The sequence below is a fragment of the Hyla sarda genome, chromosome 4, assembly GCF_029499605.1.
Source record: "Hyla sarda isolate aHylSar1 chromosome 4, aHylSar1.hap1, whole genome shotgun sequence".
In the NCBI taxonomy this organism is placed as follows: Eukaryota; Metazoa; Chordata; class Amphibia; order Anura; family Hylidae; genus Hyla; species Hyla sarda.
This window is the reverse complement of record NC_079192.1, coordinates 206,609,329-206,867,995: the sequence shown is the minus strand read 5'-3', so window position 1 is coordinate 206,867,995 and position 258,667 is coordinate 206,609,329. Positions and strand designations below refer to the sequence as shown.

The 258,667-nt window shown below is 43.3% G+C and overlaps 5 protein-coding genes across 8 annotated transcripts; 2 read left to right on the top strand and 3 right to left on the bottom strand.

The window, feature by feature from the left end:
• Window positions 1-5,485: 5,485 nt before the first annotated feature.
• MEIG1 (meiosis/spermiogenesis associated 1) lies at window positions 5,486-21,956 on the bottom strand. Of its 2 annotated transcripts, none has more exons than XM_056573380.1 (3): window positions 21,803-21,956; window positions 16,488-16,689; window positions 5,486-5,638 (listed from the first exon to the last, which is right to left on the bottom strand). In XM_056573380.1, exons 2-3 carry the CDS (start codon window positions 16,644-16,646, stop codon window positions 5,510-5,512), a joined length of 288 nt encoding a protein of 95 aa, XP_056429355.1. In that variant the 5' UTR covers window positions 16,647-16,689; window positions 21,803-21,956; the 3' UTR covers window positions 5,486-5,509. The 2 variants fall into 2 exon arrangements, with proteins under 2 accessions (XP_056429355.1, XP_056429356.1); XM_056573381.1 differs by lacking the exon at window positions 21,803-21,956 and adding an exon at window positions 21,724-21,797.
• Window positions 21,957-21,975: 19 nt separating this feature from the next.
• DCLRE1C (DNA cross-link repair 1C) lies at window positions 21,976-80,475 on the top strand. Of its 3 annotated transcripts, none has more exons than XM_056573378.1 (14): window positions 21,976-22,104; window positions 26,940-26,991; window positions 29,454-29,538; window positions 34,097-34,156; window positions 34,806-34,861; window positions 38,928-39,029; window positions 39,405-39,477; window positions 39,860-40,000; window positions 45,151-45,252; window positions 61,171-61,307; window positions 67,937-67,991; window positions 68,235-68,323; window positions 75,284-75,384; window positions 76,799-80,475. In XM_056573378.1, exons 2-14 carry the CDS (start codon window positions 26,945-26,947, stop codon window positions 77,686-77,688), a joined length of 1,938 nt encoding a protein of 645 aa, XP_056429353.1. In that variant the 5' UTR covers window positions 21,976-22,104; window positions 26,940-26,944; the 3' UTR covers window positions 77,689-80,475. The 3 variants fall into 3 exon arrangements, with proteins under 3 accessions (XP_056429353.1, XP_056429352.1, XP_056429354.1); XM_056573377.1 differs by lacking the exon at window positions 21,976-22,104 and adding an exon at window positions 22,151-22,306 and having other exon boundaries at window positions 76,799-80,474; XM_056573379.1 differs by lacking the exon at window positions 21,976-22,104 and adding an exon at window positions 26,125-26,148.
• A 25,270-nt stretch (window positions 80,476-105,745) lies between these two features.
• On the bottom strand, window positions 105,746-151,178 carry SUV39H2 (SUV39H2 histone lysine methyltransferase). The gene is made up of 6 exons (XM_056573376.1): window positions 151,037-151,178; window positions 138,686-138,831; window positions 137,393-138,064; window positions 109,947-110,093; window positions 109,391-109,520; window positions 105,746-106,418 (listed from the first exon to the last, which is right to left on the bottom strand). Exons 1-6 carry the CDS (start codon window positions 151,053-151,055, stop codon window positions 106,315-106,317), a joined length of 1,218 nt encoding a protein of 405 aa, XP_056429351.1. The 5' UTR covers window positions 151,056-151,178; the 3' UTR covers window positions 105,746-106,314.
• A 13,486-nt stretch (window positions 151,179-164,664) lies between these two features.
• HSPA14 (heat shock protein family A (Hsp70) member 14) lies at window positions 164,665-192,478 on the bottom strand. The gene is made up of 14 exons (XM_056573373.1): window positions 192,280-192,478; window positions 189,351-189,431; window positions 189,076-189,158; window positions 187,045-187,093; window positions 184,179-184,284; window positions 184,012-184,102; window positions 182,326-182,430; window positions 180,552-180,713; window positions 179,026-179,181; window positions 178,576-178,678; window positions 172,556-172,771; window positions 172,075-172,248; window positions 170,411-170,481; window positions 164,665-165,184 (listed from the first exon to the last, which is right to left on the bottom strand). Exons 1-14 carry the CDS (start codon window positions 192,334-192,336, stop codon window positions 165,106-165,108), a joined length of 1,533 nt encoding a protein of 510 aa, XP_056429348.1. The 5' UTR covers window positions 192,337-192,478; the 3' UTR covers window positions 164,665-165,105.
• Window positions 192,479-192,488: 10 nt separating this feature from the next.
• On the top strand, window positions 192,489-229,012 carry CDNF (cerebral dopamine neurotrophic factor). Its single transcript, XM_056573375.1, has 4 exons — window positions 192,489-192,681; window positions 221,129-221,256; window positions 226,318-226,459; window positions 228,676-229,012. Exons 1-4 carry the CDS (start codon window positions 192,600-192,602, stop codon window positions 228,852-228,854), a joined length of 531 nt encoding a protein of 176 aa, XP_056429350.1. The 5' UTR covers window positions 192,489-192,599; the 3' UTR covers window positions 228,855-229,012.
• The last annotated feature ends 29,655 nt before the right edge of the window (window positions 229,013-258,667 follow it).

Sequence of the window (258,667 nt, the reverse complement as noted above, 5' to 3'; positions counted from 1 at the left end):
AACAACTAAGGACGTGTATACACGTCCTTGTGCTGTTAACGGTGTATGGCACAGGCTCCCGACTCATGCCCGCGTCAGCTGATTCTTGGAGCTGAGGGCCAGTGTTAATAGTCCTTCTAAAAGTCCCCTAAAGGGACTAAAAGTGTAAAAAAAATATAAAAAAAATAAAAGTTTAAAAACACACATACACACTAAAGGGGTACTTCGGTAGAAAACTTTTTGCGCTTTTTTTAATCTTTTTTTTTTTTTTTTACGGCATTCACAGTGCGGGATAATTTACATCATAGTTTTATAGTACATGTCATTACGGACATGGCAATACCTATTATGTATATGAGTTGTGTTTTTGATCTTTTTTGGTGATAATACAGGGCTTTTATTGGGAAAGGGGCATTTAAAAAAAAATTTACACTTCATACTTTTATTAAGAACTTTTTATTTTATTTTTTATACTTTTTACAGGTTATACTATGCTGCAATACATTTGTACTGCAGCACAGTATGACCTGATCAGCTGCACATAGTACAGCCTGTGTGATCTAGTCTCTGGTTGGATCTCACAGGCTTCCGTAGCAGGCAGACAGGAGGTCATGATCTGACCTCCTGCTGCCATAGCAACCAACAGAGACCCGCGAACGTATTGCGCCGCCGCCGTTGGTGAACAGGGGGAGAGCTCTCCCCCTGTCAACACCATAGATGCCATGTTCAGGATTGATCATGGCATCTAGGGGGTTAATGCTGCCGGGACCGGTGCGATCGCGGCTACGGCAGCTGCGGCGGGACTCCAGCTGTGATTAACAGCTGGGTCCCGTCGCCGATCTCCTGCACTGCCCGTGGCAGTGCCGGAGATCGATAGGACGTATGCATACGTCCAAATGCGCGAACATTTCGGATGCTTGGACGTATGCATACGTCCTATAGCGGCAAGGGGTTAAGGACCAGGGTTTTTTTCCGTTTTTGCACTTTCATTTTTTCCTCATGACCTTTAAAAATCATAACTTTTTCAATTTTGCACGTATAAATCCATATGATGGCTTGTTTTTTGTGCCACCAATTCTACTTTGTAATGACATCAGTTATTTTACTCAAAAATCTACAACGAAACGGAAAAAAAATCATTGTGAGACAAAATTGAAGAAAAAACACCATTTTGTAATCTTTTGGGGCTTCCATTTCTACGCAGTACGCAACAACAACGGCCAGGCCCGACCCGCTATGACGTTATAGAAAGGGAAAGGATCCAGGACGTACAGGTATGCCCTTGGTCTTTAACAGGTTAAGGAGCAATTAGAAACTGGGACAGCAAGAAGAGAAGGGAATAGAGAACTCTGCAATGTATGTTTTGCATACAACTCTGCACTGTATGTTACACACACACAGCTCTGCACTGTATGCTTCTCTCACACACAGCTCTGCACTGTATGCTTCTCTCACACACAGCTCTGCACTGTATGCTTCTCTCACACACAGCTCTGCACTGTATGCTTCTCTCACACACAGCTCTGCACTGTATGCTTCTCTCACACACAGCTCTGCACTGTATGCTTCTCTCACACACAGCTCTGCACTGTATGCTTCTCTCACACACAGCTCTGCACTGTATGCTTCTCTCACACACAACTGCACTGTATGCTACACACACAGCTCTGCACTGTATGTTACACACACACAGCTCTGCACTGTATGCTTCTCTCACACACAGCTCTGCACTGTATGTTACACACACACAGCTCTGCACTGTATGCTTCTCTCACACACAGCTCTGCACTGTATGCTTCTCTCACACACAGCTCTGCACTGTATGCTTCTCTCACACACAGCTCTGCACTGTATGCTTCTCTCACACACAGCTCTGCACTGTATGCTTCTCTCACACACAGCTCTGCACTGTATGCTTCTCTCACACACAACTGCACTGTATGCTACACACACAGCTCTGCACTGTATGCTTCTCTCACACACAGCTCTGCACTGTATGCTTCTCTCACAAACAACTCTGCAATGTATGCTTCTCTCACACACAGCTCTGCACTGTATGCTACACACACAGCTCTGCCTTGTATGCTTCTCTCACACACAGCTCTGCACTGTATGCTTCTCTCACACACAGCTCTGCACTTTATGCTTCTCTCACAAACAACTCTGCAATGTATGCTTCTCTCACACACAGCTCTGCACTGTATGCTACACACAGCTCTGCACTGTATGCTTCTCTCACACACAGCTCTGCACTGTATGCTTCTCTCACAAACAACTCTGCAATTAATGTTTCTCTCACAAACAACTCTGCAATGTATGCTTCTCTCACACACAGCTCTGCACTGTATGCTTCTGTCACACACAGCTCTGCACTGTATGCTTCTCTCACACACAGCTCTGCACTTTATGCTTCTCTCACACACAACTCTGCACTTTATGCTTCTCTCACACACAACTCTGCACTGTATGCTTCTCTCACACACAGCTCTGCACTGTATGCTTCTCTCACACACAACTGCACTGTATGCTACACACACAGCTCTGCACTGTATGCTTCTCTCACACACAGCTCTGCACTGTATGCTTCTCTCACAAACAACTCTGCAATGTATGCTTCTCACACACAGCTCTGCACTGTATGCTACACACACAGCTCTGCCTTGTATGCTTCTCTCACACACAGCTCTGCACTTTATGCTTCTCTCACAAACAACTCTGCAATGTATGCTTCTCTCACACACAGCTCTGCACTGTATGCTTCCCTCACACACAGCTCTGCACTGTATGCTTCTCTCACAAACAACTCTGCAATGAATGTTTCTCTCACAAACAACTCTGCAATGTATGCTTCTCTCACACACAGCTCTGCACTGTATGCTTCTCTCACACACAGCTCTGCACTGTATGCTTCTGTCACACACAGCTCTGCACTGTATGCTTCTCTCACACACAGCTCTGCACTTTATGCTTCTCTCACACACAACTCTGCACTGTATGCTTCTCTCACACACAGCTCTGCACTGTATGCTTCTCTCACACACAGCTCTGCACTGTATGCTTCCCTCGCACACAGATCTGCACTGTATGCTTCCCTCACACACAGCTCTGCACTTTATGCTTCTCTCACACACAACTCTGCAATGTATGCTTCTCTCACACACAGCTCTGCACTGTATGCTTCTCTCACACACAGCTCTGCACTGTATGCTTCTCTCACACACAGCTCTGCACTGTATGCTTCTCTCACACACAGCTCTGCACTGTATGCTTCTCTCACACACAGCTCTGCACTGTATGCTTCTCTCACAAACAACTCGGCAATGTATGCTTCTCTCAGACACAGCTCTGCACTGTATGCTACACACACAGCTCTGCACTGTATGCTTCTCTCACACACAGCTCTGTACTGTATGCTTCTCTCACACACAGCTCTGCACTGTATGCTTCTCTCACACACAGCTCTGCACTGTATGCTTCTCTCACACACAACTCTGCAATGTATGCTTCTCTCACACACAACTCTACAATGTATGCTTCTCTCACACACAACTCTGCAATGTATGCTTCTCTCACACACAGCTCTGCACTGTATGCTTCTCTAACACACAGCTCTGCACTGTATGCTTCCCTTACACACAGATCTGCACTGTATGCTTCCCTCACACACAGCTCTGCACTTTATGCTTCTCTCACACACAACTCTGCAATGTATGCTTCTCTCACACACAGCTCTGCACTGTATGCTTCTCTCACACACAGCTCTGCACTGTATGCTTCTCTCACACACAGCTCTGCACTGTATGCTTCTCTCACACACAGCTCTGCACTGTATGCTTCTCTCACACACAGCTCTGCACTGTATGCTTCTCTCACAAACAACTCGGCAATGTATGCTTCTCTCAGACACAGCTCTGCACTGTATGCTACACACACAGCTCTGCACTGTATGCTTCTCTCACACACAGCTCTGTACTGTATGCTTCTCTCACACACAGCTCTGCACTGTATGCTTCTCTCACACACAGCTCTGCACTGTATGCTTCTCTCACACACAACTCTGCAATGTATGCTTCTCTCACACACAACTCTGCAATGTATGCTTCTCTCACACACAGCTCTGCACTGTATGCTTCTCTCACACACAGCTCTGCACTGTATGCTTCCCTTACACACAGCTCTGCACTGTATGCTTCTCTCACACACAGCTCTGCACTGTATGCTTCTCTCACACACAGCTCTGCACTTTATGATTCTCTCACACACAACTCTGCAATGTATGCTTCTCTCACACACAACTCTGCAATGTATGCTTCTCTCACACACAGCACTGCACTGTATGCTTCTCTCACACACAGCTCTGCACTGTATGCTTCTCTCACACACAGCTCTGCACTGTATGCTTTTCTCACACACAGCTCTGCACTGTATGCTTGTCTCACACACAGCTCTGCACTGTATGCTTGTCTCACACACAGCTCTGCACTTTATGCTTCTCTCACACACAACTCTGCAATGTATGCTTCTCTCACACACAACTCTGCAATGTATGCTTCTCTCACACACAGCACTGCACTGTATGCTTCTCTCACACACAGCTCTGCACTGTATGCTTCTCTCACACAGCTCTGCACTGTATGCTTCTCTCACACACAGCTCTGCACTGTATGCTTCTCTCACACACAGCTCTGCACTTTATGATTCTCTCACACACAGCTCTGCACTTTATGATTCTCTCACACACAACTCTGCAATGTATGCTTCTCTCACACACAACTCTGCACTGTATGCTTCTCTCACACACAGCTCTGCACTGTATGCTTCTCTCACACACAGCTCTGCACTGTATGCTTTTCTCACACACAGCTCTGCACTGTATGCTTGTCTCACACACAGCTCTGCACTGTATGCTTGTCTCACACACAGCTCTGCACTTTATGCTTCTCTCACACACAACTCTGCAATGTATGCTTCTCTCACACACAACTCTGCAATGTATGCTTCTCTCACACACAGCACTGCACTGTATGCTTCTCTCACACACAGCTCTGCACTGTATGCTTCTCTCACACAGCTCTGCACTGTATGCTTCTCTCACACACAGCTCTGCACTGTATGCTTCTCTCACACACAGCTCTGCACTTTATGCTTCTCTCACACACAACTCTGCAATGTATGCTTCTCTCACACACACACAACTCTGCAATGTATGCTTCTCTCACACACACAACTCTGCAATGTATGCTTCTCTCACACACAGCTCTGCACTGTATGCTTCTCTCACACACAGCTCTGCACTGTATGCTTCTCTCACACACAGCTCTGCACTGTATGCTTCTCTCACACACAGCTCTGCACTGTATGCTTCTCTCACACACAGCTCTACACTGTATGCTTCTCTCACACACAGCTCTACACTGTATGCTTCTCTCACACACAGCTCTGCACTGTATGCTTCTCTCACACATAGCTTTACTATTTTAATACATAACATATCAAGAACACTGGCTCAGGAAACTGTGTGGACATTTATTTAGTAGGCATACACTTTGACTTTATGGACTTCTTTATCTTCACATTCTCTGCTCTTGTTGTAGTAGTAAAATGTATTGTCTTTCCTTTGCAACTTTTTAACATATCCAGAGTCTGGCCAGCGATCCACCTAAGAAAAGAAAGCATTGTTTGTTTCCTTTTATCACACATACAATGTCAATGGCCACAATGCTTTTCAGTTGAAGCATCATAAAAATGATATTTCAATTCAAGGTACAGAACACTGACATCTGTTCCCATTTGTGTACAACTGCAGTTATAATATCCATGTAGTGGATATATTTTAGATCACATTACTATAAACATTTTCAGGATTGGGTATCCATTTACCACTAATAGACTATAATGAAAAAAGGAAGAATAAACTTGACTTTGTCTCTGTGTATATCTTATTCTCTCTGAGGGCAGCATGATGTAGTAACATAGTTCATAAGGTTGAAAAAAGAGTCCATCAAGTTCAACCTATAACCCTAATGAGTCCTTATGGAGTTGATCCAGAGGAAGGCAAAAAAAAAAAAAAACCTCATACTAGAGGTAAAAATTTCTTCCCGACTCCAAATATGGCAGTCAGAATAAATCAAAGGATCCTCCTTCTGTCCCTATAAATCTAGTATCTATAACCTGTAATGTTATGATTCTCCAAAAATGCATCCAAACCCTTTTTGAACTCTTTTACCGAGTTCCCCATGACCACCTCCTCAGGCAGAGAATTCCTCACTGCTCTTACAGTAAAGAACCCCCTTCTGTGCTGGTGTAGAAACCTTCTTTCCTCAAGACGTGGTACTGTAGTCCTTCTTATTCCCCGTATTACTCTGGTTGCCCGTCTTTGAACCCTCTCCAGCTCCACTATATCTTTCTTGTACACTGGTGCCCAGTACTGTACACAATATTCTATGTGTGGTCTGACTAGTGATTTGTATAGCGGTAGAATTATTTCCTTGTCGTGGGCATCTATACCCCTATTGATGCACCCCATGATTTTATTAGCCTTGGCAGCAGCTGCTCGACACTGGTCACTACAGCTAAATTTACTGTTAATTAAGACTCCCAAGTCCTTTTCCATGTCAGTTGTCCCAAGTGTGCTCCCATTTAATACATAATCCCAGCCCGGATTTTTGTAATGTACATTACCTTACATTTATCAGTGTTGAACCTCATCTGCCACTTCCCAGCCCAAACCTTCAACCTATCCAGATCCATTTGTAACAGTGCACTGTCCTCTATTGTGTTTACTGCTTTACAGAGTTTAGTATCATCTGCAAAGATTGCTACTTCACTATTCAACCCCTCTACAAGGTCATTAATGAATATATTAAATACAATAGGACTCAAGACTGACCCCTGTGGTACCCCACTAGTAAGGCTAAGTTTCCACTTGTTTTTTTTTTCTGGTAGTTTTTGGAAAACTGCCACTGCAGTTTTTGAGCCAAAGCCAGAAGTGTATTCAAAAGGAATAGGACATATAAAGGAAAGACTTACACTTCTCCTCCCTTATGGATCCACTTCTGACTTTGTCTCAAAAACTGCAGTGGCAGTTTTCCAAAAACTGCCAGAAAAAAAAACAAGTGGAAACGTAGCCTAACAGTCACCCAATCAGAATAAGCACCATGAATAACCACCTTCTGTTTCCTATCACTGAGCCAGTTACTTACCCACTTACACACATTTTCCCCCAGCCCAATTCTTCTCATTTTATGCACCAATCTTTTATGTGGCACCATATCAAATGCTTTGGAAAAATCAAGATATACAACATCCAGCGATTCCCCCTGGTCCAGTCTGGAGCTCACCTCCTCATAAAAGCTGATCAGGTTAGTTTGACAGGACCGATCCCTCATAAACCCATGCTGATATGGAGTCATACATTTATTTTTATCAAGATACTCCAAAATAGCATCCCTTAGAAAACCCTCAAATAATTTACATACAACGGAGGTTAAACTAACAGGCCTATAATTCCCGGGGTCACCTTTTGACCCCTTTTTAACTACATTTGCTATGAGCCAGTCCAGGGGAACTGTCCCTGTCACTATAAAGTCCTTGAATATTACTTAATTTCTTTAGAATACGGGGGTGAATGCCATCTGGACCTTGTGATCTGTCTATTTAGATTTTTTGTAGGCGGCACTGTACTTCTTCCTGGGTTAGACAGGTGACCTGTACTGGGGAGTTTACCTTATCTCGCTGTATTTCACCTGGCATTTCATTTTCCTCAGTGAATACAGTAGAGAAGAATTTGTTTAATATATTTGCTTTTTTCCTGATCCCTGCCTATAATTTCTTCCTCATCATTTTTTAAAGGGAAACACTTTCATTTTTGACCTTTTTGCTATTTATATAGTTAAAGAACATTTTGAGGTTAATTTTACTCTCTTATGCAAGGAGTCTTTCTGTCTCTATTTTTGCGGCTTTTATCTGTTTTTTTTTTATATATTTTACATTTTTCTCTATAGTTTTTTAATGCTTCTTCACTACCGTCCTGTTTTAGTAGTTTAAATGCCTTATTTTTGACATTTATTGCCCCCTTTATATTTTTATTCATCCACATTGGTTTTCTTTTATTCCTGGCCCTTTTATTCCCATAAGGTATATACCTCTTACAGTGAGAATTTAAAATTGTAAGAGGCACAGAAGAAGTGAATCCGCTGAACCAGTGTGGATGATGGCGTGGGCCGTACCATGGAGCGGAGTCTAAGGTGCCGCTGGTATTCACCAGAGCCCGCCGCAAAGCAAGATGGACTTGCTGTGGCAGGCGGCACCCAGGTCGCTACCCCTGGCATGACTCGTCCACACAGCCTGCCGAGGTCACAAATGGCACTGGAAGAATGAAGCAAACTAGTGGTCAGGAAAAGCAGAAGGTCAGGGCAGGCGGCACAAGAGCGTAGTCAAGAACGAAGCAAGGAGGTCAGAACACAGCAAGGCAATACAGAATAGGAATGCTTTCTCTTGGCTAATGAGCACAAAGATCCGACAAGGGAAAACAGGAAGTGCTGACACTTATAGAGTCAGCGAGCAGTAGTAACCAATTAAGGGCGTACTGGCCCTTTAAATCGCAGAGGACCGGCGTGCATGCGCCCTAGAGGGCAGGTACAACCATGCCGGCGACCTGGGACATCGGGGGAAGCAGGAGGTGTGTAGAGCACATCCCGCAATGCGAACCGCGGCACCGCTGGCAGAGGATAACAGTGTGTCTGGCCGGAGCGCTAGTTGTAACAAAAATATTCTTAAAAGTCTCCCATTTAGTGTCAGTATTTTTTTTTTTTTAAGGACATTATCCCATTTTATATTGTTAAGGGCTTCTCTGAGTTGATCAAACTTTGCCTTCCTTGTTTTGGTGGCCCCTCGAAAGGTTCCCTTATTGCAGAACAAGTTATGTATTATATTACTAGCTGAGTACCCGGTGTTGCCCTATGTTGCCATATCCCAACCCCATCCTTATATCTCAACCTCATATCACATCCTTATATCTCAACCTCATATACCGACTTCCTATCCCAACCTCATATGCCATCCCCATATCCCAACCTCTTATCCTGTCCCCATATCCCGACCTCATATCCCATCCTCCTATCTCGACCTCATATCCCGTCCTCATATACCGTCCTCATATGCTATCCTCATATCCCGACCTCATATCCTGTCCTCAGTTGAGACTGATTTGTGATGAAGATATTGTAAGCTGAAAATAGAAGGGGATGTGACTTTGTGGGACTGGGCGTGATTTGCCAGCCAGACCGATGCGCATAAAGGATAAAGAATAAAAGGGGTGGGGCTTAAACTGTGGGCGTGTTTGTGAGATGGGGTGTGGCTTGCAAGCCGGACTGACACATTCACCAGGGGATGCAGAGTGGAGCTTGTAGAGTAGGGTACTGGAAGTCCTATATACTTGCATGGGACTTGAAACAAAAACCCACCTTTTATATAAGGGTGTAGGTAAGGGTTAATTTAACTATCATATATATTTATTTGACATATAAGTAATATGTGTACCAGGTATTATTGAAATATCTCCAGCCTTACGGAAGTTATGTGGGAGCATACATTTCCCATAGATTTGCATGGGACTTTAAACGAAAATCCCGACCCTCACAAATGGGGGTAGTTAAGGGTTAAATTCATTTATCCTATATTTTAATTTGACATATAAGTAACATGTGACCAAGTATTATCGAAATATCTCCAGCCATTTGGAAGTTATGCAGTAACATATATTTCCCATAGACTTGTATGGGACTTTAAACAAAAACCCCGACCCTGGCAAATGGGGGTGAGTAAGGGTTAAATCACCTATCCTATGTTTGTTGTTGACACATAAGTAACATGTGTGCCAAGTTTCATGTTAATATCTTTAGCTGTTTGGAAGTGATGCTGGAACATACACACATTGGGGGAGATTTATCATTGAGTTTACCCCTTTTTCTTGTGTATTTTGTTGCGCAAAAATTTGTGCAGTGACTTTCATTGCGCCTTTTTGTACTTTTTTTGTGTATTGTGGAAGGCATTTTACAGTGTGGATACTAATTTATCATGTGCGTTTTTTTTGTTTAGACACATTTTTTGCAGCAAATATATATATATATTTTTTTTTACACAAAAATACACCATTAAAAAGGACACATAGGAAAGTGTCCTACCGAGACAGCCGGGGATGCAGGAGCCCTACCTTAACACTGCTAAACTGTTAACTGAGTCTGTTTCATTATGGAAGTAGTTGAAATGCAGCGCTGATAGACGGCAGTTGCACATTTGCCTGCTGCAGGACTATTTTGGGACAGTTAGGACTACTACTCCCATCATGGACAGACTCTGCCAATGATGGGAGTTATAGTACAGGGGCTGAGGTGCAGATCGCACTGGATCATTCTTCAGAGACCCACTGCGATCCGCATTTATTAAAGGAAATCTGCCTGGATCCGCCCAGCCGTTCGCCCGCAATCGTAGTTTTATTATATGTGGAAATCTTGCTGTAACTGGCATGGGCGGGGCTTCTGCAGCTTAACTGGCACTGACATCAGCATCCCCCCTCCCTTCAGTTAGGATCGGAGAAGAGAGGGAGAACTGGATTAGGGAGGTAAACAGTGGGGAGCGCAGTGGAGCCGCATGTGCCGCCGGCTTGTACAGTTAATAAATGGGGATCTCAGCGGGTCTCAGGAGAATGACCTGCTGCGATCTGCCCCTGGACTATAACTCCCATCATCGGCAGAGTCTGTCCAATGATGGGAGTAGCAGTAGTACCGCAGTGCTGAGGGATGGCACTTGCACTTTTAGGACTACTACTCCCATCATGGACTTGTGACATAGTGGACTTGAATTAGGACATAGTGGGTATAACAGAGACTTGGTTGGACGATAGCTGTGACTGGGAGGACAGACTCCGTCCATGATGGGAGTTATAGTCCGGGGGCTGAGGTGCAGATCGCAGCAGGTCATTCTCCAGAGACCCACTGCGATCTGCATTTTATGAAGTTAACAAGCCGGAAGCACATGCGGCTCCACTGCGCTACCCCCGACTCCTGTATACGCTGTCATAATTCATAATCCCCGCTGCCGGGAGACTGGAGCACTGATTGTTGAATAGCTATTCACCAAACAGAGATCAAATCTCCCGGCGGCGGCACTTCTGGCATTAGTCAACATGCAATTCAATGGTGTATGTTTTTTTTTCTTATGAAGCCTATTCCTATTAACTATTCTAACCCCTCCCTCCGCTCCACCCCCAAGTACATTAATAAGTCCCCCCTCTCTATCTACACTGTCTTCCCCCTCTATGGTGTAGGTTTCCTCCCCCCCAGTCCCTAGTTTAACCTGTTCAGGACCCAGGGCGTAATTTTACGCCCCGGCGCCCTGGTACTTAAGGACCCAGGACGTAAACTTACGCCCTGGCGGTTTCCGGTCCCTGCAGCAGGCATCCAGGGCAAACGCCGAGGGGGGCCATGTAGGCGATTGCGATTTGCGTCGATACCGGGCTGATCGGGTCTCTGGGACCCGACTGCCCGGTAATTTTGCATGATCCCGGCTGTCAAGCCTGCCACCTCCTCCGATCCCCTGCGATTCTTCGGTTAGATAACCGACCAATCGCAGGGGGGGGGGGGGGGGGGGGGGCGTTACTTCCTCCCGCCCTGCCCGGCCCCTGAAAGTCCGGAGAGGACGGGAGGAAGACCGGAGGACGCAGCGGGGGTCGGGGGAGTGCTGGGGCCCGGCCCCGGTACTTACCTCGTCCCTGAAGACCCGGATCCCGGCGAAGAAGACGACGGCGGCGGCGAATGGTGAGTAGATCTTCAGCCGCGGTCTGGCCCTTTACAGCAATGCACGTCGCTGTAGAGCGACAGGCATTGCTGTAATGGGACCCTGTATACTACAACTTCCAGCATGCCCAGACAGCCCTTGGGCATGCTGGGAGTTGCAGTTTTGCAACATCTGGAGGTCCACAGTTTTTCGACCACTGTGCCCTTCCAGATGTTGCAAAACTACACATCCTCAACATGCCCTTACTGTCCAGGCATGCTGGGAGTTGTAGTTCTGTAACATCTGGCCCTTCAGATGTTGCAGAACTACAACTCCCAGCATGCATGGACAGTTTTGGCATACTGGGAGTTGTAGTTTTGCAACATCTGGAAGGGCACAGATTGGGAACCACTGTATTAGTGGTCTGCAAACTGTAGTCATCCAGATGTTGCAAAACTACAACTCCAAGCATGCTGGGAGTTGTAGTTCGGCAACATCTGGCTCTAAAGATGTTGTCGAACTACTACTCCCAGCATGCCAGAGAATGTTTGGGAGTTGTGGTTTTGCAACAACTGGAGGCACACCGGTTGGGAAACATTGTCTGTTTCCTAACTCAGTGTTTCCCAACCCGTGTGCCTCCAGCTGTTGCAAAACTATAACTACCAGCATGCACTGATAGACTGTGCATGCTGGGAGTTGTAGTTTTGCAACAGCTGGAGGTCCCCCCCTGTGAATGTACAAGGTACATTCACATGGGCAGGGGGCTTACAGTGATTATCAGGCTGCAAGTTTGCGATGCACCAAATTTTGCGCGGCAGCTCAAACTCGCAGCGGGAAACTCGCTGTAATCCCCCGCCCGTGTGACTGTACCCTAAAAACACTACACTACACTAACACAAAATAAAATAAAAAGTAAAAAAAACACTACATATACACATACCCCTACACAGCCCCCCTCCCCAATAAAAATGAAAAACGTCTGGTACGCCACTGTTTCCAAAATGGAGCCTCCAGCTGTTGCAAAACAACAACTCCCAGTATTGCTGGACAGCCGTTGACTGTCCAGGCATGCTGGGAGTTTTGCAACAGCTGGAGGCACCCTGTTTGGGAATCACTGGCGTAGAATACCCCTATGTCCACCCCTATGCAAATCCCTAATTCAGGCCTCAAATGCACATGGCGCTCTCTCACTTTGGAGCCCTGTCGTATTTCAAGGCAACAGTTTAGGGTCACATATGGGGTATCGCCGTACTCGGGAGAAATTGCCTAACAAATTTTGGGGGGCTTTTTCTCCTTTCACCCCTTATGAAAAGGTGAAGTTGGGGTCTACACCAGCATGTTAGTGTAAAAAAATAATTTTTTTACACTAACATGCTGGTGTTGCCCTATACTTTTCATTTTGACAAGAGGTAAAAGGGAAAAAAGCCCCCCAAAATTTGTAATGCAATTTCTCCCGACTACGGAGATACCCCATATGTGGGCGTAAAGTGCTCTGGGGGCGCACAACAAGGCCCAGAAGGGAGAGTGCACCATGTACATTTAAGGTGATTTGCACAGGGGTGGCTGATTGTTACAGCGGTTTTGACAAACGCAAAAAAAAAAACACCCCACATGTGACCCCATTTCGGAAACTAAACCCCTCACGGAATGTAATGAGGGGTGCAGTGAGAATTTACACCCCACTGGTGTCTGACAGCTTTGGAACAGTGGGCTGTGCAAATAAAACATTTTGTACAGCCCCCTGTTTCAAAGATCTGACAGACACCAGTGGGTTGTAAATGCTCACTGTACCCCTTGTTACGTTCTTCAAGGGGTCTAGTTTCCAAAATGGTATGCCATGTGGGGGTTATTTTGCTGTCCTGGCACCATAGGGGCTTCCTAAATGCGACATGCCCCCGAGCAAAATTTGCTCTCAAAAAGCCTAATATGACTCCTTCTCTTCTGAGCATTGTAGTTCGCCCGTAGTGCACTTCAGGTCAACTTATGGGGTACCTCCATACTCAGAAGAGATGGGATTGCAAATTTTGGGGGGTATTTTCTGCTATTAACCCTTGCAAAAATGTGAAATTTGGGGGGAAACACACATTTTTGTGAAAAAAATTATATATTTTTTTTACATATGCAAAAGTCGTGAAACACCTGTGGGGTATTAAGGCTCACTTTATTCCTTGTTACGTTCCTCAAGGGGTCTAGTTTCCAAAATGGTATGCCATGTGGGGGGGTTTTGCTGTTCTGGCACCATAGGGGCTTCCTAAATGCAACATGCCCCCCAAAAACCATTTCAGAAAAACGTACTCTCCAAAATCCCCTTGTCGCTCCTTCGCTTCTGAGCCCTCTACTGCGCCCACCGAACAATTTACATAGACATATGAGGTATGTGCTTACTCGAGAGAAATTGGGCTACAAAAATAACAATCCATTTTCTCCTTTTACCTCTTGTAAAAATTCAAAAATTTGGTCTACAAGAACATGCGAGTGTAAAAAATGAAGATTGTGAATTTTCTCCTTCACTTTGCTGCTATTCCTGTGAAACACCTAAAGGGTTAAAATGCTGACTGAATGTCATTTTGAATACTTTGGGGGGGTGCAATTTTTATAATGGGGTCATTTGAGGGTTATTTCTAAGATGAAGACCCTTCAAATCCACTGCAAACCTGAACCGGTCCCTGAAAAATTGTGATTTTGGAAATTTTGCTAAAAATTTGAAAATTGCTGCTGAACTTTGAAGCCCTCTGGTGTCTTCCAAAAGTAAAAACTCATCAATTTTATGATGCAAACATAAAGCAGACATATTGTATATGTGAATAAAAAAAAAAAATTATTTGGAATATCCATTTTCTTTACAAGCAGAGAGCTTCAAAGTTAGAAAAATGCAAAATTTTCAAATTTTTCATAAAATTTGGGGATTTTTCACCAAGAAAGGATGCAAGTTACCACAAAATTTTACCACTATGTTAAAGTAGAATATGTCACGAAAAAACAATCTCGGAATCAGAATGATAACTAAAAGCATTCCAGAGTTATTAATGTTTAAAGTGACAGTGGTCAGATGTGCAAAAAATGGCCGGGTCCTAAGGTGTAAAATGGCTGGGTCCTTAAGGGGTTAAACACTCCTCCACCCTTCTAGCCATCTTCTCCCCAAGCACAGCTGCACCCTCCCCAATTTGTAGTGCAATTTCTCCCGAGTATGGAAATACCCCATATGTGGCCCTAAACTGTTTCCTTGAAATACGACAGGGCTCTGAAGTGAGAGAGCTCCATGCGCATTTGAGGACTAAATTAGGGATTGCATAGGGGTGCACATAGGGGTATTCTACGCCACTGATTCCCAAACAGGGTGCCTCCAGCTGATGCTAAATTCCCAGCATGCCTGGACAGTCAGTGGCTGTCCAGAAATGCTGGGAGTTGTTGTTTTGCAACAGCTGGAGGCTCCGTTTTGGAAACACTGCCGTACAATACATTTTTCATTTTTATTGGGGGGGGGGGGGGGGGGGGAGACAGTGTAAGGGGGTGTATATGTAGTGTTTTACTCTTTATTAGGTGTTAGTGTAGTGTACTGTTTTTAGGGTACATTCGCACTGGCAGGTTACGGTGAGTTTCCCGCTAGGAGTTTGCGCTGCGGCGAAAAATTTGCCGCAGACCAAACTTGAAGCAGAAAACTCACTGTAAACTCGCCCGTGTGAACGTACCCTGTACTTTCACATGGGGGGGAGGGGGGGGGACAAACCTCCAGCTGTTTCAAAACTACAACTTCCAGCATGCACTGACAGACCGTGCATGCTGGGAGTTGTACTTTTGCAACAGCTGGAGGCACACTGGTTGGAAAACCTTCAGTTAGGTTCTATTACCTAACTCAGTATTTTCCAACCAGTGTGCCTCCAGCTGTTGCAAAACTACAACTCCCAGCATGTACTGATCGCCAAAGGGGATGCTGGGAGATGTAGTTATGCAACAGCTGGAGGTACGCAACTACAACTCCCAGCATGCCGAGACAGCTGTTTGCTGTTTGGGCATGCTGGGATTTGCAGTTTTGCAACATCTGGAGGGCTACAGTTTAGAGACCACTGTATAGTGGTCTCAAACTGTAGACCTCCAGATGTTGCTAGGCAACTCACCGGCTTCCGTAGGATCCAGGGAGCCGCATCGCCGTCCTCTTCTTCCGTTGATCCCCGCCACCGATCGCTGCCTGCTGCTGCCGCTGATGGGTAAGTGGACTTCGACGGCGGTCCCTGTCGGTTTCCCCATTTTGCCCAGCCTATTGTGGATGGGCAGAACGGGAAAACCGAAAGTTAACCCCCCCCCCCCGCCCCCGATCTGCTATTGGTCGTCGCTTACAGACGACCAATAGCAGGGATAGGAGGGGTGGCACCTCACTCCTATCCCTTCAGGGGGATCGTGGGTGTCTTGGACAACCGCGATCCCCCTTATATGCCGGGTCACCATAGACCCGGAATTGGCGCAAATCGCCGGTGTGAATTCACCGGCGATTTGCGTCGATCGCCAACATGGGGGGTCTAATGACCCCCTGGGCATTTGATCGGGGTGCCTGCTGATAGATATCAGCAGTCACCCAGGTCCCCACCCAGCGCACGGCGGGGACCGAAATTGCCGCGGGCGTATGGATACGTCCTGGGTTCTTAAGTACCAGGAAGCCAGGGCGTATCCATATGCCCTAGGTCCTTAAGGGGTTAGAGAACTCAACTGTTATTCTGTAAAGAACTAATACTTCTTACCATATCCACTTGTTTTATATGCCTGTACTCCACTTCGTCTCTATATCCAGCTGTTTGGAATCTGTACAGGTTTTCGATCTCACAGGACCATTGCTTTGCACGAGTCATAGATTTTGGCTGCACTTGAGAGGAGATGGCACCAGATTCTGCATCAGACATTGTACTTCCAGCTTCTGGCTGTATTCAGCTATGTCAAATTGATCTGTTAGGGGAGAAATAAGAACATGTTGGAAAAACTTTGTTTATTACTATAACTATTATTATTATCATCATTATTATATTGCAGATACTGAGAGTTTCTTTTCTCAGATTATTTTACCGATTTGCGCATTGATAAAATGATTCACAATTTAATATAGCTCTTGGTGGATCTAGTAGAATACCGATGAAATGACAATCCACTTTGTGCTATATAAGATGCTGCCCTTTCAAAGGGGTACTCCTTGGATAGGGGATAACATGTCTGATTTTGGGGGTCCGCCCTCTGGGGACCCCCGCGATCTACAGTCATCCGGTGCACGGAGCAACCTCAGCTCTGTGTCGGATGACTGGTGACCAAAGCTGCCAGACCTCCTCCATTCATGTCTATGGGAAGAGTCGAGGCTGTGTACCTTTGGATAGGGGATAATATGTCTAGGGGCGGAGTACCCCTTTAACAACAATATTAATGGATGTAAATGTACATCATGATGTGGTGGGACTTAACGCACCATGATGTACATTTACCGGGCCGGTGCTCGCATCATGCACGGCAGGTCCTAGCTGCTGTCATCAGCCAGGGATCCGCCGGTAATGGTGACATCAGCGATTGCGCTGATGTCCGCCATTAACCCCTTAGATGTCGTGATCAATGCAGATCACAGCATCTGCAGCAATGCGGGCATTTAAATGGATGATCAGATGGCCCGCATCACTGCCGTGAGGATCCGATCATCCATCATGGCGGCCGAAGGTCCCCTTACCTGCTCCGGCCGTCATCCCGGGGTCTTCTGCTCTGGTCTGAAATCGAGCAGACCAGGGCAGAAGATCGCTGATAATACTGATCAGTACTATGCCTATCATAGCACTATTCAGTATATGCAAGTGTAGAAAAAAATAGTAAAAAAAAAAACCTTCCCCCCCCAACAAATTTTAATGGCACCCTCTTCCTGCTTTATCTCAAAAAAAGCATTTAAAAAAAGTATCATATTTCATATCGCCGCGTGCGTAAATGTCAGAACTATCAAAATCTAATGTTAATTATCACGTATGGTGAACAGCGTAAACGTAAAAAAAGGCAAAAATTTATGCTTTTTTGTCATATTTTATAAAAATAAATGTAATACAACGTAGTAAGCATACTAATTTAACCCCTTAAGGACCCGGGCTTTTTCCGTTTTTTCATTTTCAATTTTTCCTCCTTAACTTTAAAAAATCATAACTCTTAAAAATTTTCACCTAAAATTATATATAATGGCTTAATTTTTGCGTCACTAATTCTACTTTGTAATGACATTAGTCATTTTACCCAAAAATCTACGGTGAAACGGGAAAAAAAATCAATGTGCGACAAAATTGATGAAAAAACACTATTTTGTAAGTTTTGGGGGCTTCTATTTTTACGCTGTACATTTTTTGTCAAAAATGATACCTTATCTTTATTCTGTAGGTCCATACGGTTAAAATGATACCCTACTTGTATAGGTTTGAATTTGTATCACTTCCGAAAAAAATCATGAATACATGCAGGAAAATTTATACGTTTAAAATGGTCATCTTTTGACCCCTATAACTTTTTTATTTTTCTGTGTTCAGGGCGCTTTGAGGACTCATTTTTTGCGCCGTCATCTGAAGTTTTTAGCGGTACCATTTTTGTTCTGATCAGACTTTTTGATCACTTTTTATTCACTTTTTTGTGGTATAAAAAGTGATCAAAAATGCGCTATTTTGGACTTTGGAATTTTTTTGCGCGTACGCCATTGAACGAGCGGTTTAAAAAGCGGTATATTTTTATAAATCGGACATTTCCGCACGCGACGATACCACATATGTTTATTTTTATTATTATTTACATAATGTTTTTTTTATTTTTGGAATTGCCGGGTGATTTAAACTTTTATTAGGGGAAGGGATAATTGAAAGGGTTAATGATTTTTTTACACTTTTCTTATGCAACATTATAGCTCCCATAAGGGGCTATAACATTGCATTTACTGATCTTTTACACTGATTGATCCATCTCCATAGGAATGGATCAATCAGTGTTTTAGGCGATTGAATGCTCAAGCCTGGATCTCAGGCTTGAAGCATTCATTCGGCGATCGGACTGCAGGAAGGAAGGTAAGAAGACCTCCTCCTGTGCTACAGCTGTTCGGGATGCCGCGATTATACCGCGGCGATCCCGAACAGCTCCCTGAGCTAGCCGGGCACTTTTACTTTCGTTTTTAGCCGCGCGGCTCAGCTTTGAGCGCGCGGCTAAAGGGTTAATAGCGCGCGGCACAGCGATCAGTGCCGCGCGCTATTAGAGGCGGGTCCCGGCTTCACTATGACGCCGGGCCCGCCGCGATATGATGCGGGGTCACCGTGTGACCCCGCGTTATATCGCAGGACCGGGACCCATGACGTATGCATACGTCATGGGTCCTTAAGAGGTTAAGTAGCAAAATAAAACAAAACCAGTATAGAATAGGTATTGTATTATATAGACCAGTGGTCTTCAACCTGCGGACCTCCAGATGTTGCAAAACTACAACTCCCAGCATTCCCGGACAGCCGTTGGCTGTCCGGGCATGCTGGGAGTTGTAGTTTTGCAACATCTGGAGGTCCGCAGGTTGGAGACCACTGATATAGACCTACAGAATAAAGATAATGGGGAGGATTCATCAAAACCTGTGCAAAGGAAAAGTTGACTAGTTGCCCATAGCAACCAATCAGATTGCGTCTTCTATTTTTCAGAAGCCTATTTAACCCCTTGAAGACCAGGCCATTTTTCATTTTTGAATATAATGACATCAATCATTTCACCAAAATATCTATGGTGAAACCCCCAAAAAATTTTTGGGTGGGGCAATATTGAAAAAAAAAAATAAAAAATGCCATTTTGTAACTTTTGGGGCTTCTGCTTCTATGGAGTGCACTTTTTGGTAAAAGAGAAACCTTATCTTTATTGTGTAGGCCCATACGATTACAATGACACACAGGTCCCTGCGCATGCGCCCTTCAGCTGATCTAACGTGCACGCTGCTGCGTGTCATCCAGCTAGCACTGCACAGGCGCACTGAGGAGGAAGATGGCAGCGGCAGCGAGCGCTTGCTGGGTGAACGAGCGCTTGTGGATGATGCGCAGCGCGCGCACGCACTGGGACCTGTGTGTCAATCACACAGCGGTCTCAGCGCTGACATACAGGGGGTGGGCGTGGCGGCGGTGGGGCATCGCGTACCTCGCGCCATGCCTATCCGACCGTCAGTGGCTTTGATCAAAAGCATTTTTTGGGGTCATGAATGCCTGCAAATATCAGGTAAAAACATTGCTATACCCACCGCGTGCACACAGATTTCATGACAGTTGCCCTTTAAGAGGTTAAAAATAAAAGAATCAATCTGATTGGTTTCTACGGGCAACTGGTCGACTTTTCTTCTGCACAGGTTTTGATTAATCTCCCCCTATGTGTCATTTTTACCGAAAAGTGCACTGCAAAGAAACGGAAGCCCACAAAAGTTTAAAAATGTTTTTTTTTTTTTTTTTTCAATATCACCCCACAAATATTTTTTTTGTTTGTTTTTGTTTTGCCATGGATTAAGGTAATATGAGTGATGTTATTACACAGTACAATTGGTGGTGCAAAAAGACAAGCCTCATATAGGTCTGTAGGTGGAACATTGAAAGCATTATGGCTATTAGAAGGTGAGGAAGAAAAAACTAAAGTGCAAAAAATAAAGATTTCCTCGTCCTCAAGGGGTTAAAACTGCCAAAAATATCTGTGCGTGAAGAAAGCCTAACAAGGGCAGATGATTGATGGGAAGGCTGCAGCCGTTATAGGATATATGGACAGGGACTGCTGTATAAGATTCTGATATTTGGCGCAGACATCCACTACTTCGGCTCTTCCTCGGTGACAACATTAATGTTAAAGGGGTACTCCAGTGGAAAACTATTTTTTTCATATCAACTGGCTCCAGAAAGTTAAACATATTTGTAAATTATTACTTCTATTAAAATATCTTAATCCTTCCAATACTTATCACCTGCAGTTTTCTCCAGAGGAAGTTGAGTTGTTCTTTTCTGTCTGACCACAGTACTCTCTGCTGACTCCTCTGTCTGTATTAGAAACTGTCCAGAACAGGAGCAAATCCCCATAGCAAACCTCTCCTGCTCCGAACAGTTCCTGACATGGACACAGGTGTCAGCAGAGAGCACTGTGGTCAGGCAGAAAATAACTACTCAACTTCCTGTGGAGCATACAGCAGCTGATAAGTACTAGAAGAATTAAAGGGGTACTCAGGTGGAAAACATTATTATTATTTTTTTTATCAACTGGTCCCAGAAAGTTATAAAGATTTGTAAATTACTTCTATTTTAAAATCTTAATCCCTGCAGTACTTATTAGCTGCTGTATGCTCCACAGGAAGTTCTTTTCTTTTTGAATTTCTTTCCAATCTGACCACAGTGCTCATTGCTTACACCTCTGTCCATGTCAGGAACTGTCAAGAGCAGGATAGGTTTTCTATGGGGATTTGGTGCTATTCTGGACAGTTCCTGACATGGACAGAGGTGTCAGCAGAGAGCACTGTGGTCAGACTGGAAATAAATAAAATAAAAAGAACTTCATGTGGAGCATACAGTAGCTGATAAGTACTGGAAGGGTTAAGATTTTTAAATAGAAGTAATTTACAAATCTTTACAACTTCTTGCACCGATTAAAAAAAAAATGTTTTCCACTGGAGTACCCCTTTAAGGCTGGGTTCACAGCACGTTTTCAGACATACGGGACCGCATACGGCTGGGGGGGGGGGGGGGGGGGGGACATAGGGTTTTGATAACTCTCCACCTATAAGTCAATGTTTTCCAACCAGGTGCCTCCAGCTGTTGCAAAACTACAATTCCCAGCATGCCCGGAGTTGTAGTTTTGCAACCGCTGGAGGCACTTTGGTTGGAAAACACTGCTCTACATTATGAAATAAAAACGTGCAATTAACTAAAAGGTAAATAATGCTGTTGAATAGAATCAAATGGATTCTATGGGTTTTATGCCACTTGCCCTGTAGCCGTCCTAAATAACGCTTTACACCGTCCTATTACCAGTGTACACATTGTATTACCACAAAAGACGGATTTACCTGAAAACGTGAAGCAAGTAAGTGTTCGTGCCGCCGATCAGTAGTAGTAGTAGTATCAGCTCGCCGGTATCTTAGCAACCAACTGACGCGCTGCATCCGTAGAAGAGGTCAAAAAAATGCTTTGGCGAAGTTTGTAGGCGGAGCTAAGACGCTCTCTGTAGGAGTTGAAGGGCGGGGGTGTTCTGACGTAAGAGGGAAGGGCACTCCTAGCGGCACACAGTAAAGAACGCAGGTTTCTAGTGCAGGCGGTATCTGATTGGCTGCTGGGTACAGAGCAGAGCGCTGATTGGCTGGGAGGACCTGTAAGTTTTTTTTGTCATAGAGGAATATTCTGATGATCCGCCGGGCTCCTCTTCCGGTAATGCGGAGCTGTCGGTACCTGCACGGCTGATAACATGAGCTCGTTCCAGGGCCGGATGAAGGAGTATCCTTCCCTATCCATAGACCGGTTTGACAGGGAAAATCTCTCCGCCAAGGCTTATTTCCTGTCCCACTGCCACAAGGGTAAGGAGAGTCCTCTGTGGAACGCTATACAAGAATTCAGTGTTTTCCTAACCAGGGTGCCTCCAGCTGTTGCAAAACTACAACTCCCAGCATGCTGGAAGTTGTAGTTTTGCATCAGCTGGAGGTAACCGAGTTAGAAAACACTGCCTTAACCCCTTAAGGGCCGGACGTTTTTCGTTTTTTGCGCTTTCGTTTTTTCCTCCTTACCTTTAAAAAATCATAACTCTTAAAATTTTGCACCTAAAAATCTGTATTATGGCTTATTTTTTGCACCACCAATTCTACTTTGTAATGATATGAGTCATTTTACCCAAAAATCTATGGCAAAACGGGGGAAAAAAATCATTGTGTGACAAAATTGAAAAAATACAGCCATTTTGTAACTTTTGGGGGCTTCCGTTTTTACGCAGTGCATTTTTCAGTAAAAATGACACCTTCTCTTTATTCTCTTGGTCCATACGGTTAAAATGATACCCTACATGCAAGAAAATGTATACGTTTAAAATTATCTTCTGACCCCTATAACTTTTTTATTTTTCCGTTTTCAGGGGGCTATGAGGTTCATTTTTTGCGCCGTGATCTGAAGTTTTTGTCGGTACCATTTTTGCATTGATCTGACTTTTTGATTGCTTTTTATTCATCTTTTCATGATATAAAAAGTGACCAAAAATACGCTATTTTGGACTTTGGATTTTTTTTGCGCGTACGCCATTGACCGTGCGGTTTAATTAGCGGTATATTTTTTTAAATCGGACATTTCTGCACGCGGCGATACAACATATGTTTATTTTTGTTTTTATTTACACAGTTTTTTTTTATTATTGGAAATGCCGGGTGATTCAAACTTTTATTAGGGGAAGGGATAATTCAAAGGGTTAATGATTTTTTTTTTACACTTTTCTTTTGCAATATTATAGCCCCCATAAGGGGCTATAACATTGCATTTACTGATCTTTAACTGTGTTCAATGCATCTCCATAGGGATGCATTGATGAGGGTTTTCGGCAATTGATTGCTCAAGCCTGGATCTGCAGGAAGGAAGGTAAGAGACCTTCCTCCTGTAGTACAGCTGTTCGGGATGCTGCGATTATACTGCAGCGATCTCGAACAGCTCCCTGAGCTAACCGGCAACTTTCACTTTTAGCCGGGCGGCTCAGCTTTGGCTGCTGATAGCAGCCGGAACCTGCTGTGTATGACATGAGCACCGCTCCGATGCTTGCGGTCATACACAGGATGTAAATGTAGGTCCTGGTGTGCGAAGTACTGCCAAACCAGGATGTACATTTACGCCCGTGTTCGTTAAGGGGTTAAAGGGGTACTCTGTTGGAATTTTTTTTTTTTTTTTTTATTAACTGGTGCCAGAAAGTTAAACAGATTTATAAATTACTTCTATTTAAAAATCTTAATTCCTCCAGTGCTTACCAACTCCTATTTGCTCCACAGGAAGTTCTTTTCTTTTTTGATTTCCTTTCTGTCTGACCACAGTGCTCTCTGCTGATACCTCTGTCCAGAGTAGTATAGGTTTGCTATGGGGATTTGTTCCTGTTCTGGACAGGTCCTAAAATGGACAGAGGTGTGAGCAGAGAGCACTGTGGTCAGACCCTATGGGGACATAAAACTAAAATAAAAAAAAGTTAATAAAAATGTGAATAAGCCCTTCCAATATAAATAAATTTGTCCCTTTTTCCCATTGTACCCGAAAAAGTGTAAAAAAAAAATAAAATAAATAAAAAAAAAAAAATAAATAAATTTAATTAACAAACATATTTGATAGGGATCGACCGATTTTGTTTTTTTTTAGGGCCGATACCGATAATCGGTGGAGGTTAGGGCCGATAGCCGATAACTTTTACCGGAATATCGGTATAAGTTATCGGCTATTTATCCCCCCGCGACACCGCTGCAGATCATTGATTTAAAGCGGGCGCTTTAAATCAATGCACTGCAGTGACTTTTGCGGTGCCATAGACCGCAGCTGCCACCCGCTTCTCTCCCCCTGCCTGTCCGGGGGTCCTGAGACCGATCACCACCACCGACCCTCCCCCCGACCCACCGCACCACCCCGGCCCCATTGCCTCCCCCATCCCCGGTTTTATAATTACCTGTTCCCGGGGTCCACTCTACATCAGGCTCCGGTGGCGTCCTCCTGAACTGTCACTGTGCACACGTCACAGCGCACGCAGCAGGAGCAAGAAGAAGCGTGGGCCCCGGGAACAGGTAATTATAAACCGGGGATGGGGAGGCAATGGGGCTGGGGCGGTGCGGCGGGTCGGTTCGGGGGGGGGGGGGGGGCGGTCGCGGTGCGGGGCATTATCGGCTTATCGTCAAAGTAATTGCCGATACCGATAATGCCCAAAATCTGGAATATCGGCCATACCGATAATCGGTCGATCCCTAATATTTGAGATCAGTACGTGTATTAATGTGCAAACTATCAAAAAAATTTTTTAATGATCTCATTCGGTGAATGGTGTAAAACTAAAGTCTAAAATTTCAGCTTTTTGGTCACATCACTTTGAAAATAAATATTATTAAAAAGCTACATATACGCACAAGTGGTACCAATGAAAACTACAGATCACAACATAAAAAATTAGCCCTCATACAGTCCTGTGGGATGCAGGGTGTAAATGTTCCATTCTTTGAAGTGCGCTCGAGCTGACCGCTTTTCATACCAGGCTGGTCCCGATTGCTATCAACAGCTGGGACCCATGGCTAATGTTGGACATTGTCGATCAGGCAGGTGTCTGGCATTACCCCTTTAGACACGTTCACAGCGTCTTAAATTTCTGATGATTACTTGCTGGTAGCTCGGGGTAGCTGATCGGGCACCTTTGGCAAAATCGGGCGGTCCTGATCTGAGCTGTTAGGATGCAGGGAAGTCTCTTACCTTCTTCCCTGCAATTCTATTGGTGCTCCATTGCTGCAGGCAGCCTTAGCAGCTTGAGTTATGGAGGGAGCACCGATAACACTGATCAATGCTGTGCTATGGCACATCGTTGTTCAGTGTAAGCAAACATTGCATGTAATGTAGCATATATGCGCATGTAATAGTCCCCTATGGGGACTAAAAAATTGTGACATAAGTGTTTAAAAAAAAGTTAAGAAATGTGAATAAGCTCCTCTGCTAATAAAAGTTAAATTCACCCCCCTTTTTACCTTTTTTAAATAAAATAACTTAAAAAATAAATGTAAATGTTTGTGGTATTGCCGCGTGCTTAAATATCCGAACTATAATAACTAAATAACGTTTATTAAACCGCATAGTCAATAGCATAAATGTAACAATACCAAAGTCCAGAATTATTTATTTGTGGTCATGGTTTGTATGAGGGCTAATTTTTTGCGCCATAATCTGTTTCTTTCTATCGGTACCATTTTGGTATTGATCTGACTTTTTAATCTCTTAACTTTTTTTCTTGGATATTATAAAAATTGCAATTCAGTGTCTTTTTTTAAATTTTTTAATTTTTTTTTTTAAATTAACAACATTTAACTTACAGGATACATAATGTTATATTTTAATAGGTCGTACAATTACGCACGCAGTGATACCAAATATGTTTATTTTTATTATGTTTACATGTTTTTATTTAGGAATAGGGGGTGATTTGAACTTTTAATATGGAAGGGGTTAATGTGTGTCTTTTTAAACTTTTATTAAAAATGCATTTTTTTTTTTTACACTTTATTAGTCCCTTAGGGGACTTTTAGGAGGAATCATTAGATTCCTCATACAGATCAATAGAGTTCATTGATCTGTGTGCTCTGCGATCCATTGATAGAGCCTAGTCCAGCCAGGTTCCATCATTGACAGAGCCACGGACACCAGAGAAACAGAGGTAAGCCCTTCAGCTACCTCTATAGTGGATTGCCCCCCACAATCGCGATACACCCCACTAGCCCACCAGGGAGCATTCACATGTCCCTTTATGTCAGCTTTGATAGCAGTGATCTAAAGGATTAATAGCCAGCCGCGGCGATTGCCGCATGCTGGCTATTAGCGGCGGCCCCCGGCTACTGAAATCAGCTGGGGCTGCTGTGTTCGGAGCAGGCACGAGTCAGGAGCCCGCTCCATACACCCCACTGAGCGCCGCCGTGCCTGTCGGGTCTTTCAGGTCCGGCCCTGCTTGCCCGAAGCAGGGCTAAGGACCTGAAAAATTCACCTGCCCGGCACCCAGAACTGCAGGTCCCGGGCGTCAGGAGACAGGAATTCCACATCCCTGAAAAGATCGATTCGAACAGATTTTGAATCAAAACTAATATTGTCTAATGAAATATCGCAATATTTGACAGAATCAATTTTTTTCTGACACCTCCAGGGACCATACTCAGCGCCCGGTCTGTCCTGACTTTTGGTTCTGGTGCTTGTCAGAAAAGTGTGAGATATTTTTGATGGAGTCCTTATAGAGTCTCTGAAGCCTTTTCTATGATACATATGAGCTTAGTAAATTTGGTGTTTGCACTTACTGACGTGAGTACATAGAGAATTGTGCCCCGCTTCCAGTGGCTCCTCCATTCAGTCATGGCTGTTCATAGGCTGCTGAAGCATCTGAGCCCCTGGAGGATTTTTTTTTCCGAATTGCTGTGTCTGCTAGAAGGTTTTCATGTTTATTTTTTTCCCCTTCTGTAGATCACATGAAAGGGCTTCGTGCTCCTCTTTTGAAGCGAAGAATACAGTCGTGGTACGTAAAATAATTTCATAGGAAAATTTTGGTTTGTGTCATAAATGCTAACATATAAATGATATGGACACGTGTATTACAGGTGCAAGAGAAGGTTATTTATCACATCTACTAATGATGAATGAAAAAATGTGTGATGTTTGGCAGATGGATGAGGATTACTGCAATATTAAATATTGAAAGTGCCATCCAATCTATAGGCTTCATGTTATAGAACAAGAGGCGCTCAGCAGAGTGATGTATGCCTTTATGGGAAAAGTTCCAGGATCACTTGGCATGTATTCATGTAAATCTCTGCTCATTCTGGGCTAAGTAGTCAAGTGGGTGGTGCATCGAGTGACAAGTTATCCTAGAACTTTTCCCACAAAACTATATATCAATCTGCTCTGCTCTTCCTGTTCTATAACATACTGACTGCAGACTAGGCTGCATTCAAAATGTGACAGGTCCCCTTGAGAACATCGGCATGTACGCCCTAGTCCCACTGTCCCTGTATGAAGAAATCAGCTGAAAGGCTGGCGGGAGGTCACCTTACCTGGCTCCTTGCCATGCGATCAGCGCTCCCTTACTGCAGGAAGCCATGGCAGCCTGTACTAATGGAGCACCAACACTGATCTATTCTGTTCCATGGAGCAGCATTGTTTAGTGTTTGCAAGTAATCACCTATGGGGACAAAAAAAAATGTAAAAAAAAAAGTTTATAAATGTGAATAAGCTTCTCCGCTATCAAAGTTTTAATCACCCCCCCCCCCTTTTTCCCATTTTGTAACTAAAATGTAAACAAAAATAAACATAAACATATGTGGTATCGCTACATGCAAAAATGTCCGTACTATTAAAATATAATGTTAGTTAAAGCGCAGTCAATGGCGTGAAAAAATACCAAAGTCAAGGATCGCACTGGTCACTCGATATATCATAAAAAGCGATGAAAACAAAAATAATACAGATAAAACTACAGATCACAGCGCAAAAAATGAGCCCTCATACAGCCCCATATGAGGAAAATATGTCATACAGCCCCATATAAGGACAATTTTTAACATATTCATTTTCATACGAAAAGTTCTAATTTTTTAAAAGTAAAATAAAACAAAACCTATATAAACTTTAACTGTATGGACCTACAAAATTTAGATGTTTCAAGTGCACTGCGTAAAAATTGAAGCCCCCAAAAATGGCAAAATGGCTTTTTTTCTTTTTTTCTTCTTCCTCAGTTTTGCACTACAAAGAATTTTTTTTGTTTCACCATAGTTATTTGGCAACATAAGTGATGTAATTACAAAGTATAACAGGTGGTGCAAAAAACAAGCCTCATGTGGGATAATTAAAAGTGTTATGACTATTGGGGTATGTCCACACAGAGGAATTGGCGAGGAATTATTTTAGTGCTGAATTCCGCACGGATTTTCCACACGGAATATAGGAGGAAACTGTTGTGTTTTTTTATTTTTGCTGGACAACAACCACCAATTAGAATTTCCCTTTTTTTTTTTTTTTTTCTTCTTTTTTTAAGTGAGAACTGAAGAGCGGAATTCTATTCAAATCAATGGGGTTTGGCACTGATAAATGAATTGGAGAGGAATAAACTAGCAAAATTACTCATGGAAATTCCTCTCCAATTCCTCAGTGTGAACATACCCTTAGAAGGCAAGGAGAAAAAAACGAAAGTGCAAAAATAAAAAAATAAACCTGGATGTCCTAAAGGGGTTAATATATAGCTGTATATAACAGGATCAGTTTCTAGCATCACCACAGCAGATGATTTATGTGGTAGCTACTATGTCTAAAATAGAGTTTTAGTCCTGTCTTCCCCCATTAGATTACAGAGGGGGAACCATCTTTAAGCATTTAGTGCATAAGCCATGAATGCCATTTGCCTAAATATCCCCATAACGTAGCAGTCATGTTTAAGTTCATATCCATGTGTACATAGGGAATATGAATGAAGTCTTCCTTTTGGGACATTACATTACAGGTTGACATCCATTGACACCACATGATGCTTCATAAAGGAATGATTGGTGTTCCTCAGGGAGTCCCATGACTGTACCCATCTTGAGAAGCCATTGGTTGGGATCTATGTATAACAGAAGAACGTTTTCCAAACCAGACAACTCATTTGAGCAGCATTTCCGGGAGTTCACTTTTGTGGTCTGTCAGAACTTATATGGGGAGATTTATTAAAACTTGTGCAGAGGAAAATGTGACCAGTTGCTCATAGCAGCCAACCAGATCCCTTCTTTTACTTTTCAGAAGCCTTTTTAAAAATGAAAGAAGAAATCTGATTGGTTGCTGTGGGCAACTGTTAAACTTTTCCTCCGTACAAGTTCTAATAAATCTCCCGAATAGTGAATACATAGTCTTTAACATGCTTTTATACATCCTCATTGTCCTGTGCACCAAATTACATGAAGTTGCTATTCTAAGAATAAAAGCTTCATTTTGCTTTATATTTTACAGCCTTAAAGTTTTCCTGTACTGTTCTCCAGTAACAAAGGAATTACTACTAACAAGTCCTAAGTATGAATTTTGGGAAAAGCGCATTGTAAGTTCCTATTCATCTTTATCCTACAAATACCTTAAATAATAGAAACAGGACAATACCATTCCATGTCTTTTCTGCATACTGACCATTAGAGACAACCCCATTGTCAATGTTGGCACCATGGCAATCAGCTGATCTTTGCGGTTCTGCTTCCATCACAATGGCAAACAGCTGACTTTATTGCATTAAGCTGTGGCCAGCCAGACATTAACCGGAAGGTAATGAGAGAAGCCCTCCTATGACGTCCCAGTTCACAACAGAATTCACACGGCACTGCTACTTCACTAGTTCATATGCTGCTATGCTCTTCCAGCTAAAAGACCATTCCGGTGCTCATATCTAAAGTCCAACAGATATCCAGTATGAAGAATATAAAGAATTGAGCACTCACCTGGTCCTGGCGAACAATATACTTCTTTGTTGTGTTACAACATGTTAGCGTTCCACATCATGCAGGAGAGCGGACGGAAAAAGGGGTGGGGGAGTGAGTTGGGCGACGGTCCGTATCGTGCAATCAGTGCTTCGTCAGGCCCCAGAAGTATATTGTTCGCCAGGACCGGGTGAGTGCTCAATTCTTTATACTGGATACCTCCTATGACGTCAATACACCCTCATGGGACATATGGACATGGCTGTATTTTCTAATAGACACCTCGTGGGCCTGTACCCCCTCCACCCTTGGTTAATCCATGTCCGAACAGCTGCTAAATTTCCCCGCAAATCTACAGCCGCTCATTATATTGTACATTTGTTATTGATTTCACTTTCTGTATATGGGGGGGGGGGGGTCCTCCTGTATGAGGAATCAGCCTAGTGGGGTGTATTCAGAGTGAGTTGTAAATACAGCCCTGCATATGGAGAGCGGTTGTCTACAACACCCCACCATTTTATTGAGAAATGACAGTAATGATATGTTGGTGCATGTTACCACTCTTACATTTACTATCTGCTTTAGATACCGTCTAGAAACAGGCATAGTGTTGACAAGTTGGAAATGCTCCTGACTTATTATTACAGGTCACCACATTTTTTTGGCACTTAAAACAGTTTTAGGGTAAGTATTAAGCCTGTTAAGGCTGTATTTGTGCGAGGGGCGTGAGTATTCCACACCCATCCACCTCTAGGCGGGGTTACAGGAGTCAGGGCAGGGGGGCGTGAGTATATAACACCCCCTAAGGCAGGACGTACGTGACGTTTTTTCGAAACTGGTGTTCTGGGTTTGGATTTCCCGCCGAGGTTCTGGCAGCTGCAAGCTGCGGTGCTGGCTGTTACTACTAATGACACGGTCTCGGCATCTCTTACAGCCCGATGGCTGCTGCAGGTGGGATTCTAGCCGCCCGCTACTCGTGGAGGTACGGCCCTCTCTGCCTGTATGTGCAGAGGTTCTGGACGGTACTTGCGCAGTTGCATACAGGTATGAGTGGGGTGGGGATGAGCTGGAAGGCACCTGCACGCATTCGGCATGGAGGTGCATTGCAGGGATGTTACAGTGCTTAGACGACTGCTGGGCAGGTGGATGTTCGGCAGTACACTCAGCGTAGCTGCAAGACTCGCACCTTCTCCGTCCCACCCCGCACTGGCCGGCGCACGTGCAGTACACTCTCCGTCTCTCCTGGCACACTGTGATGAGCTCCCCAGCTGTGGTCAGTATTGTTCCATAGGCTCTGGCAGAATTTTCTGTACAATTGTCTGTATTACTTCTGTGTATGCATACTGTATGGGTAGGATGTATACCCCCTTGAGTACCAGGGTTTATTTGGGGGGGGGGGGGGGGGGGGTAGGGATGAAGTAAAAAAAAAAAAATAAGGGGGGGGGGGGGGGGGGAGTCATAGCTTGTACTAGTCACAGCATTATACCTTGGTTCAATACATTCGCACTTTGAGTAACATTGTCTGAGCTCACACTTTTATCCCGGGCGCACACTCACAATTTTCAGATCAGACACATGCTCATAGCATTTGTATGGTATGTACGCTCATAGAAGTATATGGTATGTGTGCTCATGGCAGTATACAGTATGTACACTTATAGCAGTATATGGTATGTACAGTCATAGCAGTAAACGACATGTATGCTCATAGCAGTTATATGGTATGTATGCCCATAGCAGTATACAATATGCAAGCTCATTGCAGTTATACAGTATATGCTCATAGCAATTTATACGGTATATACACCCATTGCATTATACGGTATGTACACTCATTGCAATTACATGGTATATACGCTCATGGCATTATACGGTATATACGCTCATGGCATTATACGGTATATACGCTCATGGCATTATATGGTGTATATATGCTCATGGCATTATACGGTGTATATACGCTCATGGCATTATACGGTGTATATACGCTCATGGCATTATACGGTGTATATATGCTCATGGCATTATACGGTGTATATACGCTCATGGCATTATACGGTGTATACGCTCATGGCATTAAACGGTATATACGCCCATGGCATTATACGGTGTAAAGGCCCATAGCATTATACGGTATATACGCTAATAGCATTATACGGTGTAAAGGCCCATAGCATTATACGGTATGTATGCTCATAGCATTATATGGTATATACGCTCATGGTAGTTGTGCGACATATACGCTTATAGCAGTTTTACGCTGCATACGCGCATAGCGGTGGTTCGGTAAATACACTTATAGCAGTTATGGTGGTACGCTCATAGCAGTTATACAGGGTGAACACTCATAGCAGGTACACATGATGTACGCCCATAGCAGTCATACAGTACCTAGACTCATACTACGCACATGCATTTTGCATTTTATACCATGCTTTGGTGGCATTTCTTACACATAGGTTACTACATCACTTTGAAGTTTATGTTGTCAATTAAGTTTGGTACCACGCCACGATTTGGTTGTATCATATATACGCCACAATCATTTCTTAGGTATGCACCATGTTAAGTTGTACCATGTATGTTACTGCTATACTCGCATCACTCGTACACTATTTGTCATGCGCACGTTTTGACTTGGAGGTATGTTTGGAATGGATGTCTTGCTTGTATTCATAGCATTGTTGTTCTGTACGTATCGGTAAGTCATTGGTTCGTGCATACTTATAGCTTTCGTTGGTACAGATGGTCAGTGTTATAAGTGTTTATGGTTATAATATTTTATTCAGTGAATATGGTACAGTTTGCGTATTCGGTGCATATGTTTCATAGCTTTTCAAGTCAGGCATACGGAAGTATTATTATTCAATGTACATGTACTACATAATGCACACGTTCATTGCCATTTCATCATGCACACATCATAGCAGTCATCATATTTACATTTAGCGTTTTCCCTATGTGCATTACAGCTATAATACGGGGCAGTTGTTCATAATGTCTGCCAGGCACACGTTTCCATAGTGTTCTTGTCATGCTTTTGGCACCGTAGATCTCACACAGCATGCCTGACATTGATGGTTGTGTACTCATCTTGTCTGCCTCATCTGCAGGGGATGCACCGCCCATGTTATTGTGATTGACACAGAACAGTGACCTCACAACACACAGGTGGTGGTTACCCGTTGTGCCTGCCCTGTCTGCAGGGGGAGGTAGCACATAGTTTATTGCCTCTGACAATTTTTTTCACAACAATAACATCCTGACACACAGGTGGTGGTTTACCCGTTGAGCCTGCCACATAGGCAGGAGGATGCACCACATGGGTTATTGTTACTGACACGTTTTCAGAGCAATAACATCACAGCACATAGGTGGTTGTTTACCCATTATGCCTGCCACGTCTGCAGGGGGAGTCACCACGTAGGTTATTGTTAAGGATATGTTTCAAGCAATAATATTTCGACACAAAGGTGGTGGTTTACACATTACGTTTGCCACGTCTGCAGGGGGAGGCACCAAATAGGTTATTGGTACTTACTCTTCTTTCAGAGCAATAACATTGCGACACATAGGTAGTTGTTTATCCGTTATGCCTGTCACATCTTTAAAGCAATAACTTTACAACACATAGGTGGTTGCTTTGCCCGTTATGCCTGCCACGTTTGCAGGGGGGGGGTGCACCACATAAGTTATTTTTACTAAGACGTCTTCAGAGCAATAATATTCCGACACATAGGTGGTGGTCTACGAGTCATGCCTGCCACGTTTGCTGGGGAATGCATCACACAGGTTATTATTACTCGCATGTCTTGTCATGTAGATGCTTATATGCTGCAGAGGGTGGCGCTGCACTAGTCAGGGGTTACTGTCACAGTCTCAGAAGCTGTATTTCATACAAGTAGGTATGCAACGTTGCAGCCACGAGCATGAGTTTGTAGCCCCGAGTGCAAACTAAATAACCAAACACAGCTTCAGACCTGCAGAAATATGTACATGCAAAATACTGTACATGTAAATAGATCCAAAACCAGTGCCAAATCATCAAAGCTGCACCCTTTTCTAAGTGTCTAAAGCAGGTAGTAAATGTAGCATACAACATTTGCAATATTTTGTGGTGCATTACTGCATTACAGGCTAGAACTCTCACCTTAGTAAATCTTCTCCACTATTTTTACTTTTATTTAGAGAGCAATTGAAGTGGATACTCCAACACAGATTTCCTTGATCGATGAAGCTACTGGTGAAGTGGGTATTGCTTTATCTATTTCCATGTACCGTATATACTAGGGTATAAGCAGAGTTATTCAGCAAATTTTTCGTGCTGAAAATGCCCCTCTCGGCTTATACTCGAGTGCGTAAAAATTAATAGTGAAAATGGAGACATTTTTTTCAGGCATACCGGTGGGCTGGGCCGTCCATCTTCACCGGGAGACCCCTATCTCCGCTCTAGGCCGGCCCTGGACTCAGCCAGGGTAGGGTCGCTGGAGGGGTCGTGGTGGCTGTAGTCACCAGTCATCCGGCATGGAGCGGAGTTCGCTCCATGCGCGGATTACCGCGGTGCCACGCCCGAGATCGCAGGGGTCCCCAGCAGTGGGACCCCCGCGATCAGACATCTTAGGATAGGGAATAAGATGTTTTTCACCAGAGTATCCCTTTTAACTGAAAAGACAGAACTTACCTTCTGTGCTCCCAAATTGCTTTAGGTACTGCTGCGCCCAGTCTCTGCCACACTCCTCTTCCTGGTGCTGGGCCCTTATGTGTCACATCACTGGCTGAGGCAGGACACCACTGCAGCCAATGTATATAAATTCAAATAAGTTGTGCATAAAATGGAAATAAAGGTATTGCACAGTACGTGTATATTTTATTAACTGTATATATGTTTGTTTTACAGAAGGAAGAGGTTTTGATCACACTCTTGCCAGCGGGTCATTGTCCAGGTTCAGTAATGTAATATACACAGTAATCCTTACTACTATGTTTGATGTATGTAGACCACACCGACAGTGACGGCAAAGTCATTGGCCCAGATTCGTCAATCTGTCTGATTTGTCTATAGCAACCAATCTCAACCTTTTCATTTTTAGAAATTATTAGAAATTAAATTATTAGAAAGTTTTAGCAATTTTCTTATGCATTTTATTGATTTTTTTTTTTTTAATAATTTTATATAATACATTTTCTAACTCATCATTGCCCATATATTTTTAGACCTAGAGCTCCAAATCTTTCCTTTTTCTGCTCTAGTAACCAGACAGTGGTTTAAGTGTACAGTAATAATAACCTTTTGACACATCCTATGGACATATGAAATGGTTTGATTTTGATTGTTGAGACCCTGAATAATTGCTAGAACAAGGGGAGGAGTGTACAGCTGAGCATTTCTCTCCCCGTTCTTTCTATATGATTCCATAGACTTTAATTATGATTCAATTTCAGTGACTTGGTACAAAGCCAGGGAAAATTTGCTTGGCACGCATTAAAGGAGTATTATGGTGTTCTTATCCCTCTGTGCCTAGGCTGCAAAACGAAACAAAACAAACTTTTTTTGTTTTCCTACATTCCCCCATTGCTACAATATCTGTGTCCCTGTGTTCTCCGGTCCCTGTGTTCTTCCGCTTCCTGCGAGAGGGTGAGTCACGCTGCTCAGCGTATCACCGGCCGCAGCAATGTCCCGCAGGAAGCGGAAGAAGACGGACCGGAGAACGGGATACCAATATCGTAGCAACGGGGGAACGTAGGAAGGTGAGTTAAAGTTTGTTTTGTTTTGTTTTGCAGCCCGGGCACAGAGGGATAAGAAAAAAATCCACCATAGTACTCCTTTAAACCTGACTATATCTAGAAATTTCTTGGGGTATGACCACCCATACCCTGACTGTTAAAAAATGTTGACGTCTCTTTAGGACATATCAAAGGTATTTTTTTTATTTTTTTATTATTACTGTGCCACTTTAAGGAGTATTCAGCTGTAAATCGAGAGTACGCCATTAATATTAACTTCAGTTTTGGTCCCCCACCAAACACTACAGTTAGTATGCTCTGCACACAGCATCTAGGAGTACGATGGCCCATTTATGTTGTATAGGAGTAAGACAGCCCATTTATGTTGTATAGGAGTAAGACAGCCCATTTATGTTGTATAGGAGTAAGACAGCCCATTTATGTTGTATAGGAGTAAGACAGCCCATTTATGTTGTATAGGAGTAAGACAGCCCATTTATGTTGTATAGGAGTAAGACAGCCCATTTATGTTGTATAGGAGTAAGACAGCCCATTTATGTTGTATAGGAGTAAGACAGCCCATTTATGTTGTATAGGAGTAAGACAGCCCATTTATGTTGTATAGGAGTAAGACAGCCCATTTATGTTGTATAGGAGTAAGACAGCCCATTTATGTTGTATAGGAGTAAGACAGCCCATTTATGTTGTATAGGAGTAAGACAGCCCATTTATGTTGTATGGGAGTAAGACAGCCCATTTATGTTGTATGGGAGTACGACAGCCCATTTATGTTGTATGGGAGTAAGACAGCCCATTTATGTTGTATGGGAGTAAGACAGCCCATTTATGTTGTATGGGAGTAAGACAGCCCATTTATGTTGTATGGGAGTACGACAGCCCATTTATGTTGTATGGGAGTACGACAGCCCATTTATGTTGTATGGGAGTACGACAGCCCATTTATGTTGTATGGGAGTACGACAGCCCATTTATGTTGTATGGGAGTACGACAGCCCATTTATGTTGTATGGGAGTACGACAGCCCATTTATGTTGTATGGGAGTACGACAGCCCATTTATGTTGTATAGGAGTACGACAGCCCATTTATGTTGTATAGGAGTACGACAGCCCATTTATGTTGTATAGGAGTACGACAGCCCATTTATGTTGTATAGGAGTACGACAGCCCATTTATGTTGTATAGGAGTACGACAGCCCATTTATGTTGTATAGGAGTACGACAGCCCATTTATGTTGTATAGGAGTACATTAATGAGAATTAAGTCAGTTGAGTCAATGTTGTCAGTTGAACAGCGGTAAAAACAGGAAGAGGCCCCAATGAGAGCATCATTTTAGTTACTTCTTTTCAGCAAGGGAAATGTCTTTTTAGAGCCACAATAACAGCTGGTGCAGCAGGTGTTAAAACTAGAGCTTTGTGCAATAGTTTAGTGACCCAGTGAAACCTATAGGGATATGGAGATGTGGGGTAAATGGCGAAAACGTCCTATGTCCTTGACTTTTTTTTTTTTTCTGACTACTGGGAAAGATTTATCAAAACCTGTTTAGAGGAAAAGTTGACCAGTTGCCCATAGCAACCCGTCATATTGCTTCTTTCATTTTTCAGAGGTCTTTTAAAAAAATGAAAGAAGCGATCTGATTGGTTGCTTTGGGCAACTGGTCAACTTTTCTCTGCACAAGTTTTGATAAATCTCCCCCATTGTGTGTAAAAGCATCTGAAAGACCAGCAGGTAATTACATCCTCACTGAACTACATTCCCCAGCATTCCTATCTGCCAGTATGGGTACCCTGCCTGAATATAGACAGAATCCACAACCATTTCACTGGCAGTAAATGTGAATAGGGTATTTTTGTCCCACTGTTATGCTCTGGAAGAAATGTACATGAAATAATAACCGCATCACTAACTTTGTATCCTGCAACATGTTCCCTATTGATGTGCATTCTGTTCTGAAAAGCTGAGGATTGGCCTTATAGATCTGCATGCCAATTCAGATATCCGTTCAATTGAAAGCAATATGGAGCCATAGAAACCATTTAACTTAAACCATGAGGTTCTTTTTTTATGTTCGCTTGTTGTCTTTTTTTTATTTACGTTTTGAATATTTTAATTCTATACCCAACACATTCACTGCAGTGTATTAAGAATTTTCTCAGATGCTAAGAAAACACACCAAAACGCAAAATGAGTATCAACAGAATGTTAAAATATAACTTTTACTAGTTACTATAAAAAAAACACCCAAATGGTAAGTGCAAAAGTGTGATGATGCATAACTACCATATCATGTACCAGATAACAGCAGTGCCGCAGTACAGACAAAATAAAATAGAAATGGCAAATAAATGATTAATTATGTCCTTTAGCAGTCTCAGTCTGCGTATCATACCAACCGGCTCAAGAGGACATACCCCATAAACTAGATAGAACAGATCACCATAAGCTATTTCATATGCAGTAATCCCAACGCGTTTCAATCACTGGGAACAGTGATGTCGTCAGGGGCATAACATAACTAAGAAATAAATATCTCGGGGTTCAGACTGATAGAACTTTTTTAAACATTGACACTAGGTCAATTTAACAAGAACTTCCACAGTATCCTGTCCATATATGCCATAAAAGTAAATGAAGAACATTCAGTTAAATGCGATCAATGGAGTGCCAAGATCCATTCACAATGTGGACCGGACATCGGTTCAGTGTCAAAGTCCCATTCCGGCGCCAGTTGGATGCGAAGGAATGCTGCAGTGGCAGGGAGCCAAACACTCTGGCTACTGCGCGCGGTAAGTTATGCCCCTGATGACGTCGCTGTTCCCGATGATTGAAACGTGTTGGGATTACTGCATATGAATATAGTCTATGGGGCTCTGTTCTCCAATCTAGTTTATGGTGTTTGAACTCCTTCACACACACACTTCTTGAGCTGGTTGGTATTATATAGAGACTGAGACTGCGCGAGGACATAATTAAACGTTTATATGACATTTCTATTTTATTGTCCGTACTGTGGCATTGCAGTTATCTGGTAAATGATTTGGTAGTTATGTATCTTCACACTTTTGTACTTACTATTTGGGTGTTTTTTTATAGTAACTAGTAAAAGTTATATTTTAATATAGCACTTTTCGTTGATACACTTTGGGCATTATGGTTTGTTTCCTTTGATTTAGATTGCTGGAAAGGTCCACTAAGTGGGGTCTGTGCAGGACCAATACAGTATTCTGCGTAATTGTTCTCAGATTCTGAAATATGTCCTTATTTTTCTTTTCAGGTTTTTGTTTCAGGGACAAAATGGCACTGTTCTCTATACTGGGGACTTTAGACTAGCAAAAGGAGAAGTGTCCCGTATGGAGCTTTTGCATTCAGGAAGCAGGTGTGTAGTATAATATATACAGTATAGTAGCATATATTTCCTTGTGTGGTGATACACACCTGCTGGTGTAGAAATAGTTTAGCAGTGCATACATTTCTAGATGGGACTCACTATAGTCATTCAGTTTGGTTCTTCCACCATACCTTCCTTAGTACGATTTAGTATTATTGTTGGTCTTCTAAAACATGTGGTCATGGAAGTGTGTTTAATGAGTTTGCATGATTCCTACACGTCCTGGGTGCTCTTGTTTACAGAACCCTATTCTAAAATGAAGATCTCTGATCTTATCTCTGAAATCAAGACTCCACCCATAGAACAATCCTGGTCTTGTTTTCTACAGAAGTTCTTTTATAATAACTCTTTTTTTTTTCATAGAGTGAAAGACATTGAAAGCGTTTATTTAGATACAACATTCTGTGATCCCAAATTTTTCCAGATTCCCAGTAGGGTGAGTCCTTGTTGACACGTGTTTCTGAAATACAACTACTACTTCTTCATTCTCTGTTTCCTCATTTAAAAATGACCTGCAGTAGAAAGCTAAGATGTTATGTGCACCACATAGTGCATAAAGTAAAAAAAAATCCAGAAAACAATAGAGAAATTGAACTTTTATTTTATTCTCCTCCTTCAAAAATATAAAAAAGTTAATAAATGATGTGCACCTTTAAATTATTTCAAAAGTTTACAACTCATCCCACAATGAAACAGATCATCACACAGCCATGTAGATGGTGTAGTAAAGAAGTTACAGCTCTTGAAATGTGTTTGTGAAAAAAAGGTAAATCCTTAGGAGATTAATTGAACATAGTGTTTTCCTTTGTTTACTCCAGGAAGAATGTTTGCTGGGGATTCTGGAGTTGGTCCGTAGTTGGATAACACTAGGTCCTTACCATGTTGTCTGGCTTAACTGCAAAGCAGCTTATGGATACGAATATCTATTCACAAACCTGAGTGAGGAATTTGGAGCAAAGGTAAAGTGGAGCGCAGAAACCATTTCAAGGCTCTATCTTTAGTGTTTTATTACAAAGTCCTCAATAAGGTCTCTTCCTTATATATACCTGTGAATTGTTGATATTAATTGATTTTATTTTCATTTCAAGCTACAGCTGGGTTAGCGGCTTAGCCTTTTACCATAAAACTAACAGATTAAATGTGATCTCTTTTTGAGATGTTGCATGATTTGTATCCCGAGATCCACTGAATAGGTTGACTGGGCACCCTACCGATCATAAGAATTGGGGTCCCTTACCCAGCAAGGTAATGGAGTGCTGGTTGACCATGTGCACTGCCCCTCTACTCACAGTAGGACTGTTGCAGGTAGCCGGGTACAGTGCTTGACCACCACTCCGCTCACTCAGGAAATGGAAGGGACCCCTGTAGAGCCCTCTGTGGGACTGGTTTTTCAATCCCGCTCCCGCCCGCTCCTGATGACTCTTTTGACCAATCCCGCCCGCTCCCGTAGGGTGTTTGCTGCACTCACGCCCGCTCCCACTAAAATGTTTGTCCAAACCCGCCCGCTCCCGCTAACATAGGAATGTACATACACTAGAGTGCAATGCTCTTCACATACTCCCCATGTATAGCAGTGTATGTAGTACACACACTGCTATACATGGGGTTGTGCAGAGCATTGCACTCTAGTGTATGTACAGATGTGAATAGCAGTTACTGTGCAGACTCAGAGGCACTGACCGATGTATGTATGAGGACTCATTTTTTGCTCTGTGGTCTCTAGTTTTTATTAGTACCATTTTTGTTTTAATGGGACTTTGTGATAGCTTTTTACTATTTTTTTTTTTATGGCATAAGAAGTGACCAAAAATGCGCAATTTTGGACTTTAGTATTTTTTTGATGTGTTCGCCATAGACTGTGCAATTTAATTAACATTATTTTTTAATAGCTCAGACATTTACACACACGGCAATACACATACTTTTTTTTATATTTTTTTACATTATTTTATTTAAAAAATGGGAAGGTTGGTGGGGGGGGGGATTCAAGCTTCTATTAGGGAAGGGGGTAAACATTTTTTTACACTTTTTTTACTTTTTGTTATAGCTCCCATAGGGTATGTGCAGACTGCAGAGCATTGCACCCTGAGGTCTGTAGAAGAACCTAGGGTGCAATGCTCTGCAGTCTGCACATACACACACTCACTGCTTTACACATGGGGGTATTTACATTTCTATACAGGTGGGGGGGGTATGTGCAGAGAATTGCACCCTTGTCTGTAGTACAGATTAGGGTGCAATGCTCTGCACATACCCCCACCTGTATAGGAATTTACACACACACACACTGCTATACATATGGGAAGGTATGTGCAAAGCATTGCACCCTAAGGTCTGTAGAAGACACTAGAGTGAAATGCTCTGTCTGCAGACACGGACGGAGGCCCTGGGAGGATCACCGACTGCCTGGGCTGCAGCACAGCGCACAGTGAGTGTGTGCTGTGTAGATCGTGTTTTTACATACCGTAGTGGAGGCCCAGGCGGCAGCAAAAGCTGAAGATGGAGGGTCACTTTCACTAACTGGTCCTCCAGGGCAGGCATGCTGAACAAGGGATTGAATGGTGCTGGCACAGATGAAATGGTGGCACTACATCAGCAGCGGGGGAGGAGGCAGTTAGGAGGAGCAGCAGCCTCACCCTGGTGAGTGGTTAGTGAATGTACTCGGAGTGTGGGGTTACCGCTGAGTCACGGAGGGTGGGGTTACCGCTGAGTCACGGAGGGTGGGATTGCCGCTGAGTCACTGAGGCTGCTGCGAGATTTGCGGGACCTGCAGGCATAGTGCTTTACAGCCCGCGCCATCCCGCAGCATCCTCCTGACTGCCCGCAGGTTTTGGGTTGGGTCCCGCAGCATCCCAATGCAGGGCTCTAGACCCCTGTTCTCATGTTTAGTGGCGGTACCAGTGGCCGGAAAATACAAATTCAAAGTAGAATTTTTAGTTATTAGTTTTTCTAACAATGTTAAGCCTACAGATACCTTTAGGGGCATTTTTATTAATTTACTTAAATTCATGGGGTTTTTATTAAAAATCTTGAACCATTTAGGTTCCGCAGCATCTATGTTTCTTAATACCTAACAAGCTGCAGAAATCGGTTCACTGTAAAATATCTCGCGGACAATTTCTAAGGCTGGGTTTACACTACGGAATCCCTGACAGGAATTTCCACTTAAGATCCTGAGGGTGGGGCTAGGACTGTGCGGACTGCATTGCCATACCCATAGACAGGAATGCATTTCTGAGCAGATCCGCCTAAAGAATGTTTACGTCCACACAGTCTTTCGACAGATCTGCTCAGAAATGCATTGCTGTCTGTGGGGACGGCAGTGCAGTCTGTGCGGTCCTAGCGCTGCCCTCGGAATTTCCGTCTGGGATTTCTGTGGTGTAAACCCTGCCTAAAAGCTTAAGCTGCAACCTGCTTCCTTGTCCCGAGTGATCATCTAAGCTCAATATTGATTAATTATGTTAATTAATAATTTGAACAGAGAAGGCAGTTTAATGCTTTTGCCAGTGTTTCCCAACCAGGGTGCCTCCAGCTGTTGCAAAACTACAACTCTCAGCATGCCTGGACAGCCTTCGGCTGTCCAGGCATGCTGGGAGTTGTAGTTTTGCAAGAGCTGGAGGCACCCTGGTTGGGAAACACTGGCTTATGGAATAGAGATTGTTGTGGAGTGACAGCCCCTGGTCCATATGCTACACTCCAGCCTAGAGCTGGTTAGGTTCTGTGCAAACCACCTGAGGGAGTTATTAGGCCACATTCCACATGCAGGTGAACGTGGGTGGGCAAAACACCCCCCCCATGCATTCACCAGTGCCCATGTGATGTTGCACGGATTATCAGCAACATTGTGCAGCCATTGGTGAACGCGTGTTGGTGTGGTTGCAGCCATATATGTTCACCTGCAAAGACTTAAGCTTCTCAGGTGAGCGGCTTCAAGTGTGAGAGGACACAGGAATGCTAAGCCTGCAGGAGCCCGGTGGGCTAAGTCTTGGTGAAATTCTTATGTTTGTCATTAAAGGGGTTCTCCGGTGGAAAACTTTTTTATTTTTTTTTTAACCACTGGTGACAGCAAGTTAAACAGATTTTTAAATTACTTCTGTTAAAAAAAATCTTTATCCTTCCAGTACTTATTAGCAGCTGTAGATTACAGAGAGTTATTTTGTTTTTGGATTTCTTTTTTTTTTTTTTTTCTGTCCACAGTGCTCTCTGCTGACACCTCTGTCTGTATCAGCAATTGTCCAGAGCAGCATAGGTTCACTATGGGGATTTGCTCCTGTTCTGGACAGTTCCTGATACGGACAGAGGTGTCAGCTTAGAGCACCGTGGACAAAAAGAAAATAACTTTGTCTGTAGTATATAGCAGCTAATAAGTACTGGAAGGATAAAGATTTTTTTAATAGAAGTAATTTACAAATCTGTTTAATTTTCTGGCACCAGTTGATTAACCCCTTAAGGACCAGGGGCTTTTCCATTTTTGCACTTTCATTTTTTCCTCCTCAACTTAAAAAAATCATAACCCTTTCAATTTTGCACCTAAAAATCCATACCAGGGCTTATTTTTTGCGCCACCAATTCTACTTTGTAATGACATAAATCTACAGCGAAACAGGAAAAAAAATCATTGTGCAACAAAATTGAAAAAAAACACAATTTTGTAAATTTTGGGTGCTTCCGTTTCTACACAGTACATTTTTCGGTAAAAATGACACCTTATCTTCTGTAGGTCCATACGATTAAAATGATACCCTATTTATATAGGTTTGGTTTTGTCGTACTTTTGGAAAAATCATAATACATGCACGGAAATTAATACATTTAAAATTGTCATTTTCTGACCCCTAAAACTTTTTTACATTTTTCTGCGTACGGGGAAGTATGAGGGCTCATTTTTTTGCGCCGTGATCTGAAGTTTTAATCGGTACCATTTTTGTTTTGATTGGACTATTTGATTCCTTTTTTTTTTTTTTTTTTTTTTTTTTTAATGGTATAAAAAGGGCCCAAAAATACTCTATTTTGGACTTTGGAATTTTTTTGCGCATATGCCATTGATCGTGCGGTTTAATTTACGACATATTTTTATAGTTCGGACATTTATGCACGTGGCGATACCACATATGTTTATTTTTATTATGTTTATATAGTTTTTTATATGGAATTTGGGAAATTGGGGGGTGATTTTAAACTTTTAATAAGGAAGTGGTTAGTGTGTGTTTTTAAACTTTTTTATTAAACTTTTTTTTTTTTTTTACACTTTTAGTCACCTTAGGGGACTGTTAGGAGGAATCATTAGATTCCTCATACAGATCAATATGGTTCTATATAGCCATATTGATCTGTGTGCTCTGCGCTTGATTGATAAAGCCTGGTCCTGCCAGGCTTTATCATTCAGAGCACGGGAGCCGCGGCAGCAGGAGAGGTAAGCCCTCAGGCTACCTCCACAGTGGATCCTACCCCACCCCCCCCCCCCCCCCCCCCTCCGATCCACCCCACTAGACCACCAGCGGGGACAGGATACAGGCACCTTTAGACATTGCTGTCAACTTTGACAGCGGATCTAAAGGGTTAATAGCCGGCCGCGCCGATCGCCGCATGTCTATTAACGCCGGCCCTCAGCTACAGGAATCAGCTGGGGGCCGGCCAGTATGACGCGGGCTCGAGTCAGGAGCCAGCGTCATACACCGTTAACGGCCATTGGACGAGTATAGACGTCCATGGTCGTTAACAGGTTAAAGAAAAATGTATTTTCCACCGGAGTACCTCTCTAAGCAGTAGGATCAAACTGTTAGTTGGGGACTTTGTCCTATGTTTAGTTTCTGCTCAGATGAGCAGATTGTGTATATGTGCACAGTGTTAAATATATTTGTTGCCTTTGTGGATACGGAGGCCAGGATAAAATGTACTTTGCTGTGTTGGACTGCGGTTTCTGGTGTACCAACCATCTAAGACCAAGGAGTTGTTTATTCTCGTGAACAAGTGACCCAAGTTACTACACTACTTATAGTGCTGATGAGAGGTTTGTTTGTCTTTGGAAGGGGGTGTGAATATGCTTGTTTATTTATTTATTTATTTATACATATATATTTAAAATTTACTTTATCTTTTCTTTAAACAGGTTCATGTGAATAAGCTAGATATGTTCAGGAATATGCCTGAGATCCTTTGCCAGGTGACAACTGATAGGCGGACGCAGATACATGCTTGTCGTCATCCAGTGGTAAATACATTGACAACAACAGTTCTTCAGTGATTTTAATTACTGCTGCCAGTGAGAAGTATGTTTATTTTATAAAAAAAAAATAAAAAAATTCCATACAGTTTTCAAATTTTTTTTTTTGCTATTTTACTACTTCAGTTTCCCTCTCTATCCCCCTTTTATAACTTTAGCTGTTTGTAGAGACATATATTGTTTTCTATCTGCCTATATCTTCTGCTCTGAACAAGATATAGAGCTGACTGATTACATTTAAGTCTGTGTCCTGCTCACTGTGCTTAGTTTTTAGTTTTTTTTTAATAGAGATGTACAGTGGGGCAAAAAAGTATTTAGTCAGCCACCAATTGTGCAAGTTCTCCAATTAAAAAGGGAGGCCTGTAATTTTCATCATAGGTATACCTCAACTGAGAAAAAGAAAATAATTTATTTGCAAATTATGGTGGAAAATAAGTATTTGGTTAATAACAAAAGTTCATCTCAATACTTTGTTATATACCCTTTGTTGGCAGTGACAGAGGTCAAACGTTTTCTGTAAGCCTTCACAAGGTTTTCACACACTGTTGCTGGTATTTTGGCCCATTCTGCCACGCAGAACTCCTCTAGAGCAGTGATGTTTCCGTGCTGTTGCTGGGCAACATGGACTTTCAACTACTTCCAAAGGTTTTCTATGGAGTTAAGATCTGGGGACTGGCTAGGCCACTCCAGGACTTTGAAATGCTTCTTATGAAGCCACTCCTTCGTTGCCCAGGTGGTGTGTTTGGTATCATTGTCACGCTGAGAGACCCAGCCACGTTTAATCTTCAATACTGATGGAAAGAGGTTTTCGCTCAAAATCTCTCGATACATGGCACCATTCATTCTTTCCTTTACACGGATCAGTCGTCCTGGTCCCTTAGCAGAAAAACAGCCCCAAAGCATGGCATGATGTTTCCACACCCATGCTTCACAGTAGGTATGGTGTTCTTTGGATGCAGCTTAGCATCCTTTCTCCTCCAAACACGACGAGTTGCGTTTTTACCAAAAAATTCTACTTTGGTTTCATCTGACCATATGGCATTTTCCCAATCCTCTTCTGATTCATCCATTGCTCTATAGCAAACTTCAGACGGGCCCGGACATGTACTGGCTTAAGCAGGGGGACACGTCTGGCACTCCATGATTTGAGTCCCTGGCAGCGTAGTGTGTTACTGATGGTAGCCTTTTGTTACTTTGATCCCAGCTCTTTGCAGGTCATTCACTAGGTCCCCCCCCGTGTGGTTCTCTGTTGTTTGCTCGCCATTCTTGTGATCATTTTGACACCACGGGGTGAGATCTTGCGTGGAGCCCCAGATCAAGGGAGATTATCAATGGTCTTGTATTTCTTCCATTTTCTAATAAGTGCTCCCACAGTTGATTTCTTCACACCAAGCTGCTTGCCTATTGCAGATTCAGTCTTCCCAGCCTGGTGTCCTTCGACATCTCTTTTGTTTTGGCCATAGTGGAGTTTGGAGTGTGACTGCAGGGGTGTGGAAATAAAATAAAAAAATAAAATAAATGCTTGTCCATGGGACTAAAACGGAGCACCTTGTGGTCAAACTTACACATTATTTTAATACTTTAGGTCGGCCTGATTATACAAAAAAAAAAAAAAATCCTGACCCCTATAACATTTTTATTTTTCCATATACCGGGCTGTATGAGGGCAAAATTTTTGGACCGTAATCTACTGTATGTATCAGTACTATTTTGGTATTGATCGAATTTTTTGAACACTTCATTTTTTCTGGGATATGATGTTATAAACTTTATATAAATAAAATGTTGTTTTTTTATAATTTGGACAATTACAATAATTTTTATTATGTTTTGCATATTTTTTTATATGGAAAATGAGAGTGATATGAACTATTAATATGGAAGGGGTTAATGGGTGTTTTTTAAAACTTTTTTTTTTTTAATACACTTTAGTAGGAGGAATGATTAGATTCCTCATACAGATCAATGCAGTTCTATTTAACTCCATTGATCTGTGCTCATTTGGTTGAGCCTGCTCAAGGCAGGCTCAATCAAATGCAGATCTAAGGGGGCAGCCACCAATGAATACAGAGGTAAGCCCTCCAGCTACCTCCACAGGGGATGGCCCCCGCGATCGGCTGCGAGGGGGGGGGGGTCCGACCAGGGATGGTTATAAGAAACCTTTAGACCCTGCTGTCAACTTTGACATCGGTGATCTGAAAGGCTAATAGCCGGCCGCGGCGAGTGCCGCATATCTGGCTATTAGCGGCAGCCCCCCGGCATCTGAAACCAGCCAGTTCGAGTCAGAAGCCTGCTCCATAGACCCTGAGCGCCGGTGTGAGGTGCAGACTTGCGTCCCATGCAAGTCTGCGCCCGCTCCTCCCGTCAGTCTGCACCTCACACCGGCGTTATAAAAATAAAGTCAGTCCTGCCCTGCTAGCCCGATACAGGGCTAAATGTATGAAAAATTCCCCTGCCCGGCACCCCGGAACTACATGTCCCGGGCGTCGGGTGATGGCATTTCCACATCCCTGGACAGTCTGAGGTTGTGGACAGGTGTCTTTTATACTGAGAACAAGTTCAAACAGGTGCCATTAACCCCTTCAGGACCAAGCCCATTTTTGCCTTAAGGACCAGAGCGTTTTTTGCACATCTTACCACTGTCACTTTAAACATTAATAACTCTGGAATGCTTTTAGTTATCATTCTGATTCCGAGATTGTTTTTTCGTGACATATTCTACTTTAACATGGTGGTAAATTTTTGTGGTAACTTGCATCCTTTCCTTGTGAAAAATCCTAAAATTTGATGAAAAATTTAAAAATTTTGCATTTTTCTAACTTTGAAGCTCTCTGCTTGTAAGGAAAATGTATATTACAAATAAAAAATTTTTTTATTCACATATACAATATGTCTACTTTATGTCTGCATCATAAAAGTGACGAGTTTTTACTTTTGGAAGACACCAGAGGGCTTCAAAGTTCAGCAGCAATTTTCCAATTTTTCACAAAATTTTCAAACTCACTATTTTTCAGGGACCAGTTCAGATTTGAAGTGGATTTGAAGGGTCTCCATATTAGAAATACCCCACAAAAGACCCCATTATAAAAACTGCACCCCCCAAAGTATTCAAAATGACATTCAGTCATCATTTTAACCCTTTAGGTGTTTCACAGGAATAGAAGCAAAGTGAAGGAGAAAATTCACAATCTTCATTTTTTACACTCGCATGTTCTTGTAGACCCAATTTTTGAATTTTTACAAGGGGTAAAAGGAGAAAATGTATACTTATATTTGTAGCCTGATTTCTCTTGAGTAAGCACATACCTCATATGTCTATGTAAAGTGTTCGGCGGGCGCAGTAGAGGGCTCAGAAGGGAAAGAGCGATAAGGGAATTTTGGAGAGTACGTTTTTCTGAAATGGTTTTTGGGGGGCATGTTGCATTTAGGAAGCCCCTATGGTGCCAGAACAGCAAAAAACCCTCACATGGCATACCATTTTGGAAACTAGACCCCTTGAGGAACATAACAAGGAATAAAGTGAGCCTTAATACCCCACAGGTGTTTCACGACTTTTGCATATGTAAAAAAATATATATTTTTTTTTCACTAAAGTGTGTTTCCCCCCCAAATTTCACATTTTTCCAAGGGTTAATAGCAGGAAATACCCCCCAATATTTGTAACCCCTTCTCTTCTGAGTATGGAGGTATCCCATAAGTTGACCTGAAGTGCACTATTAGCGAACTACAATGCTCAGAAGAGAAGGAGTCATATATGGCTTTTTGAGAGCAAATTTTGCTCAGGGGGAATGTCGCATTTAGGAAGCCCCTATGGTGCCAGAACAGCAAAAAAAAAAACACATGGCATACCATTTTGGAAACTAGACCCCTTGAGGAATGTAACAAGGGGTACAGTGAGCATTTGCCCCCCACTGGTGTCTGACAGATCTTTGGAACAGTCGGCTGTACAAGTTTTCATTTTCACTGACCACTGTTCCAAAGATCCGTCAGACACCTGTGGGGGGTAAATTCTCACTGCACCCCTCATTACATTCCGTGAGGGGTGTTGTTTCCGAAATGGGGTCACATGTGTTTTTTTTTTTTGCGTTCGTCAAAACCGCTGTAACAATCAGCCACCCCTGTGCAAATCACCTCAAATGTACATGGTGCGCTCTCCCTTCTGGGCCTTGTTGTGCGCCCCCGGAGCACTTTGCGCTCACATATGGGGTATCTCTGTAGTCGGGAGAAATTGCGTTACAAATTTTGGGTGGCTTTTTTCCCTTTTACCTCTTGTGAAAATGTAAAGTATAGGGCAACATCAGCATGTTAGTGTAAAAAATTAAATTTTTTTACACTAACATTCTGGTGTAGACCTCAACATTTCCTTTTCATGAAGGGTTAAAGAAGAAAAAGCCCCCCAAACCTTGTAACGCAATTTCTCCCGAGTACGGCGATACCCCATATGTCGCCCTAAACTGTTGCCTTGAAATACGACAGGGCTCCAAAGTGAGAGCGCCGTGCGCATTTGAGGCCTAAATTAGGGATTTGCATAGGGATGGACATAGGGGTATTCTACGCCAGTGATTCCCAAACAGAGTGCCTCCAGCTGTTGCAAAACTCCCAGCATGCGTGGACAGTCAACGGCTGTCCGGCAATACTGGGAGTTGTTGTTTTTCAACAGCTGGAGGCTCTACTTTGGAAACAGTGGCGTACCGGACGTTCTTATTGTGGGAGGGCGGCTGTGTAGGGGTATGTGTATATGTAGTGTTTTTAACTTTTTATTTTATTTTGTGTTAGTGTAGTGTAGTGTTTTTTAGGGTACAGTCACATGGGCGGGGGATTACAGCGAGTTTCCCGGCGCAAAATTTGCTGCATCTCAAGATGCGAGAAACCCACTGTAAAAGCCTCACCCATGTGAATGTACCCTGTACATTCACAGGGGGGGGGGGGGTGCACCAGCTGTTGCAAAACCACAACTCCCAGCATAGGGAGTTATAGTTTTGCAACAGCTGGAGGCACACAGGTTAGGAAACACTGAGTTAGAAACAGACAATGTTTCCCAACCAGTGTGTCTCCAGTTGTTGCAAAACTACAACTCCCAGCATGCCCAGACAGCTGAAGGGCATGCTGGGAGTTGTAGTTCGGCAACATCTGAAGGGCCAGATGTTGCTGAACTAAAACTCCCAGCATGCCTGGACAGTCAGTGCATGCTGGGAGTTGTAGTTTTGCAACAGCTGGAAGAGCACAGATTGGAGACCATTATACAATGGTCTCCAAACTGGGGCCCTCCAGATGTTGCAAAACTACAACTCCCAGCATGCCCAGACAGCCAAAGGCTGTCTAGGCATGCTGGGAGTTGTAGTTTTCAGACTCCTAGAAGCAGAAGTGAAGATCTTCACTGCTGCTTCTGAGGACCATATACTTACCTGCCGGTCCCGTCGCTGCTCGTCCACGTGGCCGGTCCTGCCGCTGCTCCTCGGTCCCGCCAGGTAAGGCCGCCGGTCCCCTGATGTTCCCCCCCCTATGCCGCAGGTCCCCGCGAGCCCCCGCAGCCATCGTCCCCCGTTCTGCCCGACTTCCAGGGGCGGGCAGTGCGGGGGATCTGAACTTTCACCCCAGATCACTGTGATTGGTCCACAGGGACCAATCACAGTGATCGCTGACCAGGACCATCAATGGATGGTCCTGGGGGTGAAGCAGAAGTTGTCCCCTGCTGGAAACAGCGGGACTTCTGCCAGTTAACCTGTGCGATGCTGCGCATCGCCGGGTTAACTGAATGTCATTTATAAACGCCGGGATGCGCGAACGCACTGCACAAACCGGCGTTTATATATGCCATTCTGCGGGAAGGGGTTAATACAGGTAACGAGTGGAGGACAGAAGAGACTCTTAAAGAAGTTACAGGTCTGTGAGAGCCAGAAATCTTGCTTGTTTGTAGGTGACCAAATACTTAATTTCCACCATAATTTACAAATAAATTCTTTAACCCCTTAAGGACTGAGGGTTTTTCGGTTTTTGCACTTTCGTTTTTTCCTCCCCTTTTAAAAACCATAACCCTTTCAATTTTGCACCACTAATTCTACTTTGCAGTGACATCAGTCATTTTACCCAAAAATCGACAGCGAAACAGAAAAAAATCATTGTGCGACGAAATTGAAGAAAAACACAATTTTGTAACTTTTGGGGGCTTCCGTTTCTACACAGTACATTCTTCGGTAAAAATGACACCTTATCTTTATTCTGTAGGTCCATACGATTAAAATGATACCCTACTTATATCGGTTTGATTTTGTCGTACTTCTGGAAAAAATCATTACTACATGCACGGAAATGTATACGTTTAAAATTGTCATCTTCTGACCCCTATAACTTTTTTTATTTTTCCACATATGGGGCGGTATGAGGGCTAATTTTTTGCACCGTTATCTGAAGTTTTTAAAGGTACCATTTTTGTATTGATCTGACTTTTGATCGCTTTTTATTCATTTTTTCATGATATAAAAAGTGACCAAAAACACGTTATCTTGGACTTTGGATTTTTTTTGCGCGTACGCCATTGACCGTGCGGTTTAATTAATTATATATTTTTATAGTTTGGACATTTACGCACGCGGCAATACCACAAGTTTATATTTCTTTTTATTTACATGGTTGTGTTTTTTTTAAGGGGGTGATTTGAACTTTTATTAAGGAAAGGGTTAAATCACATTTATTAACTTTTTTTTTTTTTTTTTTTGCAGTGTCATAGCTCCCATAGGGACCTATAGCACTGCACACACTGATTGCCAGCACTGTTCACTGCAAAGCCGTAGCTTTGCAGTGATCAGTGTTATCGGCAGTCGATTGCTCAAGCCTGTATCTCAGGCTTGGAGCAATCAATCGCCGAAGGGAAACGCCGGAGGAAGGTAAGAGGACCTCCGCTCGTGTCCCAGCTGATCGGAACACCGCATTTTCACTGCGGTGGTCCTGATCAGGACCCGTGAGCAGTCGGGAAGCTTTCACTTTTTTTTTTTTAGACGTTCAACTTTGAACGCCGCGTCTAAAGGGTTAAAAGTGCCGGGACCGACCCGATATGACGCGGGGTCACCGCGTGACCCCGCGTTATATCATGGGAGCCAGCCAAGGATATACGTCCTTGGTCGTTAAGGGGTTAGAAAAATCAGACCATGTTATTTTATGTATTTTTTTTTTTTTCTCATTATGTCTCTCATAGTTGAGGTATACCTATGATGAAAATTAGGGATCGATTATCATATTGGCCGATATTCACGATTTTGTTAATTATCGGTATCAGCATCTAATCTTGCCGATAATGCGTCTTGCCTGCGACACCCGGCACGGAGAACTGTGCTGCTGGCTGCTTTTTTGCATCTCCCACACAGCCGCCCTGTAAGAGAACCGCAGTGGCTGCCTGGGAGAGGCGCTTTGAACTTCGGCGTGGTGCTGCTGCGCTTAGATGTGAGGTCACCGTAGGGTGACCTCACGTCTAAACGCAGCAGCGCCACGCCGGAGTTCACTGTGTCACAATCAGTGCGCCTGCCACCCTGCTCTCTCTCTTGTACAGGGCCCTGCTTGTCCTCGGCGTACAGGGCCCTGATTGTCCTCGGCGTACAGGGCCCTGCTTTAAAATGCCCAAAAATTAAAATGCAGGGAATATCTGTGTAAGTTATCGGCTATCGGCCTGAAAGTTCACAGGGTATCGGCTCTAAAAAAAACAATATCTGTCGAAAATTACAGGCCTCTCTAATCTTTTTAAGTGGGAGAACTTGCACAATTGGTGGCTGGCTAAATACTTTTTTGCCCCACTGTATATGGTTCTCTCTAGAGGATTTTTGTTGTTTTGGATTTGTGTGTTTTTTTTATTTTTATTTTCTGTGTTTTTTTTTCTTGTTGCATTATTTTAGTATACTCTGCTCAATATTAAAATTGCAACCGAGAAGGAGAAGTCATGAAATTATGGAAATCACAGAATCAATAGACATGGTACTGATATGCAAACAAAATATTCAAATGTCTAGAAATACACACACACACGCCTTGGCATGCTGTCAATAAAATGATTAATGGTTGTCTGAGGAATGTTCTGCATGGCAAATGCACATGGGCACCCACATCATTAAGATCTGTTGCTGGCAGCTCCCTTTTGCAATTGCTAACCAATGAAATCCCAGATGTGCTTGATGGAAAACATGACAGCACGATTAAGCCACGCAGGCTGTTCACAGAAGCATGAACAACATGCTGCCTGCCATTAACCCCTTAAGAACTCAGCCCATTTTGGCCTTAAGGACAATTTAATTTTTACGTTTTCATTTTTTCCTCCTCGCCTTCTAAAAACCATAACTCTTTTATATTTTCATCCACAGACTAGTATGAGGGCTTGTTTTTTGCGCGACCAGTTGTCCTTTGTAATAACATAACTCATTATATCATAAAATGTATGGCGCAACCAAAAAACACTATTTTTTGTGGGGAAATTAAAACCAAAAACACAATTTTGCTAATTTTGGAAGGTTTCGTTTTCACGCCTTACAATTTATGGTAAAAATGACGTGTTCTTTATTCTGAGGGTCAATACGATTAAAATGATACCCATTATTATATACTTTTATATTATTGTTGCGCTTAAAAAAAATCACAAACTTTTTAACCAAATTAGTACGTTTATAATCCCTTTATTTTGATGACCTATAATTTTTTTATTTTTCGTATAAGCGGCGGTATGGGGGCTCATTTTTTGCGCCATGATCTGTACTTTTTTTTGATACCACATATGCATATAAAAAACTTTTAATACATTTTTTATAATTTTTTTTTTTTAATAAAATGTATTAAAAAAGTAGGAATTTTGGACTTTTTTTTTTTTTTCGTTCACGCCGTTAACCGTACGGGATCATTAACATTTTATTTTAATAGTTCGGACATTTACGCACGCGGCGATACCAAATATGTCTATAAAAAAATTTTTTTTACGCTTTTTGGGGGTAAAATAGGAAAAAACGGACGTTTTACTTTTTTATTGGGGGAGGGGATTTTTCACTTTTTTTTTTTACTTTTACATTTTTTTTTTACACTTGAATAGTCCCCATAGGGGACTATTCATAGCAATACCATGATTGCTAATACTGATCTGTTCTATGTATAGGACCTAGAACAGATCAGTGTTATCGGTCATCTCCTGGAGTGAGAGCGCACTATGTACATTTGAGACCTTAATTGGTTTGCGCAGGGGTGGCTGATTTTTACAGCGGTTCTGACATAAACGCAAAAAAAATAAATACCCACATGTGACCCCATTTTGGAAACTACACCCCTCATGGAAAACTTCGGTCCCGGCAGTTTAACCCTTACAGCCGCGGTTGGAAGCGACCGCGAGCTGTAAGGAGTCTTGACAGAGGGAGGGGGCTCCCTCTGTCTCTCTCCTGTAGCACCCCGCAACTATCGCGGGGTGCTGCTGCTTACATGGGCAGCCGGGGGTCTATACTTGGACCCCCAGGTCTGCCTCGGTTATTGCCTGTGAGGATGTGCCAGAGGCAAGTCCTCATATGCTGCCTGCTAGTGTAAAACTAGCAGGCTGCATATATCTGCAATGCTGCAGAAAGTGAAAAAAATATAAAAATAAGTGTAACAACAAGTATAAAAATTTAAAATAAAAATACATTTTTATTTTTCATTATATTTAATTAATTAATGTATGTGTAGGATCACACGGCGCACATCTGCAGCATAATACGTGCTGCGGATGTCCGCCAACAGTCACAATAATGAGCTCCCTGCTGCGACTGGGTAGCTTTGTGTATCCAATAATTGCGTCGATTTCCCGCCGGAGGTCATGACCGGACACGCTGAGCTACCCAGCCACAGCAGTGATCTCGCCCTTGTGACTGCTGGGGGGCATCTGCGGTGTGAAATATGCTGGGGATGCGCTCTGTGACCCTACACTGCGTCCCATTCATACTGCGTTTCCGCAGTGTTAGAGGTATCCGTCAGCATCATGTCAAAAAGAGTGACGCTGACGTATACTGTAGCAGCTCCATTCATTTCTGAATGAGACGGTACAATATACATTGGCATCCCTTTTTTGACATGACAACGGAAACATATACTGCAAAAATGCAGTATGATTGGGGACTATTCATATAATGATGCCTTGAAAGCCAAAGGGGGCTCGTCTCTTTTGGGGTCCTACCACGCGGCCAAGGAACCAAATATGGCCTAAGCGGGGGTATTTCCAAACACGGGCCGAGCAGCTTAATAAAATATAGGGTGCATTTCTTGCAATATCAGAAGTGATGTTCAAAAAATATGCCCCACAAATGATGTATTTGGGAAATATTGCAAATTTCGAATTTTTAACACTGACTTTGTAATAATTCCTGCCAAAAAACTATGGTGTTAAAATACTCACTGTACCCAATAGCGAATACCTTGAGGGGTCTAGTTTTTAAAATGGGGTCATTTGGGGGGGGGGGGTGTTCCTATGTTCTACCACCTTCAAATTTCTTCAAATGTGCGTTTACAAAACCCCCCGTGGTGCCAGAACAGTAGACCCCCCCACATGTGACCCCATTTTGAAAACTACACCCCTCACAGAATTTAATAAGGGGTGCAGTGAGTATTTACACCCCACTGGCGTTTGACATATCTTTGGAACAGTGGGCTGTGCAAATGAAAAATTTTATTTTTCATTTTCATGGACCACTGTTCCAAAAATCTGTCAGACACCTGTGGGGCGTAAATTCTCACTGTACCCCTAATTGCATTACGTGAGGGGTGTAGCTTCCAAAATGGGGTCACGTGGTGGGGGGGGGGGGCGCAAGTATTAAATTCTGTGAGGGGTGTAGTTTTCAAAATGGGGTCACATGTGGGGGGGGTCCACGGTTCTGGCACCATGGGGGGGGTTTGTAAACGCACATGACCCCTGACTACCATTCCAAACGGATTCTCTTTCCAAAAGCTCAATTGCGCTCCTCCTCTTCTGAGCATTGTAGTTCGCCAGCAGAGCACTTGACGTCCACACATGGGGTATTTCCATACTCAGAAGAAATGGGGTTACAAATTTTGGGGGTCATTTTCTCCTATTACCCCTTGTAAAAATGTAAAATTTAGGGGAAAAAACTGCATTTTAGTCAAAAAAATATTTTTCTTTCATTTATGCATCCAACTTTAACAAAAAGTCGTCAAACACCTGTGGATAGTTAAGGCTCACTGTCCCCTTGTTATGTTCCTTAACCCCTTAAGGACGCAGGTCGTAAATGTACGTCCTGGTGAGGTGGTACTTAACGCACCATGACATACATTTACGTCCTAAGCATAACCGCGGGCATCGGAGCGATGCCCGTGTCATGCGCGGCTGATCCCGGCTGCTGATCGCAGCCAGGGACCCGCCGGCAATGGCCGACGCCCGCGATCTCGCGGGCGTCCGCCATTAACCCCTCAGGTGCCGGGATCAATACAGATCCCGGCATCTGCGGCAGTTCGCGATTTAAATGAACGATCGGATCGCCCGCAGCGCTGCTGCGGGGATCCGATCATTCATAACGCCGCACGGAGGTCCCCTCTCCTTCCTCCGTGCGGCTCCCGGCGTCTCCTGCTCTGGTCTGTGATCGAGCAGACCAGAACAGGAGATGACCGATAATACTGATCTGTTCTATGTCCTATACATAGAACAGATCAGTATTAGCAATCATGGTATTGCTATGAATAGTCCCCTATGGGGACTATTCAAGTGTAAAAAATTTTTTAAAAAAATTTAAAAGTAAAAAAAAGTGAAAAATCCCCTCCCCCAATAAAAAAGTAAAACGTCCGTTTTTTCCAATTTTACCCCCAAAAAGCGTAAAAAACTTTTTTTATAGACATATTTGGTATCGCCGCGTGCGTAAATGTCCGAACTATTAAAATAAAATGTTAATGATCCCGTACGGTGAACGGCGTGAACGAAAAGAAAATAAAAAAGTCCAAAATTCCTACTTTTTTAATACATTTTATAAAAAAAAAAATTATAAAAAAATGTATTAAAAGTTTTTTATATGCAAATGTGGTATAAAAAAAAATACAGATCATGGCGCAAAAAATGAGCCCCCATACCGCCACTTATACGGAAAAATAAAAAAGTTAGAGGTCATCAAAATAAAGGGATTATAAACGTACTAATTTGGTTAAAAAGTTTGTGATTTTTTTTAAGCGCAACAATAATATAAAAGTATATAATAATGGGTATAATTTTAATCGTATTGACCCTCAGAATAAAGAACACATGTAATTTTTTCCATAAATTGTACGGCGTGAAAACAAAACCTTCCAAAATTAGCAAAATTGCGTTTTTCATTTTAATTTCCCCACAAAAATTGTGTTTTTTGGTTGCGCCATACATTTTATGATATAATGAGTGATGTCATTACAAAGGACAACTGGTCGCGCAAAAAACAAGCCCTCATACTAGGCTGTGGAGGAAAATATAAAAGAGTTATGATTTTTAGAAGGCGAGGAGGAAAAAATTAAAACGTAAAAATTAAATTGTCTGAGTCCTTAAGGCCAAAATGGGCTGAGTCCTTAAGGGGTTAAGGGGTGTAGTTTCAAAAATAGTATGCCATGTGGGTATTTTGTGCTGTACTGGCACCACAGGGGCTTCCTAAATGCGACATGCCCCCAAAAAAACATTTCAGCAAAATTTACTTTCAAAAAGCCAAATGTGACTCCTTCTCTTCTGAGCATTGTAGTTCGCCAGCAGAGCATTTTACGTCCTAACATGGGGTATTTCCATACTCAGAAGAGATGGGGTTACAAATTTTGGGGGGCATTTTCTCCCATTACCCTTTGTAAAAATTGTAAATTTGGGGAAAAAACTGCACTTTAGTGACCTTTTTTTCTTTCCCATTTACACATCCGATTTTAATGAAAAGTTGTCAAACACCTGTGGGGTGTTAAGGCTAACTGGACCCCTTGTTACGTGCCTTGAGGGGTGTAGTTTCCAAAATTGTATGCCATGTGGGGTTTTTTGCTGTTCTGGCACCAGAGGGGCTTTCTAAATGTGACATGCCCCCCAAAAACCATTTCAGCAAAATTCACTCTCCAAAATCCCATTGTTACTCCTTTCCTTCTGAGCCCTCTACTGCGCCCCCCGAACACTTGACATACACATATGAGGTATTTCCTTACTCAAGAGAAATTGGGTTAAAAATTTTGGGGGCTTTTTCTCCTATTACCACTAGTAACAATTTAAAAACTGGGTCTACAAGAACATGCGAGTGTAAAAATGAAGATTTTGAATTTTCTCCTTCACTTTGCTGCTATTCCTGTAAAACACCTAAAGGGTTACCACACTTACTGAATGTCATTTTGGATACTTTGAGAGTTGCAGTTTTTATAATTGGGTCATTTGTGGGGTATTTCTAATATGTATAATTTATTTGGAATATCCATTTTCCTTATAAGCAGAGAGCTTCAAAGTTAAAAAAAAAAATGCAAAATTTTCAATTATTTCATCAAATTTTGGAATTTTTCACCAAGAAATTATACAAGTATCGACAAAATTTTACCACTAACATAAAGTAGAATATGTCACGCAAAAACTATCTCTGAATCAGAATGAAAGGTAAAAGCATCCCAGAGTTATTAATGCTTGAAGTGACAGTGGTCAGATGTTCAAAAAATGGCTGGGTCCGTAAGGTATATTTGGGCTGGGTCCTTAAGGAGTTAACATGTTGAAAAATGGCCCCTGGGAGATTCTGGATAAAAGTCTGTTCTACTGGTTCCACAACAAAATCAATGTAACATTGAGCTGTAAATGTACAAGAGGGTTCCTGCTTCTGTACATTATGCCACCCTACACCCATTGCCCTGCACCATAATAGGTTTTGAGAGCGGTGGTGTGAGATCAATGAAACCTAGTGTAGCTAGACATCTGTCATGAAAGTGCTTTTTGATTGTAGACCACTGGGACAGGCAACATTGAACCGTGCTGACAACTCGGCCTACACATGTAGTGATCTGACGGAGTGCTAAACTATGTTCTGTCCGCATAAGATTTCTGTCCCTCTCAGTTTGAGACAAATGGTGATAACTGGAATAGCAATGAACATGAGGCATCATAGTCATACTGTACTGTCTTGATCATGATAAATTGCTTCTGATCTGGCTATTATACCATTGAAGCTCCTTGCACATGCTGCAGATTGGAGCTAGGTGCTTGAAAATGTGATCATTTGACATCTGCTACATCTACAACTTGTCCTTCTGGGTGTTGCAATTTCAATGTTGGGGAGTGTATTTACCTTGCCTCCCCTCCTTGCCCACTTACATGTTATTAATGCATTGGCATAACGAGTGAGAATCCATGCACTGCCAAATAGATAGATAGATAGATGTCCTTTTGTTTAAAGTGGTATTCCGCCCCCTAGACATCTTATCCCCTATCCAAAGGACAGGGGATAAGATGTCTGACTGGGTCCCACCGCTGGGGAACCCTGCAATCTCAGCTGTGGCACCCCAGACAACCGATGCACGGAGCAAACTTCGCTCCATGCTGGATGACTGGAAATACGGGGCGGAGGCTTGTGACATCACGGCCACGCCTCCTCAATGCAAGTCTATGGGAGGGGGCGTGATGGCTGTCAAACGCCTTCCCATAGACTTGCATTGAGGGGGCGTGGCCATAAAGTCCCGAGCCTCCAGCGCTGCACCCTACACTCTAAACGAATGCCGGGTGCAGCAAGGAGATCACGCCGCTGGGGACCCCTGCGATGAGACATCTTATCCCCTATCCTTTGGATAGGGGATAAGATGTTTAGGGGCGGAGTACCCCTTTAAGGAACAGCCTCTTTAAATGGGCACTGTCATCAACATTTTTTTTTTGATATGTTGTAGTACATATGTACTACAACACATCTCTAATTTATTTTCATAATTTTTTTTTTTTATTAAAACCTTTTAAATTTACATTGGAAAACTGGCCACTAGGGGTCTCCCTCCTAGTGGCAGGCTGGCATAACATCACGCCTGAATTCGGACCGATGCCGGCCGGGCAATCGGTCTGAATTCATTCAGCCTGCGCTCACTCCCTGCCTGTCAATCAGACAGGCGGGAGTGAGCGCATTGGCTCCCTGGCCACTGGCCGGGAGGCCACTACTTCCGCACATGCCGCCGCTGCTGCTGCCCGAGCAGCACACTGCTGCTGCAGGACTGCGGCATGTAAGTATGTTTAGGGGAGATATGTTTAGGGGGATCGGAGTTTTAACACGGGGGGGTGGGGCTTAGCGCGGCCATGGCCCTGACTTATTGTTTTCAACATAGGGTGCTTCCAGCTGTTTCGATGTCAGGGCAAGCTGGGAGTTGTAGTGGTGAAACAGCTGGAGGCACCCTGTGTAGATGAACTAAGGGCGGAAGTCAGCCTGATAGCGAGCACACTACCAGGCAGACAAAAAAGCATTTTTAATATAGTAAAAAAAAAATTTAAAAGCAGGGAGGGGGTTAGGGATAGATGGACAATAGGCAGGGACAGAAAAAAAAAAGGATGGTGGGAGCTACACTTTAAAGAAATGTATTTTCTATGGCATATTTTAAGCAAAACCATGAGAATTGATGGTGAAAATGTTAAAAAGGGAACAGCAATTTTTAAGATGACCAAAATGCAAAGAATATAAAAGTTGCCAAGAACAAAGTTACATGCAATAATTTAGGCATACTTGGTCCTGCCTGCTTATAGTGTTGTTGTATGTGGCACATCTAGCTACACAACAGGGACAGATATGACTGCTGCCTGTCACCATCTTATTACAAATATTTTATTTTACATATTTATAATCTGGTCTTATTTGTGTTTTTAATGACCTGTCTTATCCCCCCTTTTCACATGAGTGACAGTCCAAGAATATAGAAAATTTACAGTGATGTTTATATCTAATAAGATAACTTTTCTTTACCTGGAAGAATGAAGAATTTATGCGAGGTAACAGAATGCCTTGTGGAATGTATTCAGGTGATGGGGTCCCTTTACGTGTCATCAGTATTAAACCTTCAACCATGTGGTTTGGTGAGAGGACCAGGAAAACCAATGTCATTGTAAGGTATGCTATGATGTCATTTACCCTCATAATATTACTTGGGAAAGCAAAATACAGTACTGTACATTGTGGAACCAGTTATGTTATCCCCTATCCAAAGGATAAGGGATAACCTGTCTGATCTCTGTGCCGGTGCTGCGGCGTCACGAAAGTCTGGGGCTTCTCTGATCGTGGCGTCACACCATATCCACTCCATTCATGTCTATGGGATGGGGTGTGACTGCTAGTACACAGCCCTCATGCCTCCTCCCATAGACATGAATGGAGGGGGCGTGGCGGCTGTAATCACCAGTCATCCGCATGGATCGGAGTTAGCTCCGTGCACCGGGTGACTGGGGATCACCTGTTATTCCCTATCCTTTGGATTGGGGATAACCTGTCCAGTGGCTGAGTACCCCTTTAAGTAATGGAAAGCACTCTGTGTCCAGTGTTTCTTTTATTTATCACCTATTATGAGCTTACAATAAATAATACAATAAACCTGAATTCTGACTCCCTTCCCTTTTCGTGAGGATTGTTCACAAACTGGAAATACAGTTTCATTAAGCACGCTCCTTGAAATAATGTTTCATGTTTGCTTGTGCTGCTACATTGTGTGAATTTTTCTGCACATAATCCACATGGCTGGTATCATTTTACATGAGGAAAGCGGACGATCGCTTTAGCCTAAAAATTGGAGTGTAGAAGGAGGCAGACAAGGAAACTGCATTCATTTCCTAGACATAGTTTTTCTTTTAATTTGATACCAAAAGCAAACTCTCTTGAAAAATTATGAATACTAAAAAATAAAAATATGTATAGATTTAAAGGGCTTTTCCATGGACTAAAAAAAATAAATTTACTGCCTGCCACCGTCCCCCCACATCTGACAATAGTACGGTCCTGCTACCCAGCATTTTCCGAACAGTCTTACATGTGGTCTTAGCCAACCCACTTGATGCAGTGGTGACCCATCTCTGCAGGTGTTTGACTGACTAGACTGAACACATTTAGAATGGCAAACATGGAGGGGGGCAGGCAAGTACAGATTTATTTAACTGATAAACAGGCAATTCACATTTTAGCCTGCTGCCTTTATCTGGGTCTTGCATGTTTAGATTGATGTGAATAAACTTTAAGGAGCATTCTAAAGCAGAAACTGGCACTGGGATTTTTTTCTTGAATTTTTTTTTGATTTATTTTATCTATACACACATCAACAAAATAGAGTGCCACCCACCATTGCTACTTAGAATATAACAAATGCTGTATGGATATGCTCTCAGGCAGTTCTTTGGTCAGTATTTAGTCCATATTTTGGCCCTTAATTTTGTTGGTGTTTTTGTTAAAACGAGGAGTTGAACTGACTAATAAAAAAAATGTGCACCTATTTCAGTGTTATGGATCCACTTTTGGTTTGGGCTTAAAGGAGTACTGCAATGTTAGACACTTATACTAAGTGTCTGATTATGGGGGGTAAGAGCGCCGGGACACCCCGCGATCTCCGGTATGGGAACCAGGCATTGCCGCACGGCTAATGAAAGTGTCATTGACCTCAGTGAGGTCGACAAAATGCCCCCTCCATACAGCTCTTTGGGAGAGGCAGGGATGCACGAAGGCTGCATCTCCACCTCTCCAATAGAGATACATAGTAACATAGTTAATAAGGTTGAAAAAAGACCAGAGTCCATCAAGTTCAACCTATAACCCTAATGAGTCCCTACGGAGTTGATCCAGAGGAAGGCAAAAAAAAAAAACTCATACTAGAGGTAAAAATTCCTTCCTGACTCCAAATATGGCAGTCAGAATAGATCCCTGGATCAACTTTCTGTCCCTATAAATCTAGTATACATAACCTGTATGCATCCAGGCCCTTTTTAAATTATTTTACCGAGTTAACCATGACCACCTCCTCAGGCAGAGAATTCCACAGTCTCACTGCTCTTACAGTAAAGAACCCCCGTCTGTGCTGGTATAGAAACCTTCTTTCCACTAGACTTAGAGGATGCCCCCTTGTTATAGATACAGTCCTGGGTATAAATAGATCATGTGAGAGATCTCTGTACGGTCCCCTGATATATTTATACATAGTTATGAGGTCTCCCCTAAGCCTTTTTTCTAAACTAAATAACCCTAATTCTGATAATCTTTCTGGGTACTGTAGTCCTCCCATTCCCCGTATTACTCTGGTTGCCTGTCTTTGAACCCTCTCCAGCTCCACTATATCTTTCTTGTACACTGGTGCCCAGTACTGTACACAGTATTCTATGTGTGGTCTGACTAGTGATTTGTACAGCGGTAGAATTATTTCCTTGTCATGGGCATCTATGCCCCTATTGATGTACCCCAGGATTTTATTTGCCTTGGAATCAACTGTTCGACACTGGTCACTACAGCTAAATTTACTGTTAACTAAAACTCCCAAGTTCTTTTTCATGTCAGTCGTCCCAAGTGTTCTCCCATTTAATACATAATCCCAGCCCAGATTTTTCCTCCCCATGTGCATAATCTTACATTTATCAGTGTTAAACCTCATCTGCCACTTCCCAGCCCAAACCTCCAACATATCCAGATCCATCTGTAATAGTGCACTGTCCTCTATTGTGTTTACCGCTTTACAGAGTTTAGTATCATCTGCAAAGATTGCTACTTTACTATTCAACCCCTCTACAAGGTCATTAATAAATATATTAAATAGAACAGGACCCGAGACTAGTAACAGTAACAGTCACCCAATCAGAATAAGTACCATTAATAACCAACCTCTGTTTCCTATCACTGAGCAAGTTACATACCCACTTGCACACATTTCCCCCCAGCCCAATCCTTCTAATTTTATGCACTAACCTTTTACGTGGCAGCGTATCACATGCTTTGGAAAAATCTAAAAATACAACATCCAGCGATTTTTTTTTTTTTTTTTTTTTTTTTTTTTCCCCCCCGGTCCAGTCTGGAGGTGACCTCCTCATAAAAGCTGATCAGGTTAGTTTGACAGGACCGATCCCTCATAAAGCCATGCTGATATGGAGTCATACATTTATTTTTATCAAGATACTCCAAAATAGCATCCCTTAGAAAACCCTCAAACAATTTACATACAACGGAGGTTAAATTAACAGACCTATAATTCCCAGGGGAAGCTTTTTGACCCCTTTTTAAATATTGGCACCACATTTGCTATGCGCCAGTCCTGGGGAACGGACCCTGTTACTATAGAGTCCTTGAATATTAAAAATAGGGGTCTGTCTATTACATTACTTAAAGGGGTACTCCAGCCCTAAGACAGCTTATCCCCTGTCCAAAGGATAGGGGATAAGATGTCTGACCTTAGAGGTCCCGCCGCTGGGGACCCCCACAATCTTGCATTCAGCACCCACCTTGGAGCGCTGCCCGCCGCACTGCCAGCTCAGAATCTGCCGTGTGACGACCTCGGGGCCGGAGTATTGTGAGGTCACGCCCCCTCCCATAGACTTGCATAGCGGGGGGTGACATCACACGGTGGCGGAGGTGTGACGTCACGATACTCCGACCCCGTGGTTGTCACATGGCAGATTCTGAGCTTTCAGCGTTGCGTGCTGCTCCCCGAGGTGGGTGCTGAATGCAAGATTGCAGGGGTCCCCAGCGGCGGGATCCCCGCGGTCAGACATCTTATCCCCCTATCCTTTGGATAGTGGATAAGATGTCTTGGGGCTGGAGTACCCCTTTAATTCCTTTAGAACACGGGGGTGAATGCCATCTGGACCTGGTGATTTGTCTATTTTGATTTTTTGTAGGCGGCACTGTACTTCTTCCTGGGTTAGACAGGTGACCTGTACTGGGGAGTTTACCTTATCTTGTATTTCACCTGGCATTTCATTTTCCTCTATGAATACAGAATACAGAAGAATTTGTTTAATATATTAGCTTTTTCCTTATCCCCATCTAATTTCTTCCACCTCATTTTTTAAAGGGCCACTTTCATTTTTAAACTTTTTGTTATTTATATAGTTAAAGAACATTTTGGGGTTAGTTTTACTCTTTGGCAAGGAGTCTTTCTGTCTCTACTTTTGCAGCTTTTATCTGTTTTTTATATATTCTACTTTCTCTATATCTTTTTTTAATGCTTCACTGCCATCCTGGTTTAGTAGTTTAAATGCTTTATTTTTGTCATTTCTTGCCCCCTTAACATTTTTATTCATCCATATTGGTTTTCTTTTATTTCTGACCCTTTTATTCCCATAAAGGTATATACCTCTTACAGTGAGAATTTAAAATATTCTTAAAAGTCTCCCATTTAGTGTCGGTATTCTTGTTTTATCTGGACATTATCCCAATTTATATTGTTAAGGGCTTCTCTGTGTTGATCAAACTTTGCCTTCCTAAAGTTCATTGTTTTTGTGGCCCCTCGAGAGATTCCCTTATTGCAGAACAAGTTATAATGTTTTATATTATGATCACTATTTCCTAGGTGTCCTTCTACTTGCACATTATTTACTCTGTCAGGTCTGTTGGTTAATATTAAGTCTAGCAGGGTGCCCCTCTGGTCGGGCCCTGCACCATTTGGGACAGATAATTGTCCTTAGCTATAGTCAGAAACCTAGTCAGAAACACTCCTCCACCCTTCTAGCCATCTTCTCCCCAAGCACAGCTGCACCCTCCCCATTGAGGTAGAGCCGGTATCCGACAGAGAAGTCAGCCCAGTTCTCCATGAACCCAAACCCCTCCTTCCTACACCAGCTTCTGAGCCACTTGTTTACCTCCCTAATTTCCCGCTGCCTCTCTGGTGTGGCTCGTGGTACAGGTAATATTTCAGAAAATATTACCTTGGAGGTCCTTGCCTTATGCTTGCAGCCTAAGTCCTTGAAATAATTTTTAAGGACACTCCACCTACCTCTTACATTGTCATTAGTGCCAATATGTACTATGACTGCTGGGTCTTCTCCAGCCCCACCCAGCAGCCTGTCAACTCAATCCGCAATGTGCCGAACTCTAGCGTCAAGAAGACAACACACTGTTCGACCATCTCTGTCTATGTGACAGATCGCCCTGCCCCCCACTAATAATAGTCTCCCACTACTTGTACCGGTCAGGCCTGCACTGCACTCCTCCTTACTGGAGCAGACACCCCCCTGGCGGTCAGAGGCAGAGTCCTGCTGCAGTACTGCTAGCTCTGAAATGGCATCCCCCTCATCTGCCAATTGGGCAAACTTGTTGGTGTGCAAGTTCAGGACTAGCCTCCCTGACCCTGTTTTCTTACTGTAACCCAGTAACTGCCTGACTAACCTCCCCCATCTCTACTAGGGATCGACCGATTATCGGATTAGCCGATATTATCAGCCGATATTCAGGATTTTGTAAGTTATTGGTATCGGCATCTAACCTTGCCGATAATGCGTCTTGCCTCCGACACCCGGGCCCGGAGAACGGTGCTGCTGGCTGCTATTTTGCATCTCCCACACAGCTACGGCAGCCCTATAAGAGAACCGCAGTGGCTGCCTGGGAGAGGCGCTTTGAACTTCGGCGTGGCGTTATTGCGCTTAGACGTGAGGTCACGTCATCGTGGGGGTGACTTGACCTCACGTCTAAGCACAGCAGCGCCACGTCTGAATTCACTGTGCCACAGATTAGTGCGCCCGCCGCCCTGCTCTCTCTTTCGTGCAGGGCCCCGCTTGTCCTCGGTGTGCAGGGCCCCGCTTGTCCTCGGTGTGCAGGGCCCCGCTTGTCCTCGGTGTGCAGGGCCCCGCTTGTCCTCGGTGTACAGGGCCCCGCTTGTCCTCGGTGTACATAGCCCTGCTTTAAAATGCCCAAAAATTAAAATGCACGGAATATCGGTATAAGTTATCGGCTATCGGTCTGAAAGTTCACAGGTTATCGGTATCGGCTCTAAAAAATCAATATCGGTCGATCCCTCTCAGGGAGTACCTGCTCAGTGAGAAGGAGACTCCTCTCCAAGTTGTCAATTCGTCTCATTGTTCCCAGTTGCTCCTCTTGATCCAGGATCTGGGCTTCCAAATGAACAACTCGCACACATCTCACACAACAATATGCACCCTCAAACTACTGTTCTAGGATTGCATACATCATGCAAGATGTACACTGGACTGCATTTTCCAACATGGAGGCCATCTTGGTTTTGGGGATAGTAAAAAAAAAAAACCGTAAAAAAACAGAAGCAAAAATTTCAATTAAACTCCTTGATTTTAAAGTCCCACTCACTTTTATACTTACACCCACTTGTATACTTTCACACAATTGTATACTTTCACACGATCGCTAGCTCACACAATTGCTTGTTGCACTGCCTGGAAGTGAAAGCAAACATGGAGGGGGCATGTTGGTTGCGGCGTCATGCTGCGGCCGACACTCCTCCTGCACGGGAGGGCTGTGGCCCCCGAAATCAGACACTTATCCCTTATGCGGATAGGTATCTAGCACTGCAGATCTCCTTTAAATACCGACTAAAATATGGCTGAAAGTACTGTGTGTGCCCGTAACCTAACTGATCAAGATATTACAACAATGGGTATAAATTCCAGTCAAGCATCCGAATTTCTGACTTTGTCATTTAATAAACAAATACAAGATCTCTCTTGTACAGTGATATGGTGGTTGTTGACCTGTGGACAAAATCCTGTTTTCATTCTAAAATCAGACTTTCTTCTTTTCTTGTCTAGAACAGGAGACAGCTCATATCGAGCATGCTTTTCTTTCCATTCATCATTTAGTGAGGTATGTTGATAAATGAAAAAAAGATTTGATTTATTATTTTTAACCCCTTAGAAACACCAGACAACCAACAGAGCAATAAGAAAGCTTTTTTTGTGGGACCAATTGTTCCTTTTAATGTAAAAAGAAAATTAGGCAAATGTAATATTTTTGTAGTGGGTTAAAGTCTGTAAAATATTTGTCCTCGCTTGAGCTATAAATCTGGTTTGGTAAAATCTAGATTTCATATCTTTTTTTTCTTTTCAGATTAAGGACATTTTGAATTACATCAAACCTGTAAATGTGTATCCAAATGTGATTCCAGTTGGAAAAACGCAAGAATATGTTGAAGAAATGTGAGTATAACTTACAATGTGGACCAGCCAGCTAAATATTTTTTTCTTTACATATAATCGTACTGTAGCAGGTGTAAATATATTCATATTCAGTCTGTGCTTAACCCCTTAAGGACTCAGGGTTCTTCCGTGTTTGCACTTTCGTTTTTCTCCTCCTAACCTTTAAAAAATCATAATTCTTTCAATTTTGCACCTATAAATCCATATGATGGCTTATTTTTTTGCACCACCAATTCTACTTTGTAATGACATCAGTCATTTTACCCAAAAATCTATGGCGAAACGGAATTTAATTTTTTTTTTAATTGAAGAAAAACGCCATTTTGTAATTTTGGGGGTTACCGTTTCTAAACAGTACATTTTTCGGTAAAAATGACACCTTGTCTTTATTCTGTAGGTCCATACAATTAAAATGATACCCTACTTATATAGGTTTGATTTTGTTGTACTTCTGGAAAAAAATCATAACTACATGCACTATAATTAATACGTTTAAAATTGTCATCTTCTGACCCCTATAACTTTTACATTTTTCCGCATATGGGGCGGTATGAGGGCTAATTTTTTGCGCCCTGATGTGAAGTTTTTAGCGGTACCATTTTTGTATTTATCTTCTATCTTTTTGAACGCTTTATTTTTTCATGATATAAAAAGTTACCAAAAATACGCTATTTTGGACTTTGGAATTTTTTTGTATGTACGCCATTTACTGTGCGGTTTAATTAACTATATATTTTTATAATTCTGACATTTTCCCACACGGCGATACCACATGTGTTTTATTTTTATTTACACTATTTTTTTTCTTTAAATAGGAAAAGGGGGGTGATTCAAATTTTTATTAGGGAAGGGGTTAAATGATCTTTAACACTGCACACACTGATCTTTTACATTGATTCTGCCGCTTGACTGCTCATGCCTGGATCTCAGGCACTGAACAGTCATTCGGCGATCCGACACGCAGGAGGCAGGTAGGGGCCCTCCTTGTGTGTTCCAGCTGTTTGGGAAGCCGCACACACTGATAATTTTTTTTTTTTTTGCAATGTTATAGCCCCCATAGGGGGCTATAACACTGCACACACTGATCTTCTACATTGATCATTGTTATCCCATAGAATCATTGATCAATGTTATCCTGCCGCTTGACTGCTCATGCCTGGACCTCAGGCACTGAGCAGTCATTCGGCGATCGGACACGCAGGTAGGGGAAGCTTCTGTTCGGGAAGCCGCACACACTGATCTTTTTTTTATTTGCAATGTTATAGCCCCCATAGGGGGCTATAACACTGCACACACTGATCTTTTACATTGATCATTGTTATCCCATAGGATAACATTGATCAATGATTCTGCCGCTTGACTGCTCATGCCTGGATCTCAGGCACTGAGCAGTCATTCGGCGATCGGGTATGCAGGAGGCAGGTAGGGGCCCTCCCTGTGTGTTTCAGCTGTTCGGGAAGCCGCGATTTCGCAGCAGCGCTCCCGAACAGCCGACAGAACTAGCCAAGAGTAGTTAACTTTCACTTTAGACTCGGCGATCAACTTTAACCCCTTAAGGACGCAGGACGTAAATGTACGTCCTGGTGAGGTGGTACTTAACGCACCAGGACGTACATTTACGTCCTAAGCATAACCGCGGGCATCGGAGCGATGCCCGTGTCATGCGCGGCTGATCCCGGCTGCTGATCGCAGCCAGGGACCCGCCGGCAATGGCCGACGCCCGCGATCTCGCGGGCGTCCGCCATTAACCCCTCAGGTGCCGGGATCAATACAGATCCCGGCATCTGCGGGAGTTCGCGATTAAAATGAACGATCGGATCGCCCGCAGCGCTGCTGCGGGGATCCGATCATTCATAACGCCGCACGGAGGTCCCCTCACCTTCCTCCGTGCGGCTCCCGGCGTCTCCTGCTCTGGTCTGTGATCGAGCAGACCAGAGCAGGAGATGACCGATAATACTGATCTGTTCTATGTCCTATACATAGAACAGATCAGTATTAGCAATCATGGTATTGCTATGAATAGTCCCCTATGGGGACTATTGAAGTGTAAAAAAAAATGTAAAAAAATGTAAAAGTAAAAGTAAAAAAAAAGTGAAAAATCCCCTCCCCCAATAAAAAAGTAAAACGTCCGTTTTTTCCTATTTTACCCCCAAAAAGCGTAAAAAACATTTTTTATAGACATATTTGGTATCGCCGCGTGCGTAAATGTCCGAACTATTAAAATAAAATGTTAATGATCCCGTACGGTGAACGGCGTGAACGAAAAAAAATTAAAAAAGTCCAAAATTCCTACTTTTTTAATACATTTTATTAAAAAAAAAATTATAAAAAATGTATTAAGTTTTTTACATACAAATGTGGTATCAAAAAAAAGTACAGATCATGGCGCAAAAAATGAGCCCCCATACCGCCGCTTATACGGAAAAATAAAAAAGTTATAGGTCATCAAAATAAAGGGATTATAAACGTACTAATTTGGTTAAAAAGTTTGTGATTTTTTTTAAGCGCAACAATAATATAAAAGTATATAATAATGGGTATCATTTTAATCGTATTGACCCTCAGAATAAAGAACACATGTCATTTTTACCAGAAATTGTACGGCGTGAAAACAAAACCTTCCAAAATTAGCAAAATTGCGTTTTTCGTTTTAATTTCCCCACAAAAATAGTGTTTTTTGGTTGCGCCATACATTTTATGATATAATGAGTGATGTCATTACAAAGGACAACTGGTCACGCAAAAAATAAGCCCTCATACTAGTCTGTGGATGAAAATATAAAAGAGTTATGATTTTTAGAAGGCGAGGAGGAAAAAATGAAAACGTAAAAATTAAATTGTCTGAGTCCTTAAGGCCAAAATGGGCTGAGTCCTTAAGGGGTTAAACGCCACTTCTAAAGGGTTAATAGCGCGCTGCACCGCGAACAGTGCCGCACACTATTAGCCACGGGTACCAGCCATTGTTAGAGGCTGGGCCCAACCCTCTACGATGCGGGGCCACACTGTGGCCCATGTTATAGAAAGGGAGAGGACTCAGGGCGTACATGTATGCCCTGAGTAGCCCTTAAGTGGTTAAATCTGAGACTCCGTATAAATATAGTCTTCGTTGAATATCTGTCTGGTGTGTATTATTTTCTTGGATTCTAACTGGGCAAAAAAAAATCTTCATGCAGCAGTTTTCTTGTCCTGTCTTTTAACCCCTAGGACACACACAAAGTACATGTACATCATGCATTTCATCAGAACAAGCCAGCTGTTGTTATCAGCAGCTGGGACAGTCTAATAGGAATTGCACTCAAACTACAGATGTAGTGTTCTTAATAAATCACTTTACTTTAGCCGTATGTCTTCATACAAAAACTTCAAGTTATGGAAACAATGTGATAGAACACTTAATATTCACCCAGTGCTTGTCGCTTGATGAGGTCTACGGCATCACTTCAGAGCTTGTGGCTCCCACCGGAGCTCTGTTTCATAATGTCCAAGTTAGCCGTGTCTCATGCCTTCTTTCCAAACAGCGAATAATAGCTCACCCTGAGGTGAGAATAAAGGGCGACGTTTCGGGATCTCTCCCTTTCTCAATGTGACGCAAAAAATAAGCCATAATATGGATTTTTAGGTGGAAAATTGAAAGGGTTTATGATTTTTAAAAGGTAAGGAGGAAAAAACGAAAGTGCAAAAAAACTGAAAAATCCTGCGTCCTTAAGGGGTTAAGAACACTACATCTGTGGTTTGAGTGCAATTCCTATTAGACTGTGTTACGCTGAGAAGTCGTGGAGACTCGGGTGCACTATATCACACCCAGGTGCTGACTACACCCTCTACCTTCATTGTATTGATCAGCAGCTGGAACCTCATAGATAATGGTGGATATCAGTGATCATGCTGATGTCTGCCATCAACCATTCAAATGCCATGGTCAATGCTGAAAATTATCTGTGGGGCTTGCAGGAATTCATCAGACCACCCACAGCCAATTGTGATGGCGGCCAGAGGTCTCCTTATCTCCTCCATACCACTTTTCTGGAATCCTCCTGTGTGGTCTGCCTTCTGGCAGACTATACAAATAGATTGCAGGTAACATTGGTCAGTGCTATGCCTATGCATAGCACTAAATCATAATAGCAATCTATAAATAGTCTTCTGTGGGAACTCAATAAAAAGGAAATCACTCCCCTTTTTTTTCTCCTTTTAGTAAAAAAAAAAACATCATATTTGATAACGGGGTGTTCAGAAATATCCAAACTATTAAAATGTTAATGATCCTGTATGGTGAGCGGCATAAAAAATTTTAGGTATGTGCAATTCTCAAAGTGCTGTAGAATGAATTAAGTAGCAAAACAACAAAAAAATACAGTCCTCAACGTTCTTTACAGGAATGAACTGGAACACAGTGGATATGATGGTAATAATATCGATACTGGTGTTTATGGGAGTATAGGTAATAGTATAATGATGATTCTGGGAATAACGCTGACTATGATGGTATATTGTTTGTAAAGAGGTAGAAGAGGAGTAAGAAGAAAGAAAAAAAGAGTGCTGACAAATAAGGAAAAGAGAGAAAAAGAGACAGAAAAAAAACAAACAGAGGGGTAGACACAAGTCAGGGAGATATAAGAGAAGATAAAGATCTGACCACTAATTCAGTGAATTATTGGTTAAATATGTAAATGTAAATCACCGATGGGTGATGGGTCGGCGCAAGGGGCTCCCGGCCTCCAAGGCTACTATCTCCCGTTGGATTCGCTCTGCCATTTCAGAAGCATATCGTTGCAAGGGTCAGGTTCCTCCCTTTCTTGTGACTGCTCATTCCACCCGCGCAGTGGTGGCCTCCTGGGCGGTCAGCCACGGGGCTTCGGTTCTACAAGTTTGCAGGGCAGCAACCTGGTCGTCTCTGCATACTTTTGCCAAGTTTTACTGTGTTCATACCTTTGCGTCCTCCGACGCAGGCTTGGGCTGCAGGGTCTTGCAGGTGGCAGTTCAGTCGTCCGCCTAAGTTCTTCTGGCTGGGTTGGGTCTTCCCTCCCAGGGACTGCTTTAGGACGTCCCATGGTCCTGTGTCCCCCAATGAAGCGCTCGAGAAAAGTAGATTTTTGGACTTACCGTAAAATCTCTTTCTCAGAGCTTCTATTGGGGGACACAGCACCCACCCATTGGTTTGTTTGTGACCAGCCAGTTTTTCCCTCCTCTGGGTAGGGTTTATTTTTTTTTTATTTTTTTTTGCGGTTGGTTTCCTTCTTGTCTGGTTTTATGTTCAGACTTTCCTTCTTGGTCGTTTCTCCTTCTGCTTTGGGAGAAAACTGAGTTGCTCAGTGTCAAGGGGCGGGTATATCCTGCTGGGAGGAGCAGACTTCTTTTTTTGCCTAGTGTCAGCCTCCTAGCGGCAACAGCATATACCCATGGTCTGTGTCCCCCAATAGAAACTCCGAGAGAGATTTTACGGTAAGTCCAAAAATCTACTTTTTAGGTGGGAATCGTAAGGGCCCTGCGATACTCTCATCTATTATTATTATAATTAATACATTTGCATATTTGCATATGCTGAGTTAGTGGTCAGATCTTTATCTTCTCTTGTATCTCCCTGACTTCTGTCTACCTGTTTTTTCTTTTTTTCTGTCTACCTCTCTGTTTTTCTTTCCTTTCTTTTTCTTTCTCTTTTCCTTATTTGTTCTTCCTTCCCTCTTTTCCATATTCTCAGCATTCTTTTTTTCTTTCTCCTCACTCCTTTTCTACCTCTTTTCGAACAATATACCATCATTGTCAGTTATTCCCAGAATCATCATTATACTATTACCTATACTCCCATAAACACCAGTATCGATATTATTACCATCATATCCACTGTGTTCCAGTTTATCCCTGTAGAGAACATTGAGGACTATTGGGGAGATTTATCAAAACATGTGCAGAGGAAAAGTTCCCCATAGCAACCAATCAACTCTCTTCTTTCATTTTTAACAAGGCCTCTGCAAAATGAAAGAAGCGATCTGATTGGTTGCTATGGGCACCTGGGCAACTTTTCCTCTGCACAGGTTTTGATAAATCTCCCCCTATATCTTTGTTATTTGTGTCATAAAAAAAATACCTAAGTTCAAAATTTCTGATTTATATCCTAGTAAAAACTGAATAAAAAGGTTACATAATATATATATATACAGATCACTGCGCCAATTTTTTTTTTTATAGGGGTCAGAAGAGGACATTTTAAAATATATTTTTTTAACAAAACAATTTGACTTCTTTTAAAAGCTGTACAGTAATTAGAAAAGCATGTTTACATGAGTATTGTTTTCATCGTATTAAGTCGCAGAATAAAGAGAGCATGTCATTGTTTCCATTAGGTGCCCTGCATAAAAATAAAGCCACCCAAATTTACCCCCTAAAATTAGCACAACTGCATTTTTCTGTTCATACAAATAATAATGTATGTTTTATGGATGGAAAAATACTGTAAGTTATGTCCAAGGCAAGGTGAACAAAACAGAAATGAGATAATAAAAATTGGCTGGGCCCTTAAGGGGTTAAACTGAATCTGCAACAGAAGCCTGAATGGAGACTCCAACTGTTTACAGCTATTTTTTTGTTTCTTTTTATAATTTAAAACTATGCAGCCAGATGTTACTGTAACAGAAAATTACACCGAAGTGAGAAAAGCCAAAGAAAGGGGTTATCCATGTTTTACTCTTCTTGCTTTAAAATAATAAACAATCTGTACCTTAATTCTCTGGTCCCACATTCAGGCTCCTGTCAGCATTCCGGTATTCCTTTTAGATTGGCTGTCAAGTGATGGGAGCCATGATGCCCAGGGTATGGCCTGTGACTGCTGACTGGCTGCAGTGCTGACGGGAGCCTGAAGGGGGCATCAGTGGGATCAGAGAGGTTGGTAACTCCTTCTTTATTTTAGCATTTAGGGCTCCTCTTTAGAAAATAGTAAAAAATGATGTGCCATTTACCCTACAGCTTGAGGCCATTTTGTAGATCCTATTCGGAAAGCACAGAAGTAAAGTATAGGCCGCTGGGATGCCTGAAAAGATCAATAAACCAGAATTTGGAGGAGACAGGTGAGAAGATGAATGTGTGTTTACTGGAAGTGTATTTGTAAATATTTATGCTTAGGAGAGAAGACAACATGACTGCAGTTTGTGCTCTTTGATAAACTGTTGTGCACTGGAAGTTCTTGTTTTTTTTTTTTTTATTATTATTTTCTTTTCTTTGTGCGCTTCATCCAAATGTTACTGTAAAGTGTTGGAAAAAACCACATTGCAAATAGACCAAAAATGCCTGAACATTTAATATAAAAAATGCAGATTTTTTTAAATGTTTTTTTCTTGTTTGAAGAACGCCATAGTTTGGCTACCTGTTCAGCAGTGACTGTATCCTCCAGTAAGGTAAACTGGTTGATACTTAGATCTAGTAAGCAATTTGACTGTTAGCATTTTACTAAGGCTGGGTTCAAGCTTTAAAGTGCATCTGCCACCTCCGTACGGATCTGCAAACCCACCAGTTAGGGCATAAGGAGATAGGACAGATTGCACCTTTGTTTACTGTGGCCGCAGATTGTAAACTTATATGGCTGTTGTTTTCTAATTCAGCCGAACAGTCTGAGAGATGGGCAGAGTCACAGTGTCCCTCCTCCTCCTCCCTGACTACAGGATTGATGTAGTCTTTTCCTTGGCTTGAACCCAGCCTTACTTAACCCTTACAAATATATGAAATATAAGGGAGGGTTAACATAAAATAGACTATTATGCCAGACCTGAGCAGCAAATATAATGTGTCCCTGTCATGTAAAGAAAACTTTTGACATGTCAGACAGACATGTCAAAAGTTTTAATCACTCAGACCCACACCCATATCTAGACACCATTGAGAGAAGCACACAGTAGTACGGTTCTCTCTCTGTCCAGCTACAGTAGAACGCTTTCATTACAAAGTCCTTTTAAGGATTTTGCACACGCAGCATAAGTCCATCCTTTTTATATTTCCCATTCTTTTTGTATTCACTTCTGGCTATAGCTTAAAAAGCTGAATGAAAAACTGCCACAAATACAGTGTGTGAAACCAAGACACCCCCCACCCATTTGTCTGTCCAGATTAAGGCTATGTTCACATGTATGTTGGAGGCTTTGTTTAAATAACTTGGCAAAAAAAACAAACCATAGGATGCAGTAGTTTTTGGTCCGGTTATTTTGCAGTAAAATGATGGACACTGGATGAAGATCCGATGCTTCCCATTAAAGTCAGTGGGGTCTGTCAGGCAACACTGTCTGGTTCTGTGTTACTGCCCTGAATGGAAGCTGTAACGGAGGCTCTGAATGGAACCTTTGACACAGATGTGAACCAAGCCTTAGACTATTACATATTCAGTGTTTAGTCATTGTGAACTTGCTCAGTTCTTTTCTTTCCTTCTGGTACCTAAACTAAATTATTGCTGACAATTCTTTCTTGCATGGCAATATACATTATGGTTTCCAGAAGACAACAGTGTTGATGAATTGTTTGATGATTATCCATTGAATCATTTAAAGCACAAGAAGATTCTCCAGGGTGATGAACGGATATCAGAAAAAAATGTGTCTGTAATTGGTGAAGGAGATAGCAGGCCCTCAGCGGTCTCCACTCCTACTCCAAAGCCGCCAATTGCTACACTTAAGGATTTCTTGGAGTGTGAGGAATCCAACGAAGAAGATGATGAGGATGATGAAGAAGAGGAGGAACAAGATCACTATGAAACAAATAGACTACCTGAAGAATGTTTGTTGCCAGCAACTACCACTACAACAGAGAACATTTCGCCTCATTGGAAATTCTTCTTTAATTCTCACCCTCTGGAAGGAGACAGTGAACACAATCCTGAAACCTCTGAAGAAGAAAGAGAGAAAAGTTCTCAGTCTCCAAAACTCTTCAGTGACTCAGATGATTCAACTCATATATCCTCTGTACATTCCTCCCAGTCCACCCACATTTCTGAGCAAGGTAGCCAAGGATGGGACAGTCAGGCGGACACTGTGCTGCTGTCCTCTCAAGAACGGAAGGCTGCTGAACTGCAGTGTATGAATAGAGGGATTTATCTGCTCACAGCTGTTTCAGGGACTACATTGACTGTAGATACCAATCCAGAAGGAGTACAAGATGACATTGAAAACAGAGAAAGCAAAGGAATAAGTAAAGCCAAAGAATGTAACCTGTGTGTACAGACAGGAGACCAGAAAATGCCTCATGGTGATGGGAAAGTAGACTCTCAGAGTTCTTCTGACTTTGAAATTCCATCAACACCAGGAGCTGAGCAGCCTCAACCTGAAAAACTGCACTACCTGTACGAACGCCTGGCCACGGGGGACAGTATCACATCCAAACAACTGTGAGCTGTGGCTTCCATGTCAGTCATCCATCCCTGAACTCATATAATCATGCAATTATTTATATCATTTAACATTCCGTACATTGGGATGTCATTTTATTTTTTCTTATGCCTTCCTATTTCATGGCCGTGAAAAAGACAGACATGTTTAGTTTAATGGAAAACTGTCACCCTGATTACCCACACTTAACCCAATACACAGGGTTATAGTGTGGGGGGATCAGAAGTGCAAAGTAGTGTCACTTAACCAAATGCCGTCCACTGGCCCGTGATATTGTCCGAAGAAACTCCCCGTGCTCAACTTGGTTAATTGTGCGCAGGAGGCAGGGCGCCGATGGCTGTCTGCCTCCTGCTTCTTTCTGCCTCCTTAAACAGTCTGCCTCTATTAGCATATTCAAATTCTGCACTGCACTCTGAGACAGGAGCGCAAATGCAGTTAGTTTACAGAGAGCTCTCACGTCCTAGTGAAAGGAGTCATGTGACGTGAGCGCTGCGCTCAGAGGCAACAGTAGCGCTCTGGCAAGAAGAGCTCTCGCGTCACTAGGACATGAGAGTTCTCTGTAAACTAACCGCTTACGCTCCTGCCTGAGAGTGCAGTGCAGAATTTGAATATGCTAATAGATGCAGAAAGAAGCAGGGGGCGAGCCCTGCCTCCTGTGCACAATTAACCATAGGACATTCTTCAGGCAATATCACAGGAGGAACTGGATGGAATTTGGTAAGTGACACCTTTTTACACTCCTGGTCACCCACACTATAACCCTGTGTATTGGGTTTAGTGTGGGTGATCAGGGTGACAGTTTTCCTTTAAGTGTAATCCATATTTGTTTGTAAACAGTTAATTTTAAGTCTTTATATTTTTTATGAAAAAGGAGCTGGGCTCTATATGAAAAAAATTAATTTTCTAAAATACAAAGCTATGGTATACTATTGTCTGGTGTTTCTCTTATCCCTTCCCGCCCCAGCACATATGCATACGTCCCAGTTGCTGACATGTTTGTGCAGCAATGCACTGCAGGAGATCGCCGGCGGGACATGGCTGTCAATCTCAGCCGTGTTCCTGTCGCAGCTGCCGAGACCGGCAACGCGCCAGTCTGTGTAGCATTAACCCCTATAGATGCAGTGATCAGTCCTGATCATGGAATCTATGGGATTGACAGGGGGAGAGGGTTCCCCCTGTTCACCAGCGGTTATCCCGTGATACGTTCGCGGGGTCTTGTTGCTTGCCATAGCAGCCGTAGGCCAGCTGATGGCCTCCTGTCTGGCTAGTCCGGCAGCCTTTGAGGTCCAGCCATAGATGGCGTTGGACGAAAAATAAAATAGTTATGGCTGTCGGAACATGGAAAAAAAAAGGATTTTGTTGTAAAAAGAACATAAAAAGCTATATAAACTAGGTATCACCATGATCGTACTGACCCACAGAATAAAATAAACATTTTTACCATGCAGTGAATACCATAAACAAAAATAAAATAAAAAAGCCAGAAATTTTCCAATTCATAATATTCAAGTTTTTCACAAAAATGCTGCATGAATCTACAAAGATTTACCACTGATATAAAGTACAATATTCCATGAAAAAAGATTCTCAGAATTGCTTCAGAAGCATGTCAAAGTTATTACCACTTAGAGACACAGGCCAGATTTGAGAAATTGCCACACCAGCACCGCTCATCACAGGAACCTCACAAGTGCAATCTTGCATCTGATCCACCCCAGAACTTGCACTGTATGTTTGGACCTGAGGAAGGCACTCTGTGTGCCGAAACGCGTAGTCCATTTTGTCAAAATATTTATTGTCCTGTGCTGGCTCGAGTCTTCCCATCTGTAACCACGTTTTGCGCAGCGCCTCTATAGACCGTTTTTCTCACTTTTTCACGTGTTGCTCAAACTGGCCCTTGCGCAAGGGTCCAGTCCTGGTCTGAGTGCGGCAGCCATTATCTACCATAACCATACTCCCACCGGTCCACTACAAATATTGATCCCGGGAAACCTGGGACTAAGGCTTGCCATCCGATCTGGTGAGTATATCACTTAGGTGTGGTGGAGGGTCACACTAAGTCGGTATACGTAAAGGAAGTGAGCGCCTCCTGTCTTCTTTTTCCCCCTCTTTCCTACAACTTCATACTGGGTAGGGTGATCACCACAGAGAATAACATAATATTATAGAGGGATCTATGGGATGTATTGAGAGGTATAGAGGCTCAGGACAGGAACATTGTTTTGTCGCTGTATAAATCACTAGTCAGACCACATATGGAGTATTTTGTCCAATTCTGGGCACCTGTATATAAAAAGGACATGGTTGAACTGGAGAGGGTGCAGAGGAGGGCAACAAAGATAATTAATTGTATGGGAGGATTACAGGACCAAAACAGGTTATCAAGCTTGGGGTTATTTAATTTAGTGAAAAGACGTCTTAGGGGGATTTGATCACAATGTACAAATATATGAATGGACAGTGCGGAGATCTTTCTAGTGATCTTTTTATACCTAGGTTGGTAACCATGACAAGGGGGCATTCTCTACATCTAGAGGAAAGAAGGTTTCACCATCATCACAGATCAGGATTCTTTACTGTAAGAGCAGTGAGACTATGGAACTCTCTGCCATATGATGTTGTGATGTCTGACACAATAAACAAGTTCAAGGTGGGCCTGGATGTATTTCTAGAGAGTAATAACATTACAGGTTATGGATACTGGATTTATGTGGATAGAACGTTGATCCAGGGATTTATTCTGATTACCATATTGGGGTCGGGAAGGAATTTTTTCCTCTGTCATGGAGCAATTGGCATCAGCCTCATGTTTTTTTTTGCCTTCCTCTACATGGTGCAGTACAGTTCTCCCCATATCTTCCTACTGGGGGGGAAGAGGGGGTTAATCTGGGGCTACTACCTGCCTACTGGGGGGGGGGGGGCAGATTAACCCCCCCTCCCCCCCCCCCAGTAGGCAGGTAGTACCCCCAGGTTAACCCCCCCAAGTAGGAAGGTAGTATCCCCACATTAACCCCCTCCCCACCACCCCCCAGTAGGCAGGTAGTACCCCAGGAGGAGGTTCATCTGGAGGTACTACCTTCCTACTGGGGGGAAGAAGGGGTTAATCTGGGGGTACTACCTTTCTACTGGGGGGGAAGAAAGGGTTCATCTGGGGATACTACCTTCCTACTGGGGGAAAGAAGGGGTTAATTAACCCCCTCCCCCCAGTAGGCAGGTAGTACTCCCAGGTTAACCCCCCCCCCCCCAAGTAGGAAGGTAGTACCCCCAGATTAACCCCCTCCCACCAGCCCCAGTAGTCAGGTAGATAGTAGTACTTGTAACCCTAGGAATTGGGTGCAGAACATTCACTCACTGTCAGAGAGAGTCAGAGCAGCACAACTAATGGCGTGCACGGTAATGAGTTCGCGCACTGCGCACCTTCACGTCTCGTAACATCACGCTCAGGACGCCGGCCCTTGAATTCTGGGACTCGGTGTCATGTCACATGACATGTGAGTCGCGCAAACATATGAGGCCCAGGCAGACGGATGGTGAGCCGGAGGCAGTTGCCTGCCGAACTGGGATAGCGGAGGTAACCGGGGCATCCTTGTGTCTTAAAAAGATTTTTCGGGACACAGGGATGCCCCGATTGTGACGGAGGCCCCCTGCGGGCCGCAAAAACATTCATTGTGGGCCGCATGTTTGACACCCATGCTCTACATCAACACAGTAGGGTTTTAGGTTGAACTCTATGGACTCTTGTTTTTTTTCGACCTTACAAACTATGTTACTAATTCTCGTCAGGGATTTTTGCTATTTTTATATTATTTAACAGCAAGAAGCCAAAATGAAAGAGCCTTGCATAGAAAATTAAAGTCTACCCAGTGAAACAATAGCTTGTAAAACCACCTTTTTCAAAAACTTGAAATAATGTTTTTCTGCATGACATCAGTCTCTCTTCCATTGTTCTGAAGGAATTCTGACACACTTTTCTTAACCTTTAGTGTTCTGTCTTCCTACACGTTCACACAGTGTGTAATCTGACATTCAGCATAAACCATCTGTCTTCCAAATAAGAGGACTGTTCTTTGTAGTTCAACAGGTTGTAATAAGTGGTAAAACTATAAGAATACAAACAATATTTATAAGTATATGTATAACAACTGCATGTATCATATATTACATAACAGTGAAGCCCATGGAAAAATGGCTGCCTATACATAGGATTGCCTGGCTAGCTAACAGTCTAACATCTACACAATTAACTCCCTGAGTAGTAATACAAATAACTACACAGCTCTGGATACTATAATGCCCTAGTAACAGAGGTAGGTGACTCACCAGATATGCTGTTACACAGATGGTGGAGATTTAGAAAGGAGAGATGTAGAGCAGCTCTGGTCTTGTGTCCAGGAGACTAAGGACTGACCCTTCTTCCCAGAATGCCTTGCAACAACCCACAATGAATAGCACCACCCAAAAGGCATAATTCTTATATCAAGAAAAACAAGGAGTAATACAACTTAACACCACTAGATGGTGCTATAACCACACTAATGAACTCTAAGATATAGTGACAGGCAGAAAGCAAATTGTAAATGCTTCTCAAACCATCTGGGCAGAACATTGAGGTTTGCAGGAATTTATTCATGCACAGCTCTTGAGAAACACTCCATTTATTTTAAAATTTAGTGCAGTATATACTATTATTAGAGAATAATGTAGAGGTTCCCATAACGTTTCTGGCTTTGCAGAGGGTGTAGAGTCTCATGACTCTAGTTCCCCCTAATGGTATCACCCAACTAAACTCCAGACTGAGGCTGGGTTAACACCACGTTTTTGCAATACAGTTCCCGTATACCATTTCAATTTGAAAACCGTATGCCAAAAGATGCATCAAGTTGTGTCCATTTTGCATCTTGTACAGTTTTTTCAGTTTTTTTCCCTACCCAAAACCGTAGCCTACCATGGTTTTTGGTCCTGGTGAAAAACTGTATTAAACTGTATATGTTTTTTTTTAACATGGGAGTCAATGGGAATCGTACAGAACCGTATGTGCGTACGGTTCCCTCCGGTTTTCACCATATGGTTTTTGACTTTGCACAGTTTTTTTTTCTTGGAATTTCAATCAAACAAGTAAAACTTTATTCATAAAGGAGGTAAAAGTTAAACGTATACCTTTTTTTTTCTTAAAAACTGATGCAACCGGACATCATTTTTTAAGACAGTATATGGTTTTCGACCGTAAATGGGTTAAAATTTGTACACACTTTTTGATACAGTTTAGTCCGGTTTTGAGGAATCCGTTTTTCTGCAATAACCTGAAATGGAAACTGTACTGCAAAAATGTCATGTGAACCCAGCCTGACCTTTCTTTACAATTGAGGTGTTTTATGATGAATTTCACATATTATGCATTTTATCATATATTTTCGCAGTAAAAGAGCTATTTTTCTGCAGTTTTGGAAAATTCACAGCAAAAGTGCAACACATGAACACTACCTCAGGAGAGGAACATAAAGATGCTCCAAACACATTGCACCAGGATGGCAACCATCTTCTCAAATTATATTTACTACCAGGAAAAGGGGTGAGAGGTAGAAAAGGTGCAAAAAAAATAAATACAACTAAAATATCAGTTTTTTTTCTTATACAATAAACAAGTTGGTTTTTCCCAAGTGTCATTTATATAGTAAATTGGCATCCTTGTCCCTATCCTGTTAATGAACTCCACACAACTTGTGCTCACAGATAGGCATGAGCCCTCCATAAGTCACAACAGTAGGAGAGGGCTATATATGAAATACCATATGCACCACTATGATGACTGAGAAAGTCTTATCTGAAAATTTTAGACATCTGAACATGGATAAACAGTCATCATAGTATTGTATAGGGCATTTTAGGTGTATACCTCCCTCCTATTTTTGTGACATATTGAGGACTCGTGTGTGCCTGTGAGAGTTTTGCAGGGTTCATTAAAAGGTTAGGGACAAGGATCCCAAATTACAATATAAATGACACAACAACTTGGGAATTACAGGATAAATAGTTATGGTATTTTAGATGTATAATTATGCTTCCTGATTCCACAGAGATAGCAGCATACAGAACTGGATGGGGGCTGATAGGTGAGGATATCATTCTGTAGTTCACATGAAGTTGGATAACCCAGGACTACGGTGTCCATATTAGGACATCATCATTCCTCCCTTATCCTCAAAATCTTCAGACATGAAAAAATTCCTCCCACATTCTTACACCCTCAGCTTAACCTCCCTCATCTCTCAAACCTCAACCAAACCTCCATCATGCCTCAGACATCAGCCGATAAAGTTTTCCTCGATTCGTAGAAAACAGAGCGCATGCACAGCACTCCGCTGACAGCGTAGGGCTAACGTAGGCAGCGTTAGGAGCATAGCCCAGCGCATAAGAGTGCATGCGCAGCTTTCCTCTGCTACGCAGTTAGCGTAGGGAGGCTAGCGTATGTTAGTACGTAGTTAAGAGTAGGTAGCAGGCAAGGAGAGAGGGAAACCATCGTAGGGTTAGCGTAGTTTAACATTAGTGTAGCGTAGCTAGCTTAGATTGTAACATAGTTAGCGTAGCTTAAGTTTTATAGTGAAAGGAGGTAGATTATAGGTTTTAAAGTAAAGAGACTACAACTCCCAGCATGCTGGAAGTTTGTAGTTTTGCATGTTTTACAGTGAAGGGACCACAACTCCCAGCATGTCCAGACAGCTAAAGGCTGTCCAGGCACGATGGGAGTTGTAGTTTTACACACTTATAGAGTAGTTAGCGTTAGCGCAGTTTTAGTGTAGTGTTAGTGCAATTTTAGCCTAGTTAGCGTAGCGTAGTGTTAGTGTAGTTTCAGTGTATTTAGCGCAGTTTTAGCGTAGCGTAGTGTTAGCACAGTTTTAGCGTAGCCTTAGTGCAGTTTTAGAGCACGTTCCCACTTGGCGTATACGCAGCGCAAAATCTGTAGAAGCAGTGGGAAATACGCCTAGTGAGTTTTGGAAGCGGAGCCGCCTCCAAAACTCACTGCACACACAGGGCTGTTGCCGGAAAGCCCTGTGTGAATGGTGAGCGAGAGATACGCAGCATATTTCCTGCTGCTTCTGCAGATTTTGCGCAGCGTGAAATACTGCATATACGCCAAATGGGAATGTGCCCTTTGGGTATTTAGCGTAGCACCGTTTTAGCCTAGTTAGTGAAGTGTAGTGTTAGCTTAGTTAGCGTAGTGTTAGCCTTGTTTTACACAGGTTTAGCATAGTTTTACACAGGTTTAGCGTAGTGTTAACCCAGTTTTAGCATAGTGTTAGCTACACTACACCTGTGTAATACTACACTAACAGTTTTACAGGTAGATAAAGTGTAGTTTAGAGAGTGTAGGGTAGGGTGTAGCTTAGCTTAAATATACAGTAAAGGGGCTACAACTCCAAGCATGCACAGATAGCCAAAGGCTGTCCAGACAGGATGGGAGTTGTAGTTTTGCAAAAGTAGCACTCTGCTACGTTAATGTAGCAGAGGACATTGCGCTCTGCTATATTAAAGAAGCAGAGGCCATTGTGCTCTACTACATTACCGTAGCAGAGCCAAGTACGTTAATGTAGCAGAGGGAAGTACGCCCTAAGCTGCGCTAGTTAGCTCATTAGGGGTATACAGCCATCTATATAGATTGCTGTATATGGTTATCAGAAGGCCACATACCCACCTCCGTTCCTGCTCCGTCACTAGACGTGGAGCCACACAGGAAGATGACAGCTAGAACAGGGGTGTTAAGTTAGGCTCTCCAGAGGAAGAACCCCCAAAAATGTACTAACCCATTTTTTGTGTTTTTCTTCTCCTTTCAGATACGTAAATGCGGAGGACCCAGACGATGACCTGCATTTTATTTTATTTTTTTATAAAATGGTTTATTAGGGCTGTGGGGGGAGTGTTTCTCCTACGGTAATAAAAATGTTTTAATTTGTGTTTTTTTTTAAAATTACTTTACATTACTTTACAGGCTTAGAAGTGGAAGCAGTCTTATAGACGGAATCCATTAGCGTTAGCCCCAAAAACAGCTAGCGCTAACCCCCAATTGTTACCCTGGTACCCACCGCCACAGAGGTACCGAAAAGAGCCAATACCAACAGGCCAAATATGGCGTTCTTTGGCCTAGGTGGTAACAGGCTGGCATTATTTAGGCTGGAGAAAGCTGGTAACAATGGTCCTCACCCATCCCGGTAACATTATTTAAAAACTAAATACATTTTTTTTTTTTTTTTTTAAAGTGTGTGGTTCCCGTCTTTTCATTTTCAGCCAGATACCAACCAAACAGGGAACAGCCTTACGTTATCAGGGTGGGCAAGGACCATTGTTACTGGCCTTCCCCAGCCTAAATAACGCCAGCCTGTTACCGCCTAGTCCAAACAGTGCCATATTTGGCGCTCTGGGCCTGTTGGTATCGGCTCTTCCCAATACCCCTGAGGCGGTGGGTACCAGGTGAATAATAGCAGGTCATCGTCGTAGTTCACTGAATCCGACATAGTCCTCCGCATTCACGTATCTGAAACAAGAAGAAAAACAAAAAAATGGGTTAGTACGTTTTTGAGGGTTCTTCCTCTGGAGAGCCTAACTTGCCACCCCTGTTCCAGCTCTGTCATCTTTCTGTGTTGCTCCACTGCTAGTGCCGCAGCAGGAGCGGAGGTGGGCAAGTGGCCTTCTGATCACCGAATACAGCAATCTATATAGATAACAGTATATCGCTAATGAAATAACTAGCACAGCTCAGGGCGCACTTGCCTCTGCTACATTAACGTACAAGAACGTACTCGCCTCTGCTACGTTAATGTAGCAGAGCACAATGGCATCTGCTACTTTTGCAAAACTACAATTCCCATCCTGCCTGGACAGCCTTTGGCTGTTTGGCCATGCTGGGAGTTGTAGCCCCTTCACTGTATGACTAAGCTAGGCTACACTCTCTAAACTAGGCTTTATCTGCCTGTAAAACTAAGTTAGCTACACTACACCTGTGTAAAACTGTGCCAACACTATGCCAACTATGCTACACCTGTGTAAAACTGTGCTAACACTACGCTAACCCTGTGTAAAACTGTGCTAATACTACGCTAACCCTGTGTAAAACTGCTAACACTACGCTAAACCTGTGTAAAACTGTGCTAACACTACACTAACTACGCTACACCTGTGTTAAACTGCTAACACTACGCTAACTACACTACACCTGTGTTAAACTACGCTAACCCTAAGCTATGCTAACTACACTACACCTGTGTAATACTACATTAGGGCCTGGGTATGCTGGGAGTTGTAGTCTCTTTACTTTAAAACCTATAACCTACCTCCTTTCACTATACACTACGCTACCTACTACATGTGTGTAGTTTTCTATGAACTACTCTGAACAACTGCGCATGCGCTAACATATGCTAGCCTCCCTGCGCTAACTGCCTAGCGGAGGAAAGCAGCGCATGCGCTCTAAGTGGTATGGACAACTGCGCATGCGCAGATCTACGCTCCTAGCCCTGCCTAGTTTAGCCCTATGCTATCAGCAGTGCTGTGCATGCGCTCTCAGTTTTCTATGAATCAAGGAAAACTTAACATTAACGACTGAGGCATAACGGAGATTTGTCCGAGGTTTGAGGGAGGTTAAGCTGAGGGTGTAAGAATGTGAGAAGATTTTGTTTATGTCTGAAGGAGGAGAGAGATTTGACTGAGGAAGAGGTGAGATTACTCTGATGGAGGATGGATTTTGAGAATGAGGGAGGAGAATTGATGGCTATTCGGCTGACGCCTGATGATGTCCTGATATTGACACCGTACAGGACAGACCACTTCCTCTGACACATTAAACACTGATTTGTTTGTGGGTCAGGTTGGTGGTATTTATATGACTCGGTTGCAGTAACACATGGCTGCAGCTGTTCCAGGATAAAACAGAGTGCACTATAGGACTAGTGAAAAAAACATTGAGTGCTTGTTTAACCCCTTAAGAACTAAGCCCATTTTCACCTTAAGGACTCAAAACAATCTTCGTTTTTGCACTTTCGTTTTTTTCTTCCTCACTTTCTAAAAAATCATAACACATTCAATTTTGCACCTACAGACACATATAAGGGTTTGTTTTTTGCGTCACCAATTGTACTTTGTAATGACATCACTTATTTTATAACAATTTGTGGCAAAACGAAAAAAAATTATTTGTGGGTTGAAATAAAAAAAAAATAACTGCCATTTTGGGCTTCTGTTTCTACGCAGTGCACTTTTCGGTAAAAATGACACATTTGCCCTTATTTAGTAAGAGTGGAGTGTAGGTTTCTTTGTGAGTTTTAATTCCCTACAATGTATTTCCCACGGTATTTACTAAGGTTTCCCTAATTTTCCACTTTTCTCTACATTTAGCTTTTTTTTACACATGCTCTGATCTGTCGGGTTTTCCTCAGATTTTATGTGGAAACCTTAGTAAATATGTTGTTTTTTTGTGAAAATGTCGGGAAAATGTCGCCCCTTTTGGAGACCACACCCCCTTTCCTGGCGGCCACATCCCTTTTCGGTTTTCTTAGCAAAATAGCGAGTTAGTCGGGGTTTTTTCAATTCTGGTGCAAATTCTGGCGCAAAATCTGGTGCAGACAATTTCAGGCGCAATGCGACAGAATCTGGCGCACAACCTGACAAAACAATAGTAAATCAGGGCCATTATCTTTATTCTGTAGGTCCATACGGTTACAGGGATACCCAATTTATGTAGGATTTATTTTACAACTTAAAAAAAATTTGAACTACATGCACCACAATTAGTATGTTTAAAATTGTCATCTTCTGACCCTCATAACTTTATTTTTCCGTGTACGGGGCTATATGAGGGCTACATTTTGCGCCGTGGTCTGTAGTTTTTATCGGTACCATTTTTGTTTTGATGGGACTTTTTGATCGCTTTTATTAATATTTTTATGTTTTTTTTTTTCGACCGTGCGGTTTAGCTAACCTTATATTTGAATAATTCAGACATTTATGCACGCGGCGGTACCACATGATTTTTTTTATTACATTATTTTATTTAAAAAATAGGAAAAGGGGGGTGATTCAAACTTTTATCACTTTACTTTTTCTTTTTATCCCCCACAGGGGGCTATACCATGCACTCTTCTGATCGCATAAACTGAGCTTGCTATGCCATAGCATAGCACTGATCAGTGTTATCGGCGCTCTGTTGCTCCAGCCTGGAGCAGTAGATCGCCAATCGGATGACCAGGAGGAGGTGAGGACCCTCCTGTTGTCTAGTAAGCTGATCGGGACATCGCGATTCTGTCGCGATAGTCCCGATCAGCTCCGCTGAGCTACTGGGATAGTTTTACTTTCACTTTAGATGCCGCAATCAACTTTGATCGCGGTGTCTAAAGGGTTAATGCTGGGCATCGGCCCGGCATTAGCCGTGGGTTCTGGCTGCCAGTAGTAACTGGGACCCACGCGGTTTAACCCATTCTCCGCTTGTGAGAACTGTTTAAACCCCATTAGCGGGACTCAGGGCATACCCTGCAGGTTAAAAGGGGCAGGTATTTAGAAAAAGTTGGAATTATACTTACGATAATTCAGTTTTCATGCGTCCATTACGACAGCACATGAGATTGCCCCCTATCTGCATAGGAACAGGAAGCACAAGAGAGGTTAAAAAGGCCCCTCCCTCCATACCCCCTCAGTGTTTGTAAATTATTAAGAGAGCAGTTATTAAATATACATATAAGGATACATATAACTAATAAGGGTGGGAATAGATAGGTGCTGTTGTGATGGACTCATGGAAACTGAATTATCGGTAAGATATAATTCCGACTTTTCAGGTCATCCACTCACGACAGCACCACATGATACATACCAGATAAGTGTAGATTGAGGGAGGGACCACGGCCTGCAGCACCTATCGGCCAAACCCAAGGACCTGAGAAGAGGCCACATCCAGCTTATAATGCTTGAAGAAAGTGTGTGAAGAAGACCATGTTGTCGATCTGCATATCTGTTCTAGAGAGGCCAAAGCTCTCGGCCCAGGAGACTGAAACAGCCCGAGTGCAATGAGCTTTGATGCCTACCGGAACATCTTGACCCGCAGCAGTATAGGAATGACTGATTGCCGACTTGCGACATCTGGAAATTTAGTTTTTTTATGCCTTCTTCCCCCTATTTGGTCCTTGCTATTGAACAAACAGGTTAGAGTCTTTCCTCCAGGTCTTAGTAGACTCCAGATAGTGTAAGACCGCTCTCCTGATATCCAGTTTATGGAACTCTTCCTCCTTTCTGTTTTTGGGACTGGCACAGAAAGGGAAGAATTATGTGTTGAGACCTATGAAAATTGGATACAACTTTTGGGAGAAAGGCAGGATTATGCTTAAGAATAATCTTCTCTTCGAGTATAGTAAGGTAAGGATAATCAATATACAAGGCTTGGATTTGACTTACTCTTCTGGCAGATGTTATTGCCACTAGAAAAACTGTTTTCCAGGTAGCTGATTTCGGCAAAGGCTCAAAAGGACTTTTAGAAAGTAGAAGAAAAAAACAGGGATATGCGCCCCTAGTGAAGGATGTTTATAGGTGAGATGAAAACAAGTTAAGTTGTAACACTCACCTATTTTCGTTGTGCTGAGAGCACAACATCTGTGATAGCCTTAGGTGATGTCTCAGGTCTGCAGCCACGGTCCTCTGGAGCAAAGGTGATGTCCCAGCAGTGTAAATAACAAGAAAAAGGCAAAAGTGGGGCCGTTGGTGGCGCTGGTCCTGATGAAAAGAAAGCTCTGTAGACCCTTCTCAGTGTCTAAATGTGGTTTTATTAGCACAGAAAGGCTTTCTGTGCTAATAAAACCACATTTAGACACTGAGAAGGGTCTACAGAGCTTTCTTTTCATCAGGACCAGCGCCACCAACGGCCCAACTTTTGCCTTTTTCTTGTTATTTACAAAAGGACTTTTAGTTAGAGATGATAATACAATATTCAAATCCCAAGAGGAAGATTAGATATTTTCTTATTCTGGATACTGCTGAAAAAAACCTTTTGGCCCATTTGTGTTCAGCAATGCTGACAAAAAAAAACAGCCAAGGGCTGCCGCCTGAACCTTTAGTGTACTAAGCGATAAACCTAGATCAAAAGCATCCTGCCGGAAATATAAAATTCTAGGAATACCTGGGTTAAGAAGATCCAGAGGAGAGGAGCCACACTAGGATAAAAATGTCTTCCATTGTTTAAAATAAATGGAGCATGTAGAATGTACTTTTCAGGAAGGTGTTGACCACCTTTTTAGAGAGACCCTTTTGTTCTAGCACAAGCCTCTCAATAGCCAGGATGCCAGCTGGAGATTCTTTAGATCTTTGCGGAATAGAGGGCCCTGGGACAATAGATAATCCCTCTGAGGAAGAAAAATGGCAAGTTCTTTTAGAAGACTGAACACGCTTCTCTTTGGCCACATCTGGGCTATGATGAAGTTTCCTCTTCCTAGTCTCACATTCTGGAGAGCTCTCATGATTAGAGGAATTGGTGGAAAAGCATATGCGAGATTCAACAACCATACTTGTTGAAGAGCATCCACTGCCTCCGGGTTCTCTCTGGGATTGAGAGAAGAAACGGTGAACTCTGCGATTCTTCAGCAAAAAGGTCTATTTCCGGGAGACCCCAAATCTGAGTCAGAGAAAAACGTAAGCATTCAGGGACCATTCGCCTGGGTCTAAAACATGGCGACTTAAAAAATTGGCTAATGGGTTGTCTATTCCTTTCAGATATACTGCAGAAAGGGATAACACATTTTGTTATGCCCAAATAAATATTTTTTCTGCTAGAATCTTCAGGGATGTGTGTCTTGTTCCGCCCCGATGATTGATAAAAGCCACTGCTGTCTGAGTAGACTTTTACATGAAGGCCCCCCACTAGATTTTGTGAATTTTTTAAATCTTTGAATATTGCTTTTCTCTATAATTCGAGAAACAGGTTCGGGTTTCTTTGGACCAGGAACCCTGAAGTTACAGATCTTCCACCACGGCACCCCAGCCCCACAGACTGGCATCTGTTGTTATGGAGATAGATGGAAGAGAGATCCATGGTACCCCTACAAGAAGATTTTCCTTCTTCAACCACCAAGTGAATTCTTTACAATAAGAGGAACCTTCATCTTGCTCTCTAGGGACAACTGAGAGCGATTCCAGGTTTTCAGTACTGACTGGAGTTGTGGAATAATTCTGACACCAGGGTATGGCTGGTATACACGAAGTCATGGACCCCAAGAGGGACATGGCTTCCCTCAAGGTAACGGATTTGTTTTGCATCACCTTTGGGATACTTTTCCCACCGGAAGAGTTTTTTTTTATACCTGTGAATTCAGGATCATGCCTAAGAATCTCTTGGTTCTGGAGGGAGAGAGATCCGACTTCTGGAAATTAATTATCCAGCCTAAGTCTTCTAGGCATGACACTGTCTGCTGGATGTGCAGAGATAGCAAGTGATAAGAATTAACAGTGATCAAAAGGTCGTCTAGGTAGGGAATGATGGTTATCCCCTCTAGTCTCAGGGAGGCTACTACCTCCACCATAACTTTTGTAAATATCCTTGGTGCCGAGGATATTCCAAAAGCTAGAGCTTTGAATTGGTAATGAAATACTTTTTTGTTTAATTGGACTGCAAACCGAAGATATTTCTGGTGAGGCTTGTAGATAGGAACATGGAAGTAAGAATCTATTAAGTCGATTAGTGGAATGGCAGACTTCAATGTTTCCATTTTTAACTTTTTGTATGTAATACATTTGTTTAGACCCTTTAAATTTATTATGGCCCTGAAGAAACCATTGGGCATTAGAACTAGGAATAGGTTAAAATAGTGTCCTAGGCCTTGTTCTTGCTGAGGAACCGGAATACCCCAAGGGATAACAGATCTTTTATACCTGAGCTGAGCCTCATGTTTGCATTATTTTTTATCCTAGATCTGTAATATGATATCTTTGAGGAGGAAAGAAGGCAAACCCGATTCTGAAGCCGAACTCCAGAGTTCAGAATAAACTGATTTTTTTTAATCGTGTGTCTTCCCCCGCACCTAAAGTCATTCATTGTTTTTTTTAGTAGAAGAGTTTGAGGGTTGAGCAAGAATTCTCTGCTCTTTCCTCCCTTTCAGTAACACCATCTACCTGTTTTTCCCTTTCCTTTAGGCTAGGTTTCCACTTGTTTTTTTTTGTACACCTAGAAAAACGCCAGAAAAACTGCCACAGTTTTTTACTGCATTTTGGCAGTTTTCCTGGCGTTTTGCCTGGTGTGTGGAAACAGCCAAATTTGTCCCCTGTTGCAGTTTTCTTACTGCCTTCTGGGTACCACTCTGTGGGTCAGATGCTGAGCGCCCGGTCCACAGAGTGTAAGGAGATGAGGAGTGATGTATAGCATCACTACTCACCTCCCCGGCCGTATAGTATACAGGGGGGGGGGGGGCATAGGGTACTCGTGTATACTGTACAGGAGCCGGGAATCCCGTCACCAGACTGACAGGACTCCCTGCTCCTATAGCCCCTTTGTGCGGTATGCAGAATATACAGCTATCTATAGATAGCTGTATATAGTGTATACAGAACAGGAGGTCCACTTACCTTCCTTGCTCCCTGTACCCGTTGGGTCAGTGTAGCTCCGCCCCCTAGTGATGACATCATTAGGGGCGGAGCTACAGTCAAAAGTCAGGCTAGTAAGGCTCTGTGAAGCTCTGTTCACATTATCCGTTTTGTATAATGTGAACAGACCCTTCTGGCAGAGTCTTCCCAGATAGGGAGACTCCAGCCAAAGGCTGTCTGGGCATGCTGGGAGTTGTAGTTTTGCAACAATTGGAGGCTCGCTGTTTGGGAAGACATTGCAATATGGGTGCTCTACCCAGCGGACAGCGACAAAAATGTACTAACCAATATTTTGTGTTTTTTATTTCTTCTCATTTCAGATCCGTGTATGCAGAGGATTACGGCAGATTAACATTTTTTTTTTCTTTTAATAAAATGGTTAACGAGGGCTGTGGGGGAGTGTTTTTTAACCTCTTAAGGACCCAGGACGTACTGGGACGTCCCCGCACCCTGGGCCTTAAGGACCCAGGACGTCCCCGTACGTCCTGGCGTTTTCCGGTCTCTGCCGTTCGCCGGGCAGAGATTGGAACTGGATGCCTGCTGAAATCCTTCAGCAGGCATCCAGGGCAAACGCCGAGGGGGGCCATGTAGGCCCCCCATGTCGGCGATCGCCGCAAATCGCAAGGGAAATCGCCCTTGCGATCTGCGGCGATACCGGGCTGATCTGGTCTCTGGGACCCGACCGCCCGGTAATTTCGCATGATCCCGGCTGTCACAGACAGCCAGGACCATGCTAACGTATAGGAGCGAGGTGGCAAGCCGGCCACCTCCTCCGATCCCCTGCGATCTGTCGGTTAGTTAACCGACCAATCGCAGGAGGGGGGGCGGTTACTTCCTCCCGTCCTGCCCGGTCCCTGAAAGTCGGGACAGGACGGGAGGAAGACCGGAGGACGCGGCGGGGGACGGGGGAGTGCTGGGGACCGGCCCCGGTACTTACCTCATCCCTGAAGACCCGGATCCAGACGATGAAGACGGCGGCGGCGGCGACAGGTGAGTTCCTCTTCAGCCGCGGTCAGGCCCTTTACAGCAATGCACGTCGCCGTAAAGCGACATGCATTGCTGTAATAGGACCCTGTAAACTACAACTCCCAGCATGCCCAGACAGCCCTTGGCGTCTGGGCATGCTGGGAGTTGCAGTTTTGCAACATCTGGAGGTCCACAGTTTTTGGACCACTGTGCCCTTCCAGATGTTGCAAAACTACACATCCTCAGCATGCCCTTACTGTCCAGGCATGCTGGGAGTTGTAGTGCTGTAACATCTGGCCCTTCAGATGTTGCAGAACTACAACTCCCAGAATGCCTGGACAGTTTTGGCATACTGGGGGTTGTAGTTTTGCAACATCTGGAAAGGCACAGATTGGGAACCACTGTATTCGTGGTCTGCAAACTAGTCCTCCAGATGTTGCAAAACTACAACTCCAAGCATGCTGGGAGTTGTAGTTCGGCAACATCTGGCTCTAAAGATGTTGCCGAACTACTACTCCCAGCATGCCTGAGAATGTTTGGGAGTTGTGGTTTTGCAAGAGCTGGAGGCACACTGGTTGGGAAACATTGTTTCCTAACTCAGTGTTTCCCAACCCGTGTGCCTCCAGCTGTTGCAAAACCACAACTCCCAAACATTCTCAGGCATGCTGGGAGTAGTAGTTTTGCAACAGCTGAAGGTCCCCCCTGTGAATGTACAGGGTACACTCACATGGGCAGGCGGCTTACAGTGAGTATCAGGCTGCAAGTTTGCAATGCAGCAAATTTTGCACGGCAGCTCAAACTCGCTGTAACCCCCCCGCCCGTGTGACTGTACCCTAAAAACACTACACTACACTACCACAAAATAAAATAAAAAGTAAAAAACACTACATATACACATACCCCTACACAGCCCCCTCCCTCCCCAATAAAAATGAAAAACGCCTGGTACGCCACTCTTTCCAAAATGGAGCCTCCAGCTGTTGCAAAACAACAACTCCCAGTATTGCCAGACAGCCGTTGACTGTCCAGGCATGCTGGGAGTTTTGCAACAGCTGGAGGCACCCTGTTTGGGAATCACTGGCATAGAATTCCCCTATGTCCACCCCTATGCAAGTCCCTAATTCAGGCCTCAAATGCACATGGCGCTCTCACTTCAGAGCCCTGTCGTATTTCAAGGCAACAGTTTAGGACCACATATGGGGTATCGCCGTACTCGGGAGAAATTGACTAATAAATCTTGGGGGTCTTTTTCTCCTTTCACCCCTTATGAAAAGGTGAAGTTGGGGTCTACACCAGCATGTTAGTGTAAAAAAAATTAACTTTTTACACTAACATGCTGGTGTTGCCCTATACTTTTCATTTTGACAAGAGGTAAAGGGGAAAAAAAATAAAAATTTGTAACGCAATTTCTCCCGAGTACGGAGATACCCCATATGTGGGCGCACAACAAGGCTCAGAAGGGAGAGTGCGCCATGTACATTTGAGGTGATTTGCACAGGGGTGGCTGATTGTTACAGCGGTTTTGACAAACGCAAAAAAAAAAAAAAAACCACATGTGACCCCATTTCGGAAACTACACCCCTCACGGAATGTAATGAGGGGTGCAGTGAGAATTTACACCCCACTGGTGTCTAACAGATCTTTGGAAGAGTGGGCTGTGCAAATTAAAAATGTTGTACAGCCCACTGTTCCAAAGATCTGACAGACACCAGTGGGGGGTAAATGCTCACTGTACCCCTTGTTACGTTCCTCAAGGGGTCTTGTTTCCAAAATGGTATGCCATGTGGGGGTTATTTTGCTGTCCTGGCACCATATGGGCTTCCTAAATGCGACATGCCCCCCGAGCAAAATTTGCTCTCAAAAAGCCAAATATGACTCCTTCTCTTCTGAGCATTGTAGTTTGCCCGTAGTGCACTTCAGGTCAACTTTTGGGGTACCTCCATACTCAGAAGAGATGTGGTTACAAATTTTGGGGGGTATTTTCTGCTATTAACCCTTGCAAAAATGTGAAATTTGGGGGGGGAAACACACCTTTTAGTGATTTTTTTTTTTTACGTATGCAAAAGTCGTGAAACCCCTGTGGGGTATTAAGGCTCACTTTATTTCTTGTTACGTTCCCCGAGGGGTCTAGTTTCCAAAATGGTATGCCATGTGTTTTTTTTTTTGCTGTCCTGGCACCATAGGGGCTTCCTAAATGCGACATGCCCCCGAGCAAAATTTGCTCTCAAAAAGCCAAATATGACTCCTTCTCTTCTGAGCATTGTAGTTCACCCATAGTACACCTCAGGTCAACTTATGGGGTACCTTCATACTCAGAAGAGATGGGGTTACAATGTTTGGGGGTATTTTCTGCTATTAACCCTTGCAAAAATGTGAAATTTGGGGGGAAACACACATTTTAGTGAAATTTTATTTTTATTTTTTTACATATGCAAAAGTCGTGAAACACCTGTGGGGTATTAAGGCTCACTTTATTCCTTGTTACGTACCTCAAGGGGTCTAGTTTCCAAAATGGTATGCCATGTGGGGGATTTTTGCTGTTCTGGCACCATAGGGGCTTCCTAAATGCAACATGCCCCCCAAAAACCATTTAAAAAAAATGTACTCTCAAAATCCCCTTGTCGCTCCTTCGCTTCTGAGCCCTCTACTGCGCCCGCCGAACACTTTACATAGACATATGAGGTATGTGCTTACTCGAGAGAAATTGGGCTACAAATATAAGTATACATTTTCTCCTTTTTCCCCTTGTAAAAATTCAAAAATTGGGTCTACAAGAACATGCGAGTGTAAAAAATGGAGATTGTGAATTTTCTCCTTCACTTTGCTGTTATTCCTGTGAAACACCTAAAGGGTTAAAACGCGGACTGAATGTCATTTTGAATACTTTGGGGGGTGCAGTTTTTATAATAGGGTCATTTGTGGGGTATTTCTAAAATGAAGACCCTTCAAATCCACTTCAAACCTGAACTGGTCCATGAAAAATTGTGAGTTTGGAAATTTTGTGAAAAATTGCTGCTGAACTTTGAAGCCCTCTGGTGTCTTCCAAAAGTAAAAACACATCAATTTTATGATGCAAATATAAAGTAGACATATTGTATATGTGAATAAAATAAAAAATTATTTGGAATATCCATTTTCCTTACAAGCAGAGAGCTTCAAAGTTAGAAAAATGCAAAATTTTCAAATTTTTCATAAAATTTGGGGATTTTTCACCAAGAAAGGATGCAAGTTACCACAAAATTTTACCACTATGTTAAAGTAGAATATGTCACGAAAAAACAATCTCGGAATCAGAATGATAACTAAAAGCATTCCAGAGTTATTAATGTTTAAAGTGACAGTGGTCAGATGTGCAAAAAAAGGCCGGGTCCTGAGGTGTAAAATGGCTGGGTCCTTAAGGGGTTAAAATAATTTTTCCAATGTGTTTTTTTAAATTTTTATTGCATTTTCAGGCTTAGTAATGGATTCCATCAATAAGACCGGCTTCCACTACTAAGCCAGGGCTTAGCGTTAGCCCCAAAAACAGGCCCGGAGTGTCAAAAATGGCACTCCTGGGCCTAGGCGGTAACAGGCTGGCGTTATTGAGGCTGGGGAGGGCCAGCATCAATGGTCCTCGCCCACCCTGGTAACAGCAGGCCGTTGCGGTTTGGTTGGTATTGTGCTGAAAATGAAAATACGATGAACCCTATGCACAGGGTTCCCCGTTTTTTCATTCTCAACACAATACCAACCAAACAGCAACAGTTTGACTTTACCAGGGTGGGCGAGGACCACTGTTACTGGCCCACCCCAGCCTAAATAAGGCCAGCCTGTTACCTAGGCCCATGACCCATTCTTGACACTCCGGGCCTATTGGTACCGACTCTTCCCGTCAGCCCTGTGGCGGAGGGTAACGGGGTTAATAATTGGGGGTTAGCGCTAGCTGTTTTTGGGGCTAACGCTAAGCCCTGGCTTAGTAATGGATTCCATCAATAAGACAGCTACCATACCACTATTAAGCCTGAAAATTCAATAAAAAAATAAAACACAGCACATTGGAAAAATTATTTTATTTTAAGACACTCCCCCACACCCCTCGTTAACCATTTTATTAAAAGAAAAAAATCCAGATCATCCGTTGTAATCCATTGAATCCACCTTAATCCTCTGCATACACGGATCTGAAATGAGAAGAAAAAAAAACAAAAAAATGGGTTAGGACATTTTTTGCGCTCTCTGCAGGGGAGAGCGCCCATAATGCAATGTCTTCCCAAACAGGGAGCCTCCAATTGGTACAAAACTACAACTCCCAGCATGCCCAGCCAGCCTTTGCTGTGTGGGCATGCTGGGAGTTGTAGTTTAGCAACAGCTGGAGTCTCCCTATCTGGTAAAACACTGGCAGAAGGGTCTGTTCACATTATACAAAACGGACAATGTTAGCAGAGCCTTATAACCTTACCAGCTTGGATCCCGTCTGTAGCTCCGCCCCTAAAGACGTCATCACTAGGGGGCAGAGCTACACGGAGGTAAGGGGACTTCATCTTCTGTATACACTATATACAGCTATCTATAGATAGCTGTATATACTGTTTACAACCCAAAGGGTTAACCTACACTGTCCAGCAGTGTAAATTAACTCTTTCTTTGCCGGGCTTGGGCATAGCGCACAGCTCAGCAAGGGGTTAAATGAGCCAGCAATGTGTATACTGTATACACATTGCAGGCTCACTGTAAGTTCTTGCTGGGCAGTAGGTATATGATGTATATCTTACTGCTCAGGATCAGCTGATCTCCCGGCTCTGTAGCGGTGAGAACAGCCGTGTCACTTCAGGAGGATTGCAGCGGGTGTCAGGAGGAGTGACATCCATTGTGATCAGACTCTTACTGCAGGTACTACTGCTCCCAACATGGAGCACACACTGCTCCATGATGGGAGCAGTAGTACCTGCAATAATAGACAGATCGCAGCGAGTGTAACTCCTGACACCAGCTGCGATCCTCCTGTATAATGTATAGATGCGCCGCTTTCCTATGGTCCCCTGCACTGACGCATATATACACACATTCCTATTTCCTACTGAGATTTGTAATTGGCTAGAACCATCTGGCCAATCACAGCTCTCTGCGGGAAATATGAATATGTGAATATATACGGCAGTGAAGGGGCGATCTGTCAATTAGTACAGGTACTACTACTCCCATCATGGAACAGTGTGTTCCATGCTGTGAGTAGTAGTACTACCATAAAAATGTATAAAAAGAAGTTAAAGACACGCACACATTACATTTTTAGGTGCTCACCCGCACACATAAATTGATCCCTGTTTAAAAATTAATTAAAATTTCATTCTAAAAAAAGATACATTTCGTTAAATACAATTTTTTCCATCACTACTTTTTTTTTTTTTTAATGATACCTTTTTTTCTTAAAATTTCGTAGGGTATCTCCATCACATTTTGGGATCGCTAAAGTCAAAAAAATAATAAAACCGCCTGAAAAAACGCCAAAGTTAAAACCCACATGGCGTTTTTCCTCTCCCATAGACTTCCATGGGAGAAAAACGCCAAGATTTTCCCAAAAAACCACCAAAGTCTGGACAAGAGGTCATTTTTTTAAAAACTGCCAAGGAGCCCAAAAACGCCAAAAGGATTAAAAAAGCGCCAAACTGAAAAACGGCAAGTGGATTTGGTATTTTGCAGTTTACTATTGACTTGCAGCTAACATCTGGCCGCAGCGGTTTTTCAAACAAAAAAGCGCCATGCAGCAGAATGGGCGATTTATTGGCTTTAAAAAAAAAAGGTTTTTGGAAAAGGAACAAACATTTTTTCCTTGGTAGATATTTCTTCAAGACAGACCTTTTTCCTGTCCGCAGCTTGTTCCAGAATCTTATATAAAACTGAGCCAAACACAGTGTTACCTTGGAATACCACAAAGTTTACTCTTTGAGGTAGAATCTTTAAAGGGGTAATCTCGTGAAAACCTTTTTTTTAAATTTTTAAATCAACTGGTGCAAGAAAGTTTAACAGATGTGTAAGTTACTTCTATTAAAAAATCTTAATCCTTCCAATACTTTTTAGTGGCTGTATACTACAGAGGAAATTATTTTCTTTTTGGATTTCTCTGATGTCATGCCCACAGTGCTCTCTGCTGACCTCTGCTGTCCATTTAAGGAACTTTCCAAAGCAGCAAATGTTTGCTATGGGGATTTTCTCCTGCTCTGGACAGTTCCTAAAATGGACAGCAGAGGTCAGGAGAGAGCATTGTGGTCATGACATCAGAGAAATCAAAAAAAGAAAAGCATTTCCTCTGTAGTATATAGCCCCTAAAAAGTACTGGAAGGATTAAGATTTTTTAATAGAAATAATTTACAAATCTGTTTAAACTTTCTAGCACCAGTTGATTTAAAAAATGAAAAAAAATAAAAAGTTTTCCACGGGAGTACCCCCTTTAAAGCGTACCTGTCATAGTGCAAAAAAAAAAAAAAAAAAAAAAAGTGATGTTACTCAGGACCCAATCCTGATCATGTACATATAATTTTTATGTGTCTCGGACCTATATATCCAGAGATATAAGCATTTATCTGCTGGTGAGTTACTTTTTCATTGTGCAGGCTGGAGGGGGCGTGTCAGTCTGTCTCCCTCACAGGAGCAAGCCTGTGCAGTCAGCCAATTAGTACTCTCTACTCTGTAACCTTTTCCTCTCTGGTTTTATGATGTGTCAGAGGAAGATACTTGGAGCTTGCCTGCAGTAATCAGAAGACATTATGGTGAATTCATAACAGGATTAAATGTATAAATATAAGAATAGATCTTTATAAAATTAGTGCAAGGATAGATAAAAGTACAGCATTTTTATGAATACATGTTCTATCTGTTTTATCTTCTCCTAGTAAAGCTGGATGCTAATCAGCATAGCTGTCACTATGTGTGTCATTCATCTTTCACAGACTCCTGAATGTCTGATCAACTTCTTTGTCATTCAGGAGTCCGAGAAAGCTTTGACTATTTCAGCATGCTGGGAGTTGTAGTTTAGTAACAACTGAAGCTGCAGTGTTTGTAAATAACTGTGTTAGAGCAGTGTTGACTCTAGCTGTTATAAAACTACAGCTCCCAGCATGTCCACACATCCTTTATCTGTAGTTTTGCATACACAATAGAAATCTCCTATACTGGATACCGGTATGCTTTACGGCCGGTGTCCAGTATGCTGTAAAATCTAGACTAGTCTGTCTGGCTAAAAGACAGGCGACCCCTAGTGGTAGCTATTTCAGGTGATTTATTATTTTATTTTTTTTTAACAGGTGTATATTGAGAAATGTCATATTATAATGAGTCCTGCAGTATATGTAAAGTTTTTAACAATGACAGTGCCTCTAAGCCATAAGGCTCACCTGACTGAGTTGGACAGAACAGCCGATCTGGAAGACATTTTGAATGACTCAGTCAAGGCGTCAAATAAGAAAGCTCTAGCAAGTTTTAACATAGGTACTGATGACAATATAGCCTCTCAAAGGTTTATTAGATAGATGATTTTCTAATTGTTCAAGCCAGATGAACAAGGATCTTGCTACCGTAGTAGCCGCAACACTGGGGTTAATCTGAGCAGAACAAGAGTCCCACAATTTTCTTAACAATCCGTCCATGTTACAATCTAAGGGGTCTTTTCATTTCTACTTAACCACTTTAGATACTTGTACATAAATTTTTGGAATTTCGTTCCATAATTTCGTATCTTCCCTATTAAATGGAAATCTGGAATGGAATTCCTTGGAAAGTAACAGCCTTTTCTCAGGCTCCTTCCATTCCTGAAGAATAAGATCCTTAACGACCACGGACGTAAATGTACATCCTGGTTTGGTGGGACTTCCCGCACCAGGACGTACATTTACGTCCTGTGTATGACCGCGAGCATCGGAGTGGTGCTCGCGTCATACCCGCCCGTAATGGCCGACATCCACGATCGCGCGGATGTCCGCCATTAACCCCTCAGTTGCCATGATCAATACAGATCACAGCATCTGCGGCAGTGCGGTACTTTGAATAGATGATCGAATCGCCCGCAGCGATCCGATCATCCAGCATGGCGGCCGGAGGTCCCCTCACCTGGCTCCGGCCATCTCCCGGGGTCTTCTGCTCTGGTCTATCGAGCAGAAGATCACCGATAATACCGATCAGCGCTATGTCCTATACATAGCACGGAACAATATTAGCAATAAAATAATTGCTATAGATAGTCCCCTATGGGGACATAAAAAGTGTAAAATAAAAGTTGAAAAATGTAAAAATAAAAAGGTAAAAAAAAAAAGTGAAAAATCCCCTCCCCCCCAATAATAATGGTCCGTTTTTCCCATTTTACCCCCTAAAAAGCGTTTTTTTTATAAACATATTTGATATCGCTGATCGGGCGCGACGGAGGCAGGTGAGGAGACCTCCGCTCGCGTTCTAGCTGATCGGGACATCGCGATTTCACCGCAATGGTCCCAATCAGCCCCACTGAGCTGCCGGGAAGCTTTTACTTTCATTTTAGACGCGGCGATCAACTTTGAACGCCACATCTAAAGGGATAATAGTGCGCGGCACAACGATCGGAGCAGCACGCTATTAGCTCAGGGTCCTGGCTGTCATTAGTTGCTGGGACTGACCCAGTGTGACCCTGCGTTTTATACCGGGACCAGGCACAGGCTGTACAGGTACGCCCTGCGTCCTTAAAGGAAAACTGTCAGATATTTTCTCCCGCACTATCCACAGGTACTGATGGATAGTGTGGGAGACGCCGATTCCAACGAGCCCTACCTTGCCTGGCCGTTCGCCCGCAATTGTAGTTTTATTATATGTGGAAATCTTGCTGTAACTGGCACGGGCAGAGCTTCTGCAGCTTAACTGGCACGGACGTCAGCACCGCTCATGAATATTCATCCCCCCTCCCTCCAGTTCTCCCTCTCTTCGCCGCTCCTAACTGGAGGTAGGGGGATGAAGATTCATAAGCGGCGCCAACGTCCGTGCCAGTTAAGCTGCAGAAGCCCCAGTGCCAGTTACAGCAAGATTTCCACATATAATAAAACTACAATTGTGGGCGTTACGGCCGGGCAGATCCAGGCAAGGTAGGGCTCGTTGGAATCAGCGTCTCCCGTACTATCCATCAGTACCTGTGGATAGTGCGGGAGAAAACATGTGACAGTTTTCCTTTAAGAGGTTAATATTGTCATGAACGGTGAAAACCTGTTTTTTTAGTTTCAATCCCACAAACATGAGATATTGTATAGAGGTTGACTCTGGTTTCAGGATTTTTTTATAGCATTTCTAACAGCATTAACTAGAATTTCCATGTCCTCAGAGGAGAAATAATCTCTCTTATCGTTCCTCTGTGTACAAGGTTCAATGACTTTACCTTCCTCATTGAGAATTGAAACCCAAAGAAACAATATCAACCTCAGCATCTGAATTTACTAGCAGTGGTTCCGAGGAGGATCCGAAACGGAAGGAAGATCCGGCACATAGAACGGATCAACCGGTGAAGAGGGATCAATAAATTGAGCTTTAGACAGAGCCGCAGCAACAGAAGTTTGAACTTCAGATTCCTCCAGAAAAGAAGGTAATTCCTGCTTAAAGGGTACCTCACATCAAATAAACTTTTGATATATTTTAGATTAATGAATGTTGAATAACTTTCCAATAGCATGTTAATGAAAAATATGCTTCTTTCTGTTGTATTTTTCCCTATCAGTCCTGTCAGCAACCATTTCTGACTCATGCTGGAGTCCTAAACACTCAGAGCTGCAGGCCTGCTTTGTTCACAGCCAAACAGGCTGTGAACAAAGCAGGCTGGCAGCTCTGAGTGTTCTCCTTTGTGAACAAAGCAGACTGGCAGCTCGTAGTGTTTAGGACTCCAGCATGAGTCTGAAATGCTTGCTGCCAGGACTGGTAGGGAGACCCCTAGTGGTCATTTCTTCAAAGTGGAAAATTAAATAGAAAGAAGCATATTTTTTAATAACATGCAATTGTAAAGTTATTCTGCATACATTAATCTATAATATATCAAAAGTTTTTTTGGATGAGAGGTACCCTTTAACCTATCCATACAGGTTTTACATAGGGGCTTATTAGATATCCTTCATGCAGTATTACAGCGCAAACCCCACATTTATTAGGTTTAACTTAAGGTTCCTTTTCCTTAGCTTTCATCGGGGCTTCCTTGTCTCCCCCTAAAAGGAGAGAAGAAAACCCATAAGAACAGGGAATTATAAAAACAAAATCCCCTCCAAAAAAGTAGTAAGCGTGCCCCCAGTGGGTCAGCTACTCACTGGGTTGCTGGGTCCTGTGCGCTCCAGAGATGCAGAGTGGGCAGAGACCAAACTATCCATGGTGATCCAGAGAATGTTTTATAGACTTGGACTTCCTTATATGTCCCAGGGTTTGAAATTGGCGCCTGACTCCCGACTTCCGGTCTCTGACCAGTCACAGAGGACATGCACGTGTGATGTCCCCGCCGGTAGAAGCCGGAAGCAGGCAGGGGAATCAGGGTACCCGAGGACGGCCAGATGAACTAGGTCCCCAGCATAAACTCCCGGAGCGCAAAGGGGACCGAAATCGGGATCGGAGAGGCACCGAAGGAAAAGGCCACGACCCGGTACGGGAAAGAAAAGAGGGAGGCCGATGGTGACCGACTCACCCCGCCTGAGCTCCACCATACAGCCCGCAGGAAAATAGGTACAGACCTCTCTGCACCCCAGCTCTATAGGAACAGGAAACACTGAGGGGTTATGGAGGGAGGGGCCTTTTAACCTCTCGTGTGCTTCCTGTTCCTATGCAGATCGGGGGCAATCTCATGTGCTGCTGCCGTGAGTGGACGACCTGAAAGCATAGTTTTCTTCCAGAAACAGCACCACTCTTGTCCTCAGTTCCTTTTAAGTAAATGGAGCAGAGTTTAGATGATTTTATATAGGCTTGAATAAGCAATTAAAAGACCATATGTGCATAATTTGCGACTTTCTACTAAAATTCATTCAAAAAATCATTAACCATTGAAAAAATTCAACTACATTGGCCCAGATTTATCAAACTGTGTCAGAGAAAAAGTGGAGAGATTTTCCCATAGCAACCAATCACAGCTCAGCTCAACTTTCACTTTACCAGAGCTCGTTAGCTGAGCTGTGATTTGTTGTTGTGTGAAACTCTCTCCACTTTTTCTTTCACACAGTTTGATAAATCTGGGCCATTGTCTTTATATTTGTTTTTAAAATGCACTACCTGAAAATGTTCACAAAAGTAGCACTCAAAACGGGCTGCGTCTTTTCCTGCAAAGTTAGACCACAAAAAAAGGGGGGAAAACAGTATGATCATTTCCCTACAATGGTTGGTTTTAAAAAAATCTTACTGTGGGATGTAAAATACTTTCCCCACTGAAGATCAGTACATTCCCTTGTTTATAACTATTTCATTTATCACTCTATTGAATAAGTTAATAAAAACTACATAAGAAATACACCGATGCAAATATAGGAGAAGCAAATTTTTTTTCTTCCTTTTTTTAATCAGACATTAATAAAACATGAAATATTTAGCGGCTGCCATTTACTGACATTCTAGCATAATATGGGCTGTGAAGTTAGTTGGTAGAAATGTACTGACAAGTTGAGAATACAAATATGAAATATTCACTTAGTATAATTTATTAAATACACAGCTTGTTGACTTTCCTTGCATAGGCGATGAAAACCCTTGCGTTTCCATTTTACTACAAAAAAAATAGTTATTACTAAATTATGCCTGAGCCATTTGTAAAAATAAGGAGGTCCTAGCTAGAGTCATAAGTTTGGCTTCTAGACTCCACAGCCCTGCATACAAATCTTACTTCATGTGAAAGCCACATAAAAAAAAATATATTCTGTTGATGCCTCATATACAAATATAGTTTATCCTAGGCAAACCTTTAGAAAACAATCTGTTAAGTTTATTGTGCACATTAAAAGCTCACACAGACTTACTCCAGAAAAAAACACTTAACAGTAAATGTGTGTCTGTCAAAAATAAAACCTTGTCACAGCATGGTAAAATATGTCATTTATTAGGAAAGAGATTAAATTAAAGGTATCCTCTACAGATAGCAGCTCCACATCTGCAGGCTGTCCGCACTCTCTTCTTAGCTGGGCTCATCTCAATAGAATCTGTGCTGAGATCTCCTGAACCTTAAAAAAAGAAAGTGTAAGAAATTGTTAAAATTAAAACCTAGAGAACATAAGATATGTTACAGGAAGGAAGGCCACACCATCTGTTTCTAGACAGAAGAAACTCTTTAGTGCTCAGATCTTTTCATACTACAGTCTGACAATTATATAATCTAATGTGCTCAGAGAGTACCTTAGATTCAGTAACATCTGAGCTTAGGAGCTTTCATCCTAGACTTCAGTCAAAGTCATCAATGTGATCTTTTATGTATCTGTGGCATATTAAGATATATTACCTAAATTTCCCCTTTCAAGTCCAGTTCACAATTAGCTATTTTAATGCAGTTTCTCTCTGTGATCTTAGACTACCACTAAAATCTATAATGAAAGTTCTTTATAGAGCCCAGATGTTCAGAATCTAATGTATGCACTGAGCATATAGCCATTGGTGTGAGTTAGGTTAGATCAGTGTCAGAACTCTAGTATGAAAAGATCGGAGCACTACAGAGTTCCTCCCCTTCTAGAAACTGGTGGGGAGAATTTATTGTTTGTGTATTTAATAGAAATTTTTGCACAGTTTTGCCAGTCAGGGGTACTCCAGTGGAAATTTTTTTTTTTTTAAATCAACTGACGCCAAGTTAAACAGATTTGTAAATTACTTCTATTAAAAAATATTAATCCTTCTAGTACTTATTAGCAGCTGTATACTACAGAGGAAATAATTTTTTGGGGGGATTTCTTTTCTGTCACGAGCAAAGTGCTCTCTGCTGACACCTCTGTCCATGTCAGGAACTTGTCTGGACAGTTCCTAAAATGGACAGAGGTGTCAGCAGGGAGCAGTGTGGTCGTGACAGAAAATAAATCCAAAAAGAAAAGAATTTCCTCGTTTCCTAGTATACAGCTGCTAATGCTAAGTACTGGAAGGATTAAGAATTTTTAATAGAAGTTATTTACAAATTTATTTAAACTGGTACCAGTTGATTTAAAAAAAAAGTTTTCCACCAGAGTACCCCTTTAACCTGTACCCCTGTACGCCCTAAGCCCAGTCCCGGTGTAACGATAGCCGGGACCCTGGGCTAAATCGTGACGCACGCTGTTAACCCTTCAGACGCGGCAATCAAAGTTGATCGCCGCATCTGAAAACGAAAGTAAACTGTTCCTAGTAGCTCAGTCGGGCTGATCGGGACATCGTGATAAAATCGCGATGTTCTGATCAGTTGGGACGCAGGCAGAGGTCTCCTTACCTCTCTCCGCAGCGTCCGATCGGGGATTGATTGCTCCAAGCCTGAGCTACAGGTTGGAGCAATCGAGCCCCTATCTGACTGATCCCTGCAAAGCTATGGCTTTGCAGTGATCAGCATAGGAGATCAGTGTATGGGAGCTATAACACTGCAAAAAAAAAAGTAAAAAAAAAAAAAAGTTAACAAAGGTCATTTAACCCCTTCCCTATTAAAAGTTTGAATCACCCCCTTTTTCCAATAAAAAAAAAACCTGTAAATAAAAATAAACATATGTGGTATTGCTGCGTGCGAAAATGTCCGAACTATAAAAATATATCGTTAATTAAATTGCATGGTCAATGGCGTGCGCTCAAAAAAATGCCAAAGTCCAAAATAGTGTATTTTTGGTTACTTTTTATATAATGAAAAAATGAATAAAAAGCGATCAAAAAAGTCCGATCAATACAAAAATGGTACCGATAAAAACTTCAGAACACGGCGCAAAAAATGAGTCCTCATACCGGCCCGTAAGTGGAAAAATAAAAAAGTTATAGGAGTTAAAAGATGAGAATTTTTTACATATAAATTTTCCTGCATGTAGTTCTGATTCTTTTCCGAAGTACGACAATATCCAACCTATATAAGTAGGTATCGTTTTAACCGTATGGACTTACAGAATAAAGATAAGGTGTAATTTTTACCGAAAATGCACTGCATAGAAACGGAAGCCCCCAAAAATTACAAAATGAAATTTTCTTCAATTTTGTTGCACAATGATTTTTTTTTTACGTTTCGCTGTGGATTTTTTTGTAAAATGACTGTCACTGCAAAGTAGAATTGGTAGCGCAAAAAATAAGCCATCATATGGATTTTTAGGTGCAAAATTGAAAGCGTTTTTTAGAAGGTGATTAGGAAAAAATGAAAATGCAAAAACGGAAAACGTTGCATCCTTAAGGGGTTAAATAGCTTAGATTTGAGTTCTAAAGTATGGTCTGGGCTGGTTAGATTGCGCATAAATTTGCGAGTAAGGAGTTTAGAAAAAAGCTCTCAAGTGGTGTTCAGGGGAAAAGTTGCAAACTTTGCAAAAAAAATAAAATGTGCACAAAGTCACTGTAGCAGATTATTATTATTTTTTTTTTAAACAAACTCAAGACAGACCTGCAAATTTTTTTAAACATTTTTAAATAAGCATTTTTATAAGTGTCTTTTTTTTCTTAAACAACCTCTTGGTCAATAAGTTCTAAGTAGTTCAACTTCCACCATCAAATTTATGGTAAAGTCAAACATCTCTTATGGTTGGTTATACATATAATTCAAAGATCACCTTATCTCTTTTAAACCGCAAAGTACATAAAAACAAGGGAGATTTATCATTGAAATCCTGAAATTTTTTGGCTGTAATTTGGTGCAAAATTTTTGTGCAGTTAGTTTTTGCACGATTTCAAAATACACATTTTCTGCAAAACTGACGGTGAAAAGCAGTGAATTCTTAACATTGCAGTAAAAAGATATTTAGCATGTGCATTTTTTTTTGAAAAGTTACAAAAAAAAAAGTGTGCAAATGTTTAAAATAAATGCAAATTCATACTATGTCTGCCTTGCCTTCAAAAAGTGACATCCTACAGCAAGTTCTGAGTTGATTTTTCATTTGTGCAAAAATAATAAAATAAAGTGTACTATCCTCATATTACAGGCCATGCATCCTTTTAATAAATTTGGCACACGCATTACCAATATAAATGTATCTTCCGGGTGGAGTGAGGGCGCTCATACCTTTCATTTGGTAATCAAATGTAAGTTCCTCTCCAGCTTTGATCTGTCTTGTTGAAAATAATGCAATTCGAGGAAGACGCACATCCAGATTATCTATAAATACGTTGTATACCTGAAGATTGGGATCACACTAAAACACAAGACAAAGTACACAACATTTAGGGTCCATGCTCATTGTATAATGCAATTTTTAACATAAGGCTGTTACTAAATATAGATATGTAAAAGATGAGCATGTCAATAGATTAAGGGAAGGGGGAGGGGGGGTATTTTGAAAACGAAAAAACCCAAAACACCATAGTTTCTTATAAAAAAAATACTGCAAGAGAAAATCAGAAAGTTGAAAGGTAAGAAGCAGCCAAACACACCTATGGTATCAGCTTATGTGTTATGGGAAAAACAGATCTGGCATTTGGGATTGTGCTGCCCTTTCTTTTCCCTGACATCTGCCTTTGGGGGCAATTCATCTAATGTTATGAGCACCATAACCAGCTATGAAAGAATGACAGCTGCTATGACCAATGGCTCTTGGCAAACACTGTCCATTTTTACTTACACTGTGATTTACAAAGTGTGAGACGTTTCCATATCGAGCAGCATCCACAGTAAACTCATCTGATTCATAGTCCAGGTCAAAGAGGTAAGTGATTCCTGTACTATCATATTGTTGACCCCTCCTCTCTGCCTCTTCACTTGTTATCACCTGAAAGAAGAAAGGTGTTAGGTTGCATTTCTTCTTAAACAGTATTAACATCTCTCCAAAATATCAGTTCGGCTTTGTAGCGTGAATAATGGAGCCTAAATTGTGAAACAAGTACACTGCTCAAAAAAATAAAGGGAACACTAAGATAACACATCCTAGATCTGAATGAACGAACTAATCGTATGAAATACTTTTGTCTTTACATAGTTGAATGTTCTGACAACAAAATCACACAAATTATAAATGGAAATCAAATTTATCAACCCATGGAGGTTTGGATGTGGAGACACACTCAAAATGATCCAACTTTGATGTAATGTCCTTAAAACAAGTCAAAATGAGGCTCAGTAGTGTGTGTGACCTCTATGTGCCCGTATGACCTCCCTACAATGCCTGGGCATGCTCCAGATGAGGTGGTGGATGGTCTCCTGAGGAATGTCCTCCCAGACCTGGACTAAAGCATCTCCCAACTCCTGGACAGTCTGTGGTGCAAGGTGGTGTTGGGGGACTGAGCGAGACATGATGTCCCAGATGTGCTCAATTGGATTCAGGTCTGGGGAATGGGCGGGCCACTCCATAGCATCAATGCCTTCCTCTTGCAGGAACTGCTGACACACTCCAACCACATGAGGTCTAGCATTGTCTTTCATTAGGAGGAACCCAGGGCCAACCACACCAGCATATAGTCTCACAAGGGGTCTGAGGATCTCATCTTGGTACCTAATGGCAGTCAAGCTACCTCTGGCAAACACATGGAGGGCTGTGCGGCCCCCCCAAAGAAATGCCACCCCACACCATTACTGACCCACCACCAACCCGGTCATGCTGGAGGATGTTGCAGGCAGCAGAACATTCTCCACGGCATCTCCAGACTGTCACATGTGCTCAGTGTGAACCTGCTTTCATCTGTGAAGAGCACAGGTGGCCAGTGGAGAATTTGCCAATCTTGGTGTTCTCTGGCAAATGCCAAACATCCTGCACAGTGTTGGGCTTTAAGCACAACCCCCACCTGTGGATGCCAGGCCCTCATACCACCCTCATGGAGTCTGTTTCTGACCGTTCGAGCGGAAACATGCGCATTTGTGGCCTGCTGGAGGTCATTTTGCAGGGCTCTGGCAGTGTTCCTCCTTGCACAAAGGCAGGGGAAGCGGTCCTGCTGCTGGGATGTTTGGCCTCCTATGGCCTCCTCCACATCTCCTGATGTACTGGCCTGTCTCCTGGTAGCGCCTCCATGCTCTGGACACTACGCTGACAGACACAGCAAACCTTCTTGCCACAGCTCGCATTGATGTGCCATCCTGGGTGAGCTGCACTACCTGAGCCACTTGTGTGGGTTGTAAACTACGTTTCATGCTATCACTATAGTGAAAGCACCGCCAGCATTCAAAAGTGACCAAAACATCAGCCGGGAATCATAGGAACTGAGAAGTGGTCTGCGGTCACCACCTGCAGAACCACTCCTTTATTGGGGGCATCTTGCTAATTGCCTATAATTTCCACCTGTTGTCTGTTCCATTTGCACAACAGCATGTGAAATTGATTGTCAATCAGTGTTGCTTCCTGAGTGTACAGTGTGATTTCACAGAAGTGTGATTGACTTGGAGTTACATTGTGTTGTTTAAGTTTTCCCTTTATTTTTTGAGCAGTGTATATCAGATTAGACAGACTGAAAAACACAGTGCAATATGTTGAGTGTACATAGTTGCATGTTTACTGAAAGTTCTCTAGGGTCAGTGCAAGTTTTATTTAGGTGCAAAATTAGGCCCCTTTCACACTACAGGTATTATCCTGTAAAAACCTCAGTTATTACTCCAGGCAAAAAGTCCTGAAATCGTCCGTCAAAAAATCCCAATCATGTCAAGGGGATTTTTTGACCATCCTTTTGTATCAGGTATGTCCGTTTTTATTAACGTCCGTTATTTTTGCCGGCTCAAAAGACGGTGCATGCACTAATTTTTGGTCTGGCAAAAATAATGGTGAAAAAAAACGTCCGTTCAAATTTAACATTGAAAAAAACCCAAAACAAAACGTTATTGTCCGTCTTTTTAACATCCGTTTTTTGTACTGAGCATGCTCAGTACACCTTGACAATAAAAGGGTTAAAAATCTTTAAAAAAAAAAAAAAATATATATATATATATATATATATATATATATATATATATATATAAAACAGATGTTACTGGTAATAACAGATGAACATCATCAGGTTTTTTAAGAAGAAACCCATTAAAAATAACGGATGATGTCATCAGTTATCACCCGTTATTACATCCATTTTTTTTCATCCATTATTGTAAAAGAACGGCATTCAAAAAGCAGGATGATACCTGTTAGGGCTGCACGATATGGGGAAAATGTGCTATTGCGATGTCAATATGCGATATAATAAATGGTGAAATCACGCCATTTCATGTCCAATCTCCTCCATTTCACAACTATCCACTATTTCATGCCCACCACCCATTTCACATCTCCCCATTAAATTTCTCTCTCCCCCCGTCACATCTTCTCCATTACACTTTCCCCCCATGTCACATTCCTCCCTCCCCCTGCCACATTCTCCCCCCCATATCACATCTCACCCCCATCACATTATCCCCCTTCGGGTGAAGCTTGGCAGCGGCATCTGCAGAGCACTCGCCTCCCCCACAGGCTTTCACGTCCTAGTGACGTGAGAGTGAACAATTTGAATAATGAAGAGGGGGTGGGCCCCGGGCAGAACACGGTTGGGGCAGGGGAGCCTGGCCAGCCGGCTCCCCACCTCCAATACATGCTGGAGCCCATTATGAATTAAAATATTAACATAAATAAGTCTGCATAGAAAGCACCAATAAAAGTAAATGACCCCTTCATTTAGTGCGGGTAAACTAGCGGTCTGTTTCCCTGAACATTTTGGCATAGCTAAAAAGCATAAACCTACAAATGTCTTGTTCTAATTGTACCAATGAGTAAACTAAGAAACGAAGAAGTAAAAGAGCAGGGCGTGTTTATTGGTGAGATTTATCACAGCCTGTGTAGAAGCTGATCATAGGAACCAGATTCTCATTTTTTTCTGAGGCCTTTTAAAATGAACAAAGGAATCTAATTGGTTGCTATGGGCAACCAGTCAACTATCCTCTGCACAGGTTTTGAAAAATCTCACCCAATATCCGCATACAAAACTGTACCTCCAGGTGTGCAGGCAGCAGCTCAACACCACCTATATAACACAAGCTTAGAATAAAAGCATGATTTTATGATTCTGCAAACCACCATAAGCTAAAAGTCAGGTGTCTACAGCTAAGGCTACATTCAAACTACCGTTATGGTCTGATCTGTATCTCTCTTTTTGTGCCAAACGGACCCTGAACGGGTTTGGAGCACAAGAGGCCCCACTGACTCAGAATGGGGTCCGTCGGGTTTCTGTCCGAGGTCCGTTTTTTCAAGGAGTTTAAGTAGAGAAAAAATTAGGACCTGCAGGATTTTCTCAACTGTAGTTATATGAACAGACTTTGCTAGTGGAGCTCCTCTAAATGTAGCTCAATAGTAATGTGAACTCAGCCTAAGCATGATATAGAGCTAACTTGTATAAAACATGTCCTCATACATCTATATTGACAAAGTTGTGGCTCCTGGAATTTGAAATTTTATTTTTTATGAAGTGTGCTACTTTTGTGTCAAGGGGGGACATGTATCATTATTTGTGTATGGTAGAAGCAGTTTACCCCTTTTCCCGAATTCTAAATGATGTGCAGAAGCGCTAAATTTATCAATCAAGTGCAATGAGCTTCATAAATTGCGGGTAAATGTAGTAATCTCCTCAATCCACTCTTTGGAAAATAGAATCGATGATTTAGAGCATCTTGCTACGTTAAGTCCAAGATGGCTTATATTTGCACAAAAAAAACAGCTCTTGCGGCAAAATTTTTGGTGTAAAGGAAAAGTATGCAGTTAATAAATCCATGCGTACTATAGATGTCGCTCCAAGGTACCCTGATTCGGGCACATCTGGAGGACATGTTCTACCAAAACCTGCGCAAAAAAATGCGCAAAAAAAGGGCTTGCGCAAAATTTTGCGCAAAAAATACACACAAAACAGGGGTAAAATCTTTGATACATGTCCCCCAAGGTGTACATAAAACTATACATATAAGCTATCTATTGGTGACCCATAGAATAAAACTAACATATGTTACACAGTGAACATAGGCACCCACATGTAACAGATGTTAATTGCAGATCCTGTCAATATGCCATAAAATGTTGGAGTTTGGAATATCGCTTTAGGGTAGATTCACACATTGCGTATAGGCAGCGTATTTGGACTCAGATTTTTTTTTTTCAGTTTTTGTATTTTGTTTTTTTTCCTCCTTACCTTTTAAAAATCATAACCCTTAAAATTTTTCTCCTTAAAATCCATATGATTGCTTATTTTTTGGTGCCACCAATTCTACTTTGTAATGACAAAAAAAATAAAAATCATTGTGCGGTAAAAATTACATCTTCTCTATTCTGTAGGTCCATATGATTAAAATGATACCCTACTTATATAGGTTTGATTTTGTCTTCTGGAAAAAATAACTACATACACGAAAATTAATACGTTAAAAAATTTCCTCTTCTCACCCCTATAACTTATTTTTCCGCATATGGGGCATTTTTTGCGCCGTGATTTGAAGCTTTTATCGGTACCATTTTTGTTTTGATCAGACTTTTTGATCGCTTTTTATTCATTTTTTATGGTATAAAAAGTGACCAAAAATATTCTATTTTGGACTTAATTATATATTTTTATAGTTCGGACATTTACGCACGCAGTGATACCACTTATATTTATTTATATAGTTTTTTGTTTGTTTTTGGTTAAATCACATTTATTAACACTTTATTTTCCATATAGTAGGGGGACTATAACATTGCACACAGTGATCACTGACATGCAATAGCATGGCATTGACCAGTGTTATCGCCGCTCGACTGCTCCTGTCTGGATCTCAGGCATGGAGCAGTCATTCGGAGAGTGGACAGCGAGGAGGCAGGCAGGGATCCCTCCTCGCGTCCTGCAAGCTATTCACCGCAGCGATCCCAAACAGCACCACTGAGCTGCCGGGAAGGTTTCACTTTCACTTCAGACACGACAATCAACTTTGATCACCGCGTCTGAAGGGATAATACCGGGCATTACCGCGATCGGTGATGTCCGGTATTAGCCGTGGGTCCCGGACATTGATGGCCGCCGGGACCATCCCAATATAAATATTATAAAATATACGCCCTGCGTCGTTAAGGAGATATATTACACAGTGAACATAGGCACCCACATCTAACAGATGTTTATTGAAGATCCTGTTTATTGCAGATGCCATAAAATGTTGGAGTTTGGAATATCACTTTAGGGTAGATTCACACATTGCGTATAGGCAGTGTGTGACCCTACCTTTAAAGGGTAATTTAAATTAACATTGACATGTCACACAGATGTGGCAAAAGATAAGATTGGTCAGGGTTTTAGTACTAAGAACCCCTCCTTAAAGATCGAATGCTTCACTCCCTGACTTATTGAGCAGTCTGACTTATCTAGTTTAGTCTATGGAGCCCATCTTCTGCATTAAGTGCAGAGCTCACAGGGCAGTCCGGTTTTGGGTTTCGGATGCCACATGCCTACTTGGAGCGAGCACGTGTTTGACATCACAGCCTTGAATGTGCCAGACAACAGAGCTGTTATTTCGGCAGCAGCATAGGAAAAAGGAAAGTTTAACAAATATTTTTCCTTTTGTAATATCCCCCTCTCTCACCAGCTTTTAAAAAGGACCTGTGACCAATCCCAAAAACATAAGATTGTATTATTAATTAGCTCAAGGTGGCCTGATTACTCTTTTTTTTTTTTTTTTTTTTTTTTTTTTTAAAGATGCTCCCTCATTCCTGAGATATGCGGATTTACAGTTTGTCTAACAATTCAGGGAATCAGTCAGATGGATGTAAGGTTCAAATGGTAGTCCTGACAAGGCATCTAACACCAGATTAAAATTCTAAGGGGAACAGAGGGTCTTGAGGATTTTAATCTTGCTGCTCCAGAAATAAAATGTTTAACTAAGATGTTATCTGCTAACTTGCAGTTAAAAAAAAGGAACTAAGTGCTGAGATTTGTACTTTTACTAGGACTTAGCTTCTTATCCAGGCCTAAATGAAGGATTTGAAGGATAGTAGGATCTCGCAATGGATCGACTGCAGGTCCCACTGTTCTTAAGAACTCTCTCCAGGTTCTTTGGTATATGGCCTCTAGCTTTTTGAATTAACCTCATTCAGGTTGTTAGATGTAGGTGAGACAACTGAGGATGAACTGGTCCCTGGTACAGTAGACCTTCCCTGTCCGGAAGAACACAAGGCTGTAAGACTGACATTGTCCTTGGTAAGGTAAACCAGGGCCTTAGAGGCCAGAAGGGCGCTATCAATAGGACTAAGGCTCTGGCCTGGCTTATCTTTTTCAAAACCCGAAGAAAAAGACAAATCGGTGGGAAAGCGTACGCTCTCTCTTTTCCCCAATCCTGAGTGAAGCGTCCATTGCTGTTGGATAATCCAGTGGGTTGAGAGAGAAGAACCTGTGAATCTTCCTGTTTCTGGAAGCAAAGAAATCTACTGAGAATTCTCCAAACCTTCTCTCTATCATTGCAAATATCTCCTTGTTCAGACACCATTTGGACTGAAGAAGATGAACTCTGCTTAGAAAATCTGCCACCTTGTTGTCTTCCCCTCAGGTGTACCGCAGAAAGAGATGCCAGCCTGGCTTCAGCTAGGGGTAAAATCTTGAAGGAGATTTAACAGGGAATATGATCTCCACCGTCCTTTCCTTGAATCTGAGGAATAAGCAGAGATATTGCTTGAAACAGTGCATAGAGCTCTTCGTAATTTGATGTAGACTGATGCATCTGAGGAGACCATCTTCCTTGAAGGAGATGCTGACTGCAGGAGGCACCCCAACCCCAAGGGCTGGCGTCTGTAGTTATACTCACTACTGACGAGGGAGACTAAGGAACCCCTTGTGATAGGTCATTGAGGTTCATCCATCATGTCAGGGAGACCCTTGCTTTGAAGAAAGGGAACATTTTTGGATTAGTGAAGAGGGATTGCCATCCCATTTTTGAAGAATATCTGTTTGTAACATCCTGGATCTGTACTGAGCCAATTTCACTGCTACAATACAAGTAATCAGACCTAGTACTGAAATCGCCTCTCTGAAGGTGACACTGAAAAAGAACTTCTACTCAATCTTTGATGAGCATCTGTTTGGCTAGAGGCAGAAGAGAAAGCTGAGACTGAATCCAGAAAGATGCCCAAGAGAACGCACTGCCTGGAAGGGGTTAAGTTTGACTTTTTTTATATTCAGATTCCAACCTAGATCTTTTAATATGGAGCAAACTACATGAATATACAATTGAACGGATTCTGAGGAGTCTGATACAATCAGTAAATCATCCAGATATGGAACTAACAGAATGTTTTGGGTCCTTATGAAAGCTGCCACCTCCCTTGCTTGAGAGACTCCAAAGGTAAGGGCCTGATACTGTAAATCCTTCCATAAAGACCGCCACTAAGAAATTTTTGATGTGCTGTGGATGGGAATGTGGTAGTAGGCGTCTTCTAAATCTACAGAGGCCATCATGCAAATTGGAAATAGCAGAGGAATTGTGGATTTTAGGGACTCCATCCTGAGTATTTTGTATGACAGGAAATTGTTTAATTTCTTCAGATTTATTACCCTGAAAGAACAGTTTTTTTTTTTTTTTAAACTAAGAAGAGAGGAGACTAGAATCCCCTCCCTTCCTCCCCTGAGGGACTGGAACCAGGACTTTTTTTTGAACGAAAAAGTCTATTTTTGCTATCATGGCCTCGTTTCAGTGAATATTTCACTATCCCAATGTGGAAGAATCTGTCAGGAGGAAAAGATAGGGAATCCAGAAGGAGACCCGATTTCAGAGTAGATAGAACCCAGGGGCCAGAAGAAATATTCTCCCAGGCCCCCGAAAACCTGGACAGATTCTCTCCCCCCCCCCCCCACTGGGAGAAAGCAATCATTGCTTGGGATCTTTGGGATTGGATTCTTTATCAGTATTGAAGAAATAACCTCTCCCTTTGCTAGGGACTTTAAATTTCCTGTTGTCTTGAAACTTCTGATTAGGCTTTCTGGCTTGTTTTTTGCCACAAAAGGAATCAGAAGTATGACCCTGAATGGGAAACCCTTTTTCCTATCAGAAGCCTTCTCTAGTACTTCGTCTAAGACAGGACCAAAAAGGCAATCTCCAATGCAAGGGATGGAACATAGTTTGCCTTTTGAACCCACATCACCCTTCCACTGTCTAAGCCATGTGGCTCTCCTAGAAGAGTTGGCTAAAGAGGCTGCTCTGGCACCCAATCTTACAGAATCTACCTAGGAGTCTGCCAAAAAAAAAAACTACCACCTTGGAAAGCACAGGTAAAGACTCCAAGATTTCTTCTCTAGGGGTCTGATTAACAATATGGGTTTATAATTGTGAAAGCCAGACTCTTAGGGAGTGAGCAACACATGTAGCAGCTACATTGGTTCTGATAGAAGCTGTGGCCACCTCCCAAGTCTTTATTAAAGAACTCTGCTTTTTTTTATCCATTGGATCAGATAGTGTTCCTAGATTCTCAAATGGTAAGGCAGATTTTTTAGCCACTGGGGCATCAATCAACAGGTCTCTATCCCATGATTTAGTAGCTGACTCCTCAAAAGGTGTGCTTCCTCTTAAGGAGTTTAGAAAAAATAAATAAATAAAATAAAAAAGATTTTTCTTCTCTGGTTTTTCCCATTCTTTATCAATTATTTGCTTGATACTTTTATGCAAATTAAATGTATTTCTTAGGACCTAAGCCTTCATATAGCACGTCCTCAGCCATGACTGGCTCTCTGCCTTCCTCAAGAATTTCCTTTAGGCGGATTGCTTTGAGGAGCAGATCAGTATCATCTGGAGAAAAGAGCAATTTCTTCTTGCTCTTCATCAGAGTAAGATTTTCCTCTTGTACACTAGGGAAATAGCAGGGGTGACTGTGGGGGGAAATTTTCCAATTTTTTTTTTTTTTATACACTTATGTCCCCATAGGGGACTATCTATAGTTGATTGCTAATACTGTTCAGTGCTATGCATAGGATATGGGCGATCTTCTGCTCTCTCTCAGACTAGAGTAGAAGACCCCTGGAGACGGCGGGAGGCAGGTGAGGGGACCTCCAGACGCCATTTTAGATGATCGGATCCCCGTGGCAGCGCGGGTGATCTGATCATCAATTTAAACATGCGCATTGCCGCAGATGCTGTGATCTGTATTGATCATGACATCTGAGGGGTTAATAGCGGACATCAGTGCGATCGCTGACTGCAGCCGGGACCTGCAGTGCATGACACAAGCACCACTCAGATTCTCGCGGTCATGTACGTCAATGTACCATGACATACCTTTACGTCCATGGTCGTTAAGGGGTCAATGATGATCTCATTTTTGGGGGGTTGGCCACATGTTCTCTTTAACTTGTAAAGACACAGACCATTTTGGCATTAACCCCTAAAGGACACAGGGTTTTTCCGTTTTTTGCACTTTCGTTTTTTCCTCCTCACCTTTTAAAAATCATAACCCTTTCAATTTTGCACCTAAAAATCCATATTATGGCTATTTTTTGTGCCATCAATTCTACTTTGCAGTGACATCAGTCATTTTACCCAAAAATCTACGGCAAAACGAGAAAAAAAAAATCATTGTGCAACAAAACCGAAGAAAAAATGCCATTTTGTAACTTTTGGGGGCTTCCGTTTCTACGCAGTACATTTTTCGGTAAAAATTACACCTTATCTTTATTCTGTAGGTCCATACGGTTAAAATGATACCCTACTTATATAGGTTTGATTTTGTCGTACTTTTGTAAAAAAAAAAAATCACTACATGCAGAAAAATGTATACGTTCAAAATGGTCATCTTCTGACCCCTATAACTTTTTTTATTTTACTGCGTATGGGCCAGTATGAGGGCACATTTTTTGCACCCTGATCTGCAGTTTTTAGCGGTACCTTTTTGTATTGGACTTTTTGATCGCTTTTTATTCATTTTTTCATGATATAAAAAGTGAACAAAAATAAGTTATTTTGGACTTAGGATTTTTTTTGCGCGTACGCCATTGACCGTGTGGTTTAATTAATGATATATTTTTATAGTTCAGACATTTATGCACGCGGCGATACCACATGTTTATATTTATTTTTATTTACATGGGGTTTTTTTTTATGGGAAAATGGGGGTGATTTGGACTTATTAGGGAAAGGGTTAAATCACATTTATAAAAAAAAAAAAATTACACTTTTTTTTGCAGTGTCATAGCTCCCATAGGGGGCTATAACACTACACACACTGTTCTTTTACATTGTTCACTGCAAAGCATAGCTTTGCATTGATCAGTGTTATCGGCGGTCGATTGCTCAAGCCTGCATCTCAGGCTTGGAGCAATCAATCGCCGAGGTGACACGCCGGAGGAAGGTAAGAGGACCTCCACTCGTGTCCCAGCTGATCAGGACACCGCATTTTCACTGCGGTGGTCCCGATTAGCAGCAGGGCAGCTTTCACTTTAGTTTTAGATGCGCCGTTCAACTTTAAACGCCGCGTCTAAAGGGTTAATGGCGCATGGCAGCGATCGCGGTGCCGCGAGCTTTTAGCCCCGGCTTCAGATACATGCCTGGACCGACCAGATATGACACGGAGTCACCACGTGACCTCGCGTTATATCTCGGGAGCCGGCCAAGGACGTAAATATATGTCCTTGGTCGTTAAGGGGTTAAAGACAGCTGATTTTAATTTTGTGTTTATGCTTACCTTTTGAGGGCTTGTTTTATTGCAAACCCAATTGTACTTTGTAATGACATCTTTCATTTTACTATCTAATGCACAGCAAAATAAAAATATTACTATTTGTGGGGGAAAATGTGAAAAAAACTTAGCAACTTCTGGGGATTTTAGTTTTTAGGTAGTGTACTTTATGGTAGAGCTGGCATACCTTTTTCTGTGGATCAATACAATTATAACAATACCTATATTTACATGATTTTCAATTAAAGTAGTTAAAAAAAAAAAAAACGACAACTTTAACAAAATAAGTATTCTCCGATTATCAGTGTCACCCGCACAGCCAGCCTGTCACCCGCACTGACGTCTTGTGCCGGAGTACAGATTTAAAGGAGTACTCTGGTGCAGACTACTCCTGCTCCGTCCTGCCCGGGCTGCAAATAAATGAAAATAAACCATCACCTCCCTGGGTTCCCGCGGAGCGCCACTACAGCTGATGGGTCCTCTGGTCCATCTTCTTCATACTTCTGTGTTCAGCCAATTATGAGCTGAGGCAGAACATTGCGGCGGCCAGCGATAGGCTGAGCGCCATGTGACGCTTCGTTCACACGGAAGTATGAAGAAGATGGACCGGAGGACCGATCAGCTGTAGTGGCGCTCCGCGGGAACCCGGGAAGGTGAGTGATGGTTTATTTTTTTTGCAGCCCCGGCAGGACGGAGCAGGAGTAGTCTGCACCAGAGTACTCCTTTAACACTTTTCCATGCATGTATAAAAAATACTTCTGAAATATGAAGCAACAATTCCTGCTCTTCTGGTAAATTATATAAATATTTGTTTTACCTTTGCAAACACTGAAGAAGCTCATGCAAACTCACTGCTCAATCTAAAGGAGAATGACACCACAGCTTTATATTCACAGACACCTGACAGCCAGACAAGAGAAAGCCTTCTGATGAATGTGGAATTGCAGGACTATGGCTGTAGTTGTGTCAATGCCTTCATTGTTTTTCCCTTGTATTTACCATCTAAATTGTATTTTATTTTTTTATTATATAGACACTGCTCCCCACAAGGTTTAAAATAGGAACATATCACCTAGATTTTTCCTTTTAAACTCCTTGAAGACGGAGCCCATTTTGACCCCAAGTACAACAGATTTTTTTGCAAATCTGACCTCTGTCACCTTAAGCATTAATAACTCTGGGATGCTTTTATGAATTTGATTCAGAGAATGTTTTTTCGTGAAATATTCTACTTTATGTTAATGGTAATTTTCGTCGATTCTTGCATCATTTATTGGTGAAAAATTCCAAAATTGCATGAAAAATCTAAAAATTATGCATTTTTCTATCTTTGAAGTTCGCTGCTTGTAAGGAAAATGGGCATACCAAATAAATGATATATTGATTCACATATACAATATATGTCTACTTTATATTGGCATCATAAAGTTGACATGTTTTTACTTTTTGAAGACATCAGAGGGCTTCAAAGTTTAGCAGCAATTTTCCACAAAAATTTTTGGGGGACCAGTTCAGTTTTTAAGTGAATTTGAAGGTATTTATGTTAGAAATCCCCATAAATGACCCCATTATAAAAACTGCACCCCTCAAAGTATTCAAAATGACATTCAGAAAGTTTGTCAACACTTTGGCTGTTTCACAGGAATAGCAGCAAAGTGAAGGATAAAATTAAAAATCTTCATTTTTTACACTAACATGTTCTTGTAGACAAATTTTTCTAATTTTTACATTTTTTGTAAAAAGAAAAAGCCCCCCAAAATTTGTAACCCAATTTCTCTCGAGTAAGGAAATACCTCATATGTGGATGAGAAAGAAAGAAAGAAAGAAAGAAAGAAAAAGAGAAAGAAAGAAAGAGAGAGAAAGAGAGAAAGAAAAAGAAAGAGAAAGAAAAAGAGAGACCCTCATTTTCACCGACCACTGTTCAAAAAATCTGTCAGACACCTGTGGGGTGTAAATGCTCACTGCACAGCTTGCTACATTCTGTGAGGGGAGTAGTTTCCAAAATGGGGTCACATGTGGGGGTCCACTGTTCTGGCACCATGGTGGCTTTGTAAACGCACATGGCCTTCAATTGCAGCCAAATTCTCTCTCCAAAAAAACTATTTTGCTCCTTCTCTGCTGAACATTGTAGTGCGCCCGCAGAGCACTTTACATCCACATTTGGGGTATTTCTATACTTAGAAGAAATGGACGTATATGTAGTGTTTTACTTTTTATTTTGTGTAGTGTTTTTATTGTACATTCACACGGGCGGAGGTTCACAATGAGTTTCCCGCTGGGAGTTTGAGCTACAGTGGGAAATTTGCAGCAGCTCAAACTTGCAGTGGGAAACTCACTGTAAATCACCGCCCATGTGTACAAACCCTGCATCCCCCCCCCCCAAAACTACAACTCCCAGCATGCACTGCCAGCCAAAGGGCATGCTGGGAGTTGTAGTTATGCAACATCTGGAAGGGCACAGTTTGGAAACCACAATGTAGTGGTCTCCAAAGTGTGCCCCTCCAGATGTTGAAAAACTGCAATTCCCAGCATGGCCAGACATGCTGGAAGTTGTAGTTTGGCAACATCTGAAGGGCCAGATGTTGCAGAACTACAACTCCCAGCATGCCTGGACTGTCTGGGCATGCTGGGAATGTTAGTTTTGCAACATCTGGAGCGGCGCAGTTTCGGGACCACTAGAGATTAACGAACTTACAGTAATTTGATTCGTCACAAGCTTCTAGGCAGTTGCTGACTTTAGCCTGCATAAATTACTTCAGCTTTCAATTGCTCCAGTGGGCTGAAAAAGGTGGATACAGTCCTTGGAGACTCTCTCCTAGGACTGTATCCATCTTTTCCAGCCCACGAGCACCTGAAAGCTGAACTGCACGCTGAGCCAAGAAGTTTGTGACGAATCAAATTACTGTAAGTTCGCTCATCTCTAGGGACCACTGCACAGTGGCCTTCAAACTGTGCGCCTCCAGATGTTGCAAAACTAACATCTAAAGGGCCAGATTTTGCAGAACTACAACTTCAAAGATCCCTGGACTGTCTGGGCATGCTGGGAATTGTAGTTTTGCAACATCTGGAGGGGCACAGTATTAGGACCACTGCAAAACTACAACTCCCAGTATGACAAAGGCTGTCTGGGCATGCTGGGAGTTGTTGTTTTGCATCCTCTAGAGGACAACAGCTTGAAGATCGCTTACCGATCTTCACTGTCACTGCAGCCTGCCGCCGGTTGCATCGCCGCAGCCCATTCACGCCACCACCGGTAAATGACCGCAGCCTGCCACCAGTAGTGTTTCCCTCGTTCTGCCTTGACTTCTGGGTGGGCAGAGCTGGGACCTTAACTTGGCACCGCCCCTGCCTTGTGATTGACCGGTCAGTCCTGACCGTCCAATAGCAGGAGATAGAAGGAGGTGGCACTCCTGCCACCTCACTCCTATCTTTCAGTCCGATTGGTGGTGTCTCGAACAGCACCAATCAACCTGATTTTCTTGGTCATCAGAACAAATCAGACCGGCAATTTGCGGCGATCACCAACATTGGGGGGGGGGGGGGGGGGGGGCATCCCATCAGCAGTCCTCCCATTCCGATCACCGCCCGGCGAGCAACAGTGATCGGAAGTAGGGAGGGCGTACAGGTACAGCCTCCGTCCTTAAGTACCAGGACACAAGGGCATACCTGTGCGCCCTCCGTTCCCAACAGGTTAAAGATTGAAACAGATTAAAAACAGGTTTTAGGATTTTTTTCCCCTCATTTTTTATTTATTTATTTTTGAGGTGCAACGTTTTACCGTTAAAACTCTGATGTGCACGATGCAGTGGAATGCCATAGTCAGTAAGCAGAATTTCTCCGCTCAAATTCTGTAGTGTGCATGGACCCTTATTCTGCTGAATTTGCTTTAAGCTTTGTGGAACTGGACACATTTACAGAATTATCAATCGCTGGGGACAAAATCTATCTAGTTTTGCCCATAACCAATCACAGCTCCGTTTTCATTATACTAATGCTCCTCAAGATATGAAAGCAGAATTCTGAACGGTTGCTGTTTTTAGAGATTGATAAAGCTGGACCAAAGAGCTCATAGCACAAAGGCCTTGGGTAGCACAAAAACAGAAGCAATCGCAAACAAAAATAGTGCAAAATAAGATAATGCACGAAAAACAAACAAACATGGCACGCACTTTTGTAGGTGCATGGCAACTGATGATTTCCCCCCACCCCATGTGTATATGTACGACACTGAGCACACTTACTGCTATGTGTCCATTACAGAGTGTTCCCAGCAGTCACATACAGCTGAGGATGATCTATCTGTTCTGTAAAGGGATACAGAAAAACAAATTGGGGAGATTTCTCAAACTCTAGAGAAAAAGTGGTGCAGATATATTATCGCCCGATAATCACGATTTTGGGCATTATCTGTATCGGCAATTACCTTGCCGATAATCTGATCATTACACCACACCACCCTGCGACCTCCCCACCGCACCGACCCCATTGCCTTCCCCATCCCCAGTTTTATAATTACCTGATCCCGGGGTCCACGCTACTTCTGGCTCCTGCTGCGTCCTGCGTTACGCTGTGCGCAATGACGAGTGACGTGACGCAACGTCAGTGCGCACAGTGACAGCTCAGGAGGACACCACCGGAGCCAGATGTAGAGTGGACCCTGGGCCCCGGGAACAGGTAATTATAAAACCGGGGATGGGGGAGGCAATGGGGCCAGGACGGTGGGGGGTGCGGCGCGGTGGGGCAGTAGGGAGTGCGGAGCGGTTGCAGCGGTGGGAGGGGGGCGGTCGCAGTGATAGGACTCAGGAGGACCCCCGGACAGGCAGGGGGAGAGAAGCAGGGGGAGAGAAGCGGGTGGCGGCGGCAGTCTATGGCACCGCAAAAGCCGCTGCAGTTCATTGATTTAAAGTGCCCGCTTTAAATCAGTGATCTGCAGCGGTGTCGCGGGGGGATAAATAGCCGATAACTTATACCGGAATATCGGCCCTAACCTCCACAGATTATCGGCCCTAAAAAAAACAATATCGGTCGATCCCTAATATAAATTTATATATATATATATATATATATATATATATATATATATATATATATGCAAATCAAAAAATGTTGCAGTATCTTGTAATACATTTTTTAATTGGACTAACAGAATTTTGTAGAGACAAGTTTTCGGTATTCCTCCCTTTATCAAGTCCAAAGCAAACAAAGCTCACAAGCAGAACACGCAGGTTACATCTCACAAATATGCAGGGGTTAAGTCAAAAGATGTGAAGAATTCACACTAAGATGGGCCATAAATTGTCCTGCTATAGGAACAGACTAAACCGATATGGATGAGAAAAAGGGTGAGGGAGCGGGGAAAGGCTGGTAATTAAAGGGGTTATCCACCATAAGGTGATTTTAGTACATATTTGGCAGACAGTAATGCACATGCTTAGGAAGGATCTGCACTTGTCTTGGGGCTAAATGGCTATGTCATGAGATTACCATAACACTGTGGCTAGCTTTTTGTGAACTGGTATTTTCTGTTTGACTTCTTTTTGACTACAAATCCCACAATTACATTTTCCTCCCTCCCTCACATCAGCCACCCCACCCATTGAAACATAAATGAGCTGCATCCATTCAAAGACCTGTGGTTTTCTATCAGGGTACCTACAGCTGTTGCATCACTCCACCCATTGACGCGGACAGGCTCCATGTCATCAGCTGACTAGTGAGTCAGGTCTTGGCCACATTGCAAGCAGGGAAAAATCTGAGACAACAGTCGTATGTTGTTAAAAATAAATATTGGGGTGAAGATCCCATAAGAATTGTGTGAAAACCGTCAAACACAGGTACAGACACTATATTATGGACTACACACTATATTATGGACTACACTAACTTTACAGCCCCTGTAGCATAGTCAAATAAAAAAAAATTCCTGGAATACCCCTTTAACTCCTTAAGGACCAATGACGTACCGGTACGTCCTTGGTCCTGCTCTTCTGATATAACGCGGGGTTACACAGTAACCCCGCGTCATATCACGGCGGGCCCGGCGTCATAGTGAATCGCAGCGCCGCGGGGTATTAACCCTTTAGCCGCGCGCTCAGAGCTGAGCCGCGCGGCTAAAAGCGAAAGTTGCCGGCTAGCTCAGTCGGGCTGTTCGGGATAGCCGCGGCTAATCGCGGCATCCCAAACAGCTTACAGGTAAGCGGGAGGGCCCCTACCTGCCTCCTCGCTGTCCGATCGCCGAATGACTGCTCAGTGCTTGTGATACAGGCATGAGCAGTCATGCGGCAGAATCGTCGATCACTGGTTTCCTATGAGAAACCAGTGATCAATGATGAAGATCAGTGTGTGCAGTGTTATAGGTCCCTATGGGACCTATAACACTGCAAAAAAAAAGTGAAAAAAAAAAAGTGAATAAAGATCATTTAACTCCTCCCCTATTAAAAGTTTGAATCACCCCCCTTTTCCAATAAAAAAAAAAAAAACACAGTGTAAATAAAAATAAACATATGGTATCACCGCGTGCGGAAATGTCCGAATTATAAAAATATATCATTAATTAAACCGCTCGGTCAATGGCGTGCGTGCAAAAAAATTCCAAAGTTCATTTTTGGTCACCTTTTATATCATTTAAAAATGTCCTATCAATGCAAAAATGGTACCGTTAAAAACTTCAGATCACGGCGCAAAAAATGAGCCCTCATACCGCCCCATACACGGAAAAATAAAAAAGTTATAGGGGTCAGAAGATGACAATTTTAAACTTATTAATTTTCCTGCATGTAGTTATGATTTTTTCCAGAAGTCCGACAAAATCAAACCTATATAAGTAGGGTATCATTTTAATTGTATGAACCTACAGAATAAAGAAGGTGTCATTTTTACCGAAAAATGTACTACGTAGAAACGGAAGCCCCCAAAAGTTATAAAACTGCGTTTTTTTTTCAATTTTGTCGCACAATGATTTTTTTTTCCGTTTCTCCGTAGATTTTTGGGCACAATGACTGACGTCATTACAAAGTAGAATTGGTGGCGCAAAAAATAAGCAATCATATGGATTTTTAGGTGCAAAATTGAAAGAGTTATGATTTTTTTAAAGGCAAGGAGCAAAAAACTAAAATGCAAAAACGGAAAAAACCCCGGTCCTTAAGGGGTTAAGCAGGACATTACAGGTTATAAGAAAATTTTGATAACCTGTACTGTATTCTCTTTTGCATCTCATGTCCTGCTTAATTACCAGTCTCTCCCCTGCTCCCCCCTCCCTCTCCCTTTTTCTTATCCTTATCTATTTAGTCTATGTTCCTATAGCAGGACAATTTATGGCCCAACTTAGTGTGAATTCTCCACATCTATTGTCTTAACCCCTGCATATTTGTGAGATGTAACCTGTGTCTTCTGCTTGTGAGCTTCGATTTGCTTTGGACTTGATAAAGGGAGGAATCCCGAAAGCGTGTCTCTACAAAATTCTGTTAGTCCAATAAAAAATGTATTACAATATACTGCAACATTTTTTGATTTGCATCTGCATCACTAGACTAATACGGCTACTCAAATATATATCTGAAAAAAAAAAAAAAAACTGCCATCCCTCACCAGGCAGAAGACACCGGTTCTCTTGGTCACCGTCAGGTCATAGATAACCATCCTATTGTAGTGTGCTGCCCTTTCCGGGACACCCTGCTCTGGGGAGCATGGAGGCAACTGGATGCCTGTTTCTTAACGTCTAAACACAAATTAGGCTCTCCACAGTAATGCCTGTGACAGAGGATGCCGGGAAGTGTAGTTTCACATGTTAAAGTATTACAAGTAACAAGGCTGACAAAAATGTACAAGCATTTCTAAAAAAAAAAAATACTGTTTGAAAATAGAAAATAATTTGACACATATACTAATAATATACTAAGCCCCCATGGCCCTTATTGTTTTGCTCTGTTGCCCTTGGTTACAACCGTTCAGACATGCCAAGTTCAACCGCATACTGCTTGTTAGTCTCTACTGTGTTTACAAGCAAGGAGGATTGTGGAAAAGTGTGTGCTCAGTTGCCTGGCAACAGCAGGTTGACAGTTTCATCACTTCCTGGTTTCCTCTCTGAACTAATAGGGGAGAAGAGCAGTTAGTTTTATAGGCCATTTTACCTGAAGAAAACAGCATATTTGTACTCTTTTATAGGGGTGTGAATCGCCAAGAATTTGGCGATTCGATTCGAATCGCGATACCAGTGTGGCGATTCGATATATCGCGATATATCGCGATACCGTCTAGGTGACGATACATCGCGATATATCGCCCACCTGGGAGCATTCATAGATCCCAATAGACGCCGCTGTCAGCTTTGACAGCGGCGATCTAGTACTCCGGTGCTCACTTTTCTCATGTTATCCCGTCCGGGCTGCAAAATAAAATAAAACGCACTTTATCTTACCTGCCAACGAGCCCGCGGAGCTCCGGTACAGTCCGGTACAGGTGTTCGGTCCCCGGGCTGTATTCTTCTTACTTCCTGTTAGTCCGGCACGTCACATGGAGCTTCAGCCTATCACCAGCGGAGGCGGGACATCGCTGCGGCTGGTGATAGGCTGAAGCTCCATGTGACGTGCCGGACTAACAGGAAGTAAGAAGAATACAGCCCGGGGACCGAACACCTGTACCGGACTGTACCGGAGCTCCGCGGGCTCGTTGGCAGGTAAGAAAAGTGCGTTTTATTAAAAATTCCACATCCCTAAAAGAATCGATTCAAAAATATTTTGAATCGATTCTGTATCGGCAAATGAAAAATCGCGATTATCGCGAGAATCGATTTTTTCTTACATCCCTACTCTTTTACATATGTTTATGCTATTTCATGCTAATTTTGCATATGCGCTTAATGGGAAACCCACAATTTTTTCACAAACTGAAAATAGGCACTTTAACCCCTTAAGGACTTAGCCCTTTTTCACCTTAAGGACTCGGACATTTTTTGCAATTCTGACCACTGTCACTTTAAACATTAATAACTCTGGAATGCTTTTACTTATTCTGATTCAGAGATTGTTTTTTCGTGACATATTCTACTTTAACATAGTGGTAATTTTTTTTGGGAAATTGCATCTTTTCTTGGTGAAAAATCCCAAAATTTGATGAAAAAAATGAAAATTATGAAAATTTTGCATTTTTCTAACATTGAAGCTCGCTGCTTGTAAGGAAAATGGATGTTCAAAATAAAAAAAATTTGGGTTCACATATACAATATGTCTACTTTAGGTTTGCATCATAAAATTTACATGTTTTTACTTTTGGAAGACACCAGAGGGCTTCAAAGTTCAGCAGCAATTTTCAAATTTTTCACAAAATTTTCAAACTCATTCTTTTTCAGGGACCAGTTCAGGTTTGAAGTGGATTTGAAGGGTCTTCATATTAGAAATACCCACAAATGACCCCATTATAAAAACTGCACCCCCAAAGTATTCAAAATGACATTCAGTAAGTGTTTTAACCCTTTAGGGGTTTCACAGGAATAGCAGCAAAGTGAAGGAGAAAATTCACCATCTTCATTTTTTACACTCATGTTCTTGTAGACCCAATTTTTGAATTTTTGCAAGGGGTAAAAAGGAGAAAATTTTTACTTGTATTTGAAACCCAATTTCTCTCGAGTAAGGACATACCTCATATGTCTATGTTAATTGTTCAGCGGGCGCAGTAGAGGGCTTAGAAGGGAAGGAGCGACAAATGGTTTTTGGGGGGGCATGTCACCTTTAGGAAGCCCCTATGGTACCAGGACAGCAAAAAAAAAACAAAAAAAAAAAACACATGGCATACCATTTTGGAAACTAGACCCCTCGGGGAACGTAACAAGGGGTTAAGTGAACCTTAATACCCCACAGGTGATTCACGACTTTTGCATATGTAAAAAAAAAAAAAAAAAAAAAAAAAAAAAAAAAAAATTATTTTTACCTAAAATGCTTGGTTTCCCCAAAATTTTACATTTTTTAAAAAGGGTAATAGCAGAAAATACCCCCCAAAATTTGTAAGGCAATTTCTCCCGAGTACAGCGATACCCCATATGTGATCCTAAACTGTTGCCTTGAAATACGACAGGGCTCCAAAGTGAGAGCACCATGCGCATTTGAGGCCTGAATTAGGGATTTGCATAGGGGTGCACATAGGGGTATTCTACGCCAGTGATTCCCAAACAGGGTGCCTCCAGCTGTTGTAAAACTCCCAGCATGCCTGGACAGTCAGTGGCTGTCTGGCAATACTGGGAGTAGTTTTGCAACAGCTGGAGGCTCCGTTTTGGAAACAGTGGCGTACCAGACGTTTTTCATTTTTATTGGGGAGGGGGGCTGTGTAGGGGTATGTGTATATGTAGTGTTTTTTTACTTTCTATTTTATTTTATTTTGTGTTAGTGTAGTGTTTTTAGGGTACAGTCGCACGGGCGGGGGATCACACTAGTTTCTTGCTGGCAGTTTGAGCTGCGGCAGAAACATTTTCTGCTGCAGCTCAAACTTGCAGCTGGATACTTACTGTAAACCTCCGCCCATGTGAGTGTACCCTGTACGTTCACATTGGGGAGGGGGGGGGGGGGGGGAGAACATCCAGCTGTTGCAAAACTACAACTTCCAGCATGTACGGTCTATCAGTGCATGCTGGGAGTTGTAGTTTTGCAACAGCTGGAGGCACACTGGTTGTGAAACACCGAGTTTGGTAACAAACTCAGTGCTTTGCAACCAGTGTGCCTTCAGCTGTTGCAAAACTACAACTCCCAGCATGCACTGATAGACCGTACATGCTGGGAGTTGTAGTTATGCAACAGCTGGAGACACACTGGTTTGCTACTTAACTCAGTGTTTCACAACCAGTGTGCCTTCAACTGTTGCAAAACTACAACTCAGCAGTCACCAACAGCTAACGGGCATGCTGGGAGTTGTAGTTATGCAACCAGCAGATGCACCACTACAACTCCCAGCATGCACTTTAGCTGTTTGTGCAAGCTGGGAGTTGTAGTTCTACAACAGCTGAAGGTACACTTTTCCAAAGAAAAAATGCTCATAAGGGAATGCTGGGAGTTGTGGTGGTCTGCCTCCTGCTGTTGCATAACTACAGCTCCCAGCATGCCCTTTTTGCATGCTGGGAGCTGTTGCTAAGCATCAGCAGGAGGCAGTCACTCACCACCTACTGCTGCTCCCGCACACATGTCGCCGCTCCTGGGGCCCCGATCCCAACATTGACGTCGGGGATCGGTGTCCCCAGCTCCCGGGGTCTTCTTCCTGCACCCGCTCACGTCCTCCGGAAGAGAGACGGAGCGGGTTGCGGGAGTGACACCCGCAGCAGGTGCCCTGATTGGTCGGCCGGTAAACCGGCGGACGAATCAGGGCGATCGTGATGTGGCACCAGTGCCACCTCACCCCTGCTGGCTATGGCTGTTCGGGGCCGTCAGAGACTGCCCCGAACAGCCTGTAATTCCGAGTCACTGGAGACCCGATTGACCCGGAATCTGCCGAAGATCGCTGGGCTGAATTGTCCAGCGATCTGCGGCCATCGCCGACATGGGGGGGTCATCATGACCCCCCTGGGCGATATGCCGCGATGCCTGCTGAAGGATTTCAGCAGGCACCGGGCACCGGCTCCCCTACGGCTAGCGGCAGGGGGCCGGCATTTGACAGGACGTACTCAAACGTTCTGAGTCCTTAAGGGGTTAACTCCCTGCATCCGCTCCCCTTCTATGGCGTGGGTTCACCAATTGCGGTGATGCCCGGCATTAACCCCTTAGACATTGAGATCAAAGTTGATCACGGCCTCTAAAATTAAATAGATTGGGACCACCACAGTAAAACTGCAGTGTCCCAATCAGCTGAGAGGATGGCGGGAGGGCCTTTACCTGCCTCCTCACAGTCTGATCAGTAATCTGATGCTCCAGTCAGCCATGGCAGGCTGGAGCAATGGAGCACCGGTAACTGATCAAAGCTATACTATGGCATAGCATTGAACAGTGTATGGAATCCAAGGACTAGAAGATAGTGTAAAAAAAAAAGTTAACTGAATTAACCTCTTCCCGAATAAAAGTTCGAATCACCCTCCTTTTCTCATTTAAAAAAAAAAAAAAAAAAAAAAAAAAAAAAAACACATGTAAACCAAAATAAACATACACATGTGGTACCACCACGTGCATAAATGTCCAAACTATAAAAAAATAAAATACCAAAAGTCCAAAATTGCATTATTTACTTTTGTATACCCTAAAAAAAAAAAAAATTGTATAAAAAAGCGATCAAAGAAATGGTAGCGATAAAAAATACAGATCATGGCGCCAAAAATAACTCCTCCGTATACACATCCCCAGACCCTCATCATCATCACCTGTCATCATCCCACACATCCCCCCTTCATCATCCCCTTGTCATCATCCCACACATCCCCCCTTCATCATCCCCTTGTCATCATCCCACACATCCCCCCTTCATTATCCCCTTGTCATCATCCCACACATCCCCCCCCATCATTATCCCCTTGTCATCATCCCACACATCCCCCCCCATCATTATCCCCTTGTCATCATCCCACACATCCCCCCTTCATCATCCCCTTGTCATCATCCCACACATCCCCCCCTTCATCATCCCCTTGTCATCATCCCACACATCCCCCCCTTCATTATCCCCTTGTCATCATCCCACACATCCCCCCTTCATCATCACCTGTCATCATCCCACACATCCCCCCTTCATCATCCCCTTGTCATCATCCCCACCCCCCTTCATCATCCCCTTGTCATCCCACACACCCCCCTTCATCATCCCCCCCCCCCCCCCTTCATCATCCTCTTATCATCCGCCCTCAGTGGTCTTCAACCTGCGGACCTCCAGAGGTTTCAAAACTACAACTCCCAGCAAGCCCGGGCAGCCATCGGCTGTCAGGGCTTGCTGGGAGTTGTAGTTTTGAAACCTCCGGAGGTCCGCAGGTTGAAGACCACTGCGGCCTTCAACATCATCCAGCCCCCTCTCACCCCCTTTAGTTCTGAGTACTCACCTCCGCTCGGCGCTGGTCCGGTCCTGCAGGGCTGTCCGGTGAGGAGGTGGTCCGGTGGGATAGTGGTTCCGGGCTGCTATCATCACCGGGGGCGCCTCTTCTCCGCGCTTCCGGCCCGGAATAGAGGCGTTGCCTTGACAACGACGCAGAAGTACGTTGGCAATGAACGCACCTCTGCGTCGTTGTCAAGGCAACGCGACTATTCTGAGGCCAGGCCCGAAGTGCTTAGAAGAGGCCTCCCCGGTGAAGATAGCATCCCGGAACCACTATCCCACCGGACCACCTCCTCTCCGGACAGTCCTGCAGCACCGGACCAGCGCCGAGCGGAGGTGAGTACTGTACAGAACTAAAGGGGGGTGAGAGGGGGCTGGATGATGTCGAAGGCCGCAGTGGTCTTCAACCTGCGGACCTCCGGAGGTTTCAAAACTACAACTCCCAGCAAGCCCGGACAGCCGATCGCTGCCCGGGCTTGCTGGGAGTTGTAGTTTTGAAACCTCTGGAGGTCCGCAGGTTGAAGACCACTGCGGGTGGAGAGTTCACTCGAGTATAAGCCGAGGGTGGTGTTTTCAGCACGAAAGTGCTGAAAAACTCGGCTTATACTCGAGTATATACGGTAAAAATCCATTAGAGGGCTTGTTCTTTGTGCCACCAATTTTACTTTGTAATACCATGAATAATTTCACCACAAAATCTACTGCAAAACCAGAAAAAAAATTATTTGTGGGGCAAAATAGAAAGGAAAAAAAAAGCCATTTTGAAATTTTAAGCAGCTTCGGTTTCTGCACAGTGCAGTTTTCGATAAAAATTGCACCTAATATTTATTCTGTAGGTCCACACAGTCGCAAAGATACTCAATTTGTATAGGTTTGATTATATTTTACTACAAAAAAAATAAAAATAAATGATACCTACATGCACCAAAATTACCGTATTTAATCGGCGTATAACACGCACTTTTTAGGCTAAAAATTTTAGCCTAAAGTCTATGTACGTGTTATATGCCGATACCGCCCCAGGAAATGCAGGGGGAGAGAGGCCGTCGCTGCCCGCTTCTCTCCCCCTGCCTTCCCTGGGGTCTAGAGCCCTGCTGCCGGCCCTTCTCACCCCCGGCTATCGGCGCCGCTGCCCGTTCTGTCCCCCTGACTATCGGTACTGGCGCCGATAGCCAGGGGGAGAGAAGGGGCAGCGGCACCCATTGCCGGCGCCGCTGCCCCCCCCCATCCCCGGTGGCATAATTACCTGGGTCGGGTCCGCGCTGCTCCAGGCCTCCGGCGTGCGTCCCCTTCGTCGTTGCTATGCGCTGCACGGCGCATGACGTCAGTGCGGACACGACCCAGGTAATTATGCCACCGGGGATGGGGGAAGGCAATGGGTGCCGCTGCCCCTTCTCTCCCCCTGGCGCCGATAGCCAGGGGGAGAGAAGGGCCGGAAGCAGGGCTCTAGACCCCAGGAAAGGCAGGGGGAGAGAAGCGGGCAGCGACGGCCTCTCTCCCCCTGCCTTTCCTGGGGGTGTTTCGGGGTATACACGCGCACACACGCACCCTCATTTTACCATGGATATTTGGGTAAAAAACTTTTTTTACCCAAATATCCTTGGTAAAATGAGGGTGCGTGTTATAGGCCGATGCGTGGTATACCCCAATAAATACGGTAATACATTGAAAATGTCCTCTTCTGACCAGTCACCCCTATAAAACTTTTTTATTTTTCCATATACGGGACAGGGCTCATTTTTTGCGCTGTGATCTGAAGTTTTTATTGGTACCATTTTTGTTTTGATCGGACTTTTTGATCATTTTTTATTCATTATTTTTATGGTATAAAAAGTGACCAAAAATACGCTATTTTGGACTTGCGGTTTAATTAACTATATATTTTTATAGTTCAGACATTTACACACGCAGCAATACCATATTTTTATTTAGTATTTAGGGGTTAAAAAGGCACTGTCATTATGAAGAACTTTTTATATTTTGTAGTACTACTGATGACAAATATACATTAGAAAAAATGTACATTTTACTAAAAAAAATAAATAAATAAAAAATGAAAATAGCCACCACGAGGGTAATCTGTCAGACTACTCTGTATTTTGCAGCATACTGAATAACGGCCATAAAGTGTGCTGGTATCCAGAATAGGAGATAACCATTGCACTACTACAGCCCTCAGCTGTTGCTAAACTACAACTCCCATCATGGGGGTACAATCTTTGTAAAACTCTGTTTTAGAGCTGTGTATTCTCCAGCTCTTGCAAAACGGGCATGCTGGGAGTTGTAGTTTTGCGACAGCTGAAGGCAACACTGCTATAACAGTGCTTCACAAACACTGCAGCTCCAGCTGTTGCAAAACTACAACTCCCAGCATGCTTGAACAGCCAAAGCTTTCTCTGACTCCTGAATGACAAAGAAGCTGATCAGACATTCAGAAATCTGTGAAAGCTGAATGACAGATAGTGACAGCTATGTTGATTTACAGCCGGCTTTACTAGGAACAGACAGAAAACGTATGCATAACAACTACTGTGCAGTGATTTGCAGACTGCCAAGTAGATGAGTCATCGCAGTGAGGGAGAGAGACGGACACTCCCCCTACATAAGGCAAGAAAAAGCTAGTGAGCAACATATAAATGATATTTGTTGGGGATATATAGGTCCAGGACACACAAAAATTATATGTACATGTTAGGGATTATGTACTGAGTAACATATCACTTTTTTTGGGCACTATGACAGGAGTTAAGACATACAGGAGGAAATTTATAAAAAGTCTGTGCAGAGGAAAAGTTGGCCAGTTGCCCATAGCGACCAATCAGATTACTTAAAAAAAAAAAAAAAAGAAAGAAAAAAGGTCCCTTGAAACACAAAAGAAGCAAACTAAAATAACGCAAATGATAAATATCTCCAACAAAAAAAAAAAAATAATATCTGCCTGTCAGCTGTCAAAAGGACAACGTAAATGGGCATTTACTCTGTAGATGTGATCATAACAAGATAATGCCAGTGTATTCTAATTATATTGATTTCAGAAGCTGTGCATAAATATCTCAATCAAGCAGGTATCATATTCCTGGTTATAAAAAGTGCAGTTCAATAGAATATAGCAACTCTGACTCATAAGGACACATTCACACTACAGAATGCCCGCCCAAAATAATTTCAGACACTCCTTCCATAAACAGCAGTCCAGACCGGCATTACAACCACTTCGGCTCAGAAATTCTGTAGTGTCAATGGGGGAGATTTATCAAAACATGTGCAGAGGAAAAGTTGACCAGTTGCCCATAGCAACCAATCAGATTGCTTCTTTCACTTTTAAAGACGCCTGTGAAAAATGAAAGAAGCGATCTGATTGGTTCCTATGGGCAGCTGGTCAATTTTTCCTCTGCACAGATTTTGATAAATCTCCGACAATGTGCTCTAAGAGAAATAAGGGTTTAAAGGTGATTACATACCTCGCCAACATATTCCATGACAAAGCTGTGCTTCTTGATTTTCTGGAGTGTTTTAACCCCCCAGCCACGTCCATTGTGTGTCCTAAAGATGCACAAAGAATAAGGGGGTCCTTTCTGTACCACTCGATTTGGACAATCTGGACCACATTTACATCTAGAGTTGCATTCATAAATAGGCCGTCCAGGTTGGATCTTAATCTGTCTGTGTTCATTGTAAGCAAAACAAACCCCTGCCTCAGTAGGGCAACATTTACCGGTAAAGCAATCCGTACATTCACAACCAACAATGGCTTCTCCCAAAGTGTTTACTCCAGGAGAAGCTTTATAATCGTTTATATAATAAAAGTCTCTAGGGGGACCATTAAGATCCACATCATTTTCTACGTATAGCATTCCATGGTGGGATTTTTTCCTATTGAGCTCGTCTTCCCATCGTTTGAGTGCAATTCGCTGTTTAGCCTTTTTGACTATATAGTCAGCAACAGGACGATCCAATGATTTCATGCTGTTTTTAAGCACACTTGCTTTACCGGGATTGAGTTCAGATAAATACTTGTAGAGGTCACTGTAAAACTGCTTTAAAAGTGTTGAACATTTGAGGTTTTGTTTGGGCTCCCATGTATTATGTGACTCTGGCCATCCTTTCCATTTCACAAGGAAATATTCATTACCCTGTAAAACACAAACAAGATAAGTCTGTCAACACAAGAATAAACCATGTTCACATGACTGAATTTTTATTGTTTTAGGGTACGTTCCCACACGGCGTATTTTGCTGCGTATTTGCTGCGTATTTGGTGCTGCGTATTTTCCTACCCATTGACTTCAACAGAGAAAATAAAATACGCAGCAGCAAATACGGAATGTACCCTAACTGTTTTCAATAAGATACTGCTGCACTGTGCACAAGGTGGAATCTCCTGTTGCAGAAATCCTTATTACGGCTTCCGCCGAAAGAACGAAAGACATGTCAATTCTTTCAGCGCAATCTGCTCAGAAATGCATTGCCGTCTATGGAGATGGCACATTTCTAAGGGTTCTTAGGAACAGCGCTCGCTATGACCCCACGTTTTAAGGGCAGACATTCTGCTAAATTTCCAGCATGTAAACATGGCCTGTCAGGGGGGGGGGTGGTTAGGGGATATATTAAACTCGTATTAAATGTCAGACTAGATAGGCAGAAGCTGTGCCAAGTTCATCACTGGAAAACCAATTCGGTCTGAAACGGATCTAAGATTTTCAGCTTTAAATATTCTGATTTCTCAATGCTCCCAAGTATGCTGGATAAGTTACCTTTTCTATTTTGTGGTCACAGATATATTCCACTTCATAATTGTTTAGATTTTTCCTTGTAATCCCAAGGCACTTGCAGATGAGTGACTCTTTCCGGCATAATTCTTGAAGTGTTTCATTGGAGGCAAGACAAGGCACACACCAAGCTGTGAGAAAAGAGTTTAAAGGGAGAATTTGCTTTATTATAAAGTGCCAATAATGCAACTACACAATAAACAAATATATACGGAATTACTACGACCAATTACAAAGGATATTTATAACATTTAGTGTTTTACTGATTGTACACCACAAATGCATCTATTATGCAGTGTAGTATATTATATTGTATTTCATATTATAATGTATTAAAGGTACGAAGGTAAAAAGGATACAAAGTTATATTCATATACAAACGACTTTTACAAGTTACATAGAGAATCAGAGGCGAGAACTGTAGGAAATTATGGTATACTGAGACAAGTCAAAATTCTTTAAACCATGTCTGTTAGGAGATTTGCCTCCGCCCCCGTGTGACGTCACGCTCCGCCCCTCAATGCAAGCCTACGGGAAGGGGCGTGATAGCTGTCACGCCCCCTCCCGTTGGCTTGCATTGAGGGGCGGAGCGTGACGTCACACGCCGCCGGCCCGTTGGTCGCCTGTAATCAGTCCCGGAGCGAACACGCTTCGGGGACCGATTACAAACAGGGTGCCGCGTGCATGATCCCGGGGGTCCCCAGCGGCGGGACTACCACGATCAGGCATCTTATCCCCTATCCTTTGGATGGGGGATAAGATGTGTAAGCACCAGAGAACCCCTTTAAACTATGTTTTACTCTGAAACACTGGAAAGAATAGATTGTTTAAAACTAAGCTGATGTATTGGGTGAAGTGTCTGGAAGACAATCTCATCATCTTTGTGTATAGAAGAGGTCTGTAAATCAAGCTGAGCCAGACAGTGGGAAACCACAGAGACCATCTCCCAGACATTCTCTGTTTTGGCTATGTGGCAAGTACAATGGTAAGACCAATTTTGTCTTCAGGTTATTACAATACTGGCACCATTGTCTTTATAGGCTTGACAGTGGAGAACAGCTGCAAGTTGGCAACACTATGTAGTAGAGCCCTGTGCACGACTGTTTTCTTAATCCTGCTCCCACCGGATTATTGACCATTACCACCTGCCCCCAAAAGGTTTAAGTTCCACTCCCACCTGCTCCCACAAACATTTTGTTGCAGCTTTTAGGGATAGCCCCACCCTGGGCAGTTTCATCAGCCCTCTATGCCATTTCAGAGGTTTGAGGGATTGTGTTGAATTTTACGGGACTTGCTGTATATTCTGTGATCGCCCACTCCCAGCCGCTCAAGATTAAAAACCGGCCACTCCCACAAGTTTTCTTGGTCAGATGGGACCCATGGGATCCCAATCTCAATGCAGTCCTCTATTATGTAGGACCTATGTGGCCCTAATGTAGGCATGATCTGACATAGGCATTACTACTATTTACAATAGTTCAGGGATTTTATTGGCTCTGGCAGTCAGGTAGACGACAAGATGGTCTTGGGGTACTAGTGATTTTGTGTGACAAAGATAGTGAATACAGGATTAGCATGGAGCAGACATTTGAGTATCCACAGGGGTGTGGAAATTTTATAAAAAACTACTTGTCCATGGGACTAAAATGGAGCAAAATCTACTTGTCCCTCATGACGATCCACTTGTCCGGGCCAATTTTCGATTTTAAACTCGTTTTTTCCTCCTCGCCCTATAATAGCCATAACTACCTACTATAAGGACACCTTTTAATTTTTCAATAACATATTCTCCGAACCAAAAAAATAAATATATATATATAATATTTATATATTAACCCCTTAAGGACGCAGGACGTAAATGTACGTCCTGGTGAGGTGGTACTTAACGCACCAGGACGTACATTTACATCCTAAGCATAACCGCGGGCATCGGAGCGATGCCCGTGTCATGCGCGGCTGATCCCGGCTGCTGATCGCAGCCAGGGACCCGCCGGCAATGGCCGACGCCCGCGATCTCGCGGGCGTCCGCCATTAACCCCTCAGGTGCCGGGATCAATACAGATCCCGGCATCTGCGGCAGTTCGCGATTAAAATGAACGATCGGATCGCCCGCAGCGCTGCTGCGGGGATCCGATCATTCATAACGCCGCACGGAGGTCCCCTCACCTTCCTCCGTGCGGCTCCCGGCGTCTCCTGCTCTGGTCTGTGATCGAGCAGACCAGAGCAGGAGATGACCGATAATACTGATCTGTTCTATGTCCTATACATAGAACAGATCAGTATTAGCAATCAAGGTATTGCTATGAATAGTCCCCTATGGGGACTATTCAAGTGTAAAAAAAATGTAAAAAAATGTAAAAGTAAAAGTAAAAAAAAAAGTGAAAAATCCCCTCCCCCAATAAAAAAGTAAAACGTCCGTTTTTTCCTATTTTACCCCCAAAAAGCGTAAAAAACATTTTTTATAGACATATTTGGTATCGCCGCGTGCGTAAATGTCCGAACTATTAAAATAAAATGTTAATGATCCCGTACGGTGAACGGCGTGAACGAAAAAAAAATTAAAAAGTCCAAAATTCCTACTTTTTTAATACATTTTATTAAAAAAAAAATTATAAAAAATGTATTAAAAGTTTTTTATATACAAATGTGGTATAAAAAAAAAGTACAGATCATGGCGCAAAAAATGAGCCCCCATACCGCCGCTTATACGGAAAAATAAAAAAGTTATAGGTCATCAAAATAAAGGGATTATAAACGTACTAATTTGGTTAAAAAGTTTGTGATTTTTTTTAAGCGCAACAATAATATAAAAGTATATAATAATGGGTATCATTTTAATCGTATTGACCCTCAGAATAAAGAACACATGTCATTTTTACCAGAAATTGTACGGCGTGAAAACAAAACCTTCCAAAATTAGCAAAATTGCGTTTTTCGTTTTAATTTCCCCACAAAAATAGTGTTTTTTGGTTGCGCCATACATTTTATGATATAATGAGTGATGTCATTACAAAGGACAACTGGTCGCGCAAAAAACAAGCCCTCATACTAGTCTGTGGATGAAAATATAAAAGAGTTATGATTTTTAGAAGGCGAGGAGGAAAAAATGAAAACGTAAAAATTAAATTGTCTGAGTCCTTAAGGCCAAAATGGGCTGAGTCCTTAAGGGGTTAAGGGAAGTGAAATTGAAATAGTAAAAGATAATTTAGCAGATTTGGTGGTTTTTCTTTTCTGCGCCATTTACCTTGTGGCTGAGATAACATGTTAGTTTTATACTTTAGGTGCCTGATTACAGCGATACCAGATTTGTATCGTTTACGTCATGTTTTACTAATTCTGGACTTTCAAATTTTTTTAATTGCCATTTTTTAACCCCTGTAGCTTTATTTTTTTTCCGCATACCAGGCTGTATGAGGGCTAATATTTTGCGCCATAATCTGTTTTTTGTATCGGTACCATTTTGGTATTGATCTGACTTTTTAAACGCTTTAACTTTTTTTCTGGGATATTATAAAAATTGCAAATCTGTGGTTTGGTATTTTTTTACATTTACCGTACCGGATATATAATGTTATATTTTCATAGGTTATACAATTACGCACGAAGCGATACCAAATATGTTTATTTTTATTATGTTTGCATGTTTTTATATAGGAAAAGGGGGTGATTTGAACTTTTAACATGGAAGGGGTTAATGCAGCGGTCTTCAAACTGTGGCCCTCCAGATATTGCAAAACTACAACTCCCAGCATGCCCGGAATTGTAGTTTTGTAACATCTGGAGGGGCACAGTTTGAAGACCACTAGGTTAATTTGTGACTTGCAAACTTTTATTAAAACTTTTTTATTTTATTTAATTTTTTTACACTTCATTACACTTCTAGGAGGAATCATTAGATTCCTCAAACAGATAAATAGAGTTCTATTGAACTCTATTAATCTGTGTGCTCTGTGATCCATTGATAGAGCCTGGGGGGGGGGGGGGGGCTATCCACCCCTCCAGTGAGCATTCACATCTCCCTTTAGACGTCGCTGTCAGCCTTGACAGCGGCGATCTAAAGGGTTAATAGCCAGCCGCGGCGATCGCCGCATGCCGGCTATTACCGGCGGCCCCCGGCTACTGAGAACAGCCGGGGGCTGCAGAGTATGGAGCGGGCAGGAATCCCGAGCCCGCTCCATACATACTGCAGAGCGCCGCATGCATCTCCCCGTGCAGACGTGTCTCCTCCCCTCAGCTCTCCGAAGCTACAGCTGGGGGGAGTGAAGGCAGAGGACGCAGGTCTGCACGGGGAGCAAGAAGCCATGCCCCCTCATCTCCCCCCGCACGTCTGCAGAGCAGGGGAGAGAAGACAAATGCTGTACACAGCTTCTCATCTCCCCTGCTCTGCTTCGGAGGACACAGGCTGCAGAGTATGGAGCGGGCAGGAGTCGGCAGCCCGCTCCATACAGACTGCAGATCCGCCGCACTTGTCAGGTCCGGCCCTGCTTGCCCGAAGCCGGGCTAAGGGCCGGACAAATTCACCTGCCCGGCGCCCAAAACTGCTAGTCCCAGGCGTCGGGCGATAGAAATTCCACATCCCTGAGGATTGTAAGGCTGGGTTCACACTAAGATTTGACCATACGGTCACCGCAGAATACCAAGGTCAGAAACAGACTCCATGAGGGTGGTATGAGGGCCCAACGTCTACAGGTGGGGGTTGTGCTTACAGCCCAACACCGTGCAGGACATTTGGCATTTGCCAGAGAACACCAAGATTGGTACATTCGCCACTGGCGCCCTGTGCTCTTCACAGATGAAAGAAGGTTCACACTGAGCACATGTGACACGTGAGAGTCTGGAGACTCTGTGGAGAATGTTCTGCTGATTGCAACATCCTCCAGCATGACCGATTTGGCGGTGGGTCAGTTATGGAGTGGGGTGGCATTTCTTTGGGGGGGGGGGGGGGCACAGCCCTCCATGTACTTGCCAGAGGTAACCTGACTGCCATTAGATACAGAGATGAGATCCTCAGACCCCTTGTGAGACCATATGCTGGACTGGCCCGCCCATTCCCCAGACCTGAATCCGATTGAGCACATCTGGGACATCATGTCTCGCTCCATTCACCAACACCATGTTGCACCACAGACTGTCCAGGAGTTGGCGGATGCTTTAGTCCAGGTCTGAGAGGCCACCTCATCAGGATAATGCCCAGGTGTTGTAGGGAGGTCATACGGGCACGTGGAGGCCACACACACTATTGACTCATATCACCGCCACCGCACCGCGTTGGCCAGAGACCGCCGCCACTGCCCCATTGCCTCCCCCATTCCCGGTTTTATAATTACCTGTTCCCAGGGTCCACGCTACTTCTGGCTCTGGCGGCGTCCTCCTGAGCTGTCACTGTGCGCACTGACAGTGACACTCGCGTTGAGGACATCACTCGTCATTGCGCAGCGCAAAGCGTAACACAGGATGGCGCAGGAGCCAGAACCCCGGGCCCCAGGAACAGGTAATTATAAATCCGGGAATGGGAGAGGCAATGAGGCAGCGGTGATCTCTGGCCGGGGTGGTGGATTATTGGCAAGGCAATTGCAGATACCGATAACGTCCAAAATCGTGAATATCGGCCGATAATATCGGCCAAACCGATAATCTGTCGCCCCCTACTACTTATACCGCTACACAGTTACCCCCCCCCCCCAATAAAAAACATCTCATATGGCAGTGTTTCTAAAATGGAGCCTCCAGCTGAAAAACAACAAGCCGTCGACTCTCCTGCCAGACTAGGAGTTTTGCAACAGCTGGAAGCACCCTGTTTGGGAAACACAGCCGTAGGGTTTTGGTGGAGACAAGCCCCATCCTTGTATCCAGGTCCGCTCCTATTGCAAAGTCCTAATTTAGGCCTCAAATGCACATGGCGCTCTCTTGCCTTGAAATATGACAGGCCTCATCTGGAATATGCTGTTCAGTTTTGGTTGCCTGTTCATAAAAGGGGCACTGCGGAGTTGGAGAGGGTGCAGAGACGCGCGACTAAACTAATATGGGGCATGGAACATCTTAGCTATGAGGAGCGATTAAAGGAGTTACAATTGTTTAGTCTTGAGAAGAGACGTTTAAGGGGGGGATATGATAAACGTATATAAGTATATAAATGGCCCATACAAAAAATATGGAGAAAAACTGTTCCAGGTTAAACCCCCCCCAAAGGACGAGGGGGCACTCCCTCCGTCTGGAGAAGAAAAGGTTTAGTCTAAAGGGGCGACACGCCTTCTTTACCGTGAGGACTGTGAATTTATGGAACGGTCTACCTCAGGAACTGGTCACAGCAGGAACAATTAACAGCTTTAAAACAGGGTTAGATACATTCCTGGAACAAAACAACATTAATGCTTATGCAGAATTATAAAACTACATCCCTTCCCCTTATCCCCTTACACCCTTCACTTCAATTCCCTGGTTGGACTTGATGGACGTATGTCGTTTTTCAACCTAACTATGTAACAGTTTAGGGCCACATATGGGGTATTACCGTACTCAGGAGAAATGGTGTTACAAATTTTAGGGGGATTTTTCTCCTTTTACCCCTAATGAAAAAGAAAAGTTAGGGGCTACACCAGCATGTTAGTGTAAAAAAATTTACACTAACATGCTGGTGTTGCCCCATACTTTTCATTTTAACAAGAGGTAAAAGGAGAAAAAGACCCCCCCAAAACTTGTAAAACAATTTCTCCTGAGTACAGAAATACCCCATATGTGGATGTAAAATGCTCTGCGGATGCACAAGGCGGCTCAGCAGTGAGAGCGCACTATGTAAATTTGAGGCCTAAATTGGTGATTTGCACAGGGGTAGCTGATAGTTACAGCATTTTTGACATGCAAAAAATAAATAAATAAAACACCCACTTGTGACCCCATTTTGCAAACTACACCCCTCAAGGAATGTAACAAGGGGAACAGTGAGCGTTAACCCCCCCCACAGGTGTTTGAAGAATTTTCGTGGGAAATTGATTTTTTTTTATTTTTTCACTAAAATGCTGGTGTTACCCTAAATTTTTCATTTTCACAAGGGGTAATAGGAAAAAAAAAAGACTCCCAAAATTTGTAACCCCATTTCTTCTGAGTCTAGAAATACCCCATGTGGAGGTAAAGTGCTCTGCTGGCTAACTACAAGGCTCAGAAGAGAAGGAGAGCCATTGGGCTTTTGGAGAGAGAATTAGGCTGGAATTGAAGGCCATGTATATTTACAAAGCCCCCATGCTGCCAGAATAGTGGACCCCCCCCCCACGTGACCCCATTTTGGAAACTACACCCCTCACGTAATGTAATAAGGGGTGCAGTGAGCATTTACACTGTTCCAAAGATCTGTCAAACGTTAGTGGGGTGTAAATGCTCACTGCACCGCTTATTACGTGAGGGGTGTAGTTTCCAAAATGGGGTCTCGTGGGGAGAGGGGGCTTCCACTGTTCTGGCAACGTGGGGGGGCGCATTGTAAACATACATGGCCCCCGCTTCCATTCCAACCAAATTCTCTCTTCAAAAGCCAAATGGCGCTCCTTCTCTTCTGAGTATTGTAGTGCGCCCGCAGAGCACTTTACATCCACATGTGGGGTATTTCCCTACTCAGAAGAAATGGGGTTACAAATTTTTGGGGGCTTTTTCTCCTGTTACCCCTTGTGAAAATGAAAAATTTGGGGTAACACCAGCATTTTATTGAAAAATTTTATTTATTTTTTTTACTTCCCATTTTAACGAAATATTGTCAATCACCTGTGGGGTGTTAAGGCTCACTGTACCCCTCGTTACAATCCTTGAGGGGTGTAGTTTCCAAAATAGTATGCCATGGGGTTTTTTTTTTTTACTGTTCTGACATGGGGCTTCATAAATGCGACATGACGCCCCCCCCCCCCCCCCCCAAAAAAAAAAAAAAAACAGTTTCAGCAAAATTCGCTCTCTAAAATCCCATTGTCGTTCCTTCCCTTCTGAGCCCTCTATTCCCCACAGATCACTTTACATCCACATATGAGGTATTTCCTTGAGAGAAAATGAATTACAAGTTTTGGGGGCCTTTTTTTTAATCTTTTACCCCTTGTAAAATGAAAGCAATTGTGCTACAATAACATGTAAAAAAAAAAATTGAGATTTTGATTTTTCTCCTCCATTTTGCTGCTATTCCTACACCTAAAGGGTTAAACTTCCTGAATGTCATTTTGAATACTTTGTGGGGTGCAGTTTTAATAATGGGGTCCATCATAGGGTATTAAACATAAAGACCCTCAAATTCACTTCTAAACTTAACTGGTCCCTGAAAAATTCTGATTTTGAAATTTTTGTGAAAAATTGGAAAATTGCTGCTATACTTTGAAGCCCTCTGATGTAAAAACATGTCAACTTTATTATGCAATCATAAAGTAAACATTGTATATGTGAATTAATATGTAATTTATTTGACATGTCCCTTTTCCTTACAAGCAGAGAGCTTCAAAGTTAGAAAATTGCAACATTTTCAAATTTCAAAATGATGCAAGTATGAACAAAAATTTACCACTAACAAAGTAGAATATGTCATGAAAAATGCTCCCATCCTTAGGGTCATAATGGGCTCTTTCCCCCCAAGGGGTTAAAGGCTCATCCATTTTCAATCCTTTACCCATAGACGTCAATTTAAAATATCCGTTTCTGTTCCATTATTTTTGACGGGAGAAAAAATACTACATGCAACATCTTTTCACCGTCAAAAAAACAAAAAATAAATAAAACAGGGTGCAAACTGTGATAAAGGATTGTAAAGAAAATCCCATTGACATCGATGGGATTCTTTTACAGCCGTTTGCAACCTGTTTGAAACATTATCAAATGTACTGATAACGGGCATGTATTAACGGGGAGCAGACAGTAATGTGAACAAGCCCTTACCTGACACTCAGCTTGTGCAATCCAGCCAGGACCTCACAGGCTGCCACACCAGGCAAACAGGAGGCCATCCCCTGGTGTCCTGGTGCCATGGCAACCAACAGCACCCCTCGATTCATGAAATTGATGTTGGGGAACAGGGGGCCCCCTGTATATCCCATAGATGCCGTCCTGGGCATACGTCCTGGGGCATTGGTACAGGTATGTAGTGTGGGTGACACTGATGTTAACTATACTTACCTGTCCCCATTTTGTAGTCCCTTTAATTCCTTGTTCAGACAGCAATCTTAATGTGCGGGCAGAGATCCAGGAGTATGGTGATGTCTTGGTGCTTTCCTAGACCTACTTGCAGCCAGACCCAGCAAAGCAGCAGTGATGAAGTCACTGTGCTCCTGAAGCTGCGTCAGTGTACCAAGCCTACCGCCGGAACTAAGATAACAGGTCTACACAACGGGGACAAGTAAGTATGGTTATCCTCAGTGTCACCCACACGACACATCTGTACCAACATGTTAGTGCGGGTGAAACTGATGAGTTCCCTTTGAATTTCCTGTGATGAGCAATCACAATGGTTGAAACATCTTTTTTCCTCAACTGATATGTATGGGCACCTGGGCCTGGAAAAGTTTGATGCCAGACATACGGGCCCAGACTTATTCCTGTCTAAGAAAATATGGAGGGGGAGATTTATCAAAACCTGTCCAGAGGAAAAGTTGCTTATAGCGACCAGATTTCTTCTTTCAATCTGATTGGTTGCTGTGGGCAACTTAGCAACTTTTCCTCTGGACAGGTTTTATAAGCCTCTCCTGGAGTGCTTTGGTCATATGTAAAAGATTTCATAAAATGGGCTGTGATTAGTTGTTTTTGCAATGGCCCAGCACAGCCTATGCAGTATAAGTTTGTATTAGCAGCTGTTATTTTGTTATAACAAAATATTTCCTCAGGATAGAGGATAAGTGTCGGGTCGCACGGGTGTACGACCGCTCCTGTACGTCGCTCCAGCTATCCTCATGAATGGAGGCCTGTCGACACGACACAAAGCTATGGCCGACATGCTTCCATGTGTCTCTACAGAGCCAGATATACAGAATTTAGGCATCTCTGGCTCTCCCATAGAGATGCTTGGAGGGATGTGTTGGCCACAGCTTCGGGACATAGTCCCTACCCTACTTTCGTATTCGTGCAGAGCGCTTTAAGTTGGGTGGCTGTAGTGTCATATGGTTTACTGGACAGTAAAATGTGTATTGGGAGCACTGAGGGACTATATAACCATTTCCCACATTGGCTTCATAAGTTGCTGTTTCTATGTTCTTGTAGAAAATGCATACATCGTGGTCTTGCAGTTGTTCTAACTCCAAGCCATGAACTCTGCCCACAACTCAAGCCACCAAACACATCAGGGACTACTACCCTCAACATTGTCCCATAAGTCAATTCCCCCAACTACCACACTAAGGGAAGAGACCGTTTTGCCCTCAGACATTTTGATAAACCTGGGCCATGGTCTTAGCAAAAGCCCTAAAGCTTCCATATCTGATGTGTCCCTGCAACAATTCTGCACTACCTGACAGGCAAGAAAATTAAGGAAAAAACTGCTACAAGGCGGAGTGTCCCTGCATAGCATAGAAGGGTCACTGTACAGCAGTGTTTCTAGTGCGCATCCAGCTGCTGCAAAACTAAAACTCCCAGCATGCCCAGACAGCTGGGAGATGGGAAGCACTGCTGTACAGCAGTGTTTCCCAACCAGGGGGCCTCCAACTGTTGCAACAGTACAACTCCCAGCATGCCCGGACAGCCTCGGGCATGCTGGGAGTTGTAGTGTTGAAAAGCTGGAGGCACCCTGGTTGGGAAACACTGCTGTACAGGGACACATTCAGTCTGTAAGGCTGGGTTGACACCACGTTTTTGCCATACTGTTTTCAGTTTTTCTAAAGAAAGCTGTATGGAAAAAAAGATGGAACCGTATGGGAAAAAGTAAACCCTTATGGGTTTTTAAACTGTACACTATTTTTAAAAGTGCATACGGTTCCATCCGTTTTTATTTAAAAAAATATATAAGTTTTTGAAAATGTTGTCCATTTTTAATGGGAGGGGTCTTGGGTGGGGACTTTAGGATGAAAAGGGCATGTGCAAAGTAAAAACCGTATACGGTTTCCCTTATGGAACCATATACGTGTGCGATTCCCATTGACGTCCATGTTAAAAAAAAAAAAAAAAAAAGTAGTATGCGGTTGCAGTACGGTTTTTATACCAGACAACCGTGGTTTAAAAACCATACTGCAACCGCATACGTGGGTTTTTTTTTCTGTTTTTTTTTTAACATGGACGTCAACGCACATGTATACGGTTCCATAAGGGAAACCGTATATGGTTTTTATTTTCCACATGCGCATTTGCATCCTTAAGTCCGCACCCAACACCCCTCCCATTAAAAATGGACAAAATTTTCTAAAACGTATGCATTTTTTTCTTTTTTTTTATAAAAAACGGACAGAACCGTATGTACTTTGAAAAACAGTATACGGTTTAAAAACGCATACGATTTACTTTTTCCCCCATACGGTTTTCTTTAGAAAAACTGACTGAAAACAGTATGGCAAAAACGTGATGTGAACCCAGCCTTAGACTGAATGTGTCTCACAGGACAGTACCTGTCCCTGTACAGCAGTGTTTCCCAATCAGGGTGCCTCCAGCTGTTGTAACAATACAACTCCCAGCATGCCCAGACAGCCTTAGGCTGGGAGTTGTAGTGTGGCAACAGCTGGAGGCACCCTGATAGGGAAACACTGCTGTACAGGGACAGGTACTGTCCTGTGAGACAGTCTGGACCTAACCTCAAGAACAACCTGTTGGCTGAGAGCAGGGCAGACCTAAAAGGCTGTGGGATAAGTATACTGTGATTTTAATGCAGATTAGTTTGCTCAGTAAGATGACAGTAGAGATGCTCTTGATGGGTCAACAAACCAGTCACCCATAGCAACCACATCAGGTTCAGGATGGGAAGTTAAAGGCATGACGTGACTGGTTGCCATGGGTAACATCACACCATGAGGGGAATGTATCCAGGCACCGTCAGCTGCTGTCCGCACAGCTGTTACCCCTTCCCTCGTGTCTGACAAGAGGACCAGTCACTATAGAGCCACAAGAAGGCTGCGCCCTGAAGCTTTGGCAGCCCAGTTGGCCAGGGGCACGGATATACCCACGGGCCGGGCAGGAGCACGGCGCTGTTACTACTCTACACGGTGTATCGGTCGAGCCAGACCAAGTTTAATAGGCGGCGCAAATACGAACACACAGCCTCCTACTCCTCGTGTAGACGGTAACACAGCTATTCTTGCAGCAGTGTACAGCGCCTAGCCGGCCACACGCTGCTCACGTTCCTCAATTCGTATCCCGCGCGTCTATGTCATCACAGAAAGCAAACATACGCAGCGCCAGACTCACCTCCACGCGTAGCGGCCATCTTGTGCCCCCGCCAATCACATCTCCTTGTCGTGACGTCACTACCCGCCGTCCTCTCCACACAGCCCGCCCTCTCCAGCCAATCCCGTACTGCTCTACGCGCTACACGTCACCAGGGGGCGGGGCCTGCAGCCCAGAGCGGTTAAACTCGAATAAAACTCGTTACCGCCAATCTAGTTTCCTCTTCTGGCGCTGTACACACCGGACGGCGCTAGTGCTTCATACAGCTGCGGCAGGAGAGAGCTTCTACATACTGCGTTTTGTGGAAGATTTCTCTTAGTTTTCTGTTTTTAAGCTGAAGTCATCTGTGGACATAGCAGGAGGGAAAAGGATGAATTCAAAATTACACTTCTTCCTGCTTATCGTCCACTTTTGGCTTTGGCTCAAAAACGAGCAAAAAACCGTCCACAATATGCTGTGTGAACAGAGGCATTGCTGAGTGCGTCTTTCATGTGGTGCGGCTGTTGCAGATTAACTATAGATTTCTACTACACAGCTAATTTTTTAAGCTACAAATCTGCACCTAGATCTGCTGAAGCAGATTTTCTGCCAAAAATCCCCATTTCCATCCTGTTTGACAGTAGCCTGTAGCTATGCTCACTCCATGGAATTTCTGTGCAGAATTCTGCAAAAGAATTCCATACGGACATGCATATCGCTGCAGCAAAGTCCTATTTTATAGTCCACACAGCGAAATTTCCACGGCAGAAACATCCAGATTCCCGAGTTCACAGAAGGAATAGACATGTCTATTATTTCTGTGGGGGTCAACATGGAAATACATTGCCGTCTGTGAAACGGCAGATTTCCGAGTGGTCCTAGCACCGGCATGTTCTGTAGAACGGTGACGCCATTTCTGTGCACCATGTGAACATAGCCTAAGGGCTAATTCACACAGCAGAATGTCCACCTGTGCAGACATTGGCCTTCATTTACTTAGAAAATCGGGTTGTAAGTCTATGTTGCTTTCTTACCCGACTGCTTTTTTCCCCTGGTATTTATTATTATGTCGCATCCTGTTTGTCGCACGTGGGTTTTGTTGGTTTTGGTTTCCAACTCCTCTGAGTTGTCAGGAAAAAAATCCACAACAATTCAACAAATTCGGGTTGGAAACCTTTATAAATACGCGGGAAAGCTCAGAAATGTCGGGTTACGCCCCTTTTTCGGGTTTGGGAGAATCCACATCGGGTCCGTCGGGGAAAAAATGCTGCATCGTGTCGCAGACTGGCGCACGATGTCTGCGACATGGTGCAGATAAAGATGCGCCAAAAAAACCCGACAAAACAAGTCGGGTTTACAATAGTAAATGAGGGCCAGTGTGTGTGTGGGCAGGTGCCGTCCGAATCACTCTGCTCTGGGACATGCGCCGTCTCCATAGATGCCACTGCGTGTCTGAGCGGATTCAGCTGAGTGAAGCTCTAGGATACGTTCACACGTACACAGATTTGATGTGCAGGATTTTCTGCTGCAGATTTCAGTGTAAACTAAATGACTGAGCACAGCTTCTAATCTGCAGTTACAAATCCTGCGCATCAAATCTGCACATGATCCTGTATGTGAGAACGTACCCTTGGGGTCTATTCACATGTACAGTATTCTGCGCAGATTTGATTTGCAGGATTTGAAGCTGTATTCAGTTTACATTGAAATCTTCAGCAGAAAATCCTAGGTTTTCACACTTTTTTTTTTGGTGGCGTTTCTTCTGTTTTTACCCTGTGGCAGTTTTTCACTGCCTTCAGGCTACCAGTCCATGGGTCAGATACAGGGCGCTAGGACCATTTGGAAATGCGGCATCTCTATAGACAGAAAAGCATTTTCAAGCGAAATTTACAAAAACATTGCACCAGTTCAATGTTGCTGGGGACACTGAAATCGGGATAATGTTGCGTGCACAGTATAGCAGAAACCCAATGAAATTACTGGGACTCTGCTGCAGCGGAATTTCCGAGCAGAATTCCACCATGTGAACCTAGCCTTAGGAGGTAAGAAGTGATGCATACTTACCTCCACCGGCTGGAAAGTATACAGTTGTATATATATAGCACACCACTATAAACTATACAGGAGCCTGGACCCCCATCAGTCTAGAGTTCCTGCTCCAACCAGGGCTGAGCTGTGCCCGCAGCTACTGCTTAGAATGGGCAGAGGTTATACATTGCATATCTCCTGCCCAGCAAGCATACACATTAGAGCAGCTATCTGTATAGATTCAAATATGAAAAGAAAAAGATCAGCTCACTGACTTGATTATAAACAGCCGAGAACTTATAGATGTATGTTCGGAAGCAGGGAACCACTTTTCCCAGTTGAAAGCAGGCAATGGAAGAAATTATCCAGCTCCTGATGATCCAGATAAAACTTAACATTTAATATATCCAAGATAGGATTACAAAGGCATTGCAGTAATGGAAAGTGACATGTCACTCATAAAAACGGAATGAAACTGACGCGTTTCAATTATAAGCTCTTAGGCATGGCATGACTGGCCATAACTAAGAGCTTATGCTCGAAACGCATCGGCGTTTCACTCCGTTTTTAGGAGCGACATGTCACTTTCCAACCTTGCAATGCCTTTTTGTAACTCTCTCTTGGATGTATTCAACGTTACATTTTATCTGGATCATCGGGAGCTGGATAGTTTCTTCAATTATCTGTATAGATTGCTGCTTTACTGTGACCCCTTACTGGGCTGAGCGCTGTGTGTGGGCCCAGCAAGGAAAGTGTTGCCCTGCAATATCAGCCAGATACCAACCAAGCAGCAACAGCCTGATATTACCAGGGTAGGTGAGGACCATTGTTTTAGTAATTTCAAACCTACATGTAATACTCGAAAAATTAGGATATTGTGCAAAAGTTCATTTATTTCAGTAATGCAACTTAAAAGGTAAAACTAATATATGAGAGACTCATTATATGCAAAACAAGATAATTCAAGCCGTCATAATTGTGATGATTATGGCTTACAGCTCATGAAAACCCCAGATCCACGATCTCAGAAAATTAGAATGTTACATGCTATCAAGAAAACAAGGATTGTACATAGAACAATATCGGACCTCTGGAAAGTATAAGCATGCATATGTACTCAGCACTTGGTTTGCGCCCCTTTTGCAGCAATTACTGCCTCAGTGCAGCGTGACATGGAAGCTATCAGCCTGGGGCACTGCTGAGGTGTTATGGAAGACCAGGATGCTTCCTTCAGCTCTTCTGCATTGTTTGGCAGGGGCGTACCTAGAGCATTTGGCACCTGGGGTGGACCCTTTGTTTGGCACCCCCCCCCCCCCCCCACACACACACCCCTTAATTACACCCCTCCCTCCCCTCCCCCCAGGAGCGGACTGACAACAGTCGGGGCCCCCAGACCAAAAAAAAAAGGTAAGGGCCCCTGCTAGGCTCTGCAGCTCGTCAATCTTCTGCCACGCTCCTATTCCACCCAAATCCCACACACAATAAACTAAAATTTATATATGTAAGAAACACTTTAATGTAGGTAAATTTCTATGACCAATAATACTGGTATACAAGGAGTAAATATATACCACCACACAATAACTGGATAATACCGCCATACTGTATAAAACCACTATATACAGACCAGTATACTATAAAGAATCTGTATACAATATAAGTGATTATATAGAGGACCATATGGCGGTAGATATCAGCTGTACACAGGATGTATATACCATATAAGGGATTACAGATACATTTTGGGACACACAATTACGTCTTTTCTGATCAGCGGCGTCTTCTTTCCTTTTCTTCTCCGTCCGGATAAGTCCGCCATGTAGATCTTTTAACATCTGCAGGAAAAACATGTCAGACTCTGCATATTTTCAGTGCCCTCCCCTCCTCTACACAATCTTCCCATCTATAGGCCCACAAACTGTAATAATGCCCTCCTTGGTGTCCTGCAAAGTAAAAGGGCAGGTAGGTAGCCAGGTAACCCCCTCTTTCCCATAGGTATATGGTATATGCAGAGTTACACCCCCCCTCTTTCCCATGGGTATATGCAGAGTTACACCCCCCCTCTTTCCCATAGGTATATGCAGAGCTACGCTACACCCCCCTATTTCCCATAGGTATATGCAGAGTTACACCCCCCCTCTTTCCCATAGGTATATGCAGAGCTAAACCCTTCACCCCCTCTTTCCCATATGTATATGCAGAGCTACAACCCCCCCCCCCCCCCCCCCCCACACTCTTTCCCATAGGTATATCTAGGGCTGGGCGGTATACCGGTTCATCCCGAATACCACATTTTTTGGGCTGCACAATATTAATTTTCCCCCATACCGCAATACCGGTTGGGCCCCTCCCCCTCGGGAATGTATTATCAGCCTAGCACAGCGATGTCCCCACATCGGGGAACTAATCCTATGTTACCCGCCAGCACTGTTATGCTCCCCCCAATTAATGATCAGCCCAACTGGGTACTACTCACATATGTCGAGCACTGCCCTCCTCCTCTTTGTTGGGGGCCGCCGGGCGATGGAACTCTATACTGTACGCCAGTGGTCTCCAACCTGCAGACCTCCAGATGTTGCAAAACTATAACTCCCAGCATGCCCGGACAACCGGCGACGGAACTCTCTGTACGCTAGTGGTACGCATGCTGGGAGTTGTAGTTTTGCAAAAGCTGGAGGTCCGCAGGTTTGAAACCACTGCTGTACGCTGTATACCTATGCCCGGGCTGCAAAAGATACAGAAAATTAACTTAACTCACCCACGTTGGCCGCACGCTGGGGACGGGAACGCCGGACAGCTGTCAGCCTATCACCGGCCAGAGCGATGCCCTGGCCAGTGATAGGCTGAGCCCACTGTCATGAATGAAGCCGGCTTCTTACATGACAGTGGGCTCAGCCTATCACTGGCAGGGGCGGGGCATCGCTCTGGCCGGTGATAGGCTGACGGCTGTCCAGCGTTCCCGTCCCCAGCGTGCGGCCGACGTAGGTGAGTTAAAAGTTTATTTTCTGTATCTTTTGCAGCCCGGGCATAGGTTTACATCGTACAGCAGTGGTCTCCAACCTGTGGACCTCCAGCTGTTGCAAAACTACAACGCCCATAGTGAGTTCCATCGCCGGCGGCCCCCAACAAAGAGGAGGAGGGCAGTGCTTGACATATGTGAGTAGTACCCCGCCGGGCTGATCATTAATTGGGGGGAGTAGAACAGTGCTGGCGGGTCACATGATTTTGGGGAGGGGGGGAATACCGTTATATACCGTGGAACCGCCGTAGGTTAAAAAAGTTCCGTGATACACATATATGGTCATACCACCCAGCCCTAGGTATATGCAGAGCACCTCCCTTCCCCTATAGGTAAATGCAGAGCACCCCCCTCTCCCCCCTTCCCTATAGGTATATGCAGAGCACCCTCCTTCCCTATAGGTATATGCAGAGCACCCCCCCTCTCCCCCCCCTTCCCTATAGGTATATGCAGAGCACCCCCCCTCTCCCCTATAGGTAAATGCAGAGCACCCCCCTCTCCCCTATAGGTAAATGCAGAGCACCCCCCCTCTCCCCTATAGGTAAATGCAGAGCACCCCTCCTCTCCCCTATAGGTAAATGCAGAGCACCTCCCCCCTTCCCTATAAGTAAATGCAGAGCACCCCCCCTCCCTCTCCTCCCCTTCCCTATAGGTAAATGCAGAGAACCCCCCCTCTCCTATAGGTAAATGCAGAGCACTCCCCCTCTCCCCCATAGGTAAATGCAGAGCACCGCCCCCTCTCCCCCCTTCCCTGTAGGTAAATGCAGAGCACCCCCCCTCCCCTGTAGGTATATGCAGGTCACAAAAAAAAAAAAGATGCTCACCTGATATCCCATGCAGTGATCTCCTCAGCTACAGGGCCCGCGTCTTCTCCCCTCCACAGTACAGGCGCCGGATGAGTGACGTCACCGGCGCCTGTGCTGCGTGGGGGCAGAGGTCACGTCTCCTCTGTGTAGCTGCAGATGCCTTCTCCTCTATGTGCATGTATTGCGCATACAGGAGAATGTAGCGCTTACTGCTGGGGATCTGGGACGAGTGTCCCCGACCTCAGCAGCGGCGGACGGGTCAGTCCGCCCCTGGCACCCACCTTGGTACGCCACTGTTGTTTGGTCTCATGTCTCATCTTTCTCTTGGCAATGCCCCATTGATTCTTTATGGTGATCAGGTCAGGCGAGTTTGCTAGCCAATCAAGCACAGTAATCCCATGGTCATTGAACCAAATTTTGGCGTTTTTGTCAGTGTGGGCAGGTGCGAAGTCCTGCTGGAAAATGAAGTCAGCATCCCCATAAAGCTCATCTGCGGAAGGAAGCATGAAGTGCTCCAAAATCTCCTGGTAGACGGAGGTGTTGACCCTGGACTTCATGAAGCACAGTGGGCCAACACCAGCAGATGACATGGCTCCCCAAATCAACAGACTGGAAACTTCACACCGGACTTCAAGCATCTTGCAGTGCGTGCCTCTCCAGTCTTCCTCCATATTCTGGGTCCTGAGGACTTTGGACCACTTTAGCCCAGGTAAAGCACTTCTAATGTAGTTTGTTGTTCAGGAGCGGCTGGACAAGAGGAATACGACATTTGAAGCCCATGTCCAGGATCAGTCTGTGTGTGGTGGCTCTTGATGCACTGACTCCAGCCTCAGTCCTCTCCTTGTGAAAGTCCCCAACACTTCTGAATGTCTTTTTCCTGACAATCCTCTCCAGGCTGCGGTCATTACTGCTGCTTGTGCCCTTTTTCTTCCACACTTTTCCTTTCCACATAACTTTCTATTAATGTGCTTTGATGCCGCACTTTGGGAACATCCTACTTTTTTGCAATTACCTTTTGAGGCTTTCCCTCCTTATGAAGGGTATCAATGATGGTTTTCTGAACGACTGTCAGATCAGCAGTCTTTCCTATGATAGTGATTGCTACTGAACCAGACTGAGACCATTTAAAAGCTCAGGAACACTTTGCAGGGGTTATGGCCTAATAGCTCATTAGAGTGGGACACTATGAGCCTGGAATATTGCACCTTTTCCCACTATTCTAATTTTCTGAGATTGTGGATCTGGAGTTTTCATGAGCTGTCCGCCATTATCATCACAATTATGACAAATTGCAGCTTGAACTATCTTGCTTTGCATGTAATGAGTCTCTCATATATTAGTTTCACGTTTTAAGTTGCATTATTGAAATAAATGAACTTTTGCATGATATTTTAATTTTTCGAGCATCAACTGTAAATAATGTCAGTCTGATACCACCTAGGCCCAGGAGCGCCATTTTGGATACTGTGTGCCTGTTTGTACTGATTCTTTCTGATAACCCTGTGGTGGTGGTAATATTTGTGGGTAAGCACTAGCTGTTTGTGGGGCCCAGGCTTAGTAATGAACTATGAGACAGCTTGTTCCCGCAGCTGGGGGGGGGGGGGGGGGGGGGTAAACTACTGCTCCCATCATGGCACAGAATCTGTTCCATGATGGGAGTAGTAGTACCTCACCTGCGGGAAGCCGTGGAATGGCTTTTTCCCGGTTATAGAAAGCGTATACGGTTTTCCTAATACACAATTTCGCACACGGTTTTGGCAGCTTTTTGTTTCCCATTTTGGGGAAAAAAAGATGATTCCAAACCGTATTTCAAAATCTTGATGTGAATGTAGCCTTATTTTTTTCTCTTCAATACAGTCAGTCATTTTCATAAATCACAGTTACTCAGGTGCAACACAAGCGGACTGCGGTGTGAGCTAGGAATCCTCCAGCTGCTTCCCAACAGTTTCCTTCCTAGTGATGTGAATAAGGGAATAAGCTGCATAGCAAAAGAGCATCTTCTGCACTACTTCTTACCTTTAAAGGAGTACTCCAGTGGAAAACTTTTTTTTAATCAACTGGTGCCAGAAAGTTAAACAGATTTGTAAATGACTTCTATTAAAAAAATCTTAATCATTCCAGTACTTATTAGCTGCTGAATACTACAGAGGAAATTCTTTTCTTTTTGGAACACAGAGCTCTCTGCTGACATCATGAACACAGGGATCTCTGCTGACACCTCTGTCCATTTTAAGAACTGTCCAGAGTAGGAGAAAATCCCCATAGAAAACATATGCTGTTCTGGACAGTTCCTAAAATGGACAGAGATGTCAGCAGAGAGCACTGTGGTCCTGATGTCAGCAGAGAGCTCTGTGTTCCAAAAAGAAAATAATCATTCCAGTACTTCTTAGCTGCTGAATACTATAGAGGAAATTAAGAATTTTTAACAGAAGTAATTTACAAATCTGTTTAACTTTCTGGCACCGGTTGATTGTACCCCTTTAAGGCCTTGTTCACACGACAGAATTTCCAAGTGAAATCTGGCAGCAGAATCCAGCTCAGAAATTCTGTTGCAGCAGAGTCCTATTTTGGAATTTACACAACAGAGACATCTGCTACAAAAAAAAAAAAAAAATAAAAGATTCCGGCCTCCACCGATAGAATTGTCATGTCAATTCTCTTGCAAAATCTGCTTGAAAATGCATTGCCACATTTCTGAGCTGTTCTAGCGCTAACATTTTCTTCTGGCGCTCACTATTTGTGACATATCCGCCTGTCTTCCAGACAGACATTGCTTAAAATTTTCAGACCTTCCCAGAAACCTTTTAGATGAAGGGCACAACGTGTTTGGATGCTGGGGGAGATTTATAAAAACCTGTCCTGAGGGAAAGTTGCCTATAGCAACCTATCAGCCAATCAGACAAGTGACGTCGCGTTGAGGACGTCATTCATCAGCACACAGCGACAGCACAGAACGCCACCGGAGCGCGCCCCCAGGACAGGTGAATATGAAAGCCGGGGATTGGAAGGTACATGGGAATCGGGCAGCGGGGGGGGGGGGGGGGGGGGGGACACTCTGGCCTCACAGAAGCCGCTGCAGTTACATGACTTAAAGTGGCCGCTTTAAATCATTGACCCGCAGCGGCTTCTGCGGAGCCAGAAACAGTTGATCGGTGTATAACATGCAGAGAGGTTTTAAACTTAAAAGTTTTGTTTAAAAATGAGTGTTATAGGCCGATAAATACAGTGTCTACTCTTTAACCTATCTGCTGCCGGCTGTTCTTTTAAATGTAACCTTGTAATGGAAGGAATAAAAGTTAGCAATTTTGAAAGACAGTATTGCTGGAGATCTTCTGCTATGCAGCATATGGCCCGAAAGTTCACTGCATTCAAGCCAAGAAAATAAATGGCATCAATGCCAAATGGATGCCCACAGATGTCTGACGGAAGCAACAAACACAACAGTGTGAACCTTGCCTTATCCATTTACCATTTTATTTACTGTGTTAAGCAGAACTACAGGAAATGACTGTTTTAACTCTTTTAGGACTGTATCCATCTTTTCAGTCAACTGGAGAACTTAAAAAGTGCCATTAATTTATGCATATTAGAGCAGTCAATGGCTGAACTATCAGAGTGTGATTTTCGGAAAACTACTGCATATACTGACAAGTAAAGGCAGCCATACATGAACCAAGTCCCTTATGCTGGAGACAATAGCCCTCATTTACTTAGAAAATCGGGTTGTAAGTCTATGTTGCTTTCTTACCCGATTGCTTTTTTTCCCCTGGTCTTTATTATTATTATGCCGCATCCAGTTTGTCGCACATGCGTTTTTTTTTTGGCTTGGTTTCCAACTCCTCTGAGTTGACAATTCAACAAATTTGGGTTGGAAAGCTTTATAAATACGTGGGAAAGCTCAGAAATGTCGGGTTACGCCCCTTTTTCGGGGTTGGGAGAATCCAAATCGGGTCCATCGGGAAAAAATGTCACATCATGTCGCAGACTGGTGCACGATGTCTGCAATATGTCGCAGACAAAGATGCGACAAAAAAACCCGACAAAACAAGTCGGTTTTAGAATAGTAAATGAGGGCCAATGTGCTCATATAGGTTCACTTTATCATATTCTTTGGTTTTGCCCTCTTGCTCAAAGTTCCCAGTCACAAATTGAGAATATTCTACAGAACATTTTTCAGTGTAAGATATCTTTAAAGGGGTACTCTGGCCCTAAGACATCTTATCCCATATCCAAAGCTTTGTGCAGCTGAGACAGGTGGGTGCTGCATTACAGATTGTGGGGGTCCCCCGCGACCAGACATTATCCCCTTTCCTTTGGATAGGGGACAAGATGTCTTAGGGCCGGAGTGCCACCCCCTTGTCTGACTTTACTATTAATTGAAATACATCTTACAAGCCATTCTTTTAAAATCTTGTTGTAAGAAGTGATTTCTATGAGACAAACCCCCTAAAACTTTCAAAAAGATATTGGCATTTAGCAGACAATCACTCCTGTCCATTAACTTAATACAGCGTCCCTGGGAATGTAGGATTTATGACTTTCCCTCTAGACCATTTACTTAGCATTATAACATACCTTTATCTTCAGATGGGACATACAACCCCGATCTTTGGGGTTTACATTTTTTATTTTCATATTGCCTACCTGGAAACTAAGTTCTTGATATATATTTTCTTGTTAATTTTTTATATATTCTTTGTTTATGGTCCATGTTATTTTTTTTGTCCAAGTTGTTACCATGAAAACAAATATTTGTATTTTATCTTAATTCTTGGACTTCTATTTAACACAATTTATTGTAATGATGTATTTTTTACTATGTTTTTTGACAATCTTATTTTTAAATTTTTTTAGTCCTGAAGGGAGTTATTTTTAACACTATAATGTGATGGCATATCATGGTCTAAGAGGCAAAGAAATATCTATTAAAAAGTCAGACATGGTACAGCATATGTTATACAACCAATTACAAGCAAAAATGTAAATATGAGTTAGGGCTTGGCGGTATGACCAAATATGTGTATCACGGTATTTTTTTAAACTTACGCCGTTTCCATGGTATATAAAACTGTATTTTCACCCCGCCCCAATCATGTGACCAGCGCGCAGTGTTCAGCTCCCCCCCCCCCCAAATCATGTGACCCGCCAGCGCTGTTCTGCTCCCCCCAATTAATGATCAGCCCAACCCACACTGTACGCCAGTGGTCTCCAACCTGCGGACCTCCAGTTGTTGCAAAACTACAACTCCCAGCATGCCCGGAGAGCCAACGCTGTCCGGGCATGCTGGGAGTTGTAGTTTTGCAACAGCTGGGGGTCCGCAGGTTTGAGACCACTGCTGTACGCTGTATCCCTGTGCCCGGGCTGCAAAAGATACAGAAAATAAACTTTGAACTCACCTACGTCGGCTGCACGCTGGGGACGGGGGTGGACAGCCGTCAGCCTATCAGCAGCCGGAGCGATGCCCTGGCTAGTGATAGGCTGAGCCCACTGTTATGTAAGGAGCCGGCTTCTTACATGACAGTGGGCTCAGCCTATCACTGGCCGGGGCGGGGCATCGCTCCGGCCGGTGATAGGCTGACGGCTGTCCTCACCCGTCCCCAGCGTGCGGCCGACGTAGGTGAGTTCAAAGTTTATTTTCTGTATCTTTTGCAGCCTGGGCATAGAGATACAGCGTACAGCAGTGGTCTCAAACCTGTGGACCCCCAGCTGTTGCAAAACCAACTCCCAGCATGCCCGGACAGCCAACGTGCTGGAAGTTGTAGTTTTGCAACAGCAGGAGGTCCGCAGGTTGGAGACCACTGGCGTACAGTGAGTTCCAGCGCCCGGCGGCCCCCAACAAAAAGGAGGAGGGCAGTGCTTGACATCTGTGAGTAGTACCCCGCTGGGCTGATCATTAATTTGGGGGGGGGGGGGGGGGGGGGGGGGGGGTTGCGCAGAACAGTGCTGGCGGGTCACATAGGGTTAGTTCCCCGATGTGGGGACAGCGCTGCGCTAGGCTGATAATACATTCCCCGGGGGGAGGGGCCCAATCGGTATTGCGGTATGGGGGAAAATTCATATCGTGCAGCCCAAAAAATTCAGTATTCGGTATGAACGGGTATACCGCCCAGCCCTAATATGAGTATTTAATTGTATAGCGGTGAGTAGAGAGGAGTGAACTTACAGTAAATTCGATTAGTCACAAACTTCTCGGCTCGGCAGTTGATGACTTATCCTGCATAAATTAGTTCAGTTTTCAGGTGCTCCCGTGGGCTGGAAAAGGTGGATACAGTCCTAGGAGACTCTTTCCCAGGACTATATCCACCTTTTCCAGCCCACCGGAGCACCTGAAAGCTGAACTCATTTATGCAGGATAAGTCATCAACTGCCGAGCAGAGAAGTTCGTGACGAATCGAATTTACTGTAAGTTCGCTCATCTCTAGCGGTGAGCAACAACGCTGGATACAGACAAATAGGAAGAGTACTTGCATTTTTATGCAACTAGCAGACTTCAGGTGTTAAGTAACTGTTTCTGATGAATTATCTAGATAATATCTATACCGAGGTAGTTTAGAACTCCTTAAACAAGCATCTGCAATGCTCAGGTAGTTGTGTTTTTAGAGAACAATTAGACATGGAGCATTCTCAATTGTACTACTGTTTACTGTATGCAGAAAATTTAATATTTAGTAGTATCTAAGCAGGTTCAGATTTGGATATTAGGGCCGAGAAATGTTGTACTTGTTACCAGTTAATCCTAGTGCATGGCAAAGAGAAGGAGCATGGCAAAGTTTGTAGCCAAACTCCATTTCTTATTTTTCTAAAGCTCTTTAGGAAAATGAAATTGACACCATTACTTGGAAAAACTTTTGACACATCCTAGTAATGTGTCAAAAGTTTTGATCAGTGAAGGTCTGAGTGTCCAGAGCTCCACCGTTCAGGAGTCCGAGCCGGAAGATGTCCGCACTCCCAGCTACATGTCACCTGTTTTATCCTATATAATGAGTGGTGACACATAATAGAGGTCAATATCACGTGTCCCATCATGCCTGGATGTCTGCTGGCACATCTGTAAATGTGGAGAACACAACTTATAAATGTCACACACAATGTTCATCAAGACCTGTGCTGAGGAAAAATTGACCAGTTGCCCATAGCAACAAATCAGCTTGCTTTTAAGAAAAAAAATTTTTTTTTGAGGTTTTTTCAAAAATGAAAGAAGTGACCTGATTGGTTGCTATTGGGCAACTGGACAACTTTTCCTCAGCACAGGTCTTGATGAACCTGATGTCATTGCTCACAGCAGGGCTGTCAGTAACGCCATGATTTCAGCCCAGGGCACCATGACTACTCCAGCAGCCACATGCTTGGTGACTACTTGAGCCTCATTTACATACTGCTTGTGACATTTATAAAAGTTGTTTTCTCCACAATTACAGATATACCAGCAGACATCCAGGCATGGTAGGACACATGATATTAGCCTCTATTAAGTGTTGCCTCGTAAAACTTAGTGACAGGTTACCTTCAATGTAAGTCTATGAAGAGTCTCAATCACAGGATGCAGAGAAAGGAGAGGACCAAGTGTCTTCTCCTGGCTCGTTCTCAGTTCTGTACACTCAGATTCCCACCAATCAAAACTGTCGATATGACATGTCAATAAGACATGTCAAAAGTTTTTGTTTTTTTAAGGGGGTCAGGTACTCTTTGAGGCAGTGACCTGAGCAACAACTTATCTTGTTCTTTTCAAGAGTTTTAATAAATCTTTCCTACTGAAATGTCAGCTTATTTGTCAAGTGTAGGACACAAAATAAGAACAATCAATATATCATAAAATGTCTTAAAGAGTACAAGCTTTCTTGATGTTCACACAGAAGTACAGACTAACGTTTCGGACTTTGCTCCTACATGAAGCTCTGAATACTGAAATACTTTATATTCTTTATATCCTTTTGGATGGTCTGTAGTCTTTCATTTAAAATAGAACGGGAGACATTGTGGATCACGGTTAACTGACAGTAATGTTGTGGACAACATGTTTAATTCTGCTGTCCAGGCATGCTGGGAGTTGTACTTTTGCAACAGCTGGAGGCACGCGGGTTGGGAAACACTGATATATTAAAACAAGAGGGACAAATAAAGTCCAATAGAGAAGTAAATTCAGAACGCAGACTTGATTTTTTTTTTTCCGATTTGGACTGTACAGAATATTTTCAACCCTTTTTTTAATGTCCGATTTGTCCTTTGACATATGCATGTACAGCTCATGATCAAGAACATTAAGAGGAGTCTTCAACAGTGATTATTTCTGATCTTCCAGTGTCTTTGTCCGTGCAAGTTACATGCAACGAGCCATCCCTGTGGATAAGAAAAAAAAAAAAAAAAAAAAAAACACATTCAGATGATCAAGGCCAAACATGGTTTATATGTTAATTCTGCACAACCACTATTGTATTAGTGTGAAAATCCAACTGAAGATCACTGCATCTTCTAGAAGGCTAAAAGATTTACTCCCAGGTTTGCTGTTAGACTTACTACTAAATCGGTAATTATTCACTTTCTCTTTCAAAAGATGTAGGGGAACCGACGGTGACCAATGCCGGACGTCACTTACCCTCGGCGGCGATGATGACGAGCGGCAGGCTCCATGGATCCTAAGGAAGCCGGTAAGTAGTTGCCTAGCAACATCTGGAGGGCTACAATTCTGTGACCACTAAAGTGGTCTCTAAACTGTGGCCCCCTAGATCTTGCAAAACTACAACTCCTAGCATGCCCACACAGCAGTTTGCTGTCTGGGCATGCTGGGATTTGAAGTTTTGCAACATCTGGAGAGCCACAGTTTGGAGATCACTGTGCAGTGGTCTCTAAACTGTAGCTCTCCAGATGTTGCAAAACTGGAAATCCCAGCATGCCCAAACAGCTGTCTCGGCATTCTGGGAGTTGTAGTTGCGGACCTCCAGCTGTTGCATAACTACATCTCCCAGCATGCCCTTTGGCAATCAGTACATGCTGAGAGTTGTAGTTTTGCAGCAGCTGGAGGCACACTGGTTGGAAAATACTGAGTTAAGTAATAGAACCTAACTGAAGGTTTTCCAACAGTGTGCCTGCAGCTGTTGCAAAAGTACAACTCCCAGCATGCGCGGTCTGTCAGTGCATGCTGGGAGTTGTAGTTTTGCAACAGCTAGAGGCGTGTTCCCCCCCCCCCATGTAAATGTACAGGGTACATTCACACGGGCGGGTTTACAGTGAGTTTCCTGCTTCAAGTTTGAGCTGCGGCAAATTTTCCGCCGCAGCGCAAACTCCTAGCGGGAAACTCACCTTAAACCCCCGCCAGTGTGAATGTACCCTAAAAACACTATACTACCACATAATAAAGGATAAAACACTACATATACACCCCCTTACACTGTCCCCCCCAATAAAATTGATTGTACGGCAGTGTTTCCAAAACGGAGTCTCCAGCTGTTGCAAAACAACAACACCCAGCATTTCCGGACAGCCACTGACTGTCCAGGCATGCTGGGAGTTTAGCAACAGCTGGAGGCACCCTGTTTGGGAATCACTGGCGTAGAATACCCCTATGTCCACCCCTACGCAATCCCTAATTTAGTCCTCAAATGCCCATGGCGCTTGCTCTCACTTCGGAGCCCTGTCTTATTTCAAGGCAACAGTTTAGGGCAACATATGGGGTATTTCCCTACTCTGGAGAAATTGAGTTACACATTTTGAGGGGCTTTTTCTCCTTTTACCCCTTATGAAAAGGAAAAGTTGGGGTCTACACCAGCCTGTTAGTGTAAAAAAATAAATTTTACACTAACATGCTGGTTTTGCCCCATACTTGTTATTTTCACAAGCGGTAAAAGGAAAAAAGACCCCCAAAATTTGTAACACAATGTCTCCTGAGTACGGAAATACCCCATATGTGGGCGTAAAATGCTCTGCGGACGCACAGCAAGGCTCAGGAGTGAGAGCGCACAATGTACATTTGAGGTCTAGATTGGTGATTTGCACAGGGGTGGCTGATTTTATAGCGGTTCTGACAAACGCAAAAAAATAAATACCCATGTGTGACCCCATTTTGGAAACTGCACCCCTCACGGAACGTAACAAGGGGTATATAGTGAGCCTTAACACCCCACAGGTGTTTGACAAATTTTCATTAAAGTTGGATGGATTCATTTTCACAAGGGAAAATAGGAAAAAAAAGCCCCCCAAAATTTGCAACCCCATTTCTTCTGAGTAAGAACATACCCAATATGTGGATGCAAAGTGCTCTGCTGGCGAACTACAATGCTCAGAAGAGAAGGAGCGCCATTGGGATTTTGGAGATAAAATGTGTCCGGAATTGAAGGCCACGTGTGTTTACAAAGCCCCCATAGTGCCAGAACACATTTTGGAAACTACACCCCTCACAGAATTTAATAAGGGGTGCAGTGAGCATTTAAATCCCTCAGATTTTCGGAATAGTGGTCTGTGAAAATGAAAAATTTTTATTTTGGGGGGCATTCTCTTCCATTACCCTTTGTAAAAATGGTAAATTTGGGGAAAAAAACTGCACTTTAGGGAAAAAATTTTTTTCTCATTTACACAACCGACTTTAACGAAAAGTTGCCAAACACCTGTGGGGTGTCAAGGTCCACTGTACCCCTAGTTATGTGCCTTGAGGGGTGCAGTTTCCAAAATAGTATGCCATGTGTGTTTTTTTTTTTGCTGTTCTGGCACCATAGGGGCTTCCTAAATGTGACATGCCCCTCAAAAACCATTTCAGCAAAATTAACTATCAAAAATCCCATTATCGCTCCTTCCCTTCTGAGCCCGCCGAACACTTGACATACACATGAGGCATTTCCTTACTCGAGAGAAATTGGGTTCCAATTTTGACTTTGAATTTTTTTTTAGAAAAATTGCTTCTGATTTTTGAAGCCCTCTGATGTCTTCAAAAAGTAAAAACATGTCAACTTTATGATGCAAACATAAAGTAGACATATTGTATATGTGAATCAATACATCATTTATTTGGAATATCCATTTTCCTTACAAGCAGAGAACTTCAAAGTTAGAAAAATGCAAAATTTTCAAAATTTTTCATCAAATTTTGGAATTCTTCACTAAGAAATGATACAAGTATCGACAAAAATTTACCACTAACATTAAGTAGAATATGTCACGAAAAAACTCTTTGAATCAGAATGATAAGTAAAAGCATCCCAGAGTTATTAATGCATAAAGTGATAGTGGTCAGATGTGCAAAAAAACGCTCTGGTCCTTAAGGTAAAAATGGGCTTGGTTCTTAAGGGGTTAAGAATGGTGCAGCTGTCTTTAACAACCAGATTTCTTCTTTTATTTTTATTAAGGCCTCAGAAAAATCAAACAAACAATCGGGATATTATAGGCAATTGATCCTTACCTCCACTATATGTTTTAATATATGTCTCTTAGCTCACAAATGGGTGTGTGAAAAAAAGATAGGCAACTTCTGAATTGTGTCCTATATTTGGCAGCTTGAGCAAGGGGAGGGGCTTTCCCTTAAATGTCACCAAACCTGCAACATGTTTCCATTTCCTTCCGTGGGTTGAGGATGGGACTTCTAGACATGCTCAGTACTAGCAAGCCAAAGACTTGTACTGATTAACAATGGTGGGAATATTGTATCTATGGTTGCCTATCTGGATGAGGATCCTGGTCTCCCTCTGCTCCACCAGTTCAGATATTATAAGGGTGTGGATTGTTTTTGCAGTTAATATGTAAAAGGAGACACAGAGACCGATAGCTGATACACACTAATTCAACACAAGTGGACATAAGCTGCATTGAGGAGCTGCCCTAAAAGGGTACTCCGGATAGCAAAAATCATTCATATTTTGCCCCATCATGGCCTGACTGTATTGTAATATACACTTATTACATGTACTGGGCCGTTCTCCCTGTTTGAATATGCTGTGACAGCAGAAAGTTAACAAAAACCTACTAACCTCTGTACACATTGGCCCTCATTTACTATTCTAAAACAGACTTGTTTTGTCGTGGGTTTTTTTGGCGCATCTTTGTCTGCGACATATCGCAGACATCGTGCGCCAGTCTGCGACACGATGCAACATTTTTTCCCGACGGACCTGATGTGGATTCTCCCAAACCCGAAAAAGGGGCGTAACCCGACATTTCTGAGCTTTCCCACGTATTTATAAAGGTTTCCAACCCGAATTTGTTGAATTGTTGTGGATTTTTCCCCGACAACTCAGAGGAGTTGGAAACCAAAACCTACAAAACCCACGTGCGACAAACAGGATGCGACATAATAATAAATACCAGGGGAAAAAAGCAAGATAGACTTACAACCCGATTTTCTAAGTAAATGAGGGCCTATGTCTCCTCCCTCCCCCTCAAACAGAGACAGAGACCATATGATACTTTGTCCAGGCTTTCAGCCTTTTTATAACATCATTCCAACAAGCAACACCTCGTCCAACCTAGCCACCCCTCTCCATCATAGCTTGTCAAGCCACACCCCTTCTGACATAATGACATGCCACGGACCCTTTTTCCAGTTTGGCAGTACTGCTCGGAAAAAAGGACAGCTGGAAAATGTAGTTTTAATAGGGTGTGCAGGAAAAAAGCAGAAAGAAAATGGAGCAGTGGGCAGAATAGGATGGCACATCGGGGAGCAGTGAATGGTGCCAAAAGAAAAAGCCAAGGGGGACTGTGTAAGTACATTCCACACCATGTGGAGTACATGTGGTTCTTTTTGGTTGTTGTTTTTTCTTTTGCTATATATAGCTTTAGTGCATCTAAAAAGAAAATTTAGCGGATGCTTTTAACTGAAAATAAATAAGTTTGTGTAGTCCTATTCTGCAGTCATATTTTTCCCAACAACCATACAGACAATTGCCTTCCATGGCAAACTTATTGACCTGATATTATTGCCTCCTCTAGAGAAATTATTCAAAAGATACCAGACCCTCACTTTGAAGTTTGGTTTGGTATCCTGATTAGAGATGAGCGAACTTACAGTAAATTCGATTTGTCACAAACTTCTCGGCTCGGCAGTTGATTACTTATCCTGCATAAATTAGTTCAGCTTTCAGGTGCTCCGGTGGGCTGGAAAAGGTGGATACAGTCCTAGGAGAATCTTTCCTAGGACTGTATCCACCTTTTCCAGCCCACCGGAACACCTGAAAACTGAACTAATTTATGTAGGAAAAGTCATCAACTGCCGAGCCGAGAAGTTCGTGATGAATCGAATTTACTGTAAGTTCACTCATCTCTAATCCTGATCAAACGCAGCTCTATTTTCAACCATATAAATGCTACACTTCATGGACAAGTAACTTTACAACCATTATAGTCGTGGACACATATTTATCATTCTGACAGAAACCAAAGCGGTCTAGTTTTGCCCATAAGAACCAATAACAGCTCAGCTTTCATATTCTAACTGAAAATTATAATATTTAATATTATATTTTAAATGAAAGCTGAGCTGTAATTGGTTGTTATGGGCAAAACTAGACCGTTTTGGCTTCAGGTAGATAGATACATCTGGGCCTAAGTGTGTAAGAGTTACAGGAATTTGGAAAATATAGTTACCTTTTCATTGTAAGTACAGTCACTATGTCATGAACGCCATTGTCTTTCTTCTGTAGATCTTTAAGTACGATCTGTAGACAAAAATGGACACGTTATCTGTCACACATTACTAAACCTGGTGCATATTTATCATTCTATTAGCACTGAACATGTAACATGTAAATCATATTCTCATCTTTCAAATGTATGACAAATAACCTACAGGTGCAGCTTTCACCTCCAGCGTCCTATCTAATAAGGAGAATAAGGCCATGATGCTTGAATCAAGCTAGCCACATTCCCCACAGAAATTCATTCAAAAGTGTACAGTGGTCCCTCAAGTTACAATATTAAAGGAGTACTCTAGTGCAGAGTATTCCTGCTCCGTTCTGCCCGGGCTGCAAAATAAATGAAAATGAACCATCTTTCACCTCCCTGGGTTCCCGCGGAGCGCCACTACAGCTGTTCGGTCCTCCGGTCCATCTTCTTCATACTTCCGGGTGTAACAAAGCGTCACATGGCGCTCAGCCTATCGCCGGCCGCCGCGATGTTCAGCCACGGCCGGCGATAGGCTGAGCACCATGTGACGCTTCGTTACACCCGGAAGTATGAAGGAGATGGACCGGAGGACCGATCAGCTGTAGCGACGCTCTGCCGGAACCCAGGGAGGTGAGTGATGGTTCATTTTCATTTATTTTGCAGCCCGGAGCAGGAATACTCTGCACTAGAGTACTCCATTAATTGGTTCCAGGACGACCATTGTATGTTGAATCCATTGTATGTTGAGACCATAACTCTATGGAAACCTGGTAATTGGTTCTAAAGCCACCAAAATGTCGTCCAAAAATAGGAAAAGGTGAGGATTAAAGAAAAATAAGTAGATAACTAATATAGATAAAGCAAATCCTTACATATAAAAGTAAGAAAGATCTGCTGGGAGCTGTAATCACTGTCTATATCAGTGTTTCCCAACCGTTGGCTGTCCGGGCATGCTGGGAGTTGTAGTTTTGCAACAGCTGGAGGCACCCTGGTTGGGAAACAATGGTTTATGTAGAGGACAGGAGCTTCTTCAGGGTCCTATACAGTACACACAGTGTCCCAAATGGAGCCGCCCTTACTTGGTGTCCAAAGGAGTAGCTAACCCTGGCGCAGGTAAGGAGTAGTAAGGAACTTTTTGTTCCTCCCTGTACTGTAGGGGGGCACTACCATTCATTGCTTGTACTTCAGTAATACAGGTGATTTACCAGTAAAATGCCAATTCTGATTGGTCAGTTCCTCCAGTTGTGACAGGTATCACAGATCTGGACTGTCCATAGAATTGTATGTTGAGTCTGGTTTCAAGTTACAATGGTCCAAAAGAGACTATCGTATGTTGAAACTATTGTATGTTGAGGCCATTGTAAGTTGAGGGATCACTGTACATGCTTGTAATATGGGTACAACCAGTGACTGGCTAAACAGCATTTGCTATGGGTCAGGACAGAAAACGGGTAGCTCTATGCAGTGGAATGTATTTTTTTTTTTTTTTTTTTACTGCCACCCTAAAAACATTAACATTTAAAAAAAAATAAAAAAAATACATTCTTCACAAATTCCATCTTATCGCTAAAATGCCCCCTAAAGCTTATTGTCTAGTCTCAGTAATACACGTTTTGGTCTGGTTATTTGTAGTTTACATATCTTACTTGTGCAAATTTAGAGTTTTCTGTAGAACTAGGTTTTCGAACAGACTCATACAGTTCCAAGCAAACAGAGGTGAAGTTTCCAGGTGCCTGTAGTGAGTGTTGTCTACGGGCAGGCAGTGGTGTACCCGATGGCAGTAAAATAGAGAACTTTTCAGCTCCGGATTCATCAGCTTCCTGTAAGGACAGAAAAGAAATGGATCATAACTACTATTGTAAAGTGGTCAAGTGGACAGTCAGGAATATTTCACACATTAGATTGTTGGTGCATCCTGCTATTGTGGAAAGAGTCAACAGTGTTAATCTAATGGAAGGAACTGTCTCTTGTGTCAGTAGCCACCAAATAAATACACCTTTTATTGTCAAAAGCAGGAATGTGGATCATTTTTTATGCAAGTTCTTATGTTATCCATTGTATTTGATATCCAAAAGATTCTCCCCTACAGGTTTCATATTTAGTTTCCCCATTTCTTGGAATACAAACCTTAACCAGTATGTCGCTGGCAGAGCACTCAATAGTAATGGTGTCTAATTCCATAGATAAGTTTTCTTTTCCCAGCAGAATTCCAGCTTCTATAGCGGCTCCAATAGGAATCACCTCATCTGGTGGTATGCTACTGAGCAGTTCCACATCAGGAAATAAATCCCGAATCAACTGCTGCAGTTTGGGTATGCGAGCCGATCCACCACACAGGACTACCTACAATACAACAGAGGATTTAGCAGTTACATGAAGACTAAGAACGTCTCTGCAAACCAAAAGAAACAATTCATGGAACATACTTAGAATAGACTACTTGGCTAAAGTACAGTAGTTTTAGCCATCTGTTGTGGACAATGCTAAACTGCTAAACATTCTTTATGCTGGTCAAAATAAGATAAAGAACACCTATATTTAACCCCTTCATGAACCGGGGGTCTTTCCGTTTTTGCACTTTCGTTTTTTTTTTTCTCCTTACCTTTAAAAAAATCATAACTCTTAAAATTTTGCACCTAAAAATTCATATGATGGCTTATTTTTCTACTATTCTACTTTGTAAGGACCTTAGTCATTTTACCCAAAGATCGACAGCGAAACGGAAACAAAAATCATTGTGCGACAAAATTGAAGAAAAAACCCCATTTTGTAACTTTTGGGGGCTTTTGTTTCTACACAGTACATTTTTTGGTAAAAATGACACCTTATTATTCTGTAGGTCCATATGATTAAAATGATACCCTACTTATGTAGGTTTGATTTTGTCGTACTTCTGGGAAAAAATAACTACATGCAGGAAAATGTATTTGTTTAAAATTGTCATCTTCTGACCCCTATAACGTCTTTATTTTTCTGCGTACAGGGCGGTATGAGGGCTCATTTTTTGCACCGTGATCTGAAGTTTTTTTTGTATTGATCGCTTTTTATTCATTTTTTCATTATTTAAAAAGTGAGCAAAAATGCACCATCTTGGACTCTGGAATTTTTTTGCGCGTACGCCATTGACAGTGCAGTTTAATTAACAATATATTTTTATAATTCAGACATTTCGGCATGCGGCGATACCACATGTTTATTTTTATTTCTACTTATTTATTTATTTATTTTTTATCAGAAAAGGGGGGTGATGCTTACTTTTATTAGGGAAGGGGTTAAATGATCTCTATTAACTTTTTTTTTTTTTCTTGCAATGTTATAGCCCCCAGAGGGGACTATAAACATGCAGTACGTTGATCTCTCTTACTGTTAAATGCTATGCCATAGCGTAGCATTGATCAGTGTTTCTGCCACTTGACTGCTCATGCAGGGATCTCAAGCACAAAGCAGTCATTTGGCAATTGGACATGGAGGAGGAAGGTAAAGCACCCTCCTGGTGTCCTCCAGCTGTTCGGGACGCTGTAATTTCGCTGTGGTGGTGCCCATGCTGAGTATTGGGAGAATAATGCTTCTTATCCTGACCCCTTAGTTCAATGGGATGCATACAAAGCCATGGTTAGAGGTGCCTTCATAGCGTGTGTTGCAGGCCAGAGGAAAATTAGGTCGGCTATGGAGGGCAGGCTGTTGCAGGAGGTGAGTGTTATGGAGGCAGCGTATGTTAGAAACCCATCCCCTGAGAATGAGAGGACGTGGGCCAAGGCTCAGAGGTCTCTGTTGGTCGTTCAGAAGGATAGGGTCCAGTAGCGGTTTGCAGATAGGGAGGCTGCCCTGTTTGAATTCGGAGATAAGAATGGTAAACAGTTGGCATATTTACCGAGGGCTAGTCGCCCTGCTGTCTCTATCCCTTGTATAAGGGCAGCGATGGTGCTGTGGTGTTTGACCCCCAGTTGATTAACTCTGTCTTGAGGGACTTTTTTTCCTCTTTGTATGCTGCACCTTCTATGCCCTGTCAAGGGGAAATTCTATTTTTCTTACGTGACTTATCCCTTCCAATGCTTCGTCGCGCTGAGGAGGAGACGTTAGATGCCCCCTTTACAGTTTAAGAGGTGGAACAGGCCATACGTGATCTTCCTTATGAGAAGACCCCAGGTTTAGAGATGGGATGATAGGAGATTGGTATATGATGCATGAGCCCCTATACTCAAATTGTTTCACTCGATAGCTGCTGCAGATGCTCTTCCAGACTGAGGGAGGCATTTATTGTAGTGCTCCCCAAGCCTGGAAAGGACCCGTTGCTGCCTGATTCTTATAGACCTATTTCCCTTTTAAATGTTGATATTAAGATCTTGGCTACTCGCCTGTTTGGGGTCATTAACACCATCATTCATCCTGACCAAACTGGGTTTATGCTGGGTAGGGCTACTGATGTGAATGTGAAGCGTCTGCAGCTCAACATACCAGGGGTAGGGGAGGGCTTTCCTACAGGTGTGGTGGTTAGTCTGGATATTTAAAAGGCCTTTGACTGTGCTTTGGCCCTATCTGGGGGAGGTACTGGGTGCGTTTTGGTTTGGTCCTCAATTTTGTCCTTGGGATCGTTTGCTATATGATAGTCCTAGGGCCCGCATTCGCACTAACTTGGATGTTTCTGCTGCCTTTCTCCTGGGTCGTAGGACGAGGCAGGGGTGCCCGCTATCTCCCTTGATCGGTTTAGTTCGATTTTGGGGTTGCGGCTCAACTGTGCTAAGTCCTCCCTAATGGCACTTTCATCTGCGGTCCCCGATCTATAACTTATCCCCTTCAGATAGGGGATAAGTTATATTGCACTACAGTTCTCCTTTAACCCCTTTCCTCCTCACCTTCTAAAAATCATAACGCTTTAAATTTTGCACCTACAGACCCATAGAAGGGCTTGTTTTTTGTGTCACCAATTGTACTTTGTAATGACATCACTTATTTTAGAACATAATCAGTGGTGAATCAAAAAGAAACTTTAGTAGGGTGGAATGAAAAAAAAAAGAAAAAAAAAAAAGCCATTTTGAAAATCTTGGGGGCTTTGGTTTATACACAGTACACTTCTGGGTAAAAATGACACCTTCTCTTTATTCTGTAGGTCCATACGGTCACAAGGATCCCCAATTTATGTAGGTTTTATTTTACTTTACTACTTTAAAAAAAAAATCCTAATTACATGCACCAAAATTTGTATGTTTTAAATGGACATCTTTATTTTTCCGCATACAGAGCTATATGAGGGCTCATTTTTAGTGCTATGGTCTGTAGTTTTTATCTGTACCATTTTTGTTTTGATGGGACTCTGATCGCTTTTCATAAAGAAATTTTTTTATAGTATATGAAGTGACCAAACATTGCACAATTTTGGACTTTGGTATTTTTTGATGTGTACGCCATCGACCATGTGGTTTAGCTACCCTTATATTTTAATAGTTTGGACATTTACGCATGCTGCGGTACCCCATTTGATTATTTTTCTTTTTTCATTACATTATTTAAAAAAAAAAATGGGAATAGGGGGAGGGGATTCAAACCTTAATTAGGAAGGGGTTAATTCACTTTCAATTTTCTTTTTTTTTGTTATAACTCCCCCCCCCCCCCATAGGGGGCTATAACATGCAATCTTGATTGCATATACTGATCACTGCTATGCCATAGCATAGCATTGGCCAGTGTTATCGGTGCTCTGCTACTCCAGGCTGCAGAGCTTGGCTGAAGTATCAGGGGACTGATCGGACGGCGAGGAGGCAGGTAAGGGCCACACAGCTGATCGGGATATCGCGGTTTTCACCGCGATGGTCCCAACCGGCTCCACTGAGCTGCCGGGATTCATTTTACTTTAGTTTTTAAATGCCCCAATCAACTTTGATCGCTGTGTCTAAGAGTTAATGCCAGGCATTAGCCCTGTGTCCTAACTGCTGATAGTAGTCGGGACCCACTGGGATTGAAGCGTGCTTAGCTCATGATAATGCTCCGGTAATGGAACCAGGGGGTACAGGTACTCCCTGCATCCTTTAACTGTTAAGGACCAAGGGCGTACCTGTACGCCCTGAGTCCGCTCCCGTCCTATAACATGGGGCCATGGCATCATAGCGGGTCGGGACCCATGGCTAATAGCGCGCGGCACTGATAGCAGTGCCTCGCACTATTAACACTTTAGACGCAACGTTCAAAGTTGATCGCCGCGTCTAAAGGGAAACTAAACTACCCCCGGGTAGCTCAGCTTTAAATAAAATAAAAAATAAAAATAATAATATGTGGTACCGCCGTGTGCGTAAATGTCCGAACTATAGAAATATAATGTTAGCTAAACCGCACGGTCGAATGGCGTACACGTAAAAAAATACCAAAGTCCAAAATTGTGCTTTTTTTGGTCACTTCTTATACCATTAAAATAATAAAAAGCGATCAAAAAGTCCCATCAAAACAAAAATGGTACCAATAAAAATTAGAGATCACAATGCAAAAAATGAGCCCTCATATAGCCCTGTGTGCAGAAATATAAAAAATAAAATTAAAAAAGTTATAGGGGGTCAGAATATGACAATTTTAAAACATACTAATTTTGGTGCATGTATTAAGGATTTTTTTTTTTTTTTTAAATAGTTACATAAAATAAAACCTACCATATATGCCGGCGTATAAGACGACTGGGCGTATAAGACGACCCCAACTTTTACAGTTTAAATATAGAGTTTGGGATATACTTGCCGTATAAGACTACCCCTCCTACCGCGATGTACAGTACCTTGTAGTTCCACCACATTAGGTAGGCAGCATGTTCCCCCACAATAGTAGGCAGCTCTCCCACATTAGGTCGGCAGCTGCCCCCCACAATAGTAGGCAGCTCCCCCCCCCCACCCCACAATAGTAGGCAGCTCCCCCCACAGACATACAACTTCCAGCCATATAGAGTGTATGGCTGGAGGCTGTATGTCTGTGTACTGCCCCCCACAGTGTTCCGATCACCGCTCCTCCAGCCCGGGGTCACAATCTACTGCTATGGCCTATGGACCATAGCAGCAGTCCCGGGACCGGAGGAGCGGTGATCGGAACACGTGCCGCCGGTCACTCACCAGGCCCCGGCCAGCTCTAGTCCTCCTGCGCCTCTATGGTTGTACGCACGGGACGTCACTGACCTCACGTGCGTACAACCATAGAAAGGTGGAGAATCGCAGAAGGACCGGAGGAAGACCGCAGGAGGACGCGTGGTGGTCAGGGAATGGTTAGTGACCCGCGGACATCCTTATGTTCCGAAAAGATTTTTCGGGCCACAGGGCATAGGAATACTTCTGATTAACTTCCCGGCTCCCGTGTGCGGCTGCAGGCGGGGGCCGGCCAGAGCATGTAAAAACGAATTCATGTATACTAAAAACCAGGGTGCCTCCAGCTGTTGTGAAACTACAACTACCAGCATGCCAGGACAGCCTTTGCCGGTCCGGGCATGCTGGGATTTGTAGTTTATATATACTGTACAGTTATTAGATTGTACATGCTCTGGCCGGCCCCCGCCTGCAGCCGCACACAGGAGCCGGGAAGATAATCATAAGTATTCCTATGCCGGACCCCAATACCCGGCATATAAGATGACCCCCGACTTTTCAGAAGAAAATTTGGGGTTAAAAAGTCGTCTTATACGCTGGGATATACGGTACATAAATTGGGTATCCATATGGACCTACAAGATAAACATAAGGTGTCATTTTTACCAAAAAGTGCACTGCATAGAAACGGAAGCCCCCAAGAGTTGCAAAATTGCGTTTTTTTTAATTTCATCCCACAAATGTATTTTTGTGTTTCGCCGCAGATTATGTTATAAAATAAGTTATGTCATTACAAAGTACAATTGGTGATGCAAAAAACAAGCCCTTATATGGGTCTGAAGGTGCAAAATTGAACGAGTTATAGAATGGGAGGAGGAAAAAAACTAAATAATTTTGAGTCCTTAAGGTAAAAATGAGTCCTTCAGGGGTTAAAACTATAAATATTTGAGGAAACAAATGACCTAGACCCTATTTTTCATAGAGAGATAGAGATAGAGATATATATATATATATATATATATATATATATATATATATATATCTCTATCAGAAAAAAATACTGTAAGATTGAATTAATTCTGACTAAATGCAGACCTGATTCACGTCTGTTGCTTTAACACCAACTTGTTGCAGTAGGATCTTGATGGGATCAATGCACTGATTGAACAGGGAAGAACAGATAAGCTCGAAGCGGGCCCTACAAGATCAGGGACATGAATAAGGTTACAAAACAGCATACAACTTCTTGACGATTCTGAAGCATAATCTGAAAACATATACAGACTGTATAAAGTTATATATATATATTTATTGGATATAACAAAACATTAGCTCTTTGGAGTTTTTAACAAACGTAATGCTGCTCCTGTGTGAACTGTGCCTAGTAATACTACTCCAGATCACCTCTACAGAAGACTCCTTCTCTTCTGCACTAGTTTGCTCATTGCCTTTAGGCTGCATTCTGGATTTAGAGGTTTTGACTCAATCCCACAATAAAGCAAAAATATAAAAAAAATAAAAATAAAAAAAAGGAGGAAAACCTACCTAGAAACACTACAGTCAAAATCCATGCCATCGTACAATGAATCCACAAAGCAATTGGCACTTCCCAAGGTGGACAAAGAATGCTTGGCCGAATCAGCGCTAATCATTAGTTTCATCATTGCCCGGGCATTCCCTTTGATGTCTTGTTTGTATGACCTATCCAGAAAAACAGGATATAACTTTGATTAAGTGCAAAGAATCACCCATTATGAATTCTGCTTTATCCTAACACAGTAGTTCATTGAAGATAACTTTTAGTTACTGGAGCTGGTAGCAGAGTGCCAGGAACGAAATTCAATGAACATAAGTGGTAAATCTTATGTTAAAGGGGTATTCCAGGAAAAAACCTTTTTTATATATATCAACTGGCTCCAGAAAGTTAAACAGATTTGTAAATTACTTCTATTAAAAAAATCTTAATCCTTTCAGTACTTATGAGCTTCTGAAGTTAAGGTTGATCTTTTCTGTCTAAGTTCTCTCTGATGACACCTGTCTCGGGAATCGCCCAGTTTAGAAGCAAATCCCCATAGCAAACCTCTTCTAAACTGGGCATTTCCCGAGACAGGTGTCATCAGAGAGCACTTAGACAGAAAAGATCAACCTTAACTTCAGAAGCTCATAAGTACTGAAAGGATTAAGATTTTTTTTAATAGAAGTAATTTACAAATCTGTTTAACTTTCTGGAGCCAGTTGATATATATAAAAAAAAAAAAGTTTTTTTCCTGGAATACCCCTTTAATGTGGTTATCAAGCGTTTTAAAACTTTGCCCCCATCCACAGGATAGCCACAGACTGTACTCGGCTGTCTCTGGCGCTTCCACAGAGAATGCATGGAGGAGGCGTGTTCACCCAGTCAATGCACAGGGAGAGCTGGGACGTTGTTCTGAAGATCGTAGGGGGTCCCAGCAGTCAGACCCACCATGATCAGACACTCATCCCCCTATCCTGTAAATAGGGAATAAGTTTTAAAACACTGGATAACCCCTACATTTTAATCTATCATCCAGGCAGAAATATATATATATTTATTGACTTTTACAGAGAAGAGTTTTTTGCAAAAAGAGTTCAGTATCTTAACTGCATGCTGGGAATCGAATGAGACTGTCTCCAATTATTTTAACATATAGTATAGAGCAGTGGTCTTCAACCTGCGGACCTCCAGATGTTGCAAAACTACAACTCCCAGAATGTTGGCTGTCCGGGCATGCTGGAAGTTGTAGTTTTGCAACATCTGGAGGTCCGCAGGTTGAAGACCACTGGTATAGAGCATTGCTGTGCTGAAATATACTCTAGCTACATAAATACATTCTGGCTTCATAATGCAAGTTCTTATTAATTACTGGAAGTACATTCCAGCACAGTTAACCCTTATGGGTGATTAAACCATACTCCAGATCCTATCCTGTGCCTTGATCTGATTATGAACCAATAAGGATGTAATAGAAGGTCTAAAAGGAAGACATCCTTCCCTGAATTGCAATATATTGGAGTTAAATGGCAAAAGCATAAATAATAATACCACTAACCTCTGAAATTCAGATGCTAGATACTGAGCCAAGGCTTCTGTAAAACATACTCCTCCGATATTATCGTAAGTCTTAGTTGCAAGGACTTGATATATTCCGCTGTTAACTTCTATCATAGTGACTGAAAGGGATGTACCGCCCAGTTTGTATACCAAAACATTGCTGGACAAAAAGAAATGAATCTGTGAAATAAACTAATAAAGCACAACGGCACCTGTAGATTTGACCAATACACATTTTTATAGTCGTCTGAGGGGCATATCATAGCATGAATCTCAGTCTTAGTAGACTGTCTGTATGGCTGGGTCCCTGGTGACCCAGGTTTCTTCAAAATTAGTTACACCCGAGAATGGACAACAAGCAAACACCATGGCCGGCATTTAGCATTGTAGGTGTAAGTGAAGCATTTATCATTGTAGGTGTAAGTGAAGCATTTAGCATTGTAGGTGTAAGTGAAGCATTTAGCATTGTAGGTGTAAGTGAAGCATTTAGCATTGTAGGTGTAAGTGAAGCATTTCTCTACACCTTTATTTGCATGCTGGTAATGTGTAGGAGCACCAAATTTATTAAATGGTCACAGAGCATTTGATAAATTTTGTGCAGGTCACATTTTCTGAAATTTCCCTCTTCACATACACCAAAAAGCTAAGCTAAATCTGGGCTGGTGTAGTTTTAGAGACTTTTCAGTAGCTTTTTGCAAAAAGGTGCAGTTCATAAAACCCTTCCATATCATGTGTATTGCCAAAATCAGTGGATTGCAACTCAAAATCAACAGAAATGTGTAAACCAAAAAGGCGCAAAAAAGGCACAAATAAACCCTGCTTGCGCCCTTTTTGCGCCTTTTGTAGACAAAATACTATCTTAAGACAATGATAAATGTCAGCCTATGACATTCCTGGTCATATACTAACATGGCTGAGAAGGAATACAGTGGTCCCTCAACATACGATGGTAATCCGTTCCAAATGAACCATCGTTTGTTGAAACCATCGTATGTTGAGGGATCCGTGCAATGTAAAGTTTAAGACAGTGGTCTACAACCTGCGGACCTCCAGATGTTGCAAAACTACAACACCCAGCATGCTCGGAAAGCCGTTGGCTGTCCGGGCATGCTGGGAGTTGTAGTTTTGCAACATCTGGAGATCCGCAGGTTGAAGACCACTGGTATAGGAAGTTGTACTCACGTATCCCCGCCTCTCCGGACCGTCACCGCTGCACTGGATGTCGCCCTCCATCACTGTCGCCGCGTCCCCGGTGTGTGTCCCCAATGCTCCGGCAAGGCCTCTGCTTCCCCGGCATCCTCGCTCTCTGTCGCCGCCATCACGTCGCTACGCACACCGCTCCTATTGGATGACTGGATGGCGTGCACAGCGACGTGATGACGACGATGGAGAGTGTCGGCAATGGAGGGGATCCCGAAGAGGACACGCCGGAGCCCCGAGGACAGGTAAGTGATCATCACCGGAGCTCACGGGGCACCGTAAATGGCTATCCGGTGACAGCTGAAGTAGTCTGCACTGCAGGATAGCCGTTTATGCGATGGCCCCGACATACAAAAGCATCGTATGTTGATGCTGCCTTCAACGTGCGATGTCCTCTGAGAGGTCATCGCATGTTGAAATTATCGTAAGTCGGGGCCATCGTAAGTCGGGGAGGGGGGTCACTGTATTATCATGATTCCATAGTACATCAGTGGGAAAATAGAGTTTCATAGAGCAACAAATAAAGAAAGCCCCTAGCGAAAATGTGAAGAAAAAGAAGACTTTTCCAATACCTTTTACCCATGGGTGAATCTTGTCCAATTCCATAGGCCAAAAGAGCAGCAGAGGGTTCATGAACCATACGCAATATATTAAATCCTGCGGCTGCTGCTGCTTCCCTGGATTAAAGAAAGAAGAGCAAATCCTATTTAAACCACTTTGATATTAAACAAGATATGTAAGACAGCTCTGCTTTTATTCTTTATAGGAAAAGCATTTTAATGTTATGTGATCATTAAAGTTGTTGTCCAAATATAGACACCTATCACCCGTCCACATGATTGCTGAAGGAGGATGACAGCAGTCAGATTACTTCATCAGTCCTATAGAGTTGAATAGAGCAGAAATGCACATGCCTGACTACTGCTCCTTTCAGAAAACAAGAGAATAGGCGCCATCCAGAGCATAGGGGATAGGTGTATATTTAGGAATAAGCACTAAAGCATATTTAACGGTTTTGAGGTGTGTTAGATTTTGCAAGTTCTTGCAGATATGAGACTAGGTTTCTTGTTAAAGGGGTATTCCAGGCAAAAACTTTTTTTTTTATATATCAACTGGCTCCGGAAAGTTAAACAGATTTGTAAATTATTCACAAAGGAGGTAGTGCGGCACTGCGTGAGTGTGCTGGATTAGGAATGGCAGGTGGGAGTTGGTGTAGCTGTAATGCCTCTGGTGGTGCTCAGATACTATAATAAGTAAAGTTCATAATATCCGTGAAGAGAAATGAAAATATTGGCACTCACCAGTGTGGCTGCAGGGTCAGACTGGCGAGTGCCGATATTTTCATTTCTCTTCACGGAGATTTGTAAATTACTTCTATTAAAAAATCTTAATCCTTCCAATAGTTATTGGCTTCTGAAGTTTTCTGTCTAACTGCTCAATGATTATGTCACGTCCCGGGAGCTGTGCATGATGGGAGAATATCCCCATAGGAGCTGCACAGGTCCTGGGACGTGAGTCATAAGAAAGCAATTAGACAGAAAACAGCAACTCAACTTCAGAAGCTAATAACTATTGGAAGGATTAAAATTTTAATAGAAGTAATTTACAAATCTGTTTAACTTTCCGGAGCCAGTTGATATATAAAAAAAAAAAAAAAAAAAAAAAAAAAAAAAAAAGAGTTTTGGCCTGGAATACCCCTTTAAGGTTTCAATATACTCTATATCAGTGGTCTTCAACCTGCGGACCTCCAGATGTAGCAAAACTACAACTCCCAGCATGCCCGGACAGCCAACGGCTGTCCGGGCATGCTGGGAGTTGTAGTTTTGCAACATCTGGAGGTCCGCAAGTTGGAGACCACTGCTCTATATAGTTCTGCCAGCTACACTAAATTAATATAGATACCAGAAATATAATGGCTAGCTCCTAGGGTGCATGTAGGCTGTCATTTGACCACCCCTAACTCAGTGTAGTAATGCCTTTTAACTGTTGCAAAGTGTGTGACCAAGGATTATAACATTGAGAAAAGAGAGGCAAAAGGAAAAAACACAAGAAAGGTTTTAGGTTCTATAAAGTGTATGATAAAGAGACTTCAGGCAGACACTTAGAGAAAGAAAAGCAGCTCTGAAGTACATTTGTAGCTTCAACAACCGAACCGCTGAGCAGCAAAAGCCACAAGTAAAGTTTTTGGTTTTTAGCAAAAGATCTAATAGTTTACAAATGACTGTACTAAACTCTTCTTACACGGGAATGGTTCTTACCCAAGAGCTTTTTTCTGATTTTCTCCAAAATCAAATGGTACAGTGATAACCACATCATTGATGTCGGATCCTAAAGCAGACTGGGCAGTCTCTAAGCAGCAAGACAAAGATTTATTAGTATAATACAGATAGCAATGGACATCAGAGTGAAAATGGTGTATGCCTACCTTTCATTTTACTGAAGATCAGTTTAGCAATATCCTCTGGACTCACAAGTTTCACAATGTCCCCTGTGTCAATTTCATATCTCAGTTTTCCTCCTTTTTCAACCACCTAAAATTTTTAAATAAAATTATTATAATTTTTTTTCCATTTCATACTGCCAGGGTATGTACACATGGTACATTCAACAAATTCTTAAACTTTTAAATGGACCTTCCAGGTTGACATCACTGTAGCACTGGCTATAAGTAGGCATTTTGGTGCAAATAAAAGATGTTGTGCACCTTTTAAGTTTAAAGGGGTTATCCAGGAAAAAACTTTTTTTTTTATATATCAACTGGCTCCAGAAAGTTAAACAGATTTGTAAATTACTTCTATTAAAAATCTTCATCCTTTCAGTACTTATGAGCTGCTGAAGTTGAGTTCTTTTCTGTCTAAGTTCTCTCTGATGACACGTGTCTCGGGAACCGCCCAGTTTAGAAGCAAATCCCCATAGCAAACCTCTTCTACTCTGTGCAGTTCCCGAGACAAGCAGAGATGTCAGCAGAGAGCACTGTTGCCAGACAAAAAAACAACAACTCAACTTCAGCAGCTGATAATTATTGAAAGGATTAAGATTTTTTAATAGAAGTAATTTATAAATCTGTTTAACTTTCTGGAGCCAGTTGATATAAAAAAAAAAAAAAAAAAAAAAAAAGGGTTTCCTGGAATACCCCTTTAAAAGGGGCATACTGGTTTACCTCCCTGTTATTATTACAAAGTTTAAGGGGTCAGAATAGGACCATTTTGAACATATTTATTTTGCAAAAAAAAAGTTCAGGATTTTTTAAACGCAGTACATCTTTTTGGTTTTACCATAGATTTTATGGTAAAATTATGTAATTAGAAAGTACAATTTGTCGCACAAAAAACAAGCCCACATATGGATCTGAAGATGGAAATATAAGAATTATAGCGAAGAGGAAAATACAAAAATGCAAAAATAAAATTGGCCCCTTAAAGAGGCACTGTTATTAAGAACTTTTTATATATTATAGAACTAGTCATATGATGGCTTTTTACAATATAAATTTATTTTAAAAAAATTTCAATTTTCCCTAGAAATTATATCTAAAAATAGCCGCCACTAGAGGTCATCTGTCTTTAGCCAGACAGACTGGTCTGTATTCTGCAGCATACCAGATACCGTTCGTAAAGCGTGCTGGTATCCAGTATAGGCGATCTCCGCTGTATGCGCTACAGCTTATGCACAGGCACGCACGCGCTGTGAACGAGCGCGCACACACAGTCAGCATGGCTGCTATCTGCAAAGAAGGGCCTGCCCACAGACTCACTCACCCTCAAGCTGGATTGATCCTTAGAGCAGCGTGCACCCACAGGAGCAGGCATCTAGAGGAGCGGGCATCATAGAGGGGAGGTGGCAGAGTAATCAGCGGCAACAGGTAAATTTTCAGTACTTCCTGGTCCCATGGAGTGCAGGGGAGCAGTGCTGCTGCCTGGGTCTGTAGAGCAGCGCTTGCGCTGAGCAAAAGGTCGGCGCTCGTGTGACAGGTGTCTGTTGGAGTTCGGGGAGTTGGGGGGGGGGGGGTACAGTGGCACTAAGCATGGGAGCCACATTAGCAGGGGAACCTGCAGCAGGGGAGGGAGATAGCTTGGGCTCTATAGAGCAGTGTTTCCCAACAGGGTGCCTGCAGCAGTTGCAAAACTACAACTCCCAGCATACTTGGAAAGCCGTTGCCTGTCCTGGCATGCTGGGAGTTGTAGTTTTGCAACAGCTGGAGGAGGCACATGTGCAGCATGAAAACACAGAGGAAGGGGTTGCCTGGAGTAACTGGAAGGCTGCCAGGCTGACTGAGTCATGTCATGCTGAGGCCTGCACAGTGAGGCCACGCCCCTCTCTTGGAGAGGAATTCATGCATGTGAGCAACAATAAAAGTGTAATAAAAAAAAATAAATAAAAAGGTAATAGACACAAAAATTAGATATACATGGTCAGGATTAGGTACTGGGTAATAGATCACTTTTTTTTGCACTATGACAGGTACGCTTTAAAGGGGTATTCCAGGCAAAACCTTTTTTTTATATATCAACTGGCTCCGGAAAGTTAAACAGATTTGTAAATTACTTCTATTAAAAAATCTTAATCCTTCCAATAGTTATTAGCTTCTGAAGTTTTCTGTCTAACTGCTCAATGATGATGTCACGTCCCGGGAGCTGTGCATGATGGGAAAATATCCCCATAGGAACTGCACAGCTCCCGGGACGTGAGTCATCAGAAAGCAGTTAGACAGAAAAACAACAACTCAATTTCAGAAGCTAATAACTATTGGAAGGATTAAGATTTTTTCATAGAAGTAATTTACAAATCTGTTTAACTTTCCAGAGCCAGTTGAGATATAAAAAAAAGTTATGGCCTGGAATACCCCTTTAAGGACACTGAACATAAATGTACATCCTGGTGACCTGGTACTTAACACACCAGAATGTACATTTACATCCTGTACATCATGCACGGCAGGTCCCAGCTGGACATCAGCGATCGCACAGATTGCTATAAATAGTCCCCTATGGGGACATAAATAGTGTGGGAGGAAAAAAAAAAGTTTGTAAAAAAAAAAAAAAATTAATACCCTCCCCCAATAAAAATTTTAATTGCCCAAAAAAAAAAAAAGTCCAAAATAGTTTTTTTTTCTAACATCACATTCCCAAAAAAATGAAAAATAAAAAATAATAATAATAATTATAAAAGGCAATTAAAGTTACATATCAGCAAAATTGGTGCCGATAAAAATTACAGACCACGGCACAAAAAAAATAAAATGGGCCCACATAAAGCCCCGTATACGAAAAAAATAACAGGCATCTACTTACTGAACACTTGCTTTCAGACATGTGTTTCTGGGCATGTGGGTCATCAGAACTGCGAGGATATAAAAATGTCAGATATGCATGTAATACAAATCAAATCCCAAAGAAATGCTATAAAACTTGCTGCTTAACCATTTATATAACCAGATCATGATTATTACACAATAGTCACCCATACAAACTTTAATCCAGCCTGTCATTCTACCAGATGTTATAGCAGAATTTTTGGAGTTTTGATTGAAGAGGGTTTAGGTGCCAAGTAGAGATGAGCAAACTTACAGTAAATTCGATTCGTCACAAACTTCTCGGCTCGGCAGTTGATGACTTATCCTGCGTAAATTAGTTCAGCTTTCAGGTGCTCCGGTGGGCTGGAAAAGGTGGATACAGTCCTAGGAAAGAGTCTCCTAGGACTGTATCCACCTTTTCCAGCCTACGGGAGCACCTGAAAGCTGAACTAATTTATGCAGGAAAAGTCATCAACTGCCGAGCCGAGAAGTTCGTGAAGAATCGAATTTACTGTAAGTTCGCTCATCTCGAGTGCCAAAACTCCCACGATCGGTAAAATGAACAGGCAGCAGCGGACTGTGCTCATTCTTTCCTGCTCATCACTGCTTGGAGAGAGGTGTGAGCTGTGCATACAGTCCATACGTGACCCTGTACACCATTCTCCGAGTAGTGATAAGCAGAATCCAATAGGCACAGTACTCTGTCGCCTGTTCGTTTTAGTGATTGGAGATCAAAACTTCTATCCAGCCATTATGACATGTCATGAGAAATTTTAAAAGGACCAGTACACTTTACCAATAGCATAATAAGTACTAAAAGTGTGTGTTCAACTTAGAATGCTTTTTTACAGTTTATATCAAAATGTGCTGTGTTCATGACAACAGTGAGGATCTGAGGGTCTTTGACAAGGTCCAAATTGTGATGTTTAGATGACTGGATCCAAAGAGTACGTCTTCTAAGGTGTTTCTAGTATGCAGTGGTTAGTAGCTACCAAAAGTGCCTAACTGGTAAACTTCCATTTAAAGGGGAATTACAGGAAAAACTTGAGAATATATATATATATATATTATATATATATATATATATATATATATATATATATATATATATATATATATATATATCTCAACTGGCTCCAGAGAGTTAAACAGATTTGTAAATTACTTCTATTAAAAAATCTTAATCCTTTCAATAATTTTCAGCTGATGAAGTTGAGTTGTTCTTTTCTGTCTGACAACATTGCTCTCTGCTGACATCTCTCTCTGTCTGTCTCGGGAACTGCACAGAGTAGAATAGGTTTGCTATGGGGATTTGCTTCTAAACTGGGTGTTTCCCGAGACACGTGTCGTCAGAGAGCACTTAGACATAAAAGAACAACTCAACTTCAGAAGCTCATAAGTACTGAAAGGATTAATATATATATTTTTTTTTTTATAGAAGTAATTTACAAATCTGCTTAACTCTCTGGAGCCAGTTGATATATATAAAAATATATATATATATACATTTTTTCCTGGATAACCCCTTTAAGGGCCACTTATCTGAGTGAGAAGTGAAGGCTAGCCTTTCAAGTCTGATCCCACAGAAGAGCTAATGCAGCACAAATTGCTTAAAAAGACAGTTTCAGATAGGTTATAGTACACAAGCTAACCCTTTCCACAAAGAAAAGCACCTACAGTGTCAACATAAGCATCACACCTGAACCACGGAGCAATGGATAAAAGTGGCCTTATGCAATAAGTCACAATTACATCATGGGGACAGCCAGGGGCATTACAGATGGCACCAACAACAAACCTGTAAAGGCAGTCTGACACTTGTGCAATGTTCTGCTGGGAAACCTATGGTTGTAGCCTACATGCGGATGGTACTTCAATGTGAGGGTGTTATTATTGTATATAAACTGTAAAACAGCATTCAAAGGTTGGGCAGGCACTGCAAATACTTAAACCTTTTCAGAATTTCTAAGGCCGTATATTTATAGTAATAACCATGTTTAACAAGTAGCAATGCCAACAGCTTTCTTACCTCCTTCCTAGGATCTGTTTTACTTTCACCACAGTATTTGCTGCATTTCTAACTCTACTCTGTTTTGCTGCTAGGCCAACAATCTGTGAAAAAGAGAACAACAACATCAAACAAAATAAACTATGCTTAAGGGTACAGTCTCCCATGCATATTTTACTGTGGGTTTTCTGCTGCAGATTTTCTAATGGTATGTCAATGATAAAATCTTCAGCAAAAAATGCACATTTTAACATACCCTTAGAGCAGAAAAAAATTAACTACAAGTGAAACCTTACCACTTCTTTCTCCAGGTAGCCCACAATTGCAGGTGTAACTCTGTCCCCTGCATCATTGGCCACCACATCAGCACGGCCATCCTGAAAGGGAAGAAAAATAAGTATGTCAAGTATAGGTCTAAGAAAAGCAGTCAGATGGTGTCTGATCTAAAATTATTACTGGAAACCATAGAAATGATCAAACTGTTCTGCAAGTGTCTAGAGCCCTATGTTACATTCCTAGGAAGCAACCGAGAATAATCTTACAGCAGGTTTGATACACAGAAACTTTATTCACAAAGTTGTATGATGGTTTTATATGATAACCAAATATTTAGCATCAAAAACTTTAAAAATACCACACTGCAGTGTAAATGAACCTAATGCTAGCTCAAAACACTTCTCAAAACCTCAAAAGACGGTCACAAGCTATACTTAAATATTTTTTTTATATTGGAACATTTTAATCAATGTCTTGTAGAATGAAAACCAACCATAATACCATCAAAAATTATTTACTCTGAATCAATGGGCTTTCCAATGGCCTACTTAGTTTTACCAATAATGACAAAAAAACGGTTTTCTTGTGGTGGAAGGACCGGGGAGGGTTAGGCCGGGTTCATACTATGGAATTTCCAAGGGGAAATCAGTTTTGACATTCTGGTGCAGCACAGTCCCATTGCTGGCAATGGGATTCCGCTGCACAGTGCGCACTACGGAATTTTAGCGGCAGATATTTCACCGCCAAAAAAATTGCCTTGTCTATTGATCTACTATAGTTATCAGGATCAGAAACCATTCTTGTAGGAGACAGTAACAAGCTATGCTCAATGGGTGTAGCCAACCTTTTCATATTTCTGCTGTGATGAATAAAGGATATTTCTTAGGCTACGTTCACATTGTCGCTGTGCTTCGCTCAGGCTTCTTTCACACTGCCATTGAGCCCCCTCAAACGCTTTTTTTTTTTGGTTGAGTTTGACAGCAAGCAACGGGCAACAGTGGGTTCTGATGGACCCCATTATAGTCAATGGGGTACGTCGGGCGCCGCTGTTTTTCAGCGGGAGAAAAAGATGGCACAAGCAGTATTTTTTCTGTAAATTTCATATCGTGCAGGAAAAAAAATTCGGTATTTGTCAGGAACCGGTATACCGCCCAACACCACTCTTTCACACTACCATGTGACAATGGTAGTGTGAAAGAGTGGTGTTGGCGGCCGTCACACTGCCATGTGACAATGGTAGTGTGAAAGAGTGGTGTTGGGCGGTATACCGGTTCCTGACAAATACCGAATTTTTTTCCTGCACGATATTACATTTTTCCCATACCACAATACCCCCCCCTCGAATGAAAGAATTATCAGCCACAGCACGCTGTCCCCACATCGGGGAACTAATCATATGTGACCCGCGAGCGCTGCTTCACTCCCCCCAAATAATTATCAGCCGCTGCACTGTACTGTACTGTGCCCGGGCTGCAAAAATAAACAAAATAAACTTTAACTCACCTTCCTACGTTCCCCCGTTGCTCTGGTACCGGCCTCAAGCTGGGGATCGGAACGTCACAGAGCAGTCAGCCTATCACCGGCCGCAGTGATGTCCCGCCTTGGCCAGTGATAGGCTGAGCGCACTGTCATGTAAGGAGCCGGCTGGCTTCTTACATGACAGTGTGCTCAGACCATCACTGGCCGAGGCGGGACATCACTGCGGCCGGTGATAGGCTGACTGCTCTGTGACGTTCCCATCCCCAGGAAGCAGCAAGAGGACCATGAGGCTGGTACCTGAGCAACAGGGGAACGTAGGAAGGCGAATGAAAGTTTTTTTTTTTCTTTCTTCTTATCCTAAAGTACTCCTTTAAGGACCCATGACGTTTCAGAGGAGCTGTCATTTCCAAGTGGTGATTACTATGAGCAATTCAACAATTGTCGAAATGTCACCTAAGGCTAAGTGTACATCAGCGCCATGCTCCGTCCCATTCAGGGTCCTATTAACTTTGAATGGGGTCCAATGGGCTTTTGATAGGTGTCAGTTGATTTAGAGGCGAAAAGAATTACTGTTTGCAGTATTTTTTTCCTCTGTTTAAGTTCTATAATTTAGACAGACTCAGTGACTGAGCTTCTCACAACAGAGCACAGTGCTGATGTGAACAAGGCCTAACATGTCAAATGGTAAGAGTTACAATGGGCAAATGCAATCTAAACATCTGTGCTCCCCAGACTGTGGCCATGCTGGGAGTTGTAGTGTTGCCCCAGGTATTCTAAACGCAAGTGGTCTCCAAAGAGCGGACCTCAATATGGTGCAAAACTACAACTCCCAGCATGCCCGGACAGCCAACGGCTGTCCGGGCATGCTGGGAGTTGTAGTTTTGCATCATCTTGAGGTCCACAGTTTGAAGACCACCGATATACATATCATGGAGAGATATGAGCATTCAGTAGCATACCTACAGGGGATGTATAGTCATTATATATATATATATATATATATATATATATATATATATATATATAATCTCCAAAAAGAAGCAGGAGTGCCACTGCTTCTTTTTGAACATTTTCAGCTGGACCTCTTACCAAGGTTTGCAGCAGGAGGCACCCCTACACCTATGCTGCAGGAGTGCTCCAGATGTGTGTATATATGTGTGTATATATATATATATATATATACACACACACACACACGGGGGGGGAGTGATGCAGTTGCCTATAGCAACCATTTTTTTTATTTTTTAGAGGCTTTTTTTTTTTTTTTATGAAACAAGCAATCTGATTGGTTACATAGGGAACTGCACCTCTCTTCCACTACACAGGTTTTCCTAAATCTCCCTCACACACTATATGTCACCAGCCACTACATACATGGCCCTATTCTTCATACACTTGCGTTTCTATCTTCAAACCGAGAACAATATGATAGATGCCGGCTACATGACTCCACCTTACCACCCCTCTCACCTTATAGACGGCAACACAAGCACACGTGCAGCCCAAATGTACACCGATCGCCGCCATGCCGGTACCTGGCACTACAGAAATCCTTTCCCGGCCAATGCAGACGCAGAGCCGCGAGAAGCGGCCAGTAGAAAGGCGGGGAACACATCACATTGCCGATCGGAGCCCAGCCAATCACAAGGCCATACAGTACAGAAGGGGCGGGGCGGGGCGAGGCGATGCTTAGTCACTTGACGGTCTATCCGGCGTGACGTCATCTAGAGGCGCCGTGCTAGTAGAGGTTCCTTGAACCGGAAGGAGAACGGTGGTGTGTGGCGGCCGGTATGAGCGGTGCGGAGTTGTTGGCATGGCTGGGCCTGTGTTGGGTTCTGGCGGTGAGCGCGGCTCCTCAGGCTGAGTGTGAAGGTGAGGCAGGTGTGCGGTCTGCTGCATGGCCTGCTGACCCGAGTGCAGTGTGCATGGCGGCTGTCAGAGCAGTGTCCGGTGCGGTAACGAGCCGTAGGGTGGCCCCGGCGGCTCCCAACGGTTGAGTTCGTTTTGTGCCTGTACCTTATAGCATGCGCGCTGACTGTACTGTAGACGTGTCCTGCTGACTCCTGATCTGCACCGGGTCCATTGCCTCTTACTCCGTGTTTATACATTTCATGGGACCCCATAACAAAGCTTAGAGTTACCCCTCCCCCGAGACTAATATTTCCTCGTATTGTAGTATATACAGTAAAATCTCACTTAGCGGACACCTCCCAATAGTGGACAGTTTTTAATTCACAATTCACTGAGTCCCATAAGTGGTAGGCTAGGTTCACACTGCCGAATCTCCAGGCAGAACATTTCCAAAATACTGCAATGTGTTCAGCGAGTTGATCAGCAACGCCATTCTTCAGGCGGAAATTTCCAAGTGGATTTTCCGTTCACAAATTCCGCTTCACAAATTCCGAAGTGTGAATTTGTGAACAGAAACCCATTCACTACACTATACATTTTAACAAGCGGAATTTCTGCCTGTAATTTCAAAGCGGAATTGCAGGCGGAAATTCCGTAGTGGGGGGGGGGGCGGGGGGGTACAGCCAATACCCCAGTAAGGAGCCCAGGCTCCCACTGCACCCCCCTGCAGAAGCCCCAGCACAGAAGCAGAAGACCGATGTTTAACTCATTAAGGAGTCGCTCCCATTCTATAACAGCATGGCCCCACGTCATAGCAGATCAGGCCCCAGGTCTGGGACCCATGGCTAATAGCGCACAGCACTGATCGGTGTCAGGCGCTATTAACCCTTTAGACATGGCGTTCAAAGTGAAAGTAAAACATTGCTGGTCAGCTCAGGGGGCTGTTCGGGATCGCTGTGACGAAATCACGGCATCCCGAACAGCTGTGAGCCAGCAGGAGGGTCCCTTAACTGCTTCCTGGTGTCTGATCGCCGAATGACTGCTCAGTGCCTGAGATCCAGGCATGAGTAGTCAAGGAGCAGAACCATTGATCAATGTAAAAGATCAGTGTGTGCAGTGTTATAGCCCCCCCTATGGGAGCTGTAACTTTATAACTTTGCAAAAAAAAAGTGAATAAAGATCATTCAATCCTCTTCCCTAATAAAAGTTTGAATTGTCCCCCCCCCCCTTTCCCATTTAAAAAAAGTGTAAATAAAAATAAACCTATGTGGTATCGCCACGTACGGAAATGTCTGAATTATAAAAATATATTGTTAATTAAACCGCACGGTCAATGGCGTATACACAAAAAATTCAAAAGTACAGAATAGCGTATCAATACAAAAATGGTACCGCTAAAATCTTTAGATCACAGCGCAAAAAATGAGCCCTCATACCGCCCCATATCCGGAAAAATGAAAACGTTATAGTAGTCAGAATATGACAATTTTAAACGTATACATTTTCGTGCATGTAGTTATGATTTTTTCCAGAAGTACAACAAAATCGAACCTACATAAGTAGGGTATCATTTTAATTGTATGGACCTACAGAATAAAGCGAAGGTGTCATTCACCCCTCCTCCTTCCCTGATTCCCCCCCCCCCCCCGTGCCATTTTATTTCCCCAGTGCCACATCATTTCCTCTTGATCCTCCCTGTGCTATTTCATTTCCCCTTTATTACCCTCTGTGCAAATTGATCACCCCCTTTTTTTTTTTTTACCACCCCCTGTGCCATTCCTTCTCACCCTGTGCCACTTCATAAAGAGGGGGGGGGGGTGATGAATTTACACCAAGGGTAATAAAGGGGGAATTAAATGGCACAGGGGGATCAAGAGGAAATAATGTTGCACAGGGGGTAAGAGGGGGAAAGAAATCATACAGGGGAGGGATAAGGGGTGATTAACATGTTGGGGACGAAGGGCGTATGCATACGCCCGTGGGAATTTTGGTCCCCGTGCAAATGCCCAGGGGGGCATCATTCCCCCCCATGTCGGCGATTGGCGCAAATCGCAAGTAAATTCACACTTGGGATTTGCGCCGATTCCGGGTCATACGGGATCTATGGTGACCCGGAATATAAGGGAGATAGCGGTTGTCTAAGACACCTACGATCCCCCTGAAGGGATAGGAGTGAGGTGGCAAGGGTGCCACCCCTCCTATACCTGCTATTGGTCGTCAGAAGCGACGACCAATAGCAGATGGGGGGGGGGGGGGTTAACTTTCGTTTTCCCCATCCTGCCCACCCACAATAGGCGGGGCAGGGGGGGGAACGAAGGGGACCGAACGCCGAAGTCCACTTACCCGTCTGGAGGCAGCGGGCGACGGTGATCGGCGGGTGGCTATGTCGTGCGGAAGAAGAGGACGGCTCCCTGGATCCTAAGGAAGCCGGTAAGTTGCCTAGCAACATCTGGAGGGCTACAGTCTGAGACCACTATACAGTGGTCTCTAACCTGTAGCCCTCTAGATGTTGCAAAACTACAACTCTCAGCTTGTTCAGACAACTGTTTGGGCATGCTGGAATATGTAGTTTTGCAACAGCTGGAGGGCTACAGTTTGAGACCATTATACAGTGGTCTCTAAACTGTAACCCTCCAGATCTTGCAAAACTACAACTCCTAGCATGCCCAAACAGCTGTTTGCTGTCTGGGCATGCTGGGATTTGTAGTTTTGCAACATCTGGAGGGTCACAGTTTGGAGATCACTGTGCAGTGGTCTAAAAACTGTAGCCCTCCAGATGTTGCAAAACTGAAAATCCCAGCATGCCCAAACAGCTGTCTCGGCATGCTGGGAGTTGTAGTTGCGTACTTCCAGCTGTTGCATAACTACATCTCCCGGCATGCCCTTCGGCGATCAGTACATGCTGGGAGTTGTAGTTTTGCAACAGCTGGAGGCACACTGGTTGGAAAATACTGAGTTAGGTAAGAGAACCTAATTTAAAGTTTTCCAACCAGTGTGCCTCCAGCTGTTGCAAAAGTACAACTCCCAGCATGCACGGTCTGTGTTGGAGTTTTGATACAGCTGAAGGTTTGCAGGTTTAAAGGGTACATTCACACAGGCAGGTTTACAGTAAGATTCCTGCTTCAAGTTTGGGCTGCGGCAAATTTTTCCCCGCAGCGCAAACTCCTAGCGGAAAACTCACCGTAACCCGCCAGTGCGAATGTACCCTAAAAACACTACACTAACACAAAATAAATGGTAAAACACTACATATACACCGATTTACACTGCCCCCCCCCCCCCCCAATAAAAATGAAAAACATATTGTACAGCAGTGTTTCCAAAATGGAGCCTCCAGCTGTTGCAAAACAACAACTCCCAGCATTTCTGGACAGCCACTGACTGTCCAGACATGCTGGGGGTTTAGCAACAGCTGGAGGCACCCCTATGCAATGTCCACCTCTATGCAATCCCTAATTTAGTACTCAAATGCGCATGGTGCTCTCTCTTATTTCGGAGGAAACCGTTTAGGGCCACATATGGGGTATTTCCGTACTCGGGAGAAATTGCACTATAAATTTTGCCCCTTACGAAAAGGAAAAGTTGGGGGCTACACCAGCCTGTTAGTGTAAAAAAATTAAAAAATTTACACTAACATGCTGGTGTTGTCCCATACTTTTTATTTTCACAAGCAGTAAAAGGAAAAAAGACCCCCAAAATTTGTAACACAATTTCTCCTGAGTACGAAAATACCCCATACGTGGGCGTAAAATGCTCTGCGGGCGCACGACAAGGCTCAGGAGGGAGAGTGCACCATATACATTTGAGGCCTAAATTGGTGATTTACACGGGTGGCTGATTTTACAGCGGTTTTGACATAAACGCAAAAAAATAAATACCCACATGTGACCCCATTTTAGAAACTACACCCCTCACGGAATGTGACAAGGGGTATAGTGAGCCTTAACACCCCACAGGTGTTTGACAAATTTTCATTAAATTTGGATGGGAAAATGGAAAAAAAAAAAATTTCACTAAAATGCTAGTGTTACCCTAAATTTTTCATTTTCACTAGGGAAAATAACAAAAAAGCCCCCCAAAATTTGTAACCCCATTTCTTCTGAGTGAGAAAATACCCCATATGTGGATGTAAAGTGCTCTGCGGGCGAACTACAATGCTTAGAAGAGAAGGAGCGCCATTGGGATTTTGAAGAGAAAATTTGTCCGGAATTGAAGGCCACGTGTGTTTACAAAGCCCCCATAGTGCCAGAACAATGGACCCCCCCACATGTGACCCCATTTTGGAAACTACACCCCTCATGTAATGTATTAAGGGGTGCAGTGACCATTTACGCCCCACAGGTGTCTGACAGATTTTTGGAACAGTGGTCCGTGAAAATGAAAAATGTAATTTTTCATTTGCACAGCCCACTGTTCCAAAGATCTGTCAAATGCCAGTGGGGTGTAAATACTCACTGCACCCCTTATTAAATTCTGTGAGGGGTGTAGTGTCCAAAATGGTGTCACGTGTGGGGGGTCCACTGTTCTGGCAACACGGGGGGCTTTGTAAACGCACATGGCCCCTGACTACCATTCCAAACTAATTCTCTTTCCAAAAGCTCAATGGCGCTCCTTCTCTTCTGAGCAGTGTAGTTTGCCCGCAGAGCATTTTATGTCGTAACATGGGGTATTTCCATACTCAGAAGAGATGGGGTTACAAATTTTGGGGGGCATTTTCTCCCATTACCCTTTGTAAAAATGGTAAATTTGGGGAAAAAACTGCAATTTAATGAAAACATTTTTTTTTTCCATTTACACATCCAATTTTAACAAAAAGTTGTCAAACACCTGTGGGGTGTTAAGGCTAACTGTACCCCTTGTTATGTGCCTAAGGGGTGTAGTTTCCAAAATGGTATGCCATGTGGGGGTTTCTGCTGTTCTGGCACCATAGGTGCTTTCTAAATGTGACATGCCCCCCAAAAACCATTTCAGCAAAATCCACTCTCCAAAATCCCATTGTTGCTCCTTCCCTTCTGAGCCCTCTACTGCGCCCGCCGAACACTTGACATACACATATGAGGTATTCCCCTACTTGAGAGAAATTGGGTTACAAATTTTGGGGGGCTTTTTCTCCTATTATCACTTGTAAAAATTCAAAAACTCGGTCTACAAGAACATGCGAGTGTAAAAAATGAAGATTTAGAATTTTCTCCTTCATTTTGCTGCTATTCCTGTGAAATACCTAAAGGGTTACTGAATGTCATTTTGGATACTTTGACGGGTGCAGTTTATATAATTGGGTCATTTGTGGGGTATTTCTTATATGAAGGCCCTTCAAATCCACTTCAAAACTGAACTGGTCCCTTAAAAATACTGATTTTGTGGAAAATTGCTGCTGAACTTTGAAGCCCTCTGATGTCTTCCAAAAGTAAAAACATGTCAACTTTATGATGCAAATATAAAGTAGACATATTGTATATGTGAATCAATATATAATTTATTTGGAATGTCTATTTTCCCTACAAGCAGAGAGCTTCAAAGTTAGAAAAATATAACATTTTCAAATTTTTTATCAAATTTTTTAATTTTTCACCAAGAAATGATGCAAGTATCGACGAAAATTTACCACTACCATAAAGTAGAATATGTCACGAAAAAACAGTCTCTGAATCAAATTTATAAGTAAAAGCATCCCAGAGTTAATAATGCTTAAAGTGACAGTGGTCAGATTTCCCAAAAAATGCTCCTGTCCTTAGGGTCATAATGGGCTCTGTCCCCAAAGGGTTAAACTGCACTGGGAGATTCTCTAATATCGCTGTTTATTATGTTTTATAGGTAATTACACTCTGCAGTGAGTACAGTACAGTATTCGGTCATTTCAAAAGGTTTTTGAGCCTTTCAGCCCAATAGGGGACATCTCTCAATAGCGGACACTTTTTTTTTTATTCCCCATGAGTGTCCGCTATTGGGAGATTCTACTGTACCAGCAGTGACTCACAGGTGACATCTTCTTGGAAACCTTTTTTTTTTTTTTTTTTTATCTTCAAACTTCCATGACGACTTCTTCTGTGCCAGAAAAACATCTTAGAGAGCCCAGGACATACCTGTACGCCCTGGCTGCCGGGTACTTGGGGCACCGAGATGTATATATACATCAAAAGTCCCATCCCGGGTATGAAGCGAGCTTTGAGCACAGGCGGACATCTGTGATCATACAGATTCCTGCCATTCACTCTTCAGATGTTGTGATCAATATTGATCACGGCATCTGAAGTATTACTGAGGGCATACAGACACTTGTTGGACCACCCGCTGCGCAGTTGCGAGGTCCGTTAAGTAATGATGGCCAGCCAGCTCCTACGATATGCCTTCTGACAGACCAGAGAAACAGATCGCAGATAACCCTGATCAGTATTCAAAAGTTAAAAATAATAGCTATAAATTGCTTTGTGCGTTGGTCGACACATCTCTGTGCATGGGGAGAGCTGGTGCTGGAGACAGACCCCCCTGCAAACAGATCTTGTGGATAGGGGATAAGTTAAGTACCAGAGTTCCCCTACAATTTTTACTCTGGAATGCTAGGGGGTCCCCACATCTGCTCTCCACCAGTCTTAAGTTACATGTCTGTGACTATACACCATAGAGAGAGACAACTGGTGAAAAGCAGCTGCAGGAACTGCCCCTTGTTCCAAGTTAATTTCAATCCTAGCATTTCAGAGCAGTTGCCAATCAGCACCCCACATTATAGTGAATGGGGCTGGAAGCCCTGAACTGTTCATTGTCTAGTGGTGGCACGGGGTAACTGCAGCTCAGCTCTCATTGAATAGGAGATGTGCTGCAGTGACCTGGTTAGCTGAGGTACCGGTTGTCGACAACCTGATCAGTAATTGATTGTCTATCCTGTGGCACCAAGAAACCACTAATGGGTTCCCTCTAAAACACTATATAATGTGGATCCCCACTCATGCTGCTAAAATAGCCATGACCCTTTGAGGAATGGACTTCACATGACCTCTAAAGATGGACACAGTTTACTTTCTCAGCACTATATGCTACAGTATTCTGTAGGATCAGGGCAGACAGCTAGCCTTTACTCTTTTGACCTAAAGGGAATCTGATAGCAGAGTCACCCACACAAACTTGAATATACAGCTGACCCTGCCTCTTACACTGTTCACAGTGTAAATATCAGTGCAACCATTTTGGAGATATTGGTCTTGTTGCTAATATTGCAAATCCATGTAAATGCCTTGGTCTGTGCAGTGGAGGCGGGCTGCTGCAGTATGAGCAACACTTTATTCCATCCGTACTGGCCAATGTCACTGCCCCTGCCATGCTTATTGATCACCACATGCCTGTAGCGGGGACGTCAGCTGGAGGGAATGGGAGAAATCGTTGCTCATACTGTGAATTCCCTGTTGCGCAGAACAGGGAACTGACATATTAGCAATGAGACCAATATCTCCAGTTACGGCTGCACTGATTTTTGCACAGTAATCAGAGTTATAAACACTATTCTCATGTCAGATTTCCTATTAAAAAGAAATCTTTATTTGGAATCGGCAAGTACTGGAATAAAAGTATTGGTACTCAATCTTAAAAGTAATGGTATTGGGACATAGGACCTAGTGCTAACCACAGAATACTGGGAACAGGGCAGGAGTACTTTCACTGTCACAATGCCTTTAGTGTGCTGCACAGTGTCTGATCACTTTCGTGTGGGTATATAGCGTAGAAGCAGCCATAGAGGAGCAGTCCTCTAAATAGCTCCATTGGCTTCAGGTTTAGGATTTTCTAAATATGGACATGTGGTTTCCTTGTGTGTATGAGCTTTAACACACAAGGAAACCTCATACCTCTGCAGTGATTTCTATAATTGCCATGCAGATGTATGTATAGTACCTGCCTGAAATATTCTATTACATATCTCAAGATTGTATAGATTTCCATACACATTGGCCCTGATTTACTAAGAGTGGAGTGTAGTTTTCTTTGTGGTTTTTTTTTTCCAACAGATATTTGTCCATGGTATTTACTAAGGTTTACCTACATTTTGCACTTTTCCCTACGTTTTGCGTGTTTTTTTTCTTCCTCTCCACATGCTCTGATCTGTCTGGTTTTCCTCAGTTCAAATCCACCACATTTTCTGTGGAAACCTTAGTAAATATGTTGGGATTTGTTGAATATGTTGGAAACGCCCCCTTTTCAAATACAACACCCGTTTTAACTGCCAAGCCCCTTTTTTCAGGTTTTCTCAGTAAAATGGAGAGTTGGTCGAGTTTTTTCAAATTCTGGCACAGACAGAATTTCTGGCGCAATGCACCAGAATCTGGCACACAACCCAACATAGCAGGTCAGGTTTACAATAGTAAATTAGGGCCATTGTGTAGTAATCATTTGGGCCACTTGCTGGGTACCTAACTCATTGTATAGTATAAAACATTTACAGACCTTTATCAGTTACCGTATTTATCACACGCACTTTAAAAACATAAATTTAGCGTGGGGGGGAGTAATGATGAAGCGTGGGGGGGGGGGGGGGAGTAATGATGAAGCGTGGGGGGGGGGAGTAATGATGAAGCGTGGGGGGGGGGAGTAATGATGAAGCGTGGGGGGGGGGAGTAATGATGAAGCGTGGGGGGGGGGAAGTAATGATGAAGCGTGGGGGGGGGAGTAATGATGAAGCGTGGGGGGGGAGTAATGATGAAGCGTGGGGGGGGAGTAATGATGAAGAGTGGGGGGGGGGAGTAATGATGAAGCGTGGGGGGGGGAGTAATGATGAAGCGTGGGGGGGGGAGTAATGATGAAGCGTGGGGGGGGAGTAATGATGAAGCGTGGGGGGGGAGTAATGATGAAGCGTGGGGGGGGGAGTAATGATGAAGCGTGAGGGGGGAGTAATGATGAAGCGTGGGGGGGGTAATGATGAAAGCAGAGGGGGGTGATTCATGAAAGCAGAGGGGGGTGATTCATGAAAGCAGAGGGGGGTGATGATGAAAGCAGGGGGGTAATGATGAAAGCAGGGGGTACTGATGAAGCAGAGGGGGGTGACGAAGCAGGGGGGTTAAGAAGGGGGATTATGAAGTAGAGGGGGGTTAAGAAGGGGGGATGATGAAGCAGGGGTATGATGAAGCAAGGGGGGTTAAGAAGGGGGAGGGATGAATCAGGGGGCTGATGAAGCAAGGGGGGTTAAGAAGAGGGAGGGATGAAGTGAAGGAGGAGGGATGAAGCAGGGGGTAATGATGAGCAGGGGGGATGATGCGCTGGGGGAATGATTAGGGGGGGGAATCACAGGGGAAAGGAGGCACACGGGATCAGAGGGGGTAAATGTGGCACAGGGGCTGATAAAAGGGGAGGAATGATGTGGCACGGGGGGGGGGGGGGCAAACTGAGGAGCAGGAGGAATCAAAATTGGGGGAATGATGAGGCATTTAGTTCAGAGCTTTCAAGTCATTTATTTTACATTTATTTTTTTCCCTCAAATTTTCCTGTGTAAATGAGGGTGTGTGTTATACGCCATTACGTGTTATACGCCGATAAATACGATATTTTCAGATGGAAAATATTTAAAAAAGTTTTGTTCTTCTTTTATTACTTTACAGCTAGTAATAGGGTTTTCCCTATACTCTGTACAAACACTAAAATGCTGCAGCAAATATGCCGTCTGTGAACATACAGTAATGGATCTGAAAAATTGCTAGCTTCTATTACTTACACTATAAAATAAGTAATGTATTACATGTTTGTGTTTGTCTATGTAATATATTAATAAATAAAGTATGCTTACATTGTTTTGTTGCATTTACTTTGCATTCATTATCCACCTCTATTATCTAGAGCAGAGAGCTGCCACAAAGAATGACACGCTGAACGACACACTTGCCCTGGTGGACCTGGCACATTCTTATTTAAAGGAGTACTCTGGTCCACACTTTTTTCATGTTATCCCGTCCGGGCTGCAAAATAAAAGAAAACGCACTTTCTCTTACCTGCCAACGAGCCCCCGGAGCTCCGGTACAGGTGTTCGGTCCCCGGGCTGTATTCTTCTTACTTCCGTTTAGCCCGGCACGTCACACAGAGCTTCAGCCTATCACTGGCCGAGGCGGTACATCGCTGCGGCCAGTGATAGGCTGAAGCTTCGTGTGACGTGCCGGGCTAACAGGAAGTAAGAAGAATACAGCCTGGGGACCGAACACCTGTACCAGAGCTCCGGGGGCTCGTTGGCAGGTAAGAGAGTGCGTCTTCTTTTATTTTGCAGCCCGGACGGGATAACATGAAAAAAGTGCGCGCCGGAGTACTCCTTTAAGGCTGGGTTCACATCAGGTTTTTCAACTACGGTTCCCGCATATGTTTTCTATCAAAAACCGTATGGGAAAAAACGGATGGAACAGTATGGGAAAAAGTAAACCATATGCGTTTTTAAACAGTATACTGTTTTTAAAAGTGCATACAGTTCCGTCCATTTTTATCTTTAAAAAAAACAGACGTTTTTGAAAATTCTGTCCATTTTTAATGGGAGGGGTCTTGGGTGGGGACTTTAGGATGCAAATGCGCATGTGCAAAGAAAAAACGCATATGGTTTCGCTGTATGGAACCATATACATGTGCGTTTCCCATTAACGTCCATGTTAAAAAAAAAAAAAAAAAAAGGTATGCGGTTGCAATACGGTTTTTTAATCAGAGTCAAAACCGTGGTTGAACACGGTTTGGAGTACTGTTAAAAACCGCATTGCAAGCAAACCGTACACAACCGTATGCATCAGGGTGCATACGGTTTGCAATGCTTTGCCTATGTATACCGTTTTCAATACCGTTCCATATGTTTTCACTAATGAAATCGTATGCGGGAACCGTAGTTGAAAAACGTGATGTGAACCCCCGCCTAACACTTATGCCTAGATGGGAAGATGTATCAAAATTTTGCTAAGAAAAAAGTTAAATAGTTACCTTTGGCAGCCAACAGGTCTCTGTGTTTATTTTCTGAGTGGCCTTCCATATTAACCTGATTTCCGAAGCATCTCTAAATTGGAAGTACAGTAGCATGCTTTTCTTTACGGTTCTCAGTTCATGGATGAAGGACCCTTCCGTTGGATAATGGTGGTACAAAGTGGAAGACCTTTAATCCCCGGTATGCTGGTGTTGCACACAGATGTTTCCATTGGGGGACACAGACCGTGGGTGTATGCTGCTGTCTCTAGGAGGTGTGACACTATGATAATAAAAAAAAGTCAGCTCCTCCCAGCAGGATATACCCGCCTTCAGGCTCTGAGCTAGTCAGTTTAAGCTTAGTGTCTGAAGGAGGTGGTCATGGTCTGGAATTATCCAGACCAGGTCTTCTGATTTATTGTTTTCCTAGTATAGGGACGTGTTAGTTTTTTATTCCTTTTTCTTTCCTGTTTTCAGGTGGGGGCTCAGGGACCCCGTATATGCGCTGCTCAACCCCCTCGCCAACGGTCAGCGCCTGGGTTGGTACCTGATGGGTTCGGGTCCCCTCTATTTCCCTGCTCGCCTCGCTCGAGCATAGCAGCCAGGCATGATGCAGGTAACTAAAGCTGACTGAAGACTTCACTGAAGACTTCATTAGGTAAGTTCTTCTGACTGAGGTAAGTACTTTCCCTCTTTCTCCTCAGGTAAGCGGACTTGCAACTGCTGGAGACCCCCTGTTTTTCGCCCGCCTTTTCAGGTTGGGCTGGCTTACTGGGAATGGACTTTTATTGTGGACTTTATTCTGGGGGAGCAGTGGCACTCTGAGGGGGCATGTATGTTATGTTTGGCACTGTGTGTGTGTAGTGTGTTATGGTGAACAGCGCCTTATATGTGGCTTACAGCCGCGGCGCTAGTACGGGCCGGCTTACTTTCGTTTTCGCCGGCAGCGCCTTATATGTGGCTGACAGCCGCGGCGCTGGTACGAGCGCCGGCAGTCTCTGCTGGCGTATTAACCGCCCGCTCTGTGCCCCCGAGCGCATATGCGAATGACATGTGCGCTCGGGACAAGGAGCGGGCGCCATTACAGCTCCTTCTCGGCCTGGTTTTTAGCTCCGCCCACAGGGCTGTCGGAGCTCTTCTGAGGCACGCATTAGCCTCCAATCAGCGCCGGGGGCGCGAATTTCAGTCAGAGGGGGGGGGCCAACTAGTTAGTGCCTCTGCTGCAGGCACGCCCCCCTCTACCATTGGCCATCCCTTTCTCACTCTAGCTGCATGGAGCTGTTCTCTCTGCAGCTGCCAGGATACACAGACTTATTTGGTCTGTAAACACTGTAGTACCAAAATGCCTGGCTCTGCCGAGCCCACTTGCCCTGCCTGCTCCCCCTGTACCCCCTGATGCCCTTTCGGTCCCGGTGGGTTCAGCCGCTCCACCAGCCTGGGTTTCTTCCCTGACCCAGTATATGGCTGACTTGACCCAAGTCTCCCGTTCGGTGGCTGAGGCCTCCCGGGTAGTGGTGTCCGCCTTGAAGGGGTCTTCCCTGCGCAGGACCTCTGAGAGTGCCCGCTCCTCGTCTTCACATTCTTCACGCTCTCACAAGCGTACTAGGGGTGCCTCGTCTGACTCTTCCATTGAGTCTTCAGATAGACGTGGGCGTTCACCTCGTGGGTCCCGCCCTCCCTGTCATCTGGGCACAAACATTGCTCCTCCAGAGGACGTTCTCGGAATCGCCGCTCTGCCACGACAGAGCCGTGTACCCGGTCAGGGTCGCCCCCCTCCAGGACTGCCTCTACTCATTCACTTCCCCTGATGGACGAGGCTTCCGAGCCGGCATCTGACTCAGAGGACCGCTCGGACTCAATTGCAACGATGAACTCATTGGTGACAGCCATAAGAGACACCTTTCACTTAGAGGACCCAGGATCTTCGGATGTCTATCCATGAGTATCCTTTCATCGTGCTAAGCCAGCACCTCAAAGGTTCAGCTCTCATGCTGACTTTGACGACATTCTGGAATCTGCATGGAAACATCTAGACAAGAGGTTCCCGGGAATCAAGACAATCCAAGAACGTTATCCATTTGTCAAGGACTTTGTCGCTAAGGTGGTTTCCCCTCCCTCAGTGGATTCACCAATCTCTCTGATCTCTAGGGTGACTACACTGCCTCTGGCAGATGCCGCTGCCTTCAAGGATATCTTAGCGGGCTCCCCCCCCAGAGGATCTATCTGCTCTGGCTCTCCAATGCTCTAAAGCTGGGGACTTTCTGTGCGCAGCTTCCATGTAGTCAGCCCGTTGTTCTGCCTTTGCTGTGGGTCACCTAGCGGCTCTCCGCCGCTCTATGTGGCTTAAAGCTTGGAATGTGGATGCCGCTTCCAAAAGGTCTCTCACTGATCTTCCCTTTACAGGTGGCCGTCTTTTTGGCAAACGCCTCGATGAGATTATCTCTGAGGCAACGGGAGGTAAGAGTTCCTTGTTACCTCAAAATAAGGCTCGCCCTTCTTCCCACAGGAAGTCCTTTTTCCTTTCGGACCTCTGGTTCCAGCTAAGGGTCCGGGCAGGCGCCCTCACGGGACAAGAAGGCTCCCTTGTTCCGGGCACGCCCGGCATGGAAGTCAGACTCCAACCGGTCCGGCCGTTTTGCGCCCAAACCGGGCAACCGCAAGCCCACTTCTGCATGAAGTGAGGCCCCCACCCGAGGTTTCTTTTTGGGTGGGAGGTCGTCTCTTGTTTTTCCGAGACATCTGGACTTCACACATTCAGGACTCTGGGGTCAGGGATGTGGTGTCCAACGGTTATCGGATCGAATTCGCCTCCCTTCCGAGGGATCGCTTTTTTCGATCCCGGGCCCCCCGGTCTCCTCCTCCTGGCAAAGCAATTTCGAGCGGCTCTCCAGTCTCTGCTTCTCCAGGGGGTTATCGTCCCCGTTCCTCTAGGGGAACGTTTTCGGGGTTTTCTATTCAAAATTTTTTTGGTGGTCCCAAAGAAAGACGGTTCTGTGCGACCAATCCAACCGTCACCTTCTCATCCACCACTTCAGAATGGAATCTCTCAGTTCGGTGGTGGCGTCCCTGGAACAGGGGGAGTTCCTTTCATCGGTGGACATCAAAGATGCCTACTTCCATGTACCAATATTTCCGGGCCATCATCGGTACCTCCGCTTGCGGTTCCAGAGGGGCACTTTCAATTCGTAGCCCTCCCCTTTGGTCTTGCCACGGCTCCTCGGGTCTTCACAAAGATCCTTGCACCAGTGATGGGCCTGTTTGGTCCAGGGGAATCTCGATGATATCCTATCTGGACGACCCTCTCATTAAGGCTTCGACCAGAGCCCAGACTCTGGTGAATCTGCACGTCACTCTCCACACTCTGACTCGCTTCGGGTGGATGGTCAACCGGGACAAGTCAGTCCTCTGTCCTACCCAGTCTCTAACCTTCCTGGGATTTCGATTCGAAGGCCTCTGCCCTCAATTATCTTCCGCCGGACAAATGTCTGGCGCTCTGGTCGGGGGTCCGCTCCCTTCGGACCCAGGTATCAGTCTCCATCTGCACTTGTATGGAAGTCCTGGGTCGGGTGGTGGCAACTATGAAGGCCGTACCCTTTGCCCAGTTTCATTACCGCCCCCTTCAACTGGCGATTCTCTCTCGATGGAACAGGTCTCCTCTGTCCCTCGATCGTTAGATTGTTCTCCCTCGCAGGGTCCGTCAGTCTCTGCTCTGGTGGCTCCGCACCCCCTTCTTCTCCAAGGGCGGTCATTTCTTCCCCTTCTCTGGAAGGTTGTTACAATGGATGCCAGCCTGTCGGGCTGGGGCGGCGTGTTCAGGGATTGGACTTTTCAGGGACTCTGGTCTCCCCTGGAGACCCTTCTTTCGATAAACATATTGGAATTACGGGCGATTCTTATTTGTCTTCTTCATTGGGAGTCCAGTCTTCAGTCCCGTCCTGTCCACCTTCAGTCGCACTACGCCACGGCCGTGGCATACATAAAGCGCAGCTCGGCAGCCATGGCCGAGGTGACCGAGATTCTCACCTTGGCAGAGAGTAAGGTTCTGGCCATTTCGGCGTTTCACATTCCGGGAGTGCTCAACTGGGAAGCGGACTTCCTCAGTCGGTCTTCACCCGACCCCGGCGAGTGGTCTCTTCATCCGGAGGTCTTCGCGCAGCTCTGCGACCTCTGGGGCTTTCCGGACGTGGACCTCTTCGCGTTCCGGCACAATCGGAAGATCCTTCCGTTTGTGTCCAAGTCCTGGGACCCTCAGGCTCTGGCCGTGGACGCCCTAGTGATTCCTTGGGCGGGGTTCGCCCTACCTTATCTGTTCCCTCCTCTTCCGCTCCTTCCTAGGGTGCTGAGGAAGCTCAAGGCAGAGGATGTCCTCACCTTTCTGGTAGCTCCAGATTGGCCCCGAAGGTCGTGGTACGCCGACTTAGTCAGGCTCCTGGCAGACGCTCCTCTGCACCTTCCGCTCCGCCCGGACCTACTCTATCAAGGTCCTCTTTGCCACCCCAATTTACAGTCGCTGCATTTGTTGCCGTGGCGATTGAGACAGCGGTTTTGAGGGCCCGCGGGTTCTCTTCACAAGTCATTCACACCATACTCTAGGCTCGTCAGCCCTCCTCCGCAAGAATTTACCACCGTACTTGGCGGTTTTATTTTCGTTGGTGTGAAGCTCAGGACTTCTCCCCGGTGACCTTCTCGGTTCCCCGTCTTCTCTCCTTTTTTTTGCAGTCGGGGTTGGAACTGGGGTTGTCTCTCAGTTCCCTTAAAGGTCAGGTTTCGGCCCCTGGTTTCTATTTCTCATGTCCGGACCTTCCTGCAAGGAGTGGCGCACTCTGTTCCTCCTTATCGGTCACCTCCCCCTTGGGACTTGAATTTGGTTCTGAGTGCCCTCCAGGGTGCACCCTTTGAGCCCCTTAGAGAGGTGTCTCTCTGCCTCCTTTCTTGGAAAGTGGCGTTTCTTGTTGCTATCACCTCCATCCGGAGGGTGTCTGAACTGGCAGTTCTTTCCTGCAGTTCTCCGTTTCTGGTGATCCACGAGGACAAGGTCGTTTTCCGGCCAGTTCCTTCCTTTTTTCCTATGTTGGTTTAGGGCCTTTCATCTCAATGAGGACATTGTCCTCCCGTCCTTTTGTCCGGCTCCTTCTCATCCTAAGGAGCGCTTACTAAGCAAGCTGGATGTAGTTTGGGCTGTTCGGTCTTATCTCTCCATCACTTCTTCGTTTCGTCAGTGTGATTCCTTTTTCGTCCTTATGGAAGGTCGTCGCAAGGGACAACCTGCTTCCAAGGCCACCATTTCTTGGTGGATTAGGTCCGCCATTTCGGAAGCCTATCGCTGTAAGGGGAAGATTCCTCCATTCAGGGTTGTGGCTCATTCCACACGTTCTGTTGGGGCATCCTGGGCTCTCCAGAATAGAGCCTCGGCCTCGTCTTTGCACACTTTCTCGAGGCTTTACCGAGTTCATACTTTCGCATCGGCTGATGCTAGTCTGGGTCGTAAAGTGTTGCAGGCGGCAGTGGATCGGCCGTCTGCCTGATTACTTATCTGCTTTGGTATGTCCCATGGTCTGTGTCCCCCAATGGAGCCGATAGAGAAAAGGAGATTTTTTAACACTTACCGTAAAATCTCTTTCTCGAAGGATCCATTGGGGGACACAGCTCCTGCCCTTTTTGGGTTTTTCCTTTGGTTCTCTGTCTGAGGGTGTGTTCAGTTATGTTTTTTCTTCTGGTTCTCGGACAGTTTTGGGTTTTTCTTTGCCCTATTGGTCTCCTCCTATTGCTCTGGAACTTAAACTGACTAGCTCAGAGCCTGAAAGTGGGTATATCCTGCTGGGAGGAGCTGACTTTTTTTATTACCATAGTTTCACACCTCCTAGAGACAGCAGCATACACCCACGGTCTGTGTCCCCCAATGGATCCTTCGAGAAAGAGATTTTACGGTAAGTGTTAAAAAATCTCCTTTTTGTACAGCATCAGCTTCATTTTAGGTTAGGCAGACATCAAGCTAGGTCAGAAAACCTTACAGTATGGGGGAGATTCATCAAAACTAGTGTAGAGGTGAAGGTCAACTTTTCCACTGCACAGGTCTTGATGAATCTCCCCCTATATGTGTAAAATAAATAGACATAAAAGACATAGGTGGACATATAAAAAAAAAAAAAAAACTACTGAAATTTCCACTGTGTGTTCATCATTGTGTCAGAATTTACATGAACCACATTTTCAAAAGTGGCTTGTTTAATTTTTGTGCAAAATTAAACTTTTTGTAAAAAAAAATTGCGGTGATCTGTATATACAGTATCCAAGAATACCACAGAGCTTCTCATGGGACAGTATGTCTGCAAACTAAATGCACAAAAGTGTTGTAGAAAAAGAGGGGCAATCTCGCTAACCTTTTGTGGTTATGTATCAGACACAACCACCTATTGTAGCATGACATAACGGTGCAGCCACCCGGGTATCGGTATTCGGAAGTCCCTCACCGATCAGAAATGCATCAAGATGTGGGTCAAAATGGATCCAGGTACCGTCCACACAATCCATTTTAGATGAAGATTCAGAACTGGGCCGACTTCACTGTCAGATACTGGCTTTACCGTAGGGACGGGCTGCACCTAGATGGGGAGGGTGCAGCTGTGCTTGGGGAGAAGATGGCTAGAAGGGTGGAGAAGTGTTTAAACTAGGGACTGGGGGGGAGGGATAGTGTAGATAGAGAGGGGGGACTTATTAATGTACTTGGGGGTGGAGGGGGGTGTTAGAATAGTTATTAGGGATAGGCTTCATAGGAATAAAAAACATAAACCTTTGAATTGCATGTTGACTAATGCCAGAAGTCTGACCAATAAAACAGAGGAACTGGAGTGGCTGATGTCTGAGGAGAATTATGACATAGTGGGTATAACAGAGACTTGGTTGGACGATAGCTGTGACTGGGCGGTCAACATACAGGGTTATAGTCTATTCAGGAAGGATCGGACAAAACAGAAAGGGGGGAGGAGTTTGTCTTTATGTAAAATCCAGTCTGAAGGCCGCACTGCAGGAGGAAATACAGAAGGTAAAGGATAATGTGGAGTCATTATGGGTAGAAATATGGAGATAAAAATAAAAAAATTCTGATAGGGGTTTGCTATAAGCCACCAAACATAATGGAAGAGGCAGAAGATCAATTACTGAGGCAAATAAACAAGGCAGCAAATCAGAATGATGTGATAATGGGGGACGTTAACTATCCTGATATAAACTGGGAGACTGAGACCTGTGAATCTCATAAAGGAAACAGGTTTCTGACTATAGCTAAAGACAATTATCTGTCCCAAATGGTCCAGGGCCTGACCAGAGGGGGCACCCTACTGGACTTAAATATTAACCAACAGACCTGACAGAGTAACTAATGTGCAGGTAGAAGGACACCTAGGAAATAGTGATCATAATATAATACATTATAGCTTGTTCTTCAATAAGGGAACCTCTCGAGGGGCCACAAAAACAATGAAAGTTTGATCAACTCAACAATATAAAATGGGATAATGTCTTCAAAAACAAGAATACTGATACTAAATGGGAGACTTTTAAAATATCTTAAATTCTCACTGTAAGATGTATATACCTTATGGGAATAAAAGGGTCAGAAATAAAAGAAAACCAATATGGATGAATAAAAATGTTAAGGGGGCAATAAATGACAAAATAAAGCATTTAAACTACTAAACCAGGTCGACAGTGAAAAAGCATTAAAAAGCTATAGAGAAAAATTTAGAATATGTTAAAAACAGATAAAAGCCGCAAAAATAGAGACAGAAAGACAACTAAACTAACTCCAAAATGTTCTTAATTACTTATAGCAAAATAGTTAAAAATGAAAGTGTTGGCCCTTTAAAAAATGATAAAGAAGAAATTATAAACAGGGATTAGGAAAAAGCAAATATATGAAAAAAATTGGGCTGGGGGAGAATGTGTGCAAGTGGGTAAGTAACTGGCTCAGTGATAGGAAACAGAGGGTGGTTATTAAAGGGGTATTCCAGGAAAAAAACTTTTTATATATATCAACTGGCTCCAGAAAGTTAAACAGATTTGTAAATTACTTCTATTAAAACATCTTAATCCTTTCAGTACTTATGAGCTTCTGAAGTTAAGGTTGTTCTTTTCTGTCTAAATCCTCTCTGATGACACCTGTCTCGGGAAACGCCCAGTTTAGAAGAGGTTTGCTATGGGGATTTGCTTCTTAACTTTCTGGAGCCAGTTGATATATAAAATAAAGTTTTTTCCTGGATAACCCCTTTAATGGTACTTATTCTGATTGGGTGACTGTTACTAGTGGGGTAACACAGGGGTCAGTCTTAGGTCCTGTTCTATTTAATATATTTATTAATGATCTTGTAGAGGGGTTGAATAGTAAAGTAGCAATCTTTGCAGATGATATTAAACTCTGTAAAGCGGTAAACACTATAGAGGACAGTGCAGTATTACAAATGGATCTGGATAGGTTGGAGGTTTGGGCTGGGAAGTGGCAGATGAGGTTCATCACTGATAAACTTAAGAATATGCACATGGAGAGGAAAAATCTGAGTTGGGGTTATATATTAAATGGGAGAACACTTGGGTTGACTGACGTGGAAAAGGACTTAGGAGTCTTAATTAACAGTAAATTTAGCTGTAGTGACCAGTGTCGGGCAGCTGCTGCCAAGGCAAAAAAAATCATGGGGTGCATCAATAGGGGTATAGATGCCCACGACAAGGAAATAATTCTACCGCTGTACAAATCACTAGTCAGACCACACATAGAATACTGTGTACAGTACTGGGCACCAGTGTACAATAAAGATATAGTGGAGCTGGAGAGGGATCAAAGACAGGCAACCAGAGTAACGTTTAACACTGGTCCCCCATGCTGGCATCTTTCCTCTACAGTTACAGTTATACTTTTTTTTTTACATGTTGTCAGTTGAGTTTTTCTTCACGTTATCAGTTGGATTTTTCTTAGCTGCTGTCAGTTGGGTTCTTCTTACATGTTGTCAGTTACATTTTTCTTCCGTATTGTCCATTGGGTTTTTCTTTATCTGTTGTTAGTTGGGTTCTTCCTACACATTGCATTTTAGTTCTTTTTAGATATTATCAATGTTTTCATTTAAACCAAGAGGAGACAGCGTGTTCATTTTATAGACCCAAAAAAGATTCTCTTCTGCAAAGGCTACCAAACCTGTCGTTGTTATCCTCGGGAATTTGTTCAATTGCAGTGATCTTAAAATCTCCAAAGTTGTTAATATGTCTCTCTGTCGCATGTCTAGACACACTATGTTTCAAGAATTTACGTATTACATTGTAGCAATGTCCACTCAACCTTTAGAGTACTTTATTCTTGTGCTCCTTCAGATGCCAACTAGATGACTGGCCAATGAGCACAGTTTATAAGCCCAGCCTCTGGTATTTACATGTGGCTGGTCCACTGTCCCAAGAAAGCACTTCTACCTACTGCCGCTTGTCCCTCCTGAACTGTAAGCTCAAATGAGCAAAGACCTCTCTTCCAGTGTCTTAGGAAAGTTTCTTTCATAGTCATTTACAAGGTCACGTTCTTTGTACATAGTACATTGTACCATTGTAAAGCAGTGTGTTATAAATTAATAAATAATACTAATCTTACTATTTACAATTGGCTATAAGTGTATTTTAGTGCATTTTAATAAAGAAACCTTTATATTCATTCCAAAAAGTTGGGGGGAAAATGCATTGCTACCATGAATGTGTCTGATCATTTTGTTATGTATTGTACACTGATTCTAGATTAGTATGTAATATTCCCTTTTTTGACTCACCAACTGCTCAACTGAATTTCATGACTAATATTATCCCCCAGATGGCGCTGCTGCATTGAAACTTTCAATGCTTGAGCTCAAACTGATGTTGTTAAAGGGGTATTCCAGGATTTTTTTTTTTATTTGACTATGCTACAGGGGCTGTTAAGTTGGTGTAGTTCATAATATAATGTCTGTACCTGTGTGTGATGGTTTTCTCACAATTCATATGTGATTTTCACCCCAATATTTATTTTTAACAGCATACAAAATGACTGTTGTCTCAGATTTTTCCCAGGTTGCAATGCGGCCAAGACCTGACCTCACTAGTCAGCTGATGACAGGGAGCCTGTCTGCTTCAATGGGTGGAGGGATCACTTGGTGGGAGAGAGATCAATCTGCAACTAGTGCAACAGCTGTAGGCACCCTAATGAATGCAGCTCATTTATGTTTTAATGGGTGCGGTGGCTAATGTGTGGGAGGGAGGAAAATGGAATAATGGGATTTGTAGGCAAAAACAAAAACTCAAACAGGAAATACCAGTTCGCAAAAAGCTAGCCACAGTGTTATGGTAATCTCACAACATAGCCATTTAGCCCAAGACAAGCGCAGAACCTTCCTAAGCATGTCCATTACTGTCTGCCAGGTACATACTAAAATCCCTTTATGGTGGATAACCACTTTAACTACCATGCTTAACACTATGGGGGAAATTTGTCCAAATCTGTACAGAGGAAAAGTTCCTTTGTTGCCCATAGCAACCAATCAGATTGCTTCTTTCCTTTTTCAGAGGCCTTTTCAAAAATGAAAGAAGTGATCTGATTGGTTTCTATGGGCAACTCAGCACTCAGCAACTTTCCCTCTGGACATGAACGTAGTTCAGTTATTTTTATACTATGACATTTTATTTATGAAAATGTTTTACATGAAAAACACCAATGTGATTTTGGTTTTACTTATTTAGAATTGCTTTTCATGCCCTATGAACAGAGGATACGTTTTTGAACTGTGGAATCACTTAGGACAGATGAGTATTTTGTATATTAAGCCATGTTGAAACCCAGCATGCCTTATGCTTCTTTCTTCTGATATCTCCCATTTGAGGAGAGTTGGGATAACCACAACATCAGTAGTAGTCATCATAGTAGTTGCAGCCAATGTTCACCTAATGTGTATGAGCATCTTAAAAGGGTTAATCCATCATCGAAATACTGAATATATACTGTCCACAGGATAGGCGATAACAAGCTGAACACTAGGGGCTCATCTGCTGGGAGTCCCACTGATTCCAAACATTGCAATGTGCTTTGTCCATGTGGAAAGCGTCTGCCATGCTAAGGCCCCTCTAAGATGCTTCATTCGGGTAGCATTTTGCTAGGCCCTTATTCAGTGTGTTGTAATGATTTGTTCATAACTTGCAGCTACTTTAGATTACATCTAATTGCATAACTAGTAGTTCCCTATAATAAGACATTTTTATGACAATATGTATGCAGCACTTCCAGCATCATTTGGAATCTAACAGAGGGACGTGCAGTGTTATTTAGCCACTCCTCTGGTAGACTATGATAGTGGTCATAGTGCATTATCAGTTTACATTAGGAAAGGGTGTAGAAGAGTGATACACAGAAAAGTAAATATTGATCTGCGTAAGAGTAAACTTCCTTATACTTATAGGGTTTGCTATGGGGATTTTCTCCTACTCTGGACAGTTCTTAAAATGGACAGAAATGTCAGCAGAGAGCACTGTGCTCGTGATTCAGCAGAGAGCTCTTTGTTCCAAAATGAAAATAATTTCCTCTGTAGTATTCAGCAACTAATAAGTACTGGAAGGATTAAGATTTTTTTTAATAGAAGTAAATTACAAATCTGTTTACCTTTTTGGTACCAGTTGATTTAAAAAAAAAAAAGTTTTACACCGGAGTACCCCTTTAAGCAATTGCACAGATTCCTTATTTGGGCACATCCCTCGCTTACTGTTCAGGCACTACTGGTATCTCTGCTCCACATATGGACTTTCTATGGCACTCAACACTGATAGAGTATCGGTGCCCCAGATAGTGTGTCGGTGCCCCAGAAACCACATATATATGTATATATATATATATATATATATGTACACAGCTCTATGCAAATGTGTAGAGAAGATGTACACTGCACTGTAGTTAGCAGAGAAAATGTCACAATACCTCATTGACCTCTGACAATCTCCATTTCTCATGTGCCATATCCATTCAAGCCCTGACAACCTCATATTTGGGCCAAACGTGCTAAAGAAGAACCCAGCCTGACCATGACTTAAACAACTATAGCATAATTTACAGAATATCACATAACCCATACTTGTATATATGATTTCCAGATAGTTGGTTAATTTTTTTTCACTGAAAATATTTTCACTGAAACAGAAGATGTTCCTGCTCGTAGCGATACGAGCAGACACACTGCTGCGATGTGCGAGTTGCCACGCACGCGCGGTGTACTCGCACACGTTGTGGCCACTCCACCTGCTCCAGGCCGAGAGCAGCCATGATGCGTGAGTATACTTTGCATGCACGCGGCGGATCCGCAGCGTAAATCCTCTCGCTGTGGATCCACTCGTCTGAATGTACCCTTAGGGTATGTTCACACGTGTGGATTTTTTGCAGCGGATTTAGCTGCGGATCCACTGGTGAAGACCGTGCTCTATGCTGGCTTTACATGTGCCTGCTGGTAGCGGCAATACGCCGCTACCAGCAGACACAGTGCAGCGATGTGAGCGGCGTACTCATACATCGCGGCCGCTCTCCCTGCTCTGAGCTAGGCAGAGAGCTCCCGCGATGTGCGAGTATACTGCGACTCGCACATCGCAATGTGTCTACTGGTAGTGGCGTATTGCCGCTACCAGCAGGCACATGTAAAGCCAGCATAGAGTGGGCCTTCACCAGTGGATTTGCAGCGTAAAATACGCCGTAAATCTGCGCGTGTGAATGTACCCTTAGGGTGCTTTCATACGTGCATAGATTTTGCTGCTGCAGATTTTGTTGCCCATTGACTTCAATGGGTAGCACAATCTGTGACAGCAAATCTGCAGCAGAAAATACGCACGTGTGAACTGACCCGTGTGATCTGCAGCAAATCCACAATGTGTGTACATATCTGTACACTGGATAAAACCACTGGGTACAGTTATTGTCCCAGTTATTATATTAAATATATTCTTATGTCCGAATTCCATTTACCCCATTTCCTTTATTCAGTTAGTGGGCAGCTGGCATGTTGATCAATAGAAAGTGTGAATTGAAGTGTGTAATATAGGAGCAACTGCACAATTACAATAAGGCTATATCCCGTACAAATTTTCTGCACATATGTTGACGTGTATTACATGCCAAATTGCGTGGCATAAAAATCAGTGGTGTATCCACTGTTCTCAATAAGGATATGTGAATTGTGGCATTTTTTAAAATGTATTTTCAATAATTTTATGGGGAGTAAAAAGCAGATGCATTTTAGCCCCATTGAATGAGACTAGCCAGTGTCCATAACAGCCAGTGTCCATAGCCATTAAAAATGAAGACCATAGTCAAAATTTGCCGCAGATATCAGAGGCCACCCTTCTAATGTCCATATCGCTTGTATATTCTCGTGTGAATGTAATCCAATAGTCCAAAAATTTGTAAATGACAGATCTTTGGAGAGTTTGTGTATAGTGCTTTGTGGCACTGCGTATATCTAAGATAAACTCTTATCTTGATATCTTATCTTTAAAATGTATCTCTACAATTCATGATGCATTATATCTGCAGTATATCACAGTACATCACTATAAACTTTTTTTTTTGAGAAAATATCTTTGCTGTGGTGTCATATTGTCATGTCATAGGGTTTGGACATCAGTCAGCATGATCCAATGACACACACTGGGATTCGGAAAATAGTTTCTTGGTCACATGGGAAACAATTTAGACTGTACAGCTGTGGGAAAGTTCTAAAATCAGACATTACATAGTAACAAACAATTGGGAATAAGGGCCCTGCTTACAATCTATGAGGAAATAGGGGACACGAGGAATGAGGGTCCTATTCATAAGAACTTACAATCTATGAGGAAATAGGGGAACACAAGAGGAGTGAGGGTCCTGCTCACAAGAGCTTACAATCTATCAGGAAATAGGGGACACAAGAGGAGTGAGGGTCCTGCTCACAAGAGCTTACAATCTATGAGGAAATAGGGGGACACAAGAGGAGTGAGGGTCCTGCTCACAAGATCTTACAATCTATGAGGAAATAGGGGACACAAGAGGAGTGAGGGTCCTGTTCACAAGAGCTTACAATCTATGAGGAAATAGGGGACACAAGAGGAGTGAGGGTCCTGCTCACAAGAGCTTACAATGTATGAGGAAATAGGAGACACAAGAGGAGTGAGGGTCCTGCTCACAAGAGCTTACAATCTATGAGGAAATAGGGGACACAAGAGGAGTGAGGGTCCTGCTCACAAGAGCTTATAATGTATGAGGAAATAGGGGACACAAGAGGAGTGAGGGTCCTGCTCACAAGAGCTTACAATCTATGAGGAAATAGGGGACACAAGAGGAGTGAGGGTCCTGCTCACAGCTTACAATCTATGAGGAAATAGGGGGACACAAGAGGAGTGAGGGTCTTGCTCACAAGAGCTTACAATCTATGAGGAAATAGGGGACACAAGAGGAGTGAGGGTCCTGTTCATAAGAGCTTACAATCTATGAGGAAATAGGGGGCACAAGAGGAGTGAGGGTCCTGCTCACAAGAGCTTACAATCTATGAGGAAATAGGGGGACAAGAGGAGTGAGGGTCCTGCTCACAAGAGCTTACAATCTATGAGGAAATAGGGGACACAAGAGGAGTGAGGGTCCTGCTCACAAGAGCTTACAATCTATGAGGAAATAGGGGACACAAGAGGAGTGAGGGTCCTGCTCACAAGAGCTTACAATCTATGAGGAAATAGGAGACACAAGAGGAGTGAGGGTCCTGCTCACAAGAGCTTACAATCTATGAGGAAATAGGGGACACAATAGGAGTGAGGGTCCTGCTCACAAGAGCTTACAATCTATGAGGAAATAGGGGACACAAGAGGAGTGAGGGTCCTGCTCACAAGAGCTTACAATCTATGAGGAAATAGGTGACACAAGAGGAGTGAGGGTCCTGCTCACAAGAGCTTATAATGTATGAGGAAATAGGGGACACAAGAGGAGTGAGGGTCCTGCTCACAAGAGCTTACAATCTATGAGGAAATAGGGGGACACAAGAGGAGTGAGGGTCCTGCTCACAAGAGCTTACAATCTATGAGGAAATAGGAGACACAAGAGGAGTGAGGGCCCTGCTCACAAGAGCTTACAATCTATGAGGAAATAGGGGACACAAGAGGAGTGAGGGTCCTGCTCACAAGAGCTTACAATCTATGAGGAAATAGGGGGACACAAGAGGAGTGAGGGTCCTGCTCACAAGAGTTTACAATCTATGAGGAAATAGGTGACACAAGAGGAGTGAGGGTCCTGCTCACAAGAGCTTATAATGTATGAGGAAATAGGGGACACAAGAGGAGTGAGGGTCCTGCTCACAAGAGCTTACAATCTATGAGGAAATAGGGGACACAAGAGGAGTGAGGGTCCTGCTCACAAGATCTTACAATCTATGAGGAAATAGGTGACACAAGAGGAGTGAGGGTCCTGCTCACAAGAGCTTACAATGTATGAGGAAATAGGGGGACACAAGAGGAGTGAGGGTCCTGCTCACAAGAGCTTACAATCTATGAGGAAATAGGGGACACAAGAGGAGTGAGGGTCCTGCTCACAAGAGCTTACAATCTATGAGGAAATAGGGGACACAAGAGGAGTGAGGGTCCTGCTCACAAGAGCTTACAATCTATGAGGAAATAGGGGACACAAGAGGAGTGAGGGTCCTGCTCACAAGAGCTTACAATGTATGAGGAAATAGGGGACACAAGAGGAGTGAGGGTCCTGCTCACAAGAACTTACAATCTATGAGGAAATAGGGGACACAAGAGGAGTGAGGGTCCTGTTCAAGATTTTGTACATGTAAAAAATACAATAATGTGTAATAGGATGCAAGGAGCGTGAGGAATACTGTTGAATGAAGAGGTCAGGTTCTGAAAAAGTAGAGGAGGGAGGAAGTTAAAGCCAAGGAGTCAGATTAGGGAATGATAGGCCCCACAGTGCTAGGATTTATAGATGAAGTTAATTGGTTGGTTAAATTAAAGAAAGGGGTCTAAGGTAAGCATAATGCCATGTGTAAATAAGAAAAAATTGTGCGATGCTTGGTTGGATCCGTCTAGGGACTTATATAGATATGTTGCTTGGGCGGCCTGATCTATAGTATATTGCTGTTTAATGCTATTGTATACACATAGGGGAGACAAAGGGGCTCATGTACTATTGCTTTTCCATTAAAGTTTTGGTGAAAAAAGCATGGGAACATTTATTAATTTATTAATGGCATTGTTACGCCGAGCGCTCCGGGTCCCCGCTCCTCCCCGGAGCGCTCGCTTCACTCCCTCCGCTGCAGCGCTCCGGTCACGTCCTCTGACCCGGGGCGCTGCGATCCCGCTGCCAGCCGGGATGCGATTCGCGATGCGGGTAGCGCCCGCTCGCGATGCGCACCCCGGCTCCCCTACCTGACTCGCTCCCCGTCTGTTCTGTCCCGGCGCGCGCGGCCCCGCTCCCTAGGGCGCGCGCGCGCCGGGTCTCTGCGATTTAAAGGGCCACTGCGCCGCTGATTGGCGCAGTGGTTCCAATTAGGGTTATCACCTGTGCACTTCCCTATATTACCTCACTTCCCTTGCACTCCCTTGCCGGATCTTGTTGCCTTAGTGCCAGTGAAAGCGTTCCTTGTGTGTTCCTTGCCTGTGTTTCCAGACCTTCTGCCGTTGCCCCTGACTACGATCCTTGCTGCCTGCCCCGACCTTCTGCTACGTCCGACCTTGCTTCTGCCTACTCCCTTGTACCGCGCCTATCTTCAGCAGCCAGAGAGGTGAGCCGTTGCTAGTGGATACGACCTGGTCACTACCGCCGCAGCAAGACCATCCCGCTTTGCGGCGGGCTCTGGTGAAAACCAGTAGTGGCTTAGAACCGGTCCACTAGCACGGTCCACGCCAATCCCTCTCTGGCACAGAGGATCCACTACCTGCCAGCCGGCATCGTGACAGGCATGCACCAACATTTAGCTTTTTTTCCATCCATTCGATCATTTTCAGCTTATTTCACAAAATGTGGGCATGGTTTTCATTTTTTCCGAAATATCAGTCATTTATAAATTTTTCATCCTATCTTTTTAGGCGGTGATTTTTCACTTTCAACAAAAAGGGTTAATACTTTTGTGCATTCTGGCGCATTTCTAATGGAAAATAAAGAGGAACCATTCCACATAGTTGTATTTTAAAATATTCTTTTCTTTTGGTTGCTTCCCACTTTTTTTTTTTTTTTGGAACATTCAATGTAGTTATGTTTTTGTCTGTGTATTGTTGAAGTTCTATAGAACATGTAGGAGACAACAGATTGTATTTTCTCTGTTCATACTGTTATCCAACCATTTGCACGCCATCACTTTTGTATGCTTTGTACTTTATGAGGGGGAATTTTGTGTTGTGTTCTTTTGGAAAAAAAATCTATAAAAAAGAAAAAAATCTAATATAAAAATGTTGTCAATTTTTCTTTTGTTAAATAATAGAGAAGAATAATCTATTGAAGACATAGAGAAAATAACATCATTGTCATCTATATACTAAGTTAATGTGTTACTATTTCTATCTGCAGTCTGTAAAGAATATCTGCACCGATTTTACCAATCTTTACTAGAAAGGAATATTGACTTTACCCCAGCCGCCATAGAGAGAGAATTAATCAACACATGCAGAGACACTACAGGAAAGGAGAACCGCCTGGTAAGTATCAACATATTTTTAGTTGAACATATCTGCAGAGGCAGCAGTTCAAAGCAAGCTGGCAAAGTGACAATACTCATGTACAGAACACATTGATCAGTGGAATATGCAAACTGGTATCCTCCTGCCTTGTAGAGATATGATAATGGAAACCTAATCCTTTCTAAGATCTACCAAGAAGAAAGGTACAATACCATCACAAAGGACAGGTCATATTGACAGAAGGAAGTATATGTTTGATAAACAATAGTAATAAACATTATTCAAATATTATAGGTAATTGCTATGACCTTAAAGGGGTACTCCGCCCCAAATGATAGGGGATAAGATGTCAGATCACTGGGGTCCTGCCGCAGGGACCCCCGTGATCTCTGTGCAGTCACCCGACGTTCTGAACATTATGATCAGAACGCTGGGTTTGGGCGTCTGTGGTTGTGACATCATGCCACGTCCCCTGATGACATCACGCCACCCCCCCCCTCCATTCATGCTGTCAAGCCCCCTCCCATAGTCATGAATGGAGGGGCGTGGTGTTCCGTCACAACCAGGGTCCCCCAAATCCAGCGTTCTTATCATAATGTTCAGAACACCAGGCGACTACACGGAGATCGTTCGGGGGGGGGGGGGTCAGCCAGATCCCCATGGTCAGACATCTTATTTTTTATCCTTTGGATAGGGGATAAGATGTGTAGAATGCTTTCACATCATAAGATGTTATTATCCCATATCCACAGGATAGGGAATAAGAAGATGATGGCAGGGGAACCCCACTAACATTGAGAAAAGGGAGAAATTGCCTCTGGAATAAATGGTGCAAACTGCACATGTGCTACCATTGCTCCATTCATTCTATATTGGGATTTGGATGATCTGGACAGAGTGGGAAATTTTAAGCCTAGTGGTCAGAATGGAAACTGAAACATTTCAGAATTATTATAAAATACAGATAGTAAAATGGAAAATGTTGTGTGGTAGCCTGGTGGGGGTGTAGTACATGAGGGGTTAATTTAACCCTTGTCACTCGTGACGCCAGGGTGAGGGTTAAAACTCTGTAGTGATGCTGGGCCTATCGCCACCCTTCCCAAAAGCAATAGGTGAGTGTAAAATAAATGGATTGTCCACAGCAGTGCTGAACTTAAAACTTGCAGGAACTTTACTGAAGATTTTCTGTATATGCAGTATCGGTAACAGTCCAGATAACAGAGTCTATATAGACAGCACAGCAGTGACTGACAGTTGCTTAGGACCAGAAAGTTCTCTTAAGATTAGGAGGATTGTATTTGCATAGATCCGCTGGATTTAGGGGTTGGATTAGGTCCAGAGATCTTGCGGAGATAGCGGGGAATTGTAAGAACTATCCTTCTCTAGCGCAGGCCTAGGCCGCAGAGGAGCTGCGGAGGTCCTACCTCGTCCAGAGTCAGCAACCCAAGAGAGCGACAAAATGGCACAGCTCCCTTATTTGGGCAGGGGCTGGCCGTTTTGGATTGGTCCATATCAGATGTCACTCACTGTTACAATGGATTGTGGGTCATCACCTGACTAGAACCACCAAAGGTCCTGTAGCAAACCATAGAGTTCTGTGAACCGGGTCACATGACCCGCAGGTCTTGCGACGCTAAAACAAGTGAGTAACACCATATACATTTATTTATATCGATAATATTTATAAATATCAAGTTACTAAGGGGTGACGAGGGGTTAATTAGGGAAGCGAACCCCGACAGTCCTAGGGACTCTAACTTTGGAGACTAATAACTAAGGCACAGTATGAAATACGGTGCCGGGACACCACAGCTGTAAAAAAAAAAAAAAAAATCATGAACAATTAAAAAAAATAACTTATGACTGTCACGATGCCGGCTGGCAGGAGGTGGATCCTCTGTGCCAGAGAGGGATTGGCGTGGACCGTGCTAGTGGACCGGTTCTAAGTCACTACTGGTTTTCACCAGAGCCCGCCGCAAAGCGGGATGGTCTTGCTGCGGCGGTAGTGACCAGGTCGTATCCACTAGCAACGGCTCAACCTCTCTGGCTGCTGAAGATAGGCGCGGTACAAGGGAGTAGACAGAAGCAAGGTCGGACGTAGCAGAAGGTCGGGGGCAGGCGGCAAGGTTCGTAGTCAGGGTGGATAGCAGAAGTTCTGGTACACAGGCTTCGGACACACAAAACGCTTTCACTGGCACAAGGCAACAAGATCCGGCGAGGGAGTGAATGGGAGGAGGTCAGATATAGGCAGGGAGCAGATGGAAGCTAATTAAGCTAATTGGGCCAGGCACCAATCATTGGTGCACTGGCCCTTTAAGTCTCAGGGAGCTGGCGCGCGCGCGCCCTAGAGAGCGGAGCCGCGCGCGCCAGCACATGACAGCAGGGGACGGGAACGGGTAAGTGACCTGGGATGCGATTCGCGAGCGGGCGCGTCCCGCTGTGCGAATCGCATCCCCGACGGCCATGACAGTGCAGCGCTCCCGGTCAGCGGGACCGACCGGGGCGCTGCGGAGAGAGAGACGCCGTACGCGCTCCGGGGAGGAGCGGGGACCCGGAGCGCTAGGCGTAACAGTACCCCCCCCCCTTAGGTCTCCCCTTCTCTTTGTCCGGTAACTGCCTCCCCTGGGATGAGGACACCGGGAAAGGATGGAGGGATTCCTCAACGGCAGGCAGTACAGCAGGAGTGGGAATGGGGAGGGAGGGCAGAGGGCGAGGCCTGGCACGGGGCAGTGTGACACCAGGACGAGGGCCATGAGGAGGCACCGAGGCTTGCCTGACTGGACTGGGAGGGGGGGAGAGGCACTTCTTAAGGCGGGCAGAGTCCATAACGACCTTAGGGAGACCGGACACAGGAGGAACCACAGGGTCACGGCAGGGAGTACTGGGAACCGGTTTAAGGCATTCCTTGAAGCAAGAGGTACCCCAGCTCTTGATCTCCCCTGTGGACCAATCCAGGGTTGGGGAATGGTGTTGAAGCCAGGGTAGTCCAAGGAGAATTTCGGAAGTGCAATTGGAGAGGACCAAAAACTCAATTTTTTCGTGATGATTTCCGATGCACATTAGAAGGGGCTCCGTGCGGTAACGCACGGTGCAATCCAACCTGGCTCCGTTGACCGCGGAAATGTGGAGTGGCTTGACAAGACGGGTCACCGGGATGCGGAATTTATTCACCAAGGACTCCCGAATAAAATTCCCAGAGGCACCAGAGTCCAGGCAGGCCACGGCTGCGAGGGAAGAGCTGGCTGAAGGGGAAATCCGTACAGGCACCGTGAGACGTGGAGAAGCCGACTTAGCATCAAGAGACGCCACACCCACGAGAGCTGGGTGCGAGCGTGCGTTTCCCAGACGTGGAGGACGGATAGGGCAATCCACCAAAAAATGTTCGGTACTGGCACAGTACAGACAAAGATTCTCTTCCTTACGGCGATTCCTCTCTTCCAGGGTCAGGCGAGACCGATCCACTTGCATGGCCTCCTCGGCGGGAGGCCTAGGCGCAGATTGCAATGGAGACTGTGGGAGAGGTGTCCAGTATTCTAAGTCTTTTTCCTGGCGGAGCTCTTGATGCCTCTCAGAAAAACGCATGTCAATGCGAGTGGCTAGATGAATGAGTTCATGCAGGTTAGCAGGAGTTTCTCGTGCAGCCAGAACATCTTTAATGTTGCTGGATAGGCCTTTTTTAAAGGTCGCGCAGAGGGCCTCATTATTCCAGGAAAGTTCAGAAGCAAGAGTACGGAATTGTATGGCGTACTCGCCAACGGAAGAATTACCCTGGACCAGGTTCAGCAGGGCAGTCTCAGCAGAAGAGGCTCGGGCAGGTTCCTCAAAGACACTTCGAATTTCCGAGAAGAAGGAGTGTACAGAGGCAGTGACGGGGTCATTGCGGTCCCAGAGCGGTGTGGCCCATGACAGGGCTTTTCCAGACAGAAGGCTGACTACGAAAGCCACCTTAGACCTTTCTGTAGGAAACTGGTCCGACATCATCTCCAAGTGCAGGGAACATTGCGAAAGAAAGCCACGGCAAAACTTAGAGTCCCCATTAAATTTGTCCGGCAAGGACAGGCGGAGGCTAGGAGTGGCCACTCGCTGCGGAAGGGGTGCAGGAGCTGGCGGAGGAGATGATTGCTGCTGAAGTTGCGACTGAAGTTGCTGCACAATGGTGAACACTTCCGACAGCTGGTGGGTTAGATGGGCGATCTGTCGGGATTGCTGGGCGACCACCGTGGTGATATCAGAGATATAAGGCAGAGGGACCTCAGCGGGATCCATGGCCGGATCTACTGTCACGATGCCGGCTGGCAGGAGGTGGATCCTCTGTGCCAGAGAGGGATTGGCGTGGACCGTGCTAGTGGACCGGTTCTAAGTCACTACTGGTTTTCACCAGAGCCCGCCGCAAAGCGGGATGGTCTTGCTGCGGCGGTAGTGACCAGGTCGTATCCACTAGCAACGGCTCAACCTCTCTGGCTGCTGAAGATAGGCGCGGTACAAGGGAGTAGACAGAAGCAAGGTCGGACGTAGCAGAAGGTCGGGGGCAGGCGGCAAGGTTCGTAGTCAGGGTGGATAGCAGAAGTTCTGGTACACAGGCTTTGGACACACAAAACGCTTTCACTGGCACAAGGCAACAAGATCCGGCGAGGGAGTGAATGGGAGGAGGTCAGATATAGGCAGGGAGCAGATGGAAGCTAATTAAGCTAATTGGGCCAGGCACCAATCATTGGTGCACTGGCCCTTTAAGTCTCAGGGAGCTGGCGCGCGCGCGCCCTAGAGAGCGGAGCCGCGCGCGCCAGCACATGACAGCAGGGGACGGGAACGGGTAAGTGACCTGGGATGCGATTCGCGAGCGGGCGCGTCCCGCTGTGCGAATCGCATCCCCGACGGCCATGACAGTGCAGCGCTCCCGGTCAGCGGGACCGACCGGGGCGCTGCGGAGAGAGAGACGCCGTACGCGCTCCGGGGAGGAGCGGGGACCCGGAGCGCTAGGCGTAACAATGACCTTTATGATAATAATGCTTTAGATACATTTCTTCTATATTTGTTCATAATGTAACCATCTAATTATAATATGAAGGCTGTGTTTGTAAGTGTTATTACTTAGGAGCCACAAGTGACGCAGCTACAAAAATTCTGAGCGAAGTTACTCGTCCTATGAGTGCACACGTTCCAGCATCCAAAATCTGTGAAAAGCTAAAGAAGATGGACCTTCAGATTTGTGAGCTGAAGTATGGTATGTATCATGTGAGTCACTGAATGTAATTTACATTGATATACTAATAGGGGAACACACAGAAACTAACTGTCAAATGACAGAGGAGACTGCATCAAAATCTGTAATGAAAACTTGTCAGCCAAAATGAGTAATGAAAACATTTGCATTTATTTAGTATTTTGGATCCACCCTTAAATGGGCAGTCTCATTAAAATTTTTGCTATTGCACTCCTTATGGTAAATAAAAAATATTTCTAATATACTTTGTTTTATTTGTTTTGTTTTGTTTTCTATGTTTTATTTGTGCTTAAAAAAGCTCAAGAGCACATATTCCCCCATCTTATACACAGACTTAGGACCGAAGCCCAAACACAGGAAGTGCAGCCTGGAGTGCTGGGGGGGGGGGGGGGATGTCCAACCAACAGCATATGGTAATTAAGTATGAGAGGAGCTATGATTGGATGAGGCTGGACACACCCCCCTCAGTGTTTGGACCTCGGTTCTAAGTCTGTGTATAAGATGGGGGAAAATGTGCTCTTGAGCTTTTTTAAGCACCAATAAAACAGAAAACTTCATTTTTTTAAACAAAGTATATTAGAAATATTTTTTATTTACCATAAGGAGTGCTATAGCAAAAATTTATTTTAATGAGAGTTACCCTTTAAAAAAAACTGATGAAACTACCAACCAAAATACTGTCATGTATACTGCCTTCTGTGAAATAAAATCCAGATCTTGATGTAAAATTCAGATAGCTACAGTATGGAAGTGGAAGTTTTTGACTGTGATGAGATCACATGACACAGCTGTTGCTTATGGCAAAAAATAAAACAATTTGAGGGCACTCTTAACCCCTTCCTGCTACAGGATGTATGCATACGTCCCAGCACCTGACATGTTCATGTGCTGGGACGTATGCATACGTCCTGCTGATCTTCTGCTCTGCCACGCGCAGTTTAGGAGATCGGTGGCAGGACCCGGCTGTCAACCACAGCTGGGGTCCCACCGGGGGCTGCGATCGCGCCAATCCCGGCAGCATTAATCCTGATCACAGCATCTATGGTGTTGACAGGGGAAGGGTGCTCCCCCTGTTCACCAACGGCAGCGGCGCTATACGATCGCGAGTCGCAGTTGGTTGCTATGGCAGCAGGAGGCCAGCTGAGGGCCTTCTGTCTGCCAGCTACGGAAGCCTGTGAGATCCAGCCACAGGCTGGATCACACAGGCTGTAGAGTGTGCAGCTCACCAGGTTATGCTGTGCTGCAGTACAAATGTATTGCAGCATAGTATAGCCTGTAAAAAGGGAAAAATTAAATAATAAAAGGTTTTTCAATAAAAGTATGAAATGTAAAAAAAATAGATGCCCCTTTCCCAATAACAGCCCTGTATTATCATTAAAAAAATCATTTACATACAAGGTATTGCCACATCCGTAATGAATTGTACTATAAAGCTATAATCTAAAGGTAGCATGTAAAGGTAGCATGTATGGCAAAAATGATACCAATAAAAAGTACAGCTTGTCCCGCAAAAAATAAGCCCTCACTCAATGGCGTTGGACGAAAAATAAAAAAGTTACGGCTATCAGAAAATGATAACACAAAAAAGGGGAAAAAAAGCATTTTGCTCAGAAAAGGAAAAAGGACATAGAAGGCTATATAAAAGAAGGTATCGCCATAATCGTACTGACCCACAGAATAAATATAACATCACCGCACAGTGAACACGATAAAAAAATGTTAAAAAAATTTTACGATATTTTGGAGTTTCTCACAAAAAATGCCTGTGTCAACAAAAATGCACCACTTATATAAAGTACAATATGTCACCAAAAACTCAGAAAAAGCTTCTAAAGTTCTTACTATTTAAAGAGACACATGTCAAATATTTAAAAAAGAGCATGTCATTAAGGTAAAAAATGGGTCCGTCCTTAAGAGGTTAAAGGGTATGTTCACATGGCAGAATTCCACCGGAATGTTCGTGCGGACATTCTGCTGCACCATAGTTCCATTGATTTCTGCTGCACTGCTCACACGGTGGAATTTCCGCTGCGGATGTCTTGTTTATTCTTTTGCTGTCTATGAGATCGGGCAAATGTGCGGAATGTCCTCATGGGGTTTAGACATTCCACACAGTTTTCTAACATGTGAACATACCCATATATATATATATATATATATATATATATATATATATATATATATATATGCTTACATGTTTATATTATGTTATACAGAGAAGGAGCTAGATTTCAACTCTGTGGACCTGGCCAAGATGAAGGTGGCAGACCTGAAGAGGATACTAGACCGATGGGGAGAAGCATGTGTAGCCTGCTTAGAGAAAACTGACTATGTGCAGCTCATAAAAGAACTGATTCCAAAGTATACAGAGAAAAGCCAGAAGGCAGATCTCTGAAACCTATATTAGGTAATATGATAAGAAAACAAGATATGGACTGGTGAACTTTTCTATACTTAAATTACACGTAGAAGCAAACTACACTGATATTTTATGTGTAACCCCTTTGCTTTAGACTTCTGGTTTAAGATATAAAGATTTTCAAGACAGACAAATCTGAGTCAATTATTATCTAGCCTGTAAGAAAGGAGAACTGTATGCAGTAACTGGACTCTGATTATGCTAGCAGATACACTGGAGTGAGGAACAATCGTGTCTAGGGAATTGGGTCTACCCACACCTAAATATCAGAAAATAATCTCTTTATATGGGATATTAAATATGATGCAAGTAAAAGGGTATATATATATATATATATATATCAAATCCAACCACAGTGGGTACCATAGATTATAACCCAATTAATATATAATGATGCACTAGAATGACCTCCTGTTAATGTATACTACAAAGAGAAAATGGGAATCATTTGTGAGAATAATAATTACACTTTGTTGAAAAAAATAACAAAGTCTAACAAAAGACTAAAAACATAAGTATACATTGCATATATGGAGGAAACACAAACAAGAAAAGTATGGTGAATACCGGTAACACATGTAAAAATTACAAGCAGCAATGGAAGGACAAGGTATTGCACATAAGATAATGGTGGCTGAAAGGCCATCATAGCCAAGTAGACAACATATTGCACATACCCCTGATAAGGTCATAAACAATAATATACACTCTATAATGCAAGAGAAAACAGTTTACCCACAGTGGTATACCGGGACAGCCACACTCCAATGTCCATGTCGCCACCCACGACTTCTTCCGGGAGTGGCATAATCCCCAACTTCCTCTCTTTATATACACAACATCATCCAATAAAAATGCGCATATTCATGGTATCAGAAAATCCCACCTGTGTGCTGAAATCTCCATGTGGCTGATAATAATGGCGCATGTACGTGAACTCCAAACCACTGCCGTGGGATCAGACATAAAGAATAAATGATATATACATCAATGACCACCAGAAATAGGCTATGTGCTCCATTTTGGTCCATTAAAGACTGGATATAGTTAACACAATAAGGTAGTTGCCCAATACAATAAGGTAACACAATAAGGTAGTAGACATTCTGGTTACCATGAGAGAATTAGTTTGAAATTCATAAATGTGCACGTGATCTGACTTATATTAAGAGTAGCGTCATACGTAGTGAATCCACAGCGTATTTCACGCTGCAAATACGCCAATACCAGTCACAAGAGAAAGCTCCTTGCTGTGGCTGTGTAGCCCTGTGTGTCTGCTCGTAGCAGATTTGCAGAAGGAAATACGCTTTTGATGGCATTGGCACATCCGCAGTGTGAATTATGCTGTGGATTCACTATGTGTGACCCTACCCTTAAAGGGTATTCTAATGTTTTAAAATTAGTTGTAAGTTGCTCGGCAGATGAAAAAATAAAAGAAATTATACTTACCTACCCCCAGTCCCCTGCTGCTTCCGGTAAAGCTCCTTCGGGACTGGGGGTAGGTAAGTATAATTTTTTTATTCTTTTTTTCACCTGCCCCAGCAATATCTCATTTTAGTTCACTGGAATGGAATACGCCTTTAAGTAGTATAGTGTTTTTAGAGGGTACATTTATGGAGGTAAGTCTCGGGGCTAGGAGGATGCTGCTATAGTTGCGCACTGGCCGGACTCACTGGCCATGAGCACTTTCTGTCCCCGCTGCCGGTGTTGCTGAGATTCGCATCGCGGGACGCGCCCGCATGCGAATCTCAGCCCGCTGTCACTTACCGTCCTGCGTCCGTGCTCCCGCAGGGCCAGTACCCAATTAGTTTTACGTGCTTGCACCTGTCCTCTGGTCCATAAGTTTCTGCTCCCTGCGCCGGATCTTAGTTGTCTGTCTTAGTCTTTGTTAGTCCTGTTCCCGAGTCAAGTCCTGTTCCTAGTTCCGGCCTGTCCTGTACCTGTGTTCCTGCCTTGTCCTTCTGCCCTGCCAGCCACGTCCTGCCCACCACGTCCTGTCTGCCACGTTCTGCCAGTCTCTGTCTGTGCCACGTCACCACCCCAGATACCTGTGTGGACAAGTCGTGCCAGGGGTAGCGACCTGGGTGCCACCTGCCACAGCAAGACCATCCCGTTATGCGGCGGGCTCTGGTTGAAGACCGGCGGCACCTTTGACCCCCGCTCCCTGGCATGGTTCAAGTCTCTATCCACAGGCCCAGAGAATCCACCTCCTGTTGTTCACCTGTCGTGATACCTAACAGTAAGATCCGGCCATGGATTCTACTGGGGCGCTTTTGTCTGATTTTTCGGGTCTTTTCAATCCGGCCTTGGATTCTGCTGAAGTACCTCTGCCAGAAGTCCATCACACAGTCGTGGCCTGTCAAGCGCAACGACTGAAGTTACATTCAGCGATGATGCAACAGCTTTTGGCCTTGCAACAGCAGCAGGTACCACAATCTGGCCCACTACCAGGTCCTGCAGTGTCTCCTGGTTCCCAGCTATGCCTGTCTGTACCTCGTCTGGAGTCCCAGAGGCAGGAAGAACTTCTTTTGGAAGGAGAACCTGCCCGAACACGGCGATTACCCCGACTGGCGCCTGTGTTCCAACATCCTTCCTTGCTACTGATTTGCTAATTTTGTGTCTCAGAATTTGCTATAGCCCAAAAAACTGAGACTCCTTGCAGTGAAGGTTTACTGTGTCATTATACCATTTTAAACTATGTTTATAGTGCTAAGTTATTAAAGGAGATCTGCAGCACTAGACATAGGGGGGGGGGGGGGGGGGCAAGTGTCTGATCGCGGGGAGTCCGAAGGCTGGGACCTCCTGTGATCTCTTTTACAGGGCCCCGGCTTTCCTACGCAGGAGGCGAGTTGGCTGCAGCATGATGCCGTGGCCGACATGCCCCCTCCATGTATCTATATGGGAGAGGCAGAGATGCAGCATTTGTGCATCCCCACCTCTCCCACAGAGCTGTATGGAGTGTGCGTGCCGTCAACCTCAGTGAGATCGACAACACGTGTATTAACTGTGCACAGCCACGGCAATGTCGGGTCCCTGTACGGGAGATCGCGGGGGCCCCCCCCCCCCCAGCGATCGAACACTTATCTTCTATCCAGTGGATAGGGCATAAGTGTCTAAGACTACAGATCTGTTAGAAAATAGTTCGTTTTAAATGTGTCCACCCCTCATGTGTCTAGGAAATACTGGGCGAAATAAATTGCATCATTTCTATATGGTGAGTAGTTGCTATCTTTTGGAAGTTTTGACCGATTTTCCTTCAGACTCAACTATTTTTTTAAGTTCTAAGGGTAAGTTCACACGTCTGGATCTTCTCTGAATTTTTATGCTGCAGGTTCAAGTTGAAAATCCATAGCAGATTATATTGACTGCAATGGAGTCTGCTGCAGATTTTCAGCAGATTTTGAGCCAAAACCAGAAGTTGATCCTGCAGGAAGAAAAAGTATAATTCCTTCCTCTATAGTTTCCATTCATTTTGAGTACATTTCTATGTTTGGTTTAGAACCTGCATTGGCAGTATTAAAAAAAAACAAAAAACCTGCAGTATATGTTTCCAGCTTAAATCAGACGCCTAGAAAAAAAAAGTTTAGGACTAGATAGAGTTTTAACCTTTTTTTTTAGGCTTTTTGTGTGCTCCATACAAATCTGGTTTAAGGGTCAACATTTGTTTTATATTAGTGGAAAGGAGGAACAATATAACTTTCCTGAGGTTACAAGTTAGAAGGAAAAACTTGGATGAGAAATACGTCAGTCTGCTTAGCACAGGATATCTGATGATTCTTGGGAACTGGCTTCTGAACAATAGATAGAATAAATTAGAATCACAACGTATTTATTCTGATGTTTGGCAGGAATGTTTAGGAGACTCATGATCTGTGGAAATTTGTGGGAATCACAACACCTGCATAAATCTCCTAACTTTAGGTTACATTCACACAGCATAAGGCTGGGTTCACACTACGTTTTGTCCCATATGGGAGCGCATACGGCAGGAGGGAGCTAAAAGCTCGCGCTCCCGTATGTAACCGTATGCGCTCCCGTATGCCATTCACTTCAATGAGCCGACCGGAGTGAAACGTTCGGGTCCGGTCGGCTCATTTTTGCGCCGTATGCGCTTTTACAACCGGACCTAAAACCGCGGTCAACCACGGTTTTAGGTCCGGTTGTAAAAGCGCATACGGCGCAAAAATGAGCCGACCGGACCGAACGTTTCACTCCGGTCGGCTCATTGAAGTGAATGGCATACGGGAGCGCATACGGTCACATACGGGAGCGCGAGCTTTTAGCTCCCTCCTGCCGTATGCGCTCCCGTATGGGACAAAACGTAGTGTGAACCCAGCCTTATTTGGGTAATTAGACATTATTATTATATCTTTTTAAACGTAACAAAAACATTGCTAAAAATATTATAATGTAAAAAAAAATGCAACATCATGTGTTAACAATTATTTCAGGAGCACATGACCACTTGTGGGAAACAACAAAATATTTCACCAAAAGCAAAATATCACCTGAATGTGCAGTCAACATCTTAAAGGGGTACTACTGTGGAAAACTTTTTTTTAAAATCAACTGGTGCCAGTAAGTTAAACAGATTTGTAAATTACTTCTATTGAAAAATCTTAATCCTTCAGTACTTTTTAGGGGCTGTATACTACAGAGGAAATGCTTATTTTTTTTTTTAGATTTCTCTGATGTCAGGACCACAGTGCTCTCTACTGACCTCTGCTGGCCATTTTAAGAACTGTCCAGAACAGGAGAAAATCCCCATAGCAAACATATGCTGCTCCTGACAGTACCTAAAATAGACAGCAGAGACCAGCAGAGAGCACTGTGGTCATGACATCAGAGAAATCTAAAAAGATAAGCATTTCCTCTGTAGTATATAGCCCCTAAAAAGTATTGGAAGGAACAAGATTTTTTAATAGAAGTAATTTACAAATCTGTTTAACTTTCTGGCACCAGTTGATTTAAAAAAAATAAAATAATAATAATAATTTTCCACGGTAGTACCCCTTCAAAGGGAACCAATCAGCAGATTTTAGCATATATAATGCTTGACATTGCGTTATATATGCTACAATTGTTATCCTTATCATCCCTGGGGACATTTTTTCCCCAGGAATGGTGAATATATTAGGTTATAAAGTTATAAAAAAAAAATTAAAATATTAATTTACAACCCCTCCCCTCCCAAAAAACAAACAAAAAAACTATAGATCAAAAACACATACACTAGACAACCATAAATTAACTGGGGAGTGTAAATAAATCCTAACGGTGAACTTTATTTTATACTGTAGCTACACTTTTGGGACAGAGACTAATGGGAATGGTGACAAATGCCTCTGCCTAGCACTGTGGAATATGCCAGTGTTATATAAGTAACAGAAATAGATATGTTGGAAATGTTTACCGAGTAGAGGAATAATACGAGTAATTAAACATGTCTGCCATGAAGTTCTGCAAGCAACCTAGAACATATCTGTGTTACAAGTAGACAAATATCCATTTTCTCTTTTACTTCTCATATGACCAGGATCCATAGCTTACCCTTAAATAAACCTCTTTTGATGCTTACAACATGGTGTGGTATGGTGAGATAGTGATGATATGCGATGGATACTTAGCTGGCAGGTTGTCAGGTTCATGACACCAGAAGTAGGGTTGTGATACAGTAAATGGTAGTTGATGAGGGTTGTAGTTCTCGGGTGGCTGGAGTGTAGCAGCCCTGTAATTAGATGACAGCTCCCACTAACTACTAGTCCAATGAAGTTGCTTTCTGTATCAAGGTCCCAGGAAATTAACACATCAAAAGCCAGGATTTATAAACAACAATGTGTTCTTTACTTGGTGATGGAGACATTTTACAAGAGAAGATACTTGAGATAATACAGACTTGAGGCGCAATACTTAGAACACTAGAGGTAGAGATGGCTGGTAGAATGTCACTGTCACAGTCCTTGAGAGATTTAACAGACTGGAGAATTGGCACTATATGGCTTTTAGTCTTTCTGAGTTAACTGGTTATCTGTCCTTAATGGTACATGCTAGGCTCAGAGGTGTGTTGTGGTTCTGGCCTGTTCTAAATTGCAGGATGAGACTTAACGCTTGAAGACTTTAGACTATGACTTGAGACTTGACATGAGACTATACTTGACTTGTGACTGTACCTAAGACTTGACTTGAGGTACTCTGTCCTAACTATAGGCCAATTTTAATAGGCTTAATTCAGGGGTCTTCAAGGGGAGTGTGCTGTGGTAATTTTACACTCACTTTCGTTTCCTTGGGTTGCTCTGAGACGTCACTTTGAGGACATCCAAAAGGGGGGCCTCTAGGCATCATTCTGTTGCTTGGATTGTGTGTTGCTAGTTCTTCCTTTGCTGGATGGCCCATCAGCTTTGCTCTTGTTACTAAAGCATCCACTAGTGATGGTAATACCCCTGTAGCGGGACACTATAGGCAGGTAGAAGAAATGCTTTCTTGTACTAAAATAGTGTGGCTTTAAGCAAACTCCTACTGAAGGTGATAAATTTGAGAACTGCAGATGTGATGTTCTCTCGTTCCTGACTAGGTCAGGACTCTTACTAACATGTGCTTTTGGTCTCTCCCCTATCCCCTTGGAGAGTACAGAACAGCCCCTAATTAGCTTAAGTGTGTTCAGTTGACATCTTACCAGCTTTTTACTGTAAGGATAAGGATTTTGGGTAAAGATAGTTAACCCCTTAGACTAACATCAGGCTTAGTGCATGCTGACAACATATAAAGATATAGTAAAGCACTTTAAAATGGAAATACAATTTAAGATATAAACCTAAAATACAGCAGGAGACCTTAAGAGGCAACAGCCACCTGAAAAGTGTTTAGAATAGCCAAAGGTGATTCAGCTGGCGGATACCACAATGAGTAAACAACATCTTGCTCTCTTAAATGGTTACTCTGCTGCCGTGGACGGACAACAGCAGCATGATTGAACAACGCACAGATAAACCAAGCACCAGCAATGTAGGCTACACATCCACATGACAGGACAGAACGAAACCAAAACAGCTAAGAAAGGGCGGAACTGAACATTGAGAAGGGGCGGAATACTAAATGAAAGAGGCCGGATAAGGGGCATAAACACAAAAGTCAGGTACACGGAAATAAAAAAAGTGGGGAGGGTGGTAGAAGAAAAAAGAAAAAAAAAAAGACGAAAGGAACTAGTGGGAAACGTAGTTTGAGCCAAACTCAAAACTGAAAATCCAAAGGCAAACACAACATGCACCACTCTGCATCCAAACAACACAAAAGAAACCAGAAAAGGCCAAACTGCATGCCATTGTAAAGGTAAGACCACAGCAGTACAACACCGCATTAACTTCACTTGACCAGCGGAGTACCCCTTTAAACAAAATGATTGATTTGTCCATATAAACAATTACTTTGACATGTATAGTTTCTTTATGAAAGGCTTGAACATCTTATTTCCCTTAGACATTACATTGTAAACCTAAATTTAAATTAAGTTAGACACACTTTCCCATCGTTCTCCTCCCGGATATCATGGCCGGCCACATGGGTTGATGTCATTTGGGCTTAAAGGGGTACTCCGGTGGAAAACATTTTTTTTTAGGTCTTTTTAAGTCAAGTACCTCCAAAAAGTTAAACCGATTTGTAAATGACTTCTATTAAAATCTTTTAATCCTATCAGTACTTATTAGCAGCTGTATATTACAGAGGAAATTCTTTTGTTTTTGGATTTATTTTCTGTCTGTCCACAGTGCTCTCTGCCGACAAATCTGTCCATGTCAGGAACTGTCCAAAGCAGGAGAAAATCCCTATAGCAAACCTCTCCTGCTCTGGACAGTTCCTGACACGGACAGATGTGTCAGCAGAGAGCACTGTGGATGTGACAGAAAATAAATCCAAAAAGAAAAGAATTTCCTCTGTAGTACTGCTAATAAGTACTGGAAGGATGAAGATGTTTTAATAGAAGTAATTTACACATCTGTTTAACATTTTCAGGAGTACCCCTTTAAGTACAAATCCCACAAATTGGACTTCTCTATTGAACATACCCTGTGGATATGCTGCCCAACTAATTTCTGGTTTCATGCATGGCTTTCATTACATAACTAGACCCCAGCATGACTCCCCATCTCATTTCAAGTCCACAGCATCTCATTTCAGCTCCTCGGCATGGCTCCCTATCTCATTCCTGGTCTCCAGCATTACTACCATCTCAATCTAGAACTCAGCATGACTCCCTATGTCGTTAATAGCTCCCTGCTTGGCTCCCCATCTCATTTATATATCCCAATATGGCTCTCCATGTCACTCAAAATCCCCAGTATAGCTCCACATCTCCTCAGTATGGCTGTCTATCTCATTCCCAGTCCCCAGCATAGCTCCCTCATTTTATTCCTGGTCCCCAGCACTGTTCTTATCTTACTTCTTTTCCCAAGCATGGCTCCCTATCTTATTCCTTGTTCCCAGTACAGTCCTCTATCATCTTTCAACATCATAGCATGGCTTCCCATTTGATTACAAGTCCCCAGGTCCCTAGCCTGGCTCCTTTCTCATTCTTGTCCCACATTCATGGGTCCACTCCCCAGTGCAGCATGACATGTGCTGCACTCTCTCTGTCTCCCTCCCCCTTCCTCCTATCCAACGATGTTCTCCGAAGTTGGAACTTCTCTTCTTTCTGCTCTCTCATCTCCAATGATGCACCACAATGCTGTCAGCATCTCTCCTCTTATGTGTTTTGCAATTCTCCTCCCCCCTTTTGTACCTGTATGGTAATATAATGCATCCACAGGATTCAGAATGCATATAAGGCCAATGCACAATCCTAGTAATCCTACTAAAACATTTGCTCAACAAAGAGGTTGAATAAGGGATTGGTAAACCTATAAAGGGACAGCTTCTATAGACTATAATAGGAGAATAATCAGTCACAGAGAAAAGAAATCTAGATGGAGAAAGGTCTTCTATGAATGGTGCACTGTATATTAAAACATCCTACTTTGTATCTAACACAATGGATTCTAAAACAATTCAAAATAATGTAAAAATATTTGAATTCAAATAATAGAAATAATACTTGTTAGAAAAATATTAAACTGGCCTGTGAATGAATAAGCAGTGTAATGTACAGCATGGAGACCTTCCTGGCTGAGCCACTTGCTCATCATATGTAGATGCCCAACTAACTAGTTGTTTGGCAGCTTGATGTACCACAGCATTCAGAATATATTATATGATATTTCACAAAGATAATTACGGTTTTCCCACCAGTTGTCATGGCAGACTGAGGCTTTTGCTAGGCCTTTTCGGCCTGCCATGACTTATCTACTGATACGGTCTGCTTAGGCAGACTGTACAGTACAGTGCCGATCTTATAGATCAATGCAATGCTTATGCATTTCATTGATCTGCAGTCGTGGCCCTAATTTTTGCTGCTTCAGTGATTTTAAATCTTTTAGGGTCTGGGGCTTTCTGTGATTGTGATGTCACAACACACCACCTCCATTCATGTCTATAGGAGGAGGTGGGATGGCTGTGTATTAGACGACCCCCCCCTCCCATAGACATGAATAGAGGGAACAGGGTGTGATGTCACAATCACGGAAGCCCCAGGCCCCTTTAACACCAAAAAAGGGCAACCAATAAACAAAGGGTTGCTGTGCCTACTAACCATAGCCCCCAAAACAAATAGAGGACCAACAACAAAATGCATGAAAACAATCTATTTTATTTTATTTTTTTAAGAAAAACTGGTTTAAAAATACAATTAAAATGCATGTGGTGAATATATGGGGAACATGATACACTTGTGGAAAGAAAAGTGTCACACTTGCCAGCCATATAAAGTACCACAGACCCACTGCATACACGCCCCAACAAATGGTGTGGCTAAACAGCCGGGTAGAGGTGACAATATTTCATTGTGATTGTTTGGTTGGTTTTGCTGGCTGGCTGTCACTGTATTTGACCTTTTATAGGGAACTTGTCTGTGTATATTGGGGTCAGATTATTATTATTATATATTTTTTTTAAGTAAGAATTGGAAATTGCTGTACTTTTAGTGACCTGGACATGACAGTTTTACCACACAGTGAACGACATAAAAACAAAACCCCACAAAGTGTTGCAAAAAGGAATGAATTGTTTCACATTATATGTATGGTACAATGATTTAAAATGGGTCATGCAAAAAACAAGCTCTAATATGGCTCCATGGATGAAAAAAATAAAGGAGCTATGAAGGTGAGGAACAAAAAAGAAAACAAAAATACAACTACGAACATTTTCCTGTCATTAAAAGGTTAAGCGGGTCAATGTTTTGCAATCCAGGATATTATTGCAACCAATGTCTCATTACAGTAAATGTCTCTTCCAGCTCTGTCCTTACTTTATGAAATAAAAGGAGACTTAAAAAAAACAGAACTGACCTCTTTCTCACAATGGTGGAACGTCGTGATTGACTCTTACTGGCAATAATTACCAGTTACACAATCCATATACTTTTGCATTTTTCTTTGTGCTAACCTCCATCCTATTGAGTTGAAGTGTTCCCTTACAAATTCAGGCACCTACTTAAAATATTTGTATAAAGTAAATAATATTCTCAAATAAAAAATGTCTTCCAATTCAGTGAAAGTGTGCAAGAACATGGAGAAGAGAACTGTGCAACCTGAGACAAGCCCTGAAGTTTAGGGGTTAATTATTCAGGGCCGTGACAGATCCTAAACGTGTAATCTTGATCTTCATTACCAACATCATTTTCAATATATTTTTCGTTCATGCATATTTTAAGGAGGTAACAGGAGAAGGTTATTCTTTTGTTATGATGTCACTGATACACACTTGGATACTAGTATGCTTAGAACGATCAGGCTACACTGCCTATTCGCATGGAGCACGGTAACTCCATATGCAGAGGCTTGCCTCCTGACCTATCATTGTAGTTCTAGGGTATTTTCAAGCTGCTTTTCTGGATAGTTTACTAGCTGCTAAGAGCTTGGAGCAGGATGAAAGGAATTGTCAGTACTTTTCCCTTTGGATACCTCAATGGTAGCACTGTTGTGGTTGGAGCAAGCGAATAAGGAAAAACAAAGACTATTTGTTTCAGGATCTCAAGGGATTACAGAAAGTCAGTAGATCCTGACTTTGGAATCCTACTAATCTCTAGTCTGGGATGCTAACATGAAGGAAGTTGTTCATGAAGAGAAGATGAAATGGTGATACCCCACCTCCAAGCGTACAGTAAGCAGAGACACTTGCAGAGCACATTCGTGTGAAGGTACGGTATTCTGCATACAAAATGCACGCATTTCCCTGTTCAGGGCTTCTTACTTGTTTTGGACACGAAAGAGAAAATGTTCCATTTGACCCAACTGGCAACAATGTACTTGAGGTGCAAAAGTCTGATGTGGGCACTGTTATCATTAAGCAGCCATGTGCAAATGTATCTAGTGGAAAAAGCACAACGATAGGCTGTGTTCCAGAAGACAAGCTTAGTCAATGTAGTCATTCAGAGAGGAATGGCTTTAAGAATTGTACTTTAAACAGAACTTCGTATGACGGCTCCAAGGTATCAGGATCTGAACTGGACACTGACCTAGTGTCCATCCACACTCACATTCCCAGGCCTACAATAATCACTGTGCCAACGGTAAGTACTAATGTGTCATACTTTTATCAGTTTAGTAGCAACATACGAGTTTCTATTGTAGTTGGAATATCTATTGATCCAGAATAATAAAAAAACAGAGAGTCCACCTACTGTAAACACACAGATTGCCATATTGAAGAGACTGAAGCACTAAGAAAACTCCATGCCACTGATTTCTATGTGCAGACTATTTATTTCAACATTTAACAAATATTAATACGCCCATGATCTTGCTGCCGGCATGGACATTTGTAGGAGTGATATCTGGTCACCATGGTGAAATGGTCGTATTGTTGGTATTGTAATCCGATTGCTTTTATATAAAAGGGAAATTTGATGAGTATTAGAATGAAAATGTAAGAGATAGAGTAAGAGAAGAGTAAGATAATTAACACATGTGCACATAGTGCAGCTTAGATACATTTTTTCTTGGGTGCTTCTTTATTAGCTAAACCTGGTCAATGGGGCCTTAAAGGGGTTTTTCCAGCATTTGACCACTTATCCCTATTTCTGATTAGAGGTAGTGATGAGCGGCATTGCCCATATTCGAATTTGCGATATTTTGTGAATATATAGACGAATATTCGTCCTATATTCGCGAATATCACGTATTCGTTATATTCGCATATGTGAATATTCGCATAGTCATGTATTCGAGGAAGAAAACAGCGAGGTGGTGGGCAACTTTGCTATTGGTTGCTAGGGATGTTGTTGATAACCTCTGACAAAGTGTATTTGCATCATTTTAATTGGCCCACAAGTGAAAAGAAGGAATATGCAAATATTCCCAATTTCGAATATATAGCGAATTCGCAATATTTGTGAATTAATTATAAAAATTCGAAATGCGAATATTCGCGCCCAACACTAATTAGAGGTCCGACAGCTGGATCCTCCTGTGATCTCCAGAAAATTGCTGAAATCACCCTGTGCATCGAACTGGGTTGACATACTACCTTCATGTATTTTCTATGGGAGAGGCGGACACAGCCATTCTGGAGATTTCGAAAGTTTTGAATGCTGGGATAAGGGATACTTTGTCAGACACTGGATGTTGATTGCAACTCAAAGGGGTACTCCGATGTCAGGTAAAAACTCATTAAAAAAAAAACACAGAGGCATATAGCATTGTAGCATTGCTTACCTTTCTTTCCAAGTTCTGAAACAACCAAATCCTTATATATTTTTTTTTTTTTTTGGGGGGGGGGGGGGGGGGGAAGGTATTTTAGTCCTGTATTTCCTGTTGTACTTCCTTGTTCCCTCAGCTTTTCATCACAGTCCTCACACCATGCCTACTCCTCTATCCCACAGGTATCTTGTCTGTTCCTCAGCCATTGCTATTGCAAAATATCTCATTTCACAATTTCACAACTGACTATTGCACAAACAGCATTTTGAATGCACATTCTGCATTCATTGCTTGTCTTCTCCTCTGCCTGGGGCATCATTTAAGGCAGCATGCTGTAAACATACCTCACTCAATGTCTCATTAAAGATAACTGTTTAGCTATATAGTGCTCTATTATACTGTTAAACACTAATACACTACACCAGGGGTACTCAACCATTTTTAGTGAGGGTCCGCTTATTCAGGTCTGCCATCTGGTAAAGGTCCGAGCTGAACGTTAAGACCTGGTTCACACCTAGCGGCCTCAGTGCCGTGAAGGAAATAGCAAACGAGCGACTGAAGTTTGGAGGATGTATGACCTGAATAAAACGAAATTATAGTCCAGCACCAGGATGTGGATAAAAACGGGTTTCTTTATTCAATAAAGACAGCTACATACATGAAATCTCTGACGCGTTTCACGCTTTTGCGCTTAGTCATAGAGTCATATGACTAAGCGCGAAAGCGTGAAACGCGTCAGAGATTTCATGTATGTAGCTGTCTTCATTGAATAAAGAAACCCGTTTTTATCCACATCCTGGTGCTGGACAATAATTTCGTTTTGTCTGCTACTTGAAACCGGAGGCGGGACTGGTGGATCCGCGCACAGAAGGTGTGTGATTCCTGGGTGAGCGGTCAATGCTTTTTCCTCTCTATGACCTGAATACTGCCACACACTGTACCCCTGAATAGAATACTGCCACACACTGTATCCTCTGAATATAATACTACCACACACTGTACCCATGAATATATTAATGCCACACACTGAGCCCCTTGTATATTATTGCCACACACTGAGCCCCTTGTATATTACTGCCACACACTGTACCGCTGAATAGAATACTGCTGCACACTGTACCCTCAGAATATAATAATGCCATACACTGAGCCCCTAGTATATTACTGCCACACACTGGGCCCCTGGTATATTACTGCCATACGCTGTACCTCCTGAATATAATACTGCCAAACACTGTGCCCCCTGAATATAATTCTGCCACACACTGTTCGCCTGAAAATAATACTGCCACACACTGTACCCCTGAAAATAATACTGCCACACACTGTACCCCTGAAAATAATACTATCATACACTGTACCCCTGAAAATAATACTATCATACACTGTGCCCCTGAAATAAAACTGCCACACACTGTGCCCCCCGTATATTACTGCCACACACTGTATCCCTGGTATATTACTGCCACACACTGTACCCCTGAATATAATACTGCCACCCACTGTGCCCCCTGAAAATAATTCTGCTACACACTGTACCCCCTGAATATAATACTGCCACACACTGGGCCCCTGGTATATTATTGCCACACGCTATGCCCCCAAATACATTTGACAAACACTGTGCCCTGTACCGACTATTTGTACCTCTGTGTCCCTAAAACATCATCATCCATCAAAACATCATCATCCATCAAGGGACCATTTATTTTTGCGCCCACTATTACAGATTACTGTGCTTAAGACATCTTATCCAAACAAAAGCAAAGAGAGTGCCCATATGGCAGGGATTAATAAGGACTGTTGTTACAAAGGGTCTACGTAAAAACATAAAATTCAATATTGTGAATGTTGATATACTTGACATAGTTTACAGCACACTGCACATCCGGCTGGTATGGATAGTTACCAAATTCTAACTATAAAACATATTCACTGAATAAAGTAAGATTAGACCAGAACTTTTGCCCAGTTGAATGTCTAATTTAGGATAAATACACAGTATAAGGAAATTTTCTCTTCCAGCAAAACAAAACAACATATGATAATAGCGACGTAAAGTATAGTCTTTACTTCACAAAAGAAGAAACACTAAAGGTGGGTACACGAAATAGCTACCTGTAATTTAGCCAACACATGATTACAGTGCCAGGACTGAAGTCAGATTGTGTATAGCTATGTAAAGGAAGCTGGAAAATGCAAACACTTGAAATAACACAGCATGTGATGATATGCTCAACTAACTTCAGTGTGAAATTGCTTTTCTGTCTGGTGAATGATGTCATTTTTTAATAATACTATTTAAGTTGGTAACTTTTTTTGTCTTGAAGAATACAAAGCAACTATCTTTTTGTAAATAGTAATTGGAGGCAGAAGCCATACTGCTAAATTATTGGATTACTCCAGTAAGCTGAAACGTTAACTCTGTTAACTCTTTTGAGGCACAGTAGATTTTGGCCTCAAAGGGGTACTCCGGTGATAAACATCTTATCCCCTATGAAAAAGATAGGGGATAAGATGTCTGATCCCAAAGGTCCCGCGATCCCGGAGGACCCCCGTGATCTCTTGGAAAGTAGCAGCGGCATCCGGAACATGGAAGCCTGGAGCTTCCGTGTTTGTGATGTCCCGCCATGCCCCCTCCTTTCATGTCTATGGGAGGAGGCATGACGGCTAGTTCATAACCGTCAAGCCTCCTCCCCTAGTCCTAAATTGAGGGGGTGCGGCGGCTGTAGTCGCCAGTCATTCGGCACAGAGAAGATCTCCGTGCACAGATGACTGGGGGGCTGTCGCTAGGGACCCTCATGATTTAATATCCTATCCACTATCCTTTTGATTTTTGCACTTTTGTTTTTTCCTCCCCACCTTGTAAAAATCACTTTCAATTTTCCACCTAAAAATCCATACGAGGGCTTGTTCTTTGCGCCAACAATTTTACTTTGTAATACCATTAATAATTTCACCACAAAATCTACGGCAAAACCAGAAAAAAATTATTTGTGGGGCAAAAAAAAAGGCATTTTGTAATTTTTTAGCGGCTTCCGTTTCTACGCAGTGTAGTTTTCAGTAAATTGCACCTTATAATTATTCTGTAGGTCCATACGGTCGCAAGAATACCCAATTTATATAGGTTTGATTTTATTTTACTACAAAAAAAATAACAATAACTACATGTACCAAAATTAATACATTGAAAAATGTCCTCTTCTGACCCCTATAACTTTTTTTTTTCTGTATAAGGGGCGGTGTGAGGGCTAATTTTTTTGCACCGTGATCTGAAGTTTTTATCGGTTTCATTTTTGTATTGATCGGACTTTTTGATAACTTTTTATTCATTTTTTTATGGTATAAAAAGTGACCAAAAATACGCTATTTTGGACTTTGGAATCTTTTTACGTGTAAGCCATTGACTGTGTGGTTTAATTAACAATATATTTTTATAGGTCGGACATTTACACATGTGGCAATACCACATATGTTTATTTTTATTGACACTTTTTTTTAAAGGGAAAAGGAGAGTGATTAAAACTTTTTTTTTACCCTTTATTTTTGCAATGTTATAGCCCCCATAGGGGACTATGACATGCATTACACTGATCTCTTACACTGATCAGTGCTATGCCATAGCATAGCATTGATCAGTGTTTCTGCGGCTTGACTGCTCCTGCCTGGATCTCAGGCATGGAGCAGTCATTTGGCGATCGGACAGCGAGGAGGCAGATAGGGATCCTCCTCGCATCCTGCACCGCGGCGGTCCCGAACAGCACCACTGAGCTAACCAGCAATGTTTACTTTCATTTTAGACACGGCGATCAAGTTTGATCGCTGCATCTAAAGGGTTAATGCCGGATATCAGCCCAATCGGCGATGTCCGGCATTAGCCTTGGGTTCCGGTTGCTTAGAGCAACTGGGACCCACCGGGTTTGATGCGCGCTCACCTGCTGAGCACGCGTCATACCTCGGGAGCCGCAAATGGACGTTATGGAACATCCATTTGCAGCAAGGGGTTAAGAACACAGACAATTTCGTTTTTTCTTTTTCACTTGTTTTTTTGCGCGATCAATTGTTCTTTGTAACAACATTTTACCCTAAAATGTACGATGCAACCAAAAAAAAAATATTATTTTGTGGGAAAATGGAAAAGAAAACAGCAATTTTGCAACTTTTTGAAGGTTTCATTTTCACTCTGTACACTTTACAGTAAAACTGCCATGTTCTCTTTATTCTGTGGATCAATACGATTGACATGATCCCCACCTGAACATACTTTTCTATTATTGTACAACAATAAAAAAAACTAAATTAGTATGTTTTAAATACCCCTGACCCCTCTAACGCTCTCATTACAGGGGTGTATGAGAGTAATTTTTTCGCTGTGATCTGTAGATTTTATTGGTACCATTTTTGCATATATGATGTGAATTTTCACTTATTTTTTAATTTTCCTGGGATGTGATGTGACCAAAAAGCGGCAACTTTGGACTTTAATTTTTTTTATATTTAAACTGTTCACCGTACAGGATAATTAACATTATATTTTAATAGTTTGGATATGTTTAATGTGTTTATTTTATTTATCTTTTTACACTTTTTTTTTTTAAATGGGAAAAGGGGAATTTTTATTTTTATTGGGAATTTTTTTTCGAAAAAACTGACTTTTTATGTCTCCACAGGGCAGTGTTTCCCAACCTGGTTGCCTTCGGCTGTCCATGTATGCTGGTAGGTGTAGTTTTGAAACAGCTGGAGGCACCCTTGTCGTGAAACACTGCCATAGGGGTTAACAAAGGGTTTAGAGGCTTGCACATTTTCATACAATACACCAGTGGTCTCCAAACTATGTTCCTCCTACTGTTGCAAAACTACAATTCCCTGCATGCCTGGCTCCTGAGGAACATACCGACTAGCTGGGACGTGCAGAACGGGGGGTGGGGAGTTGCTGTGCGTCATGGTGTCACCCCATCGGGCTGGTGTCACCTGGTGTGGCCCCCGCACCCGGGTCGCTACGCCACTGCCTAAGGTTTAAACAAGCAAAAAGAGTATACAAGATCTAGTATAGAAGAACTGAACACAAGCAAGGACTGAATAGACTAGATAGGTATTTATAAGCACTTGAGAAAAGCATGGATGCTGAGACCAGATGTAATTGGCTTTATGTAATCGACTCTATGTCCTAGCCCGGGCATGATGCTTAAGCCAAACAACAGAGAACTTAACCCACCAGGTCGAGTCATTACAGTAGACAACTTTTTTCTTAAAATTTTATTTTTTTTACTTCGGGTTCACAACAATGTATCATGCAATAAAAGCACATTGGGAAGCATTTACCTTAACGGGGGTTATCCCAAGATTAAAAGTTATCATGTATCTACAGGATAGGGGATAAAGAACTGATCACTGGGGCTCTGATAACTGGGACTGATTCATTGATTCATAACATTTCCAAAGATATTACTGTACTTGGCCAGATTAAGACATCTCGTGTCGAATGAATGAGCAAAGACTGAGCATGCAGATTGATGTTCCATTTACTCAGGGGACAAGGAATCTCTATTCTCATCATCATTAGGGGTCCCAGCATAAGGATCCCTACGAATCAGCTAGTTATCCTATATCCTGCGGATAGGTGATAACTTTTATTCTTGAAAAACACTTTAAAATTAGAATACACAGCTGACTGTTATTTCTCCCAACTTTATCATAAACATGCATTTTTTTGGAAAGAGGGTAATACGAAGAATAAAGCATCTGTCATGTGCAAATCCAGCATGCCCAATCTTTCTATTCTCTGACATTTGATTGTGAGAGAGCCAGGAAGCCCCCATACATGGTAAACAGTCAATCATACTTGGTAGGTTTAGGTGACAGTAGAGTTGTCATAAGTTTACATACACCTTAGCCATATTCATTGAAACTCGGTTACAATTTATCCTGGTCCACGTTTCATCTCAGAGAGGATCACTATTATATTTCAAGACTGTAAACTGTCAGAAAAATACTAGAGGCAATTTCAGTTTTTATTCTTTCACTCATGTTCCCTGTGGTTCAGAAGTTTAGATACACATGGTTTCTATATTACATCCCCATTTAACTTGGGTGAAATATCTTTAGCAGCCATTCACAAGCTTCTCAAAATAAGTTGTAGGAAATGAGTCAGGCTTGTAGGCCTTCTTGATTCCAAGGCTTTTTTATTCTCCCTATTCATTTTCTATGGACTTGAGGTCACGGTTCAGTGATAGCCACTCCATTACATCAACTTAACAACATCATTTGCTTCTGTTCTTGGATTGATTCACCAAAATCCATTAATCTTCAGGAGAAAACATACGTCAACATCCAGAACGATATGGTGTTAAACAGATGAATGTGGTACCCTCAGGCTTTTGCTCTCAATGATGTACCAGACATGTGGAGATCCACAATTCTTCCTCTGATGTCTTGGCTAATTTTTCGTTTGGTTTTCCCATATTGTCAAGCAATAAAAGTAGACCTTAAAACACTGCCGCAGCTCACTTCCAATTACTTCACATGATGGAATTTCCAAGCTATTTAAGGGCACATAAAACTTCATTATATAAGTCTTTGTAAATTTACATAAGTCTATGTAAACTCCTAATAATTATAAATTCTAATTATAAATGAAATAATCCACTTGTAAACAATGTTGTAAAAATTTCTTGTGTCATGTAGAAAGTAAACAACTTGCTAATACTATAGTTTTTCTGATCTGATATCTGTGGAGGGGATAAATGTAAGTTTTAATGGCATCATCAGCATAAGTTTATAGATATGTACGACTTGCAACTGGTTGTGTGGCTAGCTTTAGTTTTCATGCGCTAGTTCAACTAGGCCCAACAGAACTATGATTTTCTGTTTACGGAATATAAAAAAATTATAAACAGCAAGAAATTAGACTTTGTCAATTAAAAAATCTATGTAATCACCAAAATTACCTGGTCTTAAAACCCATTTTCCAATAACCCATGAGAGAATTCTGATTCCCAGTTTAGGATGCTTATCTATTATAGATAGGCAGAAAGCAGGGCTGGAAATATGCAGAACTCCCCGAAATTTGGCTTGGTAGAATAGTGCTCACCGGCAGATGGAAGAATCACATATGAGCAATAGTGAGCAATAGAGACATATGAGCAATAGAGACAATTTTTAGACAACTCATATTGTCAGGACCTGACGAAGAGAGGAGTGTTACTCTAGAAATGTGTTGTCCAATAAGAAAACAATTGTTTGTCTCATCACTACTGCCCGTATGTGATTCTTCCATGAGCACTATCCTGCCAAGCCAAATTTTGTGGTATTCTTGCTGCCATTCTCAACCATTACACCGGTATCAGAGGCAAGCTGCTCCCGGTTTCCACACAAGTCATTTTGCTGATGGATATGATTCATATCCTTTTAACAGTGTAGTGCTGTTACGCCTAGCGCTCCGGGTCCCCGCTCCTCCCCGGAGCGCGTACGGCGTCTCTCTCTCCGCAGCGCCCCGGTCGGTCCCGCTGACCGGGAGCGCTGCACTGTCATGGCCGTCGGGGATGCGATTCGCACAGCGGGACGCGCCCGCTCGCGAATCGCATCCCAGGTCACTTACCCGTTCCCGTCTCCTGCTGTCATGTGCTGGCGCGCGCGGCTCCGCTCTCTAGGGCGCGCGCGCGCCAGCTCCCTGAGACTTAAAGGGCCAGTGCACCAATGATTGGTGCCTGGCCCAATTAGCTTAATTGGCTCCCACCTGCTCCCTGGCTATATCTGAGTTCCTCCCTTGCACTTCCTTGCCGGATCTTGTTGCACTTGTGCCTAGTGAAAGCGTTTTGTGTGTCTAAAGCCTGTGTACCAGTACTTCTGCTATTCACCCTGACTACGAACCTTGCCGCCTGCCCCCGACCTTCTGCTACGTCCGACCTTGCTTCTGTCTACTCCCTTGTACCTCGCCTATCTTCAGCAGTCAGAGAGGTGAGCCGTTGCTAGTGGATACGACCTGGTCACTACCGCCGCAGCAAGACCATCCCGCTTTGCGGCGGGCTCTGGTGAAAACCAGTAGTGACTTAGAACCGGTCCACTAGCGCGGTCCTCGCCAATCCCTCTCTGGCACAGAGGATCCACTACCTGCCAGCCGGCATCGTGACAGTAGATCCGGCCATGGATCCCGCTGAAGTTCCTCTGCCAGTTGTCGCCGACCTCACCACGGTGGTCGCCCAGCAAGCCCGACAAGAGCACCAGCTGTCGTACTTGACCACCATGACACAGCAACTCCAGTCGCAGCTACAGCAGCAACAGTCACAGCTACAGCAAGTTCAGTCTCAGCTACAGCAGCAACAACCATCTCCTCCGCCAGCTCCTGCACCCCTTCCGCAGCGAGTGGCCACTCCTAGCCTCCGCCTGTCCTTGCCGGACAAATTTAATGGGGACTCTAAGTTTTGCCGTGGCTTTCTTTCGCAATGTTCCCTGCACTTGGAGATGATGTCGGACCAGTTTCCTACTGAAAGGTCTAAGGTGGCTTTCGTAGTCAGCCTTCTGTCTGGAAAAGCCCTGTCATGGGCCACACCGCTCTGGGACCGCAATGACCCCGTCACTGCCTCTGTACACTCCTTCTTCTCGGAAATTCGAAGTGTCTTTGAGGAACCTGCCCGAGCCTCTTCTGCTGAGACTGCCCTGCTGAACCTGGTCCAGGGTAATTCTTCCGTTGGCGAGTACGCCATACAATTCCGTACTCTTGCTTCAGAACTATCCTGGAATAATGAGGCCCTCTGCGCGACCTTTAAAAAAGGCCTATCCAGCAACATTAAAGATGTTCTGGCCGCACGAGAAACTCCTGCTAACCTGCATGAACTCATTCATCTTGCCACTCGCATTGACATGCGTTTTTCTGAGAGGCATCAAGAGCTCCGCCAGGAAAAAGACTTAGATCTCTGGACACCTCTTCCACAGTCTCCATTGCAATCTGCGCCTAGGCCTCCCGCCGAGGAGGCCATGCAAGTGGATCGGTCTCGCCTGACCCTGGAAGAGAGGAATCGCCGTAAGGAAGAGAATCTTTGTCTGTACTGTGCCAGTACCGAACATTTTTTGGTGGATTGCCCAATCCGTCCTCCACGTCTGGGAAACGCACGCTCGCACCCAGCTCTCGTGGGTGTGGCGTCTCTTGATGCTAAGTCGGCTTCTCCACGTCTCACGGTGCCTGTACGGATTTCTACTTCAGCCAGCTCTTCCCTCTCAGCCGTGGCCTGCCTGGACTCTGGTGCCTCTGGGAATTTTATTCGGGAGTCCTTGGTGAATAAATTCCGCATTCCGGTGACCCGTCTTGTCAAGCCACTCCACATTTCCGCGGTCAACGGAGCCAGGTTGGATTGCACCGTGCGTTACCGCACGGAGCCCCTCCTAATGTGCATCGGACCTCATCACGAGAAAATTGAATTTTTTGTCCTTCCCAATTGCACTTCCGAAATTCTCCTTGGTCTACCCTGGCTTCAACACCATTCCCCAACCCTGGATTGGTCCACTGGGGAGATTAAGAGTTGGGGTTCCTCTTGTTCCAAGGACTGCCTTAAACCGGTTCCCTGTACTCCCTGCCGTGACCCTGTGGTTCCTCCTGTATCCGGTCTCCCTAAGGTCGTTATGGACTCTGCCTGCCTTAAGAAGTGCCTCTCCCCCCCTCCCAGTCCAGTCAGGCAAGCCTCGGTGCCTCCTCATGGCCCTCGTCCTGGTGTCACACTGCCCCGTGCCAGGCCTCGCCCTCTGCCCTCCCTCCCCATTCCCACTCCTGCTGTTCTGCCTGCCGTTGAGGAATCCCTCCATCCTTTCCCGGTGTCCTCATCCCAGGGGAGGCAGTTACCGGACAAAGAGAAGGGGAGACCTAAGGGGGGGGGTACTGTTACGCCTAGCGCTCCGGGTCCCCGCTCCTCCCCGGAGCGCGTACGGCGTCTCTCTCTCCGCAGCGCCCCGGTCGGTCCCGCTGACCGGGAGCGCTGCACTGTCATGGCCGTCGGGGATGCGATTCGCACAGCGGGACGCGCCCGCTCGCGAATCGCATCCCAGGTCACTTACCCGTTCCCGTCTCCTGCTGTCATGTGCTGGCGCGCGCGGCTCCGCTCTCTAGGGCGCGCGCGCGCCAGCTCCCTGAGACTTAAAGGGCCAGTGCACCAATGATTGGTGCCTGGCCCAATTAGCTTAATTGGCTCCCACCTGCTCCCTGGCTATATCTGAGTTCCTCCCTTGCACTTCCTTGCCGGATCTTGTTGCACTTGTGCCTAGTGAAAGCGTTTTGTGTGTCTAAAGCCTGTGTACCAGTACTTCTGCTATTCACCCTGACTACGAACCTTGCCGCCTGCCCCCGACCTTCTGCTACGTCCGACCTTGCTTCTGTCTACTCCCTTGTACCTCGCCTATCTTCAGCAGTCAGAGAGGTGAGCCGTTGCTAGTGGATATGACCTGGTCACTACCGCCGCAGCAAGACCATCCCGCTTTGCGGCGGGCTCTGGTGAAAACCAGTAGTGACTTAGAACCGGTCCACTAGCGCGGTCCTCGCCAATCCCTCTCTGGCACAGAGGATCCACTACCTGCCAGCCGGCATCGTGACAAGTGCCTGCACAGCAACAAAAGAAGGTGAGCACATTATACCTCATGTTTATATACTTCTTACTTGTGTGATGTTAACGGGACCAGATAGCACCTTATGTGTTATTATTTTTTTTTTTTTTTACATATTTCTTCATCTATTTGTTAAAGCAGAGAGACCCCAACAATGAGAACTGTGTAATCACTTACTGCCAGTTTTTCCAATGGATTAAATCTGATGGCAGCAGGTCAGTCTGTGATCAGTTCGGCAGCAGAGGGCTCTTTTAACACACACCATTGTCCGAACCAGTGAACATGAACACATGGACACATTGATGCAAATTATAGATATTTAAAGGGTACAAAAATGGAAGGCCCCATTCCACCATATCTTCTATATGGAATTCAATGCTGTATGTTCAAAACCAGCTGTCCACCCAAAGACTAATGATATAGATAATTGTTTTGCACAACACTACAAACTATTACAAAATTACTTCATGCCTTATGCCTATGTTCTAAAACCAGTTGTGTAGCTTTCAAAGGTCAAATGAAGGATACACTAATAAGAGTTTGGCTGAACATTTCTCATACTGGCAGAGCACCAATAGTTTGTTGACCAGGTAATAAGTCACTATGGGTTTTGCAACCGACAGAGTTGACTGTGAGTATTTATGTGAATATTGGTCATAAGTAGGTATTAGAAGAGTCCCTTACAACTTAATGTCATATATATACAGTGGGGATCAAAAATTTGGTCACCCCAGGTAAAAATTTGTATTAATGTGCATAAAGAAGCTAAGGAAAGATGGAAAAATATCCAAAAGGCATCAAATTACAGATTAGACATTCTTATAATATGTCAACAAAAGTTAGATTTTATTTCCATCATTTACACTTTCAAAATAACAGAAAACAAAAAATGGCGTCTGCAAAAGTTTGGGCACCCTGCAGAGTTAATATCTTGTACTGCCCCCTTTGGCAAGTATCACAGCTTGTAAACGCTTTTTGTAGCCATCCAAGAGTCTTTCAATTCTTGTTTGAGGTATAGATTTTCAATTATGTTGAGTTCATGAGATTGTGAAGGCCATGACAAAACCTTCAGTTTACGCCTCCTGATCTCTTCAACTTCAGCTTTTTCACATATGGCATCAAATTAGCATCTTAAATTTGCTGAAATTTTATTGAATCCATTTTTCCTTCTACTCGTGAGATGTTCCCTGTGCCACTGGCTGCAATACAACGCCAAAGCATGATTGATCCACCCCCATGCTTAACAGTTGGACAGAGGTTCTTTTCATTAAATTCTGTTCCCCTTGTTCTCCAAACGTACCTTTGTTCATTGGCCAAAAAGTTCAATTTTAACCTCATCGGTCCACAGAACTTGTTTCCAAAATGCATCAGGCTTGTCTATATGTTCATTTGCAAAGTTCAAACGCTGATTTTTGTGGTGAGGATGTAGAAGAGGTTTTCTTCTGATGACTCTTCCATGAAGACTATATTTGTACAAGTATCTCTTTATAGTGGAATAGTGTACCTCAACTCCAGTGTCTGCCAGATCTTTCTGGAGGGATTGTGCAGTCAAACGTGGGTTTTGAATAGTTTTTCTCACAATCCCGCAAGCTGTTCTGTCTGATATTTTTCTTGGTCTTCCAGATCTTGCTTTAACTTCCACTGTTCCTGATGACTGCCATTTTTTAATTACATTCTGAACAGAGAATATTGACATCTGAAAACATTTTGCTATCTTCTTATAGCCTTCTTCAGCTTTGTGAGTGTCAACTATTGTCAGTTTCAGATTTCTAGACAACTGCTTAGAAGAACTCATGGTGCTGATTGTTGGGGCAAGGTCAGATGAGTCTGAGCATTTAAAACCTTTGAGATTGACACCACCTGGTCTTCCCAGATGATGATTGAGAACAATCCATGACACTGGCAGGTCTCAGCTTTGCAAAGGGGGCAGTGCATGCTATAAATTCTGCAAGGTGCCCAAACTTTTGCAGACACCATTTTTTTTGTTTTCTGTTATTTTGAAAGAGTAAATGATGGAAATAAAATCTAACTTTTGTTGACATATTATAAGAATGTCTAATAGGTAATTTGATGCCTTTTGGAGATTTTTCCATCTTTACTTGGCTTCTTTATGCACATTAATACAAATTTTTACCCGGGGTGCCCAAACTTTTGATCCCCACTGTATGTGTTATGCACGTTTTGCCACTCATTGCTCACAAGTGTATAAAAAACAGCTACAGGCACACAATTGATAAAATGGCTTATGTACACAGCTGAATTTCTGATCTGTACTGTACAAAACACATAGCCTGTACCTCACACTGTACCTTATATTTCATACAGACAAAAACAGAACCTATGAAGTATTTAGGGAAGAATATGGGAGGAGATTTATCAAAACCTGTCCAGAGGAAAAGTTTCTGAGTTGCCCATAGCAACCAATCAGATTGGTTCTTTCATTTTTCAGAAACCTTTTCAAAAATGAAAGAAGCAATCTGATTGGTTGCTATGGGCAACTCAGTAACTTTTTCCCTGGACAGGTTTTGATAAATCTCCCCCATGGTGTTTTGCAAAAACATATTGTAGGTTGGGATCAGTGAGGGCATGGTGAACTGGAGCAATAGGGTGTTACGCCGAGCGCTCCGGATCCCTGCTCCTCCCCAGAGCGCTCGCTGCATTCCCCTCTCTGCAGCGCCCCGGTCAGACCCGTTGACCGGGAGCGCTGCACTGACACTGCCGGCGGGGATGCGATTCGCATAGCGGGACGCGCCCGCTCGCGAATCGCATCCCAAGCTACTCACCTGTCCCGGTCCCCGGCTGTCACGTCCTGGCCCGCGCGGCTCCGCTCCTTAGGGCGCGCGCGCGCCAGCTCTCTAAGGTTTAAAGGGCCAGTGCACCAATGATTGGTGCCTGGCCCAATCAGTCTAATTAGCTTCCACCTGCTCCACGTCCATATAACCTCACTTCCCCTTCCTCTCCTTGCCGGATCTTGTTGCCCTTGTGCCTAGAGAAAGCGTTTACTGTGTTTGCCATACCTGTGTTCCAGACCTCTTGTTATCACCATTGACTACGAACCTTGCCGCCTGCCCTGACCTTCTGCTACGTCTGACCTCACCTCTGCCTAGTCCTTCTGTCCCACGCCTTCTCAGCAGTCAGCGAGGTTGAGCCGTTGCCGGTGGATACGACCTGGTTGCTACTGTCGCAGCAAGACCATCCCGCTTTGCAGCGGGCTCTGGTGAATACCAGTAGCAACCTAGAACAGGTCCACCGGTACGGTCCACGCCTATCCCTCGCTGACACAGAGGATCCACATCCAGCCTGCCGAATCCTAACATAGGGGCACAACATTTACTAAGTTACTAACATTTCAGTTGTCAAAATCAGGAAATTTAATCCCCACACTTAAGATTATCTAAATACACCCACTTTTGAAGAAAAAAAAAAAGGACCTTCTTTCATTTAGTTTGTGGAACTATCCTATCAAAATTGGGACTGTTGGCAACTATGTATTTGGTAAAGTGGCATAACACCTTTGTTCTGTGTTCCCAGGCTAAGACCAATCACAATTCTTGACGTGTCTTCGTGACATGTCAGAGGTTAGTTGAATCTGGTCAGATTCTGAGGTTGAGATCCCCACTGATAGACTATGGGGGCACTATAGCAAAGATCTTGTAGATGGAAGTCTTAAGACAGGCGTAGGGTTGATATCTGGAGTAGAACTACAGGAACCAGAGGATGAACTTAAAAGCACAAGGTCATAGTGTAATCCAGGAACCAGTCAAAAGTCAGGTTTAATTTAGAATGATTAAAGTATTGATGTCAAATCAGGTAGAGAGCAGTGCAGATCTGTGCTCACCCCAAACCACTACTTCATCTATTGACAATCTGCCCTAAATGGCGGACCCCAACTGGGTGACTGTCCCTACATGGGGTGTCAAGGGAAGTGAGACAGGCCAGTACAGCAACACATAGGGAGAAAGGTACAAAATCAGCTGACAAGTGATTTACCAAGGACAAGCCAGAAAGTTAAAAACCAAGAGGGCAGTGTAGTACAAAACAGAACCAAAGCAATATTACTTCCTATTGGGAAATACAATGGGATACAACACAGCAAAGACAAGGCCTATGGCCATTTCATGTCACAAGGAAGCTTTCTCAAGGCATTTCTGGAGGAAGCTTCCTTGTGACATGAAAAGGCCATAGGCCTTGTTTTTGGTGTGTTATATTCTCATGTATTTCCCGCTATGAAGCAATAGAGAGTTTTATTTTTCGGTATGTCTCGGGTGTTTCAGGGGCCAGATAAGATGAATAAGGTTGAGGATCCAGCACCTCGAAAGTCAGGTCAGCAAGTTTTTTTCTGGGTGATAGCTGCTGTGTGAGATTAGGGGGTATTTTTGTGCAAGAAAACAACACATTGGAGCAGTTTACCACACCTTAATTACTTCAATATCTCCTTTGATTTATCTGGAAGTGTTGTGTTATACACAACTGTTATATTAGAACGATTAAGACTGTAGTCCACAAGCAGTACCCCATCTTTATCCCAGAAGACAGATGCCACCACCTTGGATGATGGCTTCTGCACTCTGAACTGCTCTTTACGTAGGTAACCACTATGTCTCTATTGTGTTGACTCCTCTTTTGACTCTGGATAATACATAAATATCCATGTCTCATCCATCATCACCAGTCAAGACAGGAAAGCATCAGCATTCTGCCAAAAATGCTGCATAACTCCCTGGGAGGCTTGTATTTGGTCTTTTGTATTTGTATTTGGCACTTTTGGTCTGCTGACAAACTTTTTGGCAACTACTTGGCAGATACCTTCCTCATGTCCAGATCATTGTGAAGTATGGACCCAATTCTTTCTCTAAAAATGTTTAGAACCCCAGCTATCTTCCAGGCAGAAATGTTCAAGTCTTTCAATGATTTGTTGAACGGTCATCACTGGTTTCCTGGTCTCTATTGTGAACAGTTTTTTAAATTTGGCAGCCCAATTTGTGCAATACTGTATAACTTTCATTAAAGTTAGATAAAAGAAATTAAGATTGCAAAGCCAAGGACTTATCAACACCCCCTTGCATGTCAATGGTGTTGTTTATTTTAATGTTCTGTGCAACATTCCTTTCCTATTTTAGCGTTACCATTAATCCCAACCCCTGGAACTGGCAAGGGTTTGTTAATAGTGTCTCTTGTTCGCTCGTATGAGCATTTACTGTATTACACTTGTTACTATTACTATTAAAGGTGTTTGGAGGGATAAAATGAGCTGGGTTAAAAAAGAAGCTGTACCCACCATATTGATTCCCTGCCACTGCTGTTCTGATGATCCCTATGTTCCAACCAATCACAACTTCATGGTCCCTGTCTTGACACAAGGAAAAGTCCGCATAGCAAACCACTGTGTGATTTAAGACTGGGACTCTGAAATGGAGATTAGTGGCTGCATAGGAACCGCTTTTATTTAACTCTCATTTTGCCCTGTTTTTATTTTATTCTGCCATATAACCCCTTTAATATTACCACATTCTACAACACAACTACATGATATAACTTTGTTATTAAAGGGGTACTCCAGTGGAAAACCTTTTTTAAATCAACTGGTGCCAGAAAGTTAACCCCTTAAAGGGCATCTGCAGCGGAAAACACTTATCCCTTATCCACAAGATAGGGGATAAGTGTTTGATCGTGAGGGGGTCCGATCGCTGGGACTCCCCATGATCTTCTGCACGGGGCCATGGCTCTGCCACGGCTCTCCCGTGCAGGAGGCGTGCCGGTCGCAGCGTGACGTCGTGGCCAACATGCCTCCTCCATGTATCTCTATGGGAGAGGCGGGGAGCCCGCGTTCTTGCCTCCCCGCCTCTCCCATAGAACTGTATGGGGACGGGGCAGGGAGAGGGCGTAACTGTCGACCTCTCAGGTTAATTTTACTTTGTAATGCCATCAAAAATTTCACCCCAAAATCTATGGCAAAACAAAAAAAAAAACATTTTTATTGTGGGACAAATTTAAAAAAACAAAACTCATTTTGTCATTTTTAGCAGCTTCCGTTTCTACGTGGTGAACTTTTTGTAAAATTGATTGCGTCTCTCACCTGCTGTAGCTGCATGCCGCAACCATATGTCTGTATAGACTTTTGAACAATAAAGCAAGAAGAATCACTGTACGGGTGAGTGCCTTTGAATTTCCTCTTTTGTGGATGTCACACCTTGCTTGGTCTTTCCTACAAATGAGCACCACTGTAGTTGCAGCGTTTCTGTTGTCCCGTTGCCACTAGCATATATACTGCACCATACCATCTCAGCTAGTCCAGCAAGTGCCTGCATCTTTCTTTTCTTCCATTGAAGCTTATATTTATTCTGTAGGTCCATACAGTTACAAAGATACCCAATTTATGTATGTCTTATTTTATTTTACGACTTAAAAAAAATTATA

Coding starts and splice junctions, on each gene's coding strand:
- SUV39H2 (XM_056573376.1), bottom strand. Junction 138,065..138,685: donor GTGACCACAAAATAGAAAAG/GTAACTTATCCA, acceptor TGTGTTTTACAG/GGTAATGAATATTTCCTTGT. Junction 110,094..137,392: donor TCATGGAATATGTTGGCGAG/GTATGTAATCAC, acceptor TTCTTCTTTCAG/GTGATAACAAGTGAAGAGGC.
- MEIG1 (XM_056573380.1), bottom strand. CDS start 16,646: ATGTCTGATGCAGAATCTGGTGCCATCTCCTCTCAAGTGCAGCCAAAA. Junction 5,639..16,487: donor ATATAAAACAAGTGGATATG/GTAAGAAGTATT, acceptor TTCTTTTCTTAG/GTGGATCGCTGGCCAGACTC.
- HSPA14 (XM_056573373.1), bottom strand. CDS start 192,336: ATGGCGGCGATCGGTGTACATTTGGGCTGCACGTGTGCTTGTGTTGCC. Junction 184,285..187,044: donor TGTCTGAAAGCAAGTGTTCA/GTAAGTAGATGC, acceptor TAAAAATTTTAG/GTGGTTGAAAAAGGAGGAAA. Junction 170,482..172,074: donor AAAACTCTAAATTTGCACAA/GTAAGATATGTA, acceptor TTTTGTCTACAG/ATCGTACTTAAAGATCTACA.
- CDNF (XM_056573375.1), top strand. CDS start 192,600: ATGAGCGGTGCGGAGTTGTTGGCATGGCTGGGCCTGTGTTGGGTTCTG. Junction 221,257..226,317: donor CAGGAAAGGAGAACCGCCTG/GTAAGTATCAAC, acceptor TGTGTTTGTAAG/TGTTATTACTTAGGAGCCAC. Junction 226,460..228,675: donor GATTTGTGAGCTGAAGTATG/GTATGTATCATG, acceptor TATGTTATACAG/AGAAGGAGCTAGATTTCAAC.
- DCLRE1C (XM_056573377.1), top strand. CDS start 22,198: ATGAGCTCGTTCCAGGGCCGGATGAAGGAGTATCCTTCCCTATCCATA. Junction 39,478..39,859: donor TTTTCCAGATTCCCAGTAGG/GTGAGTCCTTGT, acceptor TGTTTACTCCAG/GAAGAATGTTTGCTGGGGAT. Junction 45,253..61,170: donor ATGCTTGTCGTCATCCAGTG/GTAAATACATTG, acceptor TTTACCTGGAAG/AATGAAGAATTTATGCGAGG.